General features: G+C 41.0%; 4 protein-coding genes across 11 annotated transcripts in view; 2 read left to right on the plus strand and 2 right to left on the minus strand.

Annotated features, from left to right (window-relative positions):
• Window positions 1–18,676: 18,676 nt before the first annotated feature.
• ABRAXAS2 (abraxas 2, BRISC complex subunit) lies at window positions 18,677–50,708 on the minus strand. Its single transcript, XM_033149447.1, has 9 exons — window positions 50,584–50,708; window positions 37,205–37,295; window positions 36,541–36,577; window positions 31,482–31,548; window positions 29,573–29,763; window positions 27,825–27,944; window positions 26,615–26,699; window positions 24,054–24,168; window positions 18,677–19,947 (listed from the first exon to the last, which is right to left on the minus strand). Exons 1-9 carry the CDS (start codon window positions 50,653–50,655, stop codon window positions 19,478–19,480), a joined length of 1,248 nt encoding a protein of 415 aa, XP_033005338.1. The 5' UTR covers window positions 50,656–50,708; the 3' UTR covers window positions 18,677–19,477.
• A 425-nt stretch (window positions 50,709–51,133) lies between these two features.
• On the plus strand, window positions 51,134–57,806 carry EEF1AKMT2 (EEF1A lysine methyltransferase 2). 4 transcript variants are annotated; one of them, XM_033149450.1, is made up of 6 exons: window positions 51,134–51,313; window positions 52,806–52,877; window positions 53,436–53,550; window positions 55,708–55,815; window positions 56,856–57,072; window positions 57,611–57,806. In XM_033149450.1, the coding sequence occupies exons 1-6, from the start codon at window positions 51,261–51,263 to the stop codon at window positions 57,706–57,708; spliced, it is 663 nt and encodes a 220-aa protein (XP_033005341.1). In that variant the 5' UTR covers window positions 51,134–51,260; the 3' UTR covers window positions 57,709–57,806. The 4 variants fall into 4 exon arrangements, with proteins under 4 accessions (XP_033005341.1, XP_033005340.1, XP_033005343.1 ...); XM_033149449.1 differs by having other exon boundaries at window positions 51,136–51,313; window positions 57,608–57,806; XM_033149452.1 differs by having other exon boundaries at window positions 51,139–51,313; window positions 52,806–52,871.
• Window positions 57,807–64,662: 6,856 nt separating this feature from the next.
• On the plus strand, window positions 64,663–177,108 carry FAM53B (family with sequence similarity 53 member B). 4 transcript variants are annotated; one of them, XM_033149456.1, is made up of 7 exons: window positions 64,830–64,890; window positions 72,270–72,360; window positions 99,233–99,469; window positions 100,246–100,250; window positions 102,776–102,830; window positions 120,892–121,670; window positions 176,251–177,108. In XM_033149456.1, exons 3-7 carry the CDS (start codon window positions 99,388–99,390, stop codon window positions 176,614–176,616), a joined length of 1,287 nt encoding a protein of 428 aa, XP_033005347.1. In that variant the 5' UTR covers window positions 64,830–64,890; window positions 72,270–72,360; window positions 99,233–99,387; the 3' UTR covers window positions 176,617–177,108. The 4 variants fall into 4 exon arrangements, with proteins under 4 accessions (XP_033005345.1, XP_033005347.1, XP_033005344.1 ...); XM_033149454.1 differs by lacking the exons at window positions 64,830–64,890; window positions 100,246–100,250 and adding an exon at window positions 64,663–64,682 and having other exon boundaries at window positions 99,233–99,473; XM_033149453.1 differs by lacking the exon at window positions 100,246–100,250 and having other exon boundaries at window positions 99,233–99,473.
• Window positions 177,109–192,374: 15,266 nt separating this feature from the next.
• LHPP (phospholysine phosphohistidine inorganic pyrophosphate phosphatase) overlaps window positions 192,375–288,358 on the minus strand; it is a 111,144-nt gene continuing 15,160 nt past the window's right edge. The window contains exons 3-7 of one of the 2 annotated variants that reach the window (XM_033149457.1): window positions 285,343–285,496; window positions 280,441–280,504; window positions 278,515–278,607; window positions 268,318–268,409; window positions 192,375–192,811 (exon numbers count right to left, since the gene is read on the minus strand). In XM_033149457.1, the coding sequence (XP_033005348.1) occupies window positions 192,715–192,811; window positions 268,318–268,409; window positions 278,515–278,607; window positions 280,441–280,504; window positions 285,343–285,496 (500 nt within the window). In that variant the 3' untranslated portion in view covers window positions 192,375–192,714. Of the gene's footprint in view, window positions 192,812–250,319; window positions 250,413–268,317; window positions 268,410–278,514; window positions 278,608–280,440; window positions 280,505–285,342; window positions 285,497–288,358 lie in introns of those variants that run through there. The other variant, XM_033149459.1, reaches the window with a different exon arrangement.

Raw genomic sequence — 288,358 nt, forward strand, 5'->3', positions numbered from 1 at the left:
GTGACTTGCCCAAGGTAACCCAGTGAGATCCTGACTCTGGGTGAAAGTAGATACTGTAGGCATGTAGAGGACTGAATAAACCATAGGATGAAGAGAAGGGGTGATGCATGCAACCATACACTGAATAAACTAAGGCTAGTTACTTCCACTGAAAACTAGGAATGAACTGGGGGGGGTGCTCTGTGTGTAAGCCATAGTGATAAATAATTTAAATAAAAAAGCAAGTTTTAGTTTTACTGCAAGGTTTATTTTATTAATTAAAAAGTTTCTCAAACACCTTTTTCATCTTTAGACATACCAGGGTGGTGGGTATACAAAGGTAAAGAAAAAAACAACGTTTGAAAAAAAAACACCAAATTAATTAAGGATAAAACAGTATCACTACCATTAAAAATATAGTGCAGTGAAGAAAGCAAGCAGAACAGATGTTATTATGTTGTCTGCACTAAGTGATGTCACCCTGGCCATGATTGAATATGTCTGTGTTTTGTCATGTAAGCTTGCCCCTCAAATCCTCAATATTCTTTGCAACTAGCTAGGGCTATCAGAAAGTATTTGCCAGCAGTTTCTCTCTTGTGGGGAAAAAAAGCCTTAATAATGGTAGGAAGCTGTATTTAATCCCTTCAGAAAATCGCTTGCTGTACACAAACAGAATATTTCTGAGCTAACATTGCCTTGCTGATCTTTATAAAAAAAGAACAAAGGAGAGGAGCAACCTTCCCACACCAGTAAACACAGAAACTGAACTGTAATGTAGAGTAGTTCCCCCCCCCCTATTATATTTGTTAAGATGATTCAAAGGCACTTTATTGGTGCATATCAGCAGGCCAAAGAAAGGCATCAGAGTGAAGGAATGCAAGATGACAGCAGTCACAAAATTAAAAGACGCCTGCTTCTGGGGGGAAAAGCAATGACAAACCTGGACAGCATCTTAAAAAGCAGAGACATCACCTTGCCGACAAAGATCCGTATAGTTAAGCTATGGTTTTCCCAGTAGTGCTGTATGGAAGTGAGAACTGGACCATAAAAAAGTCTGATCACTGAAGAATTTATGCTTTTGAATTAAGGTGCTGGAGGAGACTCCTGAGAGTCCCATGGACTACAAGAAGATCAAACATATCCATTCTTAAGGAAATCAGCCCTGAGTCCTCACTGGAAGGACAGATCCTGAAGTTGAGGCTCCAATACTTTGGCCACCTCATGAGAAGAGAAGACTCCCTGGAAAAGACCCTGATGTTGGGAAAGAATGAAGGCACAAGGAGAAGGGGATGACAGAGGACGAGATAGTTGGACAGTGTTCTCGAAGCTACCAACTTGACTTTGACCAAACTGCGGGAGGCAGTGGAAGACTGGCATGCTCTGGTCCATGGGGTCACGAAGAGTTGGACATAACTAAACAACAAGTTCTAGTAAGCCTGGCCAGGATGCCTCTACAGGGGTTAGGCAATGGAGTTCCCTTGCCTCTTCTTCTCCCTGTACATGCTCTTTGCCCACCCCAAATCTGCTCCAAAGGGTTGAAGGAAACCTCCATGCCCCATATATTTTAGGGGCACACAGGGGTAGGAGGGGGGAGTTCCACTGAATGTTTGCCTTGTTAGTCACGTCACAAATAAATACAAAGAGTGCAAATCTGGCCAACTGCTTATCCTACCCAGAATATGTTTGCCCTTTAAAAAAGGTAAAGCAGCAATTATGTTCAGTCAAATAATTTGCTATTAAGTGCATGTTGCTAGAGACACCGGTGTGTGAATGCTTACTTTCTATTCTAAAAGTTTACACCTCTAGTGTATAAAAATTGTGGCTTTGAAATGTCCAGTGGCATTATAGAGAAGGTTAGCTTCTTGCCACAAGTATTCTAGGACACACATGTCAGAAACTGTTCAAGGTACTTGTAAGGTCATGCCTATAAATAAACAATTCAAGCTCCAATACAAGTATTCAACAGCTTTCTGGGAATATAGCTAGCACTAAATCCTAGCACTGCTTAAAACTGGAAAACAAGATGGTCAGTGGTTTTAAGTGACAGGCAACAAGCACAGACTAAATTAGTTGAAGATAGGTCCTATTGAAATCAGTGGGACCTTGTCATTTAAGATATTTTGTTAAAGGCATTCCAAGATGTAGGCAAATTACAGCTCTTATGGGCCACAGATGCCTTTTAAAGGTAACACTGATATGGTATAGTATTACCGTGTTTCTCCTAAAACAAGACACCGTCTTATATTTTTTTTCGCTCAACAAAACACAGTATGGCTTATTTTCAGGGGATGTCTTATTTTAACCGTGTCGCATCGGTACGCTGCATAGCCACGCCTCTCCAGGCTGTTTTAATGGGAGGTACCACGTCACTATGGCTTATTTTCGGGGTATGGCTTATTTTTGGGGAACGGCTTATATTTCGCAAATGCATAGAAATCCTGCTATGGCTTATTTTATGGCTATGTCTTATTTTAGGAGAAACAGGGTATCCCCCACATTCACACCATACATTTAAAGTACATGGCTTCCCCCAAAGAACCTTGGGAACTATAGTTTACCACAGACATGGCTACAATTCACTGTTCACTCAAACTATGGTTCCCAAGATTATTTGGGGGAAGTCATGTGCTTTAAATGTATGGTGAAGGGTTGTTTGTTTGTTTGTTTTACTGTACACCTGCAGGCAAGGACTGTCATTTTACCTGATTGCATGTAAGCCACCCTGGGAGTATTTTTGGCTGAAATGTAGCACATGCATGCAATAAATAAATAAATAAATAAATAAATAAATAAATAAATAAATAAATAAATAAATAAATAAGTATCATTATTAATAAGAAACTGTACACCATTTAAAAGGGCAGGAATTCAAATGTAACTTTGTATGCTTGTTAAATGGCTGATAAATTGAGCAAAATAAGATTATTGTTGTTGTTAAGCTTATTTATATATCCTGTCTTTCCGCCTAGCGGGGACAAAACTTTGTATTGGTTAAATCCTTTATACTTGTGGATGTTTGTGTGCTTTTAAAGTTATATTCCTGCGGTATGGGGATTCATGACAACAGAAATCGGTTTTACAAGTTCTGATAGTTGCTGAGACAGTTATACTTCCAGCCTGGAAGGATATATACCAACTATCTTTTATGCATGGTCTGAAGCCTTTAATGTCCATGAGACATTTGAACGTAATTTTTATAAGCACCGACTTCACTTGGATACTAGTTTGGACATTTGGATGGCATATACAGTGATCTACATGTGTAAACTAAGATGGATGTGTGAGTGCTTATTGTATTCTTAATGTAAGCTGATGGTTGTTGTTGTTGGTTTTTTGTGTTTTTTCTTCTCCTTTAACAAATTTGCATTAAACTTTTTTTTAAAAAAAGATTGGCTGCAGCTGCTTCTCTGCCTATAACAACCAGTTAACATTTGCAAGGGGTCGTATTGGTTCCCATGCCCTGTAATTACCCCAGTTGCACATTGTATGGCTGTGCAGGAGAAGGGCAGGTTGGGCTTTTTAAAAAGGTCAATTGGGAGGGCTAGCCTCAAAGGTTGCAATAGGAAAAAGAGGAAATCCAGCAGTTAAAATCCCATGAATTGCCTTTCCTTTTTCCCTGAAAGCTCTCTTGCACCTTTAAAAGCTATCAAACAGAAATACAGCCACTCTGCACATCAGAGAAATTTCCTCTCCCTTTTCTTGCCTCTCAAGCTTTTTCTACTTACTTAAGTCCTGTGATTTCTCCTTCCTGCCTACTTTCACACCTAACTTCCAGATTTAGGCCTGGTTTGTGAGTACCCATGCCTCTCTCATCTTCACCCCTCTTCTCTCCTTCACACATCCAGACTCTAATTGTGATTTTCCAACCAACTCTCTCTGCCCTTCCTTACTCTCACTCACCATTCCATTCCACCCTTTTCCCCCTTTGTACTGAGCATGTACAGGGAACAACCTTATGAAATCCCATTGGCTGACATTTGATTTAAAAGGCATTTTTGTGGTTAAACTACAAACATGTTACATAGCTCATGACACATACTAGATGTTTCCCTTGACCTAACACAACAATTTCCCCAAAAGATATTGTACAATCATCCCCATAAGCCATCCCAGCAAAGTCTATGGAAGGAAAATGCAATGTGCCAGCTTCCCGAAGTCTCACATCAGTGGTAAACTTTGGGATCCCAAATTTCAGTAGTGCCCTGTGCAACGTTAAAATTTGGTGCATGCCCCACCTCTCATGCTCTGTTCTACAGCACTGTTGTGTCACCCCACCCTAAAACTGCCTCTGTTCTCATCACACATTTAACTCATTCTGAATAAGCCACTTCTTATCCTATATTCTGCCAAGTTTCAAATCAATCAATTTAACCATTTTCTAACAACAGTGGAATTCAGCTGACTCATCCTTAACACAGACCCATGACTGTGGCCCTATAATAATTAATATTGGCACAGCTAGTGTTCTGATGGTAGGATCTGAGGCCTTAGTTCCAGAAACTATGTGATGTTCAGCAGGTCATTTTTTCAGCTGGAACTCGCTGAAACTCAGTTCCGGCACCGCTCAGGTGGGCACTATTGTCATTATAAGAGACAAGGGATGCGTTCAGGGTGAGTTCTGGCACCTCTTTTTCTAGAAAAATAGCACTGGTTTTAAGGTCTGCTTCACACAAAAACAACCTCCTGCATTTCCAACTGCACCATAACTTCTGTCACATTTAAAGGACAATTGTGTGTCTGAAAACAGATGGAAAATATAATCCCTTGAGAGCTACTATAAACTAAAGACATACGAGTCTACCATGTATTTTAAGACATGTGAATACCAGAGAATCTTTTTTTTCTTTTTGAATAAAAAAGTAGGTTGAGCAAGTGAAAGGGGGGGGTTCCAAAGTTGCTATAAGGTATGAAGCAGTCCTAAGTGCTTTGGGGTAGCAAGAAAACAGTACACCAATTCTCCCAAATTTGCATGGATGACCACTTGTTCATCGTTTCTGACACTACTGGTTTGCACTGAGAGATACAGCAAGATTCTGGCTTCCTAGCGCAGTTGAGAGAGGACTGGCAAATGTAGGATGTAGAGCAGGAAGTTTTAGTGCTGCTGCACGCTGCCTCAGTGTCAGAGATTTGAAAACAACAGGTACAATATCTGAATATGGGGTATTGGGGCAGGTCCAGGCAAGCAGCCTATATTTGCAAGGTCATTTAGATGTTGCCCAGCCCCAGTGTCCAACAATCAAAAGAATACAAGTGGTTGTTGTTGTTTTTAAGCTTGCAAGGATTCTCATTTTTAGATGCAGCTATCTTAGATGACTGCCTTTCCTTTACAGACATTGACATACTCACACCCCTTGTAATGCTAATAACAGCATCTTTGAATTTAATGTTACACACTTGAATGCAGCTGACGTTGAGTAGGCAGAGAAGATTACGCAGTTATTAGTCACATTACCTGTCAAAGCCGGCAATATGAGCCTCTGGGGATACATCATACACTTTAAAGATGCAATGTACTTGGAATTTAAGTATATGTGCTTAGAAATGAGCCCTATTTAAATCAACAGGCCTCATAAGCAAGTGTGTGTAAAGATGGACTGTAAATGTTACTGTGCGTATAAAATTGGTTACTTTCACATTGCCATGCACTGACTACATTTTATAAGTACCGAATTGTGCATTGGTCTAATTAGGCAGCAAGGTGTGACTGTGGCAGAATTTTCAAGTACGAAATGGAAAGAATAATGTGCCGCTATTCTATCCAAAGCAGTAACATACAATTATGTTTAATATTAAACCTCCAAGACTGGAGGATTCAGCTATGCATTGAACCAGCTGTTAATTGCTTTTTAGGGGGAAGGTTTTTCAAGATTCAGAGTATACAATCCAATGCATTCTAACTTGGAAATAAGACCCACTGTGTTAAATGTGACTCTTCCACGTGACGCAGAGGTGGGGAACCTGTGGCTCTGCATACGTTGTTGGACTCCTTCAGTCCCAGACAGCTCAAGTTGCAATGCAGCAGCAGCAATTATTCTAACTTCAAAGTATGTGTTTACAGATGCAAAAGCTCATGTCTACATGATACAAGACGATAATATTTTATACTGTCACCTAGCATTTCATACTTTGTCAAACCAACATGCCAATCTAACAGAAAGAAAGAAAGAAAGAGGACTTCCGGCGGCGACGCAATCGCCGGGTGGTCGAGGGCTGCTTCGGGTCCGAAGCGCCCTGTCCATCCCGGGGGTTAGGAGCCCCGCTACCGCAAAGCGGGGCTCCGGTTGGGGTGCGGGAAGAGCGTCCCGCACCCTGGGCTCCCCGGCAGCGCCCGCGGAGGCTCCGAACCCTTCCCTCGCTCCCCCTGTAAAGGGGGAGTGGGGGTGAAGGGACAACGGAGCCGGGCTTCGGGGACATGCCCCAACCGGGATGCAAATGCGGCGACAAAGCCCGCGGTGAGCGTCTAAGTTCTACCTTTGAAGAATGGAGCTAAAGGAACCCGGTGGTCGTGAGTAAAGAATCAGATTAGAAATCGTGCTTTTGGAACGATCCGGGGGGAAGGAGAAAGGCAGCCTGCCTCCCTCCCTTCGAGCTTAAGAATCTAACCAATTTGAGTGATTACTGCTACAGAACTGGCTACAATGTATTTAAAATTGACACATGAGATTGGCAAACTCTTTTTTCGGGAAGCTAACTAGAGGAAAATATCTCCATTTAAAGTTGCGGTATTTGCGCTCCAGCTCAGGAAAATGGCGACGAACAAAGAGGGGAGTAGAAATATAACACCCACTTCCTCCTCCTCTGCCAGTATGCTGGGTTTCGTCCTTGAACTGGTATTGAACTCTGGACTAACGGATGAACAGAGACTCACTGCCTTGAAGGTGGAACTGCTTTATAGAAAAGTCAAAGTCTTGTGTGGGGGTCTGAAATGGAACCAATTGCCCACAGAGGAGGCTTTTAAAACTTTTGACACTTTGGAAGAAAGCCTTGCCAAGGAGCTGAGAGGGTGGATGGAAAGATGGAGAGAAATGAGTGAGCTACTTCGGAGAAGAAATTCGCTTTTTGGGGGTGGCAGCCCCAAGGCGACGTCAAGATTTCTTATATCCAGTCCCCGAGGTGTGAGCTCGGGGGCCAGGGACAGAGAATTAAGGTATTTACAAGAAGAAAAGGAATGTTACAAAGAACCGAAGAAGCTGAGAGATGATGAGATGGACACCTCTGAACTCGTGGCAAGGAGAGGTTTGGACTGTGCCTGGATCTGTGGACGTTTGGAGAGGGAAGCTACATGGAAGTTCAGTGCTGATGCCACCAGGAGAAGAATAATGGACAGAGGGGGTGTGGGGTGAAGCATTAAGTAAAACTTAAAGTAGCCTGATATGGTAAATTGAAATCGGAGGGTGAATACTGTCAACAATATTTTGTTATACTCTTTATTCGAACATGAAAGGAGATATTTCAAGTTTTTATGTTATTAGCAGCAATCTTAAGGATAGAAGAGATAGATTTGATGTGAATGATTTGTGAAGATCTGTGAGGTCGAGTATAAGTAAAGTGAATTTAAGTGGATTAAGTTTATGGGTTAAGAGGAGTAAGATTAAGATGTAGATTAAGATAAGAAATCGATAAGAATAAATGAAGAAGAATTATGACGAGGTATCATTATGACGATGCATTCTTAGTAAAATGTTGAAGATATAATTGAATGTAACTATATAATTGAATTTAATTTTTTTTTTCTTTTTTCAGGAGAAATGGTTATAAAATAGATTAAGGATATAAATTCGAAGGTGAAAAGGCAGGGGAAGTCAATGGTCAAGATATGGAAATAGAAATTTTTTTTTTCTTCTTTTAGAAAGATGCAATAAGAAAACTTGACATTGTTTGTATTTGTTTTATTTGTTTTGCATTTGTTTAATTGTAGGTGTGGGTGTGGGTATATGTTGTTATAGAAAAATGCCAATAAATTCTTATAAAAAAAAAAGAAAGAAAGAAAGAAAGAAAGAAAGAAAGAAAGAAAGAAAGAAAAAGCAAATGATATTTGCTACAAACTGAACCCATCCAAAACATATACAGTACTGTACACAAAATATAGGTATTATGGCCATTAGTGAGTACATACTGCTAGATCATTGTTTATTGAATGGCACTGAAAGGCAAAAAGCCAGAGAGAAAGAGAAGCATAGGCATGAGTGCACTCACACCCTGTAAACAAATCACTGTTAAGAGAAATAGCCCCTGCACAGCACAAACTGCTTAGGTCATCCCTATGACCCTGATTAACCTCTGAGCGAGAAGACAGCCAAACAGGCATGTGACATACAATTTCAGATCATTTATCAGGAAGGGATAGAGATGCCATAGATAGTTGTTTGTGTTACTGAGTTCAGGCTTAAACATACTTTAAAAAGATAGAGAAACTTACACACACACACACACACACACACACACACACACACAAATAAACTACTGGTGAACTCAGTGAGGCAAAAGTTAAAAATAAAAACACTGCCAACATATTTTTGAAGTCTCCATTTCATTGCGGACCCCTCAGCCTCATCCCACTCCTTAAATAAACACTCAGATGTTTCCCTGCGATCAACTTCTTGTTTGTTTGTTTGTTTTTTGTTTAATCTATTACAATTTGTTAATAGTCATATTTCCCAAGGTAAATAAGCCAAGTGTCCAGGCCAGCAGAGGTGGTAAAAAGGACTAAACCATTCCCGTTCTTGAAGTGTGGTAAACAGCAGATTGAATTTCAGCTGAAGTTGAAAGAGGAAACAAATACCATCAAGTGTGGAGACTGTATTTGATTAGACTTTCACCTCTCAGGGGGTGGGGGTGGGGGTGGGGAAGTCTCAGTCAATCACTTCAATGGGCATCAGAATGGCAATACTCCTCCACCTGTTTCCAAAGATAGAGGTGTTTGTAAGATCACACTCGGTCTGGAATAATTCCCTGGTTCTTCTCTAGGTATTTCAGATGCACTACACACTCCCACATATGCCTAACTTACGGAAGGGAAAGAAACACCATAAGCACTGGCCCAGCTGATTACACTGTCATGCATTTGTTGGGGTCTCAGAAAGGGATTGTAGCTGCTTTAAAAGCATGTAAGCACCTCTTTCAGACACTCCATTGCATGTGTGGATGAGGCTAGGATTGCAATCACATGGTGGGTGGGACTAGCAGGACTAGTTCATTAATTTCAATGGGTCTACTCTGAGTAGAACTTAGTTTGCTGCCACTCTTAGTACAAACTTCACAGGTTCAGCTGTTTCCAATCTTAAACTCAGTTTGTCACATTTCTGCATCAGCTTGGTGTTTTTTTTTAAAAAAAAATATCAGCATTCTAGTGCACAATTCTCTTAATGCACACATACATTTTTTGGGCTATAATTCTATCTTAAAATTGCATTGTTGCAAACAAATTTCCTTAATGCAATACATTTGTGTATGTTTCTTTGACTAATACAGCCATTTTTACACACCCACCCACCCCATTGATTCTGGTGCACTTTTAAAATTGAACAACTACCTTGCAAAATTCACAGCAGTGCTGTGTTTCAGACAGCGTATAGTTTTGGGAAGTGAAAATAATAAAAAAATCAACATTAAAATGAAAACTGAGCAGGACTTCCCCCCATCTCTGCTTCACGTGGTCAACTATATTGCAGTTGTTTGGGGAGCATAGGAGTGTATGTAAAGCACTCAACAAACCACTAAACACAAACAGCCCACTATGTTTTCCGCTAATTTGACACAGGATATAATCTTAATAACATTTAATAAAATTTAAAAATTAAAATGTACTTACTATGTATTACCATGCCTTGCTGGCTGTAGAACAAGCAGGGACAGATGTATTTCTCACTGAGCAAATCAGAAGGTTACTTACTACCTGCACATATCCCCTGATAGCAGCGGCTAGAAACCTTTTGGAAAAGCAAAGCTGAATATTCAGAGAGGAGGTCTGGGATATTTCTGTGGGAGCCAAGCCTCCACAGGCCTCACCCCCAATTATATGTTTGGTTCTCAGTGTGAGGTCCAAACTACACAGAAATGCATCAGATGCTAGGTTTTTAAAAATGCAAATCATCTCAGCTGGAGAAGGGTGGCAATTAACAGGATCAGAGCAGATGAGGGTGGGTGGGTTTAATGCTTCCCTCACCTGCTGTGGTCCTGGGAAAAATCCTTCTTCTGAAGCTGGTATTTGCTTTATGGGAAAATCCCCAAATGGATGGTAGAAGAGGAGAAAGGGGTTAAATTCCCCCTCTATCCTTGCTCTGATCCCATCATCAACCCCCCCCCCTCCAATGCAATTTGCACTTAATATGCCTGTAGTTTGATGCTCAGTGAGTCACCAAATGAGGACAACCTTTCTGGTAGAAAATGGGCCCCCTCTGAATACAAAGGTGGAAACTTGTGGTTCAGAATTGCATTCAAGCATGAGCAGGGTCCCTGCGCATAAGCAGAATTAGACACAAACCCAAACACAAGAGGATGAATCTGGTGATCTATTCAGGGCAGCCAGTCACATTGTTGCTTTAACAGGACACAGATGCTTTTCCTTTTATTGAGTTAAGTAATAAACCTGTTTGGCTCCTTCTCATGCCATTAAATTTGGTTCTAAATGCACTTTTCAAAGCAGCAGCTGGAATAGACTGGAGGCAGTCTCTTTTGTGGCTGTCTAAAAATAGGGCAGAATTAAAAAAAAAATCTCTGAAAAGAAGTTTGATAGAATGTAAAAGATGAACAAGATTCTATCTTGTTTAATCTGCTAGATTTAGGGGCAAAATACACATTATGGAGTGGAGATACAGTAGAGAATCTCTTTCTTTTTAAAATTGAAATACAGTTGCAGGGACGTTCAATTTGTTCAGAGCAGTTGTGTTTTAACTCTTCATACTTTTTTGTACTCAAAACTGTCTTCCCAGCTATCAGGAAAGCTGGGTGCAGTGACAAAGAAAGAATGCTTCCCCGATGAACCTCCATAAATATTGGCAACACATGATAGTCACTTTTCAATAATATGATTTTTGAAAATGTTAAAGATAGGCTATCAGTCACATATTGCCCATACTGTATAATTGCTTGGTCCATATTCTGAGCAAGCGCACTGATACCAGAAACTGCAGGAGCCTTAACATGACATATTAAAATATATAGATGGTATTAAATATATGTCATAGAAGTACCACAGAATCATAGAGCTGGAAGGGACCATGAGGGTCATCTAGTCCAACCCCCTGCAATGCAGGCATCTTTTGCCCAAATTGGGCTTGAACTCACAATGCTGAAATCAAGAGTTTCATGCTCTACCAACTGAACCAACGCTATATATCTGTTTAAAACAGGACTGGAAAAAATGCAATTACGCTACAATGATTGATTGAAATGATTAACATGAGACTTAGATTGGAATGATGTCCTGTAAAAGAATGGATTTTGGTGCTTTAATAAGCAGCAAACTAAAGTGTCATTCACCCATACAATTGGTTACAGTTGTCTTCTTACTACTACTGAGCAAGCCAGTTTCCCAGCTGTGTTCATCTTTATAGAAGAGAAAGTCTTTCCAATGGCATAATGAATTTAAAATGACTTGCACTCCAGGTTCCCATCTCTGAGTGCTCCTTTATCTACCGTGTTTCTCCTAAAATAAGACACCGTCTTATATTTTTTTCCGCTCAACAAAACACAGTATGGCTTATTTTCAGGGGATGTCTTATTTTAACCGTGCCGCATCGGTACGCTGCATAGCCACGCCTCTCCAGGCTGTTTTAATGGGAGGTACCACGTCACTATGGCTTATTTTCGGGGTATGGCTTATTTTTGGGGAACGGCTTATATTTCGCAAATGCATAGAAATCCTGCTATGGCTTATTTTATGGCTATGTCTTATTTTAGGAGAAACAGGGTATGTCTGAAGCAGGAATTTCATGTTCTGGTGATTGCCAGTTGCATCCCTACCTGATCATTTGGTAAAATTTATTTTCAATTCAAGAGTTCTGACAGAAGTTGGACTATATTTAAGACCATGACTACTTGTTATAAACCTGATAATCACAGGTGTCTGATGTACTGTGCTTAAAAAGAAGTGTTTAGCCCTCACTTTTAGAAATAGAGTTAAAAGAGGTTCAGAAACAAGATTGTCATACAAATGACAGGTAAACAATGGCAACCATGTAGAGTATAATTGGATAAAATAAATACAAGACACTCATTAAACCATATGTTTGAGAAAATTATCAAGTTGCCCTCATGCCCTGTCACTCTTTCTCTGCGGCAAACATGTGATGTGGTTGAGGATTTCCTAAACAGATAAAAACATATGGCTGTATCAATAAATACATTGTCAAATGCAGTAGTCTTGGGTGATGGTTTCGATCCTTAATTAAATCTGATTCTCACCTTCATAAATTTTAATCAAAACCATGACTTGGTGTAGCATTCTATGGAGGTGCTCAGTAAAACTAGTTTGACTGGAATTCCCAGTATAATTCAAATACTGACATTCAGATTGCAAAACATGATTGTTGCAAGGTAAAATTCCTAAAATCAGGCTTTTATCTTGTTGGAAAATGAGATTCACAAAAAGTTCTTCAAGCTTCATGCATTTATGTTCATCACTGTCTTGATACATCCTACATATTGCAGTAGAATTTGTTGCTGTGTTTATATACTGCCTGTTATCATGATCCAAAATAAATCTTGTAAACACAGTATCTTACTTGTTCTCAGAAGTACTGGGCAATGTGCACTCATCGACCTGAGGCTGTCTCTAACCCTTTGTTTAGACTATGGAATTCAATTGCCAAGTACTAAATCTGTAGCCTGGCACGTATCCCAGTTAAGCACACATTATGTCATTAAGAGGGACAATTACATGGATTCTACCGTAATTTTTAAAAGCATTCTTTTCTGTAGGAACAGAAAGGAGGGGTGCATACAGGGACAAGGAACACTGTGTTCAATAGCCTGGAACAGTCGCCAGGGTAGAGGTACTGGTGTCAAAACAAAGCAGCTTTGATATATAAGACTGAAAATAATTGTATCATAGTATTGCACTAAGTCAGCGGTCATCATTCTTTTTGGGCCTGGGGACACATTTGAAAATAAAATAAAAACTGCTAAGAGCACTACAAAATACCCATTTCACAGAATGAGTGACAATACTTCTTAGAACCTCACCCCAAATACCCCCAACAAATAAAATCCTTAAAAAAGACCCATTAAAAAAATGGGAGCGGGAGAGGTTGCTGGCAAGCACCAAGAAGGGTTTCTGAGGGAGGCATGGTGCCCATGAACACTACTGGGGACTCTGGCACTTATCATTTTTGAGGACTGGGCATTACAAAAAATGATCCTAGGGCTGCAATCCTATGCACACTTAATTACATTTTAACCTTATCTAACTTTCATGGAGGTCAAGGCAGTACGTATATGTGATTGCCCATTTTTATCGTTCTGCACAATACCCTTGTGAAATAGCCTAAACTGTCTGCAAGTGACCTGATCTTCACGGCCAAGTGAGGATAGACACTTGGGTCTCCTCAGGCTAAACGCAACACTCTTAACTCAGGGGTGGGTGACCTGCAGCCCTCAAGTCTAATTTCAAGTTGTGAGCAGTGACACCAGGGATTTGAAGGCTACAGTGGAGAACGAGATGTGCCATGGGAAGCTTGAGTGCAAATACAGGGGTTTGGGCTATGTGAAGACAGGAAAGAGAGCAAAACCTTGGAAATGAAAGAGATAAAAACCGAATTATTCTGTTCCAAGAAGATTGAGGGGGCTTCTTGAGTGATGCAAGAACTGAGGGCTTCAACTGCACGCCAAGGCTAAGTGCCCCACTCAGAGCCTGCAAGTATTGAAAGGCAGACTATGGTTCATCAAGGGGGAATAGTAATTGGGGTGGGGAACCAAGAGGTAGACATGCTTTTGTGGTAACCAAAAGCCATCTGGGTTCTTCAGAACCCTCCCATTATGGTTCCAATGGAGAACTTGTGCTTCCTTTAAGGTTCCTGACTAACCTGAACAACACAACACAGAATGGAAGCAAGCCAACTGGGGTTGGGACAAACGGAAACTTATGCTACTAACCCTTAAAACAGCATAGTGAGACAATTTACAGGGGGGGGTGGCACAGGAGGGAAAGGATAAAAACTTCTCTTCCCACACACTGTGGTCCTGCTATCTCCCTCTGCACCTGTACTTAAGTAAATACAAGATGGAGATGGAGCTGCATGGTACACATTACATGTAACAATAACATGCTGTTTGTCCTTAAGTCCCACTAAATAAAAAAATTCCTTCCAGTAGCACCTTAAGAGACCAACTAAGTTTGTTATCGGTATGAGCTTTCGTGTGCATGCATACCAATAACAAACTTAGTTGGTCTCTAAGGTGCTACTAGAAGGAATATTTTAAATTTTGTTTTGACTATAGCAGACCAACACGGCTACCTACCTGTAACTTACCAGCAAGTCCCACTGTTATCAATTAAACTTGCTCCATAACTGCCAATGGAAACTTGGCACTTATAATAAGCCTTCCCTCCCCAATGTTGTATATATACTGTATACATACAAATACTTTGACCATGAGTAAACATGCATAAAATGGTACTGCATAGAATATAACACGAATATTACTATAGATCGTAGCTTTCCCAGCTTTCCCTTAAGTGGTGAAGTGTATATATTCTTCTTTTGGATTTCAAAAATTAACTTAAGAAGAATTGACTAAAAATCCTGACATCTAAAGGGGCATGCTTTAGATAAACAGCATTATTCTGCTGCCTTTTCTAGTATCAAAGGCAGACTGTCTCCAGTCTTAACATGGAGCTTCTAAATATCTATATATGTGATGCAATATACCTGTATCTTTAGTGAAGTCAGATGCTGCTGAGTCATGACACCTGTGTAGCTAAATTGGAGCTACTGAGAAACAAGATAAATGTATCATCATGTTCATAGGAACCCAAGGTTTGCAGAAGTAGAATAAATCACAACCCCCAAAGAATGAGCATGGCTAGTGCTCACAGAATGTGCAGTGTGTTGGGGCATATGTACATAAAAACAGGGAAGGAAATAAATGGAATATTCTAGGGTGCCAATGACTTAACCAGCCTTGAGTAGTAGGTATATTGACTTATTCTGGGGTTTTTTTTGGGGGGGGGCACACTTGATGCTCTGCCTCTGGTAACAAAACGTCAACTTTGACTGCCAAAGAAAGTACAGATTGATATGAAGTAGGACAAGCGAAAAGGAGCTCCAAAAGCCGTCAAAGGAGTGTGAATAGTTTGAAGCCAAAAAGTCTGTACTCTCACCTGCATTTCTTGGCACATGTAAAAGTGCATTTTCCATCCCCCTCATCCCAAGCAACCGAGCATCAATAACATGTGTATTGAGCAACACAATCCCATCCTTTCTGCCCTTAGTGGACAGTGGAAGGCTTTCCTTCCCCTCTTCAACACATCCTTCATTAAAACCGTTTGGCAGAAATGAAGGCGAACTGTATAAAACAGCCTCCCAGCTGCTCAACTTCACCTTCTAAATGGATAGCTCATAAGGAAAATAATTGATTTTCCCAATGCCACAACTTCCTACTAGTGCTAAATTGATTCTTCAGAAATACAGCAGGCTGCTTTACCACTTAAGCCTTTCACTCCAACTGTATTAAAATTGCAGCACCCTGGAGTCACAAAGTACGAGGACAAGCAATCAGTCCTAAGGAAATGGATGCAATCAAAATAGTGTACTTAAAGAACCAAGAAATGCCAGCTGGAGTCAATAAATGAACCCAGAGCTCTGCTACCATAATGGATCATTATTGTCTGTGGAAATAGAGATTCCTATCTCAGCAGAAGTTGCCCTTTCTGCACGAGCTCTATAAGAAAAAGGATGGTGCACACCAGAGCCCACACTGAGCAGGAACTGATTATGCTAATATTTCAAGTCCCGTGATCAGTTAATAGTGCTATGTGGTCATAAGAACATACTGACATGTCCATTTTCAACCTGCCAGATTATCCATCTAGCAACCTGGCATTAGTTGTATGCAAAGAGCAACACAAAAGGCAGACTGATCTGCTTGGTACCATGTCCTTCCATAAGATATACAGTAGATAGGATCAACAAGCAATATGGGCCACCCTTCCTCAACTGCTGCCCCCCCTCCCGTTTTGGAGGACTCTCTGACCACTGAGCATGCTAACTGTGAAGGATGGGAATTGTAGTCCTAGCCATCTGGAGGACACCAGGTTGGGGAAGGTTGATAGTGACAATTTCTAAAAATGGCCCCCAACATTAAAAAAACACCCATTTATTTATTTCAATCCATTTATATACTGCCCATAATTCAAAAATGATACAAGCAGTTTAGAAAAACCACCAATTAATTTTAAAAAATTGTCTCTGTGTTGATGGCAATGTGAAACCCTATTTTCTTGTGAACTAAGAAACTGTTGGAACAAATCAGGTTTGTGTCTGGCCTTTGCCTGCATGGGAGACTGCATGGCAATTCCCGTGTACATTGCCTTAAGCTTAGTTATGGAAAGCAGAATACAGGAGGATACATATATGTGAGGCTCAGACAATACAAAAGCTAGACCTGTTTCAGACTACAGAACACTTACCATTCTGCCCTTGCTAGAGACCCACAGAGGTGAAATAGATTGCTGGCCTCCTCTTCCCTTTGGCAACTGACTGTACTGATGATATGGCAATGAGATCGTACTGTATTATTCATTTTGAATGTTTGTAAGTGATGCCAATAAAGGTTTTGATACTTACCATTCTGCCATTTAGAATACATCTCAGGCAATATATTAAGCATCTAGGCAGACAAAAGCAAGCTGCCACCATAGTAACGAAGATTATAATCACTTGATTTCTTCAGTGGTGATAAGGGAACAAATCTAAGGACATTGCTTTCCCCCATATTATAATTTGTTTTTACATAACTCAAATGTAAATGCAAAATAATTGGATGAGTTGTTAGAGAAAGGAGAAAAGAAGGCAGATTAGTCTCCAAAAGAGAAGGGTTAAAAACAAGTTACTGCATGGAAGTTCTTATTTCCAGCTGAGTCTGGATCCCAGTAAGAATAATGGAAGAGGGCTCATATTCACACCAGATACTGCTGAAGGGACCAGCATTCCATCTGTGTTATACAGGCATTATGGTCGCTCATAACCTAACACATATCCAGAGATAACCATTACAACGAACCAATAGTGCAGGACAGTCAATGATGGTACTTCTACTGGAGTTAATTACGCAGGTTTGTACAGAATATGAGTTACTTGGAAATTGATGCCAATGAAGTGTATGCCTCTGTAACCCCAATTTATGAAGAATCAGGCATCAGAATTAAGACCACAGGTTTTATAACAGATTATTATATTCAATGTAATATTTCAACATCATGATTTTCCCATGGAGAAATTAAATATGCCAATATTTATAGAAGTAATTTGTGTGTATAGAAACATATTCAACATTATCCAGACTCAGCTGAGTCACCCATGCAAATGGAGTTGCTACCTCCAAAAGTTGTTGTGATGTACTATGCAAACTAAGGGGATATTTATTAAATTGCTGCTGCCAGTCTTCTGTTGCAAGGATTATAGATATTTGCCATGGAAGAGCAAATGTGAATGGACACTGGAAAAAGTGATTACTACTGTATACAAACCATAATCTCATGGGTGCTCCTCTTTACACTCAGCCAACAGGAGAATCAATATACAGTTTTGTCAATCATTTGTTTCATTGAGGGGTGGATCTTAACACTGCTTTCACTTGCAGATGCATGATCTCACTGCAATGAAACACTGTTGACAGATATTAAAAGATAAAGGATTAAATAAGATTTTATTGTCACATTTAACTGCTTTGTCAGAGATGTACATTAAAGGTTTGAGTGAGATAAAAATAAAATTTCTTGAATGAACTGATGAGATGGCAACAGCACTTATTTAACAAACCAGCACAACAGATGCTTGTAGATACCCAAAGTTAATAAAACCCAAACACACTTTTTGTTAATTAGAAGAGACGGCAGCAATGTAAAACAAAACATATCATGTTAAGGCCAAATAGTATGTTAAGTACTGAAAACAGAAATGTTTATAAAGTCCCAAATGTCCAAGGAGATAGAAGTATTTTTATCATATTTCAAAGCCACTTGGTTTTACTTGGTACAGACAACAGAAAGGCGAACAGACAGATGTGGGATTGTTTAGCTACTGAGATTTTAGCTGTAGGCAATCATATATCTAAAAGAAGTCTTCATGTGGGTTTTTAATCAAGAGTTGGATTAAATAAAACAAAGACGAATTGTTACAGAATCAAAGGTTTGCCATTTGCTAATTGAAGAAAATGCCTAGTTCGATACTTAGTGGCACTATTTTGTATCTTTTGAGCAATTTTTTCCTGCAAGCATAAAATAAAAAATATAGTAAGTGCATTCAAAAATTATTTAAACGGACTCCACTTCATGCCTCGCAAGTTCTTACTCCAACATGAGAAGAGCTGTAGTTTTAATTTAAGAGGAAAACTCTAGGGGATTTCACTAGACAGGCTCTTCCATTCTCCAGGACTTTATTTTACTTTTTATTTTACTTTTTATTATTATTTGTATCCCACCTTTTTCCCTAACAGAGACTCAAAGTGGTTTACACAGTAAATCTGGATTATTTTGAAAGTTGCATGAAGTTTTGCATTAAATGTTCAGTGCCTGACAGAACTGACCACATTATTTCACTACTTTCTGCTATGTGCTCTTCATATTTTTAGAACAAAAATGCAACCGATGATAGTGTGGGAAAGTCACTTTAAATCCACCAAGGTCAGAGTAGTTATGCTCAAGACATTCACTGATGATTTACTGGTAATCACTTTTCTACATAAAAAGGCAACCATAATTTTAAGTGATAGACATTAGGCTAGTAGAAAAAGATTGAAACAAACTTCATCTCTATTAAAAGAGCATGCAGAGAATATAGCTCACATTTGTTCCAATCAGGCTGCTTGGAATTATCAAAGGTTTTTGTTTCTGGCAATGATCTATTTGGCTTCACCATTAAAAAGCCTGCTGATCAAAGTTCTTAGAAATGCCCCCCTCCCCCAAAATTCAAGGCATGATAGTGCACGAGGTAAGCTTTGATTTGAGATCATTAAGAGTGTGCTTAGTTGCTAAATTCCATTTTTTAATGGAGAATATGGCAACAAAAGCCACAGGATTCCCTACCCCCCAATTTCACTTTGCTTATTTACCAGTACATCCATGAATTTAATCAATGTTAGTAGTTTGATTATCCTAATGATTCAATTACAAAACTTGCAAAAATGTATCACAAAAGTGAATAAGCCATCTAAGTTCAAGTCTTCTACATCTGCTGTGCACAATAATCCACTTTTGTAGCCCATTTCCTCCAAGTTAAATCCCAAAATATTTCTGTAACATTTAGGAAAGATAGTGCTATATTAAGCTCATGTTCCATTAGATCTGGGAGATTTGAGTGTTCCTGGAATCTCCATCCGCATGTGTCAGGGGACGAGAATTTCTTGTCTGTGCGTATTCATTGTCAGATGACTCTGTAGGTTCAAGAAAATTCTCACAGTCACTGTCTTCTGATTCATTAACATTGTCACTGACAGTTGCCTGGGAAGAGGATGGCATGGATGTTCCACTGCCTGAAAGCTTCAATCCTGTATTTGTGGAAACATAACTGGAAGAGCCTACTGCTTGAGGTCGAGGCATGAAAACATTGCTTTCTAGAACACCAGGGCGTATGGCACTGTCGTGATTGATTACACTCAAGTCAGCATAAGGAGGAGGAGGATCAGAGGCATCAGGTTCTTCAAGATTACTACCTTCTGCAACAAATCCAGCATGGGACATTCGGGGGATAAATATAGGCTCACAGGTATCATTTGACATTTGTCTGCTTAAGATGGCCTGCTGCAGTCCTACAAAAAAGGTGGAAAAATAAATGTAATTAGCTGTCAAAAAAGGTATCTTAATGTGGCAAACTGTATAAAATTTTGATATCACGGGCATTGAAAAGAAACTCACAATACACATATGTACTCAACTGTGTTTAAAGTAAGTCCATTTGAGTGAAAAACTGCCAATGTTAAACTGACTGAACTAGTTTTCCTAGAATTCACTTTGCTAGTACTAGCATGCTTCATTAGTGCAATGTATTGCAAGAAGTTAAACCCTGTGCCAAAGTGAAGTGGAGCAATTTGGTTTAGTTAACTCACACTGACAGGATTTCTCAAAGGCAGGCACTAACACAAACTTGATAATGGGCTGCTGTAGGTGCATTTATTGCCTCTCAAAAGAGAATTCCTTATGGGCAAAAAAGAATGGTACAGTTACAGCAGAGTATATATAGCATACATGTATTATGCCTCACAGCAGAGGATTGTACTTATGCAGGAAAAGACTGAAGTAAAACCATTTAAAGCAATTTCAATTGGCTATTATTTTGAAAAGCCAAAACCACAGCCTAGTATTCATTGAGAAGTATGCTGATTTTTAGGCAAGAGAATTCCTAACAGCATCTGAACCACAAAACCATCAGATACGGATTTCTCATTTCTGACCTCTTTCCTCAAATGCTACTGAGACCAAATGGGATGAGATCTATGTATCTCTGAACTATACAATAGTAACTTTGATTTTGTTTCTTAGCTAATGAGGCACTGAGGTTTTGAACACTAATTTAGAACTATCACATATCATCTCTCATGGACAAATAAAACTAAACATGCATATAATCTTTTCAAAAGTCAATCTTCTGATGTCAGAAGCAGTATGTTAAGATTTTGTGTCTCTAAAATTGAAGGATATTTTTTCCAAACTCTTTTCAATACTCCTTCAGTTCTTCTGCACAGTGTGGAGAGAATGCAGTGGGCAGAAACCATGCAAAATGAGTTCTGCCACACTATCAGGCCTATTCAGCTCTCACTTTGGTTACTTGCTACCTTACCCTAAAAGCTTCTGCTTCTTGCCTTAATGTCTTTCACAGCATATCTGAGCAATGCGGTTTCATCAAAATACAGTGGTACCTCGGGTTACATATGCTTCAGGTTACATACTCCACTAATCCAGAAATAATGCTTCAGGTTAAGAACTTTGCTTCAGGATAAGAACAGAAATTGTGCTCAGAAATTGTGCTCTGGTGGCGCAGCGGCAGGTCCCATTAGCTAAAGTGGTGCCTCAGGTTAAGAACAGTTTCAGGTTAAGAACAGACCTCCGGAACGAATTAAGTACGTAACCAGAGGTACCACTGTAAATCCCCACCACAAGGCAATTAGACAAGGGAGTGGATAGCACAGCATAATATTAAAATATGCCCATATAATAGGGTTTGAATGAGCCAAAAAACTGTAGAGAAACAGAAATAACTGCTGTGTAAGTAACTGTATTGGTCCCGATTTTAATTTAGGGTTCTAAATGAATGGCATAGGGTTTTACCCATGTCAAAATATACAGTCAAACCTCAGATTCCGAGCACCTCCGTTTTGAAACGTTTCAGCTCCCAAATGATGAAAACCTGGAAGTAAACGCTGTGGTTTTTGAACATTTTTCGGAAGCCAAAAGTCTGATGCAGCTTCCACCTGAGTGCAGGAAGCTCCTGTAGCCAATTGGAAGCCATGCCTCAGTTGTCCAACATTTTGGAAGCCAAACGGGCTTCCGGAATGGATTATGTTCCACAACCGAGGTTTGACTGTTACGCCTGATTTTAACATGGATAGTACTGTATACTGATAAGCAAGTAAAATCAAACCTCAGGAAAAAGTAAGTATGAAAGTGGAAGGCATTCAAGAGCTAAGAGAAAAATAATCTGTTGTACTTAGTCATAACTGAAGCACTTGTTCTATACCTGCCATTACCCTAAAGCTTATGTACTTATGGAAAATCTAGTGACTGTTAAACCACTCAGAACTGATACGCCCCAAAATCAACACACCGCAGAAAGAAATATATTATCCTTCCAATACTCAAACTTGGTATTTAATGGGTTATCCATCCAATCATGTATTGAACCGTTAGTAATGTATATTGGAGAACTACTTGATAGAAGATCAGAGTAGCACTTAAAGGCCAGGATCACATTCAATACGTCAGAAGCTACATTTGAAGTGGCAACAATAAATAAAAAACAAACATTGCTCCCTAGTGCTGAAATTTCCATACCATGTTTATCTGCCCTCTGCATTTACTGTTTTCTACTTTTAGCATCCCCATATATGGCCCTCCCTATTTCTCAATCCACATTTCCTATAATCCTATTTTTCTTTAATCTAATTCCTGATTTCTCTGCTAAGCACTTGCTTGGACTTTCACCACATTCCATCTAGTCATTTAAGTGCCAGCTAATATAGGGGATATTTGTGTTCATGAGTAACACAAAGGGGATATGGTCCAAGCCAAACTGAGCTGACCCCCTATTAAAATTTTGTTTAGGAAGTTACATTATTATGAGTTGACGGAAATGGACTTAGAAATAGAAAACACATGGCTTCCCACTCAGCTATTTATAATTAGGTAAAGGTACCCCTGACCATTAGGTCCAGTTGCGCACGACTCTGGGGTTGCGGTGCTCATCTTGCTCTACAGGCCGAGGGAGCCGGCGTTTGTCCGCAGACAGCTTCTGGGTCATGTGGCCAGCATGACTAAGCCGCTTCTGGTGAACCAGAGCAGCGCACGGAAACACCGTTTACCTTCCCGCCAGAGCAGTACCTGTTTATCTACTTGTACTTGACGTGCTTTCGAACGGCTAGGTGGGCAGGAGCTGGGACCGAACAACGGGAGCTCACCCCATCGCGGGGATTCGAACTGCCAACATTCTGATCAGCAAGCCCTAGGCTCTGTGGTTTAGACCACAGCACCACACGTGGCCCTATGATTTATAATTAGCAATAAGTATAATCTAAGTAAGGATGAGATGGTTGGACAGTATTCTCGAAGCTACTAACATGAGTTTGGCCAAACTGCGGGAGGCAGTGAAGGATAGGCGTGCCTGGCGTGCTCTGGTCCATGGGGTCACGAAGAGTCGGACACGACTGAACGACTGAACAACAACAATAATCTAAGTGGTTCCTAATTGGAATGGAAGAACTGCCAGCCATGTCCATAGTTTAATAACTATGAAAGCTATGCTTCAGATATAAGAAGATATATGTTTTAAGGACACACTTCATTCTAGAGCCCCAGAGAACATATAGCGTCTTTCATATCCACAGATCATAACTGATGCCCATCATTCTGAATACTACAATTAAGTGTCATATTTTGATATTTTCAGTGAACATCCCATTCCACATGTCTACCTTATCAGCAAACTCCCCATCACTACTAGTATAATCGTCTCCTAGTTCAACCCTTCCCCTGCTTCTTCTAACACTATTTTTTTTCTGTTTGTGCTGTAGTTACTCCAGCAAAGATTCTTGTGTTAGGCAGGAACTGCATCAGGGATTATCTACCAATTTACAAAGAGAACTGGAACAGTGTTTGGTTGAAGCATCTGAACAATGTTTTTTTAGTGCAAGTATGAAAGTGGCTATGGAAAAGAAAAAACTGGGGGTGGGGAGAGGGAAGGAGAAACTGTGTGAACATTTCACTTTAAGAGAAGAACGGTCAAGGGGGGGTGTATCCCCAATTCTACAATTGTCCCTGTTCATCAGCTTTTCTTACCTCACATAATTAAAGTGTGCATGATATGCCTGATATTTGGTCTAAGGAGGTGGCCACTCACACAAAACTAGATTACTGAGGTGGTATATGGTATCATCTCTAAATACCCAATGTGATATATGTAGGGCTCTCCAACCCTACAAAGCAAATTGGGTGGCATGGGTGGAATACACCTTTGTTCACACAAAGATGGACACAAATGGATATCACCCTTAGAAAAGGGTCTGGAACAAAATGCTATTGTGCGATATATTAAACTCTAAATATTGGATTTGTTTCAGACTGGACTGTGTAACGGAGCACTGCAGAGCTGAGTGTTCGGTCAATTTTCCCAGCCAGGTAGAGAACATTTACAGAAAAGGCTTACTTATTTCCTGCTCCTTTTCTTGTTTCTTTTGCAAGATTTGTGTTTTTAGCTTATTGACCTCTGCCTGGAAAGTTTCAGCAGCTTGTTCACTCTTCTCTACTTCTATACATACTGCCTAGGAGAAACACACAACGTTAGTGAAAATTCATGTTCAAAAGCCTTAGTAGAAATGCAATGTAGAAGAATCAAGTTCCAAGACACAGCCACTTTGAAATTTTCATAATTCATATACTATGCACCACTTGTGACCAAACCTCAATTACTGTGGTAGAAAGAGAAGTTGCCAAATTTCAACTCTGGGCATCATTGTAAAGTACTGAAGGAATGAAATACAATTTGCACTAAGTTTTAAAAACTTATTTCTGAGTAGACATGGTTAGGACTGTGCTGTATGTTCTTTGGTGTTTACTCCCAAGAAGATGGAAGTAATTGCACTCTTAGCAGCCAGATTTTGGCTTCATACACGGCCAATGCTAAGTGTGCTGATGGCCAAGCAACAGCACATAAACCCTTGCTGAAAACAGATAATGCTGTATGTTACCACCTCTCCACCATTACTTACTGGTATCTGAGAACAGTAATGCAAACCAATTTTATGCACTGCAGCAAAACTGCATGAGGGTCATGTAATAATAAGGGCAGGTCCACTCACAGCCTGGGATGTAGCACTACAAAAACTGTAAGAGTAGTCCCAAGCCACTAATGCTGACACCAGCTTTGGCAAACCAGAAAATTCAAGTAGTTATTTGAAGGAATGCAAGAGAATGGCCACTCTACCTGGTGCCATGCAAAGTTTATTTGCACTGCAGCTAATAAGTTGAGATGAGCAGCCTGCTGAAGAAATAGTTTAATAAAAATCCATTTATACCATAATTACAATGTATCTAGTGAATACTTGCCAGGTGGGGAATATATTGGGAAGAGGCTTTTTATACGCCTGACTGTTCTTTAGAACTTAGAAATGTAAAAGTTAGGTGAGATATTATTTATTAAATTTGTATACCACCCTTCATCTGAAGATGTCATGGCATTTCACATGGATCTGTTTTTTCTCTTTCAAAGAGCTACGAGTGAGAAAGAATGTGTGAGGACTTAATATTGGGGGAAAGCCTAAGTCAAAGTTCACAGACTAGCAGCTTTAAACGTAACAGAAAATAGTGTAAGCCCACAAAGCATGCATAGGCAGGCTTCTTTAAGTCACTTGGGCACCATCATAAAGCAAGGAAAGTCACATCCCTACAAATATAGTATTGAAAAGGTTGATTTCTGTAAAGCAAGCATTTACTTCATTTTTGCTTCAGACAGAGGTTCAACACACTTGCATGATAACTGCAATTACTTAACGTCAAATGCCTTTAAAAAAAAAAAAAGAATAAAACATAGAGATGCACTATTTAAGAGAACCACTAAGGGTATTAATGTTTGTACGGATGTTAATGATCACAGCATGGATAATATATATAGAAAATAGAAGTGTGCCTCTGAGCATGTGAAAACAGCCCTTCCATCACTGCTGAGAAACCTAACAAGCCTCTATACAACTGAGATAAGGTAGGCAGAATTTAAGCTTGGGCAGCTTTCTTCTTAGGAATTAACTAGTGGGTGCCTTCATGTAGTTCCACCTCAATCTATAAAACCTATCTACCAGTTGAACACTTTTAGTTTTATATATCTATTTTGTTTTATTGAACATCTTGTGTATTTCATATTATATATTCTATTACTGTAAATCGTTCTGGGACTCCTCAAAACAATATATAAATATATTAAACTAAACTAACAGACATGTATGTTATGAATCTGAACAATAAAGAAGTGGCAGTAATGATGCAGTTTCAAATCAACCCACAGGATTCAAGAATAAAAGGGAGATGGCAACTTCACGCATAGCAGGAGTAATTACGGATGCTTACTTTACCACCGGTAATGCCATAAACTAGGTTTCAGGCACATAATTGGAGCAGCTACTTAAGTGTAAACATGCAGTTATGGCCTTAATTAAACTTTTGGCACAATGGCATCCAGACCTTGAAAAGACCAGATAATAGGCAGTAGGGTCTGAATCACAGAAAAGGAAGGACTGGAGCAAAGAGGGATTTCCATTTTCTTCTAATTTTAAATGCTACAGTATTCTTTAAAGATCCCTTATCAAATATTTAACACACACACACACACACAGCCTTAATGCATTATACAGTAGGGCCTCAATTTTGCAATCAAGTCCAGCCGCAAAGATTCAGCATTTTGTCCATGCATATCCTAAAGTGAGATCTGGACATAGGACAATTTGGCCTATCTTCTTGACAGCTACTTTCAGTCTTAAAGCAGGGAAAACTTGTAATAGACAATTATTACCTACAATTCTTACGCTAGAAATTTCTGTTCTATTAAGCATTATTAACTAAATATTTTAATTAGCTGATTTGACTTAATATAGCTTAACTATTCACAAGGTAAGTTGTTTGTGAAACATTTAAATTCAAAATGAAAGTTTTACTGTAGCTCTGCATTAGTAAACAGAAAGTTGTCACAATAAATACAGAACATTAAAGAAGAGTTACCTGTGCTTTTTCTTGAAGTGCATTATAAACCTGATATATAGCCCTGATGTCCTTCATCACACCGTCTTTATCAAAAAAAGCAGTACTAAAAATACATCAGAAATAATGAGTTAGAAACGGGCAAATCCTGCTTTTCCAAGATGCCTTTTACCCTTCAAAAGGGTTTACCTTTTGGAGACACACTCCAGGAAGCAAGGCCTGGACTGCTGAAGCTCTCTGAAAACCAAAGGATAGCATCTATGATGCACCCTGGACTGACAAAAAGCTCTTTGAGCAGAGGTTTCGATTTGCAGAAAAATAAGGGAGGCAATTTTTGTCAATTCCATTCCCCCCTGCAGTTCTGTGTGCCACTGCACATGTTGCTCCAAAGGGTCCCCAATCCAAGCAAATTGGCCAGGGGGTGAGGTTTTGCAGGAGTGGGAAATTGGCAAGAATTGCCTCCTTCCCTGTTCCACTGATGGAAACTAGATCAAAGAGCCTTCCACCAAGTAAAAAGGCACCATTGGATACAATCCAAAGTTATTTTTCCACAACCTGATGTTATATTAACACAAGAGAAACATTTATTCCACAAAGTAAATAGATCAAATATTTATTGCACACAAAACAAACAAACACAAAAAACAAACTATAACAAACTAAAAGCCAACAAGGAGCCTCATTTAAGCCAATAAAAGTCCTACACATGGAGATCTTCTACAGTTAACCTTGGTCACATTAACGTTGCTTTTCTTGATAATCTGCTTTATCCCAAATAAAGTTTTTGACTTATTTTTCTGCTTCTCTGTACAGTTTAAAAAACAGCAGTCATTAACCAGAATCAGATAATCAAGAATATTCTAGATCTGCTCCTGGTGATATCTAACAGAGTCATGATAACTGAAATAAATGGATCCACTGCAAGTGTGACTAAGTTAGCGATCACATGCATTTACAGTGGTACCTCGGGTTACATACGCTTCAGGTTACATACTCCACTAACCCAGAAATAACGCTTCAGGTTAAGAACTTTGCTTCAGGATAAGAACAGAAATCGTGCTCTGGCGGTGCAGTGGCAGTGGGAGGTCCCATTAGCTAAAGTGGTGCTTCAGGTTAAGAACAGTTTCAGGTTAAGAACGGACCTCCGGAACGAATGAAGTACGTAACCAGAGGTACCACTGTATTTCTAGGCACACAAAAGGCATTTGTTACATGTTAAAACAATGCTCACCCATGCTCCTTAATAACTTTGGTATAATTTTGGGAAGTATTTGGCACTGAAGAGACCTTGTATTCCTGTTGGCTTGTGTTGCCTAGATTAGGAATAGTAAGTGACACTCTTTGATTATACCTGCAGAAAAAGTTTAGAAATATGAGGTTACGTTCTGTAATGTTATTTCCCTACCAGAGATTCCAGTCATAATAATCACCCAGGAGAGCCTAAAAACCTACAATTAAGAAGGAAATCCAACCTAGCAGTTTGAAAGCACGCCAAAAGTGCAAGTAGATAAATAGGTACCGCTCCAGCAGGAAGGTAAACGGTGTTTCTGTGCGCTGCTCTGGTTTTGGTGTTACATTGCGCCAGAAGCGGCTTAGTCATGCTGGCCACATGACCCAGAAAAACTGTCTGTGGACAAATGCAGGCTCCCTTGGCCTGTAAAGCGAGATGAGCGCCGCAACCCCAGAGTCATCTGTGACTGGACTTAACTGTCAGGGGTCCATTACCTTTACCTTTTTTTTACTTTAACATGCTAGTTATGATCTTAAGTGCTAACACTCGAACAAACCATGAGCAGTAAGTAAAGACCCTAGGCTACAGCTTGCCGCTTGCTCCTAGTAGTATACCAAGACCAGGGGAGAAATGCAGCACTCATGCTTGCTTATACGCAGTAAGCCATAGCTTGCAGTACATGCAAACCAGAACATTAAAGGAATGCAACCTAGCTTTTGTTCACCAAACTTTAAAATATAACTAACTCACTGCTGGAAAATGTTAATGATGGCTATATAAGAAAGAGGTTATTACCCACCACCACTAGAAGCAAATAGGTGAAACACAATATTAAAGCTGTTTCCTACTAATTATCAGCTACAGTTTTAGATGATTGCTCAATTAATTAAAGTTTGCAGTCCTACATGCAAGTACAACCAGATCAGCTATAGAAAGCCAATTTGTGTTTGGGTCATTTTCATGACTCTCAAATATTTTAGTTTCTAGTTTCTCTTGTGGGCCACAACATATTTTTAACAAAGAGACAGCAGAATATTTTACTAGCAGATATATTGAGAATACAGTTTTCAGTAAAATAATAATAATAATAATAATAATAATAATAATAATAATTTATTTGTACCACACCTATCTAACTGGGTTGCCCCAGCATGATTATGATTATAATCACGATTATGATTATGAGACATAGTGGCATTCACTAAACTAACAAGACTCTAAAAATGAATCCTTCTCAAGTTGGTTTTAAATAAACTACTACAATGTGCCACCCGATAATAATTCTTACAAATTTCTACATTATATTTTCCATATACAGGCAATGACCAATTAACCGATGGCACATGCATGCATAGCGCTGAACCCAGAAGTGACCTGAAAACATCACTAAATGAGTCACTAAAAGGGCAAATGCGGGGAGCTTATACATGCTCTGCTGATGCATGCTGGGGCCAGGAACAGAACCCCTGTGCAAAATGGTCATTGACTGTAACTCCCCTTTCTGGATATATTACTCAGCAGTTTTGTATAATTAGGGGGACATCAGGACAGCTTCCACAGAAGAGCATATACTTCTGGATTTTGTCTGTGGATTATGTCATCTGCTACAATACACACCAGCACTTGAAGCAACTGAAACACTCAGAGGAAAAGCAACTTGCACATCATCTGTGACTATGACTTTTTTTAATTAAAAAAATCATTAAAATGGACGAACAGTTTCCCTCCACATCTTATGAACTGTTTACCTTCGGTTTGGTCTAAAGAGAACATATTCTAAAGCATGTGTTGAGTTATTTGCAGTTGAGATGAAACTGAAGAGAAGGAAGACAAGATCAGGCACTCCAAGAATCTGTGTCAGCTGTTTGTGAATGATGTGTTCTCTATATGACATTTGTTGCTGGGTATTTCTCCTAAATCTGTACCATCCAATAACATTCTACAATAAAGATTGAGTTGAGGAAGTATTAACTGAAGGATGAAAATGGCATTTCAAAAGTACATCCAATATAGATTAATTATGAAGTCCCAACATGCCAGAATTCTTAAGCATAATTATTCCAATCAAAGAAATAAAGGGCATTCTACAAGATAGCATTGTTGCAACCTAGAGAAAATCAAATCCCTTCATGTTACCAACAATTCCATGCTTCAGGAAATATTACACTTTGCAGTGACAGGAAAACCTCTCAGAGACAGCAGATATTATTACTGAAATACATTCAATTTAACTTGCATGCTGCTTATCACATGATACCTAAAAGCTTCTTTTCCCTCAAGTCCTTATGTTTTTCTACTGTTTAAGTAAAACCTCTTATTGTAGCAAACCCTTTTATGCCTGAGGGCCACATTCAAAGTTATCCAATGCTCTGAGGACCATATGACACTGTGTGTGTGTCACTCTCTCTCTCTCTCTCTCTCATACCGCAGGGGAGGGAAAAATCTCATCTTTGAGTTGTTCTGGGTAAAGAGAATGAAAGCTCTCAGCTCACACTACTGCAGCAATGGGGCTCAAGAGCGCCCACTCCCCTTGCTCACCAGATCTACATTCTCACCATCAACTGATCTGGACAGAGAGATTGAAACTTCTCTGGTCACACCAGCTTGATGGGGCTCAAATACAATACCTCCCTTTCCCAGTTTAAAAACAGTAATTAAAAACGCACCATCAATGCAGCCAAATTGTTGAGGGGTGTGGGGAGCTGCTAGAAATGGTCTGCAAAGCCAAATATAGTCACTATCAACCTCTGCTGTAGATACTAAGATACTACAAAATTTCCCTTCTTCAAAACTGAAGTAAGAAAAATAAATAGAAAAGTGTTATTGCATATTTAACTGTGCACAATAATTCCTACAATTATTTAGCTCTTACTTGAAAGGAAACTAAAAGAAAGCCCTCTCTATATTTCAAAGAGAACGGAAAATGTTTTTTTCCATGAAAGCCACAGGAAAGATGAAAGTGATGAGGAATTTCCACCCGATTATCAGCTGTAACTGGGAGTAAGCCTGCTGATTGTTATGAACCACTAAGTCCCTTTTAATGTCATTGGCAAATTTCCCCCTTTCATTTTTAAAAGAAATTTAGGAAGATATAGAACAAAACACAAGGTATGGCAGTGCCTCAGTGAACTAGTGAGTGCAATAAAAAAATTGCATGAAGAGAAAAACCAGCTACAATTCTAAAAGAAGTCTTTCCCCACTGTTGAGTGCTGACCACATGAATTAGAAGTAGTGGGCACTGCTCTGCTGTGGGTATACTCCTTTGATGGGAAGTTACTGAAAAGTGGTGCTAGAAAACCTATTTCCTAAAAGAAGTATTGGGAAATTCATTGGAGTTATATCCTACATCTCATCCTATTTAACATTGACATGAAACCGAATTCAGTCAAGCAAAGGGAGAAACAACTACAAAAAAAGTTAACATTTAGGCAATTCTTCTTCACCAGTCCTACAGGATTCAGAGAGATTGAGAGATGGCTCAGAGGAGAGACAGGCGGCAGAGCTCCCCATTATCAGTTGCCTGAGAATGCTCATTGGGATACTTTCCCTTCTTTTATTTTTCACATATCCTTTTCACATACGGTATGTATGTGCATGCAGACTGGCCACAAACACTTGGGACAAAAAAGAGAAAAAATTAATAAAGTGCAGACTTACTTTTCTCTGATCTTTAAGAATCCGATCCAAATTCTCTTCATTGACTTTGCCCGCATAGTCATAAAAGCTTAAGGGGAAAAAAAATCAAGTCAGTGATGTTTAGTGGAATAAAATGTAATATACTGTAAAGGTGTATCTGAGGCTGCTTATCCACTACATCCATAAACGATTAAACCTTATACAAAAATATTATGGGGTAGTTAAACGGCACAGTTATGAAAAATAACACATGTACCCCTGAAAAAGTCTGCTATTAAATGTCGGGTTTCACAGGTAACAAACCTACAGCTAATGTTTGTAAAAATTATCTCAACTAGTTCTTGCTCACATGCTTGTTACTTTTAACTAAAGGACAGGAGTTCACCTGCAGAAGCACCATTCATGACCAAAGCATCCTTTTTTGGGTTGGGTTAGAATATTGTTTAGGGTTTTTTTCTGTTGGGGGTGGGATTGTTGCTGTTTCTGATATGATTTTTTGTATCTTTATTTTAGATCTTAATATGATTTATGTGGAAATTGCTTAATTTGGTTGTATTTTTATTGTTTATGACTACTTTTGTTATGTTTGTAATTATGTTTTTTTCATGTTGTAAGCCGCCTTGACCATAGTTTGAATTATGGAAAGGCGGCATACAAATAAAATTATGTACGTATGTATGTTTCCTTTTGTTAGAAACAGATGCTTACACTGTAGATCACTGTCAGTCTGTACATGCTATGTATCCATTCAACACATGATGGGCACAGGAGTTGTGTGTAGACAGCGGTATAGTGTGGACCAGGCATATACATTTATGTGCAAGTAAGCCTTATCCACTTTTATCTGTGTGGGTATTAGATGTACTGTGTAAGCAGAGCATAATCTCTATTCAAACTAAACACTGTAAGGCAGGAGGAACAATTAAGTAAGGCAAACACACCCAGTATGCGCAAGTATCCACATTCAAAACACCCACTGTGTGTAGAATAAACACATATAAAATCTGCATTTTAAGAGATTTTATAATGAGATTTATAAGGCATGTATTTGAAATGAAGATGCATCCTTCAGTTATTATCAGATAGCATTTTTATCTCCCTAAAAGCAGTTCCAAACAATTAACTTTCTTAGCCTCCATCTCAAAGAGGTTAACATGAGCATCACATATTTATATCAGTATCAAGCTGGAGCCTTCATTTAACTGAGCGTACATAGTAACTAAAAACCACAAATTTCTACATCTGAAGAGAAACTTAAGTATATCCTGTATTAGAAAATGACATTCCTCCTAGACTTATCTGCCAAATTCTTAGCCTCTTTGTAGAGGAAGTTTACAGTTCATTACACTCATTGACAGCAGTCAGTCTAATAAAGAAATTTTCTTTTTAAAGTATTGGGACACTAAAGACACAGTAAAATAGGGATCTATTCCAACCATGTTAGTTTCTTATTTCACACAAGTGCTACTATTTAGCAAAACGAAGCCTATTCTTATACAGAACTAACAATGTCAAAGGTTGCATTTGTCTTAAAATAAATCACTATCAGATGCTGTGCATTGTGTACAAATTCTTATTCCTGTACATGTTTAAGTAAAAGAAGAAGTCTAAACTCCATTGACAACATTATATAATCTGAACTGAATTTATAACAAATGTTTTTGTATACAGTATTGCCTATTGCTTTCAGCTTTCAACTTTCCTATGTGGAAGTGCTGGTATTTCTAAGATTGTGTTTGAGAAAAATTATTTTCGTTTTTTGGATGTATTTTATTTTCAGACTCAAGGGGTGGCGATGGGCTCACCTATAGCCCCATCAGTAGCTAACATTTTTATGGGTACTTTCAAGAAAGCACACATATTGAGTAATAATCCCTTTGCAGCTGCTTTATTATTTTATTGTAGATTTATTTTTTCTATTTGACAATGAACATGAATTCTTATGTTTTCTGAGTGGCTGAATTCTGTGCACCCATCTTTATCCTTCTCAGGTCACCATAGCACTGTGTCACGTGTCTTCCTAGATGTGGAGGTCTTTAAATTTAATGGACAATTGGCAGTCCGGCCCCAACCGGAAGCAAACGGATTGTAATTCACTCCTTCATCCAAAAAGGCAAGAGAAATAATTTGCCTTATGGCCTTTTTTATGACTTAAGAGAAATTCATCATGTCATGAGGATTTTTGTATTAATGCTAATCAACTGGCTGACTCATTACGTGTCAGGGGTTATCCACAGAAGGTGATTAATATGGCTAAGACTAAATCGTTGGGTAGAGAACGCTCTACTCTACTTACCTGGGCTAGTGTAACAAATACATCGAACCGTATCACAGGTTCTTTGGAATATTCCCCATATGCAGATAAGGTCATTAAATTGATAAGGAGACATTGGCATATCCTGTGGAATATTCCTGGTTATTCGGAATTAGTCTTAGACGCACTAACAGTTTTAAGGATCTATTAGCGCACACTGACATTCACAATACTAAGACTGGTACATACACTGGACCTAGGGGACATTTCAAATGTGGTAGATGCTCCTCCTGCCCATTAGGATTGCAAACTAAAATGATTTACAATGACCAAACGAACTTTAGATTTACGATTAATCACTTTAGCACGTGTCAAACAAAAGAGGTAGTGTATTTGATCAGATGTCCTTGTAATCTGTTATACATTGGATCGACTACACGGGCAGTAGGTACATGTATCAGTGAACACCGCTCCTGTATTCGGAATGCGATGGTTGAAGCTCCTCTTGTCGAACACTTTCTATCACAAAACCATACTGACACGGATTTACTCTTCACAGTTTTATGGATCAACAGGAGATCCACTAATAATAGATGTGATTTTGTGAAAAGATTAAGACAAAAAGAATCTCAATTCATTTTCATGTTTAGGATGCTTCATCCGGAAGGTTTGAATTCGGACCTGGATCTTGGTTGCTTCATTTAGCTTTGGTTAAGTAGCCATGTTGCTTTAACTGTGCTCGTACATGATTGTAATGGAATGCACCTGGTGATAAGAGTAGGTTTATTAGCTCCTGAAATCCTGAGAACTACCAGCAGTGGTTACATATTCTTATGAACACTGCTCCGTAGAAAATTGCTTCCAATACAGTGGTACCTCGACTTATGAGCATGACTAAGCCGCTTCTGGTGAACCAGAGCGGCGCACGGAAACACTGTTTACCTTCCTGCCGGAGCGGTACCTATTTATCTACTTGCACTTTGACGTGCTTTCGAACTGCTAGGTTGGCAGGAGCAGGGACTGAACAACGGGAGCTCACCCTATTGCAGGGATTTGAACCACCGACCTTCTGATCAGCAAGCCCTAGGCTCTGTGGTTTAACCCACAGCGCCACCCTAATCCCGTAAACCACTTACAGGATTTTTTTAATTTTTACAATTATGTGGTATATAAATTTTGTTAAATGTCTTCATTAGAACATCATGTCAATAAGTGTTATAAATAAACTGGCTGGAAATCTTGTAGAGGATAAATACATGCCAAGCAATAATTTTATGGGACTGCCTCAATTAGCAATAGCTATACATTTAACACATACACCATCAATTGTCTACATACAGATCATGGACTCTGTAAAATGCAATATGGCAGAAAGTACCCATATTTTTCGCTCCATTTTAGGAGGAAAACAAGAAAAAAAATATTTTTCTGGTTTTCCTCCTCTAAAAGGCTGGGAGGGGGGTGCCGGAGGGGGAGTGGAGGAGGCAGTGATGACGGAGGCACCAGTCTGGCAAAGGGGGCGGCGAAGGCAAGGGGAGCCCGGTAGTGATGCTGTAGCGATGCTACCGGGCTCCCCCTGCCTCTCCCGCACCCTTCAGACACTGGCGAAGGTGGCAGGGGGAGCCTGGTAGCACCGCTACAGCATCACTACCGGGCTGATCTTCCTCCCCCACCACCGCATTCCACACCAACCCCGTTTGCGAAAGCAGGCTTGTTTTTGAGAACAGGGTTGGCAGGGAAGAACCATTAGCATCCCTCCGCCGTCCCCCGCTTCTCGCTGAATGCAGTGGAGGCAGGGGGAAGCAGAGGAGAAGCAAGCCACGGTGGGGAGCAGCAGAGATGCTTCACGGAGCAGGGAAGGGGTGGAGGGCAGCTGCCGCGCGCCCCTCCTTCCCTGCTCCATGCAACATTTCCCTTTTGCAAGTCTCCTGCGAAACCTTTCCCTTTTGCAAGTCTCCCGTGCAACATCTCCCTTTGGCAAGTCGTGGTGGCAGAGATGCTTCACAGAGCAGGGAAGGGGTGGTGGACAGCTGGCTTGACAGGGAGCCTTTGCACCATAAGATGCACGGAGATTTTCCCTTACTTTTTAGTGCGTCTTATGGTGCGAAAAATATGGTATTCTGTGAATGTGGAGAGCCACAAAATGAAGAAACTGAACCACCTAAAAACTTACTTCCTATTACAGTGATACCTCTGGTTATGTACCTAATTCGTTCCGGAGGTCTGTTCTTAACCTGAAACTGTTCTTAACCTGAAGCACCACTTTAGCTAATAGGACCTCCCGCTGCTGCTGCACCGCCAGAGCACGATTTCTGTTCTTATCCTGAAGCAAAGTTCTTAACCTGAAGCATTATTTCTGGGTTAGTGGAGTATGTAACCTGAAGCGTATGTAACCCGAGGTACCACTGTAAATCACTTGGTACAAACAGGGCAACTCGGCATCTGCATTCTTTTAGGTATAACAATAAATCCACATATCCCTAGAAAGCTAGTCATATTTCTAAGTCTCTGAAAGGATGAGCTGAATTTTTTTAAAAAAATTATTTTTAAAAGGAGACTTTATAAGAAGAAAGGACTCATTTAGGTATTACTTTTAATGTGATGCATTGCAAATATGTAAAATAATATATACGACATATGGGAGCTCCCAAGTGCATTCAGGATTTATTTTTCTTCTTTATAAAGTTGAAGGATGTTCATTCATAACACCTGTGGTATTGATTTAAAAAATAATAATTAGACTGGATGCTCATTCATATTAATGCTGGATTCAGCCCACCTACAATTGCCACAGAGGAAAAAGAAAAAGATGACAAAGTAACTTACCTAAAGAGTTTGGAACAAGGCTCATGATTATGGATATCTGTAACAAGAAATTGACAGGGGAAGTTTCAGTTATACTTTGCATCAAGTGAAAAGCTACCAAGATGTACCCCACATGTTTTTTTCCAAGCATCAACCCAAGAGCAAATAACCAATTCCATTTACCTGAACATACATAGAACATTTCTAATATCAATGAAATTAACCTATACAAGTGTTTTGCTCATTAGTCATATTATTTGTACCATAATCAACTAAAGGGCACTATTCTATGGATATTGGAACAAACATATAGCCAAGCTTCTAATCCAGTGGCTTCCTTCCCACTTAGGAACTGAACTGTATTTCAAGCACAAGAAAAAATATGTAACTCAGCTGTGTATCTGCTGAACTAGAAAAACATGTGCTCAGGTGCAAATGGCCTCATGAAGTAGCTGCTCTTTTCTTAACCACCTGTCCCCGAAGCCCTGAAGTGTACACCTGGGGCGTTTTATCATATGCCACAGAAAGTAGAAAATCAAGTAGCAGTAGTGAAAAGAATTCCACATATTCCTGGCCATTTTTTGATAATTCAAAGCATTAAACATGGGAGTGAAATAAATAAATAAATAAATAAATAAATATGTGGTTCAATTGCAGTGCAAGTTATTAAACTGTAGCTACTTACCAATAACTTGCAGAAATTCAATGTTGCTGATTTGAGAGTCACTAATACTAAACGTCTCCTCTTGCCTTATCTCTCCCAAAAGAAATCCTTCCTATAAAATTGAACAAAATGATTATGATTAATGACAAAACCTACAATTGCACTACATCATGTTTTATCTTCATGCAGTTTTCATAACTATATGTAACTGAAATTATTAAGGGCATAATCCAAGGTTGCACAAATAGATTTCTACTCATAGAATAATATAATTGTACAGTTAGGAGGTACCTCAAAGGTCATCTAGTTCAACCCCTGTAATGCCGAAATCTCAGCTAAAGCATGACTAATGGCCATCCAACCTCTGCTTAAAAACCTCCAAGGAAGGAGAGTCTGTTCCACTGCCGAACAGCTTGTACTGTCAGAAAGTTCTCCCTGATGTTTCGTCAGAATCTCATTCTTATAATTTGAAGCCAATGGTTCAAGTCCTTCCTTCCAGAACAGGAGAAAACCAGCTTGTTTCCTCTTCCAGGTAACAGCCCTTGAGATATCTGAAGATGGCTATCATATCTCCTCTCAGTCCCCTCTATTCCAGGCTAAACACACCCAACTTCTTCAACTGTTCCAGACCCTTGATCATCTTGATTGCCCTCCTCTGCACATGTTCCAACATTATTCTTAAATTGTGGTGCCCAGAATTGCACACAGTATTCCAAGTGTGGTCTGACCAGGGCAGAATAGAGTGGTACGTCTGGATACCATACTTCTGTGGATGCAGCCAGGAATAGAATTAGCCTTTTTGCTGCTGCACCACACTGTTGACTCATGTTAAGAGTACTAAGACCCCTGGATCCTATGGGGTTAATAAGCTCTCTTTCTGAATCAAAGTGGGCACGTTTTCTAGCTGGGATCATTCCAGGGTTGTGCATGTGTGAGCAGACTAGACTTCCATTCATGCAGTGGGATAAATTCACTCATCAAAGAGAAAGATTGCTAAATCAAAATGCCAGGATGGCTCAATAGTAGCCTCATGCAATAAACTATGTTATATCAAAGACTGTTAAATGTTTTCCCTTTATTTCCTGCGTATTTAAATTACATCGAGATTTTGTATATTCATTATGCATAGTGGAATGCCAAAAAATTCTTCAATGGAATATCACTGAAGTGAAATGCAGAGATGGAGAGATTGTTGAAATCAATCAAAGAAAAGGAAAAAGAATTAAGAGGACATCCCAGATGTGTCAAAATCCAAAAAGAAATTAAATACTTGCAATCCCAATATGCCAACATAATGAATCAGGACATCGAATGGAAAGTGAAAATGATGAAGCAAAGAACATTTGAATCGGCTAATAAATGTGGAAAATTACTAGCTTGGCAATTGAAGAAAAGACAAAAGGCAAATGTCATCAATACCTTGGTAGTAAACGGAAAAAACGTGGAGAAACCTGAGGAAATCAGATGGTGTTTTCAAAGATTTTATAAGCAACTGTACAAGGAGGAGAAGATAGATGAAGCAGAAATTGACCGATTTCTGGAAAAGAATGGACTGCAAAAGGTCCCAGAGGAAAAACTAGTTACTCTCAACCACCCAATAACGACACAGGAGATAGAAGATGCGATAAATAACATGCAATTGGGGAAGGCTCCAGGACCGGACGGTTTAACAGCAAAATATTATAAGACATTGAAAGACTGGCTATCGCAGCCACTAAGAGAAGTATGCAACAAGATACTAGAAGGAGATAGGGCACCAGAGACGTGGAAGGAAGCCTTTATCACACTGATTCCAAAACCAGATACTGATAAGACTCAAATGAAAAACTATCGCCCAATATCCCTTTTGAATGTGGATTACAAAATTTTTGCAAATATATTGGCTACAAGATTGAAAAGAGTGTTGAAAGATTATATACATAGAGACCAAGCAGGTTTCTTGCCAGGAAGACAAATTAGTAATAACACGAGAATCATTGTGGACATTTTAGAAAAACTGGAGAGAAACATAAATACAGATGCGGCACTATTGTTTGTTGATGCAGAGAAAGCATTTGATAAAGTCTCTTGGACATTTATGAAAAAGAATTTGGAAAGGATGGGAGTTGGTCAAAAATTTTTGAATGGCATTAATGCCATCTATACAGAGCAAAGAGCTAAAGTAATAGTAAACAGTGTGATATCGGAGGAGTTTGAAGTTGAAAAGGGAACAAGACAAGGGTGCCCTATCTCCCCTTTACTTTTCATTACGGTCCTGGAAGTCCTCCTAAATATGATACGAAAGGACAAACAGATAAAAGGAATTCGTGTGGGAGAGAAGGAATACAAACTACGCGCCTTCGCAGACGATTTGATGTTATCCCTGCAAGAACCGGAAAGCAGTGTCCCCAGAGCTTTGGGAATAATCGAACAATTTGGACTTGTAGCTGGTTTCAAGTTAAACAAGCAGAAAACCAAAGTTTTAGGAAAAAATATGAGTGCAGAACAAATTCAAAGAATACAGGAAGGCACTGGCCTCAATTTTGTTAAAACAGTAAAATATCTAGGTATCAACCTCACAACCAAGAATTTGAACCTGTATAAGGACAACTACGAAAAACTGTGGATGGAAATAAAGAAAGACATGGAAATATGGACAAGATTGAAACTGTCGTTAATGGGAAGAATTGCCGTGATAAAAATGAATGTCCTACCAAGGATGCTGTTTTTATTCCAAGCCATACCAATTTTGGACAAACTGGATTGTTTTAAGAAATGGCAAAAGGACTTATCAAAGTTCATATGGCAGGGCAAAAAGCCAAGAATTAAGTTTAAGATTTTAACAGACTCTAAAGAGAGAGGAGGCTTTGCCCTGCCGGACTTAAGACTCTACTTCGAAGCAGCGGCCTTTTGCTGGTTAAAGGACTGGTTCAAACTAGAAAATGTTGATGTATTGGACTTGGAAGGGTATGATAATATGTTCGGTTGGCATGCATACCTTTGGTATGACAAGGCTAAGATCCACAGAACTTTTAAGTCTCATATAGTTAGAAAATCCTTATACCAGGTTTGGTCTAGATATAAAGACTTGTTAGAGAGAAAGACCCCTAGATGGATCTCTCCAGTGGAGGCCAAGGCCTACAAGAGACCGAACATGTCTGCAAATTGGTTAAGATATATGGACATATTGCAGCAGGAAGGGGACTCTTTTAAGCTAAAAAGCTACGATCAAGTGAAAAGTCAGGTCCCCGACTGGCTGCATTATCATCAGGTATATGAAACATTCAAAATGGACAAAAAAGTTGGTTTTCAAGTAGAAAAATCAAAACTGGAAACAGAACTGATAGAATCGAACTTTAAAAACCTTTCCAAAATGTATAATCTTTTGCTAGAGTGGCATACGAAAGATGAATTGGTTAAATCGTCAATGATAAATTGGGCGAAAGATATAGGACACAATATTATGATGGATGACTGGGAGGGATTGTGGCAAAAAGGTATTAAATTTACTGCTTGTCATAGTTTAAGAGAAAACATAATGAAAATGGTTTATAGATGGTATTTGACACCAGTTAAGATAGCCAGGATGAATACCAAAATGTCAGATGTATGTTGGAAATGTAAACATGCGAAAGGTACCTTTTTTCATATGTGGTGGTTGTGCCCAGCGGTAAATGCCTTCTGGGATAAGATTTATAACGAACTCAAGAAGGTAATGAAGGTTACCTTTTGTAAGAAACCAGAGGCATTTCTCCTGAGCATAACCAATGAAGAGATACCCAGTCAGGATAGAGTGTTTTTTATGTATGCCACAACAGCAGCTAGAATCTTATTGGCAAGAACATGGAAAGGCGAAGAGATACCAACGGTGGAAGAATGGCAGATGAAGATGATGGAATATATGGAACTCGCAGAGCTGACCGCCAGAATCCGGGACCAGAGGGAGGAGAAGGTGTCAAGGGATTGGAAGAAATTTAAGGATTATTTAGTCAAAACAGTAAAATTGAATATCTGAGCAGAATTAAATAGAATAGCGGCTTTAGTAGATATATGTTAGATAAAATTGTTGGTAAGATATTTTCGTGTGAAAAATTTAATTGTTAGGAATTGTGTTAAGATTTGGTGTTAAAGTTAAGATATGATTAAGCAAAGTAAAGTGTATTAGAAATTGAGTTAATGTGAATAGAACAAGATACAAAGCTACCTTGAAGATATATATGATTTTGAAGACAGTGGAGGGAATGGGGGAAGTCCCTCAAAATAGAGAAGTTAGTAACAAGAAAAGTAAGAGGATAAATGTTAGTTTAAAGGTTTGTATATGTTTCTTTTTATTGTGACTGTTTGATTATGTTTTTGTGTTGTGTTTATGTATTGTATTTTGTATTTTTATATTGTGAATGTTGTTGTTTATGCTATGTTTTCCCTTTGTCTTAATAGAAAATAATAAAATCTTATAAAAAAAAAAAAAAAAAAAAAGGAATATCACTGAAGTTGACTGGTTAAGAACTTATTTTGCACACAATACTAACCTATGGTTCACCACTACCTCTCTTCTCCTCTTATGCAACCAAAATGACTTCACTAGTACAGTGGTATCTCGACTTACGACGATAATGCGTTCTGAACGCGCCCTCGTAGGTCGAAATTTTCATAAGTTGAAAGGCGCTATCTCCGAAGGGGAAAAAATTTCGTGAGTTGAGAAAATCGCATTAAAAAACTCCTGTCTAGTCCAGTTGCGTGGGATCAATTTCAGTCTGTTACCTCCGAGGATGTGGACAGGCTGCTTGGACGAGTGAAACCAACCACCTGTCTCCTTGATCCTTGCCCATCCTGGCTTATAAAAGCTAGCCGGGAGGGGCTGGGCGATGGGCTGCGCGGGGTGGTGAATGCTTCCCTCTGTGAGGGAGCCTTCCCAGCCCCGCTGAAAGAGGCGGTCATTAAACCGCTTCTTAAAAAAACATCTTTAGACCCGGCCAATATGGCCAACTATCGCCCAGTCTCAAATCTACCATTCTTGGGCAAGGTGATTGAGAGGGTGGTTGCTGAACAACTCCAGGCACGCCTGGAAGAAGCGGACCATTTGGATCCCTTCCAATCGGGATTCAGGCCTCACCATGGGACTGAAACCGCCTTGGTCGCGCTGGTCGATGATCTCCGGCGGGCTAGGGACAAAGGTGAGAGCTGTTTCCTAGTTCTGCTGGATCTCTCAGCGGCCTTTGACACCATCGACCATAACATCCTTCTAGACCGGCTAGAGGGGTTGGGAGCTGGAGGCACTGTTATACAGTGGTTCCGCTCCTTCCTCCTGGGCCGTGTTCAGAAAGTGGTGGTGGGGGATGAGTGTTCAGACCCCTGGGCTCTCACTTGTGGGGTGCCTCAGGGTTCTGTCCTCTCCCCCATGCTTTTTAATATCTATATGAAGCCGCTGGGAGAGATCATCAGGGGGTTTGGGCTGGGTGTTCATCAGTATGCGGATGATACCCAGCTCTACCTCTCTTTCAAATCAGAACCAGTGAAGGCCGTGAAGGTCCTGTGTGAGTGCCTGGAGGCGGTTGGAGGATGGATGGCGGCTAACAGATTGAGGTTGAATCCTGACAAGACAGAAGTACTGTTCTTGGGGGACAGGAGGAGGGCAGGTGTGGAGGATTCCCTGGTCCTGAATGGGGTAACTGTGCCCCTGAAGGACCAGGTGCGCAGCCTGGGAGTCATTTTGGACTCACAGCTGTCCATGGAAGCGCAGGTTAATTCTGTATCCAGGGCAGCTGTCTACCAGCTCCACCTGGTACGCAGGCTGAGACCCTACCTGCCCGCGGACTGTCTCACCAAAGTGGTGCATGCTCTGGTTATCTCCCGCTTGGACTACTGCAATGCGCTCTATGTGGGGCTGCCTTTGAAGGTGACCCGGAAACTGCAATTAATCCAAAATGCGGCAGCTAGACTGGTGACTGGGAGTGGCCGCCGAGACCACATAACACCGGTCCTGAGAGATCTGCATTGGCTCCCAGTACGTTTCCGAGCACAATTCAAAGTGTTGGTGCTGACCTTTAAAGCCCTAAACGGCCTCGGTCCTGTATACCTGAAGGAGCGTCTCCACCCCCATCATTCAGCCCGGACACTGAGATCCAGCGCCGAGGGCCTTCTGTCTGTTCCCTCACTGCGAGAAGCAAAACTACAGGGAACCAGGCAGAGGGCCTTCTCGGTAGTGGCGCCCGCCCTGTGGAACGCCCTCCCATCACAGGTCAGGGAAATAAACAACTACCTGACATTCAGAAAAAACCTGAAGGCAGCCCTTTTTAGGGAAGTTTTTAATGTTTGATATTGTTGTATTTGGTTTCTGTTGGAAGCCGCCCAGAGTGGCTGGGGAAATCCAGCCAGATGGGCGGGGTACAAATAATAAATATTATTATTATTATTATTATTATAAGTCGAGGTATCGCGCCACCATTTTCCCTTCGTAAGTCGAAAAATTAGGAAGCAGCGGCCATTTTTTTCTTCCGGAACTCATTCAGAAGTCGAAAACGTCGTAAGTCGAGGAGCTTGTAAGTCGAGGTACCACTGTATATAATTTTAGTTTCCCTGAATTTGGTCATCCAGATGTAAGACTGTATCACAAATTTGTCAGTTTCAAAACAAGCAAACTTCAAACCATGGGTTTGTTTTCAACCAGAACCCCTGACAACAAGCAGAGATTCAGAATTTTTTTGGGGGGGAAATGCTGTTTAAGTCCTTCACTTAGCTGAAATAGAGGAGGAATCGGGAGTCTACGAGCCTGAGGGTTTGCTTTGTCTCAACCATGGTTGAGCACTGTGTGAATGTGCCCAGTGTGTCACATGGGCCCCTGCTGGAAATATTAAGCAGGTTCACAGAGGCAGAAAACTTTGGTCCTTTAGATTCTGTTTACAGAACACAGCATTTTCAATTCTTAGCACAGGACTTACATTTACATCCTATCACATCAAGACTATTTTCTTCCTACAGTGAAGTCAGATGTAACCCAAAAAGGGGCTTAGAAAGATATGAAAATAAGAACAAGACAACGATAAAGTTTGCTGAATAGAGAAGGTAAAAACAGCAGCTTAGAACTTCTCTTGTTCTCTGTAGTCTATCCTAAGTACACAAATGGAATTTGAAAGATGGCTTCTTCATTTAACTACTGAAAATAACATGCAAGCTACCGTATATCGCGGCGTATAAGGCGACTGGGCGTATAAGACGACCCCCCAACTTTTCATGTGAAAAAACAGAGTTTGGGGTATGCTCACCCAGCCCGGGCTCCATGGTGGCTGAGGTGGCAGCGGCGGCTGGAGCGGCGGGGAGAGCCTCCCCTGCGCCGCACAGGAGATCTCCGCGCTTGCCGGCCAAGCGCACAGCAGCCTCCATGGCTGCTGAGGCGGCGGCGGGGAGAGCCTCCCCCGCGCCGCACAGGAGATCTCCGCGCTTGCCGGCCAAGCGCACAGCGGCCTCCATGGTTGCTGAGGCGGCGGCAGCGGCGGGGAGAGCCTCCCCCGTGCTGCACAGGAGATCTCCACGCTTGCCGGCCAAGCGCACAGCGGCCTCCATGGCTGCTGAGGCAGCGGCAGCGGCGGGGAGAGTGTCCCCGCGCCGCACAGGAGATCTCCGCGCTTGCCGGCCAAGCGCACAGCGGCCTCCATGGCTGCTGAGGTGGCGGCAGCGGCGGGGAGAGCCTCCCCCGCGCCGCACAGGAGATCTCCGCGCTCGCCGGCCAAGCGCACAGCGGCCTCCATGACGGCTGAGGGGGCGCACGCACACACGCAGCCAGTGGCGGGGCGGAACTCCGCATCACGTCGATGATGTTGCCGGCGTACAAGACGACCCCCAACTTTAGAGATGATTTTTCGGGCTTAAAAAGTCGTCTTATACGCCGCGATATACGGTACTTGGTTCTGAAATAATGTACAGAGCAAGAGTTCCACAGATAAAACAGGACTACAAAATGCTATCAGAGAAAACACAAACCAGTGCATATTTGCAAAAGCTACAATCCAGTAGCTGCATACTGCAAAAAGTAGGCAGAACATTCCTATTTTGAACTTTGGAACAGTTTGCACTTCAAGAAGCTTGCCTTCCAGAACAGACAACAGAATTCACTGATCCAAAGTCAAAATTGTTTAAGCTGAAAACAAAAAGTTAATCTGAAGGACAAAAAGTACTGAATTTAGCACACAGATCTGTAAATAAAGCATAATGTAACAGAAACCAAAGATACCATTAACTTATTTGTTTGCTATTTATCAACAAGCAAAATAAAATTAAAATAGGCCTGTTTTCCTAAAACAGTCATATTGTTTTACCCAATAAACCACAAGTTTGGGGAATATTGTTTCCCAAATCTATACTCTACCTTGTTAAGCCCTCGAAGTAGCTCATATAAACTTAAACACAATTAATGGTAATCCAAATAACCATTAAAATTCAACTGCAAATTACGTTTTTTGTTTGAAACAAGAAAACAAAAACAAAAATTAAAACAAAGCAAAGCCTTTGTATTGTGTTAGGAAAGGGACATAAGCTCCTTAACAAGAGGACTCTAAAGATTCTAAACAGAAAATGTTACTTTGTTCTTAAGTGCTTCTCCTGTTTTCTTCCCACAGGTGAACAGATTCCATCGATGGACAGAATAGCATAGAGGAATACCGTATACAGTACACTGAAAATATAACATGAAAATTCTACATGATTTCATGATCATCATTCCAAAAGTACTTTTTTTTTGGGGGGGGGGGATATTGCTAGTATGTGCCCAAAATAGCAAGAGAATTACGAATGAGCTGCACATAATTATGCTCAATATGCTTACTGTTCAATAAGTCAAAACACATTATGGAACTCCTACTATGGCTTCAATTGGACAACACCAAACAATGCCAATGTGATGAGCCTCTCTGATCCCTTCCTCCCTGCCCTTTCTATGCTGCAATCCCTCCATTCCTGTTGCTAAACAGAAGGATACAAATGCATGCAAAATGTATCATTTAAAACATTTTCTAACCTACCCTGCAACTTCTAAACTCTTAGAACATCTTACAGGACATTCTAAGAACAATGAGAAGAAACACCCCTCCCCACTCCCTCACTATATTTAAGGGTCTGGTGACTTCTGTTTCAGTGTATCTGAAGAAGTGTGCATGCACACGAAAGCTCATACCAAGAACAAACTTAGTTGGTCTCTAAGGTGCTACTGGAAGGAATTTTTTATTTTATTTTGTAATGAGAACAAACACATTTCTGCAAGTAGTATAAAAGCAGTAAACTGGGAATAGATGAAAGAGTCATGACAATGAAATAAGAGTTACGGTAACCAGTTTAGGAAGTCTGTGTGAATAAAAAGTGTCAGAATCATATAAAGTTTGGCCTCCTTGTGGAGAACATTCAGCAACAGAGAAAGCCCTTTCCATGGCCACCACCCCCAATACCTCAAGGACCAGCTCTCCTCATGTGAACCAATCTGGACCCTGTGATTATCATCTGAGGGCTGCCTTTGTGTGCACCCCTCATGGGAGGTCCAGAGGCAAAAAAAGAACAGACATTTTCTGTGTTCCCTGTGTGTGACATGCTCTCCTCGGGAGGTTTGCCTGGAACTGTTGGTACATATTTTTAGGCGCCAAGTAAAAACATTCCTCTTCAATCTGGCCTTTGGCTGTTAACTATCTATGGCCTTTTAAAGTTGGGGGGGATGGTTTCTTTCTTTCTTTTTTAAAAAAAGATGCTTTGATTTGCCTTCAGCAAGACAATGCATGCAGTAACTTTAATAAGAATTATATATATACAAGTGGCAACCATTTTGTACACATTCAATTGGTGTATGACCAGTGTTATAAACTCAAATATGTAGGTTAGGTGCCAAATGGCTCCTTCAACCAGGGTTACAGTCTCGAAAACAGAAAGTCTAATTGCCATTTTGGGGCCAGACAGCTAAAAAGTCTTATTTTTCAGTACAACTTTTTGGTTCCTGAAATTCATTCTGATTGTGCAGATAAAATATAACAGACAGAATTCTGCAGGATGTGGTGCTAGTGTGTGAAAACAGTCAAGATCCAAGGATCCCCAGGCATGCACCTCCAGATAGTGGAGACATCATGTACCATCCTGGTGCCTGGGCATCTTCACTTGGTCGCAAGTGGCCAATAGCAAAGTGCAAAATGTGCCTGGAAAATTTTGAACACTGCGTGTGACTGCTGACACACACATCATTTTCAGTCCTGGAAGGAGGAATGGGATGGGCTTATGCTCACTCTGCCGACATGTGCAATGACCCAGAACCCAACCCCCACTGTGGAAACAGCTGCCCGTACAGAAAACTAACTGACTATTGAGATAAGTATTGAACCGTGTTAGTGCAGTGTCCCTGATACCCAACCCAGACAGTTAAACCAGAAGGATACCATCTAGTATCCAAGAACACTGAAAGAACACTGAAAGCTTCCAGGTGGACTCTTTCCTTTCCCCAGCATAAACGTTATCCATCATAGTAAGGACCACTGTTTCATTGTTAAATCCAGCTTGAAATCCATCTGCTCAGTGAAACTGGAAATGCACAGTCATCACTTTCTTGAGCACTTTGCTCTAAAAGCAAATATATGTGATTATCCAGTAGTTATGATTGAGGATACTTTATGTGTGGCCTTAACCATCTCTTTCAAGGTTGCGGAAGCCACTTGTTCTTACAAGGCTTGTCTCACTTCCTGGCTCCAAAGCAGTCATTCCTTCTCAATGTTGTAAGCCAGGGGGACAAAAAGCACGCCATCCTGGAAATCCCCAGCAAAGTAAGTTGGTCTGACATATTCAAACTGAAGAATTAATGACATACAGGCTGAGATAGCTGCAGGTGATTTTATCCTCAAAGCAAATATATTCCACTGCACCTCTATGGGTTTTACAATTACAGTTGTAACTTGTTTTGCGACTGGGATCTGTTCTGGAGCCCTGGCCGCTAGCCGAAAAGGACGCATGGCAAAGCACCGCATATGCGCTCGCACACGGAGCGGTTTGCACTTCTGTGCATGTGCAAGCAGCAAACCTGGAAGTAACCCATTCTGGTACTTCTGGTACTTTTGTGCAGTGTTTTTCAACCTTTTTTGGGCAAGGGCACACTTGTTTTATGAAAAAAATCACGAGGCACACCACCATTAGAAAATGTTAAAAAATTTAACTCTGTGCCTATATTGACTATATATAAAGTAATTCTCTTGAATAGGAATCAAATAAACACAATTTTTCCCACGGCACACCAGGCAACATCTCGCGGCACACTAGTGTGCCGTGGAACAGTGGTTGAAAAACACTGCTTTTGTGTATCTGAAGAAGTGTGCATGCACACGAAAGCTCATACCAGGAACAAACTCAGTTGGTCTCTAAGGTGCTACTAGAAAGAATTTTCGATTTTGTTTTGACTATGGCAGACCAACACGGCTACCCACCTGTAACTGGTACTTCTGGGTTTGCCACGGACGTTTGCTGGAACGGACGCTAGACGAGGCGGACGTTTGCAGAGGTATTGCTGTATCATGTTATGGACGACATTGAAAGCTACTGTAAACCCCCCAGAAAAATTATGTTGGTCTACAACAAACTAACAGAATCGTGGTGCAGATGCATTTTGCCATCATTATTGTCAAAGTGGGTCAAAAAATGGGCTCATATGCTGCTATATTTACGTCTTCTGCCACTTGAGTTCAAGCTATCTCCAAACTTGTGTGCAACCCATAACATGTGGTAGGCTGATAGCATGTGACAGCCCCATGGTTGTAATGGTACCTTTTACCTTGTAATGGTAGCGATGAATTCCAGAGACACACCAACAAAATTTCCAACATAAACGTTGAGAACTTCGCAGAAACAAAAGCCAGCAAATCTTCAACACCACACCAGACTACTGTTCAGCTGTACAATAGGATTTCTAACCCATCATTATTGCCCAGCACCAGTTATACTCAGAATCTTGAGTTGACCAGAAAAGGAGATGAAGTCTCTGTAAACTGCAGCCAATACTTCCTGTCAGACCACCTGGCCTAGAACTATCCAAATATTTTGTTATCTGATCATCCATCACCCACTGCATCTCATTCTGCCCAAAAGAACTTCAGAAGGACCCATCTCCCAGAGATTTGAGCCTTAAGCTTCTAGAGGTCTTAGTCCATTAGTCCACTTGCACCACTATAACCATTACACCACATCAGGAAACACTCAGACACATACTAAAACAATGTAACATTATTAAATATATTACAGAATCAGTATAATAAAGGTGTATTGATAAAGAACTTAAGCAATAAAACATACAAATAAAACACCACCTGCAACTATCTAAAGGACAGACTTAAGGTCATGTTGCAGTCACCTAGTAGTACTTCTGAAGGGGAACATTCAGAACTTCACCAACTGGTGGGTAGTTTTGTCTCTCAGCTTAAACCATCACTATCTATAGCTTTCCCCCCTAGATCTTTTCATGTCTCCCCCCCCCCCACACACTGGGAGGGTTCTCACCTAGAAAACAAGTGAGTTACATCCAGTATCTCAAAATAAAATAAATTTAATTGAAAAAACAGCATATTTTGCATTCAGTAGTTTTCAGTTTGCCTCAAGTTTTTGATAATTTAGCATTATTTCACAAATATTTAAATTATTTAAACACAAACCTAAACAGTTTAGAACTGTCTAGCTTTGCTGTAACCGCAATTGCATTTGGCATCCATGCATTATTGCTAATTAATCAGATTTCCGCCCCACCCCACCCCCCAGTAGAAAAACAAAGCACAGGGAAATGTTCAATCAGGCTTCACTTGCTATATTCAATTATTTTAGCATCCTAACACTGCAGCTTACCATGGCTGAACCCCGTCACTATAAACAAATATAGTTTTTATTACTACAGTGGTCCTATTTTCTTTTTCTTTTACTGCTCCCCTTGTTTCTATAGGTAAACAAAACAGCTTCTATAGATACATCCAATGAGATTTCTTTTCAACAGATCGTATTATCTCCAAAGCCAGTCTCTACATGTTGCTTAATAAATACCAAGTGAAAGCGCCCAGGGCACCAGGTTGGGGAAAGCTGTATGACGGCTCCACGGGCGGCTTCGTTTATCAAGCTCAGCTGTTTTGTATTCTCAGCACGCGTTTTGCTTCTCCCCACCTCGAATGGCTGTCTTCCCAAAAGGTCGCTCGCTCGCCCTGCCATCCCGCCCCCCGCCAAACACAGCTTTCTTCCCCCTCGTATCCCGCTTCCCTCGGCGGCTCGGCCCAGGCTACCTGCCGCCCCTTTCAGCCGCGCTCCGCTTCCTATCGCCGCCTCCCCCTTCTTCCCTCTCACGACCTCTCGCTCAAGGCTTGCCTCCCCTGCCCCCCCCCCGGGGAAGTGTGTGTGTGAGAGAGAGAAACGTCGCCTCAAACGGGGGCACTTACATGGTCGGCGCTACTGTTGGTGCTGTAGTAATAAACGGAACTGAACGTGTAGCCTGAAATGGAAGCCGCCATGATGGAGCCCCGCCGCCGCCGCCGCCACCTCCGACGACGACGGTCCCACAAGCCACCGCACCTGCGCCTCCCTGGCTCCCCTCGCGTCTGGGCTTCCGGCGAGAGCCGCGAGGCCTCCTGGGAAACGTAGTTTACCACGAACCGTTAGAAACCCATACCGGTAGGTCTGAGGGAAGAGGCCCCTCAGGAGCACCCAGGGCCTGGCAGTGAAAAGGCGCGGTATAGCGAAATAGCTGTGCGGAGAATGCCAAGATTCGGAGAAAGGCCTTCTTTCATTTCCCACCTTTCCGCCAATTATAGGAAATCTATTGACTGCAATGGAGGTTGAACCGCTTCCTCTTCCCCAGAGCTCAGTTAGAGAAGAGGTGACGTAATGGGGGCGGGGCATGGTAGGTCTCTCTCTCTCTCTCTCTCTCTCTCTCCTTCCCGGCAACTGTAGCCTCGGAAACAGCTGGTGGAAACAGCCTTACACTCAAAACCCCACAGGAAGAGGTTAAAGGAGCAAGGAAGAGCAGGTCCTCCAGCAGCCTAGAGAGGCAAAGATTAAAGAGCTGGGTTGGCAGCGCGCTGTTTCTTGTCACGATCGGGCTGGCCGCCGTTCGGCAATGGGCGCCCGGGAGGAGGAGTTCGGCCCTTCGGCCCTGGGCACCAAAGAGCAGTGAGTGCGCCGCCGCGTGGGGAGCGGCTGGGCTGGAGCCACCGCGTGAGGCTTCGCCTTCCCTTCGCGACGTTTGGGCTGAATCCAAATCCCGTTGATGGAGCTCGGTTCTCCTTGAAGTCTATAGGACTCTACTTGCCTATACTGCAATGGGACCTGTATTCACCTTACCCTAGATTGGTCCTAGACGACGACCTAATTTAATAAGTCCTCTGGTTCAGTGGCGAAACTGAGTGTCCTGATGACTTGCTGGAGTTTCCCGCCACTTGCTTTTAATGATGTGCAAAACATCACCACCACCACCACCACCACGATCATATAAAGGAACGAAAAACCCACTCAGTTATTATTATTTTATTTTAAAACAACTTCATTTGTTTTTAGACTAACTCCTGTTAAAATCGTCAGCTGCACGGATTCAAAAAGCAAAACGGAAACAATAAGTTTAAATCTTGTCTTATGGGGAAGTGTTGTATTTTTTTATTTAATTGATTTAAATTATATGTGAACAGTGGTTGCATTCTGAAATGCACAGGATTACCTGCCAACTGCATACAAATCGGTGGAGGGGGAAATATGAAGGTTAAGTTTCTGTTAAATGCAACTCAGTACAAAGTAGAGGAGGGTTACCGTTTGTGTGGCAACTGCCATGGCAATATGGTTTTTAATACTGGCCCTATGAATGAATTCAGAATAAGATTGTGCATGTGTGTTGGTAAAGCTTTTGTCGACTAATCTTAATTAAGTTAATACAGGTTCAGGGCCTTTCTTGGGCCTAGAATACTCTGGAATGTGTGGTGTAGAAAGGGCACCTAAGGGCATGTGCAGAATCTCTCATCTGGGATTGGTGTGAGAGTTCTAGGTAAAATGTATGACTCTTAGGCTGGCTTGAGCCAAGTGGTATATTTCATTTTAGAAACTAAAAATGTAAGTTTAGTTTGGATGTGGTATTCCCCTGAATAACTGTGGCGAGGATTCATAAGCAGGGAAAGTTGTGTTGCACTCTTGTCCTGTTCACTGGTTTCCTGTAGGCTTCTGATTAATAAGTTTTGCCAGAGGAGCACAACTTCCTTTACTTGCAAATGTTAATTTGCTTACTTTTTGCATATGTAGGTTGTCAGCCAGTGTGCCTTGGCACCCTGGGGCGACTTGTTTTTAAGGTTTGAAAACATAGTCATTGTAAGATGTGGTATATTTTTTTGGGGTGGGGGGACGATAAATCATGCAGTGCTCTCCTGTGTATATTTACTTATAAAGAGGTACTGCTGCATTCAGTGGGGCTTACTCTTATGTTAGTTGGCATATTCTGCAGCTTCACTGGGACTGGATCAAGTTTTGGATCAGTGGTGGGTAGGGTTAAGGTAAAGGATGGTCTCTGGGTTTCTCTGGTAACAGAGTAGCCCCTACTTCCTTATGTAGTCCTTCCCCACTATTGGATTACAAGATATGAAGCCACTGCAATGTTAACTTTCATGTTGTTTTCTCCCTGTAGTTGGGATGCAGCATATGAACGTGAACTGAAAAATTTTAAGGAAAATGGTGCTCCTGGTGAGATCTGGCAAGTGTCAGTAACAACATAACATGCTGTGCTGCATTAAATGTTTTTGCATTTTTTCCTAAAAGTGCATGCAATAAAATAAAATTGTACATCTGCTGCTTTGCTTAGAGTACTGGTAATGTGATACAGAGGTTTTCATTAAAAATGCCAGCTCTTGTCTAGGCTAAACCTGTTGCAAATTAAACTAGCTAATTATCATGTGGCATCTGTTTTTTATGTGGGAAATGAATTGCTGGCTACAGTCTGCTTGGTAGAGACCAATTGTTCATATCCCTGATGTTTGTCAAAAATGGAATAAGTGCATAGACAAAGTTTCACTGCTGCTTTGTGTTTCTATAGATTAAAAAACAACACCAAACCCATCTCATCTTCTGTAATGTTAACCCAGCAGGTCTCAGAGCCATCCATTCGCTTACAAAATTAAGCCAAACTAACTTGCAATGTGATCTCTCGAGACTGATGCCATCATGAAGTGGATGCATTGCATGAGATTGACAATGTTCGTTTGCCTTTGTTTTGTGTAGTCTAACAGTGTTAGTTACCTGAACCTCTGTTTCTGATTAGGTTTGGTGAAGAAAGCATGACTCGTTTAATTAGATGGATAGAAAAGCAAAAGATACCCCTGGACAGCTCTGTGCTTGACATTGGAACAGGAAACGGTGTTCTGCTGGTTGAATTGGTTGGTATCTGTAAATCTGGTGTTTTTGGATGCAAATCTAAAGCTAGTGACAGAGCAAGCAAGAGTTAAAACATTAGTTAAAATGCACAATGTCCATGTAATTTAACACTACAGTGGCCTATCTCCATCTCCATTAATGTACCATAGAATTCATTCTGAATATGAATTGTTACAGTTCAGCTGCATAAAAATTATTGTGTATGTGTTTGTCACTTTAAACATCCAAAAAATTTTAAACTGCTTTGAGGGTTTTTAATTTATAATCAAGCGGCTCAAGCGGCGTATAAATGCTATGAAATAAATAAATAAAATCTTATCAAAAGAAGAAGCATCACAAAATCAGCCCAGAGTATCTAAAATGGTTTCATGTGTTACACTGAATTCTTAATTTTATTTCCTATACCCTACTCTTCCTCTGATGAGAACCTAAGGCAGCTAACAATAAAAATACAGCATTAAAAATAAAAGTAGAACTGCAGTGCACAATACAACATGCAATAATAATCGCTGTTACATTATTATACAATCTCGCTCCAGTTATGCTCCAAAGGCCTGTCTGAACAAGTAGGTCTTAAATTGCTGCCTGAATTAACATTGTGTGTGTGTGTGTGAGAGAGAGAGAGAGAGAGAGATATTTTACATCTCCCTTGTAGTGAGATGTGTCACCTGACTTCAACTAGTATCTGTAGGATTTGTCTTCCGGTAAGGTTGATTCAAGACTATGTAGTGTAGCACTAGAAAGGTGAAAAATTGATTTTGCACACATAACCACTTCTTTTGTGTCAGTGTTGCCTTTGAAGGCACCCTGTTCTGAGCCAGTTTATGAAATCCATCGCTGTAATAGTGCTCTGATGCAACACTCAGTAGTATTTCCAGATTACAGCTTGAACTCACCCATGGAAAGTGTTCAAACTCAGTCAATTGTGTAGAAATAGTACTTGTGGTCTTTCATGCTTGCTTCCTTAAGCAGCCAAGGCAACTTTAGCCTTCCTGAATTTCAGCTCAAATTATCTTTTACATTTGCCCAATATCCTCCAGCTGCTATACTACTTAAAATTCCAAGAACTAGATTACAGCAATAGCTTTATTGGGCCAACCAAATGTTACTAAATAGTGAGAAAGTTTTTGAGTTCTCCAGAACTTATATCAGGCAAAATGGTAAACAATACAAGGAAAAGGGGAGAGAGAAAAAAATGTTGACACCAATAAATGGTCTTATGATGGAATGTTGCTGGCAGTATTGGACATAAAATTAAAGCTCTGTTAGTTGTATCTGCTGCTGCAAAAGAGAAACCTAAGACTGCTGATCCTTCATTTTTTTAGAAATTCAAATTCTAGTTGTTGCCCAGATCTGTCTTCACCCTAAGGTAAAAGACACCTTGGTAAATGGAAAAAGGAATACTGAAAACTAGACAGCGCTTACATTAACAATTCTGGAGCCTAATTTTAAGTGGTGGGCCAATGTAACTACCTTTATTTGTTGTGTATATTGTTTCAGTGCTGTAGCTTGGCATGATGTGGCTTTGGGTGGGGAAAGATACACGGAATAGCCTCATCCAATCCCCACCCCATATTTGCAGGGTGAACTGAGTGTGGTTATGGGATCCCACATGAGATTTTGCTCTTTTTCATCTCACATGGAGTGTTATCAGTAATACTTAATTTTCAGCCTTGCCTTTAATGCAGTGAATTAACCTTTAACAATTTTGTCAACCTAAAAAATGAAATAGAATCTGATTCTTTCATGGGTCTCTGGAATAAAAGCAGGAATAAATATTAGGAACTATCTTAAGGTATAGTGTAGGCCTGAAGCTTGGTTGACTTTTCACAGTGATCTAAGCTAGCTGTGACTATGCAGGACTGAAACATAAGGATCCTACAAAGTATATGAAGTTTAGAAGAAAAACAGAGCGAGGGTATTGCATGCATGCACCTGAGATTTAATGCTATAATATCTCCTCTCTTGTAAAATATGTGCTACAGTTCAGCATCCTTGATGCAGAAGTGCATGGTCTTTGTTGCATTTTCTTCTATAACTTGGCATTGTTTGCTGCCATGCTTCACTCTTGTATAGATTTTCTTCAAAGTGAATGCCATGAATATAAACTAGTAAGCCAATGAAACATTTAGGGCTTAATGGACTTTTTTTCTCTTTAGGCCAAATCTGGTTATACCAATCTTACAGGAGTTGACTATTCATTGCCTGCAGTGCAGCTTTCAAAAAGCATAATGGAAAAAGAAGGGTTGCCTCACATTAAGTTGCAGGTAAGTCTTCATGGGTGCAAAATGATAAAGAGTATGGGGATAGGAGGACTTTTCCTATAAAAAAGGCTAAACAATTGGAATTACTTAGCTTAGGAAAAAATAACTGAGGGATGGACATTTATAAAATTAGGCATGTTGCAGTGAGAGGATAAATAGAATTTTTCTTCCTGTCATAAAGCAAAAGCCTGAGCCCCACCCCCCCTTTTGAAAGTTTCAAAAATTTCCTTGTGTGCTTCCTTACATAGAATTTTGTGCCACAAGATGTTGTGATGATAGAGCTTCCCTCAGTAAATGTCTTTAAGCCCACATTAAGGCCATTTAAATAATGGCCTTAATGTGGGCTTAGAGACATTTACTGAGGGAAGCTCTATCATTGGGTGTTAGTCATGAAAACTAAATGGAATTTCCAAAGCCAGTCTTCAACCAAACGTTGAAACTGGGGCAAATGTCAGGTGAGGCTTTTTGTTTTCACACTTACCTAGAAGTTTCATTGAACTTAGCGGGACTTTCTTCTGAATAGGTTTGTACTGTGTGTGACCCTGGACCAATTACTCCCATATGTGGAGAATGGCTCATCTCTTCTAGACTAAAAAGTGGTATGAAATGTTTTTTGGCACTACACGGAATACATTGCCTACCAGGTTTTGTTTACACAACCAAGATTCAGAGCTTATTTTTTCAGGGTTGTTGTCCTGTGACCTCAGTCTCCCATGTATGGGAATAAGATCTAGATGTCTCCATCACATTACATTGCTGATTTTATGCTGCCTTACGTTGATTTTATGTTTTATTTAATTAGTCTGTATTTTACTGTTCTTACAAGAAATGTTTTGCAAACTGCCCTGTAGATTTTGTTGATGAATGATACAGCAGTATCTAAACAAGCAAATAAATAAAATATCCCTGAACGCCTGGTTTAGGAGTGTTCTGCACTTCTTTTCTTTCTATGATCCTAGGAAGACAGGCATAGTAGACCTGATAGGAAAATATTAAGTAATGACTGCAGTAAGAGGTTTGACAGCTATAACTGCCTTCTACAGGTAGAAGATATTTTAAATCCATCAGATGCATTATCAGACTTTCAGGTTTGCATTGATAAAGGGACTTTTGACGCAATCAGTCTGAACCCAGACAATGCGGCACAGAAGAGGAAGCAATATGTGAATTCCCTGCACAGAGTGTTGAAGCCTGGAGGCTTTTTCATCGTAACGTCTTGTAACTGGACCAAAGAGGAGCTGCTCAAAGAGTTCAAAGAAGGTGAGTGCATGCCTCTCTTTAAGGTATTTCGGATATTAGGATACTAGTGAGAGAGGATAGATAGAGCAACCACTGCAAAGTTGTTCTAGGGTTGGTGCTTAATATGCTCAATTGTGTGTGAATTTCTGTGAAGATGGTTTCTGCCTGAACACTTGGAATTCAGATGTACTTTTTGCTAACCTGAGGCATCACAGGCAGGTTGATAGAGGATAAGGCATTCTTGCAGATAAATTAACAAAGTTTGTATTTACAGAAGGTAAATAGACTTTGGATTTTCTGGTCCCCAAGCTGTTTTCTGATTCCAGAAGTAATTATTGACATTGGTGGTTGGGGAAAATTGGAATTACTGGCATGATAGCAGCCTGTTGTCTTACCTTGGCAGTATTGGTCAGCATATAAAACATACAAGTCTATAGAAAGTGGTACGTCTTCTAATTTGTCTGTGCTCTATTTTGAATTAATATAAGTTTAAATAGCTATCCAATAAGGATATAGCTTATTTTTTTCCTAACAAAAGCATTTTTCTTATGGTTAGCAGGCTTTCTTCTTCTGGAGGAACTGCCAACACCCACATTCTGCTTTGGAGGAAGAACTGGAAACAGTGTAACTGCTTTGGTTTTCCAACAGAAAATATGAAGTTTTCTTTTTAGGTGAACTTTGGATAAAGACTTCATTCTAAATTTCACTGACATTTTGTATAAAAAATACAGGTTTCAGAAACAGCTTTCTCTTAACTACTCCTTATTGCAGTATGTCATTATATCAGCATTTTGTACTACCTTAAATAGTGCTGGCGCAAATTAGGAACAGCTACCAATATTACTGATGATGAGACCACACCCATAAAGGTGATTTCATAAACTGTCTGGCAAAGTCACTTGCAATATGTGCAAAAAGTGAGGGGGGGAAGGGAGGACACTTTGCTGAAGTTTGTAAATCTCCTTTCCAGGCGCTTATAAATAAGAACGAGGAACATCACACTTCCTGGGGGAGTTTTTGAGTGACAGGACTCCACCACACTTCCCCATATTCTCGGGGGAATATGGCCACAAATTGCAGCTGTGAACAGATTCATCCTCCCCATACACTTATTTAATTAAAGCATTTTAATACTGCTTTTCAGCTGGAAAAGTTAATGACAGCAGTTTACAATCTGAAAGACACAGCATAAAAAGGGAGGGGGAGAAAGGGAGAGGAATGTGTGTGTGGGGAAGCAGTATAAGTCTGCTTCCAGATGGGTGGTTCCTAGTGCAACTCAATCACTTATCTTCCTTCGAAAGCTATAAGCAAATTGCAGCTGGCTTTCCATACTGTTAGAAGTACTGTCTTTTCCCTATCCTTCTGTGTTCTGACCACCCTGGTGATTGTGCCATGGCTGCTTTTAGTGGGGCCATTTGAAGCTCAACACACATTCACAATGCATGTAGTGGTGGGTGCCATTTTGTGATCCCATTTATAATTAATCAATCAATCTTCAAATTAAAACACTTTTCTAGAATTATTTTTGAATACCACCATAATGTTACTGCTTGTAATATGGTGTTACAGTGCTGTAATGCCACAAATACAATAATGGTAATTTTGAAAAAGTTTTTAAAAATCCTTATGACACCCCAGCCAATTTTGCAACTGAAATTGTTTTGTAACACAGTTTTATGGTGGGACAGTGCAATATATTTCAAAAATTATAGCTGGAAATTATTTTAGCACTAATTATAGATGAAAATCAATGGGATCGTGAAACAGCACCCATTTTAAAGACTATTCTGAAGGTGAGCTGAGCTGCCATAAGGTTCATTTGACCAATATATCACTGCTGTCGAAACAATCTTTTGAAAAGATGGAAGGGTATTGCTAAAGTCACCTATACCTGTGGGCACTGCACTTTTCCAGTTTTCTGAAAAACGTTGGACTTTCTGTGGTCTGAGAAAAGATGGAAGAACAACAAAGAAAATACAGGTTGACAGTGATTGGATGTCGGTGCCATGCAGATGCACCATCAAAAATAATGTGGATCAGACACAGCATTCCCCACATTTAGCATCTTCATGCACCAGTTATAAAAGTTAAAATAGTTACACCATTGTTTTCCCCTCAGCTTCACAAAGTCTTTTTAATCCCAAGTCCTCGCCTGCAAACATCAGATACCCATCCAATTAGATATAAGGGTGCTCCTATTGCCATAAATGGCCATTTCATGTGTGTTTCACTGCTATCCTGGAATGCAAAGGATGCATTACTGAGGGAAGAGTGCACACTGCACAGAGGAGCTTCAATACTGAGATGGAATCACGACAGAACTCCCAAATAGTGTGGACCCTGTTTATGTTAGAAGAATCTATAACCCAGAATTCATATGCTGCTTTCATTGCTTATTTCTCAGAGGTTTTTTTTTTTTTTTTTGCTGATAACTCCTGGTATTCAGAATACTCTTCCAGATCATTTACCCTGTTGTCTGATTTCAAGCCAAAAGGGTGTTAAAGAAGAAGAAGATGGATGATGATGATGATGATAATAATAATAATAATTTATTTGTACCCCGCTTCCAACAAATATTACAAATACATGAAAATATCACACATTAAAAACTTCCCTGAACAGGGCTGCCTTCAGATGTCTTCTGAATGTAAGGTAGTTGTTTATCTCTTTGACATGAGATGGGAGGGCATTCCACAGGCTGGGCACCACTACCGAGAAGGCCCTCTGCCTAGTTCCCTGTAGCTTTGCTTCTCGCAGTGAGGGAACCGCCACAAGGCCCTTGGCATTGGACCTCAGTGTCCGGTCAGAACGATGGGGGTGGGGACGCTCCTTCAGGTATACTGGGCCGAGGCCGTTTAGGGCTTTAAAGGTCAACACCAACACTTTGAATTGTGCTCAGAAACGTACTGGGAGCCAATGTAGATCTTTCAGGACCAGTGTTATATGGTCTCGGCCGCCCCCAGTCACCAGTCTAGCTGCCGCATTCTGGATTAGTTGTAGTTTCTGGGTCACCTTCAAAGGTAGCCCCACGTGGAGCGCATTGCAGTAGTCCAAGTGGGAGATAACTAGAGCATGCACCACTGGCAAGACATTCCGCGGGAAGGTAGGGTCTTAGCCTGCTTACCAGACGGAGCTGGTAGACAGCTGCCCTGGATACAGAATTGACCTGCGCCTCCATGGACAGCTGCGAGTCCAAAATGACTCCCAGGCTGCGCACCTGGTCCTTCAGGGGCACAGGTACCCCATTCAGGACCAGGGAGTCCTCTACACCTGCCCGCCTCCTGTCCCCCAAGAACAGTACTTCTGTCTTGTCAGGATTCAACCTCAAAAGATGAGGATGAATGGCTGGTAATTCCCCCAAATCACCCAAGGTGAGATTACACCTCCAGACTGGAAAGCAAACTTGAGTGCTTTGGTGATAACCTGATATCACCAAAGGATGGTCATGCAAGAATAAAATACCTGAACATTTGCAACAGGACAGGCAACTGTCCTTTCAATAAGTGGGTATTGAGAACTGATGAGTAGTGCCAGCCTCTCTGCATTTGATTAAAGTAGCCCATGATGATCGCCTAGGTAGGAGTTTGATTAAACGAATGACGAGACAAAAGCTTTGGATGCCCAGGAATGGATAAAACCACTGAGGAACTAATCAAGATTTATGTGATTTATGCCTTATGTGGAAATAGCTCAGAAGTCTTTCATCATTCTGTTATGTCCAACAGAGGGCATGCAATGCCAGCATCAGTGAGGCTGAACCAGGCTCATTGCCATGGGGTGATGTCATCAGATCACATTGTCCTTCCTACCCCTACCTTCTACTATGGCTGCTGTGAGCAGCAGGGTTCCAGTTGTGGCGACCCATTGCTCCACTGTGCCCCAACAGAGAAGAGCAGAGTTTGGGTTGCACCCTAACTAAGCAACAGGTTAACAATTGGCAAGATAGTATTCCCGCTAGCTACTTTAACAATACAATTAAGGACAATACTCCCATTTACTAAATGCTGTACTTTTGCTTCATGTTTCTGCTCCATTTTAAAACTTGGACTGATGATGCAAACAGTCATACTTAGAAGTAAGTCTCATTGAGTTCAATGGAGATTATTCCCAATGGGTATAGGATTATAGCATGAGGCTGCAATCCAATTACTGTATAGTTATTTAGGACTAAACCTACTTGAATTTAGTGGCACTTCAGAGTTAACATGCACAGCAGGATAGAATTGATCAGGAAAATGGCACAGAAAACGTGTGATTGCTCTACCTAATCACAACTTTCAGATAAACAACCCTGAGTAGAAGAATGGAAGATGACATAAGAGCAGCAATGGAAGGAAGGAACACATGTGGCTTCTGGGGCTTTTCTGTTGTACCAAAAGTTTGTTAGGGGATCAGCATATGCCAGTAGGAGTCACTCTTGGCTTCTTAATAGAATTTAAAATAAATTAATGCAAGGCATCCTCACAACCAAATATACCGATTATTTATTGTAGGTAACAGTGTCAATAAAAATGCAGGTGGCATGCTTACCCTTACATTATTTCTATTTAACTTATATTTTCTTGTTACGATATAATTAATTCAAATACCATGAGTCTCCTCAGGTTTGAAAGAACGCAAATCTGAAGTTAGCTATAGCCAAATCAATTTGTTGGGCTAAAATTGAATTCTATTGTAAGCATGAGAACTACAGCTAATTTTTATATTTTAGTGGTACACAGTTTGGATATAATTGTCACAAGCATAGCACATGCCAATTCATAAGCCAGGTGTCACTCAATATACTATGTTAATTGTTCACTCTTATTTTTATTTATAATATTTTGAACCATCCTATCATCAAAACTGATCTCAGGGTAGGGAACAATACAATTAAAATTCATCCAAATTAAACCATCACAATCAAAAAATGCACCCAACAACAATAGCATACATTCAAGACAAATATGGTTATAACCCAACCTTCTATCAATTCCTTCATTACAGTCATCACATGTGCTACCTTTGTGTACATATAAACTGATGGAACTCAGTAACTCAGAAGGAGAAGTGGAAATTGGAATTTTGCACTCACAGATCACACAAAAGTACCTCAAGCCGCATGTCGTTGAGCTCTGCTTCGTAACAAGTGATACCAGAATTTAAATTTGCCTATTATAAAATGATCCCAACCCAACTACTAGTCTGTGAATTGCATATTCATGATAACTACCAAGCTACTGTTATTATATATAAGCCTGGAATATATCACACTTTAATTTAGCAAAGCTATTTAATCTCATTTGTCCTCACAATAACCTCAACAGTCACATTTTTATTAGCATTTTAGAAGCTGAGGAAAAATCTGTCTATCCTAAGCCCATGAAGGATCAAGGATCTGAGCACAGGCTTGCTATGTCTAATTTCTGTATTTCAGCCCTACACTTTGAGTTCTAGATTTATTTTATTCTATTTTACATGGAATAAAAGTAGCTCTGAGGTCAAAGCAGTGTTTTAAGCTATAATCATATGCATGCTTACAGTACAGGCCCATACATGCCTGCTGAGAAGTAAGTCTTATTGAGTTCAATGGAACTTGTACACATGCATACAGGATTGCAGCCTTGCCCTGGGAGTAAACTTCATTGGATATGGTGGACCTTATTGCCCAGTAAATATGCATAGAATGGAGCTGAACAAATTAGCCACCACACCTTTAGCAAAAAGCAAATAGAACTGTAGAGAATTCAGTAAAATTCTATTTAGGCTCATATTTATTCCAACTGATTGCCTGACCACCTAAGGCAGGGCTGGACCTATCAACAGGCAGATTGGGGTGGCCACCTCAAGCTGCAGTTCCTGGGGTATGGAGATAGTCACCCAGCTTATTCCTCTCCATTGGAGGACAACTGTGTGTCATGAAACCTGTTCTGAACCAAACCTTGTCTGGTACTCTCAGGAGTGGTGGACAATGTGAGTCCAGGAGGTGGCACCATCTTATATGGTTCAGGCAGAAAAAGGGGGGGGGGCTGGCCTTGGCCTTTGTTCTGGCAGCTCCTTGTTATGGAGCTCCCTCCAAAGGAAGATTTGGCTGGCCTCTAGCCTCCTTGGCAAAAATGTCTGCTTTTCTGGAGAGTTTGCCCTGTGCTGCTTTCTGCTTTTTATTTTCAAAACTTTTATGGCGGTCTATGTGTTTTTATTATGTCTATGGTAGGATTATTAAAAACATCAACAACAAATCCAACAAGCCAAGGTACTCCGTGTCTCTTTCCATTCTGCCCCTCCAGTGTTATAAATTAGACACGTTTTGAGAACTGCTTTCAACTGGCAAAAATAATAATAGCATTTTCCATTTAAAGAGCAGGGAGCCGGGTACAATCAGGACTGATTTAACTGCCCAAAAATAACACAGTTACATGCAATGCTATGGATGGGTGTTTTTTTGGGTGGTGGGGGATTTTGCCCCAGCATCCCTGTAAGGGCCTGTAGACATCACTCCTCTTAGTTACTCTGAAGCAGCAATAAATTTTGGGGGGCAACCAATAAACAGACACCTGCCCTTTCTTCCAAATCCAGACTAACCACTACTCTAGGTATTACTGCTTAGCTTCTAAGGGTGCGACTCTAAACCTCACTTACCTGGGAATAAGCCTCATTGCACTCTGCGGGGCTGACTTCTCAGCAGACACATTTAGGATTGCGCGGTCAGATGTGAAAATCCCAGGGTTTCCAAAACTGTCTTGGAGCCCCTGCCTAACCTTTGACCTGGAAGGCCTTCCCTTAATCCCCGGATGTGCTCAGGAGGGATGCATATGTATGTTTGCATTCAGCAGTGCGAGAAAGGCGGAGAAGCAGCCCCTGGCCATTCCCAAATGCACTCTGCCTGCTGTTACTCGTCCCCTGGTTGTTGCAGTAAATATGTGCCCTCAGGCCGAGGAGGAATCGTCTTGATAATAGGAACTCTCATCGTCACCTAAACAAACCAACCGCGAGATGCGATGCCGGTTTGATCGCAGAGGCCCTGCGCTTTGAGCCGAACCTGGAGAGCATGATAATGTGAAGCAGATTGACAGCCGGCGAGAGACTCTTGCAGAGGCCCCGGTCACAAACCCGCCCGTCCACCCCCGAGCTGCTACTCCGGCTTTAACGCAACAAGAGCCCCGTAAGAGATGGGCTGAAGGCCGCTTCCAAGCCTTCGATTTGCAAAGGCTGCTGCCGCCTCTGCCTCCGCCGCCCTTTCCTTTCATTCCCCCAGAGGCTACGCAGTCCGCCCTGCTAACAGCAATCGAGTGGTGGCTGTTGCAGCTGCTGCTGCTGCTCAGCCCTCATGGCTTGCAAGGGACTTGGAATTAGCAGGAGCCCGGCACGAGCTCAGCCCAAGGCCTTTCACTTATTTACTTATTACAGTATTTTATTTTAATTCTAACCCCCTCCTACTTTTTTTTTTTTTTTTAAAGCAAGCCGCACTCGCTGAGAAAACAACCCAGGAAGTGACAAGCCCATTTCCTTTCTCCGGGAGGATCAGTCCAATACAGCACCGCCGTTTCGGCAGGGGAGTCCTCGCGCAGCCTTGGCAAGATTGAGGAGCTTCCCGCAGGGACGCGCGCGACGGGGCGGCTTGGTAACGCGGGGCCCCAAGTCCTGTAGCCGGGGTAAGAGAAGGTGGCCTTTGAGCGCTTGCACGCGGACCTTCCCTTCTGCAAATCCTCCCCCCCCTCTCACCCCCGTCTTTCTCACTCCTGGGCCGTTGGTCTCGTCCTGGGCAGATATTGTTACAATGTGTAGAATAGTAGAGCGGAGACACTTTCATTCCGCTCTCGGACAGAGAGAGAGAAAGAGAGTCTTTGCTGATGGCTTGAGGTGGAAGATATTTATTATCTGCTATTTCCTTCTCTTCCCCCACTCCTCCTCTTCCTCCACTTTTCAGTTTTTATTTTGTTGGTGTTTGGGAAATTCTGCTCCCGCTTCCTTGCCGGTGCCTGGGATGAGGAGATGACAGGAGCGATCAGAGACAGGGGACCAAGTTCCTATTGCTGCTACTGCAAAGGCTGCTATTGGCATTCCGGAGAGGAGCAAGCGGGCAGTGCACGATGGTGATTGATCTGGGGTGTGCGCGCGCGCGCGTGCTCCTTTAACCTGGTTTCTAACTCCATCGTTCTGGGCTGTCATTATCAGCAAACAAGAGAGAGGCGAGCTTAGAGAAGGGACAAGAGGTTGGGGGGGGGGCTGGGGTGAGTTTAGGAATTATCATTCTGTTTATTGAACTTTGCGTATGGACACGGAGAAGGAAAAGGCTGCCTTCCCTGATTGATTGAACTGAGACCATGCACTGGGGCTGCTGCTAACCAACTGGAAGTGTGCTAACACCCCCTCCCCCCAGCTACCCCCCCCCCACTAGTTAGATGTGTTCCTCTTCTGTTTCTTCTTTACGTAGCCATAACTATAAATATGATGATGATGATAATTTGACGGGAGTGAGACTTAACTGTATGGATTGCATTTGCACATGGCGAAGGAATCTGCCCTTGAAAGGCTCTTTTAAAGTGAAGAGTTTTACAGTACGTCATTGATTTGTCAGCTATATGAGAGTTTAGTCCTCAGGCTTCATTTCTCTTTCCCCTTTCATGAAAATGTAGAAGTCGGCCTGGACGCAAGCAGGCTGACAAACGCTTCGTTATTCATGAGTGTTTTATATCTCTGTTCATAACAGCAGTTGCCAGCAGTGTTTATGTCTGTATGTCCCATTTGCTCTTGCACCCCATATTTTTCACATTTTATTTTTAGCTCGTTTTCTCGTTTCCTCCTCTGGGATAATGTTTCTGCATACTGTGAGCCTCAGTCAGTGTATTGTTGTGCATATACTTACATGATGATTTTGTTATGCTTGATCAATGGAGGACTGTCATAGTCTATGCTCCAAACCACCATTATATCACTGGCAGTCTACTCAGATGTGACTTATATGTTTGCATGTACCTGTATTCAGGTAGCTTATGCTTCCATTAAAACAAGCTCAGCATGAAGTTGGATTTAGTATTCACTTTTTTGGGGACTGTAGTATGACTAACAAGCATAACCAGGTATCATCTTTTTAAGATAATCATAGATTAAATGTGTTACTTTCCTGAATTCTCAGTTACATCTTGCTTTTACAGAGCCTAGGGGTGGCATTCAACTAAGTTTTACTCTAAGTCTGTAAACGTGACTAAGTTAAATTCATTAATTTCAATGTGGCTACTCTGGGGGGGGGGGAAGCAGTTGACCACCACCCTAGGTTTCTTACAAAGCTTGCTTTGGGTAGGTAAATGGATGTCTTAGTATTGATCAACCAGCATGTTAATAGCATTGTATGCGTAAGCCATGTTACAAGTACTGATGAAACTAACAGCACTCCTTGTTCTTCATTGTGTCTTAGACTGCTGTGTGTGTGTGTGTGTGTGTGTGTGCTTACACTCTTCAACTGGTGGGGCAGGACATACTAGTGGGTCACAGCCTGACACAAGGTGGGCCACAACAGGGGCATTATCACTATGCAAATATATGGCAAAAGATCAAGAAATGGGTTCCCAAATGCATGTTTGGGTTAAAGGGGAATCCTGGGTCTGAAAAGTTTCTAGACTCCTGCTCTAGATGAACTTTGCGCAGATCAGATATTTGGTATTAGAGTGGTTAACAGTTTGCAGATTGTTAGCACTGTAAAATAAATCTTGAGGGAGGCTGTAAAATCCGGAGCAGACTCCTCGGTTTCACAGCCCCTTTTTGGATCAAGGGAAATGGTGCCTTTTGCCGAGATGATTTAGGAGTGTGCTCTCATATGTAGTCTTGGCAGCACAGCAGACGTAGGCTGCTTGATTACAAGCTCTGCCCTGTGTTCAGGAGACCACAGTGCAGTTTGACTATAGGGAAAAGATACAAAGCCAACTAAGCAAGCGATACTGTGAGAGAACAGGCATGCAACCAGAGAATGGTACTAATTATGAAATTGGATGCATATTTGTTACAGGATTATGCCCAACCCCCAGTGTGAAGAACACCTTACATTTGACTTCACTGATTAATGTTAACCCACATATTCTTACTGGGTTAACTAAATAATATATTTCCCTTCTATCATTTTTTTTTAAAATCTGAACTGAGGAATGGTTCTGTTAAATTTAAATGCTTGCATAGTAACAGAAAAACAAGAGTGCTGGTTGTTGTTTTTTAACTGCCCTGTGAGATAATCCTATATATGTTTACTCATAATTAAGCCCCACTGCAGTTAGTGGGGCTTGCTCCATAGTGTTTAAGATTTCAGCCTCTTTTTATTTGGGTTTTTTTGCAGAAGCCCTCACCAATACCTGCTAGATTATTTTCCTAGAATCTGAAATGCAAAAGAAGACCTTTGTCAGGGACAATCCAGTAAGGACAGATTAAACACCCTGTGTTTATTTGATAAGCAATTAGGTATTCAGCCAGAGAATGGAGTTGAGCTTTGCATTTTGAACTGAAACAAGTTAAATTTTCTCTCCACATCAGTTGTGTGTAACCAACGCATTTGGAGATTTGAGTTAATATCTACTTTTTTCAATGAAGCTGACACACTGGCCACGGACAAGTTCCTATTGCTATGTCTTTGCAGGGTTCTTTTTTCATTTATGCATGAAAGTGTAGGTGAGACTTGAAAGCTGATGGATGTTTCTCACAGCCAGATTACCATATGATGGTCCAAGGAGTACTGGGGAGATGCCCAGGACATCCTAAAATTATGCAACTCCACTCTTACATGATTACCCATCCTTCTATCAATTAAATAGTTTCTCTCTAGTAGTTGGCATACTTCCATATTTCCTATTCATACTGAAACTACATTTTAGAAGATGTCTTCCGAATCATAGGTTAGAAATATTCCAAAATTTGGCCAGTTCAGAACTGTAGAACGTAAGGAAAAATAATGTTGCTAGATCCAACTGACAGTTGGAGAGCAATTACTTGACAAGGCTGCAAAACTATGGGCGACATACTTCCATTGCCTACTTGCTCAATGGAAATCCGCTTGCAGAGTAGGAGTTTCAGTTCCTCTCCTCTATCCTTTTCACGTGCCCTCAAATCTGCTTGGAGAGAATCCCAATGCTCCAGAGTAGGTGTGTTTGTGTGTGTGTGTGTGCGTGTGTGCTCTGACCCTGTCTATTTTGCCCTATGCTATATTTTACCGGAGTCCAGTTTTCAGCTGGGTAATTCAATTGGCTGATCTGATTTTTAAAATATTAAGTGGTTTAGAAATGCTTTTAAATAATATTACACTAAGATAACAATTTATCTCCAAGTAATACAATACAATACCGCAACAAGGTGAGCTCCATTTGTTCGGTCCCTGCTCCTGCCAACCTAGCAGTTCAAAAGCATGCAGTGCAAGTAGATAAATAGGTACCGCTCCGGTGGGAAGGTAAACAGTGTTTCCGTGCACTGCTCTGGTTCGCCAGAAGTGGCTTAGTCATGCTGGCCACATGACCCGGAAGCTGTACGCCGGCTCCCTCAGCCAATAAAGCAAGATGAGTGCTGCAAGCCCAGAGTCGTCCTTGACTGGACCTAATGGTCAGGACTCGCTTTACCTTTACCTAATACAATATGAAATAATTAAGGTTAGTGGGGCACAGTTTTCCATGTAGCTAACACATGTGTCCTTGGAAACCTTTGGCCACTTTCACTCAGATTGGAAGTAGAATTATCTCTATGGATATCTCTGTAGAGAAATTATGTTTAAAGCAAGCCACAATTTATTATGTAATATGTTGATAAATGGAGGCTTCAGCTTTAGATTCAACCCAGATGTTAAAGGGTTTTCTTTCTAAATGCTTTTTTTTAAAAAATAGTGGTGAGCATAAATGTCACACCGGATTTAAAGTGACTTCCAAGCTGTAAAAAGTAATGTTGGCTTGCAGGAATCAGGATTTAAAACATTATCTACTCCAGGAGCATTTGGTCTCTTCTCCCCTCCTCCTGAAATCCTATTTAATTCCATTCACTTCTCAAATACTCAATTTTCATGACTCTGCCTTGAAATAATGGTTTGCTCTACAGTCGTGATATACATGGTGTCAGTGTGGCCTGACCTACCTTACTTGTCATATGCTTTAAACATCATGGCTTTCGATATTTGTGAGGAAAGAAAATGCTTCTATATCCACTTTCAACAAATGAAATGCACACTGTGATTTCGTAGGTGATTGGAGAAGTGGTCATATAAATGGGCTAGCAGTAGAGCCAGTGGGGTGATCAATAAAATGTAATAAGTGAAATGCAGCTCATGTTTGTATGGCTGTCGTTTGAAAATCTGGCATAGAGATTGTTCTCCTTTTTTCTTCAGAGGTAATGCCGTACCACAATATTTCCACTGGTTCATGAATGGTTGCTTTGCATTGAGGTAGTACTACATACCGGTACATGGATATGTGTATTGAAGCTGGGCTTTGTATATATTCTGCTTTAGATTCAGTTCTTTCTGTACAATGTTGCAATATATTTAATTCTGTCCCTTTTTTCTGTTTTTGTTGTCTTAGTATTCATTGCACCAGCAAACAGTGTTTTACAGAATAGCAAAAGTCTATTAAAAAGCCCTCATTCTGTTTTAAATACCAAAGAGTCTTGCAGATCTTTAAGGTGGCCTGAGGCCCTTTTGTGGTCTAGACTCCACTTCATCAAGTAGTTGATGAATGTTTCTGCTGTAAAACATTTGTCAGGTTTGCAAGGGACTCTGTTATTTTTGCTACATAGTTGTACCCTTGGAGGTTTTGTTGGTAAGGGTGGCAGTGGTTAATCTGTGCCCCCCGGGTGTTGCTGGCCTACAACTCCCATCTCTTAAGAACTGGCCTTGCTGCCTGGGGCTGATGGGAACTGGAGTCCAAAACATCTGAAGAGTCAGACGTTAACTGGCCCCAGCTTGGAGGAAGTGCTCAGATCAAATCAAATAGTGTATCAAGGAGCAAATGCATTCAGATGCCATTACATTTTATCACCCTGAACATCTCACATGAGAAAGGTTTAGAACCAGCTGTGTAGATCTTCTTCAGTTCTTTCGGAGCAGTTCATTTAAGGAGCTACTTACCGGTAATTCAGCCTGTTTGTGGATGCATGGAAGCCTCATTATACTACAAGAGCAGGATGGAGGCAGAATTGCTACGGTCAAAGTGCAAAATTTGGGATGTTTGATTTGCTTTTGTTAGAGAAGCCCTTATCACATTGCTTTTTAAAATTTGGCCTGTTTTACTAGTGGTAGGTGTGTTGCTGTGACAAAAAAGATAACTGTACAAGCACAGCAAGTTTGGCTGTATTGTGGCAATGATGTTTACTAGAAAAACCGTTGGGTGTTTGCTGTTATACTATTAGCCCTGGGGCCTAGTTCGGGTCTGACGCGAAGGGATGGGCATGAACTGGCTGGATGTCAGGCACCAGATTAGGCAGACAGGAACCAAGGATAAGAGGCATGTGATGTACCGGTAGTCATGAACAGGCTGGAGGTCAAATACCAGATTGCATAAAGCAAAGTTGGGCCTCATATGAGATGAAGTGTGAGAAAGAGTCTGTGTTATGTTACACTAGCAGACCAGCTTAGAAAGAAGGGATTTATAGGGCCTAGTGACTTTCCACTGTGGACCAACACCTGGACCACCCCTTCAGCCTAGAAGGAGCCCTTGCCCTATGAATAGCTGGATCCATCTGTCTGTCTGAAGGACTAGAGTGCTGGTGGCTGCTGGAGGCATAGCTGTCAACCTTTCCCTTTTTTGCAGGAAATTCCCTTATTATAGCTGTGGGGAACAGCAGGGAGGGTTGACAGCTATGGCTGGAGGCCATTTTTAAAGACCTTTGCCATTTGCCTTGTTTAAGCTTATGTTTATCTTCTTGTATATCAAATGAACCTGCCCACATAGGAAATGTGAATAAGCAACAGCTTATTTCTAACCTCGGACTAGCTTCTCCAGAAGTAAGACACAGGCTATTGATTTAGACTTTTTTTTTTTTTTTTTTTGCTTTGACAGCTTTTTACTTGAATGATGGAGCCAATGCTGTGACTACTCCAACTTAAGCATTTACAAACATTTTTGTTAAAATTCGGGTAATACCGGGGAGATCAAAATTTGATTTGAGGACAACTGAAGTGCTTGACTTTTCTTCTCACTGTCCCCAGCCCCCAAACTGAAGCTAATAGCAGAATATGTGCTGTAATAAAATTTCGTTATTGGAGCAAGGAGCAGGGAGGAGTAAGTAGGACAGGCATTATTCTGTTTAAATGAAGTCACTGTTGGCAAAACAGAAAGTTATTTGACTGGGAAATGTTCAGTCTCTCTCTCTCTCTCTCTCTCTCTCTCTCTCTCACACACACACACACACACATATCCTGGCAGTCCTAGTTGCCTAGTTTTTTTTTAAGTTAAATTTGTCAATATAGCTGAAAAGGTTTGGATTGGTTTTGCATATTGTGTGTGTGAGAGAGAAACAGGGCCTGCTCTGCTATTTAAATGGCTGAGATGGTCAACCACAGAAAGCAGGTTTTGAGGGTGTTGTTAAAGGGCACATTGTCAATTACTTCATTCATTTTAATATTTATTTACTGCAATAGAGGAACCATCTTCTACATCAAATACCAAAATATATTTTGAGAAAAAGTTGTTTATTTCTAAACACACTTGTACAGAAGTCATCTCAAATATGTTGTTTGCATACATTTAAAAGCCATGTCTCCATAATACCACATAGATAGATAAACTTAAGTTCCAGTTCACTCACAGACCTGTGTAATTCATAGCCCACCAGAGATTGTTTGAGCTAGACCCATTTTAGATATTCATGTAATTAAGAACAAGTCCAAGTCTCATGTTGCCAATTCACATATGAATTCTACATACATATCCATGTATGTAGGCAGTTGCATATTTACATGTATAACTCTTGAATCTGGCCTAATGTTTCAAACCATGCCTGCATTAACACTTCCTTTTCTTGATTAGTTATTTTCTTTCTGGTATGACAGAGATTGAGCTCTGAAGAAGTAAGATAGAAAAGGCCAACCAGCTCATATATTTGCAGTTGAAACTGTAAAAATATTGTGCTATTTTATTTTTGTCTAAAAATTCTTTTTAAGGCTGAAACATCTAATATAAATTAATATATCAATATTAATTATATTGATAAAACACTGTATTTTAAAAGTTATTTTTCCTCTTTCAATATGTTCATACCTTTTATCCAATTTTCTCCACCAGGTAGGAGGGGGACCATGGCAGAAGCCATCTCTGGTGACTAAGGAAACAAAGAACACCGCTGAAGGATTTTGGATACCTGTGCATTTCAAAGGTATATGAAATACATAGCCATACATATTTCTAGAGTTGTTTTCACCATCTCTTACTAGAAGGGAGGGTGTCAGGCAGTATGTACATGATGGCAAATTTCTGGGCTCTTTGTAATGACCTGTAAGGAACGGTATATTGGTATTGTATTGGTTAATGTTGAAATCCTCAATGAACATTAACCAATACAAGTTACAGCTTTGCTATTAATGAATTTGGGTTTCATGGATTAATTCAACTCTTTCCTTGCACATTGAAACAATGTTCTATTGACCTAGTGTTGTCCTTTGGGCAAAACATTCAACATGGCCTTGAGAACCGACTTTAAGTTGGAGCTTAGTCACTGTCTTGCTGGGTGGCCTCTCTGAAGCGCCTCCTGACGAATGCTCTTATCTGTAAAATGCTAACAGAGACATAGCTCCCATTCTCGCAACTCATTCTGCAAGTTATCATGATTATTAGTACAGTGCATTAGCTAATCTAATACAGTTTCTGCAAAAGCTGATTTGAAATGCATATTGCGTACAAAGTATCACCAGTGTTTCCAACCCCCCCCCCCAAAAATCTAGCATGCATGAACTATATCATAAAGAAGTATAAAACCCTTAATCAAAGGTCTTTGCAAACTTTGCCCATAGAGCTTCCACCTTGAAAAAGAATATTTGAGTTGGTATTCGGGATACCTGGGTAGCTGCCTGGGATGCAGCACCTTGGCAAGGCTCACCCCTCTTGCTTTCTGCACTGGACTGACACTTCCAGCAGCTAGCATCACTCTGGTGCACTGTGGAAAATTAAAAGACCCAGTTGCCCAGTGCTCTTTGAAGTGCTTCCACCAACAGTCAGGTAAACCTACCAGACAGTCACAGTGCACAAAGTGGGGTGCTGCCACTGCGCAGGTCACCTGGTTGTAGTGGTGCTGCTGCTCATCAGGAGCTGGATGGGATGAGATAAGGCAGTGCCTAGGGCAGAAGAGATTGGGCAGCTGCACCGCCCCCAAGTTGCCAATCTAGTGCTTCCTTTGCCCTTGCCACTCCTTGCCCCACCTCAACCCATTCCAGTGTTCACAAGCAGCAGCAGTGCAGTGGCAGCACCACAACTACTACTTGGTCCCCCCTCAAACCTGGAATTAGCCCTAAGAGATAGATTTTCCACAAGTAGGGCTCTCAGATGCTCCCTAGCCTACCTTATTATATTTTACCCTTGAGCTTGACACCAAAGGTAAGTGCTTTAATTCAAAACCATCAAAAGGTGCTGAGCCCTTATCCCTTTGTTTGCTCTCTTGTCACCTTAAATGCTTATCAGTTAAGTGTGCCTATGGTCCTGTATTTCTGTATAAAGATGTGCCCAAACACATCAAAAGGTGAGAAAGGAGCAGATGGTTGACACCAGTAATACTGATACCAAAACCTGTTCTCAAATTGACAGTGTGGTTGCCAGAATGCTTACTGGTAGAGTGAGATGGAATCTCATTACACTGATTCAGAAGCAGTTAGATTGGTTGCCTGTTTACTTCTGGGCCAAATTCAAGATGCTGGTTCTTATCTATTAAGCCCTAAAGGGTTTGGGACCCCAGGACATGATAGATGTCCATGTTTTAAAGCTCTTCAAACCTCTTACCTGTGTCCCTTTGTTGGGGAGGTTCAGTGGTGCATGGCAATGTGGAAGAAAGCCTTATCTCTAGGGATGCACCTTTTGGTGCACACCTCCCCTCAGAAGCACACCTGGCTCCAATATTGTTATCCTTTGGTGCCAGCTTAAGGCATATTTGTTTGCTCAGGCATTTTAATTGGTTTAATTTAGCCTGCTGTCTTGTTTCAATCTGCTCATCTTATTTATTGAGGTATTTTATGGTTTTATTATGGTATATTACATTTGATATTGGGTTTGTTTACGTACATGTTGTACCATGTCCTGGTAATTACATAGATGAAAGTTGGGCCAGAAGTACTTTTGCAAAAAAATGAATGAATGAATAAAAATGGTAAAACTTGGATATTTGAAGAAAATACATAGTTGAGCCCTGCTGAAAATGCTGCCTCAAAGTGAGTCAGATCATTGGTTCATGTAGTACATTATTGCCTACCGTAACTGGTGACAAGACTCCAAGGCATTGCAACCAGAGATCTTTTTAACTGGAGGTTCTGTGGACTGAACTTGGGACATTTCCACGTGCAAATGTTGTGCTTACTTATGGAACCTCCTCTAAGCAGGTCTAAGGTACAGGCCTATGCCTCTCCTTCAGCCATGGAATCTGTGGTATTTGAACACACAACTTCATGGGAGCAAGCTGGTAACAATGCCAGACCTAAAGTGCTGAATCTCAAATACAGGACCTTCAGTTCTAAGAGACCAATGCTGTTTTTTCTGTAGTTGCATAGGTAGGACTCTGAACATATTGGCTAGAATCCAGTCATGGGGTCTAGCAATATGAACATGAATTGCTAAAGCCAGACAAAAAGTGACTTGGTTCAAACAGAAGTTGGCATCTAAGTGCACAGACCTATCTACAGTTTGGCTACTATGAGGTACGTTTTGGTGGCATATCCTGCTGGGCATCCTCTGTCTTTCCATCAATAGCTTATGTAGCAGATGGGATGCATGGAGATGTCTGAGATCTGTTTGAAGCATCCTTTTAGGGATTAGCACTCCTGAATGAAAATGTGTTCCCTAGAAGAATGCCAATTCTAACCTGTCTCTGTCAAAAAAAAAAAAAAGTCTTGTCTTTAGTAAGAAGGTGAAGCTGCTGAGCATATGCTTAATGTTTTTCAATGTTTTTTGTACAGTGGTACCTCGGGTTACATACACTTCAGGTTACAAACTCCGCTAACCCAGAAATAACGCTTCAGGTTAAGAACTTTGCTTCAGGATAAGAACAGAAATTGTGCTCTGGCAGCGCAGCGGCAGTGGGAGGCCCCATTAGCTAAAGTGGTGCTTCAGGTTAAGAACAGTTTCAGGTTAGGACCTCCAGAATGAATTAAGTACTTAACCTGAGGTACCACTGTATTTAAAAAGTATACATTTTTAAATAAAACAAAAACAAAAAACCCCACACCAAAAAACACAGGGTGTATTCAACTAAGTTTTACTCAGAGTAAATCTGTTGAAATTAATGGACCTAACTTGTTCATGTTCATTAATTTCAACGTGTCTACTCTGAGTAAAACTTACTTGAATGCCACCCTCTGAATGCAGTGAAGCACATATGTAAAATAAAGGAGATGGGGTGAGGGAACATCAAAGCATGTTATTACTGTTTCTTGTGCCCAGCATCCCAGAAAAAGACCCTCATTTTATATCTTTTGGTATGTGAATGTTCAAAAGCTAATTAGACATTTGGATATATCCAAAATGTTCCCAAGGCAAGCAAACTTAGTTGGTCTCTAAGGTGCTATTGGACTTTATATATATTTTAATATATATTTTAAAAGCTCACTGTACATAAGATCATGGAGCATAAGGACAGCACTGCTGGACCAGAACAATGTCCCATGTAGTCCAGCACCCTTTTCTCACAGTGACCAACCAGATGCCTTTGACTAGCTTCCACAAATTGTCCTTCAAAGCCATCCAAGTTGGTGGCCATTGCTATCTCTTGTGCAAGCAGATTCCATAGTTTATCTGTACAGTGTGCGAATAAGTATTCTATTTTGTCTGCCCTGAATCTTCCAATGGATAAGTGAAGAACATCATCCGAGCTTTTATCACTGTTGCCATACCTTGACATGAGCCTAAAAACCCCTACATTTTAACCACCCAAATACTGAGTTTGGCAGGGTGCTTAAAAGGGATTAGGTGCAATTTGAAGTGATCTTGAAAATAATCTACCCTTTAAGTGACCTCTTATCTCCTTAAGCGCCTACTATGTTCACAGTCAGCAGCTAAAAGGGGATTTGTTGAGGATCACTTAAGCATGATCAAGGTGATTGTGGTCTTGACAGTTTCAACCTGAACTAGGCGAAATTTTGATGTGGGCAGGTGAGGTGGGTGGGTCTTTGAAACTATCTTTGGTGCATGGACTAATGGCACCAATGCTGCCATGGTAAAAAGTAGGAATTGTTTTTTTAGTTAATTTTATTTCAAGTAAACTCGTTTAGAGTCAGGTGATAAACTTACTAAAACAGTGAAGACCTGACATACCATAGTTTAACAAACAGGAGCACTAAAATTCTCCTTAACAAACTGGAGCACTAATTTAAGGAGCATTAGGTCTTTCTCTGAAGATTTATCCTTTATGACATTTGAAAGGGAAATGCTCTGTCACCTATTGTACAGTACAATGAAACCGCTCTCATCGGCCAATGAGGAAATACTGGAAGTACTGTCAAGCCCATAGGCTCATCAAATGGATTGGTTTTGCTCATTATCTAAATGCTCATTTGTGAATTACCAGCATGTATTCGCTTTGGCCTGATTGTGATTTCTTGTACACGTGCATCCTATTACTTCTGCAAATGTGTACAGGTGCCTGTGTTTCCGTTTCCCCCTTCAAAACATATTGGTAGTTTTCTCTTGCGAAAAAGAAGCCAAAAGGAAACTTGGTTAGGTTTAGATGGTCTGTATTACCTGCCAGCCCAATCTGTATAACCTCATAGTTAAACTATGGAATTTGCTATATTACAAGATGCCACGATGGCCACCAACACAGATGACTTCAAAAGGGGATTAGAAGAAGTCAAGCACCATAACTACTCCTCACGATGGCTATTCTATTTTGTAGTCCATCTTTCAGGATATCTGTCAAGATCAGAGGTAGCTTGCTTCTGAAACGGGTTCAGAGTTACCGGTAGCTTGCTTCTGAATACCAGTCGCTGGTGTTCAGTGGTGGAGCTGTTGTCACATCCAGTTTGGCTACTGTGGGGAAACAGGGTACTAGACTGGCCTGGCCTTTGATGCAGCAGAGATGCTCTTACATCCTTAAGAACATATATGTGTGGAAACTTCCGACTCGTTTGTTTGTTTTTGCAGTTCTGCACCTAATGCAATATATAAAAATTCCTGACATTTATACATTCTGCCTTTCCCGTCCAAGAAAATTTGACAAGACCAAAAATATAAACTGCAGCCAAGTTACAAATGGGAGTGCATTGAGCAGTGCAGTCCTCTGCCCATGTGGCACAGCGTCGCTTTGAATTTTGCATGCTCTTTCCCTTTGATGCTAATACTACACCCTGAGATTCCATACCAGTAAAGAATACTGCTAATTCATCATGGGGATTTTGAGATTTAAGAAGGCTAAGAATGCACTCATATGAGTCTACCCACAGCTCTTGTATTGCTAGTTGGGCAGCATACTGACTACTCTGTGTGGTATACCATCCTATTAATGTAGATTACTGTGCCTGTCTACAAATAATTGTTCCATATTCCAACTTGGATGTTGGGCAGGCAAATTTATCCACAGCTTTGTGAGAGCAAAAATTGGCTGGGGCTAGTGGCTGGTAAAGAAATAGAAGAGTTTTACATTCATGCTACAATAAGTTGTATTCTGGATGCTCATTTGCCCAACATGGTTTGAGGTTTTCCCCTTTCCCTCCTATCATGTAAGTCCAGACATTTTCTTCAGCCCTCAGTGTTTCCCTGCTGGTTCACACAAATGAGGACATCCCAGCTGGTGGGGAGATAGATGCTTGTCTTCTTAACCTGAGAGGCTTCCAGCACTGCTTGGTCATCCTCTGTAACTACCAGTTTGAAACATATAACTGGAAGCCTTTTTAAGCAATGGCTGAGTGTGTACACACTTGCATGCAGTAGGTTTCAGGAAGTAGCCTTGGGTTTATTCAGATGTACCGTATTTTTCTGTGTATAACACGACCCCATGTATAAGACGACCCCTATTTTTGGGAGCCCTCAACAGTTGTTGAGCTTCTTTTGTAAGTTTGCTGAGCTGTTGAGCAGCTTTTTGACGAGCCCCCCCCCCCACCGCTCTGGCTGATGGAACTGGTGCCGTAATACACCGCATACTGGTGCTCACCAAATATTCTTCCTAAGCAAGGAAGAGCGGGTCGGGTAAGCAGCCACCTCTCCGACATTTCCCTGCTACCGCTGCAGCACCAGCCCTCACTTACTTAGCATATTAACCCATGTATAAGACGACCCTCAATCTATCACAAAAAATGAAGAAAAAAGGTCGTCTTATACATGGAAAAATACAGTACTTGCCTCATTTGGAGCATGGTATATGTTTGGATATGTGTGTACATCCTTCTCACACAATTTGTGCACTCCTGTTCTTAAAAAAGAGAGAAAAGGACAGATTGCATGCCAAGATATACATGTCAGGTCTTACATCTGCACATGGCTATGGTATGTGAATTTGTTGTACAGCACTAGAAATCCAGCTATATATGTATTGGAGAAAAAATGGAATCTTTCACATTCCTGCTGCTTTCTTGAGACACCTGAGCATCCAAAGAGCTAATATGCTAAAGTAGCTGGGAATCTTGTTTTAGTGGAACGCTAATGCTTTTGTTAGCCAGAACTATCCTTAAAAGCTTTGCTAGGCTGCTTGCAAAAGAGAGCATTCCTTTAGCAATTCTCTACCCAGTCATATGAAATATAACTGGTTTAACAGCCTTTTGGGTAAAGACTCTGCAAGATTCAATATTTTGAGGATTAGAATTAGCATCTCTACAATTAGGAGGATGTGTTGTATTAAAAAATAGGATTTTTTACAGGTTAATCTTGCAGATTTGACAAGAGCGGGGGAACTTTTTTTTCTGGGAGTTACAATAACCCTGTTGGCTGATGTGTATGTGACAGAAGACCAGACGATAAGAAAATTAGAGAAGGTGAACGGAGGGAAGCAGCCAACAGGGGAACGACAAGACAGTAGCTGAGGGAGAAAGCTTCTGGAGGCAAAAGTCGCTCGCAGAAAGATAAGCAGATGTCAGGGAGACGGGAAATAAGAGAAGTTAAATAGTCATAGAAGCCGTGAGATAGGCAGTGAGGCAGAGAAGGGAGGATGATGAACAATAATAGTTACAAGCCTTTTGATAATGCTTCATAAAATGAGTAGGAGAGGTAATATCCCATAGCATAAAGCCATTTAGAAACACTCCAGGGTAGCGAAGCCCCACAAGGCAACTGGTTTTAAAAATACAGCTGTATGTATCATAGGCCACAGGGGGATATTTATGTGAAGGCCTGTTGTTAAAGCCTTGGCAGCACTTTGCTAGGTGGGGCAGCTCCATTTTGTATGATAAATATGGCTCTTTGTTTTGAGAAGCAGGAAGTCAACGGAAAGAGAAATGTACTGCCATATCACATCACATTCTGCATACGATAGAATGGCGGTGAGGAATATTTTAACTCCTCCTTTTGGCTTCTTCCGAGATCAAAGATGGCCACAACAAAATGTGATTTGTCATTGCGATAAGAAGAGCAAATCAATTATTAAATTAATTTCCAGGAAGTATGTTTTTATTAGAACTGTCCGCACTGTAATGTTCTTGAAGCAACTTGTTTGTTTTAACCCTTTGTCTTCACTTTACAGACTTTACATCATCAATAGGAACTTTTTCCTGTGCTGGGCATTTGGTCTCTCTTGAATTCTGCTTGTATCATGTTATTTGATATTTTGTTATTTTCATCAATGTAAGCAAGAAGGACTATCTCAGTTCAAGGACACATTTTCGTGAGGCAAAGGCACTCAGGGAGGGTGTGTGGCATGGAGAGAGTCCTGAGGGCCAGGTAGATAGGCCACCAGGCCTGAGATGCCCCCCCCACACTTCAAAGGTTACCATTTATCACTATCTCCAATATCCTTCCTTTGTCTGTTTAGATGTGTATCATTATGCAAGTTACAATTCCAAAGATGCATACTTTTATTTTGATTACAGAATTCATGATCCTTTGTGTTGTTTTTATTTATTTAAAGAAAACGTTTCTAACCCTTATGACTATTAAATAAAAATTTGACATTTCTTTGCTCCTTCTCTCCATTAGCGGGAATAAATTATGCAAAGTAGGAGTCTGAGTTGCTCTGGTGTATAATTTTGAGGGTTTTTTTTTTAGTGAAAGGTACACAGAGCTCTGTTAGCAATGGCTAAAAAGAAGCCTCACAAGAACTCTGCTGCAAGGTTTCCTTAACTGAAGAGAGTGGATACAGATGGTTCCCTCTTTGCTCCAAGAAAAAGTATGTAGGATGGGAAGGGAGCATTCCCTCCCTCCTCCATATTCATACCTCAGCTAGAAATGTCGGCACTGATTCCTTTGCAGCCAGCGCACGTAGGGGCCATCTTCAGGGAACAGACTGTAATGTATTTAATGAATTTGAGGAAAGTAAGAAATTGTAAATGCTGCAGGGCAACACGCACTTGCTGTTCAATCTGCCAGATTTGTGCCAATTAAGACAACTTGCAGCTGTTTGGCTCCTCCTTATTAGGAGACATTTGTATCAGGTACCAGGTTAAGCATTTATTTTCTCTGACATGTTCAAAAAGCTTTGGTGATACCTAGTCACTTTGTAAGCAAAGACTGAAACAGTGGTATTTACTGGATGCATGCAGTAAGGAGCAAGTTTGTTCTTTTTAAAAAAATAATAATACACTGCCTTTGACAGTTTTATCAGAGGTGTCTGTGTGCCGGGAGATTGTATTTAAAAGGTTTGCAGCAGAGGTCTACAGACACACATTTCCATACAATGTGCAAATGTTAATTTATATGTACCGGGGCAAAGAAAGACTAATTTCCTATTCAAATCACCCTGGATATACCTTTTTGCACCCAACTTGCACCCCAAATCAGTTTCCACCCCAATTTATTTACCTCAATTAATTTCCCAACAGTTCCTGCTCCAAAACAGTTCAGTTCCCATTCCTTGTTGTTGTTGTTGAGTTGTGTCCGACTCTTTGTGACCCCATGGACCAGAGCACACCAGGCACTCCTGTCTTCCACTGCCTCCCGCAGTTTGGTCAGACTCATGTTGGTAGCTTCGAGAACACTGTCTAACCACCTTGTCCTCTGTTGTCCCCTTCTCCTTGTGCCCTCAATCTTTTCCAGGGAGTCTTCTCTTCTCATGAGGTGGCCAAAGTATTCCTTTCCTTACCCCCAGTCAAATCTAGATAAAATAATCTTAACTTATTTCCTCAAATTAATATCCTGCCTAGTTACTAAGACCCACCCTCCAAATCAGTTCCCCCCAGATTCACCATGTAACCAAAAATACTAAAAAAGCAGATTCAGGGCCCACTCCCAGCAAAACCCCTGTCTGTGTGCAGAGGAAATACAGTGTTGTATCCAACCAAATTTTGCTATTATTGTAACTCAAGGTCTTCTGCCTATGCACCTTCCATCTGATCTGGATACTTGGAGACAATCCCCAGAACAGATTTGGGAGAGGAGTGGGGTGGGGGGAAGGGGATAGGAAGTCCCGTTATTTGCAGGCAGAAGCCACTGAGCTAACAGGATGACTTCTGTGGGTACAACCCATAGTCTTTTGGCTTCCATTGATCAATTATGGGTTGAAATTCAAGTGAATTGACGCATGACTAAGGCTGCAGTCCTAAATACACTTACAAGGAAGTAAGTCCCATTGAAACTGTCCCAAGTTAAACAAGCATAATTTTGCCCTGTAAGTGTTATTATATATGGTGTGTTTCTTCACATCTTGAATGTGATACTGTTTGGCATAGAGGCTGTCATAACTTGAGACATGCCTGCAGCTGCTTGTTTCCACATGTCAGAGCCAAAATGGGTGTACACTGAAACACATGTGGGCTGTACAGTTTTCACAGTGTCCTGCTCTCACCATTCACACATTCTCTGATAACAAATGAAATGCAAGGCAACTTTAAGTGCAGTATTGCAGCAGTCAGATTTTTAGTGTTGGAATACAGTTACCCTGTTCAACTTTGTACTGGATTGTAATGAATGCATGGTTCACCGTGGCCATAAGTGGGAACAAGTAAAATGTAAATTCAGGCTAATCCTAGGATGTCTGTTTGTGCCACTTCCATCATATTTTGACAAAACAAGTTTATTGCCGTGTGCCCACTATAGAAGGTACATAGTCCCATGGCTGCTGTATGAGAATAATCACATAGGGCTGGTAATAAAGTTGTCATTATTTACAATGATAATTTTGAAATGCCTGGATTGGTCTGACAGAGAGCCAGTTTTAACTGCAGTCCTTAATACCTCTGCTCTTGCCAAAATCTCTTTCCATAGCCAGCGAATCAGAACTCCAGAGATATTTTGTGCCTTCTGTAAATGTGTGGGTGCAATTACTCAGAGAAGGCAGAATGCTGCTTGCTATTTATAACTTTCATTTTACCTTTTATCTCTCCTTGCACACACACTCCCTAGCGCTATTCAGATTCCCTCCATAATGATGGCTGATTCCTGACTCCCTTTTTTTTTTTTAATCTACCGGGTGAGTGGGAGGTCATAATTTAACTGTGTTGCTGTATGTGGCAATGCTTTTCTCTTGTCACACATACTTGAAACAACATAGCAAGAGGCACAATTAGTGCTTTAGCACATGGGCCAAACTTCAGCAAGCTGCTCCTGTTCAAAAAGGAACGTAAAGAGAGCGATAGGCAAGGAAAGCCAACCCTGGCCATGTCCAAGAATTCCATGTAAGGCAGTGACTGAGCCTGCTGCTGGATATTCTGGGATAAAGGACCAATTCTGCATGCTCTCCATCACTCATTAATAGCTTCCCAGTGCACTCAAGCAGGCTCCAATCTATAGTGATGGCGCTTATTGTTGTAGAAGAGAAAATACAATGGCAAAATCTGGGTGGACCCTTGAATACCATGGCTGGCCAGGAATGGAAGGAACCTCCTTGGGTTTCAATATATCTTGGTCCATAGCATAGCAGGAGCATCTGCCAAAGTTTCAGGCCAAAAAGGCCCATGAAATAACACCAGGGTCTGTCTTCCTTGCTTGCGCAGAATGTCACAGTCTCTCTTTATAGTTGCTGGTGTTGATCTAGCAGAAATAGATCAAATGTCACTAAGATTGGAGCCTAAGTTGGGAGGGAGAGGGGGGAGGTAAATAAATTGTACTTCAGGAGAATGTCCTTGCTGCAGTATGGGTAGTCTTGTCAGGTCCAGACATTTATTCTCTGCCTGCAACCCCCCCCCCCGCCCCTAGTACCTTCTCTGTTTTGAAAAAAATAAACGGAGGACTTCTTTTTGATCCCTTTGTTTAAGCTCTCGCGTTTCTGCCCCACTTGACTGAAAAAGAGGAAATGTTATCACTAAAAAAGATGGCGCACAGTTGCATACAATCTGCATCTGCTATTTTATACATTTAGATGCCAGTTTAGAAATTGCTATAATTGAAATAGAAATACAGGGTATCTCACCGTAGTCCATGAAGACTGAACTGGTGATTTATGTGCCTTTTCAATCCAGGTTCTAACTGATGGTGGGCAATATCTTGGCCCCTGCTCTCCTTTCTTAGGGTTCTTTTTATTTAACAAACCAAACATGGTCCAGACAGTTCTCCAGATAGAAGACACATCAAATAGAGAACCATCTTATTAGAACAGGACCCATGCCCCCCCTTCAGTTCTGTCTGATTGATTATATTTAAACTCTGCTCTCTACCCCCATCCATTCTACGTAGTTAGAAGCACTCTGTTCTTCTAACCATCCTTGTTAGGCAGGGTAAGCTCTGAGGTAATAACTGGATTAATGAGTGTCATGGCTGAGAGTGGATATAAATCTGCACCCCCCTGTTCCTAGTCTGATGCTACACTACACTGACTCTCCCAGACTTTGTATTTATAGGCATATGTGACAGTATAATATTCATGCATATTAGTTACAGTATACAAGTGTGCACTGACAAATACTCTTCGGATACTGTTCCTGCCCTTGGTATCCAGTGTCAATTATTCTATACATTCTGAAGACTGGACATTTAATAGATTTGCTCACATGTTCTGCAGCCTGTGCATCTTACATTAGCACCAACCTGCTCCCTTTAGCAGCCACACCTTTTCAGCTTTCCTGCCTTCCTGGGATTTGTAGGCGAGGACATGGTTCTGTCTTTCAGAAGACAAGCCCTAGACTTCTACATGTGTTACATTCTTTTCAAAGGAGGCCTCTTCCAGCTCACTGTTCAGAATGTTGCTTGCTCTGTTTTAACACTATCTCTGATTGGCTTTGGCACATTTCACAACAGGAGATCTATAGATATGTAAATAAAAAGGAAGTAATTTTGCATAAAAGCCCTTAGGCATAATGTACAATTTAGATTGTAATCCTAGACATATCTACTGAGAAGATATTCTTGTAGTCTTAAATGATATACCCCAGGAAAGTGTAAAGTATTCAGGATTGCAACTTTAGCCTCAGTATCCCCCTCAAACGAATGGACTTTTGTAGCCCAGGTTAGGGCCTTGTTAACGGGTATTTATTGTGTGTGCACTTGTACAGACACACACATACATACACACACACACACGTAATTAGACACGCATCCCACAGTGGGGCAAAAGGTTTCCAAAGAAGAGAGAGAAGAAACAAAATGAAAGGTGCATGGAGAAGTTTTGGATGATTGGGAAGAGCTCTGCAGGATTTTGCAACTTTTAAAGAACAGATTTTACATGTGCTCAAGCACTGGAGTATACAGCCAGTGATGATTATTATTATTATTATTATTATTATTATTATTTGTAAACCGCCCATCTGGCTGGATTTCCCCAGCCACTCTGGACGGCTTCCAACAAAAATCAAATACATTACAATATCACACATTAAAAGCTTCCCTAAACAGGGCTGCCTTCAGATGTCCTCTAAATGTCTGGTAGTTGTCTGTCTCTTTGACATCTGAAGGGAGGGAGTTCCACAGGGTGGGCACCACTACCAAGAAGGCCCTCTGCCTGGTTCCCTGTAGCTTTGCTTCTCGCAGTGAGGGAACCGCCACAAGGCCCTCGGCGCTGGATCTCAGTGTCCGGGCTGAACGATGGGGGTGAAGACACACACACACACACACACACACACACACATATATATATGCAGGCATAGATAAGGAGTGTTGCATCACTAAAGGTGGTGGATACGCAACAGCTGGGTAACGAAAGTACCGTATTTTTCCGTCTATAAGACACCCCCATTTTGGGGGACTCAGATTTAAGAAAATGGGAGATATATCCGTGTATAATTTTTGACATTCTTTTTTTAGGGAAAAAACCTAGTCTTATACATGGAAAAATATGGTACTCTATTGTGCTGAAAACTGATCATGAGCCCATGAGCCATGTGTCACTCTCATCCACATAATAAAATCCAGAGGAATTTAGGAGTCTTCTCTGCTACTCTGCAAATCTGAGGAGCAGTACAAAAAACAGCTGCTCTGTGCTAGTGAGAATAAATATCTTATGACCGGCCAGTCAGGACTTGTTTTACTACAAAGCTATTAGAACGGATCATTATTACAGTCTAGAGTCTTGAAGAAGTCTCCCAAAACCTTCGCTACCTTGGTGACTTGGAGGGCCCTGTGTTCATAGAAGTAGTACTCCTCAGACTGAATGCATTACAACAACAACAACAACAACAACAACTCCTCAGTTTTCAACCATATTCATTGATCTGAAACCTATCCATTCCAGAAGGCAGTGTGTATCATTCCCTAACCGCCCCACCCCCTCACCCAATGGTATAGTTGATGTTATTGCTTTTTTTCCTTGGTTACTAGATTTGTTATTTCCCCCCTTCTTCTGTTTCCTCATATCTTTATTTGTAGTGTTGGAGGACTGAAATTGATGACCTCTGTGCCCGAGTGGAGGGGAAATATTGCTTCTTTAGCAGCCTACTTAGTGCTAGCTGCCAAAAGATTAATTTAGCCTGGAGAAGTGTCCTTGAAAAAGCAGCCATTTGAGTTAGAAGGCAGGCAACTTGCTCATCTCTCAGGGTCCTGCCAGATACCTGTTGTGCATTGGAGTGCTGCCCTTAATTTCAGTATCTTTCAGCTTGCTCACACACAGGTAGAGAGACCATTTGGATTTTTTAAAAGGAGCTTATTACCGGTAGTTCATGCTATCGTAACAGTCTGCGGTAGATGCAATAAGTAAGAGAAGCAGCAGCTTGCAGTGCAGTAGCTATTGTGGTACCCTCACCTTTCCAGGACTCCATTCCCTCCACCCTTATTTTCACAAGTAGTACTGTGCAGTACAAGACCGTGAGAATGAATGAGTTGTTTGAAAGCACTTGGACAATCCAAGGATGCTGCGTAGACCATCCTGATGCTAATCGTATAAGATAGTGTCCCTTTACCAACAATCAAAAGAGTGAGGTCTGCTTTAGGAAAATGTTGCATCATTTGACTCCATTTAATTAATGAAACTAATGTATTTCAAGGATATAAATGTATTTGCTTTCTAAAGAAGCATTCAGACGCTCCAGCTTGCATTGAATCACAATTCATATTGGGTTCATTTAATTGTTCTGCTTCATTTCTGATAAAATATGCAGCTGAAATTGATGTGGGATCACTTCCATGTTACTGAATAGTTGTATGTGCCTATAGAAAGGGACTCACCTCTTACTGTTGCAGGTAGGTAGCCGTGTTGGTCTGCCATAGTCAAAACAAAATAAAATAAAAAATTCCTTCCAGTAGCACCTTAGAGACCAAGTTTGTTCTTGGTTTGTTTCAGTGTATCTGAAGAAGTGTGCATGCACACGAAAGCTCATACCAAGAACAAACTTAGTTGGTCTCTAAGGTGCTACTGGAAGGAATTTTTTATTTTATTTTGGTTTGCCTCTTACTGTGATAGCATAAAAGTGATTTTTAAAATGTGCACTCTAGGAGATAAAACTGGCTGCTGCTATCCATGAAAATTACAGTGTGAGTGTGTGTCTGAATGCTAGAGTGTGATTTTAGAGACACATTCTGTTGTGAGAAATATTGTTCCAGGGAGCAGGTCTGTTATAACCCTGGTACTCTCTATTACAACTTCATAAAGACCCAGTGTGGGGTTTTTCATGAATATGGAAAAACAATTACAGTGGTACCTCATGTTAGAGACGCTTCAGGTTACAGATGCTTCAGGTTACAGACTCCGCTAACCCAGAAATAACGCTTCAGGTTAAGAACTTTGCTTCAGGATAAGAACAGAAATCGTGCTCTGGCAGAGCAGTGGGAGGTCCCATTAACTAAAGTGGTCTTCAGGTTAAGAACAGTTTCAGGTTAAGAACAGACCTCCAGAACGAATTAAGTACGTGACCAGAGGTACCACTGTATTTGCTAAAAGTTTTCCATGTATCGAGCAAAGTTTATGGCTATTCCTTCCAGTGCTTGCGATAGCCATCTCTACGGTACTCCTGCTGGTGGGAAAAATTAAATTGGCATACATGAGAGTTCGCGTAAGGGTGAGCTTTGGGACATGTTACAGCTCCCTTCTGTCTCAGGCCTCTGATCACAAATCATACCCTGGAAGCAAAGCTTTGAGAAATCAATCTGTGAATGTAGAAAACTGCATTTATTTCATTTCATTTATTTTATGTTAAAGCATTACTTCTATGATATGCTGGTGTTGTATCCGTGTTTTTCACAGCAAATGTGAGAAGTACGAATGATGGATGCCGTTATTAAGCACCTGTCTGCAAATGGTGAGGAGTCATAGCTCAAACAGTCCATGAGTTCTTTTTAGAGGGTTAGTAGGTAGGTTTTGAAAACATATTTTGTGGCTTTAAACTGAAGCCTATACATTCAATTAACAAAGAAGCTACTGTTCTGTAAATCCATATTTGCATGTACACATTCATGCAGCCAAAGAATGTATGAATAGGTTCTTCAAAACAGAGCAGTGCCCTTTTACCATCTTGAATAAAATTATCTGTTTCTAGAGAAATTGCTTTGTTGCATTTAGGGAACAACTTGGCATCATGTTGGGCTCTGGTCATATCAAGCCTCAGGAATGTTGCATGCATTGGAAAATATTAACTTCTGAAAGGAGATTGCAAATCACTTAGGGAGGCAAAGCATTTGAATCCTCTTTATTTTATTTATTTAAGTTTCGTTAATCTCTTAATTATAAAAATACACATAAGCATTACAAAACTAATACAGAATTTCAGAGACAATTAAATACATTGTTAGTTTAAAATGCTTCCCATTAATAATCCACAGATTCTATTTCTTAATTCTTTTTAGGTATTTCTGACTTGACCAAACGTATTGGTCCTGTTTCAGTGTGAGTGAACAATTAAAGAGTTCTAGGCTGACACAGTGTTAGAAACTGAGATATGGAAGCTAGGAGTTAAATGGCACCTTAAACCTAGGTTATGGGCGCAACAACGGACTGTCTAGGCGCACTTTTTTAATAACAAGAATACAAAGCTGAAAATGAATGCACTGCAGCTAAAATATTATGTTTATTTTTCACATGGTCTAGTCCTTCCCCTGCCCACATCCCTAATATTCTTAAGAGGGTCTCTTCTCCTGTCTTCAGAGACTAGCTGGAAGCGGAGAGGCAGAAAAATGGTCCTCCTTTCCTTCCACTCTGCAGTTTTAATCTGAAATCTTAGGCACAGTACTGCACCCAGAGCTCAGAAACTGCTCGCACTAATGAAATTCCCTGTCGCAAAGTGTGCCTAGAACAATGGAAGTTTCGAACACTGCTGACATGGTGATGCTCTGCCATTTTCCTTTTTATTAACCCATGTAATGAAATCAAATCATTCAAAAATAAATTTGTCCATCTTTTTAATCCTCTTGGCTATTCTCAGTTTATGTGTCAACATCTCTTGCTCAGTGCAATAGTACAGATTTTTCTATGCCCATAGTCCCTTGTGACCCCCTTCATCTATCTTCAAACTGTGCTACTGTTGGCCTGGCTGCTGCTAGTAAGTGGCTGATCAGGGCTTCAGCATTTTGATTTATATTATTTTCAGAGAAAATGAGTTTGAATCCTCTTAATCACATAGTTAAAACCTCAACAGCCAGATATGCAATATCCTTTTCTCGAGAAGGTAAAATGAAGACACATTCAATAGAATTCCAGCTTAAGCTTTTAAAAACAAATCATATTGTTCCTTTTATTATACTCTTTCCACTTGGTTACATAGATTTGTCTTGGAGGGCATGCTCATCGCAACAGGATGTCCTTTTCAAGAAGAAGTATTTTGCCTATACTTGCAAAATCATTGTTGTAAAGTCTCTTGAGTTACTTGCAAAAGCATTAATCATTACCTTAGGGAAAATATAATTATCTGTGGAGAAATCATGTCTTGAGTCTAGGTAACTCTGACTTAACAGCTTGACTGCTGCTCAGTATTCCAGAGGAGAATAGTCTTGGCACCATGCTACTTATTTCCATGCTAGTTCAGTGCAGTTTAATGAACTGCTGTAGGTAGATTAAATGGTTCCTTTTTTAAAGGAGGAGAATGATTCATTCAACTCTGAACACTTTTATCTCCCCTTTAAGCTTTAATTTCTCCCACTGGGAAAAAAATGGTATTCAAAAGTACTCTGGAAGAGGTCATAGCTCTGTGCTAGAACACATGTTTTACATACAGAAGGCCAGGCATAGGCAGACTCGTCCCTTCAGATGTTTTGGGACTACAACTCCCACCATCCCTAGCTAACAGGACCAGTGGCCAGGGATGATGGGAATTGCAGTCTCGAAACATCTGGAGGGTCGAGTTTGCCTATGCCTGCAGAAGACAATCTTAAAACTTCCATGGAGGCAAAGAATTCAAACCCTTTGATGGCAACACAGAGAGAGGCTCCCTGCCTGAGATCTTGATGTGGTGCTTTCATAAAGAGCATACAATATTGGACTCAAGGGACCAGTTGTGACCCAGTATGTGGCTGCTTTGCTTAACTTCCGTTGCGTCAAACCCAGTGACACTGTAGTTGCCAACCTGCAACAAATGTGCATTTGGAATTGATAGGATTCAAAGACTGTGTGTGGTCACAATGCTAAGACAAAACAAGGTTCAGCAAATTATAGCCCAAACAAACCCAAGATCCATGAACCTTGGCTTCTTTGGAGAGAAAGAAACCGTGAACCCTGGTACGAATCTAAACCTAAACCAGTCACTTCGTTATTTGTTTCACCTGCTGGAGGAAGCAGGGAACAAAGTGGGAGGGCTTGAGCTGTGTGCCCATAATTCATGCACAGACTAATTTGCTTAACCATGGTTTTTGGTTGAGCATTGCATGACCAGTGAATGCCATGGGATATGAGTTATAGTTGAAAGGAGAGGGAGTGGAGAAGGCAGCATTTGCCTGTTTTTCTTTTGTTTGGAAACACAGAAAAGTCAAAGAGTTGAAGCCGTCTATAGCAAATTCCTCCCTGTGCCCCACCAAGTATGCTTTGAGTCTTGAACTACTCATGATTTTTAATCTCAATACCTATAATAAAGCTTATTCCTCATATGTTTATTTCATTAATGATTAACAATGTAAGGAGAACTCCGTAAAGTACTTACAGTCCTACCGTTGTAAGAAAATAGGTCTCCACCCTTTTCAGAATGCAATTGCTTCTCAAAGTCCTGGTGCAAGCCAGCCACTGGGCAGACCCAAGTGCTGCTGAAGACACCTCAATGTGCAGAAAATGGCTGACCTAGGTGGTAGCGAACTATTTAATTTTTAATTATTATTATTTTTTAAAAAAGTTTTCAATTCAGGTGCTGCTGTATTTCATCAACTGGTAGAATAACTTGGAGAGCCAATAAAGCTGCTCGCTTTTATCTGGGCTATTATGTGACCACATAATAGGGGGCAAATCGGAAGATGGTGACATGGCATGAGAAGGGCTGTACTGTGGCGGTTAGTATTTTTAAGTCAGAAAGACAGAGAAGAACCTCCCCTTCCTTGTGCATTGGAAAGAGTGTGCTGCACTTCCTCTCATTTCTCCCTGTATCCCATGTGTAGGCAACCTAAGGCCTGTGGGCCGGATGTGGCCCAATCGCCTTCTCAATCCAGCCCGTGGACGGGCCAGGAATCAGCATGTTTTTACATGAGTAGAATGTGTCCTTTTATTTAAAATGCATCTCTGGGTTATTTGTGGGGCCTGCCTGGTGTTTTTACATGAGTAGAATGTGTGCTTTTATTTAAAATGCATCTCTGGGTTATTTGTGGGGCATAGGAATTTTTTTCCAAAATATAGTTCGCCCCCCCAAGGTCTGAGGGACAGTGGGCTGGCCCCCTGCTGAAAATGTTTGCTGACCCCTGCTCCATCCCCATCATAACCCAGGATTGCCAGTACCTGTCCATCAGGTCAACTTGCTCACAGTCACTTGCCAGGTCTCCCTTTAGGTTGTGTTACTTGCAATTGATACATGATTCTCTTACTGTTCTACTGGAGCACTAAGAAGTGATAGGTGATATGGAGTAGTGATATTTTCATGGACCCTATTTCCACATTGCTAGCTGACAGTTTTGATGTCAAGGGACAAGCTTGCATGGCGCGACCGGGATCCTCTGGCTGGCAAGTTGAATGCTATGGACATGCTCAGAATGACTCAGGACATTTCACTTCGTGATAAGATGTCATGGGAGAGGTCACTGGCCTGCTAACTCCAGTTTCTGCATGCTTCTGCTTTTGTGAGTTCACAAATGAAAAATATAAGCATATTGGTATGATGTCAAAGTTCAGGACTCTTTGGGGTCACTAACTTAGTACAGTAGCTTTAGCCTGTAGATATGATAGCTAGAGAGAGGCTTCAGAGACGTCACTTTCTCATTGCCTCTGGCTAGCTGCAGAAGATCCTGGCCACCAAGTGTTTAGAACGGACATATCCAAATGTCAAATATTTGAAGATGTATGTGAAAGACCCATGAACTAGCATTGAAGCTGTACCTGATCTTCAAAATAAAATTGTTGGCAGAGGAAAAAGTCAATCCAGTACAGTATAAAGCTGACGCAAGTGAACAGCCAGGTCTTGTCTGCACTTATCTTTTGCTCCACACTTTCCAGGCAGAGGTCCATTTCTGAGTAGGGTTATTTATTTTTATTTTTTTGCCCAGAGCTTTCCCTGTAAAAACCTGCTCTTGGATCATTCCATGCCAAATCACCTGATTTTAATACTTGAGTGTGATCTCACGACTCAGATTTTCTTCATTTTTAAAAAATATGTAGATACCTATGAGATAACCTCAGATTCATTTTTTAGATCCAAATTTGGGTGCAGGAGAATTTTTTGAAATTTTTGATTTTCGCACGATTTAGGCTAATGCAATTTCTGCATCAGTTTAGAAAAAACATCCTGGTCTGCTTATTTTTCAACCGATTGGGCTTATTTTGGTAACAAAATAAAGCTAATTGTGGTGTCTTTCAGAATAAGGTATAAAAATGATATTACGTGCCACAGAAAAGGGTCACCGAACATTCAAAGTGAATTTTTGTCATTTTATTCCCGGTAGGTTCGATAAGCCATAGCGCGCAAACCACAACTAACATGTGTATCATACTCGTTTTGTAGAATGGGCTAACAATGTACTTGTTATATTTTTAAAATAAGGAGAGTGTTTTTGTGGTTAAAAAATAATTGATTTTGAAGTAAATTTTTACAAAAAAAAAATTATTACTTTTTTTGGACAGGTCTCTTTGAGCCTGAAATACCGTAACTCACACATTTGTGAGAATAGTTAGAATTGTACCCTCTTATGCTACAATGTCATCTGATATATTTTAAAAATTAAGTTTTATTGATTATTTAATAAAAACAAAATACGTCTCAACCCTTGTTCATTTTATTGTATAAGAAGGGAAGAAGAGTTTGGATTTGATATCCTGCTTTATCACTACCCAAAGGAGTCTCAAAGCAGCCAACATTCTCCTTTCCTTTCCTCCCCCACAACAAACACTCTGTGAGGTGAGTGGGGCTGAGAGACTTCAGAGAAGTGGGACTAGCCCAAGGTCACCCAGCAGCTGCATGTGGAGGACCGGAGACGTGAACCCGGTTCACCACTACACCACACTGGCTCTCTCAAAACACTTCTGCATTGATATAGTCAAAGCTATTTTGTTTCCCATACATGTAATATGGTCATTGATGCTGTTTTGACCACTGTATGCAATATGACCTTTCTGAATCAGCAAGATAAATGTATTTATTTATTTTTGTACTTTAAAAAAGTCTAACAAGTTTCTTGTGAATGAAACCAAAATCAAAATTTTCAAAAAAAATCTTCTGTGCCCAATTTTGGACCAAAAAAATCCTAAAAAATTAATTTGAGGTTATCTCATAGGTATCTACACACACACATATATATTTCTTAGAAAATCTGAGTCGTGAGAGCACATGGGACCAGGTGATTTGGCGTGGAATGAATCTCTAAAGGAACTGGAGCGGAGTTTATGGCTTCTTCGAATATTCCAAGTGACTCACATTCATCTGGGCCATTTCATAATTAATGCTTCAAAACAGTTTTCAACTAAGCCTTGTTTTGCACATTGGGCTATTCCTGAAGACTGCTTGGAAGTTGCTGCAGTAGCAGAATTTGATGGCCTGGCTGCTTTCATGAATAGGTTGCGTACCTGCCAACGTGGCATAAGCCCAAGGTGCTGGTGATCTCTCTTTTTAAAATAGCTTTGTATAAACTGGTTGCATCAAGCGTTCAGCATCACCTCTCATATGAACTTCCCTGTTGATCAGCTGGACTTAACTTTTCTGAGAAGACATGTATCAGATTGCCATGCTGGAAATTTAGTGTAGATTTTTTTTGGCAGGCTTTCTAGACTCTTACTGAAAATTCGGGCACCCTTTCTCTGATGTGGTTTAGTATGTGTTAGGACTGGTCTTTCCATCTTTTCTTAGCTAAGTCCACTATATACTAGAAAATTATAATCTTGAGTGCATTGGGCTAGTGGCAGTGAACTCTCTAGTTCTGATTCAGTAAGCTGGTGCGATAGCTCACAACGTTCAAACTCAGTAATTTGCCGGACAGTTCCTGTTAACAAAAACCATCATTTCGGTGGGGGTTAAAACCTCACACAGATGGTTGAGGACTGGGAAGAGCCTGATCCATGGGGGTTTTATGCTGTAAAACCTGGCATCTTTAAAGGGTTACCAAGGACCAAGAAGCAGTTCAGGGGTGGCAAGGCTGATTTTCACAGACTGAATTCAGCGAGGCCATTATTTTGCTGCAGGCTTCCAGTGAATAAAATAAAAGTGCACTCCAGGGCATACAGGTTTTGCAGGAAGGCACTAATCCCCTCCTGGGTCTCAGTGCCTGCTTCAGCTGCTCTTGACAGTTTCAAACCACTAGACTAACATGGTAGTACAGCTGTATGCAAATTTTCAAGTGACACAGGACTTTCATCCTTTGGGGTTTTGTGTGTGACTCAAAAGCTTGCCTAGTCATAAATCAACAAACGTTTATCTGTGTAGGAGTCACAAGAAGGTCTTAGTGAAGCAGAATGGAAAATATCTGCCATACTGAGACCTTTCTCCACTCTAAATCTTGCATAATTCCATATGTACTGCTCCATTAAAATGTCACTTAATTGATAATGTTTTCTGCCTGATATAGAGCTCTGTATAATTCAAATGCTTACAAATTCCTGTACCTATATCTTCATGTACTAAAGATGATTAAAAATGAAATTGCATTAAATTATTTGTATGATATCTTTCAAAAGACCAATTTTAGATGGGACAAGAGTGCACTAGTTTTCCAGTTGTATGCAAGCCCTCAGTTGTTGCGCAGGGAGTGTTGGGCAGGAATGTACAATACAGTGGTACCTCGCAAGACGAATGCCTCGCAAGACGAAAAACCCGCTAGACGAAAGGGTTTTTCGATTTTTTAGGTGATTCACAAAACGAATTTTTAAATGGCCGTGACTCGCAAAACGAATCGTCTTGCGCGGTACCACTTCGGATCGTGCTCCCCGCTTCCGATCGTGCTCCCCGCTTGCTTTCCTTGCTCCCCCCACTGCGATCGCGATCCCCGCTTGCTTTCCTGGCTTCCCCCGCTGTGGATCGTGTCCCCCGCTTGCTTTTCTGGCTTCCCCCTGCGTTCCCTGCTTGCTCCGCTGTCTTCTCCCGCCGTGGATCCTGCTCCCCGCTTGCTTTCCTGGCTTCCCCCGCTGTGGATCGTGTCCCCCGCTTGCTTTTCTGGCTTCCCCCTGCGTTCCCTGCTTGCTCCGCTGTCTTCTCCCGCCGTGGATCCTGCTCCCCGCTTGCTCCGCTGTCTTCTCCCGCCGTGGATCCTGCTCCCCGCTTGCTTTCCTGGCTTCCCCCGCTGTGGATCGTGTCCCCCGCTTGCTTTTCTGGCTTCCCCCTGCGTTCCCTGCTTGCTCCGCTGGCTTCTCCCGCCGTGGATCCTGCTCCCCGGGCTTCTCCCGCCGTGGATCCTGCTCCCCGGGCTTCTCCCGCCGTGGATCCTGCTCCCCGCTTGTTTCCTGGCTTCCCCCGCTGTGGATCGTGTCCCCCGCTTGCTTTTCTGGCTTCCCCCTGCGTTCCCTGCTTGCTCCGCTGGCTTCTCCCGCCGTGGATCCTGCTCCCCGCTTGCTTTCCTGGCTTCCCCCGCTGTGGATCGTGTCCCCCGCTTGCTTTTCTGGCTTCCCCCTGCGTTCCCTGCTTGCTTCCGCTGTCTTCTCCCGCCGTGGATCCTGCTCCCCGGGCTTCTCCCGCCGTGGATCCTGCTCCCCGCTTGTTTCCTGGCTTCCCCCGCTGTGGATCGTGTCCCCCGCTTGCTTTTCTGGCTTCCCCTGCGTTCCCTGCTTGCTCCGCTGGCTTCTCCCCGCCGTGGATCCTGCTCCCTGCTTGCTCCCCTGGCTTCCCCCGCTGTGGATCGTGTCCCCCGCTTGCTTTTCTGGCTTCCCCCTGCGTTCCCTGCTTGCTCCGCTGTCTTCTCCCGCCGTGGATCCTGCTCCCTGCTTGCTCCCCTTGCTTCTCCCGCCGTGGATCGTGTCCCCCGCTTGCTTTTCTGGCTTCCCCCGCTGCCGATCGTGCTCCCTGCTTGCTCTCCCCGCTCACCGGTCGCTCTGCCGCTTGCTCTGCCGCTCGCTTTCCCCGCTTGCCGGCAGGAGGCTTGGACTTTTTTCCCATAGGAACACATTGTTTAAATTTCAATGCATTCCTATGGGAAACCGTGCTTCGCAAGACGAAATTTCCGCAAGACGAAAAGACTTGCGGAACGAATTAATTTCGTCTTGCGAGGTACCACTGTATATGAAAGGCATTATTTTTTTGCTGTAACTTTCTTTTATGTGCGACTGTGTAGGTTTGTTTCCAACTTCTCCATTTATTATTTGTCCCACAGAATAAAAAGCGCTGTTGTCTAAACCACTGGGCCTCTTGAGCTTGCTGATCAGAAGGTTGGTGGTTTGAGTCCACGCAACAGGGTGAGCTCCCATTGCTCTGTCCAAGCTTCTGCCAACCTAGCAGTTTGAAAGTACACCAATGCAATTAGATAAATAGGTACCGCTGTGACGGGAATATAAATGGCATTTCCATGCACTCTGGTTTTGTCACGGTGTTCTGTTGCGCCAGAAGCGGTTTAGTCCAGTTGGCCACATGACCTGGAAAGCTGTCTGTGGTCATATGCCAGCACCCTTGGCCTGAAGCAAGATGAGCGCCACACCCCCTAGTTGCCTTTAACTGGACTTAACCGTCCAGGGGTCCTTTACCTTTACCCACAGAATAAAAAACTTGCTCATAGTGCAATTCTTAGAAGCTTCCATATGTCAAACAAGATTCAACCCAACATTCAGCTCAGTCTCACAGTACAGATTATGAAACACCACAGTCCCTTTTTCTCCACACACACACACAGCTCCCTAGGCTGGAATCTGTTGTTAAACAGATTTAAAACTGGTTTAAACAGTCTATGCTACAGCAGCAGTAGTATCTGAGAAGCAAAATGAGAAACTGAGTAAGAGCTTGGGTGGGTAGCTTATGTTTTATACTGAAGAGTTCTCTGTTGCCGTAAAGATAGCCACCTTGGCATAAACCTGTTTATATTTGGTGGCTACCACCCTGCTCATGTCACATAATCCTGGGCAGCTAAAACAGAAACACTGCCCTTTGTGCCCTTGGCTAAGCATTTTTTTTAAGATTCGAGTGTTGGTTTTGTTTTGTCGCATCTTCTCTGCTTGTGGCTTTCATAATTCTCAGGAGGTCATTAGGTTGTTCAGAGATTAATGAGAAAGCTGCTAGCAAAGTGTACTTGAAGACAACCAGTATGACACACATAGTATCAGACTCCATTACACTTCCTTTTTCCAACAGTAAATCTTCAGAAAAATGTATTGATTTTCTTCCTTCCAAGGTTCTGCACTCTGGGTGAACTTAGTTCTGACAAAACAATAGTAGATAATTTTTCTTTATTAGCCAGCTGGCCTTTAAGTGTGGATTTTCAATGGCATCCACTTACAAACTCAAATCCAAATAAACAAGAAATATGATTTGCAAGCTGATTTAGGGAATCAATATTGGCTCTTAGTCAGTTCTTATGCTTATCAGCATATTCTAAATCATTGACCTTACATAGAACTACTTGGTTTTAATTGCACATTAGGGGATAAATGTATAGTGTCGTATGGTTCATTATTTCTCCACTTAGCATTGACAAAAAATGCAGCAAAATATTTAAACAGGATTATAGGGATTACTTTGGGAAATTATTGTATAATTAGATTCTTACTGCAGTTTGTTCATTTTTGCATGGTATGCATCTAGCTGTACGCCTGCCAGAAGCAAAAAACAAAAACAAAAAACTGTCTTGGCTATCTGACTCCCCTGTGGTTCCCACCATGTAGTTCATGTTAATATCTCCTCATTGTTTGTTTGAACTTTTATCTGAATTGTTTTGAAGGCTGCCCAGGGGTTCAAGTAAATAACGTTGGCCTATAGGCAAACAACTCTATGAATTATATAACATTTATTCAGCCTTTTTATTGAAACTTCATTCCACACAAATCTTCAACAGCATCAGGTCTAGATTAACTATTTTTCTAAATATGCTATAGCAGCACAAGGCTTTCATTGAACCAGCAGACCAGAAATCTCCCTGATACTAAGTTGTGTGTGCTCATCTTGTTCCCAAGAGCCAGCTAGTTTTTAAAAATTCCATAGGCAGCTGTACCTTTCGTTGCATAAAGTGGGAGCAATGAACATATTCCCAGATGGGCACATTTAGTCAACCAACATTGGCTTAGCATGATGAGCACATTTAAGCCATTCTTCTTTCCCACCATCCTCAGTGTGTTAAGAGTAGTGAAAAGCAACTTTGTGGGCAAATACGCCACATCAAGTTCAGAGTAGGACATAATAGTTCTAAATACAATCCTCCCTTCTCTTTGCCTTGGGGTAGATTAGCTTCTGGTTCCTAATGAGTTGGAAAGTAGCTTTCATGCTATACTTGGAGACGCAGACAGAAGCGTAGGCCTCTTTCTGTTTCATAGCCTGCAAGATATTCCTATTATTGAGCTACTTGTGGTCCCTGTGGTGAGGGTGGCCATCCATTGTCTTAGAGCCAGAATTCTATAGCAAAAAATTACTTACCCAACAGAATACCTTTCCTTTGTAACCAGCTTGTTGCTTGAGAATCTGTAGCAATGTGAGGATCTGAAATACAACATCAAATAAGCAGTTTAGGGGTAGTTTGGAGCCACAGAATTAGAATTTCCTCATCCTTGTTCCTTTGCCACTGACATTCTACTTCCTGGTTTTGCTAGCAGCTGATGGTCACCAGCCTACTGTAGGCCTTATCTGCTCACTTTACGCATTATTAGCTCTCCCCCCCTGCACCTATGCAGTTCACTAGGAAGGAAAGAGCTTGCCTGTTGTTCTTCTTGCAGGGATAGCTTCAGTATCTGGCCATCCTGTTGTGGTCTTGCGTATGTGGAAAGAGGCCAGATTCCCCAGATTTTTTTTTGGGAACACGGAGAGTGTCACTTAAATTTGATATGATGATTTGCGAAAGCAATGTAACAAACTCTTTCTGTTTTTCTTTTCTTTTTCCAGAGGTTGAAGACTTTGAAGCATTTGTGTCAAGCCATCCAGTTTGCAAAACAGATGGGATTTGGTTCTACCAACCTTTCTTCTGGGAAAATGCACTGAATCAGAGGCTGTGCCTAATATGCTGGTTTTGACCTTTACCTCTACTGGAATGGATCCCAATGCATGACTTCGTTACCATGGTGATGATCTTAACTACAACTCTGGAAAACAAAGGTGCTGATTCTCTATCATGCAGGCTGAGTTGGTAGAGATCATTTCACACCAAGAGCTTAGTTTACTCTATCAGCCGTTTATATTCTTCAATTGCAGGGCTATCTCCTTTGGGGTAAAAACAAATGGGACTTTTTCCTTATAGCTCAATGTAATTTGCCAATGGTGCAGCAGAAGAACATACCTGTTTGGTGCTGCATATGTTGAGTCTTGAATTTTAAAGGACAATATTGGCTTACCTGTGCATTAGCTGTGCATAAGGGATCTTTGTTCTGGGTGGGAGTTGTGTAAGAGTAGGTACTGAGGACTTGCTTTAAATGAGTCACTTGGTTTGTGAAATGTCACATGGGTAAGCTCTTCTGGCCCGCTTGGCATCACATTTAAATTTGACAGTATTCCCAGAGATGTTCATGATATGACTGAATTCAGACTTAACAGTTACCTGTTGTTACAAGGACAGGCCACCAGGAGTTCCATTTTGCATGCTTCCCCTCCCCTCCTCTTCATGTGCAGTGGGAGGAAATTTAAAGTTTCTGTTTGCAATTAGTAACAAATTGCAGTTCCTGTTTCATCTAGGAAATGGTGCAAACTATGGCTTGTGGAAACGACAGTTGTTGTTAATTTCATTTCTATACCATCATGGTGTCTTCCAAAATGCTGACAGTGTTTATAATAATGCAAACAGAATTATGATGTGGCTTTCCCAAACTGTTCTCATTATAGAATTGTGGCTTTAGTGCCAATTTTGACGTTTCTTGGCGTTTTGTAAACCATTTGCTTAATATTCTGGTTACTTGTTGTCCCAGAATTGGTTACTAGTACAGATAATCTCATAAGAATTGGAGCAAAGCACACTTGCATCAAAAGAACTCCATCTTTCCATTCACAGAGGAAGGTTTTAGGAAGAGTGGAAATAGAGAAATTAAACTTTTTGCCTATCCTAAGAAAAACAATTGTGGTTACAGCTAATTTACTCCTTCCTTCCTAGTTTAGTATAAGACTCAACCCTTGTGAAATAGCAATTACAATTAAAATGGGGAGAAATGTAGTTTCAAAACATTCTTCCTACTTACTCTTTCCCCCCTTCGGATCTAAAACCAGTCTTTTAAACTAAATCCTACTCAAAGTAGACCTATTGAAACTAAGGAACCTAACTTAGTCATGTCCATTAAATTCAAAGGGACTATTCTGGTTAGGACTAGCAAATACCACCCATACTGCCAAAATACTCTTTTCTCACACATCTAAATGTTATACGGTAAATACAGTTCTGCAAAGACAAAGCGCACACACTGTAAACATAGGAATATATATTTAAGTGAATAGATATGAGGGATTCATACATTTAGGTGTATAAAAGGATTTCTTATTAGATGTAATCAATAATAGCTTAATTTAACTGCTACCTATTGAGCTTTTTTTTTTTTAAAAAAAGTGATCAAATGTTCAAGACAACACCATCCCAGTGACATTTTCTCTTCTTTTGTATTCCATTATAGTTTCATACTTAACTTTATAGATGTAGTTGAACTTGATAAATATAAATGTGTAAGTGTCATTTGTAGCAGTTGTTTCAGAAAGTTAGGAGATTGGGGAAAGTTTAATAGGAAATATTTTACTAGTAGCTTAATAGGCATGAGCAGGAGAGCCACTGAATTAAATCCAAGAGGGAAAGAAAGGCTTTGTTTTGACATTTGGTAAATGGCACCATTTCCCCCACTTTAAGGCGATATTATTTGTTATCTTTGTGATATCAACCACTGTTAGCAATCCCTAACCCCATCTCAGGCCTATTTGCATGCCTAGCAATCAATGTACTGCTTGATAATGGATGAAGTAACGGCTGGTATGCTTAACAGGCCTGGAAAGAAAGTGCCAAGAATTAATGGGGTTGTACAGATCGGAGTAGCAGTGCAGGTCTTTGGGCTCAGAGACAAATGTGAGCGTCCCAAAAGATGGAAAGAAAAAGAAGCAGGAGCAGAAAGAAAGAAAGAAAAAGTTGGGCAGGGGAGATGAAGGCAAAACCAGCTGAGGAGGGAGTTGGGATGGCATTGCTCATTCGCTAAGCTACAACCCTCTTACTATCACATTTCAACACATGCAGCATGTGTTTAAAATCTTGCACTCCATAACTCTGGTAGTTGATAGTAGAATTATTCCTGAGTAGGATTGGACTGAGTTCAGTGGAGTTTCAATCCTTTGTGTAAGTGTGCACAGGGTTGCAGCCTAAGTATTAGAATGTGTAAGACTCCATACAAAGAAAAAAGCAAAAGTTATTGCTGAAACTTAGAAAGTGTAGAAATACTTTCTTGATGGCAGGGCAGGGAATATGCTTTGTTACTTATAGTGGGTTGTGGATTGCATTCAACATAGTGCCAAAGATAAGGTTCTGCCAGTGCAAGGATTTCTCCTTGAGCAATGGAGCATTGCTTCGCACTCCTCTCCCTGCGTGCTACCTAAATCTACTCTGGGATTTTCTCCAACTCTCCAGAGTAGGGCTGGGGGACAGTGGAGGGTGTGCTTGGTGTGTGTGTGTGTCCCATTGCCTAGTGGTAATCCTTGTGGGCATGCAGATATTTTGATGAATACCGCCTTAAATAATTCTCTTTTTGCAAAGCAAGATGGATCTGCTAGGGGGGGAAATAGAAAAGCAGAACAGATGATCAAGTACCCTGAATTTCATGGACATACTAACACGTTGTGTTAGTGGATACCAAACTGCAATTTGTTTCTGCTCTTCTTCTTCTTCTTAAAGAAGAGTCATGAGGTGATGATTTGACAAAGGAGAACACTTTTAGAAGGAAGACTTTAAACAATATCTGAGAAATTGCTGAAATTGTTTGTCTTCTAATAATATTATTATGGTAACTTTGCCCCATTAAGAACACGAGAAATTCTGTGAAAGCAATCTGGAGATGTTACGGTAGTGGAGATCACTGTTAGTTTACATATTCCACCATTCTTATTTTCTAATCCTGAAGAGAAATTTCAAAGAACAATTCAAAACTTCAGCCGAGTCTTTGATCTTGGATTAGAACATTCACAAAATAGTAACCCTGAACCCCTTTCTTTGGTTTAGCCTTCCATTCAGTTTTGAAAGAACTGTTAGAAGGAAGACTTACTTAGACGAAGAAAGCGCAAAAGAGCAATACAGGCACAGCATTCTTTTAGCTTGCTGCCCTTTTGCTGAATTGTACATTTGACTCAGTCTACACCTTTTCATTGATCTGTGCTCTTGAGCGTTACTCGGATCCTTGAAATAGCATTTGGCCATGAACCATGTATTTCAGCAGAATTCTTAAACCTCAGTGATAGCTTTTCCTGGTTGTGTTTCAGCACACGCCAAAGAAGATGAGTCAAGGACCTACTCTCTTTTCTTGTGGAATTATGGGTGAGTAAGGAGAAAGCTTCTAATTTTTATTGCATGTTATAATGCTGGTGGGAAATGCAACAGGGCTCCCAGAGCCACAGATGGGTGAATCTGTCATTTTCAGTTATATGCATTTTTGCATACTTTACCATAGAATGTGCATTTTTGTGCACATTATTTGGCTGGAGAAATTTAATTCAGTGTGCTGTAGTGGTTAAGAGTGGTAGACTCGTAATCTGGTGAACCAGATTCGCTTCCCCGCTCCTCCACATGCAGCTGCTGGGTGACCTTGGCCTATTCATACTTCTTTGAAGTCTCTCAGCCCCACTCACCTCACAGAGTGTTGGTTATGGGGGAGGAAGGGAAAGGAGAATGTTAGCCGCTTTGAGACTCCTTCGGGTAGTGATAAAGCGGGATATCAAATCCAAACTCTTCTTCTCTTCTTTTAAAGGCAAATCTAACTAATCTGCACTTCAAAAGCAATACATGAACCAAAACACATTAATCTTTCAGAATTTTCACTTCTCCAAATTTTGCTACGTGGTTCTCACTCATTCCTACTTGGAGCTGATTCAGTGTTTTGTTACAAGAAAGAACTGGGTTGTTTGTTTGTTTTTTTGCAAGCTGAGAAATCCATTTCCTAATTTTTCATGTGCTTTTCTTTGAATTCCATATGGTTGGCAGTTGATCTGCTTTATGTTACACAATATAGCGCTCAGCTGATGAGCTCTATGTGTGCCCTGCATGTCAAAACTCCAGGTGACCTCAGTCTCATCTCAAATATTGTAGAAGTTAGTAAATCACCCATCTTCACTCCAGTCTAAACCAGATGTACTCAATTGAGACAACTGACTAGGATTCCAGATTCCAAGCAAAGCATCTTAGTGTCTTGAAAAACCAACTCAGTGACACATCTGGTATATTCAAACTTTACGTTTAGTGATGCTTGATAATCGGTTCCATTTATTCACAGGTATGAACTAAAAATTTGCCGGCCTTCATGTATAATTCTCTCTTGCTCCAGACAGGGGTTTCACATTGCTGAGTAGTTCCAGGCTATCTTGTAATACTAAAAGTGAAGGTGATCCATTCATTCCTAGCTGTGTAGTGTTTAAGAGGAAGTGTAGTGTAATGTTTAAAAACTTCACAGTATAGTATTTAAAAAAAGAAGCAATAATAATTGGCAATCACTATTTAATTGGTATTCTTGTGCTGCAGTCAACAAAGTTCATACTGGACTGGCACACAAGCTGCCATTCGTTTGAGTGTGTGTGTGTGTGTGTGTGTGTTATGGTGTTGAGGTTTGGCTGGATGCTCTTGGAGGGCTGGCAGTTCTGAAAGATGTAGTACTGCATTGTGTCATTAGTTTCTTATATACTGGGCAATGACCTCCAGACCCATTAAAACTTTAGGCCCCACTATTCTATAACAAAAGCTGGTACTTTACAAACAAGAATGTGTCCCCACCATTCACAGGCATTACCCTCATTAGTATTAATGGGAGCTGAGCAACTATATTAGGAGAGACATTTCTCAAGCTTCCAGACAGGGAAGTCATCTGAGATGAGAGTGAGGGGGAAATACAAAGTGTTTGTGAATTATTATGATTCTTTGCTTCAGATGGAAGGTGCAGGCTTCAAAGGTAAAAAAAAAAAACCAAAAAAAAAAAAAAACCAAAGTGACAAAAATAGTCTATTCTATTTATGTTTTATGTGAAGAATCAAACATGAAACAAGTAATACCAAATCAATTAGCCAAACAATATATAGAAGTCTAAGAAGCTTTTTATGGCTACCTTCTATAAAAAAAAATTTCCTGTTCAGCTACACTGATGTGGTCTTTATTGCTAAGTGTCCTGTTTCCAAGGGGAACCTAATCGTTGACCTCGCTGACCAGAGCACCCCAGTGCAATTTTCTTTGTCAGCTGAGTGAAAAGAGCACATCCCATGGGCATTATGTTGGTTTTGCTTTGTAATGTGTAGTCAGCTCTTCCATCTCTTCTTCCTTGGCCCAGGTTAACCAACCATTGTTGAAACTTGCCCAGATAGTCATTGCTGACAGCCACAATAAATTCCACTGCCAAGCTATTTCTGATTAGATAGTTTTGTTCCTACTCATGCAAAGGGTCAAGACAAAGGCATTATTTCAATTTGGATTTGGATTAGAGCCAATGGAAGTCAAGAAATATACTGCCACATGGGACAATCTGGGAACTGGCGTGAAGAGGGAGAGAGAGAGAGAGCGCTTGGCTGGCTTTCTAGTCGCCTAAGTCTAACGAGGCAATGTCAGCACGGAGTCCAGCAGTAAATCACACTATACAGTTAGAGTTAACTCCTTATTAGCAAAAACATGTTCTGCACAGGAGTGTCAGGCCTATGAGCACAGCAACTCATCTCTGGTAGGTCTTGCCCCCATGAAGCAGTTGCTGATATTGAAGGTTTTCCGCCTCTCCACAGCTGCCAAAGTCCCCTCCTATCCAGGGTATTTTCCAAGCAACCAGAGACTATGTCTGTGTGTTGCCAATCTTTCCTCCGCCCTTTTCATGTCTCTTCTGGTTCTGGGAGACAATGGAGGAGGTGAGCTTGTTACAGCAGGAGGGGAAGGCACCATGACTCTTTACCATCCTGCCTCATCTCTGCCTCTTGGCTTCTCTCCTCCCAGCCTCCTGCTTCAGCTTCAGCTTCTGAACTTCTTTCGTGCCACTGTCTTCCCAGCTCAGTAAGCCTGTGACCTCCTCAGCTTCCAACACCTCCTCTTTTGAGTCTTCTCCCTCTCTCCTTGTGATCACTCACCATTGTCCTACCACCACTCCCTGGGTTTTGAGCCTTCTTCCTTGGGTGTTTCCCAGCTGGTTCCTCCACCATTCTTCTGTTCTTCTGTGCCCAACCAGTCTAATATAGGCAGGATGGTGTGAGAACTAATTGTCCATTTGGATTTCAGCAGAGACGGGGCGGGGGGGGGGTGGTGGAAAGAGAAATGGATAAAGCTGCTCATATCCATAGAATGAAACAACAATGTCCTTGATAAGCTGTTGTGCAAGTCTAGCACTGCAATGATAACAGGGTAAGTTCTGTGCCAGGCCATCTTTGCCCAGAGCATGGACTGAGGCAAATGGGAAAGGGTGACTTATATCTACTGCTTTATAAGTCATGGGAAAACTTTACTGTTGGTGCTGTCAGTTATGTCAACTTGCTTTAAAGAGAAGGCTAGGCAAGCCAGACACTTTTGCAGAACCTCTTTAGCACTGAGGAGGGATGTTGAGTGTGGTCGACCAAACATGCTTAGAATTCTTCTTTAGACATACAAGATTAACACATGAAAATCTGAAGTGGAACTGTATGGATGTTGGGTGTGGGTTTGTATATGGGCCCCCTTTCCATTTTAAGCCCACATGCATTTGCCCCACATATAAATAGGACTTTGGTCTCAAGTTTGCTTATGCCATACCTTCCAATACTTCTATTATGTTCTCACGTTCCCTATTTTAAAAAAGTGTATAATCTATGAAAACTTCACACATTTGAGTTTGATGGAAATATTGAGTTTTTTTGCCATTTTTTGTATAAAAAAATAGCATGCTTTTGGCTTTCCCTCTTTCTGTAGCTTAGTTGCTTTTAGGCTTTATAACCCAACCAAGTTATTGGCGTTCAATAATATAATATAATATAATATAATATAATATATATAATATAATATAATATAATACTCTTTTAGAGTACTATCATTAGCTTTCTTAGGGCTTTCAGTTTGTCTGAAAAGGGGCTGTTTTCCCTTTTCAGGCTTTGTTTTATTTCAGTCCTTCTGTCACTTTCACACTAGCCATTGCTTGATGACAATTACTGAAGCATGTCCCTAAAAAGTGATGGAAACAACTTTTTATCAGCTTTATTTGGGGAAAATGTGTGTGTATATTTCCTAGTAGCATCCATTGACAATCTCTCTCTCTCTCCTTCTCTCTCTCTTTCTCTCTCTCTCTCTCTCTCTCACACACACACACACGCACACACACACTTATCATAACACAGTTATATTTGGAGAAAAAGTATCTATATATGCTCATTAGCATTAATTTGCGTCTCGGATCATCACAACAATGGGACGTGGGTGGCGCTGTGGGTTAAACCACAGAGCCAGGGCTTGTTGATCAGAAGGTCAGCGGTTCGAATCCCCGTGATGGCGTGAGCTCCCATTGCTCTGTCCCAGCTCCTGCCAACCTAGCAGTTTCGAAAGCACAAAGTTCAAGTAGATAATAGTACCGCTCCGGCGGGAAGGTAAATAGCGTTCCATGTGCTGCTCTGGTTCGCCAGAACCGGCTTAGGTCATGCTGGCCACATGACCTGGAAGCTGTACAAACCGGCTCCCTTGGCCAATAAATTGAGATGAGCACCTCAACCCCAGAGTCGTCTGCAACTGGACCTAGTGGTCAGGGGTCCCTTTACCTTTTACCATCACAACACTGTGTCATGGAAAGGTTTTGCTAAGGAGAAAATCAGTTTTGTAGGGGGAAACAATAAAGAACCAATTCCTGCTTAATCATATGCATTTTTACTCAGTTGTATGTGCTGCTAAGCCCAATGAAGCTTGCTCTCAAGTAAACAGGCAGAGGGTTTCAGCCTTTCCTGGTGAATAGTTACCGGTAATGTACTGTAGATATCTGAAAAGTCCTCAGATACCACTTGATACTCTATTAAAAAACATTAATCTTCATCAAATATTTGTCAAGTCACAGTGCCCTACATCCTTTCCCCACCTTTTTCTTAAAGGGCAAGAATCCTCTGAGTTTTAAAAATGTTGAAATTGGTATAATTACCGCCAAGAGAAGAGTGTAAAGAATACTGTTCTTCATTTTTGTTTTGTTTTGCAGGAAAAAGCATAGAAGATGAAAAACGTATTGCTATAAATTCAGTCTTGAGCAAGAACAATTTGTATGCCTTGCTTGAGTAGCTCTTGAATCATGTGCAAATAAATCGTTGCTGTTATGGAACAGAATATTTCCTTTATCCTCCCAGACAGCCAATATTGTATTTCTCCAGTCAAAAGGGGATACAAATGTAGTGGGTGGGAGGGTCACAAAGAGAAGCTGCTTCAACATAATGTTTAGGCAGTGAAGCTATGGGTTTTTTGCTTTAAAAAATGTTCTGTAGCCAAAGAATGAATTGAAGCAAATATTTAAAGCAATGCTGCACCCTAATTCCTCTCTTAGAGATTAAAAGGAAAATATTGGCTGCTGTTCTCAAGCTGCCTTTCCCAGAGTTGCTCCATTCATGTCAGTAGTGGAATTTGGCTAGCTTTAGGATTTTGTATTGCGAATGTTCAGTATTAATAGTGGTAAAAAGGGCCTTCCTGCATGAATTTATTCTGTTGTTTTACTAAAGGAGCATTGGTAACTTGGTGGCAGCCTGATGCTCAGAGTTATGATGCACAATTCTTAAGGAAGAGTCCCCTATAAAGGCAGCATCTATTCTGAGGTTTGACAGCTAGGTGGGAGAATTTGCTGAACTCCTGTGGGGTTTAATGTTTTGGAGCTTTTGACTCCCATCTTATCCGTACACCAGGGGTTGAAGCACTGAACATATTCTGCTGTATATATCCAGACACTGGTGTGTGCTCTGAATACAGTCATACCTTGGGTTACGGCTGCTTCAGGTTGTACGATTTCGGGTTGCACACTGCGCTGAACCTGGAAGTAACTGAACCGGTTACTTCCAGGTTTCGGTGCTCGTGCATGCGCAGAAGCACCAAATCCGCTTTGCACATGTGCAGAAGTGCCGAATTGTGTCACGCGCGTGTGCAGACGCAGTGGCGCAGGTTGCAAACCCTGAAGGTTGCGAACGTGCCTCCCGCATGGATTGCATTCGCAACCCAAGCGTCCACTGTATACCTAAAGCAGATGCAGAGCTTTTACAAACAGCATTGAGGGTGTTGACTACTTTCTTAAAGTAGCTGGCATGGCAGGAACCCATGTTGTTGAAAAGAGATGCAAAAGCCACGTGCCCAAGAGAAAGATATAATAATCTTTAACTTCAGTTAGAACTGGGTCAAAATTGAAACTCATCTTCTGTTGTATCTGCTGCTTTTCTCATAGACAATGTAACTGGTAATGTTCATTTATCTCATCTCAGTTCTGTGTCAAATACACTAGATCTGCAGTCGACATGGCCAAAGGGATTTTGATGTCTGAGACGCTAAATCCAAGCAGTGCCCTCAGCTGTGATGGTAAAAATAAAACACAAAGCCAAATAGTCAACAATTTTCTGCTGTAATGGCAGAATTTGGATGCACCTCCCACTTCTTATAGGTCAGCCACATGCTTTATTAGGAAACCAGTAGAATTGGCAGGCACTACTTCAACAAACATACAACAGTTTATGGATCAAACTATAAAATTCTTACAGAGCCAGTTTGAGGGAAGTTTCATTCACTCCTCATTTTCAGCGTGTGAGTCTAGTGACAGATGATGGGGAGCATAGACACAGCTTTTAGCCTTTCATGTTACAATTTATTTTTCTGGGTTATACGTTGAACCCTTTACATTATGGAATTATAAGCATTTGATCTTTCTTGGCTCCTTCTTTATTAAAGTAAGCAGTAAGAGCAGTTCAGCAATGGAACCAATTTCCTAGAGTTGGTGGTTTGTCCCTTGCTGTGGTCTTCTAGCAGAAGGCAGACAACCATATATTGGGGATTCTCTAGATTTCCTGCATCGAGCAATGGGACTGCAAAGCACCTTCCAACTCTTATTGTTTTAATGCAGCCTGCAACCACGGTAGTTTAGCATTTTCTTTTTATTTTATTTTATTTTATTTTATTTTTTTAATGTTAAGAAACTTTATTGAAATTTTAAATTAAAATATACAAATCCATAAAACAAATTGAGAAAAAAATACATACTAATCAAAACAAGCAAATCATACTCCCATAACCCCTCCCCCCTCTGACTCCCCTCCAGCAACATTTCTTCTTCTGTCATAAATCCTTTTCTCAATATGCATTCTGTATTATCATTCTTTATAATACATTTTCTTATCCTCTTAATCTTTATTTTCCCTTTATTTATCTCCATATCTCTTAATCTAGACATGCAAGCACATCGTCCCTTGAGTAATGTTTGGCCATATATTCCTCATAACATGTCCATTCATTTTTTAAATTTTGCTTTGATGTATTCCTTATTGCCGCTGTTAATTAGTAGTTTAGCATTTTCTTAAGCAAGGGCAAAAGGTAAAAATGGTTGCTGCCAACCTTTTTGTTAATTGATAACCCTATTTAATTTGGAATTAGTCATTGAGAATTTGACTTCGACAGCTTTGCCTCAGGTTCGGTGGCCATGATTCAATAAACATCAGTAACTGGGCAAAATATTCGCTTGCTACTTAAAGCAAAGGACACGGGTGGCGCTGTGTCTAAACCACTGAGCCTAGGGCTTGCCAATCGGAAGATTGGTGGTTCAAATCGCCACGGCGGGGTGAGCTCCTGTTGCTCGGTCCCAGCTCCTGCCAACCTAGCCACTCGAAAGCACATCAAAATGCAAGTAGATAAATAGGTACCGCTCCAGCGGAAAGGTAAACGGAGTTTCTGTGCGCTGCTGTGGTTTGCCAGAAGCAGCTTAGTCATGCTGGCACATGACCCAGAAGCTGTACGCCGGCTTCCTCAGCCAGTAAAGTGAGATGAGCGCCGCAACCCCAGAGTCGTCCGCGACTGGACCTAATGGCCAGGGGTCCCTTTACCTTTACCTTTACTTAAATCTATTTGTACTACCTTTAATGAGACATGGATAGTTTTGCTGGCATTATTTCCTCCCTCTTTTTTGCCTTTGTAAAAAGGAACTTTCTGTGTTGTACTGATTTTTAAAAGCTTTATAAAAGAGAGAGGGGGGGAGGAGAAAAATAGTGCTGGATGCAAAATTTAGAAATATAATAAAAGGAAATCTACACTGATTTGATTTTGGCATCGTTGTTTTAAAATATAAATAGCATCATTTGTTACGAGAGCTATGTGACTTGTGCTTAATAGATAGTTAGGAATAAGGACATTTTGCTGCACTCTTCCTTCCAAAATGGATCATCTAATTTTGCACTTGGGAGGTGCTGAGTACAAAAGTACCAATGGGAGATGGATAGTGTGCTGGAATGCTGGAGAGGAATGAGTGTCCTTTGCTGTACTGCTGGTTTTGCTCCAACCAGGGGTGGCGGGCTCTACTATATCATTTGCACCACCTGCCACACCAGCCTCTGGGGGACCTGTGGCCTTTCAGATGTGCCTGTATAAGGTGGAGCTCCAACTCCCATCAGTCACAGACAGCATGGCCAATAGTTGGGGATGATGGGAGTTGTAGTCTGGGCCGAACTCAGGGTGTTACTATTGCTGTATAAAGCCCTGAACCGCTTCGGGACAGTTTACTTGAAGGATTGCCTCAGCCCATATGCACCCATTTGACCATTTGGATCTGTGGAACTGGCACTTCTTCAAGTTCCACATAACGTGTGTTCTGCACTTGCAAGAAATCGGTCCTTTAGTGTGGCAGCACCTATATTTCAGAAGTTCCTGCCCATTGATATTAGGCAGGTGTCTCCACTGTCTTGTTTTTGCCTCCTGCTAAACCCCCTTTTTTTCTTTCAGCAAGCCTACCCAGACACGGAACTTTAGCATGCAATTTTGACAAGTGTTTTAGAACTGCTGATTCTATTTTCTGTTATATATATATTTATGTAGCTAGTTTTGAATGTTTGTTTCTTAATGGCATTTTTAATTTTAGGCTATCCATTGTAAGCAGCTGGGAGGTCTTCTGACAAACTTTCATTTATTGCAATTGGACATTGGTTAAATAAAATATAAATAAATAGGGCAGCAACATACTGAGGGCCACAGGTGTGCCTCCTGTGATCTATAACACCAGCAACAGATGGTGGGAGAAGGGGCTTCCTTCCTATTATGCCTAAGTGGGTTGTGGGCTGCTTCTCTGTTCTGGCATTGCTGTGGGGAAGTGGGGTGTAAATGTTTGCTGGTTTGTTTGCAAGAGAACAGTGGGGCTTGGTGATGAATGTTCTACATCGTCACACCAGCTTAGGTGTGGGGGAATTCCTGTTAAATATGACTACTTTGGTGGTTTCTGAGGCAACCTTTCTGAGGTGAAGTGGGCTGTGGTGCTCTTAGGAAACAAAGAGTGTGAGATGGAGGCTACAGTTAGGAGTTCACGCCTTACGCAAATCGATATAAGAGTTCTGAAGAAACAAAAAGGAACTCTGAGGCTCCTGAATCAGGATTTCAAGCTCTTCAATCTGTCAGCGTTGTTTCCAAACTTGTATGCCTCACCTCTTCCTGTTATGAAGTGTCCACATAAAACAGATTGTCTAAATGACTAATTGCTATGTACGTATAACAGGAAATAATTTGAGTGAAGCTCTTATTCCATTTTGGTTGACTACACTTTGCTCTTTCGGCTAATTAATCTATAGAAAGAAGTTAACCCCCCCCCCCATTTTGCATCAACAGTACCACTCTCCCTGAAGATTGTGTGTGATAGGGGACCCTTGCATTGGCTGGTAAGCTAGCTCTGATGTGAAATCTTAATGTGTCATCTGCAGGACTGAATCGGGGATGCTGGCCTGTTGTTTTTGGGTTTTTTTGACAGAAGCAGACATGTATGTGTGTGGGAGTAGCCACACCCTGACTCTGCACTCTCTAGTCTCTCCTCAGCCCTTTCTTATACTTGATGTTTGTTCAAGTGGTGCCAAGTACAGGTTATCCAGTGTCCTCGGGGAATAGCTGCGTAGGTCTGATGAGCAAAGCAGATTTTCAGATGAGTGATTCCTTATTGGGCAGAGGTGCCAATTTCTGGCCTTGATCTTTCTTAGGCCTGTTGTCTTTTTCACACACAAAACACACATGAAAAACACTTGAATGCACTTTATTTGTCCCAGGTATGCATAGTGAAGTTGCACACTCATTTTGGACACAGAAAAGGGCATTTTCCTATCATTCCAAAATCAGCTAAATGATGTCACGAAGCGACAATTCAAAGCAAATGTTTTCCAGGACGTGATCTGGCCATGCTTGGGCATGTTTGGAAAACATCGCCGCAAAGAATTACAGGAAATGTCACCTCTGTCCAGAATGATTTTGGACTCTCAGTTTCTTAGGGAACATGGAAAAATAACTTTGATACCTTTTGTGTTACCAAGGACAACTTGGCAACCAAGCATATTCTATTTACCAAGTGGCATGACTGGTAGGTCCAGGCCAATTTAACCATATACTTTTTCAGTTTTACATCAGTAAAGGAAGGTTTTAGCACCTGTATTTCTAAAGACCATGTGTGTGTTGGAGCAGGAGATGGCGTAGGGAGAAGACTCAAACCATCTTGCTTTGTGGGAACTTTGTGCAAAAGGATTTCAGTTACACAGTGATATTGCTAATTCATTCTGATCTCAGCAATGTTCTGTTTATTTTATTTTGTATTTATTAGTAGTATTAGAGGGAAAGAGCAGTGGGAAGGCTTGTCACCCGTCCTATGCCATAGGCTCTAGAATTAAAAACAGAAAATACCAGTGAGACCTGCAGCAAAATATTGCAGCATGTTTCAGTATGTTTTTGGTTGTGTATCTGTGTACGGGCACACACAAATGCTTCTAAACCGCAGACTTCACCTAAATAGGCTGGTTCCTCTCTCTTGTTTTGTCTCCATTTCTTCAGCACAGTGGCACCGAGTTCATTTTTAGATGAAGCAATGTCATACCATCTAAAACAAATAAGTGGATTGTTGGGAGGAGAGGAATGCATGTACTTATTTCCTTAAGAGGAAAAAAAAAAACTTTTAATTTTGGGGAAAGGCTTTTTTATCTTTTAAGATTAAGAAACAAAGAAGGCTTTGGAGAAAATATTAACCTGTTCATCTTGGAGCAAAATGTTGGGTCCAGTATGCATGTGTGTAAGCCACAGACCTTGCTTTATTCTGATGAGGCATATTTTGTGCTGTCATTTCATTTTTTTTTTCAACCTAGATGCTTTATCTTTGAAAATCTTTGTGTGTATGTGTTGGGTGCAGCAGGAAAGCACAAGTGGTTTCTGTGTCATCACTGCCAGCTAATTACTGCCATTAAACTCATTCTACAATGAGAAGCCACATATTTCATAAATGGAGTGTGCAATGGAAAGTACAAACTGCTGGTTTCCTAACACTCTTGGCGTACCAGGCAAATAGTACACAAGGAAGTAAATTAAATGCAGGTGCAAGAGATCATGATAAAATATTGGCAAAGAAAACTCTGCACTGTGTGATCCAAACCATTTTGTATGCCCAAACCCCACCCAGACTTCGAAATATCACAAAGCCTATAAAGACTTTGAGTTGCTGCAGTATGTTGTTTTATATAATTTATGTCACAGAAAAAGATCATAGACCCATTTCCCCCATTTGCCCTATTTATTTGATAACTTATGTTTTTTATTATGATCTAACAGTGTTTGTTAAAATTTAAATGTAATTATTAAGATATCAAGTATAACTGGCATTGATAATGTTTGTTTTTATGTCTGTGCCCCTCCATTGAGTGCAGGACTGACTATAGCACCCATCATGCCTGACCACACTGGTTGAAGCTGATGAGAGTCGGAGTCCAAAAATATGTGAAGGGTTACAGGTTCCCCACCCGTTATAGAACAATATCAACATAACACCTGTTGAGCAAGCAGCATAGTGCATCTCCTTCATAATCAGCTTCTGAAATAGTTCTTTAGTCACAACGGAAAATTAAAATTCACAACCACAAGTGGAAAACAACCTCTACCTGCAGTTGTTACTAATGGAATACCTGCCAATTCAGCTCATAGGTAATACCTAAGTTTGGCTGGCTCCAACTCCCAAACTTTTCTGCAGGGGAAAGCTGCATTTACATCAGTAGGCCTTGTGCCAGCTAAGGAATAGTGAGCAAGAATATTAACGCCCCCCCCCCCAAGCCATTGACCTAGCTTTATATATGAAGTCTGATCCTATGAACGACACTTTCCTTTTTTTCAAAATGCCCTTCCATACTGTTCCATACCTTCCAACATCTTGAGTCGCAAAACCGGGATGCATGTCTTCCCCTCATGCTCCCACGTGAGCCATGTAACGCACACAAGATCATGGAGCCCAAAAGGGCTGCTGTACCTCGCAAACGATAAAACAGGATTTCCTTCTCCCCCCCCCAAGACTTTTTTTGGGGGAAGAGTCTACCATCCCCTGGAGCAGATTTGGGAAGTGAGGTCTGCTGAGAGAGAGAGACCCCGAAACTTGAGTCCTTTATTTCTAAGTGGTGGTGTAGCTTTGGAAACTTGGAAGGAGAAAATGTGTCTTGTGTAGTGCAAGGCTGTGAGATTTTAAATCTCATGGTACTTATCCCCATAATCCTCACCCTTACTAGAAACTATTAGAGGAATTTGTGCAGGCCAGCTCCATCTTTCCCTTGCCTCCAAAGACTTGACTGATAGACTCGCACAATCAGCCCAACTTCTGGTTTCCTTAGGACCCTGTTACTCTTTATTTTTGGTGGCTCCATTTTGCTTGCCAACTACAACCACCCAAGTGAAAGCTCTGGTAACTGAAAACAGATGCTTCAAAATCTCCAGAGAGTTCACAGTCTATGAAACTGAGGCCTGGAAAAAATAAAGATGAGGAGTAATTGCAGAATTGTAATCGGCAGGAGTTCTGTACAAATAAAGTATGGATAATCCTTCCAGTTATCTCTGTAGTAGAACAGAGTGAACATCTTTTTTATTTTTATTTTTTAGTTTAGTTCAACGAAATAATAGAAACATTTATGTCTATATAGGACATTATTTATATATCTTCAAATATAATTTTAATTCCAGTTTTCTAATTTCATATGGGTTTTTTGTTATTAGTGAGTGCTGTCACTTCCTGATTTAAGGCACTGCAGTACAGAAATAAAAAAAAGAAAGCACACTTGGGTTAGCAGCACAGCAAGTGCTCAAAAGAGCAAGAATATTTTGTTTGCAATGGTGACACCAGTATTGTCTAGCTGCATCAGAGTTTACAAAGTTCACACTAGCCAGTGTCTGCTTTAGCTGAATCATTGTTAGAAGTGCTCCAGTTTTCTTGCAGTAGTGTTCTAATTCATAAAACTAGGTCATCAGCTAGTGATCAGCTCTGTATTCTTCTCTATTTAGCCATTAATTCTAACCAAGGCCTGCCAGTTCTTGGTTCTCTATCTGTATATTTTCCTTCCAGATGTCTTCAAGGGCATATGAACTTTGTTTCTCATAGAAAGACCAGCTCAGAATCCAAAATGTTGGCTTTCCTTCTCAGTTTTCCTGTGGTATAATGTTCTTGCTAAAGCACACACAGGTGATGAAAGTACAATATTCTGATATTTTCCCTGAAACAATTTTGAGGACAGTACTGACATTTTTATATTGCCGTTTTTATCATGTGCAGCTATGGCTGGGTGAATAGTCTATTGCATCATGTCACCTGATATTGTTTTGTAAGAAAAACATCCTTAGCCTGTGAGCCACTGGCTTTCCCTGAATAGACTATAGAACCACAACACTGATGACCTCTAAGGTGAACTGCTCAGGTTATTGTTGTTTTCTTTCCAATGAAGACTGAAAATGTATAGGCCGAAAAGCTAAACTGATACCAGTGGCAGCTGGTGCCCACTAGACTTGCAGATCATGGAGGTGTGGTCAATGGGGTCAGTGGTGTGTGATCAAGCTGTCTAGAGTAGCCACTTGCATATTGTCCCCAAAAAGAATACACATCAACAAAAATTAAGGTGAAAGACAACATTGGTTTGCATAGAATTGCATATGCTAATTTGTATGTCTATAAAAGCTTATAAATAAATACTATAATGGTTAAACCAACCACTGCATTTAAGAGAATGCAGGCAAAGGGATAATTTATTTACTGAAGAATGGATGTATTAGTGCAACAAGGCTCAAGATAATATGCAACCATATGTATTGTTGGAAACTCTTTAAGGAGTAACTATTGGTCTTTACATATAATACTTTGTTTGCTTATTTATTTATGCTTGCTTGAGAGTTTGTATGCTCATTTATTAGTTTATGCTGCATCTTTACTTTTTTGTTTTGTTTTGCAAAGAAAATTGATAAAATGAAAAATAAGAGTAGAACTCATCTCCTCATAGTAGGGAAGACTGTGGCCAGGTGATCTGTCTGTGTCCAGCTGCAAAGAGTCAATGGGCAACTTCAGGGCCTCGGCCTTCCCTTCTTATGGTTCTAAAGCTTTTGAATGTCCATGGAACAGACACCATTTTAAAGAGAGGACAGTCTTCTGTAAAGCAGGACACTTGGCCATCCTAATAGAGTTCCTCTGTGTAAGCTTCTGGCTGCATCACCGCTGCAGTAATTATGTCAGCATGGCAGTGTAATAAGGCAGATAATCCCTTTAAAGCGAGAAAACAAGTCAATTTTGGACATCATAAGGAAGCATCTAAATAGCAACAGGAAGTGCCAGCCAACACTGTACACAGAAAAATTGTGTCTGATGTAAAGGATAGTGGCAGTCAATAACATTGGCAAAGACAGCTGGGAGGAGCATATGGAGATTGAGTGAGGAGGGATTGTATTCAGATTTTGAGTGGAAAACCTCTAAATTGTAAAATGGAGACCTTGGGGGACAGTGGTATGTTTTAGAAGACCTCATAGGGTTTGTTCCCTGCCCTCATCCTAGATTACAAACGGAGGGCAGCAAGAATGATGAGGACTTTCACATCATTTGCTGATAAGAGTAATCTTTTTTTTCTTGGCACTTATATTGTCACCATCTATTGCTTCACAGGCTTCTCTCCTAATAAATATCCACAGTATATGTGTGCTAGCTTGCACACACACACACACACACACACACACACAGTTAGAATCATCTTATTAAAATCTCCATCGCCCCAAGCTCTGAATCCACCATGTATATATTCCCCCACTGAAATAGCCCTTTCATTTATCCAAATTGTTAGGATGTTGAGGTTGAGCTACATTCAGTGGACAATTAAATTGACTTGGGTTTGATCATAAGAACGAGCAACACTGGTTTCTAAAAATCAGTTTTTATTTATGGTTTGTGCTGAATAGGATGTTAAGTGGGCTTTCAAATATGGTTAAAGCATATTTCATGCATTAGCAGTTTCAGTTCCAATCTTTTGATTTCCTTTGTCTCTTGAGAGAGAGAAGGAAAAAGCATCACTCTCAGATAATAGCACAGAACCCGTTGTTCTCCACCGCTTTTTCGTGGCTTATTATTTAACAAAGCTAGTGTCAGGCACATTTAAGTCAGCAAGCCTTAATAGCTGTCAACCACAGCAGATGTAGGTGAAATGCCGAAATGAGTAAGCTGCCTATGGTGAATTATTATGTAGTTATTGTTTCAGTGTCTTTTTGCCCACAAAACACTTACTGGGGGTGGGGAGGAAACCATCTATTCATACGTTTTTCAGAGCTTTTTAGTTATGCAAACCCCCCCCCCATTCTAATAATTGTTCTGTTTTCTCTTTGCCATAACTGGATCAATGGATAAAACAGAAGTCGGAAGTTACAGAGCAAGGATCGCTATATGAATATGTAGTCTTGTATTCACAAGTTGCTTTGAATCCAGTGCATAATAGTAAAGGCAATATGTTTATGTCAAATATCTTTTTGTTTAACGGGAGAAGAGGATTTCTACCCCCCCCCCCCAAAAAAGGAGAGGTTGCTGAGGCTTACAAACCAAAGCATGTACATGGTTCAAAAGACACTTAGGCTTCTTCCGCCATGCCCACCAGCCCATCCTTGTTTTTGTATTCTATGGAAAGAGGATCTAGTGATGGAGCTGACAGCACAATCCTATACGCACAGACTGTTTACCCTAATCACCTCTGCCTTAGTCAAAATTGCCACCAGAAATTGTGAAAGGTAAAACACATACTCATACACCTGTCAGTGCCTCCAGATATTCAAAATAGATTCATATTTATTTAGTTAATATTTTTTATATAGAATCATAGAATTGTAGAATTGGAAGGGACCCCTGAGCATCATTTAGTCCACCCCCCCCCTGCAATGCAAGAATCTCTACTAGGTCATACATGACAGATGGCCTGCTTAGGAACCTCCAAGGCAGATTGGTTGTTTGCCAGACCATCCTATATCGGGACCAGACGTTAGGAGAGAAACCTCCACATACAACAGTTTACTACAGCACAGCTGTAATAAGGCTAGTAAACATGGTTCTTTTGCAGTTTTTCTTCTGTTAGATCCTGAAAGATCTGCATTGTGCTTCCTTTATATTTTAGGACCAAGTTGCCCCATGCCCTTTTGTAAGATATAGTCTCTAGTGTGTGGATTTAGCAATATGGTCTCTCGGCTACTTTGCTTTACTCCAGCCTTCCCCAACCTTGGGTCTCTGGAAGCTCAAGCTGGCTGGGAATGATGTGGGGAAGCTAAACAGAATGCATATGGTAGAGTGGTCAGCAGGTAGCTTTGCAGAGGGGGAAAGGAGAAAAAAAAAGATCGAGTGCTGCTTGATTTGCCTCTTTTAAAAGATTTATAGTTGCACATGCAAAAATAAAGTTGAAAGAGACAGGTATCCTGTGTCCTTTTGTATGGACTCACTAAAGCTTTTTGTATTGTAAAACGTGATGTCTGAACCCTGAGGGTCATGGCAGCGTGCCAGTAAAATTAGCTTCTATTTCTGTTTCTTTTGTCTGGTGACCTGACCTGAGAATGCTCTGTTGGCTGCAGTGAATATGGTGGGAAAATAAGTGACATCTAAACATAGCTGTAATTGCTAAATGTGTATTTCTTGCTTTGCATTGTGATCATTAAAGTGAGGGGGGAAACAGAACTGATAGCTGTATCCAAAAACAGATCTCAGCATTTTGATGGATGGGTAGTGTGGGATCTGTCTGTAAATGCTAGTTGAAGAAGACAACAAGGGGTGGGCATGCAGTTCAGGACATCCTTCTGTGTGGGGTCTTAAATATGAACCTTTTGACTTTAAACATTATTATATTACTGGAAGCATTTTATTATTTTAGTCATTGTTGGTGGAGCTGTATTACCCTAGCGGCTTATAATGATGAATAGCCTGTTTGTTTTTCCAGATTTAGCCCTACTTGTCTTCATCATTTTGGGCATAATCATATTAAAATTTAACAGTGATCGTTACATATTCAATACAAGTTTCTGTTTACAAATCCAAGTTATAAAATTATGACTATCCTTGTGATAGATGGTCTTGCTTGCTTGCTTGCAAATAAGTTTATCCATACACACACCTAATAACTAGCATATGTTGATCTCCGACCTAAGTGTTTTGGACTTGCAGTGCCCTTTCAGTTTAAAAAAACAACTCACTTCTTCCTCATTGTTGCCATTGAGTCCAGTGTGTATTCAAAATGGCTTAACTGTTTGCCTTTTATTCATGTTTGCATGGAAACAAAATATAATTGTGTTTGTTTCCTATGAGGAAATAGAACAAAATACAGCACCAAAACGCTGCTAGATAACACAGCAGCCAGCCTAGATCTTCAAACTGCTGCAGACCTGCTCAAAGAACAGCAGCTGTGCCTGGATGAAAGTGGGTCTTATTGAAAAGATGGCATTCTTAGCCATGGAGAACATTACGTCTGTACTGCTACTGTTCATCACAGAACAAAGAACTGACATCAATTTATATAGGCTGAGCAACTTCAATGTTTAATACTGTGCCTGTCTTGATTTTTGACCCTCTTTAAACTCTTGCATTCACATTAAACCTTTATGTTTAAGTTGTTGTTTTTAAAGTCAGCTCAATATATTTTTACATTAAAGGAGTTTGTTCATGAAAAAGGGGGGCACACTGCCGCTTGTTTTTCAATATTTTCTGCTGCTGCTGTTCCTTAGATAACTAGCTTGTTTGCCCCTCTGTCCTTAATCAGTTACTTGTCAAGCCAAATTCTAACAATTAACTAGTTTATAGCGAAGTGTCCCATGAGATATATAGTTTTTGTTTTTGTTGTTGTTGTTGTTTTAAATATGGCAGGTGAACCATATTGCTAATTGGTGCTAACGAATGTATATCATTTTATCATTTCCAAATTAGAAAATGACAGATGGAGAGATCTCAGTAGGAAATGTCCCCTTCAGATCGATCAGCCAAGCACCAGCATTTGGGACTGCCTGCCTGACAAAAGCGAAGAAAGCACCATATGGCAGAGAGAGGCAGCTAGCACATGCGCAGTGACCAACTTGATCAAAGACCTCAGCCTCAGTGACCGCAATGGCAATCCCTCAGCACCTCCCAGCAAACGCCAATGTAGGTCGCTCTCTTTTTCTGATGAGATGTCTAGCTGTAGGGCTTCATGGAGGCCTATAGGATCAAAGGTCTGGACTCCTGTAGAAAAGAGACGGTGTTACAGTGGCGGAAGTGTCCAGCGCTATTCCAATGGATTCACCACCATGCAGAGAAGTTCAAGCTTTAGCCTTCCTTCCAGGTCAAACACTCTTTCCTCATCCTACGACCAGTCTGCATTTAGCAACAGATTAGGATGTCAGCCATGCCAAGGAATGAGAAGGTCAGCCACTTATGGGCAGGCGAGTGATATCTGGGGCAGCGACCATGGCTCTGTAGAAGGTGGCAGGGTTGACATCCAGCGGTCTCTCTCCTGCTCCCATGATCAGATTTCTTTTTCGGAATATTGCCAGCCCTCAGCCAGCAGCACACCTGCCTCAACCCCAGAGCTGACAAGGCGCTCCAATGGGCTTTCCCGAAGCCGGTCCCAGCCATGTGTCCTTAACGACAAGAAAGTTGGAATTAAACGACGGCGGCCTGAAGAAGTAAAGGAACAAAGACCTTCACTGGATCTTGCCAAGATGACCCAGGTAAGGGTTAATTGCATCGAATGGTTAGGCCAAACATTTACAAAACACATAAAGTATGTATTTACATTATAGACAGTGTGCAACACACTGATGTGGTAATACTGTGTAATTAACAAAAGCGGGAAGCTGGTTGACCCCCCCCCAAAAAAAAACCTGGTTCAATTGTGTGTTTTGTTTTGCTTGCTTGGAGTAGAGGTAATTGTTTCAGGCCTTTCCTTTTATTAGTAGGAGACTGATAGTTTTTCTAATGGATTTGATATTTAGGATCATAACCACTAGCCCTCCATGCCCTAATATGAAAGGTTTTTCTTCTGAAAATTTCTTTATATTCATAATCTGTAACTCACTGGTCTTCAACTGGTGGGTGATGGCCTGATCCAAGGGCGGTCACAACAGGAGCATGACCACCATGCACTTATATGGCAAAAGATTAAGAAATAGGTCAACCCAAATTCAAGTTTGGGTTAAAAGTGAGCTCTGGGTCTGAAAAAGTCGATGGCTGTTGCATAACTTTAGATAGCTCAGCCTTATATGAATGAAATGGTGTTTCCTATAGATAGGCAGCATAAGCTTCAGCAAGAAATGGGTTGGTTTTTAATTAAAACTAACTTATTGTAAGAAATTGCAGAAGAGGTTATTTCAAGCACGTGCTGTGGGAAGCCAAGGAAAACCTGAAGGGTACTTAGTGTTTGTTTTATTTCTGGATGAATTCTCAAAACTGGGGACTTTGCTCTCTATGAGTGTTGACTTCAAGCAGTCTTGTCTTCTGTAATTTTCCACCTCTTTATTACGTTTCATTTTCAGTTGCGAAACAGAGGTCAAAAATTTCTCCTTTAGTCAGGAATCCAAAGTGTGAGCAGACAAGAGATCTGAAGTGCACATCAGGGAGGATGTTGCTCCCATAAATTCTTAACTTTCAGAATCCATTTGTGAGATAAGTGGCCTTTAAAATTGTGTGGTACATAACTAAGCTACAAGAACCCTTCGGAGAACAGGACTCCAAACCAGCTTCATCTTATTACCTAATATTCACGGGTTTTCTTGCATTTCTTTTGTCTGTAATTTATAGGCATACACTTGTTGATAAAATAAAGATACCCCTGTGCTGAACAGAGATAAACTAGGGTTTAAAGATCTGATAGCTTCCCCAACCCTCCAGCAGCAGTGCATTAACACTGCTTTATTGGCATAATTCCTGTTTTACTTTATTGATTTCTGCAAGCCAAAAAAAGCTCCCCCTATCATTCACTTTTCACTACCTGTACTACTCTCAACATTGTTGCATGCACTTAAAACAGCTGTTGCACTGCAGTGAAAATATGATCCTTTTCCATTGTTTGTATTGCTTTGGATTACAGTGACACTTCCTTAAAAAATGGTGCCAGATCCTCGATTTCAGTTGTATGCCGCCTTTCCATAATCAATATGGCTCAAGATGAAATGTGCTGCACGTGCTATTTTTGTTAGCTATTTTTGTTAACAGTGACTCTCCCAGGCAGGTACAGCTGATTAGAAAGCTGCAGTTGTCCTCTATTTCCCCTTATCCAACACAATGACTTTTGACAGTGGAAACTCGTTTATTTTCGTTTTATAAGACCGTGATGCTTTGCAATACTTTTACGACTCTATGGGTGATTGAATAAGTTCGTTTTCTTTTGTGTTTATGGGAATGCTTTTTTCCTTCTCTAGAGAAGTTTGAGAGATAAAAAGGGTAAGAAAATAACATGCTTGGGTGATTTCAGGGGGAAACATACTACATTATACTGCTTGCAAGTCCCCCTTTGAAAATGTGTGTCAGTGAAATTTAATATGCTAAGCTGCTTTATTAGCTAATAAACTGGATAGGTAGTAAAAACAACCTTATTATTTTTTACGAGTCCCAAGTTGAAATCACACAGCTAGCATCACTGAAGGCCTTTTCATTTTCTTGTACTTGTGGAAACAGTTTAAATTATATAGTCATTCATGTTTGTACCCAGGTATATATAGGTTGTTTCATTTGCTCCAGGCTGGTATCCAAGGAAGTGGTAGAGGCTGGAAGCAGGAGGTGTAAAAGGGACCTCTGAATGAAACAAACCTATGTGGTTGGCTTAGTTTTTCATCTGCAGGGCTCCAGGTACATCAGGCATATATTAAAGCAGTACATTGGAGGCTTATAATTGCTGTAGCATTGTAAGCAGCTCTGGAATAGAGTTAAGTGTCCATGATTCTGCAAACATGTGTCCTCTTAGAATTGTGATAGGAAAATTTGTGGCAGAAATTTCTGTATTTACCAGGAAAAGTGTTGGCAAGAGAGCAGTAAAATGGAACCAGTGACACCTTCACCGCCATGTAGATTACCATGGTTATGAGTTGGATCATGACAAAGGGTACTTTTGGATGGGCTGTGAACTTGAATGGAGCAGTGTGTGTGTGTGTGACCCTTTTCCTAGAGGCCAATTGTTCTTATAAAAAATGTAAGAGAAAATATTTGAAGGGCCTCCTATCTTCTGCCAGGCCGGCAGAAAGCAGCTTGGAAGGGAAGAGATTTTGATTGGGAAAACAACCTGTAGGGAAAGAGTTAATCAATCCCCACACCATTCCAATCAAATTCACAGGCTCCTACAGCTGCATTGAAGCAAAAAACAAAAATGTCAGTAGACATCCCATGCATCTCCCACCTCTTTGGACCTGAGTAACCCCATGTTGTAAGCTAACTTCCCTCTGCCTGGGATGCTGAAGAAAAGAGAAACACACTCCTGTTTAGAAGATAATTTGTGCAATTACTTTTAAGTTGCAGTCTTTGTTGTAATTATACTATTGTGCTTTAAGCTAAAAGCCCTTGCTTTATGCATCTAGATATTCCCCAAATTACTTCCTCTTCCCCTATTAATTTTAGTGCTTTGCTGATCTGAATCCAAAATACTTAGATATTCCCACATTTTTTCCTAGCAATTGTCAGGCAGGAAGAACAGAGCTCAGCCCCATGCTAACAATTGGGTACATATAACAGCCATATTGTAAGTACTGTTTTCACACTCTAAACATACTTGGCGTTTGAATGTGCCCCCAAGCAGTGATGGTGCACTATATCTGACAGTGACGAAGAACAGCACAATATGTTCCTCTGTACAGCAAGGTTCCTGCTGTGCAAGACAATACAAAATCTTTTCTACTGCATCTTTGTAAGTGAACAGCCCCTCTTGTGTGGGTCCTTGTGTGATCTAACCATCTGCATGGAGGAACTAAATAAATTATTCCCAAATGGTGGATCGGAGTCCTAGAAAGCCCAACATGATGGAATACTACAAGGAGGCTTTCAGGCAAAACAGATTTCTGAGTCATTGTAATTATGATCAGGCTTTTTCATTAGACGAAGCTGCTTTTAATGAAATGCAAAGAATCAGTCACCTTCTTCTAATTTGTACTAAAAGCTATTTTGATCATGGTTTTTCCATGCAGTGCCTTCCCTTAAATCCACCTTAAGGAGGACCAGGAAACATTTTTCATCCAAGGATGGGCGAAAACCAATTAGGATTCAAAAGACCAAAACAAAAAACAAAAAAACCCAAACAAACAAACAAACAAACAAACAACAACCACCCCGAAAAGTGTGCTATGGTTGAGATGTGAATAGTTTGGAGAGAAGGGACTAGGAAACAGTTTTCCTTTTCACAGACATGCTAAAGCTAAATGACTTATGATTAATGTGTCTCACAGCAACATTATTCTTTCTGTACTGTGCAGTCATCGCCACAGAAAGTAGCAATTGTGATTCCCAGTGCTGTATCTTCATCTCAAATTGGAGAGCCAATGTGGTTTCCTGACAAATCAGGAAGTCCTCAGTTAAAGTTACAGGTAGGTAGCCGTGTTGGTCTGCCATAGTCAAAACAAACTAATTTTTTTTTTAAATTCCTTCCAGTAGCACCTTAGGGGTATTACTCAGAAGGGTGGTGGGAATGGGTGATTGGCTGATAGGTGTGGAATATCAGCCAATCACCCATTCCCACCCCCCTTCTGAGTAATACCCCTCCCCACTCTCTCACTATATATTAGGGTCTGATGACTTTTGTTTCAGTGTATCTGAAGAAGTGTGCATGCACACAAAAGCTCATACCAAGAACAAACTTAGTTGGTCTCTAAGGTGCTACTGGAAGGAATTTTTGTTGTTGTTGTTGTTCATACAGGGTTGGTGCAAGGAGAACAAAAAAAGGTAATGTGTGTGGTTTTCTTTGAAAGTCAGTGCTATGCAATTGCTAAGCTCTATTAAATGTAGGGAATCGTAATTGTCAGGTTAGTAGATCCTCATGGTTGACTTAAGCACTCAACTTTGGGAAGCTTCTCAAAAGAGATAGTGTTCCTTGTACTATTATATGCTTTAGGCACCTGGATCTCTCCAATAATGAAGGCTGTTTGGACTACTGGTTTGAGCATATAAGGTCTGTTCTTATGTTTTGTTCAGTGTGACTTTATTTGTTGCATGCATCCCAGACGTGATCCATCCTGCCCTTTAATAGAGCAGTTCATCCCATAGCATAGTAATTTTTATTTTTCATGTTGTGCCCCCTACAGTGACAAGCATGGCTGCTGTGCAGAGCTGCATTATCACACAAGGACTTTAGAAACATGTTTACATAATGAAAGATCACACACCATTGAACTGGGATTTTTACAAGCATTCTGGTAGCAGTACAATGAAGCCTTTTACAATTGCTGGTGAAAAGTAGAATTTTGCCTAAGGCCGTGGACTAATTTAGGAGACTGGAGCTCTTGTTCTCAATTCTTCCTTAGATTTTTCTCAATGGCCAGAGGCAAATTGCTCAGCTCCCCCCCAAAGGATTGCTGTGAGCCTGAGCCTATTGTTGTTTGTAAGGATCAGCAAGGTTCCTAGAAAGTGCACTCTGTATAAAATAAAGCAAACAAATTATTACAGGAAATTCTTGATGGTGTGTGTGTGTTTTTAAGGATCCCAGCATTAAAGCAGGAGAAGCACAAGGAGTGACCACACTGTATGATAATGTGCATTCAGTGTTGGATGCAGGTGCCTTTTGGGGGTGCTGTGTGCATGACGTCGTCTCTGTACCACAGTCTAAAGTAGAATGCCGAAAATGCACTTTTCAAGTGCTTGTTGTGTACTTATGTACAGAGTGCTTTCTTAGATCACCTCCTTTTGGGGCAGACCTACTCATGTTGCAGGGCTGTGCCTCTCCCTTCAATATGTTTAACTTGTCTATGAATGAATTTGGTAAAATAGGAAGCAGTAAAGTAACTTAGCTGTCTATCTGTCTGTCTGTCTGTCTGTCTGTCTGTCTCTTTCTCTCTCTCTCTCTCTCCTCTGTATATCAACATACCAGTTTCCAGACCCTCTCTTTCAAAGATTGTGAAAAACCTCCCCCCTCCCCTTTAAAAAGAAAGGTCTGTTGAAACCCTAATTGAGGAGAGAGGAATAGAGAACACACACTAGTTCTCACACTAATTTGAAAATGTGACCACCCATGTTTACAGAAGACACAGATGATATTTATTTCACAAGATTTATATACCACTTTATTGTAAAAGAACCTCAAAGTTGTTTAGAAAAAGAATAAAATGATAAAATTAATTAGTCAAAAGAGTTTAAAAAACAACTATTTAAAACATTAAAAATAATATTTAAAAACTGTTGTTGGCCTCCGTCTGTCTTGAGAGACATTGGAATGTACTTCCAGGGATGAAGTCAAACCAGTATAGAATCACAGCACCTGCTGTGGTTGCAGGGGCTGGTAACTCGTAATTGTGCCTCCCATGTTGTTTTGCCGCATTAGCAGCACCAAAGAGAACTCTCTGGGGCGCAAGCTGGTCCGGCAGTAGCATCCACATGGATACTGAAATGGAGTGAACCTCTAAATGCAGTTACACGTGTGCAAGATTTTCCTGCATACTGAGTATCTTGGCTAACTCTACTGAAATAGGTTTGGGTTCTAGCCATCGATGATGAGTGAGGGAGCTGAGATTTCTCTTTATTTCTTGTTTGTCGCTTAACACTGATATGTTTTGACGTGAGTAGGAAGATCAGAAGGAGTAACAGTTACTGAGCAGAGGTATCTTTCTGTCCTCTTCTGTGCTTTTTAATCTGCCCTGCTGCTGGCTGCCAGCGCTGTTATCTCTACCCTAATCTGTTTTTTCATAATGTCTTGGCCATTGCAAGCTCTGCAGGTTTGATCTCATGTTAATACAATAATGGATTTATCTTTGAAAATGCCAACAAGGTAATTTCTACTGATACTATCTGCAGTTTTGAGCAGTTTAATTGCATATAATTTTTAATGGCTGACTCATAAGAGAGAAAATGAAGCTTGGTGGTAGAGGCAGATGAAAAGCTGTTCTCCGAGACAAAATTCCCATCATCAGCACCAGCATCTTGCTTACTTCCTTGTTTCCCCCCCTAAAATTAATCGCTTCCATTAATTTTTCTGAATTGTAGACACACAATGAGTTCTCACACATCTTTACTCAGAAGTAAGTGTGTTTAGGTTTGCAGCCTTCATGCTGAGATGACTAACAGGCACATACTCACAAGTGATATGATTCACCCTCCAACTGAATATACAGTCTGGGATTCCCGAAACACAGGACTGAGTCCTAGCTTTGACAGCAAGTTATTTCGGGAATGTTTTCAAGACGCCACCTTTACCCCCATGATAAATTGGTAAAAAAGCACATTGTTCCAATGATGTAGTCCTTGTATTCAGATTACCTATTCTTGGTCAGCATTGTACTACAAATTTAAAATCCTCCTCTACCTTCCTTAGAAGTCTTGAAAGATACATGTGGGTGTTGTAAATCCTTCCCAGCATCTTTAAATAAAAAAGCCCACAAGTCCAAGGGTTTCGTGAATGCACTGATCTAGTAGGATGCTACAGCCCTTTCCCTGTTGTTCTGTAAATCCATGTGTACGTAGCACATGAATACCTAGGGTAGAAATATTTTGCTGATTGTGAGAAGACTTCAAGTTAGAGCAAAAGTAGCACTGTGCCATGTAGAAGCATAGTTACCGTAAAATAGCATTGGAACTCCTTGCTCATATGTTGCTCTTGCAGTGTGTTGCTGCTGCAGTCACTACTTAACTAACTCCATGTTGCATCATTAATGCCTGAATGTCTGATCGAGTAAATCCTTTCCAATTCAGCATTACCAGACTAGATAGAGTGCTGATGGGAAATGCCTATGATGTAATCTGAGCTACCCATGTGATCAGAATATCTATAATTTACCACCACAAATCTGCTTCCCTGGGGCTGGCAATGACTCCTATATTAAATGGGTAATCATGTCACAAAATGGACCTATATAGATTTAATTTGAAGTTTCAGTGTACTTGGTAGAAACCTGAACCAGGACTTCAGAAGAACAGAATTTTAAAACAAAGACCGATTTAGCAAGAATAAATGTGTTGATCTTTAAATCGCCTTTGTTGTTTTTATTAATTAATACAACTAATTAACCACCCCTTTGATTGTGATCCATAGCAAGTTTTAAAGTGACTCTTCAACTGCATATAGTGAGCTTCTGTTGGAACTGGTTTATATGTGTTACTTTTCCAAAATCAAATATGGGATCTGTTCCCAGCTAGGAATTTGGGGATACATCTATAAAGTGCCTCCCCAGTGGCAGGCCTTGGCAGAGGTTTGTGTGGGATGTGTGTGTGTATGTGTGCAGTTTCAAGGAAGGTATACTAATTGTGCAGGACCTTTGAGTCATTGTTTTGGCTGTTCTGTCTGCTGATTTTGCTAGACCCTTTCATTTAATCCCCCCCCTTTTTATATTAGCAGCAATCAGCATAGAAACTGACACAACTCTCATGTGGTGTCACACATGCTGAATTAGCACACCTAAGACCAGTAGAACAAGGAGGGAAACATAGTATATGTTAAATACTTATGCTTATATGTTGTGTGGTACAAAACAGCTTCTGGAGAAGTTTTAAAGATACAGTGGTACCTTGGGTTACAAACACTTCAGGTTACAAACTCCGCTAACCCGGAAGTAGTATCTCGGGTTAAGAACTTTGCCCCAGGATGAGAACAGAAATTGTGCGGCGGCGGCGGCAGCAGCGGGAGGCCCTGTTAGCTAAAGTGGTACTTCAGGTTAAGAACGGTTTCAGGTTAAGAACAGACCTCCGGAACGAATTAAGTTCCTAACCAGAGGTACCACTGTATTTGTTTATTTAAAGATATTTGTATACCATTTATTTTACAAATATCCAAAGCAGTTTACAACTTTTTTTTTATAAAAAGCACTACAACCAATAAAAGAATTAAAGCTATACAGCTTTTATTTTTTAAAAAACTAAAGTAATGGATGGTGCTCGATTAAGAGTAGACCCATTGAAATTAATTAACATGGCCAGGTTAGGTCCATTAATTTTAATAGGTCTACTATGAGTAAAATGTAGTTGAATACCACCCAGTATCCAAAGTGCTGATATCATGTGCCAGACCAATATTACTGGTTGGGGAAAAGCTGAGTGAACAAATAAGTCTTCAGCATATGCTGAAAACCCAATATGGTTGCTGCGTGCCTAATTTCTGAGGGGAGGCTGTTTCACATGGCAGATGCCACCACTGTGGAAGCTCTCTTCCATTCACCAGTCTAGCTCTATTGTGCATACATATATTAACTGTTCTTCCTCCTCTCTTCAGAAGACTAATAAGGCTTGCGGATGCATAGTAGAGTTTCATGTGTTCAAGATTTGCTTGGGTGTTAAAACCCAGGGGCCTGTACATTTCACTCCAGAAACAACAAGGTAGACACAACTCTCCTGAAAGCCTCTGTTGGAAAACGTCTCCGTACCCCAAAGCTCGTCCCTCTGTAGATAACTAATTCAGACATATCCATTTTGACATGGATGTGTGCAAGGGCTCCCTTTGAAAAGCTGTCCCGTGAGCGCCAAACATTATATAACGGGCCTTTAATGCCATCACTGCTTTTTAAAGGAATTTTGTCAGGAGCTGCTTGAGGGTGAATGGTGCAAGTATCTGCAGCGCCTGTAGGGACGTCCTCCCCTGCTTGCCCCCTACAGAGAGAGAAAAAGGGAGGCTGCCATGCCCTTTGAAAACTGAAAAGCTTTCGGTTTAAAAATATGTGTGTGAGAAACCCTGTACCCAGGCAAGTTTAGGTATTCAGAGCCTCCAGCATATATAACACTTCACTTTGGCATTTGAGGAACTGTAAGTGGGGTTTTTGTGTTTGTTTCTTTTTGTTTGGGCAGCAGCAGTGGTACAGCTGCTCATGGAGCTTCCTCCCCCTCCTCCTTCCCCCTGTTTTTTAGCACCATTTTAATCCCTGACATCAATCAAGCCACAACACTTAAAAGGGGCACAAAAGCTCAATTTGTTCTAGTATTGCCCTTGACATGCTTTTCTCTCATTGGGGAGGCGGGAGGACAGAATTGTAATGTAATATAATAGAATTGCATTAACTTCTTCTAGTGATAGAGGGAAGGAGGAAGGTGAACAGTGGCGCCGAGCTTTTGAAGAGAGCTGCTCAGTATGTAAAAGCAACTTAATTTGGCGGCCTCCATCGTGTTAGCTGCTCGCTTGGATGAATCATTAAAAATTTCGGGCCCTGCATCAGATCTCTATAATATGCTCTGGGTGCCCAGACTTCATTGTTACCGCTGACCCAAGGGGTGTCCTGAGCTCTCTTAACAAACAGGGTGATATCAGATAAAGGGTAGGGAATAATCAGGTTGTTACACTGAGTTGTCAAATCTGAGAGCAAGGCAATGCTTTCCATGTATCAGGCAATGCAGAGGTAGGTACGAAGGATTAGGCTATAAGAGAAAAGCATGAAATGAGAGAAGCAATACATTTCAAGCATAAAGCAACAAATGCAGTGTGTGTGTGTGTGTGTGTGTGTGTGCACAGCTTGTGTTTCCCTGTTGTATTTCTTTACAACTGTGTCAAGCCAACTCAACCGACTCCCGAATCCAGTTTGGCTTGGGCCTTGACTGAATCCAGTGCACAGACCTAATGACTAGTACCATGCAATCAGTGCTGGAGTCGGATTATGAAGGGCCTCTAAATTAAAAAATTAAATTAAAAAATTCAAGAAAATCATGGAAGTAAATTGCATATCGTGTGCAGAGCACACATGGTGCAGGTTGCAGTCTATCTTCTGTTTAGTAAGTGCTAAACTGTGAATGTAATACCTCTTGTGTTGCTGTACATACATATTTTTCATATATTCTAAGTAAGCTGTCATAAAGTATTTTCATTTAAAGGTATTTTTTATGCAGAGAGGCCTATTGCAAGATTTATGTTTGTGCTCAATTGTTAATTTTTAAATGCAGCCTCACCTAGTATATATACAAATATAAATGCTTGTTATTTCTATTTTCATTGGTGCGGCCTCTTAAACTTGGCTTAGTTTAGGCCCTTAGCATATCTCAATTTTGCCCTGCATACAGTTTAATGCTGGGCACAAGAGCCTTATCAATGGCACCACTGTTGATAATGTGATGGTTCAGAGACATGTGTAAGGTTCTCAGTTGTTGCTCATGAGTAACCAAACGGACTCCGTCACTTCTTTTCTCAGTTCTTTATTGTGCAGATATTTACAGTGCAGAGCATAAAAGTTCACGTCTGTCTCATCCTTCGCCAGAGTCCGGGAATGACATCTTCCGGTTCTTTGCCCAGCATAAAAGCCGCGGGATGCAGAACCCCCTCCTACCATCCCTGCGTCTGCCCCCTCTGCGCAAGTGGGGAGACGGAAGAGGTGCCTCTCCCCCTGTGCCTGCTCGGTGCGATGGCTCTTCTACCCTGGCAGAGCCCTGGTCCGCACTTCCCTGGTCAGGCTCTCCTTCCCCACTAGAGGGACCGCTGCCTTCCCCGCTAGAAGAAGAAGAGTTGGTGAAAAGGTGGGGTGGGGGCTCGCGATACCCAGAAAGCCCCGACACCACTCTGCGCTGAGGCGAGGGCAGTACCCTGACAACATGGAACCTAGTTCTTTCAACCTCCACAATCTCAAATGTAGGACAATTATTATTATTATTATTATTATTATCAATGTGGAACATAGTTAAATAAAAGGCTTCACAATCAAGAGCACGTCCTGAACAAAGAGGTTTCGAAAGATCCAACACAAGTATGGGAACCAAAGGTAGCAAGCACTGAACATTGCTTGTGGCAGGAACATAAGGAAAGATGGCCCTGGTTTCTACCCTCTTTTAATGCACAATATTTCAAATGCTTCAACTATAATATGAATGAATCTTGACGCCCTGTCTCTTTCATCCCATTCCCCTTATGAGAAATGACTCCCCTTCTTCCATGAGGGAAGAAAATTGTGTGTGTGGGTGCTGTGATTTTGACTTGAAAATAAGTATCAAAGCTAAGAGCAAACATTTGACAGAAATGTGAACTTAATTTGACCGGATTCAAAGTGGGTGTTAATTGCTCCACTTTGACCAAAAGTTAAACAATGCTGCCTTTTGAAGAGCAGACACAGCAGCCCTAAGGCAATGGGATTTGAAAAACCAAAAAGACCTAGGGAAGCATAGTTCCATTACAGCTTGAGCATATTTAACTCATTGCAAGAAACATGATAATTCAATGGTTCCCACATCCCCACCCCCCATGGACCACTTGAAAATTTCTGAGGGTCTTGATGGAATACTTAATAATTTTTCTGCCTGCCGTAACAATTGTAATACTGTATGATTTTTATTGTCTTTTTACGGATACTCTGTAGAACAACTGAATGAAGCTTGTGGACCATCAGTTTGGGAACCCTGTGACAAATGATAGCATTTTCTTTAGTTGAAGTTTTGTTACTTATGGAACAAAGGGAAAAGCAGTAATATAAGAATGTCTAATGTTGGTATAACAAATTGCCAGTAAGGAATACAAACACCATAATCTCACATGGCAGTGCATTCATTGGACTGGCATATAAATACATTTATGCCTGCTGATTCATCAGTCTGTCAGTCTAGATCATGTATAGAATGATCAGTTATCAATTATGACTGCATTCATATATAACATTTAAGCCAACGTGTGTGCTTTCTCTAAACCAGGGGTGGGGAACTTTTGTCCCTCCATATTTGTTCACTCAGCAGCCAGCAAGGCCAGTAGTCAGGGATGAGTTGGAGTCCAGCAACATCTGGATCTTTAAACTGCAATGTGCATAAGCTGCATGCTGGCACATGTAGATCAGGTACTCCTGTTATGCTTCTCCTTTGATCCATCTGGTAGCAACAAGCAGTATATCTGCTCAAGACTGGATCCAGAAATCCCATTCACAGTGAGTAAAATGGCCTTAACTCTGTTCAGGACTGTCTAGCACCACCTATAGATATATACCATTATTCCCTGATCCAGAGCATTAAAGATTCAAGTCTCTCCATTCACTTTAATAATGGAGACATGTGTGTGTGTGTTACTGTATCGCATAGAGGCATCTCCTTCATTAGGGCGATGAAATCCTGAAGGAGGAAGAGGAGAGTTCAGTATACATCTCAGAGGCTTGGACACTCTTGCTTAAGGCATCACTTGAATTGTGTATACTTTGGTGTGAAATATTCCAGTGTTCTGAATTGTTGTTCAGCAGTATTGTTGAGTATATATACAAGAAAGCTTGTATATATGTATTTAAAAGATCCATATAGTCTTCAGCAAAGACTATGCGGAAATATACAAAAAGAAAAGAAAGTTAAAACATAATTTTAAATAATGTCTTTAAAAACCTGAGGAAAAAAATGTATTTGTGTGGTTGTGGGAAAAGCCCAACAATAGTTGAACTTTTATATTTTATATTTAAGGATGTAATTCCATGGTGCCACCACTGAGAAGGCACTCTCTCTAGTTACTACTCACCTTACCTCAAATATTAAACATCCTGCTAAACAACAAATCACATTTGTTGGTTGGTTTTTAACCAACCCCACCCTTCCAAGAAAGAACAGAGGATGGCACTTACAATGGCTATACAATTTTTTATCTGCAGAGCATCCTCTTGTGGACAGGGCTCACAGATGGTGTCTGGCCCAAGATCACTATAGCAGAGAGGCAATTTGAGGCTTAGTTCAAATGGGATCTTCTAGGCTTGCCATTAAAAAAAACTATGTAAAACTGATGCCTGATATTATCTACCTTCCAAAAAACCTAGTTCCATTAAAAAAAATCATTAGCAGGCAGTGCCCAAAGGTGGAAATAAAGTATATTTTTGTTGTTGCCTCTGTACTGTGCCATACCTGTTCACAGTTCTGTTTCACACATCCAGAATTTTGATAGCTTCATTAGTGGTTCAAGTTGGTAACCCAACCTTACATACATTCCTTGACATTGTGGTTGCTTGGGGAATGGAAAGAAACTTTCACAAGTAGTGCCATGGCAATTGTTGCATAACTGCATGCATCGCCATGTGCACCCTCTATAATTGTACACATCTCCAAGGATAGTTATGGGAGAGGCACAAAAAGTCCCAGAAGATATAAAGAAGCTTTGTAATGTGTTACTTTGCTTGTCCATGCCTGCTTTAGCACCAGGATGCAACCAGGGCAAGTCCCCCAATGCAAACAATGTGTGCGTTTCCCCATCTTAGTTGCTTAACGCGTACAAAGTGGCTTTCCCACAGCCTGAGGATTTAAGCCAGGGAGTGAAGCGTCATGTTTAACTATTAGACAGCTTTGAATAGAAATTGATATTAGTCATTTCTGACTTACTCAAACTATAGAATATCCAGTTACAGGTGGGTAGCCGTGTTGGTCTGCCATAGTCAAAACAAAATCGAAAATTCTTTCTAGTAGCACCTTAGAGACCAACTGAGTTTGTTCCTGGTATGAGCTTTCGTGTGCATGCACACTTCTTCAGATACACTGAAACAGAAGTCACCAGATCCTTAAATATAGTGGGGGAGTGGGGAGGGGTATTACTCAGAAGGGTGGTGGGAATGGGTGATAGGCTGATAAGTGTGGAAAACCTGTTGACGACTCTAAACGGCTGCAATTAGTCTTGCAGGGAAAGGCAAGGGGTGAGATGGCTAAAGATGGCTTTGTTATGTATAATGAGATAAGAATCCAATGTCTTTGTTCAAACCAGGTTTCTCCATGGTTTTAAGTTTGGTGATTAGTTGCAATTCAGCCACTTCTCTTTCCAGTCTATTTCTGAAATTTCTTTGTATTAAGACAGCTACTTTGAGATCTTTTATAGAATGTCCTGGGAGATTGAAGTGTTCTCCTACTGGTTTCTCTGTCTTGTGATTCCTGATATCAGATTTATGTCCATTTATCCTTTGGCGTAGGGTTTGGCCTGTTTGTCCAATATAGAGAGCTGAAGGGCACTGTTGGCATTTGATTGCATACACAATGTTGGAAGATGAGCAATTAAATAGTCCTGAGATGGTGTGTTTGATGTTGTTGGGACCAGTAATGGTGTTATCCGGGTTTATGTGGCAGCAAAGTTGGCATCTGGGTTTATTGCAGGCTCTGGTACCAGTGTCCATGTTGAGTCCTGTTTTTGTATTATTGTGGGTGAGGAGCTGTTTGAGATTGGGTGGCTGTTTGTATGCGATGAAGGGTCTTCCTCCCAGAGCTTGAGAAAGAGAACTGTCATTGTCTAGGAGACAATGAGTAATACCCTTCTGAGTAATACCCCTCTGAGTAATACCCTTCTGAGTAATACCCCTCCCCACTCCCCCACTATATTTAAGGATCTGGTGACTTCTGTTTCAGTGTATCTGAAGAAGTGTGCATGCACACGAAAGCTCATACCAGGAACAAACTCAGTTGGTCTCTAAGGTGCTACTAGAAAGAATTTTCGATTTTGTATAGAATATCCACTGCATTTGATAAACAGAGCAAATGGGCCACAACCTTCTCTTCCTGTGAGTTGCACCCAACTAAGTCCTACTCAAAGTAGATCCATTGAAATTAATAAACCTAAGTTAGTCATGTCTATATACTTCAGTGGGTCTACTCTGAGTAAGACTAGCACTGGATACAACCAACTGGCCCCTATCCAGAGATCTAGATTTGTGGGCACCTTCCTGCCAGCAGATGATCAGTGCACAGAGGGGGTGTCAGTTATCGTATATTGGTAGGTCACAGGTGTATTAAGGTACTGAAAAGTGGTTATTCCTTCATTCAGTGAATCACAGCATTTCTATACTGCTGATAAATAAACAGCTTTGTGGATAGTTCACAAAATAAAAGATGAAGCCATGAAGTATGGATATTATTCAACTTAAAACAACATCATGGCAAAACCAGCAATGTAGAAAACAATAGTGTAAAAACCTTTTACTTGTCCTCCTGGTTGCATGGGAGGTGGAGAAGGAATGGTGAGCATGCTACTGTAGTGCTGTGTGCTAATATAGTCATTGATAGGAACAACGGACATTAAATTGTTTGGAAGCCACTCAACGACGTTTTTCTTTCCTTTTAGTATCAACACCAGAGGTACTACCCCTCCCCTAACACCCCACACACCCCTAAGGTGTATGGTCACTTAATATGTTACAAAATTAGCAAGTACGCTGCTTAAGGTGCTTCACACAAGGGAGTCAAACTGGTGTCTTCCAGATGGTTTTTAAGACTACAACTCCCACCCCCCCTGGCCATTTGCCATGCTGATGCAACATCTGGCAAACACCACATTGGCTACTCCTCTAAGAGGGATTCTGACTTTTCAGCTGTCTTTATTGTTGTTGTAGGAATCTGGGGCCAGAATCTGAAAGGAAATGTTAATCTTAAAATTTTGTGGCAGCAGAAGAGAATTACCGCATTTTCCCGTCTATAAGACTCCCTCATGTATAAGACGCCCCCTGTTCTTGGGAACTCCAAATTAAGATAACACCCCTCCACCCCTCAGCACTACCCATGTATAAGACGAGCCCCAATTTTAAACCTAGTTTTTTGGTAAAAAAAAACCCAACCTAGTCTTATACACTGAAAATACGGTAATTTTCTTTTTCCAGTGTATTCTAGCAGCAGCCCAACACATCTGAAGGATCTGTGCATTGTCTTGAGTATAGACGACATTCTTATTCACTCAGCCATTGTATCATCCCCACAAACTATAGACCCTCGGTACACAAGATCAGCCTTCCAAACCTCCTTAAAAGATGAATTTGAAATGAGTTTCATGGAGAAAACAATGATAGAAGACAAACCAGAGAAAGGATACTGAAGCAGACAAGCAACCACACACAACCAACCATCCATGTTCTTAGCAACGACGAGATATCAGGGAGGGCTAAAAACAACCATGTGTCAACATAGAAAATATATTTGGTAACAGAATTTCAACAGCTGCAATGTGGATTATATAGCATTAACTGTTTGGCAGGAAACACTAGCTGTAATCTGAAATGGCATGAAGTTAATTGTCATCAGCAGGGGTACAGCTATAGTAGCTGATTTCAGATGGTATGGGTGCCCTTGCCAAGTTGTTGGGGCACTTGCTTGCTTTTTTTCCAAAAGCTGAGGGTTTGTGTCTTTCTGAACTCATGTTCTGGATGATCTCCAAACTACTCAGATACAAATGGATAACTGATCCACTGAGATGTGGCCAAGTCACAGGTGGTTGGCTAAGGTACTGACAGCACCATCTTTTGTGTCAAATGGGCCATTGAAATGTATGTGTCTTTTCAGGGCCAGATGGATTTGAACATCAAACATGTTTGGAGAGGTTGGGGTGTAGGGAGAAGGGGAGCAGACTGCAGCCATTCTGGTCCTGCACAATGAGAGAGAATGGCTGAATGGAGACAGCCATTTACCGGTACCATTGCTTACTTACTATAGTGTATATTTTGCCGCTTGGTAAGCCAGTTATTGTATTATGAATATTGTCAAGTGGTGGAGGGCAGTTTTATCACACGACTGCACCTTATCAGAAATTGAAGGAAACAGGGGAAGGTTATGTCTGCTCACCCTTGATGAGAAGCTATAGATAATCATCTTGTCAAAGGTCTGCCTTATCACTTAGTAAATGGTCATGTGTCTTTCCTAGTGATATGCAAACTGCATTCATTTTGTCTCAAAATCCATTCATTTACTAAAAAATTTAATTATTATTTTATTCATAGTTCATTATGCTTTTCACTTTTTTTTGCAATAAAATGGTTCAAACCTTTCTTTCCCCTTCCCAACCTCCCTCCACCCCCTTTGCCCTTTAAAAATATTTCCTTGAGCATGTCTATTAAAAAAATAAAACCTTCAAACTTTTCCAGGAAAGCTTTAAATAAAGCAAAGAAATACTATTGGGTGGGTAACGTATGCCTCCAATCTCTCACACCCACTCTCTTAGTGGAAAATAATAAACATCACTTCTTGGCAGGGATAATGGGATTTGTATATTTTCTTCTGCCTTTTGAACTGAATTGGTAGGCAGAGAAACAACAAATCCCATGCTCCTCATCAGAAAATGATGGTCTTATGCCTGTTCAAGAGCATTAAAGTCAAGTACAGAGAGAGCAGCAAATCCCCATATCTCTCTAGCAAGCCATCCCTACTGCTAATTATGCACCATGCCTTATCAAAGGCAATTTGTTTTCATTTAGAAAATAGTAGGGAGAGCTCTCTGAGGGGTGGGGACAAACCCCATTTCAAACCAGACTCAAATTCAGAGGGGTCTGAGCTGGACTCAACATTGGTTTAAGGTTTATTTATTTTTTAACTGAGGGAGTTTGCATTGCAAACTTCCCCAATTCCAGACCCGACTAATTCTGTCAGTAGTATTTAATAGTGAAATCAGATCTGCCAGGTTGGATTTGGGGTCTTAAGGGGAAATTGCAGTGGTTCCACCCCACCCCACTCCTGACTTTGACAGCTTCTCTTTCCCTTTCCTATCTGGGCTTTTGTTTTGTCAGGTTCCAACAAGGTCACTCTGCCCCCAACCCCATATTCACAGCCATACCAGCTAATTTCCCTCTTCACCCTGTGCCTTTCAGAGATTTGTAGCCCTCAGATTGCAGCTTCTGACCACCCACCCATATATCATATTTGGCCTTAGACCCATAAAGCACCATAGCTGCTGGAATCATTTCCTGGTTCTGTTCATAGTCTCAGGCCTTCCACCCTTGCTCTGGCTGCAGTTGTCCCTTAGTAGCAGAAGCCAAGGATTCTGGCTCTTGCAACTGCATCTGCATCATCATCAAAAGCTGTCTCAGCTAAGCAATGCCCTATGTGGTTACTATCATGAAGTCGTGATGCATTTTCTGCAGAAACAAAGTGAAATATCATATATTAGACCAAATTTTGTGTGATTCTTCTTCAGGCATAGATGATATGTAACTAAACTAAAATAAAATAGAGTGGAGCAAGGATGTTGGTTTTTGCTGGAGAAGGATGCCTTTCTCCCTTGTGATAGAAATGCCTTAAAGTAAATCCCAGTTCAGTAAAGAAGTGGCAAGTGAGAGGAGCAGCTTGTGTGCCTCTGGAAGGAAGTGCTGAGAGTCTATTCTAAAGCTTCAGCAGCCTGAATGGTCATTTGTAATTATATATGCTCAGGATGCATTTCTATTTATTGCTCACATTTTGCCTTAGATTGATCTGATACAGTGTTTCATTTCAGAGTCAGCAAAGTTTTGTTTTGTTTGTTTTAAGTACATGAAAACCCATTTACCTATTTCTATTTCCATTGAGCATTGGCTTATGCATGTTTCACACAATTAAAAAAAATGAATCTTTGTGAAGGACATCTGGAGGAGAATATTTTGATTTTGGAGGCTGTCCAAACTCCATCAGTTAATATAGATCAGAATATTGGCAGCTGTGTTGGTTCTGTGGAGAAACCTAGACCAAATATAATATATTTGCCTTTGGTTCCACTAGTCATTAGAATCATGCATGCTTTTCAAGTGTATCTCTGTCACCAGAAACAGGTGTGTGGAACAAATTAAAATTACAACTCATAATATCTTTAGGCTGCTGGGTTTGCAGATCGTACAACAACTAAAAAAGGCAGTAGATTTATTGAAATTAGTGACAGTAGTAGGACTTACAATATTTTTTTATTTAGGATAAACACTATATTGCAAGTGATACTTCGGCTGTGCAGAATTGTGCTATGCGTTAGGCACATAAGATAGGGCAGAGGGAGAGTGACAGTATTCAGGAATTACCAAATGATTATTTAAAATGAGAATTGCTCGGTAGTAAAGACAACAAACAGTCCTGTGCATGATTTGAATTCTGTTGGTGCATTTGCAGCGGAGGCATCACTATGCAACTTTTGTAGTGAGGTGATTTGGCAATGCCAAAGGAGAGGACACCCAGCTTCGTTTTGTATGCTTTCCATACCTATGAGCATTGTAATGAATATTCCTAAAGCAAAGGGTCTAAAAAGAGAGGTAATCGCTAACATAAGCCAGAGTTCTTGCTTTATAATATTTATTTTAATCAATAGTTTTGATTTCACTCCCATGACCTTCTCCCTCCCCTGCCATCTGGACATCTCAGGTGACACGAAATAGTTGCAAGGTCACTTTTTATGCCCTCCCAGGAGGTAATAGGCAGCCCCTGTCACTGCTGGTTTGCCTTACTGTATTCCTTACTACCATTCAAGACTCAAAAAACGACAGCATGTTATGCATGCCCTTCCATTTCCACTGTCTCATCTAACCCTGCTTGAAATCCACCCAGTTCTCCACGCCTACCATTACAATAATACATATTTAGTGATCCTTACTGTGCAGATCTTCAGAACTTTGCTGAAAGGCGATTTAGGAACACTGCTAAACAAATAAATCTCGCTTGGTTAGCTTGTCTTTGAAAGCTAGTGTTTGTCTATTCACATTTCCATGCCTCACCCCCATCCCGATGCTCAAAATAGGTGGCACAGGGAGAGGAAAACTACATACTGGGAGGAAAGAATGAATTCATCAGTGTAGTATGCAAGGGGATGTTATTTGCAGGCAAAATATAATTCCTTTTGCCTTCATGGTAACAAAACCTGGAAGCTAGTCTGAAGCACCATCCCTCTTTTAAAAGGGAAAAAAACCACCCCTCTCCTGAAACACTGCTATTCCTAGGACAGGATGCGAAAGCAAACATTAAGTATTTGACCTATTCATATTTTTGACAATTATCCTCCAAGGATTATTTTGGACATTTCAGTTAAAAAAGGCTTTCCATTATATCTAACTGAGGGTGGAAACAAGTTGCCGGAAAACAAGATGCAGAAAGATTTGGCTGCCTTTTACTAAACCCTATTTGACTCAGGAAAAGCTCTTCCTTTGTCCGTTTTTTTTGGGGGGGCGGCGGCGGCGGAGTGACACTCATAAGAAATCCGTAACATATCTATTACCCTTCTTGCATTTTCCTAAGAACCTTAATATTACTTCTGCTGGGGCTTTCCTAAATCCTGTTATGAGATTTGTGTCTTGCAACCATAGCACAGTACAGTAAACTTGTGCCTGAGGTTGTGTCCACCAAAGGTGTAACAAATGTACAATGACCTTATTAGATTTTTCTGGCTACATGTGAAGAGTTTTAAAAGTTAGAATCTGCACAGTGACATGGGCCCCAAAATGGACTACAAGGCTGTATAGCTGGCATAACATTGTATTGATATGACCTCAGTGGTCAGGCCTCACAAATCTAGCTGCTGTATTTGGAACTAACTGCATTTTGAACAGTCTTCAAAGGCAGACCCAAGTGGGGCTTAGCTGCAGGTTACCAAAACACAAATCACTTCGGCTAGATTATCTTAATACTAGTAGTTTCATAGCTGTTCCCAGCTTCAGCTAATAATAATAATAATAATTTAAAAAACACTTCATATTGTGGAAGCAGCCTGTGTACCCAGTGACAAGGATGGATCAAGGAGCAACACAAAACTGCAACCCTGTTTCTTCCATAGCTGTGCACACACACACCCCCAACATGGGCAGATGCTAGTTTCACTCCCTCTGTGTTTCTATGCCCATTGCAGTAAAATTACCGGTAGTTTTTAAGTGGTCATATTGTAACACCAACATTTAAGGTTAGAAAGAACAATAGAGTGTAATTACTTCCTGATGGCCACTAGAAGGTTTGCGTTGACATGAGTGGGGAGCAGGACTGAAGCTTTTACATGTTTTCTAAGAAGTTGAGAGGGACTTAAAAAAAAAATTACCCGGTAATGTGTGTGTTTCTCTGAGGAAAGATTTGCCAGAGCTGATGCGAAAATCAAATTGTCTGCATGTGGGAGTAATATACTAACTGGCACAGAGAAACATAGCAGGATTAGACAAGTTGGGTTCAACATTCTTGACTTTGGTGGAGCTGATTTCCATAAGGACTGGGAGATTTTGATATTACAGAGAAGCTGGACGGAATCCTGGAGGCAAAAAGGAATTGGAAGAGAACTGACCCTTTTCTCCATGGGCTGTGATGGTAAAGATAACAACAGCAGCATATGCGTCACTTAGCAGGATGGCCAGTCAATGTGGCTGATTGTAATGAAAACTGGGCTAAAATAGTGCAAAGTTTGAATAGTGTAAAATAAAATAAAATAAAACTCTCATTATCTCAACTTGCATAAAACTGGATCCCTGTGCAACCTTCCACATTTCTAAGCAAACAAGATGCTACGGAGAGGGACAGGTTGGTATGGGGTCTGAGTTTATTCTAGGAAAAAATAAGGTAAATATGTATGTATGATAGTGGGTGGTCTCAATGCATTTTTCATAGCCATGACCCATTGAACTGAATGACTACTACACATTAGGCCATGATCCTAAGAGCTGCAATGGAAACGGGTGTTGCACTTGGGCCAGAAAGCTTTGGATTCAATTGCAGCATAGCCTTGAAGTCCACTAGGCAACCTGAGGCAAGTTGTTACCACTCAGCTCAGCCTACCTCACAAGGTTGCTGTGATAATTAAATAGGGAAATGTGCCCCGTGCCTCTTGGAACTTCTTGGAAGAAGGGTAAGCTACAAATACAGAGACTGCTACTACTGGGAAGTGTTAGACTGCGTCAAGTGGTATTTTGCTATATATAAAGAGCAGGTCAACAGCTGGGACCAGATGGCCAATGGTATGCAGCCATTCCCTCAGTGCCTGTGGGACTTACCTGTGGTTTACCTTTTCCGAGAGAATAGCTTTCTTTTGGGGGCATGGGTTGGGCAAGACTTTGGGGCCCTGGAAACATTCCACTGGCTCTAAATTGTGACCCATGAAGTTAGATAACAGTAGTTGATAAGAGTAAAGAAATTATGTTCTTTAATTGTAAGACAGGGAGAAATGGTGATTGATGGCCTACCTTGTCTTGTTGGATTTTGTATATTTCCTTTCTTGTTTCACTTTTAACTGCCTATGTGCCCTTTGGTGGTGGTGGGGATTGTAGCATGTTATATATGATAATGGACAGCGGCCTTTCCTACCCAGTAAAACTATAGCAATACTGTGCAGACAGAGCTGGTTGTCTTTTAGAATGCTGAAACATTCTACACCAGTGCCTCTGTGCCTGCTGTGAATGTGGGGGCCTGCTGAACCTGCCCCCCAATATCAACATCCTCTGTCTCCTGATTTCCATGTGCTCAGTTAAAGGAAGGGTAAATGCGCCTAGAGCTGTATGTATGCACGCCTCTCTTTCAGACCCTCTGCTGAATGTGTGGAGGTCTCCATGCATGTGTGGAGACACTTCGGAAGAGGCTAAAGCCAGGACATACTTGCGAGTTACCGACATGAACTATGTATGCACATTTATGAAAATGTTTGTACTTTGCCATTATGCTGTAAGAATATCAAAGGTTGCTTGTCCAAGCTGGCAGACACAAAGGAAACAAATGTACTGTATGTGGCGATGTAGCAGCTTACTTTTCTTCTACACTACAGGAAAACAGTTACGAACAGGCGAAACCTGGTCTTACCGGTATATATCCTGCTAATATGTTTGCACAGAGCCGAAAGCAATGGAATGCAAAGTCTTCTAGCCATCCCGCCCCCCTTCTTTTTTTTACTACTGTAAGGGAAAGCAAACAATTTATAGGAGGCATTAATTATTAGATGAGGTATTTCAATTAAAGTAATTGCATGAGAGACTATGCAGGGATTTGGAAAAGATTAGTGAAAGCTCATGCATTATTCATTCGCTTTGAACTGGGGTAAGATTGGGCATGTCACTTCTTTTCAGCACCATGCTATACATGTCTACTCAAAAGTAAGTCCCATTGAAGCAACTGTGTCTCCTAGGATTAGAGCCAATGACAGTTTTGTTTGGTTTTGTTTTGTTTTGTTTTTAAATCACACTTATCTTTTATTTTCTTCATGTTGAGATCAATATAAAATGCTTTTCAAATATAAAAAGAACTGCAGCCTAACTAACCATGATAGAACTAAATCTAACCAGCTAGGGCAGGTTGTTATTTTTTGTTTTGTTTTTATTGCATAAGATTTCAGTTTCTCTTTAGCTTTAGTTTTTATATAATTGATACAAAATGTATACTTTCGTCCTAAAACAATTCAACAACTATGCAGTGTAAAAAGTAGACTATTTTATTTATTTATTTTTTTACTAATAGAGCCCAGAAAGACCTGGCAGTGGGGTAGGCTGCCTTTGATACTGGATAATAAATGGAACAGAACATTTTCCTTCCCTTCTCTCCCCCCCCCTTCCTCCTCCGCCCCCCCCCCATGCAGTCACAAGCAACCACATTTCTGGATGTTGCCCAGCCTCTTCCACCATGCCCTTAACACAAAAGGACTTGCACTCTAGTTCTTATTGCAGCAGTTCTGTTCCTAATGAATGGCAAACCTGTCAGCCCGCTTGATTTATGTCTGAACCTGAGACACCTATTTAAATCTCATGTAACAACACCCTGGTGCAGATGTCAGTGGCAGCGCAGTGCTGGTCTCGGAGCTGTTGAGCTGTCTAGACAGTTTGAGGTGATAGGTCATTCAGAAAATGTTACAGGACTGCATGTGCCATAATTGGATTATTATGGAAATTTGAAACCACCTTCCCAAAGTGGTGGCCCATTTGGTGGCTGCATTTTTCACCCTTTCAGCATAGAGAAATAAAGTGGTGCCATTTCTTATTAGTAATCTCTCTCTTCTCTCTCTCTCTCTCTCTTTATGCTGTGATCTTATATACACTTACTTGCCAGTAAACAGTAGCACCTTAGAGACCAACTAAGTTTGTTCTTGGTATGAGCTTTTGTGTGCATGCACACTTCTTCAGATACACTGAAACAGAAATGTATCTGAAGAAGTGTGCATGCACTTCTGTTTCAGTGTACAGTATCTGAAGAAGTGTACATGCACACGAAAGCTCATACCAAGAACAAACTTAGTTGGTCTCTAAGGTGCTACTGGAAAGAATTTTTTATATTGTTTTGACTATGGCAGACCAACACGGCTACCCACCTGTTGCCAGTAAACATTACTCTGTGGAACTTACTTCTGAGGATTGGTTTCCACATTGAATAATTTCCCTATGGATGTTACTGCATTATGATATCCTTGCTGTGTAATTTTTTTTAAAAAAGTTGCGCAGGTCATTAAGTTCAATCTTCTGTACTGAAGCAGAAAACTTTGTCACCCAACATTTCTCTTGCATTAGCCCGCTCCACATGTTAGCTGGTCACAGCAATGAAGCAGGGACTATATAAGTGCAGGATAAAGAATAGGAAGTTAATAAAAAGTCATCCAGATTACTCAAGCCCACTAACATACTACATGTTTCTGGAGAAATATAAGACTCCCCCAAGAGCTCTTGCCAATGTGACCTGAGAGAAAATGCCCAGCTCCAAATGTAGTGACTTGACCCTTTGGTTGTAAGAGCAGATTCTGTCCACCAACTAAAATAGAAATTATTTAAAGCTCTGTAGTACTGTACATCATCATCATCATCATCATCAAGATATCCTGTATTCAAAAGATGGAAGATTTTATCACTAACATTTTTTATATTTCTAACATTACAGGACAATTTTCTATACACTTTTCCACTTAACGAGTCCTGATCTTTGCTGAACTTATACATATGCCCAAAATCAAATGTGTAAATGTAGCAATTATAGATATAATCATGAGCAATTCCTGTGATTGTAGTAGGGATATTTTCAGGTGAAAAGGTAGCATATACACTAAATAAAGTGTTTGCTCCATATGTACTAGAACAATGTTTGTTCCATGAACTCACCTAGTTTTTGAGTGGCTCCTCACCCCACCCCATTATTATTTTTTAACCACCACCCTTTTTCTAGTTTTGTTCTGAGTTTCATTACCGTTGGGAGCTCTTACTTCACCCACAAGTTCTAAAGGTTATCTGAGATTCTATCCTTCCTCTCATATCCATATCTGTGCATCATGTTGAGCTATTCCTACAGAAACTTGTCTCACTTCTAAATTTAGCTCTCTTCACAGTTCTTTAAGACATGTCACCAGCCGTAGTTTCAGAGTAAAGAAAGCTCATTGCTGGTGTTTCTTATGAATGCAGAAGATTCTTATCCACAGAGGGCTCTAAATGATCTGCCACATAATACCACCTCAGAAGATTGCCCCACTCTACTCATAGGGTACACAAAAAAGAGTAAAGTAATAGGTGGCATGCTGCATAGTGTAGTAATGGCTTCTAACCTTAAGTTTCATTCATGCAGTATGCTAGTACTGCCATGTCATGATTATCCTGAAGTTGTAGAGGCGCACTGGTGTTATATTAAAAAAACAAACCCTCCATTCTTAGGTTGTGTACAAACACTAACTTTTTCAGGACTCTTGAGGCAGTATTGTGGAACTCGATTTGCTTTGTATAAACATTCGTTTTTGAGAGTTGCCATGGTTTCTGGTCAAACCAGTTTTGCAGATTTTCACACTACATCAAGCTGTGCTCTTGAAAAACCAAAGCTAAGTAACCAGTGCCTCTGCCACAGATGTGTACGCTTGTGACTATCACTGTACTCTGTTAGAGAGTGACCATGATGAACAACAAAATCCCTTCCCTCCATGACCAATTGCAGTTTTACAAGGCCCCATCCCCAGCAATGTTGAAATATGAAATATTGGTGTGTATTTGTTTATGCATCCAAGTAACCCTGTTAAAAACATCATAGTGCACTAAATATAATATAAACTAACTGGTTAAAATAGGGCTTAGTCAATTTCAACCGTCATTGATTTACCCAGACAAGCTACAGATCTTATCAACCCCAGCCAGCATGGCCAATGATCAGGGGTGAGGGGAGTTGTGGGGAGGGGGAAGGAGATTGGGCTCAAAAGCAGGGCACACCTCCCCTCCCCGCTGCAGTGACTGTGGGCAGAACAAACATAAATTCTGGGTGTTTATCATGTTTTATAAATCCCAACTCCATTTCCCTTACAGCATGAATTTCAAGGGCGAGTCCAATCCCAGTTTCTCCTTTCTCTGCCTACCCCATTAAACTCAGAAACAGCTGTCAAGAATTGTGTATGCTTCACTGTGATGTCGCCTGAGTGCTTCCAGCTGTGGACCGGCAAACAGAAATTAGCTTATTTTAACATTTCATTATTTGAAAATTATAACACCCCGGGCAGTGCACGTGTCATACCTTATAAAAGAAATAGATGCCGAGCCCCATTTAGTGCTTGGATGAGAAACTTCAAATAAAAGCTGAGCTTTTGAATTTTGTTTTCGAACAGCGGCCCTTCCCCCTCTGCCTCGCCACATGGTAAGCTTCACTTGAAATTTGAAGTGGGAGATGGAAGGCACACCTAAAGCAGTTCTCTGGTTAGTGGTTCTCGAAAAAGATGGGAGGCAGATGCTTTGACTACAAAAAAAAATCTTTAGCCCTTCTTTCCATTGCAGAGAGTGTGAGAATCACAGAGGCCTGGTCAAAATCGTAATCAACCATCAGTTAAGGCCTAAGCCAAGGGCCATTTTTACACTGCCTTGTGAGTGTTGCAGCTATCAAAGGATAGTTTGTGTGGAATTGCTTTCTGATCTCATATTACATTGAGTTTCTTCTTACTGCCTCTCTGTGCAAAACAAACTACAATGTCTTGTTTTTCAACTGTTAATTACCATTGCAGCAGATTTTGGGACAACCCAGTCAGATGGGCAGGGTATTATTATTATTATTATTATTATTATTATTATTATTATTAACCTTCTTGTCATATGAAAAAGAGCAAGTTTCCACTGACATCTATTGCACAGTATTACACCGATCTGCTGTCATTTTCCATTCCACATGGGGCTGCATTGTTGTACTCTTCTTCAAACATTTTGCCCATCCTTATAAATTATTTTGAAGCTAGCATTTGGATTGCTAAAGAGGTGTGTCCACAACCTTCCCTTCCCCATAGCAACAGGCTGAATGTTACAGTGTGCAATTTGCTCCCATAGTGCAACAGTGCAGTTGATACCAAATGGGAAAGAAGAAATCTGATTTAATGTGGTAACTTTTGAGATAGTAGTTCCAGTATTTCAAATGCAGAAATAGAAACTTGTGAAAACAAGTCTCATGCAGGGTTTGCCATTTCTACAGAAAACATTGAGGTACTTGTGAACCAAAGAGCTCTGTTGCTATCTCATATTATCGTTTCCTGTTTGGCAGTTATTATTTCTGGGGCTCTTTTTTTCTTTTGCTTGAAGTGCCTACTACTGTGTCAGCTGTCTGATGGCTGGAGAATCCTAACTGGCTAGTTGGGCTAGTTTTCCTTGTGGTGGTAACATTCCATTTTGAGAGGAGCATTTATTATGGAAAACAAATTGCGCACTTGAAATTAAAACTACTGGTATTCTGATGTGAGTAAAAATTCCAAAAGAGTGCTAACAACACCTAGCAGTCACCTACGGAAATATTTGGGGCCGTATCCTGTCTGGCTGTGCAACAGGAATTTCCCTCCCTCTCCTCTTCATGCACACCCTGAGACTCTCCCCTCCCTAAATCTGGTCTGGAGATTGAGGGAAACCCCCAGAACAAGTTTAGGGTGCACATGGGGAAAGGAGAGGGAGAGGAAGTCCAGTTGTGCTGGCAGAAATCCTTGTGCTAACAGAAGGTTAGATACCACCAATGGATTCCCTATACTAGGGGCAGGAAACCTTTTTTCATCCTGAAGGCCACATTCCCTTCATAGTAACCATTTTGGGGTCACACATCAGTGGCAGGGCAGAGGCAAAAGTGGGCAGAGCAATAAATGGGATTTTTGAAATGTTTCTACAGGATCATTTTCAGAGTTCAAGGACATATTCCAACCAAAAACCCTCATGGAGGATGCAAAACTGGTCTGGCGAGGGATGTGGTTCAGGATAGTATGTGGCCTGGGGAAAGTCCCAAGGGCCAGGCTGAGAGGGCCACATTTGACCACTGGTTTGTGTTTCCCCATCCTTGCCCTATGTGTGATTTCCACCTTGTATGATAGTAAAGCCTGTTTATATTTACCTCTTTCACGGCCTCTCTTATTATATTCTCTTGTACTTTCCACCTCACCTCCCCACCACTTTTTGTTGGAGTTCTGTGTTCTAAATAGCAACAGCTTTTTTTAAAGCATAAAGAAAAAGAAAATTATCGTTCCACAAGCAGAACTCTTGCAGAGCAATATTTATTTATTTAGTGTGCTAAAGGAATCTGGCACCAATTTTTTTTTTCCTCTTGCTGGAGAAACTGCTGCCATGGTTAAAATTGCACCTTTACATTTGCATTCCAAGACAGAGATTTGTTTTTTGTTTGTTTGTTTAAATGAATTTTATCAATACATGCGTTTAGTCTGCTGCCATCTTTAGGTATATAATCTTTAGGAAAGTCCATACATAGACTTACCTAGAGTTCTTAGAAGATTTTGTACTTAAAAGTACCTAGAATAAATCCCAGGACAGCTGAGTATGGCTAACTTTGGATATCAACCATAAATTAGACTCTAAGATAAATTTTTATTTATTTATTTATTTAATATATTTCTATCCTGCCCTTTCTCCCAGCTGAGCCATGGCAGCGAACAACAAATTAAACCTAAAAATATATTTTTTTAAAATTAAAAAAACCCCAACTTTTTAACAGTTAAGAATATTTAGAACATAGAATCATAGAATCATAGAGTTGGAAGAGACCACAAGGGCCATCCAGTCCAACCCCCTGCCAAGCAGGAAACACCATCAAAGCATTCCTGACAAGGAGGAGACTCCACCACACTCCTTGGTAGCAAATTCCACTGCCGAACAGCTCTCACTGTCAGGAAGTTCTTCCTAATGTTTAGGTGGAATCTTCTTTCTTGTAGTTTGAATATATATTGATAATATTTACACCCCCTAAAATACTGTTTTTAGACTTAATTTTATATTAGTTTTTCTCCATCACAGACTGGTTTGGTTTCCTTGTTGACAAAGTCACAGCTTCTGCTCTGTTCTGTGGCAGGCCTCCATGGAAAGGGCAGGTCCTTAAGGGCTCTGCTGCATTTAGTAGCAGGAACTCACCATTGCAGTTATTTACATTCATGACTTCATGCTTGCTGCCCGACATCTAACTGAAGCAAGGATCTTGCCTAGTGCTTGCCTTTAAAAGAAAACAATGCGTCAAGTGTTCTGCCCTTGCTGCTTCTCACATGAGAGAAACAGATTGAAGACTTAACAAAGATTCACAGTGTCTCTTTGTAGAGTAAGTACAGATGCCAGTTATATCTGAAACAGTGACACTGTCCCATGACTTTCTGCCATTGTTGGAGCATCTGAGGATGTATTTATTACATGTATTAGTAGAGAGCAATTTTACTTGCCAATGGACTAACTTAAGGAATGGCTGAGGAGGTAGTAGGTCACGCTCCACCTTGGAAATGCTCCCTAGGCATTTCATGTTTTGAAAGAGGATCCTCACTTCTGTTCCTCACATTGTTACCACTCCCTAGTTGGTGTGGAGCCAGTAGCCACAAGCTCCCAAAAAGGGAAAATGGGGAAAATATGGAAGTCCGTTCCAGGTAACCTCCAAAATGGTTCTCCCATTCATGGAATAAACCTTGTTCATAAGACAGACAACAAAAATATTTGTGTTGCCCAAAGGGGCATCAGCTGCTACCTGGCACAGCTTCTCACAAGCACAGATAGTCCCTAAGTTTGCAATACAGCAAATATTCAGTTGTAATATTTATCTTAATAAAATTTACTTACTAGTAATTGGATGAAGGTTTTAAGACATGATGTAGTTATTTAGACACGCATCTGAACTCCTTAAATATTTTGTGGGCAAGCATATTTTTAAAAGAGCTTAAGCAAATTATTATTCCTAAATGGAGAGCAGACCCCTAATTTACCTTCATTAAACACACACACACACACACACACACACACACATTCTGTATTTGTTACTATACTCTTGAGTGCAAGTTAGTTCCTGTATTAACTGCTTTGAGAACTTTGTGAATGTCCATGCTCAATAGAAACACTGAAAGCAGTAGTTAACGTGATTACTTTATAACAAATTGAAAGTGTGGGTTATTACTGGCAGCTGGTCACAGCATTGTTACCAAGGTTTAGAGTACAACTAGACTGTAGTATGTGTGAGAGAGAAAGATGGGGTTGCTATATGTGTGGTGTGTAGTGTGAAGCATATGTTCAGTGACTGTGTGCTATAGATGTCACAAATGCAAGGTTTGTGCAAATGTGTGTGCAATGCATGCATGTTTCAAGCCCATAAACATCAAGGGCATGCGGTTCTTCAAAGTTTGGTCAACTATGTTTTGGCCCTCAAGCCAAAGAATATTAGCCACTTCCTAAACTAGGTTTTGCAACCAGTTGCTCTTGACTTAGGGTGTTCATGCAAGGTGATTTGCTAAACTGTGAATTATTTCCTTGTTACTTAATTACTAAAAGTTGTTGCCTATCGAAACATTACCGTAACTGTTTATATTTAATGGGTTAGTTATAATGGGTAACTTTTTGCAGTGCGGAAAGCACACAGTTCTATTACATCTAGAAAAGCAGCCAGAGTATGTAGTCCTTAGGCTTATTTTGTAATTAAAGTTGAGATTCTACACCTTCTAGCAAACTATTCCCCACCCCACCCGAGCCTTCAGTTGCTCAAGTTTATCTGGTGCTGGATATTTGCATAACTGGTTGATGGTATTTAAAATTTTCTTGGAACATTTTAGAATGATTTAAAGACAAAGTGGGAGTCCTGGCTTTTCTTCTTCTCAAACATCCTTCCTGCAATAAAGATATTGATCTGATCTTTTGTACAATTTCTCTGCTCATTAACATTGGCCTGAGCAGAAAAACATCCATAGCCTCATTTAGCTGCAACGTCTTTGTAGAACATTCGTTGTTATCTATTGACAACCTGCTGCATAATTGCTAAGACAGTTTGCCATGTCATTACCAGGTATGCAACCTTATTTGAACTCATGTTGACTCTACTCAAGAAGGCAAATATATCTGAAGATGTTAACTATGATTTAGGAAGCAAAACAGGTTAAGAGTGACCCTTCATTTTTTTTTAAAAAAAGAATGCATTGTCACTTGTGGCAGACCTTGATGAACCCAGGTTTGCAAAAACTGATTCTCAAAACAAACTGTAAGGGAAGGAGAATTATGAAGTGAGTCTGGCCTTTAAAACCTAAACACATGGGCTTCATTTAAGTTTCAGAAGAATGGAACTGTCTTGAGGTGAATGGTCTGGGAGGAGCTCCCTTGTTGGAACTCATTGCAGCCCACAGTAATGCAATCAAATTCAGCTTTGCATAAGACATTTCTATCATTAATGGTTGGTGGGTGTGTTTGCATACATCTAACAGGAGAAATACTCATTTAACTTGATCTGGGTTGGTTTTTGCCTGCAGATTAATCTTTGGAGAACCAGCCAACTTATAATTATAGTTATAGGTATGGGTGGAGGAGTATTGGGTGGTTGAAACATGCCAGTTTCTGTTACATTTGGTATGTGAGGCTAGCAGCTTGTCTGATTTTCTTGTGATTTCTCTAGCCAAGTACATCAGACTCTCATTAACAACTTAACAGAATAGAAACTGTATGTGACTAAGATAAATACCCCCCCCCAAAAAATCTTTAAGATTCTTAAAATATGATCACAAAATAGACTAAGATACCACCCTAAAACTTCCTGATGACCAGAGCAGTTCAAGTCCTATAATAAAGTCTGACCTCCTTCATGTCTTCTGGGTCAGGCTTGTTCTTTGGTCTGAACAGCAAGGTTTGCCTCAGCTTGTTCCCATTTTCTGCCACAGACTAACCCTTGCTGTGCCTTTCTCTGAGGATCTTGCCTTGGAGCCAAGTGTGTGGCAGCCACCTGACTAGCTAACATTGTGCCAAACACACGGTGATGGAATGATAAAATACGAGACAGGACGTATTTACAAATCCAAATAGTAAATTGTTAGTTTAAAAGGTAATACACACAACACCTTTAAAAAAGATTCCTCAAACCAGCCAACAGACTTTTATAAAATCAAAATATGACTGGTCAAGTTGCTTGTTCCCATGGTTGCAACTCCAAAGAGAGAGAAAAGGCAGGTTCTCCAGTGGGGAAAGTGAAACGCACAAATGAAAATTGACTTTGTGGGCCAGCTGCCCTCTGTTTTTAAGCTGAAGTATATTCTCTTTGCTGGCTTGGCATCAAGGAGTGTGGCCCTTTCTTGATAGCTGTTGCCAGATTCCTGACATGCTGTAAAGTGGCAGCTAGAAGCATTTGTTCATGGTGGCTTAAGAAATTTTCAAGAAATCCTTGGCTGTTCTCTTGCTTTGAGATAGTCATCTGCTTTTCTCCTTCAAGTCAAACAAAGTGATATGCTCTAGAAAACAGTATCTCTCTCTCTCTCTCTCTCTCCCTCTCTCTCTCTCCCTCTCCCTTCCTCCCCTGCCCTGCTCCCCTTTAGCATGTTTTAATAATTGCTTCTTATTTTTGTCTGAGGCTGCTGGAGAGTATAACTTAAAATGAAAAAAAAGTGTCAAGAACAAACACACAAAGCAAGACATTAAAGGACAGTTTGGGAGCCAAAGCCAATTTCAGCACAGCTGTTGAAACTGTTCCTTCAGGCAGGAGAAAAAGTTACCCATGACTCTTGGGCAAATCACATTTTATTTTGTCTACAAATATTTTTCATGATAGAAGATTTAGGCACAATTAAAATAAATGCTTAAGTGGCCATCTTGTTTAGAGCTAGTTCATGGGCAAGGACCACCTCTTCCGTCAAAACAAAATTACCTCTCATCTGTTGTGCATTAGTTCTTATTCGTCAGAATCTTTAGAGGAAGGGCAGTTAACAAATAATTCAAGTAAACGAAACAAAATAACAATGCTTAGGGCTTCCCTCCAAAATTGTAGTAATTAGAGACTACAGCCAGTCTTGATTAACGTCCACAAACCACAACAAGTTGCCCAAATCACACAGATTCCAGTGGTATATACAAGTACACTATAGCCCATGGATGACTAACCTGAGGTCCTTCAGATTCTGTTGGATCACAGCTTCCATCATCCCTGCCTATTGCCCCTGTTGACTAGGGATGATGGGAGTTAGAGTTCAGCAACACTGGGAGGGCCACAGGATTAGCCTCTCCTGCTGCAGCCCATGTGCATTCAAGTCATTTCACTGCACTGCAACTTCTATTCTGTAACATGGCTCACTGGTTACTCCAAGCCTTAGTAGATTTCTGTTACAACCACATCCTTCCACACTCTCATTACTATTTAGCCCAGCTGGATCATGGTAGGTCCAAAACATAGCAGCCTGCTTTCAAGTTCTGGCTCTCCAAAGTCTTAACGGGGATGATGTCAACCATACACAAGGGGAATTACAAAACACATGGGGGAATTATTGTAGATATGAGTAAAAAGTAAATGATCATTAACTTATTCATGGGAGGAATAAAAGAATAGAAATGGATCCCCTGTGAATATCATATGAGTAGCTTATACCCAGTTCTTCTAAGGTTACTTTATTGTTCCATTCTCTGAAGCATATACTTTATCCTGATTGTAAATATATTTTATTAATATAACTTGGCCCTGTGTCTTTCTGTAAAGGCACTCTCCTTAATCTTAACAATATTGCATTCATCCTCTAGTAAACTATCCATGCTTACGTTGCATTGCTTATACTTTAACATCTCTCATACTTGTGATAAAGATTATGCTTAAAATTGGCATATGATGCCTTTTGGAATTGCAGAAGCAGAGCTGGAAAGAACAGCATGGATTATTTCATCGAACTGTCTGTCCCGAGGCAGGGAATTTTACACTTCAGGCATTTTTGCCAGATGCCTCCCTAGTTTCCTCCAGCAACGAATGCTTCCAAACGGTGCATCTTGTTCCATTGCCCTACATTTTATTTGGCTAAGATGTTTTCCTAATATCCACTCAGTGTGAATCAGCCATTTCCCCTTAAACCTGATGCTTCTTCTTTGTCCTCCGAATATTAACACAGAATGGACCCTCCCTTTCAGAAGGGCTGTCATGTTCACCTTTAAGCCTTCGATCCATTTTAAAAAATGTTTAGTTCATGGAACGCTTTACTGCATGACTGACAGTGATTCAGATGTGCAGAAAAGTAATCTGATGCAATCTTGGACTGGACTGCATCAAGCTGCAGGTGGGTGTCTGCAAGCTCTGCATATGTGGGCTTACTTGCTATGGAGGGAGAAGGCTAAGGAAAAACTATTCTCCCTGGTATGCTAGCAAGTAGGATTTTTATTTTTATTTCTGCATGAGAAAGAAACAGATCCTGCCCCCCTCATGGTCTTAAATAGGAAAGTTTTTGGGTTAATTGTAGTATGTGTCCTCTCTGTACTTTTAAAATGGCTTTTATCTTGCTTGGTTTTTTAAAAAATCATATTCATATAGAAATGCTGCACAGAGCAGTTACAGCTGTGTGGAATACTAATTGTTACTAGTACTATATTTCCACTTCCAGAAGTGTTGTGTTATACATTAATGTTTTGCAAGGTATCTGGATATCTCCTATTGTGAAATGCAGCCTTTATTTTAAATAATTGCCCTTTTCCACGATAACATTGCCTTTCAGCATTGTATAATTGATGTCCCTGATAAGTGGAAAGATTTTACATTCAAAGAGTCCATATATACTGATTACATTATATACATTTGCTTTCCAGTGCCATTCAGAACTGAAAATGGTTAGGAAATGAATCAGGTGTGTACTTGCTGGAGTGCAATATCGCCTACGTCTGGAAGAGTAGGCACTATTGTATTGTACTTCTCTGCACAGAATGAGCACGGGATAAATGTAACAAATCTGCTTGAGTTAGAAAGACATATAGAGAAGAACACAGTAGGGTGAAGGTATTTTCTACTCTACCAGGACGTGTGTAACTAAATAAGTAGTTAGTAGATGAGCCAAACATTCTCCTGACTCCTATGCAAATTAGCATGGGAGAACATATGCTTATTATTATACAAAGAATTGGATGTAAATATCACATAGGCATGGGGTTTAAAAAACCTACCAGTAGCAACTTCAGAACAGTTGCTTCCACTTGAGAAGCTTAAAATAATTGTAGTTACAGGTACCGGTAGATAGCTGTGTTGGTCTGCCGTAGTCAAAACAAAATAAAAAATAAAAAAACTTCCTTCCAGTAGTGAAAGCTCATACCAAGAACAAACTTAGTTGGTCTCTAAGGTGCTACTGGAAGGAATCTTTTTATTTTTTATTTTGTTTTTAAAATAATTGTGTTAGAGAGAGCGCCAAGTTCATTCTATGGTATCTCCAGGTAGTGCTGTGACAAACTCTTTTCTAACACTCTGAATAGCTACTACCAGCAGTTTCCACAGATTACCATTTGTTCCGATTTAGTGCTTAAGAGTGGGTTTTCCAGGGAAAACTGCTTGGACCTCTGCCTAGGAAGGATGGGACAAGCAGCAAACTTCCATCACCTGTGCTTTCTAGGCATGAGATAAGCAGAAGTGTGGACAAGCCCTTTGATAGGGACCATTGATCTCACTAGGCAAAAAGCAGCCTCCCAGCTGCCTAAGTACTGTAATTCTTATATCATGATTTTGCCATTAACTCCCAGAAAATTCTTCCTGAATCCTCCTGATCTTGGCTGATCAAGTCTAGTTACCAAGTGGTTAGCCAAGTACTTTCACAGCAATCTGTTTTGCAGATGTCTTTTGCTTTTTTCCTCATGGCCTTATACTATTTTACACTGAATATTTTGTGCAGTGGAAATAGCTACAGAATAAATGGCATAATCTCACCTCCTAAAACTAAAATATATAAGGGATTTTCCCCCTTGCCAAAGAATAGGAGGTGGTGCTGTGTAAACTTTGCAAGGTACAAAACTGCAGGCAAGTTTTATAGCTATACTGATTCCTAATTACTTTAATTGAGCCAAGTTGGTAATATATTAAAGGTGTTTCCATAGTGTAATTCCCCATTGGGGTATATATATTTGAAAACCACTTTTCCAAGGTACAACTCACACATATAAGCTAGCCCATTTTTAACATCCATTTTGATCATTTGCCGATATAAGACCATACAGATTAATGTAACATGTGAACTGTGGCTTCATAGATACTATGAGTTCCACGTTATATGATTGTAATGGCTCTAAGAATGCTTCTGTGGCTGAGAAAAAAATTAGCCAGCAGCATCATGCAATTTACGCTTTCCTCATACAATCCCATACATGGATGGAAGGGATTAATTGGAGCAGACAACAGGGACATGAGCAGGCGGCTGTATGTATGAACGAGTCCTCTTGTTATCCTACTCTCTGTGACTTTGAAACCATATGCCTGGATAACTTTCTCCCTTGCCTGCTTCTGTGGATAAACTGCAAATCTGCTTTCCTACATCTGCTGGACGAAGGTCTTACTACTCACACTGTGCTGCTTTTAAGACTCCCTGGAATCTGCTTATTCTGGAGCACATTCAACAAACTTGGCACTGCTTTTCTACAGACTAGACTAACTTTCCTAGTGTGTGGTGATGCTAAATCCCAACTCAGTGGAATTGCCCAAATACTAAGAAGATTGAACACATTGTGCTACAGACCCAAGGAAAGTCTGTGGGCTTTCACAGAATGTAAGTCATTGTTGGATTTTACTCAAATGAGTTCTCCAATTTAAAACACACACACACACACACACACAGAGAGAGAGAGAGAGAGAGAGAGACAGAGAGACATAAACCCAGAAGTGGAAGTTCTTAACTCCAATAGATTTTTTTTCTTTTAACATCACTGTACTATTTTATATTTCTTACTCCTTTTCCATATCTTGTAGCAGATATGCACCTCCAAAAAGGTGCCTACTAGTCAGATCGCTCTTGGTGACTCAGGTAATTGATTCTAAAAAGCGTGCAATTGAGAGATTGTTTTAGTAGTCGGGACTATATTAGCTTCTTTCTTTGCCTCCCTCAAAACTAATGTTTCCAGGATCCTTATTATGCAGTAGACCTTATAGTACTTTCACATGTCACAAAAATCCTCAACACTCCCTAAAGTCTGTTAAGAAGTGACGTGTGGTTTGACTAAACCTGAATTGTGATGAGTTCGTTCCATAGCAATTTATTGTTGCACAGAAGAGAGAATTTAGCATGCACAGCTTCTCTGGCTACTGTAGGTCAGGAAAAGTAATGCATGAGTATGGATTTGAACCGTGGTCTCACATGTCTTAGTCCAGCACTTAACCACTATGCCACGCTGATGTCATTACCATGTGCTCTTCCTGGAGCACTTCTTGAGAATCTGCTGATTAAAATAATTTCTTAGTTCTTGAATATGCATAGGAAGCTTCAGGTTGTATTGAATGGTGTCTCTCTGCTCAGAGGAAGGCTGTTTGCTCCATCAGAGCTTTCTGTTCGTGGAAGGGACGGGGAGGTGACGTTCACAAATCCTCCTTTTCTCCTCCAGCCCCTTGATTCACATTGCACAGTGTTTGTTTTAAAGGGTTTCTCGACCTTCTGGAGGTTTTAAGTACTTTCCTGCAGAGGGAAGAAGAAATAAGCAAAAATCCCACCCCCTCTTTTCTGCTGATGGAACCCTTTGCTGGATTGAGGAGTCTTCTGTGACTGCAGGGAAATGACTGGGCGCAACCGCCAATGAATTGCTTTCAATCAGTGAAATTCTATGCTTGGTTTCAGTTTCCACACTTTGCATCAGACGCACAGATGTACAGCTTTGCCCATGGCGGCTGGGAACCTTGCAGCGGGAAACTGGTTTTGCTGCTTTGTGTGATTAAGGTTTGAGACCTCAAAACATTGTGTGAACATTGACAACTTGCAAATTGTATCTGCTCTCACCAGGCTAGGCCTGCCTGAAGCAGCTTTGTTTTGGGGGCTGGAAAATGGCTTAATCAGGCTGAATCTCCACCCCCACCCCCCCGGTGTGTGTGTGTGTGTGTGTGTGTGTGTGTGTGTGTGTATTCCTCCACTGCGTCTCTCTTTTTTGTCCTTGAGAACAAAGTTCCAGTCACTTTAATCAGTCACATGAAATGGTCGTTGGAAGAGGTCTGAAATCCTTGTCATCTCTTTTTCACATCTCATGAAGATTGTAACTCCACTCTGCGGCAAGAGTGTTAAGTAATCATTGTGGGTTGTTCTTTGGCACAACCTCCCCGTCTTCCACAGCAGATAGCATCTGGCTTGCAGTTTAAAGAGAACTATAATAAAGCTGCAAGGCCCTGCAGTTACTGTGCATGTTTTGTACCAGCTTGCTTTGAAATTAACATGCTTTGGTTTGTGTGGTTTCAGTAACGACAGCTGAAACATGGTACCTCCAGGGGCTACTTCTGTCTCATACTGCTGGCTTGTTCTTTTTCTGTGCTTTGCAAATAGAGCTGGTTTTGTGCAATGTACTAGTGAACTTTACGCAGGACAGCAATTATTTATTGGCAGCTATTGAAATAAAATGAGGCCTTGCCAGTTCATTAGGGCTGGCCCTACTCATATCTGAGAGATACAGTTGTTTCCTTGTTTGCCTTTCTCTCCTAGGGGATTTGTTGTTGTTGTTGTTCAGTCGTTCAGTCGTGTCCGACTCTTCGTGACCCCATGGACCAGAGCACGCCAGGCACGCCTATCCTTCACTGCCTCCCGCAGTTTGGCCAAACTCATGTTAGTAGCTTCGAGAACACTGTCCAACCATCTCATCCTCTGTCGTCCCCTTCTCCTTGTGCCCTCCATCTTTCCCAACATCAGGGTCTTTTCTAGGGAGTCTTCTCTTCTCATGAGGTGGCCAAAGTACTGGAGCCTCAACTTCAGGATCTGTCCTTCTAGTGAGCACTCAGGGCTGATTTCTTTGAGAATGGATAGGTTTGATCTTCTTGCAGTCCATGGGACTCTCAAGAGTCTCCTCCAGCACCATAATTCAAAAGCATCAATTCTTCGGCGATCAGCCTTCTTTATGGTCCAGCTCTCACTTCCATACATTACTACTGGGAAAACCATAGCTTTAACTATACGGACCTTTGTCGGCAAGGTGATGTCTTTGCTTTTTAAGATGTTGTCTAGGTTTGTCATTGCTTTTCTCCCAAGAAGCAGGCGTCTTCTAATTTCGTGACTGCTGTCACCATCTGCAGTGATCATGGAACCCAAGGAAGTGAAATCTCTCACTGCCTCCATTTCTTCCCCTTCTATTTGCCAGGAGGTGATGGGACCAGTGGCCATGATCTTAGTTTTTTTGATGTTGAGCTTCAGACCATATTTAGCGCTCTCCTCTTTCACCCTCATTAAAAGGTTCTTTAATTCCTCCTCACTTTCTGCCATCAGGGTAGTATCATCAGCATATCTGAGGTTGTTGATATTTTTTCCGGCAATCTTAATTCCGGTTTGGGATTCCTCCAGCCCAGCCTTTCGCATGATGAATTCTGCATATAAGTTAAATAAGCAGGGAGACAATATACAGCCTTGTCGTACTCCTTTCCCAATTTTGAACCAATCAGTTGTTCCATATCCAGTTCTAACTGTAGCTTCTTGTCCCACATAGAGATTTCTCAGGAGACAAATGAGGTGATCCGGCACTCCCATTTCTTTAAGAACTTGCCATAGTTTGCTGTGGTCGACACAGTCAAATGCTTTTGTGTAGTCAATGAAGCAGAAGTAGATGTTTTTCTGGAACTCTCTAGCTTTCTCCATAATCCAGCGCATGTTTGCAATTTGGTCTCTGGTTCCTCTGCCCCTTCGAAATCCAGCTTGCACTTCTGGGAGTTCTCGGTCCACATACTGCTTAAGCCTGCCTTGTAGAATTTTAAGCATAACCTTGCTAGCGTGTGAAATGAGTGCAATTGTGCGGTAGTTGGAGCATTCTTTGGCACTGCCCTTCTTTGGGATTGGGATGTAGACTGATCTTCTCCAATCCTCTGGCCACTGCTGAGTTTTCCAAATTTGTTGGCATATTGAGTGTAGCACCTTAACAGCATCATCTTTTAAAATTTTAAATAGTTCAGCTGGAATATCATCACTTCCACTGGCCTTGTTGTTAGCGAGGCTTTCTAAGGCCCATTTGACTTCACTCTCCAGGATGTCTGGCTCAAGGTCAGCAACCACATTACCTGGGGTGTATGAGACCTCCATATCTTTCTGGTATAATTCCTCTGTGTATTCTTGCCACCTCTTCTTGATGTCTTCTGCTTCTGTTAGGTCCTTTCCACTTTTGTCCTTAATTGTGGTAATCTTTGTACGAAATCTTCCTTTCATATCTCCAATTTTCTTGAACAAATCTCTGGTTTTTCCCATTCTGTTATTTTCCTCTATTTCTTTGCGTTGCTCGTTTAGAAAGGCCCTCTTGTCTCTTCTTGCTATTCTTTGGAAATCTGCATTCAATTTCCTGTATCTTTCACGATTTCCCTCGCATTTTGCTTGCCTTCTCTCCCCCGCTATTTGTAAGGCCTCATTGGACAGCCACTTTGCTTTCTTGCATTTCTTTTTCATTGGGATGGTTTTCATTGCTGTCTCCTGTATAATGTTACGAGCCTCCATCCACAGTTCTTCAGGCACTCTATCCACCAAATCTAAATCCTTAAACCTGTTCTTCCACCATTAAACCTGGCTTCGTCCAACATTTGATTACCAGTCCTACACACTTTCAGATGTTGTGACCTATACACAGGGCTGCATGGGTGGGAGCAAGGGAGTGGTGAAGGTCCCCGTGCGCCCAGAAAAAGTGCAGAATGTGGCGTACAGTTTCCCGAGGGTCTCAGCTCTTGCTCTCTAGCCCATATGGTTCTGCAAACGTGTTTGAAAATGTGTGACCCATGCCAGGCAAAATCTCAGAAGTCAGAAAAGTGACTGAATAGGTGTTTCAGCAACTGGGAGTGAGGAGGCTTCAGTGCCCTGTTCAGTTCTTGATCCTTCTCTAGATTTGCAAAAATAGAAGAAGAAAATGCAAAACAAGAGAAATTATACCGACACAATGTTTGCAAATCTTGTTTCCAGATGACCTCTTTGTTGAACATTCATCCTGATTTGTTTGCAGTGAGGTTACACAACACCAGGTCAAGTGATTGTTGTTCCATGATTTCCAATGCATGTTTGTGTCCTGTTCCTTAATTGTAAAAATTCTGATATTGGGAGGGAAGTGGGTTAGTTACGCAAAATCACTAAATCAACTTTTAATTGTGGTGCCTGTATGTGATTGAATCCTACCCAAAACAGTCTGTAATAATAATAATAATAATAATAATAATAATAATAATAATAATAATAAATTTATTATTTGTACCCTGCCTATCTGGCTGGGCTTCCCCAGCCACTCTGGGAGGCTTCCAACAAATATCAAAATACATTAGAATGTCACGGGTTAAAAACTTTCCTAAACAGGGCTGCCTTCAGGTGTTTTCTAAATGTCAGGTAGTTGTTTATCTCTTTGACATCTGGTGGGAGGGCGTTCCACAGGGCAGGCGCCACTACCGAGAAGGCCCTCTGCCTGGTTCCCTGTAGCTTTGCTTCTCGCAATGAGGGAACTGCCAGAAGGCCCTCAGCGCTGGACCTCAGTGTCCGGGCAGAACGGTGGGGGTGGAGACACTCCTTCAGGTATATTGGGCCAAGGCCATTTAGGGCTTTAAAGGTCAACACCAACACTTTGAATTGTGCTTGGAAACATACTGGGAGCCAATGTAGATCTTTCAGGACCAGTGTTATATGGTCTCAGGGGCTGCCCCCCAGTCACCAGTCTAGCTGCCGCATTCTGGATTAGTTGTAGTTTCCGGGTCACCTTCAAAGGTAGCCCCACATAGAGCGCATTGCAGTAGTCCAAGTGGGAGATAACTAGAGCATGCACCACTCTGGCAAGACATTCCGCAGGCAGGTAGGGTCTCAGCCTGCGTACCAGATGGAGCTGGTTGACAGCTGCCCTGGATACAGAATTAACCTGCGCCTCCATGGACAGCTGTGTGTCCAAAATTACTCCCAGGCTGCACACCTGGTCCTTCAGGGGCACAGTTACCCCATTCAGGACCAGGGAGTCCTCCACACCAGCCCACCCCGTCCCCCAAGAACAATACTTCTCTCTCACCTTTGTCCCTAGCCCACTGGAGATCATTGACCAGCGCGACCAAGGCAGTTTTAGTCCCATGATGAGGCCTAAATCCCGATTGGAAGGGATCCAAATGGTCCGCATCCTCCAGGCGTGCCTGGAGTTGTTCAGCAACCACCTGCTCAATCACCTTGCCAAGAATGGAAGATTTGAGACTGGGCTATAGTTGGCCTTACTGGCCAGGTCTAAATATGTTTTTTTAAGAAGCGGTTTAATGACCGCCTCTTTCAGCGGGTCTGGGAATGCTCCCTCACAGAGGGAAGCATTCACCACCCTGCAAAGCCCATCGCCCATCATCATGTGCTTCTTTAGCACTCCCCAACTCTCTAAAGCAGGAAAAAAGAGGGTCAAATTGCAATTCCAATTAGGTTCAAGTCTGTAAACCACAATACCCACAATTTCAGTTAGCATGAATTATGTTTAAATGACTACAGATATTGCACTCATCCCTGAAAATGACTATCAAGTTGCAAATAAAACCTTATGTCTTTCAAATCCTTGGGCTTAATCTTGGCATCTCCTGCTTCCCAACGAAGGAAGTATGTTGTGATATGTATACATACATGGCCACTAGCTGCTGGACTCATGTATCTGATGGATGGCATGATGTTGAACCTCAATGGTGGGGTAGGGGAGCAGATGGCAGGAAGAAAGCAAGTAAACAAATACTCCTTAGGCTTCCTTCTGAAAGCAGGTCAATGTATAGAGCAGTAGTTTGTTGAAATGAAATGTAAAGGAGCACAAACTATTATGCAGGGGGAACGGGGGAATTCTACAGGTGATAACTCATTGACATAGCAATATTGGCAGGATCTTGTTTCCTTAGCATATAACCCAGTTCAGACTCCCTGCCAGACATATAGTATTCTGTTTGTATTTCACATATTTTATAACTACCCTCTGTGTATATATTTTTTCCTTGAGCATTTCTGTCATATATTTTCCTGACACTTCATTCATCACTTGGAAGTTGAAGCCAGGGAAAAGAAATGCCAGTATAATATCTGCCTCCTTTCCCCTCCAGTGTGACTGTTGGTCTTGGAGTTCTTTGGCTTTCCCCTCACTACTTGAGTATATACTGGCAAGGCTGGCTAATTACTGCCGGGAGAAATAAGACAGCCACATCTTTCAGCATCTTTTGGAGCTGGGTTCCAAAGCTCACAGTCGTGGTGCAAATTAGAGATCCAAGACAGCCAGCAGTTAGGACTATTAGATTTCTACATTGACATTAAGCATAGGGAGTCAATGCACCATTGTATTTCATTTCAGTGGTTGGGTTTCATGGAGCGCCATTAAGGTTTGATATCAAGCTGCTCTTTTACTGGCAAATTGCTTTATTGCAGTGGCTAAAAGGTGAAAATGACACAGGCCAACCTGCTTTCCTTTTCTCTCGTTAGAGGCTGTTATAAGAGTTGTAAATGTACATGAGCTAGAACAATGGAGCATTGTTCTTTGGGCTCAGCAACAACATGTTGACAAGAGTTCCTTTTAGCTGATTAAGTGTTCAGATTCTGAATAGAGTATTTTGGTGCTCGTAAACACCACATCTCAAATCAGGTAATGTTTGAAGACAGCTAATAAAAGTACTGTTTTTAACTCACACATACATTGCCTTGCCTTGCATGAAATCAGCAGGTGTCTTCATTATATATGATCTCTGCAAAACAACACTGGACACCATTTTATGCCAGCTTGCATTTAACACAGATTCTCCACAAATAATCTGCAATGATTGAATTACTCATAAACCACAGCATCCTTGTTTTGCCCTGAGTGTTTAAAGTTCTTAACACAAAAAGTCACTTCTGAATGTTTCAGGTGCTTTGAAAACATGTATCTTGTTCATTTTCATTTCAAATTCCTGGTTTAGGGGTGGGAAACTGTAACTTGGCAGAAGGTGAAATGCAGCAAATGCATAAATTGAGCTCAGATCTTTAAAGGTCATACATCCTCTGAGCTACCGTGTTCCATCATGGTTTCTTTCTCCTGGCTAATGCCTTAAGGGAAAAGAATGGTGAAGTCCTCTGTATGGACCCATCTTAGGTGCATTGTTTTTATCACTGCAGATCACAGAAGTTGCTCTGAGTAACTTCTGCCAGGTCTCCGCTCATAATTACACTGTTCATACAAATTCAGATGTGGGCACTTCATCCTAGTGGAACGAACAAACCAAGTCTTAAGGGGCAAGCAAACTACTTTGCGTTTCTGCAGCTCAAAGTCACTTCACTGTTTTCCTTCTGGCCGACAGTAATTTTCAGCATTGTGAAGAAACAATTGTAGCACAGTGTGCTAAATGGCAGGTGATGACAGTTTGGTAGGTAAGACAGGTATTGTTGACAGCTTATAGCATTACACCCTCAACAGGAAAGCTGCCACAATCTCCTAGTAGCAGTGGGAGGTGGGGGGGGGAGGCATTAGCACAAGACCTTTTCAGTATTTTTTCACTTTGGGCAACACAGTCTTGTTAACCTTTCTTCTACCATAGTTGCTTGGGGATCTCTTTCTTCAGAGAGAGAGACATTCTTGGGATTTCACTCTATGTACATGCTCAAATGAAAAAGAAAATCTCACAGATTTTTAATTTGCAGAAAAGGAAGGATTTTTATCATTGAATTTTCATAGGTTTTATAACTTTCTCAGTATGACCCTTAGGTGTAGCAGGGAAGCTGGTATTATAGATTTTTTTTGTTAGCTAAGCCCTTAGACCGGATAATAGAAAAGCAAATAATATAGATTATAGAACATAGAGTTATGCATGGAAGAGGCATTATGGATAATCATGTTCCCGATTGGCACTGGACATTATAGGCGTAATCAGGATGGTATATTCTTCATGAACACCACCATAGTGAGTTTTCCACCTTTTGGCTGTATCCCTGGCTTAGTGGTAGATAGAGATGTAAAATTTCTGGAAATTTTGAAGCTCGGAAAAAAACCCGTTCCCCCCCCCCCCAGTTTTTTCAGGGGAAACGGAAATTTTCGGAAAAATTGAAAAAAATGCTACATTAGCACTTCTTTTTTCTTTTCCAGATTGAAAGTCATACTGTTACTTTAGAGACATAAAATATAACTATGGACAATTTTAATGGGCATAAAATTATCGCAACTAGCATATTAAAAATATAGTGTATCCAAACAATTATTACAAACAGAATTTACTTTTAAAATATTATTTATTTGTATTTGTAACAAATGGAGCAATTATCTCCTGAACTGTTTACTAGTTTATGTGGAACAAAAAAAAAACTCCACAAAACAATTTTTAAAAATCCAGAAGTAACAATTATTCATATTTCCTCTCCACAGTAATTTTTTTTTTAAAAAAAAAACATTCTCATAAAAAGAACTGAAGAAGGAAGTGGGACTAAGTTTCAATGAATGGGCATGAAATTTAATCAGAATCATTTTCTGAGCTGTAATTAAGTATATAGTTTCAGGCCCTTTTTGTTGCTCTATATTTTCTTCCATTGCTTTGAGGCCTAGTGAAGAGGAACAGAACCAATGCATACCACACGCATGCAAAAACAAAACTGAAACCTTTTTCTTTTCTGGTGACAACAGCACCTCCTAAAGGAAGAAATGTATCTTGTTCTTGCTTTAGAGAGTTGAGTTTGTAACCTAGGATTTGCTTGTCCTCACAGAAATTAGAACAATCTGATACCATACATATTTATAAAATATTTGAACCCCTTATCTTAAAATATGTTATTCATCTGTTTTTTATTTTTTCAATTTTTTGGAAAAAAACAAAAAAGGCTTCAGGAAAAAAATGGAAAAAAACGTTTTTTTCCAAATTTTTTGAGTTTTTTCCAGGCCTTCACATCTCTAGTGGTAGAGCATCTGCTTTGCCTGCAGGGGGTCCCAAATTTGATCCCCAGCCTCTCTGGTTAAAAGGACCAGAGGTATCAGAGTGGGGAAAGGCCTCTGCCCAGCAGCTGTTGCCAGTTATGTTACTAGACTCAGTGTGTCATCATTGACCTGACTTCCTGCAAGTCAGCTTCAAGAGAGAAAATTCTCTTACTTGGGAGCAAAGTTTCATTGCTTTGGCTGACAGACCTCCAATGTTAAGGCAACTAAATTTAACAGCTCCAAGATAAGCACATGGGGTTCTCAAATGTATACGATACAGTTCAACGGAATAAGGCGCTCCTGGCTACCAAAATGCAGTCTGGCTCTCTACTATTGAATGCAATGGAGATACATGTTCCAGGTTGTGTGAAAGCCACATTCCAAAAGAGTGCAGAAAGTGATGAGTGATACTGGATGCAAATCTACCAACACAAGACCTGGTCCTCAGCTCATCAGGTATGCCAGCCTGGAGCTGGTGTAATAAAAATTTAGGAGGGGAAAACATCTCCCCCTGCCCTGCTCAGTGTTAGTCAGCAAGACATGGGATGTGGTGGTGAATCTGCTGCTCCTTTCATCCCCAGTTCCATATAGGATAGCTCTTGCTAGTCTTGTAAAAACCAAATACTTTGGTAATTTTAAAACTTTGACCTGTAATCTACAACATGCTATCATACTGCTTCCCATATACAATGGACCCTCTGGATACGAACTTAATTTGTCCCAGGGGTCTGTACTTACCCCGAAAAGTCCGTATCCAGAGGCACTGCTTCTGTGCACATGCACAGTGCGATAGAGCGTTTCTGCGCATGTGTGCATGGAAAAACCCGGAAATATAAACTTCTGGGTTTGCAGCATTTGCAACCCGAAATTACATTACCCAAAGGTAACATAACCTGAGGTACCACTGTACATGCTTAGATGTAAAAACCAAATAACTAGAAAAATAGTTTAGTTTAGTTTTTTTAATAAAAAACACCCTAAAAATAATTATTATATATTGTAGATTCACATTTTTAATTTTAATTAACCCACCCTACATCTGAATGCTGGCAAATGCCCACTTTCAGATGGTTCAGTGTGACTGCTTCATCAATGTGTAAATCAAATGTGAAATGAGTTGCCCTTTAGATTGGTGTTTCATAACAGGCATATTCTGCAACGTGTTCTTGGCACAGTAATACTAAATCCAATGGTGGATTTATTCTGATTTAGTTTGTTTTGCAATGCTACCACATGATTACTGTCTGGAAGGGCTCTTAGCATAACAAAAGTAGAATAAAAATAAGCCAGTTCATTTGCAGTATAAAAAGTTGTGATATTCCAGCAGGAAGATTTGTGATACAGACCGATTAGAAAGGAAGCAGTGTGACCACCCCAGAACTTTTGCAAGTGCCAGCAGTAGTGAAAGAAGGATCACATATGGCTGTCCTGATAACACAATGAGCGCAAAACATAATGAATGCACAATAAAAGGGATGTCTAGAGGGTTCCTAAAACAAGCAGTTAACGGTTGCCAGATAATTTGCAGCAGGGTGGGATACGGCAGTCAGGTAGAAGTGAATAAATAGGCAGGGTGTGATTAAGATAGGCCAGGAAAGATTGAGCAAAACAATAAGAAGCATAGCTTTTTTTCTTCTTCTTATTTTTAAGTTCAGTGGTACCAGGAAGGCTGTTCAACTGCACACCCAGGAAGTTGTCATTCTTCAAAAACTAGAAAGAAACATGTGTTTTAGTTGTTGTTTACTTTGGTATCACTGGTTCTAATGCAGCCCCAAATTACAAGTCTACCAATGCGAGAGTCCTGCTGGTTAATAAGTGCCATTCAAATTCCTGATAGCAGGATGCTTAAGAAAAATAAATGTAGATACTGTAACAAAGCTACTGTACATAAACTAAAAAAAACCAACCCTGTTAAAATAACATTCCCAGCCTTTTCAAACTAATGACATTAAGGAGGTGCCAAGATAAGGCTTGCATTGGCATGTTGAGGCATGTTTACAGAATATTAGTCCTGTGTGTGAAGATAAAAGCCAAACACTTTTCTCAGGGTCAACATGTAGTGCTTATTCACAAGTGGTCAGCTGAGAATGAAAGCAACAGGGGAATGCAAGGAATGCCTTGCAATGCAAACAATCCAATGGAATTCACATCTCTATGTATAAAGATTAATTATGATTGATGCTGTTTTAACACCTCTTTTTTTTTCTTTTGCTCCAAAAGACTTATCTCCATATGTCTTAAATCAGGGGTTGATTTCTACCTAATGGCAGATACTGGGCATCCTCACATGACTTTCTTCTCTCTTTCTAACCCATCCCCAACCAAATAATACATATTTCCCATTGCCCCACAAAATAGGCTGTCATGTTGTGCCCTGCCATGCTTCCCACTAGTGACAGCCAGTGATGTGGAAGGGCAGTGAGTAAACGATGTAGGAAATTCAGGAGAACAACATGACGTCAAATTACAGGATAAGTAAAGCTACACATTACCATGAAGAACATGGTGTCTTCCACAATATGTACTTTGACCCTAAGGACTACTTTGTATAGTCAATGGCTTTGCAAGGGCCCTGAAATTTATATCTCCATTTTAAAAATGCTACTCATTGTGATATTGGCTGATGTAAGTACCCATTCCTCCAACTGATAGGGCAGCTGTTGGGGGGGGTATGTATGCACCATTTTGTAGTCCTGTTTTCTTTCTTCTGCTCTTTTAGATAAGGCAGCAAATTTGTGTTACACCAGGCTCCCGTGGCAGCCATTTTGTGGCATGCCATGTCCCCATGGAAACCTCTTTGTGTTCTGCCACATCCTTATAGCAGCCATTTTGTGTTATGCCACACACCCTCTGCACTTTCCAAAAAAAATCAAGTTGGCCCCAAAGATTGGCAACTCCTGATCTAGGTACTGGAGATGATTTCTCGGCCTTGTTGGGTTTTTTTTTGGGGGGGTGGGGAGAGTCAAACTATGTATACCATGTGCTTTTCAGGGAGCTCTGTTTTTATGAGCTCCACTGGATGTTCTTAATGCCATCTATGATACTTCCAGGTGATGCTGTTTTCTAGCCCTTGATGTCTCTCCAAATCTCCCTCTCTTATTTGCACTAAACCCAGAGTGCGCCACACTAGCAAGAATAAATAGCTACACCAGCATATCAGTTTCTACAACAGTTAGATTGGCGCATGGGGAAGGGGAAAACAAAGCCGTATTCTCTAAGGCAGTGTTTTTCAACCTTTTTTGGGCAAAGGCACACTTGTTTCATGAAAAAGATCACGAGGCACACCACCATTAGAAAATGTTAAAAAATTTAACTCTGTGCCTATATTGACTATATATAAAGTAATTTTCCCACGGCACACCAGGCAACATCTCGCGGCACACTAGTGTGCCGCGGAACAGTGGTTGAAAAACACTGCTCTAAGGGATCGTTATGCATGAGGTGGGAATACTTGCAATTTTTAAAAAAGAAGAAGCATGCCCTCTAACAGCAGAAATATGATAACAGGTGCACTTGTATGGCATTAAACCAGGGACTGACTCATTGCACAACAGCGAACCAGCAAAGCAAGCAAACTGCTTTCACAAGGCAGGGTGGTTCTCATTCAGAACATTTGAAAGGTCAATATTAGAGATATTAGTTTATGGCCTGTGTGGTTTTGCATTCAAATATTGGGGGGGGACCGACCGGTTTTTTAAATCTTCCCCCCTCTCTTTGATACCCAAGTAGAAGAACTGGTATCGTACTCAGGAGCTGTAGTGTAAGGTTGTGGATATGGACCAATGCCAATACAAATATGAATATGTTAGAGTGCTAGCTACTAAACAGCGTTGCTAACCATCAGATAACAGGCCTGGAGTTATCGCTGTCGTTTTGCATTGCAGCACATTAAGCACAAGTGACTTGTCTTCACAGCTTGCCCCCGCCCTCCCTTTTATCTGTGCCATGTTGGTCTCTACCCTTGCTGTAAAAAATGCTGCCAGCTTTGATCTCCCACCTGTTTCAACTGCCAGCTGCCTGGGTGTTTTCTCCCATGATGTTATTTAAGGGTAAACCCTTCAGTTACGTTGTGCAAAAGCTGGAGCTGCCAAGCTAATTAATTTGAAACAATCCCAGTGAAATAATTATTAGGAGGATTCCAAAATAGTGCATGTGAAAAGTGCAACCAGCTGTCTTAGTATTCAGAGGTACTGTGCAGCAAATTACAAAAAGTTAAGCACCAAATGCAGAGGGATCTCTGCCTAAAGTTCAAGGAGTATGGAATTCTGTCCTAAAGCTCGCAAATTCTGAGTCCAGAAAGCCTGTATTCTACTAATTAGAGGCAGATCCAGCAAAGGCATTGAGTGACTGTACAGAGGTTCTGGAGTAAATATAATAGGCATATTGCACCATGGGAAAGACCAATGAAGAATAGTTGCACCATCATTGCTGCAAAACCCACCACTAGACCCTTCCCTCTCATTTCTTGACTTTTATGCATATTCTGTGAAATAATGAGAGCTGGAAACCTGTTCTCTTAAAAATATATAAAGAATAATTAAATTATGGTTTCTGAGGAAGGATGAGAAATCTTTCAGTTACTGTGGACTTTAGGAGAGTTTTAAAAACTGGTTGTGATGCAGCCTGGTCAAGAAAAGGATGCAATTTGCTTTGGCTCACTGAGAATAGCTCTTTCGATCCCAGCCCATATGGCTGTATGCTAGTGTAGCTGTCAATTAAACAGAGCCTATGAGGCGCCAAGAGACAAATTTCCTTCTTTCCTCGAGAAAACATCTCTGGAAATATCTGAAAAGTGGACTTCTGTGTACACCCCTGTTAAAAAGGGTTCTCAGATGTTACCCCCAAATAGATAAGGCCCATCAGAAATCTGATATTTGACACATACATATTTGAAAATACTACCATGCCACAATGCCATTTTGTGAAAGTTTTTGTTTGATATCACACACCACACACTGCTGCAGTGTTAAGAGTGGATGGAAACAACAGCCCAGGTTGAGGTGTGCTGCTGTGCTCTTTAAAGCTTACAGCGATAACTAAAGGAGAATGAGCCAAGAGGGGGAGCTCACCCACCAGGCTTTATCCAGGAGCACTTATCCAGCAATGCAGTTTCTTTTTAGAAAGGGGTTATCTGAGCAAAGCAGCTGCTATATCAGCTTTCTGCACGGCCTCCTTCAGCACTGTACCGTGTGCCCTTCAAAGGATCGGTTACAATGGGAACCACTGTCTATCCCTGCACCTGACCTGGTACCTGTCCTCTTAGGGATGTTTCTCAGAGTAGTCTCTTCCTGAAGCTTCAAGCTTCCTTGGTGCCATCTCGAAAGAAGCAAAGCCTCTCTTGCCCTCTGTTGATATGCTGCAATTACAGTCAAACCCACTAGCTGTTGTAACTTGTGTCTCAGGTCTAGCCCTGAGCTTAGCAGCCCCAGGACCAGGCATGTACAAAAGCCATCCTCCTTGAGTTCTGCAAATTGGTACAATTTAAAAAAAACAACCCTCAATTGAATATTTTCCTTTTACCATCATGAGTTTTGATGCACCAACCTGGGCCCCTAAGATATATTAGTTGCCCACTTACTCTAGATGTTCCTACTGACTGCAGTGTAAGGCAGGTCCATGCAATTTTCACCTGAAGAAGCAGAATTGAGCTCTCTCTGGCCTCTAGCCATGGTGCCTATCTGTAGTGGTGTATCATCATGGAAGAACAGCCGTAATCTGACTCAGTTGTTAGTTTTGGCCTGGCCTCGGGGAAGATGTATGTTTTGGAAAGGTGCATGTTTCTTGTGTAATAAGACTTCTATTCATTTAAGAGAAGACAAAGCGAGGCTGCCTTGCAAGCCTTTGGAGTGGTTCTACAATGTAGAGCCAGACAAACGGGGCATTTGTTCTGCAACTGTGAAAGGCTGAAAAGATCCCTTTGAAGCAAAGGTGGTGTACACCTTTAATCCCAGAGCGCGGAGAACAGCGGTATTGACACAGTTGCCTCCAAGTGCAGAGGACTGAAAGGTGGAATTCAGAGAACTCAGCCACTTCATTTGCAGCACTGTTTGCAAACTGAATGCTCCTCAGTGGTTACCAGGTAACTAGAGACCAGAGAATTCTGCCAAACTCTGTGGCATCAAGATTAGCAGAGGCTTCTGTTCCTCTTAAAAGGCAGACATCTGCAGCAACATCATAATGCCCGCCTGACTAATGAATTGTCATGGGGCCATCTTTTCCCCAGCACTCCAGGAAACAAAGGGCTTGGTGCCTGTGAAAACTTGCTTTTGGAATTCAAAAGGTGGGCAGTGAAGCTTACAAGCACTCCTTCGTTTGTAAAATGTCAAGTGATTCCAAAGCAGCTGAGCCTTCTTTCTTGGAAGTAGAGTGATGGTGGCTCGAATTCAGAGAGAGATCTGTGACCACCTTCTTTACAATCACCCACTTGGGACTGGATTCAGTCTTTGCCTCCTAGAAATGTAAGGCATATAGTGGGGTTTCAGGTGCTCTCGTTTGGTGTGCTTGGCCCCTTGCAAGTATAGTGCGTGCAGATTCCCCACTTGCGACACATCCATGCCATTCAGAGGCTTCCCAGCCAATAGAGTAAAAAGAGCAATGCGGTTTCTGCAGCTTTTCACGCCATACCAAATATTTTTTTTCTGTCTGCTAGAGCTTCTCACGTGAATTCTCACAGGCATGCACAGATATAGTCATTTTATAGTATAATACGGAGGTTGCACCGGCAGATCCCAGTGCAGGAGATGCTATAGCAGTATCTCTGCTTGGGCAAATGTCTTAGCCACATTTACATAGAGCTGCATGTATGTACAGAAAAGTGGCATGTGGAGTCCACAGGAACGGCAAGAGAATCTGTTTCTTGTATTTGGTGACTCCTTTGTCCTGAATAATATGATCACAACAAAATAAAAAATAAAATAAAAATTAAAAAATAAAAATTTTGTTTTGTTTTGATTATGGCAGACCAACCCGGCTACCTACCTGTAACTAAAATGATCACAGACTCACTTGAGGGGGGGATGTTAGAAGAAATGCAGGAACCGGAGAAAAGGGAAACAATAGTAGCTTTTCATTTCCTTCAGTTCTCCAGCATCTGCATGAACTTTGCTAAGAATAACTAATCTCTACAAGTGTACCTTTGGGAAAAGGACACATGTGCCATCCCAAAGGGGCTGACCGAGCGAGGTTTACCATTGAATCGTTTTCCTGAGATTTCCTTTGGAAAAACAATTTTTCTTCTTCCAAGTGTAATTCTGTATAGTGGTTAAAAATAACTAGTGACATTTTCCATGCTACGTGGAGATTGTAAAGCAGGCACCCCCAACCTGCGGCCCTCCATATGTTTTGGAACTACAACTCCCATCATCTCTAGCTAACAGGACCAGTGGTCAGGGATGATGGGAGTTGTAGTCCCTAAACATCTGAAGGGCCAAGTTTGCCTATGCCTGGATTAGCATCTCCAATTCATGATGATATTGTGGTGAAACCTGCCCAAGGAAGTTGATGGAGGTGGTTAAAGTGTCAGACTAGGAGCAAGGCCTGCCAGGTTCACAAAACCCTCTTGGTGGTGAAAGTCACTAGGTGAACTTAGGCTAGTCACTATCTTGGACCACTCAAGGTCAGCTTAGCCTACTTTACAGAACTGCTTCAAGGATAAGACGGGGTAGGGAAGAATCCTGTTTGCTGCCTGAGCACCTGTAAAGATGAAGGGGGTTGACATTAGCTACTACTATGGATGGGTTGGATCCAGAGTGGAGCACATGTAATGGGGCTGACGAAAGGTGACTTCTTCCTCCTTCTCAGAGTCCCCGAAAAATGTTCTATGAGATTTGGGGTGCCCTGTAAATGTCAGTATGCTGTGATACAGAGGACTGAGAAGAACCTTGAAAATTTGGCAGTCTCAGCCCCCCCAACCCCCCACTTGTTCAGCAGGGTCCCCTGAAGCTCACTAGAGCACAGGGAAGGGGTGCCATAGGGCAGAGGGGATGGGAAAGCCATCTTCTGTCAATCCCATTGTGTGTGCTTAACTCTGAATTGAATCCAATAAAAATATACAGGATTGTAGCCAGTTCTGTTATTCTACTAAGCACTTGCACACCATCAAAATCTGCTCCAGAAGGTTGGATGACCCTTCTGGAGTAGATTTTGGGGACACACAGGGAGCAGAGATGAAGAGAAATCCCACTGTATGAGTGGAAGTCCACTTCTGTACAACCCACAGAATCTAACCCAATAAAAATATGCACTGCAGTGCATCTTCACTGAAGCCTAGCAAACATGTAATCTTAATGAATGACAGAGAGATACTCAGTATGAGCCAGCATCTTTGTTTCCTAATTGCAGTGTTGTTGTTTTTTCTTTTTTTCAGAATTGTCAGACTTTTAACAGCCTTAGCTGCCTTAGCATCACAGCGGATGATTGCTCTCAACAGAATCAGTTCTCACCTGGCATCGGCGGCACCAAGTCATGGACAACAGCATCCCTTTGCACCTTGGACGTCATGCCAGGCAGGACACCAGCCTGCACCCCTGTGCCAGAGCCACACTCAAACGCAGAAGAATGTAAATCTAGCAAAGAAGATTTCTCCTACGAGGAATCAGAGTTTTGTGCCACAGAAGATGAGAGCAGTAGGAAAGAAGAGGACAACTCCTCATGGAGGAACAGTGGGACAGGAGGGGATAACATCTTTCAGTTGGATGGCGAGTTAGATATTGAGCAGATAGAAAACAACTGAGAAGACAAAGTGGGATGATCTGTCTGCATCAAACCTTTTAGGAGTGGTAAGATCTCACAGGTTGTCAATGCAGGCAGGAAAGAAAGTCCACATTTTTCTTCTCCACTGAAAGGTGGTAGAGGACAAGAAGCTTTGCCAAAATTTCATCAGGTATCTTGTTAAACCTTGAAACTCTTTTAGAACTACTGTAGCCCGTGAGGTTTTGTAAACATACTTTAGAGAAAACCTCTGAATTATATCAGCACATAAAAAAAAGCTTTGTGGATGAATCAAAACTTGAAATTGTGGAATGTTAGAATATTAGCAACTAAAATGTTTTTTTAAGTGTCTGGAACAGGGCTTAAACAAAAAGTAAGGAAAGACCAGAAAGTCTGTCGCTTAGCTTCATTCACAAATAGGCAATGTCAATATCTAGACAGGCAGCTGGTTCATCCTGGTTCATGGGAATCCTGATCCACTTTGGCTTTTGGTAAAGAGTAGAATATTCATTTTTTATTTTTTATTTTTGCTGTTTGACAATTTTCATTGTAAACTGCACCTCAGATATCCTTATTAAAGGGAATGGGCAAGGTGGAGATTAGCATTGTTCTCTGAATTCATTTTCTGTTGGATTATCTTTCAGGTTGCATATCTGATAAGATTCTACAAGGTCTCACAAATCTCAACTTTCTAGTCCTTGCCGTAGAATCACAGTAGCCTTTTACAGCCTGCTTGCTCCATTCTGTAGTCATCAAGAACACCATTCAAAGAGAGCACACACAGTTTGCCCTGATCCAGTGCAGCAAGATCTGTAGCCATAAATAGGTTTCCAGCCAAGGAACATATATATGAGCATTTGGACACACATTCTCATCAGTGCTCATTTGGTCTATGCTGGACCCACTGGATGTTTAACCTCATTTGGGCCCTTCTCCTTTGTACCTTGCAACTGGAGCTGGATTTCAGGCCATTGTCTTGAGGAGAGCAACATACAAAACATTTGTGCATCCAGAAATTTAAATAAACGCCAAAGCTAAATTGGCAGTGCTATATCCATAAGGCTAAACTGGTGTTTTGGTTCTATGGTGTAAATGCACAAGGGTCAGAAGAGTTAGTGAATAATGGAGGTTGAAGAGATTAGGGCTTGGCATCTTAAAATTATTATAAATTTTTTTTTTTAATTTTCATCAGCAGAAAGAATGGAAGGTAACAACTTGTTTTGCATGTACAGCATCACTTTGGAATTGTTCTCACCTCCTAGGACTAAAAAAAAAAGGCAAAATAGCAATAATAGGGGGTGTAAATATCTTTCAAGCAGTTCCACCTTCAACAAAAGGCACTGGCAAGGGGCACATGCAGTGTTTTTACCACAAATGCCAGTTACAGGGCTTGGATCCAAAAGAGGCTCATTGCTGAGTTTTCTCTTGATCTTAGTCTAGTTTTCCTTTTACAACGTACACTGGATATGTCTGCAATAGCAGAATTATTAGTTCAGCTGTCAAGCTAAACCATAGGTTGGCATAATGTAAGCAAGCCCTGGCCTTCATGCTCCCCTCCATCATGCCATTCTGCATTGCCTCTTTTGCAGCAAAACCAGTTTGCTGTTACATCCAAACCACTAGACTATGGTTGCATCTGCCCTCCAAACTAGACCAATAATGGTCAAACTGTAGCTTGCAGCTGCGATTTGGTCACAGAATCATGGTTTGCAGGTTTGAATGTAATGGCACATTGTGCTTTTGTCCATAATCAAAGCAGGGGAGAAGAGGTGGGTGTGCAAGCCTGAGGCTTGGTAATACATGTGAACTGAGCTATTCTGACATTTCAGCAAGATCAGTAGTGATCATATAACTGATCATGTAAATGATGTCAAATAAGCAAGATAAGCGAAGAGTTCTAGATTGTATGAGTGGCCAGATTGAATCTGGAATCAATCACAGGACTTTAGTATAGAGATATAGGGAATTTTCCCTGACATATTTCTTAGACATACAAGCAATACATATACAGTGTATCTTTGGGTTATTTTAGCTATGTGAGTTACATAGGACCTGTCTTTAGCGATGACAATGCTGATACAAAACACAGTTTGAGATGCTGATGTTCAGGTACCAGCACTCCAGAATTACCTTTCACCTCTCTCATTGATAGTGGTAAACAATAAGCTTTACACTTTAGCAAGCATAACTCAGTTAAATAAGCTGTTCACTTATCTACATGAAACCAATGTTTTGTTTACCTATAGCAGGCAGAGGGGAGGGGACAATAGAGATGACATTTTTAATGACGATGACACCCTACTTTTTTTTTTACTGTACTTTTCTCTGCAGTGGTGCAGATGTTTATGGCATCCAACACCACAGTAGATTCTATCCAAGCTTTAGATTTACAAATGTCCAGTGAAACTGCAGATTTTTGTTGTTGCTATGCTATGTTGATTTATTCTATTTCCTCCCTATCAGATGCTCACATAATGTGCAAGCCAAAAAAAAAGATAATAAACTAATGATAGTAAAGTAGGGAGAGGATTGCTTTAATTCTGAATGTCCTGTATTATACAGTTTGATGCCATTCAAGAACCTGGTGAACATACCTATGAGCCCTGTGCTTCCCAAGCTCTCAGTTTGTTGTGTGCATGCCAAGTTAACATGCACTGCTGGTTTCAGCAATTGACAGAACAGGTGCTCAGCACAGTGACAAGCAGATCTCCCCAGGTTTCGTTTGGAATGGACTTTCCAAAATGATCTAAATTTGGCTCAGATTCAAGCCTGAATTTTTACACTCAGGCCCATTAATATCTCAGTGTCCTCTTAGTAATGTCATCAGGGGTGTGATTAAAGCTTGGGACCAGGTTCCCTTCTTCCATTTCCCTTTGCAAACCTTCTTGTTGCCTATTTTCTTTGTCCCCTCCACCTTGTGGTGGCTGTTGCCTTAATTACATGGCAGGAACATGTTGGGCCCAGGGAATTAAAGACTGGGAAACTGCAGTTCCCAGGACTTGTAGCAGCCAGGGTGCTTCTGTGAGCATGCTCAGGTGTATCCTGGGTGGCCAAGGTGCCTAGAAATGGCAGCTTCCCAGTTTCTTGTAGTTTCCAATCTCCACAGTGCTGTTGTTGCCTAATGAATACAGCCACCCTTCTTGTCATTGCCTATTTCTGCAGTAGAAGTCAAGAGGAGGCTGTGGTGGAAGGAAGGCTGGTGCTGGTGAGCTCAGATGGAACCTGGCAGAGATTTGGGTTTGGCTTGTAGGTTGCTTGGGAATTTTGGACTAGAGAAGTTCACACCTTGAACTCTCTAGTTCAAAACTTCATCCATTTCACTATTGTGGATTGCTGATCAGAAGAGGGCTTGTTGGACATGTTGAAGGGGGGATTTTTCCATAGACTCACCACACACTGAAAGGAGATTCTTTACCTTCTAAATTTCTCTATGCTACAAAACGATATTATGGCACACCCAAGTCATCTCTGCCTTAGGAACTGAAAGCTTTTTTAGTTTGACCATATAGGTATTGTTGCTGCCCTCCATGAGAAAGCAAATGTCCAACTTTGGAGCTACCCCAGCATAGTAGAGAGGGAATAGGGTAGGGTGTTGTGCTGCGATGAGTAGCAGATGAGTTGGACAGTTTCACAGTATTGGTTTGAAATTGGTGAGATGCGTGGCACGTTGAACCCCTTCCATTTACCATTATGGATTGCTTGCAGTTGATACTGAGGGCTGATCTCTTCCACCCATCTAACAGTTCAGGTGGACATGTTATGTATTATGTTTTTGCCCATAGTAAAATGAGCACCTAAGCATTTCACCAATAAAGCAAAATCACTGCTGGGTTCATGTTGAACAGAAAAATGAAATCTCACTCATCTAAGCATATGAATGTCAGAAGTCTGAGTTTAGTGGTTAAACACTGAGGTCACCATGGGCAAAAGCATCCAGGCAAGCTAACCAGCTCATGTGAATTAGTCCTCAGTAACCACCACAATCACAGCATTGTCTATAGGGTATACAGGGACAGTCTGAAAGCATACTGGATGTGCAGGAATTAACACCATGTACACAGTTTAAAAACAAGTGTTTGTATAATGACTACAAAAGGACAGAAGCAAAAAGTATTCAGTCAAAGTTGTATGATTTGAATGGTAGTAGAATTGATGGGCTGTCTGGACCTGTTCAAATGAGATCTGTTCCAAGGTACTAGAAGAATCCATGAGTCCAATATGGTACAGTCATGTTGGAGCAGTCTATTGTTTAAGGCAGCACAGAGATGCTGTGGCACATAGGGCTGTTGACCATTTTATGCATGGTGTAAGAGCCATATTTCTTCTCTTCATTGGCCCTTCTGAATCTCATCCTGCAAAAAAAGTGCTCTTTGTCTGCCTTTTCCCAGTTACTTTTCTCTTTTCAAACTCACTGGGTTGTATCCAAGAAAGTTGTTCCACTGCCTGCAGAGTAGAGCTACCCCTGCCTCTCCTCCTCCTGTGAAGCCTCAAAATTGGGGTTTCCCCCCAACCCTCTGGAGCAGATTTGAATAGGGGGGAAGAAAGTTCTGTGCTAACAGAACAATTTCATCGTATAAAGCCAATGTATGTAGCCCTGAATCATTGTAATGCAGCACTGCACCAACTGTCTCGTCAAGATAGTTATAGTCACTGGGTTGGATCCGGACTAAGTATGCATACTTATATTGTGGTACGTCTTATTGAGCTCTGGGACTTACTTCTGAGTAGATATGCATAGGATTATGTAAATTGGCTGAAATTATGTCTCATTGGAATCAATGGGACAAGATTGTCATGAATTAAGTCCAAAGTATTTCAAAGGGGACTTGGTTCCACTCACTTAGTCTGCATCCAGCTCTCTCTCTCTCAATTTGTTTCATGAACTGGGTGTGACAAAATGTACCCCAGCATGATTTGATCAGAGATCTCCCTAAATCTCAGCCTGTTATCATCGCCCAAGCACACCTTTCCTTAACGTAACCCTCTTTCATTTGAAGTAACTGTTCCTCACTGTGACATCTACATGTGGGCTCACCAGCACAGAGGACATCTTGTGTTGCCGTATTACACTTCTTGAGACAGCATATCAGTTCTTTTACAGCTAGCATGCATGCGTCTTGGTTTATGACACTTCAATTTGCCTTTAGTGCTATAGGGATGACATTTCTGATTTTGGACTAAACTCTTAAGGGCTTTAAGAAACAAAAAAAAAGGGCTGCTACCTACAACAAGCTAAATACATACACAGAGTAGGAAGGTGCCCCCAAAGGACCACTACCCAACTCTTCTAGCTGCAGTGTAGCGTTTACATGGCAGCAAACTCTCTTTGCCTTAGTAAAGATGCTTCGCTTCATTATGGCCTTACAATGGGCATAGCAGCATAGACACAACATACTGTTTGACTGATGTTAGGCCAAGGTGGCATTTCATTGGATGGTTTTGGTTTTGGTTTTGTATGATTTATGTACTGAAACAGAGTTTTTTAAAGCCTTACTTTTTAAAAATAGAAATAAAACTTTGTGGATTTATGAATGTGTGTGCGTGTGTATGTATGTACAGACACACATACACACAAAGGTAAATATATGAAATCTAGTATGTGTCTTGTGATCAGGGACATCCTCTTGACTGTGTTACTTTTCATAAAACAAGAGAAGCTCAGCTGGATAACCAGTTGTCCACATAAGCTGAAAAGTCACTGGTTGCCTCTACTAGGTATTCCAAGGCTCCTGCTTGGTTTGTTCAATACTACACTGGTCACTTGGATCAGCTCACACAGCATATTCCTGCCAGGTGGATTCAAGAATCTGTTGCTGATGTTCTCTGTACTTTTATTTGTTAAGTAGTAAAGTCAGATCAGCAGGGAGATAGGCAATGGCTTGTTTATAACACAGATTGAGCAATCTGGATTTGGATATTTCATGACAACAGCAATAAATGTTAGGAGTTTCCCTTTTTTAAAAAACAAACAAACAATATTTCAGATGCAACATTTTTAGAGGATTTTATTCAATGAATTAGCACTGGTGAACCTGATTCCTTTGTATCTATTGCCATAACCCTTTGGAAAAGGGTTTCATGAAATCTTAAGATCACACAATGAAGATTGAATGAACAAAGGCAGAAAGGAAATATTTCTGGTTTTGATTGTAATTTTTCACAAGGTAGCCTAGCCTCTTTGGCCAATAACATTGTGTTTCAAGTGCATTTTTAGATAGTTCTTACTGAACAGAACAAGATGATTTTTTTAGGGTTGTAGCAGTGTTTTCCAGCATTTGTTTTTAATGTTTAAGAATCAAAAGATGATGATGGCCAAAAAGCCTTTGGAAAACCATGAACTCTGATAGTGCGTGTGTGTACGTACGTGTGTCTTTCTTTCTGTCCATGGTAATTGCACAGATGCAAACATATTGACATGTATACGAAGTCAGCTCTGTAGTTGGTGTTACGTTTGTTCAAAATCTATTACTGAAGACTGTTCCTTGACCTGAAAATTAAGAAAGACTGCTGATTTGTACTCTCTCAAATGACTTTATTGCACTATAGAGCAGCTCAGTCTCAGGAATTTACTTGTTACTTTGACTATGTAAATAAAGCTTTCTGATTCTCTACCCTGCGACCCAGCGCTGCTCTTTGCTTGTGCCTTGTCACCAATACCTCTCTAATTCCTTGACTTCTCTCTGGCTTAGTTCTCTCCAACAAGTCAGGAATCAAAGTTGTGTCCAAGATGTACTGCTTCAGTTGTTAGTTTGGGGTGTGTTCGGCACATAACTGAATGCTTTTCTATGTCGAAACAATCTCTGCATGTAGAAAACTAGCTGTCAGGGGAAATTCTCAACTAGAACCCTTTCTCTCACTCCCCGACCCCATTGTTTTCTACGAGTGAAGTATGGTTCTAAGAGAATTGCACCTTATGATCTACATCTGAAGTTCAATTCTCAGCTTAAGATCATCAGGTGATACATATGCAGGTATAAATTAACCTTTGGACTCTTCCATCATGAGGGAAATCCGTATATAAATAAGAGAGGTGTTGAGTTCAGTGGATTCTCCCAGCCCCCTAATGCATTAGTCCATGGTTATTCTGCCTGTGCAAGCCATTCTTTCCATGTTGAAAGAAGGTCACTGGAGTCCTCAAACAGCATAGATACGTATTAAAAACAAATACAGTTCTTAGTCCCTCCTCCAAAACAGTTATTTGCAAAAATAATTCATTGTAGTTAAAAACCTAGACCGGCCCACCTCACACTCACAGATGCCAGCTTGGTTTCACTTTTTAAAAAATAAATCAGCATGTGCTTTAAAAATCCAGTGATTTTTGGGCATTCAAGTGCACAGAGCAACTCGGGACTGTAGCAACCTCACAAGCATCACTGCTATCCACAGAACTGATGCACAGGTTCCTGTTAAATACCACGAATATATGTTTGGGTATTTTAAGAGCATGACTGATCCAAATAAAGATTAAAATACAATATTTGGAACCGGATGTTAAAAATAAACTAGCAAGTTCAAGATTGTGCTCTTTGACAATTAAATGTGCTGCTTATTTTTTTTATTTATTAAGGATTTTCTTGTTTTAAAAAGATATATGCAATGTCTCTCTCGTATTTTTCCATGTAACATTTTTACACATCATTTTCGTTTGTTGCGACATTAGGAAGAAAAGGGGGGAGGTGGGCGGGATGGAGAGATGGGTGGGGATGTTTTACTTAATATATGTAGGGTTTGGTGTAAATGTGCTGCTTATGATGAACTTAGGGCTACTGCAGAAGTCAAGTGGGTCTGGGTCTCTACCCCTAATCAAAATCTCAAGGGGCAATGAGAAGGAATGGATGTATAATATAGATACTACAGTTTGTATAGATACTACAGTTGTGCATCTTTTGTATTGGGAAGGAAGCAGGAATGACCATAGACAAACATTTGGGTAGGGGTGAAGACAAACACTTGGAAAGGGGTATAAAAAATTAAAGGATATATTTATGCACCAGCTGCCACCATGGTGGGAAAATTGGGAGCTAATATTATACCACTATTAAATGTGAATGGGTGCTTCCAGCTAGAGGTTTATTGTGGGATGGGTGTTCTCATGCATGCAAGGGTTTTGCACTGTGCACATAATGTTGTTATCAAAACGCACAATTTCCTCTTTAACTAAAAGTACCTCATACTATACATCTGTTGTCATCAGTAGTGTGGAAGCTTGTTAATGCATTATTTGGAGGGGCAGGGGGTATGGTTTGGAATGTATGATGTTTTGGTGGGTGGTCCCTATTACCACACCTCTGCTTCTGTTTACTTCTCACCTGAACACAGCCGAACTATTTAGTTTCCATCAACCCAAATGACACAAGTTTTGCTTATTTCCACAAACTGCTGCATGCTGAAGGCATGCTGGGAATTCAGCAACCCTGTGCTGAGGAGCTATGATCTTGACACATATAGGGGATTTACGTGGAGTGGTGCAGCTGTCAAGACTTTAAATATAATAATAATAATACACAACTCTTCCACAGGACCTTTGTACCAGAATTATTAAAACGCCAGAACTGTGGTTTAGCTAAAAAATCAGCCTTGTGCAAGAACTTTGTGTTATTTTTTAAACAAAATAACAGCAAATGGAAATAAGATATCCCCCCCCCACGCCCAAGATAATTTGAGGCCAGTAACATTGCTCTTGCGTGCTTTGTGTCGGGGAAATTTTTTAACCATGCGTGTGTGCAGGTACAAAAAATACCTGTAGGCACAGCCAGAATGGGAAAAGGTAGCAGAAGGTGGGGAGGGAAGGGCTGAAGGGTGGGAGGGGTGGCTAATACCCCAGAGGACAGGATCACACTTCAAAATGACCTTAACAGATTAGACAACTGGGCCAAAGCAAACAAGATGAATTTTAACAAGGAGAAATGTAAAGTACTACACTTGGGCAAAAAAAATGAAAGGCACAAATACAGGATGGGTAACACCTGGCTTGAGAGCAGTACATGTGAAAAGGATCTAGGAGTCGTGGTAGACCACAAACTTGACATGAGTCAACAGTGTGATGCAGCAGCTAAAAAAGCCAATGCAATTCTGGGCTGCATCAATAGGAGTATAGCGTCTACATCAAGGGAAGTAATAGTACCACTATATTCTGCTCTGGTCAGACCTCACCTGGAATACTGTGTCCAGTTCTGGGCACCACAGTTCAAGAAGGATACTGACAAGCTGGAACGTGTCCAGAAGAGGGCAACCAAAATGGTCAAAGGCCTGGAAACGATGCCTTATGAGGAACGGCTTAGGGAGCTGGGTATGTTTAGCCTGGAGAAGAGAAGGTTAAGGGGTGATATGATAGCCATGTTCAAATATATAAAAGGATGTCATATAGAGGAGGGTGAAAGGTTGTTTTCTGCTGCTCCAGAGAAGCGGACACGGAGCAATGGATTCAAACTACAAGAAAGAAGATTCCACCTAAACATTAGGAAGAACTTCCTGACAGTGAGAGCTGTTCGACAGTGGAATTTGCTACCAAGGAGTGTGGTGGAGTCTCCTTCTTTGGAGGTCTTTAAGCAGAGGCTTGAGAGCCATCTGTCAGGAATGCTTTGATGGTGTTTCCTGCTTGGCAGGGGGTTGGACTGGAAGGCCCTTGTGGTCTCTTCCAACTCTATGATTCTATGATTCTAAGTGAGTGGACAGAAAGCATAGAACAGAAATATTCCATCATGGACCACTCACTGGTGTGTGGGAAGCAGCACAATACCTAAGAATAATCTAAGATGGAAAAGGGGAGTTTGTGGACAGCTGAGTCCTGAAAAACTGGAACTGAACTATCAATTTGTGTGAGTAATCCCCTACCTGGAAGCCCCACTCTTAAAACTCTCTCTTAAGGACATGATGTAAAAAAAGCCTGCTACATGAGGTCAATGGCCCATTCAGTCCAGCATCCTGTTCTCACAGTGGCCAAGAAGCTCACAGGCAGGACCCACACACCCCCTACTTACATCCTCTTCCATCACTATGATGCCCCATTATTGGATTCCCACCCCTCTCTTCATAACTGGTGTATGAAAAACCAAGGACACTTTTATGAAACATGGGAACTGGTGGCTCCGACAAGTGCCCAAATTCAGACTTGATGGAAGGACTGTTAATTCATGGGAGGCCAAACACCAGCCCATGACACAATGAGATATTCATTTAGGAGGCGGCAAATGTATTAATATTCAGTTATTAAAGAATCTGAAGGGGATGTGGGGAGTGAAATGTGTTCCTTTCGACTCAAACTTCAGCACCATTCATTCCCAAAGTACCCAGCAAAAGACTTAAGCCCTCCCCATAACGCAATACTGTATGGGCAGTCTATAGGTACATTCAGGCTTTTCAACTAAGCCCCAAACTCTCAGGTCTACAGCAAACATTGCAACCTCTAGAGGCTCAGCTTGTAATAACACACATTTAGCACAAGCTGTTTCCAGGGCATAAGCAGCAGGAATGATGGAGACCAAGGCACGGCTGGTATTCTCTAGCAGAATGACTGAAGGGATGCATCACCAGCATCTGTGGCATCCGCATTGTCTAGAATCAGGGCTGGGAACTTCTTATCATCACTGCCCTGGCCTGTCTGATGCTCTTCAACAAAAACAGCAGCACCCTGATCTGCTTCCTCCTAATATGCACCAAGTGAGTGGCTGCTTAATTCCTGCTCTGTATGAGAAGACTGAATAATTTTACATTGGGCAGGCTGTGATCATCTCCACCGGGCAGCGGCAATTTGACGCCTTTGCAAGGTGCTGTTTTTAAATTCACTTCCTCACACCAGGACTTGTGAAGTGGGTAGAATCCAACTATAGATCGAAAGCAGTGTCATCCCACTTCAAAGTCATGACTTCCCCCAAAGAATCCTGGGAATTGCAGTTTCTTAAGAGTGCTGAGAATTCTTAGAAGATCCCCTATTCCCCTCACAGAGATACAATTCTCATGATTCCCTGGGAAGAGGGATTGACTGCTAAACCACTCTGGGTTTGTGGTGACAAGGGAGCAGCCCTTACAGTGGGCAAGTGCTAAAGTTCTGTGGCTAAAAGTCAGACTTTTATTGACTGGATCTTCAATGGACTATTTTAATACCACCCACCTTCTGCCGCAAAAGTAGCAAACAAATAGAGGGGCAAACAGAGGAAATGTTCACAGGTAAGAAGAAATCCAAACTGAATTATCCAATAATGGCTTACTTTCACTGAGTTAAAAAGAGTAGGAACTCTTCACTGTGCTAATTTTGGGGGTTCTTTTTTATTTTGTGAGAGGACGGGTTAGGTAAACTGACCCCCTAGTAGTGCTAGCAACATTAAAATATATTATTTGTCCATTAATAGGCATCTCTCAGTTCTGTTCCCTTCTCCCTTTTCAGCTGCTTCACCCCCTTCACCCTCCCACTCAGTGGTCCATCTTTTCCCTCTCAGTCTCTTTACATTCTGTGCCATTGAGTCCTTATGGTACTGTTTCTGGGGTCCCTGTGGGTTCCCTCCGCCCAAAGAAAAAATATTTTTGTACTTCTGCACACCTCAGGGTTCCACCAAACCTGTCTATACACCTTACTTCTGTGTGGGTTTTGCCATTTTCACTATGTAATGGCAGGCACTCTCCCCCAAAGTCCAGAAATGGAATCTACAGCAATATATTTTGGCAATTTACTGGCTAACAGACTCACAGCTTTCATCATATCCTGAAGGAGAATTTAACAGGCCAGTTGTGTGCTGTATGAACAAAACAAAACACTTGTTTGTGGTAAGCTTTTGTTGCTGTATTACATAGAAACCTTACCAGTTTCTGCCGCTTCTCCTATTTGGAACTTTCAGCAGTCCAAGTTATCCTCTACCTCACTCTTAGCTGTCTGCAGCTGAGGCTAGCAGGCAAAGAATCTATTGCCACCCACCCACCCATAAAAGTCTGGTGTAAAAATAAATCCTTCCCCTCACAGGTCCAACTTCATTCCACAGGGGAAGGAGGAGGAGTTTGAAAAAAAGAACAGAATAAAAATATCCTTGGCAAAGAGAAAGATGGAAAACACATTTAAGAAGCCTTGAAACATCAAAAATATCTGTGTGCAAATAGCTCCAGGAACATTAAGAAAATGTGCAGATGTTTGAGTGAACTCTCACATTGGGTGGCGAGTGTTGCCAAAAACGGATCTGATAGCACACAGAATAATCAGATCATCTTCTTTTCATTTGCATCTGTTAATATTGTGCTCTCAAAGGTCTTATTTATCCTCCAGTTCTACTGATGTACCCGATATAGTACTGCTCAAGTTAAGAAAATGGTTTAGAAACAAGCAATCCAAATAAAACCTGAATGGATCAGGCACTCATTGGATCTGAAAATCCCACCTAAATTAGCCCCATGATGATCCTATCTAGGATTATTTTCTACCATTTGCATCCACTAAATGCATTGTAAATACACATGAAGCTAGTAAATGCACCATGGACCATTTCCCCTCCCTACTTGACCACTCTCCCTGGCATTGTCCCTGGAGCATGTCAATTTTAAAATAAACTGCATGTTATGGAAGTATGGAGATCTCTAGGTAAGTCTTCTACTGCTTCATAAAATTTGAAAGTGCAGTACAGAATGAAGAGTCATTCTAAAACAGCAGCTCTAACCATATAAAAATGCTCAGTACAGAAGCCTAGCACAGGCCAAACAGTTCACAACAGCTTTTGTTTAGAGATAGCAGGGACAAGGGAGCAAAGAACAAAGGGCAGGGGTGGACTGGCAGTGGCCTGACTGGGAAGTTAGCAGGCACTGCGACAGGTCAACTTCCTTACGTCAGAGTGCACTAGAAAAGTATAGCATGACTATTTAGTCATGCTCAGACACCACAACAAACTGATGCACATTCTTACACACAGTAATAGGTTGTAACAAACCATTTGTTCATTTGTCAGTGGCCACAGTTGGGGGAAGTATGGCTCCAAATACCAGTTGCTGGGAATCACGTGGGAAGAGCTCAGGTTCTGTTTATGGGCTCCCCATAATGTTCTAGAGCCTAATAATGACACCCACAGATCACTCAATATAGAACACTGAAGTGGTAAACCTATGCCTGAGCCCTCCAACCATGACTATTCTTCTATATAAAAGCTTCCCACCACCACTAGAAGCCAAGGACACAGCCCTCAAAACTCCCCATCTTCCCAACCACTGCCACAAATGGATGAGGCCGAACAAAACTGTCAGGAGTCAATATTGACTATCCTTAGGATGTATCTACACAGAGATTTGAAAGGGAATGAGAACTAAAAGTGCACCTACCCTGCCCTCTACAGATCACAAATACCAGTTACTTATCTGCACCTTTGATAATTCTTCACCCACACAGCAAATGGAACAATTGTATGGCCAGTATGAAGCATACTGTCAGGAGGGCATGATGCACACTTCCATTACACATATTTTTCCAAGCACCTGCCTTTCCACTTCCCACATGAACTGTATCAACAGAGCAGGCAGCTCTTCTGCACATCTGCCACAGTGTACATTCCTCTGGGAAGAATGCCCAGCCTGGTTCCTTCCTACAGAATTCCACAGGCCCAGGATGCTGAAGCAGCTGCATGCTTTTCTCTTGAGTAATTCATGCCACATTATGAAGACATTTGTCCGATTGCAGCTGAAGCGTGCATAGCAACATTCATAATAGCTAGGAACAGTATCATTCCTCACTCCTGATTTCTCACTTCACTTAATCAATACAGCAGGACTTGGGAAAGCCAACAGTGACATTCCCTTCTGAGGAGCTTTCCCGGAAGTGGTGGCTGGGTCTGGAACCAGAAGTGGGCAATGAATGTGGTTTTTAGCTTTGAACAGTAGGCTGGTTTTACCTACATTCACAAGCCCCTCTCTATTCCCCCATCCAGGTAAGCAAGACAAGAAACCTCATCAGGATTCAATGGCACATTCAAGCCAGGCAAAAACACCCAAGGATGGTATGAAGCTGAGCTAGCAAAGGGTATTGGTTGAGAGGGTGGCTGTCCAGGGAAGAATCCAAAGGGCTGGGCAGAGAGGCCCAGAGGGCCACATTTCACCCCAACACCTGAGGTCCCCCATCCCTGCAATAGAGAAATGAAGGTCATATATATGTTGTAGGCTAGAATCTCTGAGGCTCTGGTCTTCCATTCTCATGGCCTTCAGTGTCTGAGAAGGTGCTGATTTTGCCACGCATCAGACTCAGTAAGGAAAATGTAAAGCAGATCTAAACACATTTACTGAAAAGTAAGTTCCACAGAGTTCAATGGCGCCTACTGCCAAGGAAGTGTACACAGGAGTACAGCTTTGAGTGTCATCCATGAATCACCAATAAAGAGATATAAAAGCCTTGCTCTCAGTTATAGCATCCCACTTCTGATTGCAGATCTGGCCTCATAACTGACAGCTCCACACCACAAGTTCCCCAGAGAAAACCAATGTCACTAGGAGAAGGATTCTAGTCTTACTTTTCCCTTCAGCTGCTTTTCTGTATGTAGAGATTATTTTCCTAATAGAGCAACATTCAGTCACTTGAACCTCACCAGATGTGCCTAAACACAACTTTACTACCTCAAGTTAGAGAAGTGTGATGATGCCAAGAATCTGACCAAAAAGGTCTGAAAGGGACAATGGTCTTTCAATTTGCTGCTAAGTTTAACCAAAATGGTTCTGTTCTCCCTTTCCCAATCCACGAAGACTTGCACACTGCAGCAGCAGAAGGCATAGTCATTTGGCTCCGAATTTAGGAAACCCAACACCAGCTCTTTTGTCTTGGCGTCCAGCCACCAGAAGATAGTTCTCAGTGTGTCAGGCTATTCTTAGAAGAGTTAAACAATGTGATTAGACAGCGGCAGTCTGGTTGTGGGAGCCTGTGTTTCCTCCAAGACAATGAAAGTGAACACAAACGTGTGTGTTTCTCGGGATGAAGGTGAACAGAACTCATGACATTCCCAGAATGGCATGTGCACAAAACACTGTAGAGGAAACCTTCTTCAGAAGCGCTGGGCACTGACTTTACTCTGGATCCGCCAACAGGATATTGTGGTTGCATGCCAAACACTTCCCTCTCCCCTTTAAAAAAATCTCAACTATCACTTGGACTGGCTTTGAAGCAGCCCCTCCCTTGCATAAGAAAGTGCTATACTCTTAAGGATACAAAAGGCAGACATAATATAAAAAGAAAACCCAGGGTGGGTTCCTAAGCCCAGCTTTGTAACTGAGACGACAGGTGTGCATGCCAGTGAATGAAACGCTGGCTCAGGCACCTGTGCTGCCCCACCTCCTATACTTCAGGCAGACTCTGAGCCCCTTAAATAAAATGTTTTAACGAAAACAAAAATGGGGGGCCAGTGGCACGCCAGGTGTTGTTGGGCTACAACTCCCTTTGTCTCTGACTAATGGCCAAGCTGGCATGGGGTTTGTGGGAATTGGAGTCAGGCGACAAGGTCCTTTCCTGCACTACTGGATGCTACCATTTCAGCTCTTGAACTTGAACAGGGCAGGTACATTCACTCTGGATGCAGTGAGGATGCTCACAAAAGCAGGTCCTCTGCTTTACACGTGTTCCTCACTCCGAGGACAATGCCTGCATAGGCAGCTGAACTCAGAGAAACCACAAGAAGGGAAGGCAATCTGAAAATGTAACCTCCCCATTCTCTGGTTAAGAATTGGGTCACTTCCGCACTGATTTCTTAGGAAAGTGACCTAGAGACAAAGTGACCTCCCTTTGTGGGCTTTCTTCCAGGAAACAGAAAAACACCAGCCAGCACAGGAAGCAGGTCCAGGCCAAGTGGTATGTGGCACAGATGTTTATTCAGTGATAGGACATGGTTAGACGTACCCAAAACAGTGAAGATACAAAAGATTCAGACGGGTGGCTGCTATAAGGATGCACTAGACTTCATTACTTTTCGTTGTAGTCAGTAGTTACTTGCAAAGACAAGTTAGAAAAACTAGACTTTTGAGGCATGTATGTCGTGCTCCTCACTGCAACATAATTACTGCATTTAAAAACTAGGTGAATATATGTAAATGAGCTGAGCAGAGATGTGCACAAAAGGGCACAGACCTCAAGTTAAGTCACTCATCTTTATGCCTTCAGTCACTCCTTGCAGCTCCATTACTTATGCAGTTGTTTTAGAATCACATCCACAGCTTCTGCAAGGTTGTTCACATAACCATCAGCCTTCACTTCTGGGTGGTGCTCATCACAAGGCCTGGGGAGGAGACAAAAGACAGAACGAATGGATGGTGAGCAACACAGTCTAAGGATTTGTGAACCAGATTCCCCAGGGCTTTTAAAGCCATTGGTAATTCAGCCCCCAGTTCACTATGAGTTGGTGTCTATGCAGCTTTATATAAACAGAATTCCATGTCATTAAACAAGGATGAATAAAAGGTTTGGAGATCTTCCAGCTCCGAAGTTGGGAATCTGTGACCCTCAATTGGACTCCAAATCCCATCAGCTCTAGCCAGCATGGCCAATGGTCAGGGATGATGAGAACCCAACAATATCTGAAGAGCCACAAGATTCCTAAACCTATTAGACCATTTCAATAATGAAAGTCCCTGTATTTAATGAATACAAAGAAGGGGACATAATATTTATGTAGCAATGCCACCAAATACCTGTACAACCTTCATTTGCAGTTTAGTTTAGATGACTTGTTTCTGCGTCTACAACAAAGTTTGTTTAATCATGTCCTGTCAACTTCACAGCAGTTTAGTTGTAGCATCTTGGACTAAGGGCCAGATCTCTCATTACTGTTCCTTATTTTTTTGCTAATTCACACGCCTCTGTATCTCTTTCCCCAGATATCAGATGTATATTTTGGCTGCGGTGTCTGCAGCAAGGGTATTGGGCCTCATCCAAAATGGGAATCAGAGCTGGATGCATGTCCAGGGACACTGACTGGGTCCTTTGGGGATGTCAGGGACAGTCGTGAGAACACAGTACTGCAACTAGCCTTAGTCGTTCTCCATCTCCTCTTTTCAACAGTGTAAATGGCACAACTATATTTACTGAAGGGTATTTCCTCAATCTGTGAACAAATGTTTGCCAGAGGATGTGTGCAGGTTACAGCACCCACTTGTAAGATACGTGTCAGAACATGAAATATATTTCAGTTCCTGAGGTGAGAACTCCTGAGGCCTTGTTCCTCTGATCATATTTCTGAAGTCCTCTTACTTTCTTGAGAGAATTAAATTCCTTACAAAGCCCCTTAGGACTATCCTTCATTGGTAATCTATAAAAATACCAGCCCACACAAGATTAGAAATGCTGATATAAAGCTTTGCAGAAGAAGAAGAAGAAAAATGGAATGTTCCAAAGAGGATTGTTTTGAGTGTGTTTGCCAAGGAAAGATGAAGCTACATGAAGAAGTCTCCATCTTTTCTTCACTGCATTGTAACGCCTGAGGTAAAAATTAGAACCTTGTTGCCGATTTCTCTCCGTGCTACAATCAGCCATGTATTTGTGCATTTAACAGCTTACATTCGGGTAAGAGCTTACTGTGGGAAGCAGGGACTCATGTAATACCATAGTAGAATAATTTGAGAAGAGGAATTCTCATTCTTCATATATTATGGAAGTTGCTGCAGCAGCATTGTTTGAGTTCCCACCTCACACAAGTAGAGTGCTCAGATGGTCTGGTCAAAATAAATAAAATCAGGGCTTTTTAGGGTATCCTTCATAGATACAAGACCACAAGCCTGCTGTATTCAGTTCCCTCCCAACTTGTGGAAGGTGAAAAAAAATGGGCATGGGGGGGTAGGGTTACTGCACTTGCCCGCAGTGACTTCTTTCATGTTGCAACTTCTCTCTTTTGTAATGCCTGAAGAGGGCTTATGTGGCACCCTAATTTTGTAATGTTATGCAGTTTCAGGGGCTCCAGCTCTTATCCCCTTAGCTCTACTGGCCACCAAGTCTTCCTTGCTCCATACCGTGTAAAGAAACATAGATTTTATGATTTCTGTATGTACAATTTTGTAATAGGAATATTTTTCTAACAGAAAGGAAAGAAACACAGATGTGGAGATGCCCCCTCTACAAAATGGAAACACACACATATGTGGACACTTTATGCCTGCATCAGACACAGGTAGGGTTCTATGTTTAGATCGGAGATGGGGAACATCTGCTGTCGGACTCCAACTCCCATCAGCCCCAGCCAGCAAAGATAATGCCCTGGCACTATGGGAGTTATAGGCAAACAACACCTGGAGGCTTATAGGTTCCCCATCCTAAGTTTAGATGGAGAATGTGGTGTCCCTCTGTCTTAACAGCAGTAATTTCACAGTTGGGATGTTATAGCAAATAGTCATAACCTAATACCTTTTAACCTTGAGCTCAGAAAATTTTATTATTGTTGATACATAGGCCCATCTGGTAATCTGTTGTTTGTTTTGCAGTTTCCTTTGTAGAGCTCAAAAATAAAGTCCAGTGTGCAAAGGAATGTGTTTTCTTTCCTTTTTTGCACATCAGGGTTTAGAGAGCTGCCAGAACCTCACCAGCAAATGACAAGAACAAATGGTTCCCATGCCAACTGATTTTTTTTAAATTAATTCAATGGGAAGAAAATTGTTGCTGCCATATTGAAACATTTGTTTTTGTTCGCAGTGTGAGACGAATTCAAAGACATGGCTGTTTTATTTTGAATACCTTTCAGATTAAATCCTCAACACCCTATTTCTTTACCAAAGTCATTTTTATACTACACACAAGCTACGCACCAAAGCCTTCTGATGTGGAAACTTGGTAGACCAGCAAATTCAAATATAAGAATGGAAGAAAACATTGCCCTTAAGCTGGATAATTGAAGTTGCAAGCGGGCTTGGATATTACTTCAAGAGCATAAATTGGTGAAGTACAAAGTGGGGAACCTCCAGATATTGTTGGACTCCAGGAGCCCCAGCCAGCATGCCCAATGGGTCAGGGATGATGGGAGTTGGAATTCAAAAGCATCTGGAAGGCAACCATTTCCCCATCCCCGGACTGCCATCCCATCCCTTATGAAAGGGAACAAAGTAGGAATATTTACAAATTGAAATTACCCAGCCATAGCAACAAAACATTAGTTATCCCACTGGTGCTCAACTGGTAGGTCATGAACAACCACCGAGCTGTGGCCTGATCTAAGGTGCAGTATATTATCACTGGACGTGGTAAAAAAAAGAGAGAGAGAGAGAGAGAGAGAGAGAGAGAGAGAGAGAGAGATGTGGCCTCAAACGCATATTTGAGTTAAAGGTTGGATCTGAAATTGCTGAAGATTGGTGATTTGTCCATGTTGGGAATGGCAATAAGGGAAATATATGTTGTATTCTTCCATTCAAAAACCAAAAGCTGTGCCAAAGTTTTAAATATTGTATGCCAAATAATAAAATAAAATAAATCCCAGTCCACTTTATCAGCTATATCACTAGTTGGATCAAGGATGGAGTTCTGAGGTAAACCAGCTACTTTATGGCATATCAGGGAATTTTCAAATACATTTATTTTCATACTGTGTAAAGTACCTAAGGCTCCCTTTATATGACAATGACAATCCCATTGTAATGGCTAAGGACAATTTCCTTCATTTACTTTTATATTATTTTGCAATATTTGTGCTTTTTCGAGCTATCTAGCTAAAGGGAAAGTAATTGTTAGTTCCATTAGAAACATTTTCAAAGGGGGCTCATATCTCCATAGTCAGGACCAATAAGTAAACTTCATTTACAGGCTCTACATTCTTCCTAAAGCAGAATAATTTAAATTGCTAAAAAGTGTGCCTCTATTTCTTGGATAACAGCCAAAAACTTTCTGACAAACAAGTCTGCAGAAAATATCTGTGTAAATGCAACCTTGGACAAAGGGTAATTCTGACAAACAAGTCTGCAGAAAGTATCTGTAAATGCAATCTTGGACAAAGGGAAATTCAGTTGTTAATTCTTCTGAAATAATTTGCTATATTCCGGATTCGCTAAGAAAGTCATCACATGTAAATATCCTATGGCCAGTTCACACAATTCTATAGTAATGTCACTTTTCAATAGACTCAATAAGTTTTCTTCAGGAAAGCAGAACTGGGTCTGCAGAGGAGCTATTTCATGAGTAAAGAATGGGGCTTTGGTTTTTTAATTATGTAGGAAGAAATATGAAGATAGGAATGCATCACACTTTCATAAGAAATATATCAAGGTAGCATACAACAGAAGAACATTAAAGTAGCAGTTAACATGTCAATAGAAAATGGTTGCTTAAAAAAATCCAGTTGCAAAGGTCTGTCAGAACAGTGCAGCTTTAAAAAAAAGTCTGAAAGAAAGCAGGGATGTCTTCAACCTTTCATACTCCAGGCTCAGTGCCTGGCAAATATTGACTGAACATCAGAGACCCATCAAAAGTGTACCACCAGATGATCTCAGTAATATGAATATACAGGAAATATTGTGTGTGTGTGTGTGTGTGTGTGTGTGTGTGTGTGTGTGATACTCTCATAAGGCATGCCCAGCACAGAGGTGCATGTACAACCCTACTGTGGCTATTAATGCCCTGTGTTAATACAGGAAGTACAGCTCACTTTCACATGCTGTATCATGAAAGCCAATAATGTTTGTTTCAATCTGCTCCTAACATTCTAAAGTGACTGATGGGAGGGCTATTATCCTGTACCACCCACAGAGTTTCCTTATCCACAAGTACTTGCACATAAATTTCTTATTTTTTCATACCCCCCCCCCGCTGCAGCATTGTATAAATGCCCAGGTTTTACAACTCACTCCAAGTTGGAGTCAAGGTAAGAACCCCACAGTTCAAATGCATAAATACACGGACATCTCCTAACATTGCTGGTCTGTTGGATGTCCCTGCACTTTTAATCTGTATAAAGGTTGGGAGCAGACAGGGGAAACAATAAAGACAGAATGCTACCAAAAGAAAGGCATGTGTATACTGCAACAAGAGTGCATGCAATGGCTAATGATAGCTAGCTTTTGTGGCTGTCAGGTTGATGAAGCCCCCAAAGAGCATTAGCATTAAAAGCTGATAAAAACACAGCTACTGCAGTGATAGAGGCTATATAAATAGGAATTTGTTTATGCATGAAGGGCAAGGTGGGACAGGGTGGATCCATGTGTGTGTTAACTAGGATATGTTAAAATCCTGGTGTATTCAAGCTACTCTTGGCAGATTTGTTATTACACCCACGTGCTTACAGAGTACATTAACACATCACATAGATGCCGTTTATGCTGGACAGACTATGCAGCTGGTAAGTAGGCTTAACTGCACAGCTTCTCCCACAAACCACCAGAAGAGCAACCTAATTTATTTCCTTCATAAATAGAGAAAGCGAAGAAATGTCAGGAAACTGCAGTCTCGAGCTTTCTTTTTCTGTTGCCACCTCCCTCCATACCCCTGGGCAAGGCTCACATGTAGAAGAGTTGACCAAAGACAGTAGGCTTTAAATTGAGAGGCTTTCTTTCTCCCATTAACACATACAGTGCGCCTCAAGCTTCCCACTTCCTTCAGCCTGCTTTGGGAAGACACATCCCTGCAACTCCATCTGAATCTTTCACCACACACCCGGGGACTTGAACGAGGTGGGTTGGGCTTCAAGCCACTGCACATGTGTGCTGAAGAGAGCTCTGGGAAGGGCTGGCACAAAGCCTAGTGGAGAGTATTGACTTATAACCATGTTCCAGGTCCTTTGTTGTGGCTTCCAGTTGACAGAGGACTTTTAACAACATGGCTAAATTGTAAAGAATCTGGCTCTGGTGCATCCCTGACGAACATTAAAACGTTAATAATGCTGAGATAAAGATCACTGGGGAAGGTTTCTTGCTCAGCTTGCTTGTATATAAAATAAAAATGTGAAGTGTAGCATGATTTTTAAAAAAAGTCATTCTGTTGTTTGGGAGCCCAGCCAGTTTCCTGTAGCAATTGAGAACCTCAGTTATTCCAAAGCTGTCCCATGTGCTCTAGAGTAAATACACATAACTTCGCAGGGCGAGAGCAAGGTAAACAGCAAACTATCTGGTTCCTATCCTCCTGTCACATGTTAGTGTCTTTATTACTAAGGCTGCAGTCCTATGCATACTTTGGAATAAGTCCCATTGAACTCTGTGGAGCTTACTTCTGAGTAAACATGCACAGGACGAGGCTGTCCATCACTCTACTTGACTATAATTAAGTTTCAAGTCTTTCTGTCTTTTCAATGTCTGTATGTCTCCCAAGATCTGGTTGTGCATTTAAAAAAGAAAGAAAGAAGAAAAGAAAGAAAGAAGGTGCAATACAAAGTAAAGACAAACTGTATTTGTTGAAATAAGTCCTTGCAGACTTATTTATAAAATAGCAGGGTTGGCAAACATGCATGCATTTGTGCACATAGAGAGAAGGGAGGGTGGAGCCTTGCACCAAGTATTCTATTCCTGATAATGTGGATGAGCAGCCAAGGAAGGAACATTACATATAAAAGGCTGAGACAAGAATGAGGCCAGAAGGAAAGAAAGAAAAACTTTAGAGGAACCAGTAATGAGAAAGTAGTCATTAATTAATAGTTAAGTGATCAAACATTAATCGTTACGTGATTAAACATTAATAATTTTATAGACAGTAGATTTCCAAATGCTTAGGAAGTTGTTTCTAGGATACTTCTTCTAGCCTTAAAGGGTAACATAGTCCGCCTTTCAGGAGGGAATAATTATTGCTGGAACTAATATTCAAATGTAATCACTAGCAGATTTTACAGATTTCAATCTTCTGTTTACATACATTATGTGCAATAATTGTCAGAGACCCAGGTCCCTGGGCAGGGCTTAAGGGTACATGAGGCTGCCACCTTGCTGAAGCTAAACAGTTTTGTGTCTGCTCAGTGACTCCCTGGGAACCACATACAATACAAAGTGGGAATTTCTTAAGCAACGTGTATTTATTTGATTGTATTTCTTCATCACGCATCTCCACATCAGTGTAAATTTCACAGACCTTAGATCTGAGCAGATGCACACAGAACAAAATGGGGGGAAGGGGAGTAGAGGATTAAATGATGCAAAAATAAATAAAAAATTTTTTAAAGGTTTTAGACAACGACATGTTGTCGCCAGTCACAAGAGTCTCATGAACTGAATTGCCATTTGTTAGCTTTTGCATGGTTCTATAACCAGGAGTCCCATGCCTTTTCTATTGGCATGCTAATGTTATATATTGCTTATGGACCTGGTAGCTTCCAAATTACAGAGAAAAGCTGTTTAGTCCATTCATCCATTTTGACAGGAGAAGCTCTTGCCAGCTGCTTAGGCCAACCTTCCAAATGTGCATTTCAGAGAGGAAGATCAGAAAGTCTGCCTAGCTGGAATGAAACAGGGAAGGCTATAATACCATCTAATAGGCTTTGTCTACCCTTTGGGATGATTCCTGAAATCTGTCACTTCATCTTAAGCAACAAATTATTTGCATTTAGGGATGCGGTTTTCTTATTTATTGATTTTCTCCCATTTGTCGATTCTTTTTGGTTTCTAAATCCTTTTAATACTATTAATCTAATTTGAATATGAGATACAGTTGGGGGTAGAGATGTTGAAACCACATAAATGATAAAATCAATGCATTACAGTTAGATGTGACTCTGGTCTTTGGGTGTGAATGTAAAGATGCTGGTGGAAATCAAAGTGTTCCCATGCTGAGTTGGCTGGGAAGACTGTAATCAGAGGATTTGTATGTCTTACATATGGGTGCACTGAGCATTGCTGTTCTTTGTGTGTAGCACAGCTGTTTTCAATAAAACTGCATCTCCATTATCCCCCTCTAACGGCAAATGTTCAAATGTCACCCCCTCTTGCCAGTTTACTGAAAAAAACAGGGAAAGAGCTTGTCATTGTGTTGTTAAAATTCAAGGGTAATATCCCTCTGTCTTCTTAGTTTTATTACCAATGAACAAGATTATTCCTGCCTTCACCATGTGATAGAAAAAAATTCAATAACACCAAGGAGGAACTTTTCCAGTAGGTACACAAAAAGTACATACCGGTACTTTGAAGCTTCCAGGCCTAACTCCAAACAAGCAGCACCTTAAATATTAACAGATAACAGACAAAGGACACAAATAACTCGCTGGACTTAAAAAAAGTTAATTTCTAGTTCTTTGCCAAGCTAGCTAGAATGCTGTAGAACTCCCAGTTCGCATTGTGGATCACAACAACCAGACTACAGGCATGTGCATTAAATCTGCTAATGGGGTGGAGATGGGGGTAGAAAAGGAAGACTGTTTTCGTCATTTCATTCTGGGATACATACGATGGGGGTTGGCCCACTAGGACAAGTAGGGCACTGTCCCACCAACCTCAGACTCTTACAAACCTGTGGAAAGGATAGCAAAAATATGTACTTTGTAAAGTACATTGAACATTCAAAAGCATGATAGTAATGCCAGGTAGTATCATCACCATCACCATCATAATAATAATCATCAAATGCTGATTTGAGAACCGTATCCAATAATATGGCAATCTTTTGGGATTTGATGCTGGATAAAAGGGTCAACCTGGCATGGATTACAGAAACCTTGCTGGATGAATTAGGGGTCCCCGCTGACTCAGTTGTGCCATCACTTTTCTTCTGTGTGGTATCAATGGAAGATTAAGAGAGGTGTGTGTGGGGTTGCTTTTAAATAGAGACCAGGCTTGACGATATTAATACACGAATATTCTGAACACCCACACTTAAAAATAGAAGAATTTCTCTCAAGGGTGCAAACATATTTGGGCGGCTGTTGTCACACACACAAACAAACAAATGCCAAAAAGAGAGATCTGGACTGAATAATTCAGACCAGCATTACCACAAATCAGAAAATCCTAGTTTGAATCTCACCTCTGCCATGAACTCTCTAGGTGGCCATTCTGGTTCATCTACAATATGAAGGATCATAATACTGACTTTCCCTGTGAGGAGCACAACTAGAAAGCGAACGTGAAACCCATGAAAACTTGAACTTGCTATACAAGTATTAAGCACGATTATGATGAAGTTTGTTGCAACAAGGTATTCCAGCAGAAGGCTCTGAACTAACAGAAATTAAACATTTGAGACATTCTGATTTATCATCCAAACTTTCATTGCTTTAAACCTTTCAGAAATAAGAGGTTAAAAATGTAAGATGTCAAAAATTGAACTTGATTCTATTACTGTGGCTGGAGGATCACACAACTTTGGCAATCTCATTATACTGCCATGTAGACACAGAATCCTCTTTCTTTCTTTCTTTTTTCTTTCCTAATGAGCAGGAATGATAGGGCAGTAAAATTTCTTCCACCCTTGCCCTCCCTTCTGCTGGTTCTCTCTCTGACCTCTTCCTCTCCTCCTTTTCATTTTTTATAATTATAGGGCTGACTCCTGTGCATACACAAGCTGTGCTGAGCACTTTCTTCAGTTGATCCCATTTTACACACTTCTAATGTTGCAGTAAAATTTAACTACTGACACTTCACCACTGATGAGGATGAGATAATATGATGCCATTGCTCACTAGACAGAAAAGCTGTTCATCCAAAGACAGGTCAAGAGGAGGGGAAATATCAAAGGCTCAAAAGACAGAATGAAGCATACTGCTGCCCATCAAATTTAAGGGAACCGGGTATCTAAATTCCCTTTCGTCAGTTTGTAACACTTCATTTAAAATGCTTCAGCATACAAGTTTCAGTGCTCTAAAGTATTCAGGCAAAATAGCCAAAGGAAAAGTAAGACTGCAAAAATCTCATAGTTGTAGAATTGCACCTGTGTATCTGAAGAAGTGTGCATGCACACAAAAGCTTATACCAAGAACAAACTTAGTTGGTCTCTAAGGTGCTACTGGACATTTTTTTATTTTTTTAAATATATTTCGATTGTAGAATTACTTTTGACTTACAAAAGAAATTTGGCCTGGATGCATTATCCTCACAGATGATTTGCCAGACAGGTACAGTTGAAATCATACTCAATAGCTGGGATTTGGGCAAGTAGAAAGATGTGGTTCTGGTCAGCAGGACTAGTAGGTCACCAGGTATAGTCTACTTTGGACAGGGCATCCATCATTCCTGAAGGATCAGCAGGTCCACAGCAGGCCCTGGAACAGCTCTGCTCCTGGCCGGTCAGGAGTGCAGTTTGCCCAGCTGTGCCTGTTCCTGGGGAAAGGGGAGTCTGGCTGCAACTGCATATGCCGTAATAAGACAAAAATTGTTCAGGAACTTCATCTGGACAGTGGCGGAGGTTCATGCTCTGGCACCAGGGGCGGGAAGCAGGCCTGTTCTAGGGGCGGGTCGCGCCGCCCACAGGAGCGTGATGCGTGTTCTGGGGCATGGCGTGTGTTCTGGGGGCATGGTGCACAGCATGGGGGGAGGCAGCCAAGATGGAACCCTACTGGGATCACACTGCCCGGGGCGCCCAGCCCCCTACACCCCGCCAGTGCAGCTGGACCCAAATGTGGCAGTCAGAGTTTGAGCTAGAGCTCTGCCTCCCTTTCTGCACATTACCTCCATTGCTATTTCATCTGTAGTAGCTTCCAGTTTGTTCCTAAGCCCAGTTCCTGTCTTTGAAATGCACTCCCCAGGAAGGTTCAACTAGTGCCAACCTTGATGTCATCCTGGCTCCAGGCAAAGGTGTTTTTATTTGCCCAGGCTTTTCACCACCTGGTGTAATCCAGGTTTGCTTACCCATTCTGCTGAATGATACAGTTGTTTTTAGCTACTTGTTCTGCTAGGTTTTGTTTTTGTTTTTAAATCTGTTGTTCTTTTTATAATTTTACCATATATTGTTCTGGGACTTTTTAATGAAGGTAACATTAAAAAAAATACTCTAAACAAATGAACAAACACATTCAAAGTGCTGGTTATTATCTTGATCAGGCTGCTTGAAGGGATTGCTTCTCTCAAATGACCTTACCCATCCACTCAAGTCTTGAGTAAGCTTTGCTCTGTGTCCAACCACCATCAGAGGCATGGTTGACAAGGCCTCTGTTGTGAGGTTGGTCCCTCTTCCATGATATTTAGATACAAGGCTAAAATACTATTATTTCAGTCTGTTTATAGTCTTGTCTGACTCTTAAATTGGCTGTGCATTATCTGCTGTGTCCTTTGGTTAACTTTCTGCAGTTTCTAGTTCACTGTGTGAATTGTTTTATACTGATGTTACCTCTAGCCACCCTGAACATATCATTACAGGCTGGACATGAAGGACATAAATATTATAGTAAATTAAAGTGATAAAATAAATATATCGGCATAAAAACAGGCAGTGCCTCTGTAGGCCCTGTCTCCATTTTAAAGACTGAAGCAGCACTTGTGGGCAACATTGCATGAATTTAGCGTTTGACATTTGGGATATTTGGGATGCCTCTGCAGGGCTGGACAAAGCCTGGAAAAGGAGCTGGCATTTCTGCTATCTATTTGTCTCTATGTGTGTGTCCATAGTTGAGGTGAGGGTGACATATCCTTCATAGTTTAAATGACAGAAGTTGTAGCCATAGTAGGAAAAAGCCCCACGGGGAAATGATGGATTAAGAAGGCAAGCTTAACATTCCACACTAGAAAAAAGTTCTCAATTTTTATTGGTTTTATCCATTATTAAGGGACTCCTAAACAAATAAAACATGGCTTCAGTCTAACCTGTCAAAATATATGCTTCAGCTATAACGCTTTTGCTCAACGGAGCACTCATACTTCAGAAACACTGGAAGATCAAAGAGCTGAATCAAGGAAAACCCACTGCTCTCTTCCACATCATTTACTATGAACATGGTACATGAGGATTTGCTTATTGTAACAAGTGCCTAACCTGGGCTTGCAATAATTTTTCTTGCACGCTCATCTACAGCAGATACATATAAACTGTAGTGCTGAAAGCATCAGTAGGGCAGGATATTTGCTTGAAAAAAATTAACACAATTGAAAGTTACAAGTGTTATGCCTTTCCATACTACAGGTTTCCAGAAGGAAGCCACACAAACAATGGGTGACGTCCAATTGTGCCCATCTGAGAGCAAAACAGACTTACACTTACACAACAGGACTCAACTTCCCTCTCTGCCCCTGTAGCCCCCAACATGCCCATCATATCTGCTTGGGAGAGTTGGGGGACCCTCTGGAGTAGATGGGGACAAGGGTCTGCGGGGGGGGGGGGAGAAAGGGGAAATATGCTTGCATAATGTTGGCTACCACCCAATATGTGAGGTTATATTTCAATGGTTGGTCATCTGGATCTAACACTGTTATGTGGGAATCTTCTTTTACATGGGCATCCTTTTTAGATGGGCACTGCATTGTCTTTTGGACCTGGATCATGGAATTCAGGTTCGACACAGGTGCTGTTAGCATACCAGGCTGATTAAGGGAATTATATACAAGCTCTCAGGCAGGGCTCTTAGTACATTTTGCAGCAGGACTAATCTAGGTGAACAGAAAAAGTGAGTAGTCACAAAGCAGTAGCATTCCTTTGCTGTAGCAGTAGTGGAGGGGGAACAAGCAAGCAGAGAAGGGCAGTCTGTCTTGCCAGGAAGTGCCTGTAAGCTAAAGAAATACATCTTCCAAAGGGTAATAATGCTTTTATATTTGCAGCTATGGAACTCAAGTGTTTAACAGAGTGGGACAGATGCTGTCAGCTGTGGCTAAATTCTACACAGCTGAACAGAGACTGCAGACCATCAGGGTGCTGGCTAAGCTCTTGGTTCTCTGGTTCACTGCTTGGCTTCATCCCCAAATGGATTAAAACTAGGGATGTGCTGTTGATCATTACCAGTTAAGGATTTTTACAAGGGCTAAAATAGGCATGGGCAACATGTTCAGCAACATTTAGGGTCTATATGAGAAATGTACCCAGGTGCTAGGAGACACCTGATCATTCATGTATTTGATTGTCATACAACTTTCATCTGATTTAAAAAATAAAACAAAACGGCAAGTGTCAATTGAGAGTTGGTGTATCTTTAGCACTTTTTAAAAAAAGAGAGAATCTTTGCATGTTTGCCTTTACTTTGAAACTGCAACCCACAAACATGCAAAAGCATATGAGTTAGTTTTTAAGAAACTTTTCTCTGAGCCCATCCATGTACTCAAAGCTGTCCCCACTAAGGTTGCAAAGTCCATGATATGAAGGCGTTTAAGCAGCATGTTCCCAAATGCATTTTATTTTCCAAGTCTGCTCAGGGAGTCCATGGAATAATTTAAGATTAGACGCTCAGCCATCCTTGGCTCTTAGTTCTACATTCAGAATACTGAAGGGTTTCTGGAAGGCAATTAAGTGCCTCCCCTCGTCCAGCTTGCAGCTTTAGTCATGGTGATTAGTAACTCACATGCTGGAATTGCAATCTGCACTGTGAGCACAGCATGTTGCAAAGTAAACTAAACCAAAATACAGAGTGACATATAATGAGATTAGAGAGATGAAAAACTCCAAGTATGTTTGCGATAATTAAAATTATAATCATAGCAACATGCCATAATATTTAAATAGTTCCTGTATGATATGGAAAACCATGGTAAAAGCAATTACATGGAAACACAGAGTATGGGTAGCTGATGGAAACAAATGAAAAATCTGATACCAAGTAACAGCACCGCCATAGTCAATATGCATAGTTAACATAAGAAGAGCCTGCTGAACCGGGCCAATGGCCCATCTAGTCCAGCATCCTGATCTCATAGTGGCCACCCAGATGCCTCTGAGAACCATGCACCTGAGTGCAACAGCACACCCCCCTCCCGAGGTTTCCAGCAACTGTCATTCAGAGGCATACTGCCCCAACAGTGGAGGCAGAACATAGACCTCATGGCTAATAGTCACCCATAGCCTTATTCTTCGTGAACCCATCTAAACTTCTTTTCAGGCTGTCCAAGTTGGCGGCCATCACCGCCTCTTGTAGGAGTGAAATCCATAGTTTAACTATATGTTTTGTGAGCAGGTACGTTCTTTTGTCTGCCCTGAGTCTCCCGACATTCAGCTTCTTTGAATGTCCCTGAGTTAGAGTGTTGTGATGAGAAAGGGAGAGAAACCTTTCTCTATCCGCTTTGTCAATGCCATGCATCATTTTATATACCTCCACTGTATACCTCTCTCACTTGCCTTTTCTCTAAATGGAAAAAGCTCCAATGCAACCTTTCTTCATAAGGGAGTTGTCCCATCCCCTTGAGGGCGTTTAAAAAATACACATATCACAAACTGATTTGAAATTGCAGAAAGTTGGGGCAGGGGGACAGAAACTGGGAGAAACTGACATTAGCAAATTTGCCTATTCTGGCCTGAAATATTTGTTGTTCAGTCGTTCAGTCGTGTCCGACTCTTCGTGACCCCATGGACCAGAGCACGCCAGGCACCCCTATCCTCCACTGCCTCCCGCAGTTTGGCCAAACTCATGCTAGTCGCTTTGAGAACACTGTCCAACCATCTCATCCTCTGTCGTCCCCTTCTCCTTGTGCCCTCCATCTTTCCCAACATCAGGGTCTTTTCCAGGGAGTCTTCTCTTCTCATGAGGTGGCCTGAAATATAGAGTAAACTAAAATGCCCTTCACTATATTAAGTTTTGTGTCATATGGAATAGGTTTGATTCTCATAACAAGAAATAAAAAGATCAACAACTCTATAGCTCCAGGAATGATAGGAGAATAAAAAATGTTAAAACTTTGGATGAAAGGGGATTTGGCCTAAGACAACAAGAAGCTCTTTTAAAAGAGTAATTTAGAGATGACATTGACCAGACCAATGCAACAAAAATGGATTAATGAATATGTTCCATGCATGTACTCTTAAGGCATTCTAATTCTAAAAAAATATCCAGATGGCTTCCCCCACATCCCCCACTAGTGCATTTTACAAAGAACTGTTCATTCCCATGTCAAACAACTTTCAAGCTGCCCACTGCCTTGATTCCTTACAAATTACAGAGTTGAATCGTCCAGCCCCATTTTTATGCAATCAACTCTAAAAACTCTGCAGAGGGCAGAATCATGGGCATCTTCTAAGGAGGCCTATGTCAAACCTAGTGACGTCGGACGAAGATCTGAGTAAAGAAAAAAGCCGTATCTCTTGGGCCCTTCTCTGCTGTAAAACCTAGCAAAATATTGTTTCAGCTTCCAAAAATATAGACTTTGAAACCCACACACCACGCAAACGTTTAAACCCCCTTGGTTTGTTGCAGTAGCCATGCACATGGCTTTCTACAATGTCTAAGCTCATAGAAACCCTCTCAGTTTTAAAACAGTGGTGCATAGGATTTCCCTCCCATCATTTTTTAAAAATTGAAAAGCAGCTGCAGAAAGCTTTAATCTAGAGCAGAAGGAAGGGACCTTTTCTCCTCGGGTCATTTCCCCCAAGCAGCTTTAGCCTCAAGCCAGAGTGGTGGTTTGAAGACCTGCATATCCCCTCCTCCAGGGTATTTTGAGGAAACAATATTGAGCAGAGAAATGGTCGGCATGCCTACATGAATGCCTTTAAAAACATTCCCAGAATGCCCCTGAACTTCACACCTCTATACTATACTTAGAGTTTCCTAAACTAATTATGGACTGACAACCTTTACTGCCCAAGTATTAATTCAAAGTTGAACTGGACACAGATTCTTTTTGCCACCCAGAGGAAAAAGTTGTTCTATCTATGAACAGAATGGAAAGATTGATGCATTCCAGATCATGGCCTTTGCTGGAAAATTATCCAGGTAAAGTGCCAAGGTTGTAGCAAATTTGAGAGATATGTATGCAGACCAAAACACATTTTCCTTTTAAGATCAGGTGGGAGACAGTTCCGTTCTAACTGAGTTACCAATTGCACTTAATTTTATTTCACACCTCTGATGCACTCCACCACCAATTTCAGGCTTAGCTAATATATAATTATAATATCCTACTGCAGGGCTAGCCAATGTAGTGCCTTACAAAATGCTTTGGATTCTAACTCACAGCCAGCATGGACAATGGCAATTGGTGAAGAGAGCTGTACTCCACAAGATCTCGAGGGCACCATGTTTGCTACCCATGCCCTACACTCTCTCCTCTGAATCTGGACATAAGTTACTGGGTGAGTCTTAAGAAATGCAGCACTCACTTCTGTAAACTGCGCAAACTGGCTCACCGAGTGAGGGTCAAACTACAAGCAACATTATTCCCATGGCCAACCTGGCCACTTTTATTTCCAGATGCTGATGTTAACCTTCAAAGCAGGCATCAGGACACCTAGGTCCAGGGGTCAAATAGGGCCACTGGAACCTCTCTAGGGCCTCACCCCTCATCATCCCTGCTTTGCATCCCCCTCAAGTGCCTTTGCCTTGCTGGAACGTATTCTTAAAAGTGGTATAACATCTCTTATGCATTTGTATGGATGAAAGCTCCAGTTCCAGCTTGAAGTGGTATAGTCTAGACACAGGTCTGTTATCTCAGTGGGAAGACCAACTTACCACATTGGAAATGGGAACACAGAAGTCCAATGCCTTATTTTGACAACAGAGAATTTACAAAAGTAAACAAGCCATAAAGGAGAACAGCTCTCAGACCTAACTTTACAAATTCAGCAGAGAGATTAAAATTCAGAAGAAACATACTTTACAAAAGACCATGGAAGGCCATTTGACTTGCCGTGAAGTGTAGCAAGTTCTTTTGACCAGCCCCACATGGGGTGAATGAAATTTTTCATCCGTCAGGAGAAAGATGCAACATCAATTCCCATTCCACACATTTTCCCATCCATGTATGTTCAATAAGCGTAAAGAAGGCTGCCCGTTGTGGTAATTGCCTGGGTGATATGGGTACTTAATATGCCAGTGCTGCATTATCAGCCAGAGCTTGCCGACAACTGGCATGGGAATTAACTTAAGTCATTCAAGCAACCCAAATCATTCTGAGTAAATCTAATGGAGGTGTCCCAATCTGGCATCTCAAGCAGTCCATTTATCACTCCTTATATCACTTATCCCTTATTATTCCTGTGCTGATCTTTACAGGTGTGCACTGAAAATGCATAAAGAGCAGCACAGGAACAAGGATGGAGAAATGACATATGATGCCAACGATAATGAGGAAAATCAAAGCTTTACAAGGAGCTAATGTTGCAGATTATTCTAAGGGAAAGGCTGACAAAAAGACAAGCGTATAAGCAAGGACAACCCCACTGTCTGTGCAGTGTCTCTACTTTCCGTCCAGCAAGACTAAATGTGAAGAATGGAATGAGAGCATGCAGGATAACCATCTATTCGGATGACTATGTGATTTCCTAGTTGAGATTTTTGACATAACCTGTCAGTGTTAAAGTTCTCTTCTACTCTTCCCTCTAATTCCAAGTTCAGGGGATTTATGGGTTAGCAGTGTAGGTGTAGGTGATAAAAAGTGGATGTCATGAGAGCCAAGAAAGCTTGCAAAACAATAGACCTGACTGATGAAATCTGGGTGGATGTGAAGGCAAGGAATGTTTTCCTGAGGAAGAGAGAAACTAGGTATGCAGGGCCACTGAAAACAATGCCCCGTTGGTGCCAAAAGGTCCAATACCAGCCTTGCACCGGTGGAGGAAATTCCAGGTGGAAAAACCACACAGCAGTCTTTGGCATGACAAAACCTGTGCCTTTGTCACAGCTGTCACAGAAGTCAGTAAATTCAGGCAGTTTATGGATTATGTCAGCCAGCAAATAGAAACTGTGAGTCACTGGGCAACATCCATCAACTAACCCTTTAGAAGCTCAGCATCATAAATGTGCGTAGGAATTAAACAGAAGGTAAGAGAAGATTTGACAAGTCTTTACAATGTTAACAGAGATAGAAGCCACCTTGAAACATTCTGTGCGAGCCAGAATTCAGAGGTGGAACCTTTTCTGGAACAAGCAAAGTCTGGACGATGGCCCTTGAGGAATCCATTTTGTTACAATGCACAATTTTGTATTTGGTTAACTGCACCAAATCCATCCACAATACGGTTTCCGGTTCTGGTCTGCGTCCAAAGCTAGTCCTTCTCCAAGTAGACTCATTGAAGTTAATGGACATGACTTACTTAGGCCTGTTAATTTTAATAGGTTTACTCTGAGTAGAATTTAGTTGTCTACAATCCAAAGGCTGCATTACCTTCCCTACATAGCACAGTGTTTTTACAGAAAATAGGGCTGAGCAAGGCAACTGTGACTCACTTGCTATGTATGCAGTGCTATTTTAGCTGTTACCAAGTGGACTGTTTGCCCTATTGCCTCTAAAGTTGATCCACTGAATTGGGCTAACAGATGGGAGATGTCCAGAGTGATATAAACTGGCTACAGTACAAAGAATAAGCAACACATTCAATTACTCCTCTAATGTCTTGATACGGTCCTCTGATTATCTATAGACTGATCAAGGAATAGGAGGAACAAGCAGAGAATTAGGCTGAATAATTTCTGATACCTTGTTTTGTTAAATGCAATTTTAAATTTTATTTATTTTGCTTCCTTTCTTCTTCAAACTCTTTAATTACTTAAATTGGACAGTGAGCTCAACAGGAAACAAGAATGTGCATGGGTTCTGGGTTCATTGGAGGGTGTGTGTGTGTGTGTGTGTGTGTGTGCATGCATGTTTAACCTATCTTTAATGAAATACAGTAGATTATAAATAAAACAATACTAAAGTGGAGAGAGTGCATTAATTTGCTTTGTAAAACACAATTGGTTTTGACATCACATGGAAGATGGAGCAAGCTTGTTTTCTGCAGCTCCAGATGGTAGGACCTGAACCAATGGATTCAAATGACAAGAATTCCAACTAAACTTTATGAAGACCTTTCTGAAAAGCTGTATGACAGGGATAGACTATATTGGAAGGTGGTGGACTCTCCTTCATTGGAAATTTTTCAACAGGTTGAATGGCCATCTGTCAGGGATTCTGTAAATGTGATTGCCTTCCAACTCTTCAACTCTTATTCTCTGATTCTATGAATTTCTTATTAGTTTGGGAACCAGAGTGGCAAGGATGTTGTTCTTGAACTGACCTGTTCTTGAATAATACCATTTAAAGCAGACCATACTGCGGGTAATTCCTGACATTTCTCTTAATCAGGAGCAGGGAATTTGCTGCAGAAAGGCTAAGTGGTATAAGGAGAGGAAAAGCATATGTTCCTAAGACTGTTCCCCACTTAAAAAAAAAACACCAGTAAATTGAGAGGTAGCATTATGACCTCACTGCCTGGCCCTTTGAATGCTTTGCACTGTGCTCAGCTTCACTTCTGATAACAAAACCCATAATAAATAAATAAATAAACTCAGTTGTTTTTATATCTGAGTTCTATAATTCTATAATTCATGGTACAGTGCTGCAGCACTTATTTCCTCCCCAATTTTATTTCATTACAAACACACACAAAGAACTGAACAAATTTGGTATATGTGTGTATAATCTCCAAACAATTTAAATAGCTTAAAACAATAATTCAAGATACTGTATAACAAGAGGACTTCTGGGGAGGAACGATGGCAGACTAGTTATTGACGGTAGGCAAAGATAATTATGTGGTGACTGAAGATAAAGATATATATATTGGTTACTAAAGCTCCCTTTTGAGTTAAGGGAGGTCAGGGATCAACCTCACCTGCTCAGATGAAGACATTCACCACACCAGAGACAAGGAAGTTTTTGGTTGCGGAGGAATATCTTGAGCAAGTTACCTTCATTGGGCCCATGCACCTCCTTCATTATTTTTGAAACTAGAAGCAAGTACAAATTGGGATTTTTAATCTGCCAGTTAATTAGGACTCAGAAAACTAATGGACTGCAGGAGGATTAAAAAGCATCAATTAACAGGCTAAAAATAAACCAAAAGGCTTATCTCAATTACTGGTGACTACAAAATATTGCATTATCCTAGAGGCTCAAGGCATGTTAAAGCTCTCTCTCCCTCTGCCTCTCTCTCTGTACACTCTGAAGCACCTGCTATGTGATGCCTTTATCCCATTAGGGCCTAAAGGTGAAGTCAGCAGATCCACTCCTTGTTGTTGAGTTTAAAACCACTCATTTGAGAAAGGGACAGTTCTGAATCGCTCAGTTCTGTAAACTAGACTAGCTTTACTGCAATTCTTCTAAGACTCAAATTGGTTACTGTGATGTGATGCAAAAAGCTGAAGTGTTAAGAACCCACTAGTAGGAAGATAGGAAGCTGCCTTATACCAAGTCTGACCATTGACCCATTTAGGATTCAGGATTGCACACAGCAGGGATGAGGAACCTGCAGCCCTTCAGATGTTGCTGGATTACACCTCCCATCATCCCTGATCATGGGCAATGCTGGTTAGAGCCAATGAGAGCTGGAGTCCAACGACTTCGGAAGGGCCATAGGTACTCTACCTCATTCTACACTGACTGGCAGTGGCTCTCCAGGATTTCAGACAGCTGTTTCTCCCGGTCCGACCTTGAGATACAAGAGATTGAATGTGGGACTTTCTGCATGCAAAGATGATGCTTTGAGTTACAGCCCATCCTAAAGTCAGTGTGGTGTCCGATGCAAGGCCAGGCCAGAAATTTGTTGCTATTAATTTGCATTAATTTCACATTTTTGTGCTATTGTTTTGTTGCTCTCCATTTCGGAGCTATTCTGGGCTCACAACAAGACCCTTCTGAGAAATCTGTCTTATTTTAAATTATTCTTGAACAACTTGCTATCAACTGCAAATATTCATATGCCACTACTTCCTCTCTCATTTCTAGGTCATTAGTGCATTTTAAAGAAGGAACAGATCCTTGGAGAATCCCACTATTTAGTTATTTCCACTGTACAGACTGCCCATTTATGCTTACCATCTGTTGCCTAATCTCTTAACCAGCTGCTAATCCACTAAAGGGCATTTCCTTTGATGCCAGGGCAATTTCTCATTTTTAGAGAGTCTTTGATGAGGACCCTTGTCAAAGACTGTATCAACTCTATCTCCATTATCCACATGTTTGTGACATCCTTCGGTGAGATTTGCAAGGCATGGCTTCCCTTTCCAAAATCTTTGCTGACTCTGCCTTAATATACAGTGTTTATCCTTGCAGTTAATCAGTCTGTTTGCAAATACAATTCCACCTTATTGGTCCAACACAATACTGTTAGAAAGTAAATAGGAAGCAGCATGGCCCAAACTGTACTTGGTCTAGCTTTGGTACATGTTCCTCTCCCCCCCCCCCCGGGACATTTGTCAATGATTTCTTTTGGCAGGGTGTGTGTGTGTGTGAGTCTGGATAATGCTTTTAGACAAGTGACTAAACTATTTGCTATCTGACAGGCAGAAATTCAACAAATGGATATTTTCTAAGCCTGTACTTACAGTACCATACTAGCATATTTTACCAATAGTGTAAGTCAATAGTCAATAGTGTGATACTGGATTTCTGACTCTCACACAAGAAACATCCCTTGTTATGTCCTTTGTTAACAACAGTGGTAAACCTCTCTCTTCAACTTCAAAACAGGTGTACTGGTATGCTATGCAATTTTGTTGTGTGGCCCACTCGTAAAACAAACATGGAATTCTTTTCCTTCTTTTTTAATAATCCAAACACTTATGTTTAGGCCTCTCAATTCAGCACCTATGAGAAGGCCTGAAATCACTCATAATAATAAAGGGAAAGTGTATAAGGCATTGAGTGTGAAAAGAGAAATCGTGTGAAATCTGCAGCTGGCCTTCCAACATTTGCATTTCTGTCCAGAGCGTTTGGTTAAATCGCTAACCTGAAAATGAGGGGGTTTCAGTGGAAATGCTGACAGATCCTAAACTTTTGTGGCACAGGAACCCTCAAAGCCACTTTGAACTAAGGTCAGGTTTGGAAGGAAAATGAAAGTCAGGGGTGCCTAGACACAAATATAACATTACAGGCTCCCCTCAGCCCTGCCTAGCATCTACTGTTGTATACAATAACAGCTAGTAAGGTTGATAGTAGCCTTTAGTGGTGAATAGTTTTGGAATTTGGCGTACAAACATACTAGCTTCTGCTTTTCCATCAACAGCTCACGTTCGTCTGAAATGCTCCACCCCAACTCACATCTTCCTCTTGTTTAATGCACAGGGTAATAGCTGCCTGAGCCTTAGGAACTCCTTGGGTCTGCTCTCTCCCACCACAGCATTTTCTTCTTGAAAACTAAATAGGTTTATGTACATCATTGTCAAACTACAGTAAGACCCATCCTGACGTTGCCACAAGGTAGGGGGAGAACAGGTAGGGGGAAATTAAGTCACTTTCTGACAAATCAAGGCAATGCTGAATCTGGGAACAGACTTTATACATGTTACAAAATCCTTTGTGCGTTAAGTGTAACTTTTTACGTTTTAAGTAAAACAAAGCACTGTAAAATATGAATGAAGGAAGACAGTTAAGGAAGATTGGAAGCCATTGTAGATATAGGAAATACATGTGTAAATAGAAATTAATGAGAATTTAAAAACAGTAAACATAAAATGTGTAAATGAGAAAATGAATGTAAAATACTTGTTCATGTCATACATGTTATGTTGATAAAAAATGAAAAATTAATAAAAATTATTGTGGGGGAGGGGGGGAAAGAATCTGGGAACAGATTTATTCATTCCACCCCCACCCACCCCCCAAGTAGTGTACTCACGTGCATTATTTTGCCTAATGCAAAGGTGGAAACTTTTTGGCAAGTGCGCCACATACTAAATTAGGCTGGGCTCCTATGCACACGTAGTTTACAGAGCAACCGCCCTCTTGAGCACAATGGGCCTTACTTCTGAAAAAATATGCTTTTAAATGCACAGTTAAAGTATGTGCTACAGTACACATACTTGCACAGCTTACTTTTGGGGTGGTTCTTATTTCTGGTATACTGAACGGAGGACCAGTCAGTAGTGTAAAGCTGGAAAGGAGAATATACCTGACTATGATAAATAGACCAATGGAGCACTTCGCTTCTGTCAAGGTGTGCCACAAACCCCTGCTACCTGTGTCACACAAGTTATAGTCTTCTGTGCGACTCCTTGCAGGTAAAAAATAACATATGCGGGTCTATCAGATAGTGACTGAAAACCCTTCTCTACCTTGGCAGTTCCAGACAGACATCAAAACAAGGTGGGCCTTCATACATGACAAAGTTCAGGCTTGGTGGCATTAATTGTTCAGCTTGACCCCAAGACAATCAACCAAACTACTCAAGCTAACTGAGGGGGGGGGGGGGAAGAGAAATTTTGAGTAGATAGGAAACTGGAGCCTTACAGATAACCCCCAAGAAGGGAAAGATTAAGTGTCCATAAAAGTGTCTCTCTCCAAATGCTTTATTCAAAGCATCTCTCTTCAAAGGGTTAAATGGCTTCTGCAGGGTCAAATTCTTTACTTCTTTCATTGACTTCCATTGACTATTGCCCTTATTTTCCATTATTAAAATGAAATCTTCATTGAAAACACTTGGCCTTGGAACATGAAATCAAACAATTTGAGCTGGCTCCCAGACAACCTCAGACTGCTGATATTGTAAAGTAACCATTGGCAAAGCACAGAAATGAAAGAATGAGAATAATGAACTCATTCAGAACAGCCGAGTAGGTCAAAAAGAGTTAGAACGTGCAAGGAGACTTGCAAACCCGAGAAAGCTGCTGGGAAGCAATACTTTGAGCACAGATATGAACGGTGTAAATGTGTAGTAACCCTGGGGACGTCAATGCAGTGGGGCTGTAATGAAGCCAGACTAAACAGAGGCCAGGATCTGGCCTAAGTATGGATTAGAACATTTGAAAATGTTGAAGTGGAATGAAATAATGGCACAGTCTCTATAAAAGAAGAAAATAATGGGAATCAGCAGGAATTCGGTTGTTTCTTTAGATGCAGGATGAATAAACAATTTTGTTATTAAGCAACCTTGACAGAGAAAAACAGAAATATCAACTGAATCCAGTCTCTCTGATTAGCAGTTATAGAAGAGGCGAGCCTTGGGGTAGCATCTCACTCACACACACACACATACACTGACTTCACCATTGCTTCTTATAAATCCTTCTCACATAAATTAACTGGCCTCCAGATTTCAATGTCTCAATGTGCACTTGACAACGGCGTATTACTTATAGGGATCTGCACAGCAACTGACTGTAACATTTTCTTATTTGGAAATCAGGCAGAGAGCCACATGACTGTGGACTCACTAAAGCTATTCCATTACTAAACGATTTTTGCCTGTTAAAAGTTGTCGTATAGAATGTGCAGACTGGACAAACCATTATATTCTTCATCTGGGAATGGGCTGTTCTCCTGAATGCATGGACTGCTTCCAAGTAGCTTATGTAGCTTGTGGAGCATATGCTAGGTAGATTTCAATCTCAGTAGGACACAGAATTGTGTGTATTCTGAACTACTGAGTGTGAAATTGTGTGTGTGTGTGTGAGTACAGAGACTGCCAAGTTACTTGGAGAGTTAGCTAGATGAAAGAATAGGGATGTAGGTGTTTAACAGACAAAAAAGTTGTGTCGAGACCCTTATCTTGCATGAATCTGGCTTACTCCCTTTTGGATACTATAACTAGGACACCATTTTGTGATTGTACAATTTTTTAAGAGTCTCAAAATGGACTGCATATAAGCATTGTCAGCCAGCTACCTTCTTATCAATTGCTTTCTATTTTGCTTCATTATTTCTTGATTATTTTACATGTCCTTAAATGAGCCTTGAGTTTCCAAGTTTGAGCAATCAAACTTGGGCCAGGTTTATGGGGATGTGAAGAAAGCATGCAAGTCCCCTTTCCTATTACACAAAATCCTGCAAAACATTTTAAGCATACCTAATGTTTTTTCTTCCCTACCCCTCTTTGTTTTTTAAAAACACCCTGCAGTTGAAAAGCACAGGTCCTAAAAGGGAGACTGCTGTGTTTTATTTGGTTTTTTAAATCAGATGGCAATGATGAATACAACATGAAAACATTTAATAGTTCTCATTAAAGGCATTGGTGGAGAAAAGACTTGATTAATGAACAGTACGCCATGGTTATAAATAAGCTGCACTTTGCTTGTAACACAGCTGGTCAAGAAAATTAATGTTTTGTTTTCTGTAACCTTTGTACTCTCCCTTCCTCTGCTACTATGGCAAAGCTTAATACATATTAAGTCGATCTTTCTCAGAAAAAGACAACACAACCTTGCCCAGATTTCAGACAGAAAGAAAGCAGACAACAAGAATTCATAGGGATTTGTTTTTCCCAAAGTTGAAAGCCACATCCTCTCTGTGTACTAGTGCATCTTCCCATTTCAGAAATTAACTTACCGCCCAGATTTATTTGTGTCAGCAAAGCACCTTCTACAAAATATACCAAGAAAGTATACTTAAATATATACCGGTATTTAGTACCGAAACCATTCAGAAACCCATTCATCAGTAGGCTAAAAATAATCTAAGAACTGTTGATTCACCAAATAGTTGGTCTGCATTCCCCCCCTCTGCTTCTATTACATTACCTAATCCTAAACTATCTCACTCACCCAGTCAAATAGTATTCCCATCAGAACAATAACTTTCTGCACAAGGTGTGCCCTGTTCAATTCAACTAAGGAGAGGGGACACAGAAATTATACTTAAACCCAGGTAAAGAAAAATGTATTTGCAAAATGTGCAGTTTGGAGGAATATTATTCTCGCCTGTAACAGGAACAAAATCTGATGGGTCTGCAGCCAACTATTGTATGATTCTTTTGTTGACCGAGCTCCTTCATACAGAGGTCAGCTGAGGGATGGAACAGTCCTTGCAGCAAAGGAGAAGAGGGCAACAGAGCACAGGAGAAAGCAGCAATGAGGCACTGCAACACAAAGGCTGCAATTAACTAGCATGTTAGGGGCTTTCTAAAAAAAATGAAGGCCCAAAAACCCAAGAGAAAATATTTAATACAGGATTAATAACTGAAGGTTGTTTTTTTTTAAGAAAAACCTTCAATCCAAGGACTAACACCATTCACATTGGTAAAAAGTATGGATATTTTCTTCCTGATGGACACAAAAAATAACAATCATTTCCATATTGTACCCAAGTTCTCAAACAGTGGGCCTGCAAGGAACTAGGTTTTAAACTCTTTAAGCAGCTGGATATGTATAATAACTTCTGGAACTAAGGATCTGACACTGCAGTGGCAGTTTGGTAGTAGCAAGACAAGTCTCACTAAAGTGGGAAGTCTGTGACTGTTGGCAATAATCAGTAGCAGTGGTATGGGGAGGGAAAGATACAGTAGTATTTTGGCATTAGAATGATTGAAAAGGCATCTCACAAAACAGGAAGGAAGGAAGGAAGGAAGGAAGGAAGGAAGGAAGGAAGGAAGGAAGGAAGGAAGGAAGGAAGGAAGGAAGCATTGGGGGGGGGGAGATAGAGGACTCATGGATCTAACCATGGCAAATATGCACAAGTCTCCAGGTCATGTGGCATAAAGGAATGATAAAAAGACAAACCATTAGCCATTTTAAGGTCCTTTGATAATGCTTGGATGTAATGTCATGTAAGACTGCTTCATTGTAATGGAGATCCAGTGTGGTGTAGTGGTTAGTGTTGGACTAAGATTCAGGGGAATCAAATCTCCACTGAGTCATGAAGCTATTTACTATCTCTCAACCTAATCTTCCTCAATGGTTTGTTGTGAGGCTAAAACAGGGGAACCTTGAGCTCTCTAGGATAAGGGTGGGATATAAATGCATTAAACATGCAGAAAACAACTGAGAACAAACTTTGGGGCTCTTTAATGTCAACACAGTTTACAATAGAAAGTGCAAACTTCTGTTAATGCCTACCTCCTCTTGGTCCCCTAGAAAGGAATGACACCTTATTAGAACTTCTGCTACTGTAAAAAAATCAGCATCACTGGTGGAGTTACACCAGCTCAATATACAGATCTATCCTGGTTTCTGCCAGAAGCTCCTTCCAAAATTCAGCCATAGAGCTTTATGAGGAGTAGCCGGTATAGTTAGTTTCATAACTTTGTAAGAACTGACCTCAAAGTTAAATTATTCCAGTGGCTTCAAAACTACTTGGGTTCTGTACTTCCCACAGGGCAACATTTTTGATTATATTTCTGCTTCAACCTGTAATAATGTTCTCCCTAAAATGAGATGCAGATGGAAGCTTTATGGTTATCCAGCTTTAATTAAAACATATTAGAGCAGCAGTCAGAACAGGAATGCTAGCAAGTATACTGTAATTTGGGGGGAAATGTCTTAAATCACTGCTGTAGCCTAACAGTTTTTGAGAGATCCTAGGGGTGGGCAACATTTCTCTCTCGCACATGACCAATGGTGGCTTGTGCCCAATTGGACTGGTGGGGTGGAAAGCAGGGAAACAAACAGTAGGTGGAGCCACAGTCAACAATAGGAAGAGCCACCCCCTGACTGGAAGTAGGGCTGTTCCTTGGCAGACTGAGATTGGTGGGGCAGGGCATCTTTTGCCCCAATGGCCCAGTCTCCACTGTGCATGATAGGTGTGGATGACCTACTTGCTCATTTCTTTTTTTTTTAAACAAAATTTTATTAGCATTTTCATAATATAACACAAACCCAACCCCACACCTACAAATACAAAAACAAATACAAATACACATAAAGTCAGGATTCTTCTTCTTATTTATATACCTTACAAAAAAAAATTTCTAGTTCTGAATCTTGACGTTTGACTTCCCCCGCCTTTTCACCTTCGGTTTTAATTCAATATACTATTTCCTTAACAACTTTTCTCTATAAAGAGATTTAACTTTGCTTAAAAAAAAAAGAAAACATACTTATCACAGTCTTTGCATTATAACCTAAATCATAACCAGATATTCTTGTAGCTAAACTTATTTCTTCTGTCCTTTATCATGCTGCTTTTAACTTAAAATTCAATATCTCCTTACTTATTTAAAATAAACTTGTAATTAACAGACTTCACACTCCGATTTCGGATACCATGGCAGACCATTTAGATTATACATTTAATACTTCAACCCACTCCCCCTCTATCCATTGTCTTTTTCTGTCTTTCTCCAAAACCAGATCTCCAATTGTCTTCCTCTGAGTGTCCACAGATCCAGGCAGCGTCCACAACAAACCCAGCATCGAGCCTCAGGGCGTTCCTCATCTCCATTCTGGGCTCCTCCGTTCCTTTTTCTCCTTCTTCTTGTAAAAATCTTAATTCCATGTCCCTTGCCCCCGAGCTGCCACCTCGGAGTCTGGATATTGTAAATTTTCCCATTTCAGGTTCCTTTTCCCGGATTTGCCCAGCCATTTCAGACCATCGTCCAAGCGCCCCTCCCAGCTCTTTGCCAAGGCTTGATTCCATTGTGTAGAACTTTTGAAAAGCCTCCTCTGTGGAAAGTGAATCCTTTTTATGAATAATTCCACTCAAGACTTGTAGTTTCCGATTAAGCAATTCCATCTGCAAGACAGTGAGCATTTCCTCATCCTTTAAATCAGAGTTCGATACCAGTGCGAGCGCAAAGTCCAGCATTTTAAGAGAGAGGGTGAGTATCAGATTTCAGTTCCTGTCTCTTCCTTCCTTTGTTTCAATTTTTTCCCACGACAAACCAAGTCGCCGCCATTTCTCCGAAGCCGGGGTATAAAGACCAAAACTTCAAACGGAGATATTTTTCCCCCAGTTAACCCCCAAAGGGAGATCTCAACAGACTCAGTTTTCAAATTCCAAATACTTTCTATTGATTGTTGTAGCAGCAGTCACTTAAAGAGTTAATTTCTTTCACCACCCGAAGGGAGGGAGGCGGGCTGCCTTTCTTCTTTCCCCCAGATCGTTCCAGGAATACAAAGAGTCAATCAATTACTCACAGCCTCTGGGTTCTTAACAGCTCCTTAAGGACAGGTAGAACTTAGACGCTCATCACAGGCTTTGTCGCCGCATTTACATCCCGGTTGGGGCATGTCCCCTATAGCCCGGCTCCGTCGTCCCTTCACCCCCACTCCCCCTTTACAGGGGGAGCGGGGGAAGGGTTCGGAGCCACAACGGGCACAGCCGGGGAGCCCAGGGTGCGGGACGCTCTTCCCGCACCCCAACCGGAGCCCCGCTATGCGGCTGCAGGGCTCCTAACCCCCGGGATGAACTGGGTGCTTCGCAGCCGAAGCATCCCACGACCACCCATAATGGCGTCAGCCGCCGGAAGCCGACCTACTTGCTCATTTCTAACCCACATGACAATGTTATAGAAAGGGAGGTGTCCACTGTGTAAGAAAGGATTTAACCGGGATTCAGAACCAAAGTCTTCCTCTAGTATATGGCAAAAATGCAGACTTCCTTGGATCAGAATTTGAATTTCTAACTTTAATTTGTTTATCCTAATGCTGTCCAAACCAAAGCTGGGTTTGTTTCTTCCAAACTAGGCAGGATAGCTGGACACCCTTACCATGGTTTGTTATTGGGTTAGGAACCCTGGCTCATTTAGGATCAAACTAGCTTGGCTCCTGGATTTGGGATGGCACATAAACTAAGCTTGATTACAACTTCCTGGTTTGCTTCTTTCACTCGTTGCATGGTAGAAGCAACATGGGAGTGACTGAAATGTGTATATGAGTACCCTGTGTATTCCCAGTAAGCCATACAAATCCAGCACTCTGGCTTACTGGGGACATGCTAATGCAACCACTGCCTCCTAGAAACCCTTTTTAGATGAACCCACTCTGGCTCTGTGGCAGCTATCTGGTCCATTCTAGTTTCCTCTACACAGGCCATACATCAAAGGAGTGCTGAGGGAGGCCTGTCGGAGTGACCCCCGCCCCCAAGTCAAGCAGTCCCATATAGATGAGGTAGGTCCATGTGGATGAGCTCTCGCCTTGGTGGTGGTAATAATAATAATAATAATAATGGTTACAGGTGGGTAGCCGTGTTGGTCTGCCATAGTCAAAACAAAATCGAAAATTCTTTCTAGTAGCACCTTAGAGACCAACTGAGTTTGTTCCTGGTATGAGCTTTCGTGTGCATGCACACTTCTTCAGAAGAGATTTATGGACTTCCATTTCATGCGGCTCAATGTGGTGCCTTCCATAGTTCCAGTTACAGGTGGGTAGCCGTGTTGGTTCTGAAGAAGTGTGCATGCACACGAAAGCTCATACCAGGAACAAACTCAGTTGGTCTCTAAGGTGCTACTAGAAAGAATTTTCGATTTTGTTTTGAATAATAATAATAATACCCCAACAAGAGATTAAAAACACATTAAAACATCAGTCATTAAAAACCCTAAACAGGGCTGCCTTCAGATGTCTTCTAAACGTCAGATAGTTGTTTATTTCTTTGACAGGGCGGGCGCCACTACCGAGAAGGCCCTTGACTCCCTGAAACCAAAGAGTAACAAGATCCAGTCTAGGGAAATGCCCCTTCAGTCTCAAAGTAATGCCTCGGGGAGCTCACCAATGTGCATAATTTAATATAACCCCTAAAGCCACGTTCCTGGAAAGTTTGGGTCCAGAGAAACTTTCTCTCCTATCTCACTTCTTTACAGGTTTTGAAGAAGTGGTAATTTGCTACTTTGTTGTTATGACAAAAATACTGTATATGGTTATAAAAACAAACAAACCCATCTGCTCCCAGCAACAATTTTTTTTTTTAAAAATACCATTATTGTCATGTTCCCAATGCTGCTTTCAGTCAAGTCTTTAAAAATATTTATATAAGAATGTAAGATTTATATAACTTTTTTGTATTAGTTTCCCCTTTTGCAGCAACTGTCCCTGCTGGTGTATTTCTGTCCAGAATAATATTTTTATAATATTGTGGTCACTAGGAGTTTAATAGGAACAGTGAGAGTGCTGTTTGTGCAGTTTACTAGAAAACAGCAGTCCCTTTGGGAGCATCGCTTATCTACATTAGGAAAACAAAGGTGGGTATATTTTGGTGGGCACACAACACACACACACACACACACACACACACACACTCCTCCCTTTTGGGAAAAGCTTGTCTTCTATCATTGGCTTTCAGCCCATACAACTGTAAGCAGGGTTTGGTTGTGTGTGTATTCAATATAAACAAACTGGAGGGAAGGGAAGGAAGAAACCTCTTAGATAATAATCACAAAAATGGTCCTGACTTTTTCAGCATGACTGCCAAAAGGAAAACTAAACTAATCTAGGGGCGCTTGAGGAATTAAGCCTTTGTCAATTCTGATATGAAGTGACCTGATTCGCACCTCCCCAAACTAAGGGGCAAATAAGAATGTAGTTATTCACAGGCTTTTGCGTTTCCAGATTGTTCCAACACATTTTTAACTCAAAACATGTATCCATCTTGGGTTTAGATTCCAAGTGCCTCCATGGGTTCTAGAAGCACAGTACTGGGGATTTTTGGGGGGGATTATTTAACTTCCTAAACCTATTTATCTTGGAAATTTTCTGTCCCGGAAGGCATTGCTTCATTCATCTTTCTGTGCTGGGGTCTAAGATAGCCAGCATTTTTTACATGTCACTAATTAAGGTGAGTGCTACTCAAGTGCACACCACAGGAAACGTGCTTTGGTATGGCCTTTAGCCTCCTGAACTGGGTGCAGGTTCCAGTGCAGAATCAGAGAGGCAAGTGAGGTATTAAATTATTCCCCTGTCCAGGCATGTCACAAATCATCACTACATGTGTAACTTGTGGCACCTACGCTTCAACTTGTTTCCTTGTGATTTAAGACGAGAATAAAAACTGACAGTCAAGTTGCATTTCTTCATACAGTAATTACTCATTGTTTCACTAATTCAAGACCCACTCCCTCACCATCTGGGATAGACATTCTGATAATCCCTTTTTGTGAACATTTTCTGCCACTGTATAATGTGTTCAAGAAGAGCAAAGGGAAAGAACACAGAAAGCAAAGGATGAGTTCTGAGAGTTCCTGGTGTCTTATTCGTTCATTTATGAGGTTCCCAGATTTACCAGTTCCACTAAACTTATGCCTATCAGTTTGCTGTGCATGGAATGACTATCTTCTAGTCTCCAAGAGCAGGCAAACTTTTTTGTTAGTGAAAACGTATAAGTTGTGGAACCAAGCAATAATGAAGATTTCAGAAACAATCCTAATGCAGGCATGATGTATATAACTATCTCTTACATATCTGTTACTTTTCCTATCACACTATTCACACCTTCCTACCACAGGCAAGATTTAAGCACGATTCGTCTATGTACCAGAACCACTTTGTGTGCGTTCTCTGCTCTTTCTTGGGAAGACTATAAAAATCATTGGCACTGAAGTGCATTCCCTGGCTGGCTAGTGACAGTGATGAAAGTTAAACAAAACAGGAAGTTGATGTTAACCATGCTAAAAGCCAGTCCATCTGAAGTTCAAAGAATGAAAGGAAGGGAAGGGAAGGGAAGGGTGGAGGTTCTTCAGGAGAGTGGGAACCATAAAGTCTACTTAAGAAAATCCAGAGAGCCAGCAAAGCATCAACACGTTTTAATAATAATAATACAGGTGAAACTCGAAAAATTAGAATATTGTGGAAAGATTCATTTCTTTCAGTAATTCAACTTAAAGGGTGAAACTAATATATGAGATAGACTCATGACATGCAAAACGAGATATGTCAAGCCTTTATTTGTTGCAATTGTGATGATTATGGCGTACAGATGATGAGAACCCCAAATTAACAATTTCAACTTTGGGGTTTTCATCAGCTGCACGCCATAATCATCACAATTATAACAAAAAAAGGCTTGACATATCTCACTTTGCATGTCATGAGTCTATCTCATATATTAAACTCCAGTAGCTAATGAAAACAATTGCTTACATAAATGGACTTTTCCACGATATTCTAATTTTTCGAGTTTCACCTGTAATAACAACAATAAAAGGATGCAGAGTTCCACCACATAGGGTTAAGTGATAGGCATTTGGTTAGCATCATTCTAGTTTCAAAGCCTTCCATTCCAAGCTTCTGCATGAAAAATGGCACCCCCCCTTTCTTTCTGAACAGCTGGTTTTCATGGGTTTCTATCTTGGCGCAGCTTCCTGACACCTTGGAGGCTCCTTGGAGGCAGTGAGCATATAAGGTTTTTAAAAAAAATGCAGGAGAAAATGAAACCGCTCTTGTACCCATCTACTTAAATTCACTTATGCTTGGCAATGGTTTTAAACTGGTAGCTTGACAGACAGCCGCTGCTGGCTTACACTGGAAGCTGCCTAATTTAGTATGCCACCAATCCCTAACACATCTTTATAGATTAAAAAAAAGGCTTGTGCCACTTTCTTAGGATGCAATAATCTGTTGGGGGGGGGAACAATTGTAAACATTTTAGAGAGTGTTTGTACAGTAAGATCTAGTTACGGGTAAATATAAGATTTCTCCAGAAAGGCAGATTGTGACTTGATTCCCTTTGATCAGGTACATTTATATATTAGAAAAATAAAGCAGGCAATCAGCAGTATTAAAAACATTCCTTCTAGCAACAATCACCTACAATGGAGGGAGGATACAATATATGGGCTGTATGTCAACTATCATACAGTTCAATCTTCAAAGAAAAAATTGAAGAAAGAAAGGGATCAGACAGAAAGCAGACCCCCTATAGCATACTGAATAATTGGAAGCCTTACAATGCACCATCCTCAAGAGGCTGCTCGGTGTGCTCTGAAGGAATATTTGTCTAAACAATTTCATTTGGGTTAATGCGATTATTGCATGCAGGCTCTCAAAAAGGAGACACGCACAGAAGGATGCAAAAAAGCATAACAAGTACAACCTTTGACCATGTTCACATGCCAATTGCCCAGTTACATCAATTTAATAAATCCTTTCTTTCCAGTGAAGGTGGGCTTTGGAGGTAGGCAATACGTAGGGAACCTGTGGTCCCTCCATTGTCAGAGGCAGTCTGTCTCTAAATACCTGTTGTTATGAACTGTAGATGGAGAGCTCAGATTCAAGCTGTTGGGCTCAGGTTCTGCTTCGAATAATAATATTATTATCTGAATAATATTATCCATTGATGATGATGAGGATATTTATACCCTGCCATCTGGCTGGGTTTCCCCCATAGGCATTTGGTTGGCCACTGGGAGTTCAGAACATTTCCAGCAACTACATGCTAGCGTCTAGACCACTCCCTCACAGCTTCTGGCCATAGCCTGAAGGCAGTTGGTAGGGAACCGTGTCACCACTGCCAGGAAAATGCTATCCCTTTCCCTACCACCCCACCCCTTTTATTGTAAGTGGGCCCTTCCATTCCCAAAGGAGAGTACATAGCTAGGTATGGAAGACAGGGGCCCACTGAAGGCAGCTACTTTATCTACAGTCCTTGAGAGATGTAGTACAATATATTCTTGAAAGCTAAATTAATCCATGCGGAGAGAGCGTGTGTGTGATTCTTACAAAGGAGCAAGCCATGACTATTTAACATTGAGCCAATTCAGCACAACTGCTTTGTTGGAAACCATCTAGCTATGTTTGCATTGGGAACACATGATCTCTAATGAGGAACATGTGTTCAGTAAAAATGATAAAACACCTGAGTTAGAAAGGCAGGAGCAACGAATGACCTTTCCCCGCATTTTGCTGCCTGGAAACTGTTTTACTGAAACTTATTGCTTGGAGTTAGAACGTGATAAAACAGGTGGGACTGGCACACTGCACGTTTCTATCAGCCCTCTGCCTTGTAAAGTCAAGGGCGGAATGGTGTGAAACATCAGCGATGCATGCAAAACAAACAGCATTCTTAAACTTCAGCAAGATAGCCTGGCCTGATCCAAGGTCTGTTGAAATCTGCAGGAACTTACCAGTGACATCAACAAAACTGAATCACATTGCTTCCACACAAAAATATTTTCAGTAATTTTGTAGTCACAATCTAAAATGCAGAGACACTGGGAAACTTTGGCTCTGTATAAAACTTTGATTTTATACAGAGGGTCCTGAAATGTGCATGGCTGCTTACCAGCCAGGAATACGTATATAAAAGGGAATGTCTGCAAAAGAATCAATGGCTGGGCAATGGTTGAACAAGATTTATTCCCTCTGTGGAATGCTACATCTTGATCTCCAATCGCTTTACCCAAACAAACATTCAACCCCAAAGCAAATACAGGTCACTAGCAATGCAAAGCCACTTATCACTGGCAATAATATTCTATACTGTTATAGTAATATCTGAAAGCAGGAACCACAGGATCGGGGTCACCTCAACCATGAATGGTTTTGTGCCACCTAATCACTTGGACAAAGCACAGGGCCCAAGTCCAGTCAAGTTATTTTGGCACCTGAGACAGAAAAATCTCACAAATGCCTCCCTTCCAGAACTAAAAATACAGCAATAATAAATTAAATAACTAACAATTTCCTGCCATTTCACAACACTTCAAACCTGAGGCATAACCTTCACTTTGTCTGTAAGCAACCCTGTCCATCACTTCCTTTCCTTACAAACTTTTCTTTCTTTCTTTCTTTCTTTCTTTCTTTCTTTCTTTCTTTCTTTCTTTCTTTCTTTCTTGTGAAATCATGGTCCTATTGCAGGGCCATATCCTTAGCTAGTAGCTCTGCCCTCAGAATAGTTAGGTCAGCATTAGACCTGCTGCAACATGGCACCCGAAGAGAAGACAATGAGGTTGTAGCTGTACTGTACGCTGGCTAATGATCAAAAATAATATTTGCATCTGACACAATATCCTCAGAATCAGAATGTCATGGATGCAGAGGAGTAGCAGGAGGTACCAGCTGGGAAACCCCCCAGGGGAAGAAAGCTTAGATTTGCAGATTCACTTCCACAGAAACTGAGCCCGCTTGCCTTACATACTTTCTGGAGATTCATCTGAAACTTCTACCTAACATTCATCAATATCAATGAACTACTTGCTTTTTAAGTACCCTGCTCAGAGGGTGTGGGTTGCTATATATCAGGAGTGGAAATTTGCAGGCCAGAGCCTTAATTCCCTCATTGGGGAACCTCTGATATACCTCTTCATGCTGGTGCCAACTTTGATGATTGTATGGGATCGCCCACCTGTCAATCACATGCCAGTTAAAGGTAAAGGTAAAGGACCCCTGACAGTTAAGTCTAGTTGCAGATGACTCTGGGGTTGTGGCGCTCATCTCGCTTTACAGGCCAAGGGAGCCGGCGTTTGTCTGCAGACAGTTTTTCCAGGTCATGTGGCCGGCATGACTAAGCCGCTTCTGGCGCAATGGAACACCGAAACCAGAGCAGCGCACAGAAGCACTGTTTACCTTCCTGTGGACGTGGTACCTATTTATCTACTTGCATTTTTTGTCGTGCTTTCAAACTGCTAGGTTGGCAGGAGCTGAGACCGAGCAACGGGAGCTCACCCCATCACAGGGATTTGAACCGCGGGCCTTCTGATTGGCAATCCCAAGAGGCTCAGTGGTTTAGACCACAGTGCCACCCACATCCCCATTACCTGGCATCAAAATGACATTAGGTGATCCATTTTCCTTAGCTGGAATGGTTTGAAATCAATCTTCTCTGGGCTTAGAGTTACAGTAACTTTGCAAGCACTGACTCTCAGCAGAAAGGTGAAGATTGATGCTTCCTGGCTACACTAGAGAGTTCCTAATATAATAATCACTTTGGGGTACTTGAATTTTTATTAGTAGTCTCAGATAAAGGTTGTACACCCAGTTAATCTGCTTTTACATGGTTTATGCTTAGTAACTTTATAATAAGGTGTTTTTTTTAAATTTTATTTTTGAGAAAGTAACAGAGAGTCTTCAAGTCAGGTGGTTGGCCCTTTAAGAGTGGTTTGTACTCCCACAAAGGGGAGTGGAGTGTAGGAGAGGTGGACAGGAGGCAAAGGCTCAAATAGTTTCTCGCCCAGAACTCTCCTTGGTGCTGAGATAGTGGCCTGTCTTGCTTCCTTGCTGCAGTTGTGTCCTAAATTGCAGGTCCTACAATGAGCAGGGTGTGGACTAGATGGTGTCCAATGTATGTCCTAAATATCAGCATTAAGAGGTCTATCCAGACGTTCAGTTGTTCCCAGTAGCAAATGTTTATGGATTTCAAATCTCCTTTCAAAGTTATGTAGTTAATAGTCATCACCATATCTGGTGATAGGGAATTCTAGAAGTTTAGTATGCATTTTATGAAATATTATTTCCCTTTTGTCCATTCTGAAACTATGGCCAAAACCATTTAATTGGTTGGCTCAATAATTCTGAGCCCACTAATTGAAAAAAAACCCTGTCATAATTCCCTCCCCAGAGACTGTTTCTAAACTACAAAATAAACAAATCTTGAAAGTTGTCATAAGAAGGCAGACTCAGCCTCTGGATCCTTTTAGCTGCCGTTTTCTGAACCTTTTACAGCTCTACAGTATCCTTTTTGAGGTGAGGTGGCCAAACCTGTGTGCAGTATTTTAAACAAGACAGCACCGTATATTTATCAGAGTAATTTCAGCACTTGCCATTTCTATTTTTAATCCCTCCCCCACCACTAGAAACTCCCAACACTGTTAAGCTTTTTTTGTGCTGCTGCTGCTGCTACTGTACACTGAACAGTCCACTACAACCCTATTTCCTGTAGAGTCATGGCAAATTCAGTCTCTCACGCACAATGGATTTCATCGTCCTGAATCCAAAGACAAGAAAAAATGGCAATCATCTGGCATCTATGTTAACTGATACCCAATCTATTGTGGATCCTTGACTTGTTTGAAACAACATCTGTTAATGTGCCAGATGTAGCACAGGGGGCATGTCAATGGCTTTGGAAATGTTGAGTGTGCTTTCAGAAGTGACTTTCTCTCTCCTGTTCAGATATGTACCAGGCAAAGGCCCTGAGTTGATTGTACTATGTCAAGGTTAAATATACAAGCTTTTTATTGTTATTTAAATGATCTTATGATAATGAGATATGAGGCTCAAGGAGCAACTCAGTTATGAGAATGCCATCAAAATTTGGCTTCAACAAGAAGATCCCATTTGGATAATGGTCAATTTGTGTAAATGGAGCCAATTTTCTGTTTCATTTATAAAACTTTCCCTTCCCATACAAAAGCACCCAAACTACTTCCCTTGAAGGAAGAAATGAACAAAAGACAGAACAGAATTTGACATTTCTTCCAGGCCTCTTCTGAAATCACATTTGGCAGGCAACCTCATGTCTGCACAGAGCGCCTGAGAATGTGCATGGCAAAAACATTTTCAGATTTGATCTATTTTTGTTTTCTTAAGACATCTGTGCTCTCTTAGCACTCAGGACAAGCCTCTGTAAACTCAAAATAAAATCCCAGCTCATAAAGACAAATTCAGCTTTGAATTAATTACCAATGAGTGGTTAATGAATGGGCTTCTTAAGTTAAACAGCTTATAGAGAGAGGGATTAACTTTTATTCAGCTCAAGGAGTAGGAAGCCTTTAAACTGGCTTTGGAATGATATTTTAAGAGTAAAATATTAGCCTCAACACACAGCACAAACACAGGGTTTTTCTGCATAAAACTACACCTGAATAAGAGCATACCATCATCTATGGCTATGATGCACACATGTGTAAATCAGGATTCTCTCCGAAGCATCCAAAGAGGTCTCCATTCAATTTGGAGGCCCCACAATGAGACTTGACACTTCAGGCACATAACCATGACCTCAACAACCTGATTCATACTCCCTGTAAAAACATAGAGAGGACACAAAGGGCTATTCTTGCAATAGTGAAACATTTTTATTTTTATTTTTAGATTAACCTGCTTTGCTGGTAAAACAAGCTATTGTGAATCCATGAGCTATTCAAGGTAATGTTGCTTAATTTCTTCCATTGTGTTGGTAGAAGTGGGATCTCCCATGACCAGAGGGGTGAGTATTGAAGTTGGATTAAACTATCACACTGTGTCAAGATGTGTTAAAAATAAGGTTCTAATATGCAAACCTATTTATATAATTCTGTTCATGCCTTTAAATAATCCTAGATCCAGCCAAGCACAAACTTTGAAACTGAAGGTGGAAGGCTGGAGAAACTGTTTTTAATATCAGCATGAAAGCAAATGATTAAACAACAGTAACAACGGACATACCATTAATTCAGTTTGAGATTCAGTTGTCCGTGGGCTTGAAGACTTTAACAAATTAAATCACAGAGCATTCTCAGAGTAAAGGTATTATTTATTGCAAGCATTAATTGCAAACTCCTTTTACAACATGAAAATGAAGCCAGGTACCTTTATTAATCCTGCATGCACTTTTTAAATGGAAAAGGCAATATATTTTAATTAAATATATGTCGTATTTGGTTACCAACTGGTCTTTTAATAGCTGCAATATATCTTACTACATTCTTTTTATTTTCTGACAAAGAGAATGTGAAAAATTGCAATATCTAATAGTGTAATGGCCACATCACACATTGAGCATCTTATATGGACATGATCTTTGTGTAGCTGTCAATGCTAAGACTTCTGCAGGGGTGGCAAGGGTTCCTGGCCTAGTGCAGATATAACCATATTAATGTTAACCAGGGTGTGTTTCCTTAACCCTAGTTAAGATTTAAAATGTATAGTGAACAATGGTTTAGCTTGCCTAAGCTAAGCTTTTCTCCCTGAGGGAATAAGTGGAAAGATGTTAATAAAAGTAATTGCCAAACTGTGAACTGATAAGGACATAATGCTTAAATAGGGTTAAGCATTACTTTAACAAGTCTGGGGCATGCACACTCTCCTCTACCCATTCCTCCTCTTGCACAGCCACAAGGAGGAAGTAAGAACCTCCTCTTTCCACTTTTAAACTACTGGTAACCAGAATTCTCTGTTAGGTTTAAACTCGGGGAACAACTCAGGTTCATAAGTCATAGTTTGATCCTGGGTTGTTTGAACTAACCATAGTTAAACTAACCAGAGCTTCTTGAGTTTTGACCTAAAGGGAAACTCTGAATAGTACGAAAATGGAACCAAACACCTTTTCATGGTCATGCTCTTGGAGGAGAAGAGAAGAAGAGAGTGAAAGCCTGAGTTTCATTCATATAATTCAAAATCATAGTTTAGTGTTACATTAAAAAGCTCTTATTCCTTTAGTTCTGGTTTGCATCCTCTTGGTAGTTCCTCCACACTCAGAAGTTCAGAGGGTGGTGGCCTGAGAGGGCATTCTCTGTGGCAGCTCCAAAGCTATAGAACAGGCATCCCCAACCTGCAGCCCTCCAGATGTTTTGGCCTACAACTCCCATGATCCCTAGCTAACAGGAACAGTGGTCAGGGATGATGGGAATTGTAGTCCAAAACATCTGGAGGGCCGAAGGTTGGGGGTGCCTTCTATAGAACTCTCTCTGCACAGAGGGTGCATCTGGCACCTTCATTATAAAGGTTCCAGCAAATGCTGATGACACACCTCTTTACCCTGGCTTTTGACACTTGAGGCAAATATTGTCACGACCCAGCTTATTTCTGTCATAGTAAGTTGTCTTAAACTGTTTTCGATATTGTGTTTTAGTGTCGTAACCCACTCTGGGACCTTAGGGTGAAAGGTGAGTATGAAATAAATAAACAATACTTGAATGAGTCGCAATCCTCAGGCTCGTGCACTCTCTCCTCTTTTGGTGCAACCACAGGGAGGAGACTGGAAGCTTCCATTTCCAACTGACCATGGTTACGTTATGTACAAACTATGGTTAGCTATGACAGGGAAACCAGTCAACTTCAAACCATGGTTAATGATTCTGGTTTGTTTCCCTAAAACATAATTAATCCTGACCACAGTTCTCATTCAGCCATAACCAGTCAGTTGAAAACAGTTGGGGGAGCTTATGATTTCCTCCTTACAGCCACAAGAGGGGAAAAGACAGGATGGGGGAGTACATGAATCTGAGGCCTGGGCACATAAGAACTAAGTGATGGCTTTTGTCTTACATTTATTAAACAAGGCCACTTGTTTAAATACTGAGCTGCTGTGATTCGGCAGCTTCTTTCTGATACCAGCAAAATTGCCAAAAAAATGTAATTGCCTTCATGTGCTATGCTATCGTGTGTTAACAGCATAGATTGTATATTTGAATATGTCTCTCTCAGATGATCCATAACGAGAGAGTTTGACTGATCTTGAAATACTGGCTTACTGAAACATTATGTATTAAAAAGATGTTACAAACAGAAGCAAGTAGCATAAAAAGCATGGCTGCAATCCTTCCATTATCTAATGCGAAGGCCAGCTTAAAGGATATCCAGGCAATTAAAATGTTTTTGTAAGTGTTAATTACATCTGACTTAATTAACTAATGACTGATTGATCTTTTGATCACATTAGGTTCATAAGTGCAATTGTCTTAACAGAAGTATGGATTACAATCATTGTCTAATTAAACAAAACAAAAAAACAAAAAAGCGTAGCTTATATTAGCAGCCAAACACAGATTTAATAGTTCTTTAGGGTCATTTTGTTAAAGTATATTAATGTGCTGCCTAAGGTCTCCTGTGATCAGCATTTCTCATGTACTTTAACATTAGCTGGAATATGGGGGGGGGGGCTGCAGTCGTTCTGACCTTAATTTGCAAGCATTAACTTCATTGATTTCCTCAGGATACAGTGGCCCAGTGGAAAACAACAGGCATTCTTATATTCAAGATCGTTAATGAACTAATGCAATTTATATAGATGCATTTTCTCACAGCACTGGCAGAGCATTTGCTGCATGGAGGGTTACTTCTATTCATGTACAGAAGGGTGTGTGCAGATTGGTAATCAGGAGTTATGCTTGCATGATGCTTAATCACAAAGACCACGTGTGGCCAAGCAAGCTGTGGGAAGAAGGCATTTATTTAACCTCCACGTATGTATTAAACACTAAAGCCCTGATCAGGAGAATAAAGTACTGATCAAAAGGAGAGAGACCTCAAAGAGCAGGTCAAGATTAACAAGCATTAGCCAAGCAGCTAGAACAGAGTGCAGCTGTGCCTTTTACACAGCCTGTGATTCACGTCAGGGCTAACTATTCTTACCCAGGGCTCAAAGGAAGTGGCCTAGTTTCTTCAAACTTTTTAGATGCCAAAGTAAAAGAGTTAACTATTTCTGGGCCTGAAGCAGATAACTTGCAGCCATAGGAAAGGCCATTACTAGGAAAAGACTGCTTTGCAGAAGTCCAACTCGGGAAGGCAGTAGTAATCAGGAAGCTTACAGCTGGCCTTTTAGTTTAATGCATTTTGTTTTAATGCAGGTTGAGCACTTATGCATTAAAATATGAGAGCAGTGTGTTTGAAACTGTCACTAACTAAAAGTTGTTCTCATTTATTGTCTTCTAAGGTTAAGGATGGGGTCAGCCACATAAGCTGTTTTCCATTTCAGTTTAAAGTACTGGGCAATTGCCTACAACCAGGAGCAAAGAAAATGTCATGGGAAAAGGACTGTCTCCACTAGAACACTTATCTATTGAGTACTAGGCACACTATGTTTCAAGTCAACTGCGTGTACCAACAGGAAGAAAGCACCCTGCAGAAACCATATTGCACCACTGGATGGTGGTGACCAGAAACTATATTCCCCATCTCCAAACACAAGCCGCTTGGATGGTTAGTTAAAGAACCGATTCATGGTTTTGACAAATGTGGAAAACAATTCTAAGCTTTGGATAAGCTGAAACTTATACACAGCTATATCATGTGCACCAGTGGGAAAGGAAAAGTGTGTGTACAGAAGAAGTGCATGGATCATTTTCATCAGTGTAGGCAACTGTAGGTAGCTTTCAAGATGGAAGTGTGGGTGGGGCATAAATGGAATTGTGCTCACTGTGCTCATACAAATTATCAGCAATCCAGTTTCCAGCGTGAATCTCTGAAACTCTTGTGATTTGGGGGAAGTACAAACCAAAGCCAGTTCATGCTACAGCAGGGAACTGGGCAGGAAGTTTAGTTCTTAAGAAATGGTACATGATAGTGGGATTGCACCACAGATTTAAAGCACTTTCTATGCACACTTAAAGCCTCTTTGGAGTTTCCCCAAAGAATCCTGGGAACTGTAGTCTGTGAAATTCCGTGAGGGGAAAACTACAGTCCCCAGGAATCTATAGGGAAGTCACCTGCTTTAAATGTGCACTGGGGGTGTGCTTTAAATGTGTGGTGTGGATCTGTCTTTAGTCTGTTGGTATAGACAGAAAAGACTACATATATATATTGAGAAATCATCTAAAACCACCCACAGCAGCTGTATGCTTCCACAGGTTATCATTTTGCATGTTATCGATGCTTAAATGCAAAATTATGTTTTAAATATACAAAATTAAAAACAATTTGTATGTGAACCAACCATGGGCATGTTCACATTACCACCTTACAGTGCATACATAATGCATTTTGGAAAACCTCATGTGAACACAGATTACAAACCCAGAACTGGAAGCCTACCTATGCACAGTAAACAGGAGTGTGAACACAGCCTATATTTCCTTGTCAAGAGTTTTATAGCAGCCCAGAAGATTCAAGATGCATCAAACACTCAAGGGTTGAGCAAGATAAAAAATGCATTAAGAGATCGAGGCTATAAGCAGAAGTATCAAAGATGCTACTAAATTGCCTGAAATGGGGGGGGGGGGGGACTTAGGCATAAGCCTCCTTTTGTTCTTGTTGTTTAATGTGTTAGAAAAAGACCTCTTTGGGCACAGAGTCACTTTTCTACCCAAACATTTGAAGACACCAAAAGAAGCTACCGGTATTTTAACAATACTTCATTTTAATGCAATACATTGAGTCTAGTAGTCAGTTATCTACATCCAGCTATTTTTGCAGGAGGAGGTCAAGGGTTAGCCTTCCTTTCCTCAAGTTGTTATTGCGGCTATATCCCTTTCTACTTAAATATATGTCATGGTGGTGCAATGACAGCATGAACTCGTCTATAGTTTGTTTAGCCACTGTTAATCTCCTTATAAACACTCTTGGCATATTGGATAAAGTTATACTTAGTGAAGGCAATCTCATTAGTAGGCTGGGTTTTGTTTAACAGAATTGACTACTTTTTCACATCATGTTGTTACCAGTCTTTTTTTTAGCTGCTGCTAAGCTTTGCAATGGTGGTGGACAAACTTGAGCATTGCAAGCTCTGCTGTTTTCTTTTTTTTACTAGAACCTTGAGATGTGGAGGGGTAATTAGCATTAAAGTATACAATCCCTTTAAACACATATGGTCAGCCTAATAATTTATTTTCATTTCTAGCCCTGAGCTCACAGCTCTTTCACACCCAGATTCCCTCACAGCAGTTGGCAAGAATGTGTTTGCCAAGAGTCTGATCAGGAGAGCTTTAAACTAGATCTTGAGGGGGAGGGAGAAAACAATACGAATGACAAAAGGGCACCTGGCACTGGGGATAGTAACTTCGTTGATGCACAGGAAACTGAGATGGTGCTCCAGAAACCTGCTAAAGGGCAAGAAACTACAGGAAGGAAGCAGCTGCAGGGAACAACTCATGGTTTCAGTTGTCTCTACACAAATGCACAGTGTATGGGAAACAAGCAAGATGAACTGGAGTTTTTAACACAGTTAAACATTCTCCTTTCCCTTCCTCCCCCACAACAAACACTCTGTGAGGTGAGTGGGGCTGAGAGACTTCAAAGAAGTGTGACTAGCCCAAGGTCACCCAGCAGCTGCATTTGGAGTGCATGGAGGAGCGGAGATGTGAACCTGGTTCCCCAGATTACGAGTCTACTGCTCTTAACCACTACACCACACTGGCTCTCAGAGAGGCAAGGGGAAACTGAGTGTAGTCTGACACATACTCTGAACTTTAAGAAGGCCAATTTAGAAAAGCTGGAGGAGCTACTGGGTGTGATCCTGTGGTCAGAAACTCAATGAGAAGGTAATCCAAGAAGGATGGGTGTTTCTAAAGGAGAAATATTAAAGGCCCAAATGCAGACAATATCAACAAGACAGAAAAGTGGGAGGCATCTAAGGAAACTGGTGTGGCTGAATAAAGAGCTTACAAATGAGCTGAGAGTTAAGAAGGGCATGTATAAGAAATGGAAGAAAGGGGAAATCACAAAGGAGGAATATACACAAGTAGCCAACAGTTGCAGGGGGAAAGTCATGCTGGCTAAAGCTCAGAATGAGGTCAGGCTTGCAAGAGAGGTTAAAAATAATTTTTAAAAGGTTTCTTCAGTTACGTCCGAAGTAAGAGGAAGAGCAAGCAAGTGGTAGGTCCTCTGTGTGGGGAACATGGATAAATGCTATTGGGTGACAGAGAAAAGATGGAACTACTCAACACCTACTTTGCCACTGTCTTCACCCAAAAGGAAAGCGATGCCCAACCTGGTGATAACAGAATAAATGATGTAAGGAGAGAGCTGAAGCCCAAGATAGGAAAAGAGGTAGTAAGGGAACACCTAGCTACTTTAAATTAATTCAAATCTCCAGGGCCTGATAAGCAGCATTGAAGGGTACTAAAGGAGCTTGTGGATGCAATTTCAGAGCCTTTGCCTTCATGCTTGCCTATAAATCTTACTAACAGTAAGAGCTGTTCAGCAGTGGAACAGACTCCGACGAGAGGTAGTGGACTCTCCTTCCTTGGAGGTTTTTAAACAGAGGTTGGATGGCCATCTGTCATGGATGCTTTAGCTGAGATTCCTGCATTGCAGGGGGTTGAACTAGATGACTCTTGACATCCCTTCCAACTCTAAGATTCTATTATTCCTACTATGGGAGCAAAGACAGTCCTAAAACACTCACACAGGTGGAATCCTCCTCCTACACTTCTCTTGTGACTTTGGCATTGTTTATCAAAATCCTTCCCACCAAAATGAGGGTTAAAAAAATTATACTAAAAAAGTTTATATCTGAAAATCTCACTTTGCTATATTCAGATGTGACTAGCATCATGATGGAAAATGACAACCATGAAGGCGACATCATCTATTCTTCCATAACTGCGTCAATACCATGGAGTTAGTGTACTTCATGAAACAACCCATAGTAGTGTGTTGATCTGTGCCTGAACTAGGTCAAATTAGATGTTTCAGATATTAGCATCAACATGTAATTGTGTTCCCGTTAGATTGCCAAAAGCCTGGGAGGAGAGAACATTCTATAAAGTGCGCACACACAGGCATAGGATCAGAACATGACACAGCCAGTTTGTATTGAAGAAGTTGGAACGTGGAGCCAAAGGAATTCAGATAAAATGGTCTTGCCAAGGCAATGTGCCTAAGCACAGACATGCAGAAATGTGGATGAGGTCAAAGGGTATTCTGTCTCAATCTGCTCGTTAAGAGTCTGTTCTGTAATTAAAGCCTCTTGTTGGAGAAAGAGGAGAGGTGAACAACTATTATTCAGGGCCAGGCAGAGAAGCAAAGCCTTATTAGATATGGTTTTAAAGGAAGACTCTCTGCTGATAGCCATGGTGTTTGCACAGGCAGATGCTTGGAAGTTGAGTTTTATACAGCTCATGGAAACAGATGCATTTTATGAAAAATGAAAAATAAAATATTCTTGCCCTGAAGAGTAAAATGAAATTATGCCAATATTGTTTTAAATATCTACAAAGGTGTCAAAAAGCAAAACAAAAAATGGTGTTCAAGTGTGGGGCTTCTCAAGCAATTAAAAAGACGTGGAATAGTTAACGAGAGGTGTATGGTTCCATTTGAAAATCAGCAACAACCATGTGAGCGCTACAATTTAAAGAGCTGTCAACAGCTTTTTCAAAACACTCGGCATTGCTGGCAATAATATCGGTTAAAGACCCACCCAGAAGAACACCTAGCAATCCAGATGCAGCATGCAAAAAGCATTTTAAAGTATGTGCATTCTGAATATATCCTTTAATCCCAAGCGGGACCTGAGCACAAGAACACACTTCCACTCCTGCAATTTCATGCAGCTGGTATTCAGAAGCATCCTACTTCCGACCAAGAAGGCACAGCATAGTCTCCATCATGGCTCCTCCATGACCATCAGAATGCTTCCTAAGCGAGGCAGAGTATTCACTGTGTTCAAAATGAATAAATTCGCCCTGTAATAAACTGAATTCAGGACCAAGAAAAGCTGGATTCTAAAAACTCTCTGAAGCGTGAATATTAAACAGGTTTAGTTATTTTGCAACATTTCTTTTGCTTATCACACTACAATACAAAGACCGGTACAGGGCAGCAGAAATCTAGCCTCAGATTCTTCTCCAGTTTCTAACATTTCACCAAGCAATGGCCATACATTTTCAAGCCTATCTTTGAAGTTTAACAGGTGAGATTAAAAGGGGTGGGGGTGGGATGGAGAAAATCCAATATTTTCCAGGTAATTAATTCTATACCCAGTACCTATTTCTGTACTTCAGTGGGTACATACAAAGCTCTGCACTTCATAATATTAAGTCAAATTTAATATCTGTTAGACTTTGCCTTATGATCTGGGCTATAAGCAGAGGTTTAAGTGAAGGATCTTAACCTGTTTTCATGGGAAGAATACCTCTTGCATTCTTCCTGATGGGCCATCAATGCCACAAGCAGCAAGTTCTTGATTTGGATGCACACACTAGGTGATGTACCCATTCTCTAACCTATCCTCCACTGCAAAACATGTATCCCCCAGCATAAAACTTCTCCCCTTTGAGCAGAAAACAGCTGAAAACCAGAAGAGATGAGCTCTATCCTTGGTGAACCATGTCCAAATATTGTCTTGGTCTCTCAGTTTCTCATTTTGTCTAAAACATTTCGACGGCAGCATACAACCCAGGAAGAATATCAGAATATGTAACGGTCCATTAACATCACCTGACCTTAATCTAAAATAGAAAAGTGTATGGCAGATGTGCTATCAGTAGAGAATAATTATATGAACATAAGCAATATGATTTAATGGGGAATGTGTGAATTTATAAATTTCTTTGAAATCCAGATTTTCATTGGAGAGTCCAGCACAGCTAATCCTGTTAGCAATAGGATTTAGGCAACGAGATGAGAAGTAACACAATCACACACATGCCGCATCATCTCTCCGAGCTAATTTTCATGCAGTGATATTTTTAGATAAAAAGGCACCACTTCACTTTCTTGTGAGAGCATAATAATAGATAATCAAAAGGAACTACAAACATACCTCCCCTGTGGTTTATATTCCTGGTAAGATATACCCTAGCAAAACGCAATGGTGAAAGGGAATATGTTTATGTAATAAAATCCCTTTGAAATAGCTCTTGATCCTTATGAGCTTTCTCAAAGAAACAGGGCAAATTGTGAGATTTATATTGTGTGTGTTAAATATTCATAGGGATTTTTGTGATTTTCGTCCTATGATTAAGCTTTGTTACCAACTGACCATACTTACCTCTGCATAATTTCTTTTACAATTATTTTTTTAATGTTTGAACAAGATTACATATACATTTATGTAAATGTACATCTGTGAGCATACAACACATTACCAGAGCAGGTCTACTCTCCAAGGTTTCATAATGAATAAGACTCGCAACAACAGATTGGTTTGAGAAACAGTGTCTATGAGATTAGTTGCCCACTTACAGTGGTACAGATCTAGTGAAACCTATAGGACTACACCGGTGTAAGCAGCCTGTGAATGGAGCAGCCCATAAGCACATAGCTGTATCTTCTGGGCATAGGAACAGATCTGATAGAAAAATGAGTCTCCCTGACACTGTTGTGTGCTGCGGTGTGATTACCATAGAAATATGCAGCAGGGCAACTTAAAGTGTATGTAAGTCCATAAAGCTCCAGGAAAAGAATGGGCTCTTTTTAGCATATGAATTGCTGTTGCTCAGGGACCAAGCTTTCAATCGCAAGTCAATTTAAGAGATTTTTTTAATCTCCCAGATGGCAGTCGCTCTAGGAAAATCAAACTATAAGGGCTTGCTGCATTACTATAAATGGTGAATTGCACAGCCCAAGAAAGATTATTTATTTATTCATTCTTAAATGCATGAAGAGCCAAACCCAGCCTGCCTTACTCATGAACATTTATTATAGTAGGACTGCATGTGACAGCAAGGCAAGAAGGTTTTGTCCCAGAAGACACTCAGTTTTCCCCCTCAGGCACAGCAGGAGTGTACAGCATTACTGTGCAAATAAACATTCCTGGAACTGCGTCTAAATTGGAATGGAGAATTTTACCAATAAAACACAGCTAATCCTATCAACTAAAATGAATTAAAATCTAACTAGGTTGTATCTATAAAAGCATTGGCATAGAACAAATATGTGGAAAACATTCAGTGGAATAATGAAGTATGATTAGTAGGGGACACTTTTACATGTCTATGCAAGAAGTAAGTCTCACTGAGTTCCATGGTGTTTATTTCCCAGGTAAGCATGTGTACAGCTGCTGTCTAAATTGGTCAGAAAGGGAGTTAAATTGAAACTAATGGAGTCATCATCTCTAGAAAGAAAGCATGTAGGAATGAGCAAAGTGCAGGGAGAGTAAAGCCCAGCACAGCCGGTAGCAATCTGTGAGGTAGGACAGCATTGCTCACCTAGCTTCCTAATGCAGAGCTGACTGCCCATAATTGAGAGGTGCGAAGTGGCCACAGGGTTGGTGTGGTGGTGGTGCAGCAGCGGTAAGAGCATCAGGTTGGCTCTGCTGCTGCACCTGTGCTGCATTGACTTCCCCATTGCTTTACTCCTTCCCCTCTTGGTTACCAGCAGTGACTTCCATGTTGTGCAACAGGGTGGGTTTTCCTGCCCTGCCCTGCTCACCACTACCACCAGCAGCGATGCTAGATTAAGCACTTCTGGCCAATTTAGACAACATCTTGAAGGCCACAGGTTTCTCATCCTTGTGTTAGCTTGCTTTATATAAGATCTTAATTCATGAAAGGTTGCCATGTGCAGCAGCACAGAAACAGCCATAGTGTGCTTTGATTTCATATAGAGGCTCGACAGCTCAGTGTCAAATATTTAGCTAGAGTGGGACTCACCTCTCTGTTGAAGAATAGGCCTAGCTCCCAAAGTATCTGAACAGACACAAAAATCCTCTGTCCTGGCTTTGTAAGTAGAGATAACTATATCATGATTCAGTTTTCCCATCACTAACTACCGAGGGGAAGAGACCTATGTGTCTGTGGACCTCATTCTTCCATAGCCAGCTGTTGTGGAGGATCAGTCAACTAACAATTTCCTGCTGAGTGGCTGCAACACTGACCCAGAACATCCCTGCCAGCTAAACAACTTTCTTCTGTGGGAGGAGAAATCTTTTGATCCCTGTGAAAATTCAGTGGTAGGGGGCAACAATGTCTCCCCGTCCCCTTTCCCATCACACTCCTTCTGTCTGTATAATTCTTAAAGACCCTGGAAATGTTTACATTATTAACAGCACTTTGACACATTGGCTTTTAAAAATAAACAGTCCCAGAAATGCAATTATCTTTTCCCTGCCTCATAGCACCGGAATGAGGAAAGTGCACAAATGAACGAACCAATTGCACAAAATTGCTATCTGCACACACTGAGGAAATCTGGGGCTTTACATACAAAATATTTTTGCCAAGGAATCTGAAAAGGAGATCCAGACTAAACCTTAGTTGTTGCTGGTTTTTTCTTGAGCTGGAAGCAAATTTTAACCTGAACTTGCTTTTTCTCCTCTTCTGTCTTTCTGGTTACCTGTTCAGACTATCTCTCTCTCTTTAAAAAATGAATACCGGTAAATCTCCTTTATTGGCATAGAAAAAGTGCATTGTATACATGGATCAGAACACAACACGGTTAACGAAACATAGTAGGAGATAACTTTAGGATAAAACTGTCCAGACATCGCAAGATTTTTGAGTGGCGCTGTGAAATTAAGTCACCATAGGTCCTAAGAGCCATTTTCATACCTCACAATGTCTCTTCTCTTTTAAAATTGGTAAGGCATTCATTGGCCATAGCACAAGTATTGAAAAAGTAAGCAATGCTTTTGGTGATACTTAAATGTATATATGGGAAACAAATCTAGACTGTGAAATAAGAGGCCAAAAAATGGAATTCCCTAGAGTTTTATAAATCTGCTAAATCAGTAACTGCCTATATTAAGGGAAATGCCATCAAAGTTCTGCACAGATGGGGTATAAGTGTCATAGATCGTCCTGGGACACACACACATTTGTTGGTTTGGCTGTAGATATATTATCACCTTTGGTGGCATAGGTGCCAACTCCTAGGAGCGGAGCTGTCTTCAACCCTCTCAATATTTGTTGTCAGGGGGCTGAGGCCCCTCCCCCAATGTTGAGGAGGCAAAGAAGGCTGGGCACAGAGCCAAGTGTGATGCAGCATCAGTGGCCAGCTCCTCCTGAGCATCAGAGAAGAGAAACTACTGGCCACTGAAGCCACACAATGCTGGGCTCTGCGCTCTGCGCTCAGCCTCCTCCCGACGATGTGAATGCAATGTGTGCTGTGCATGTAACATCACACTGGATCCCCTCAATATTGGGCGAAAGACGCCACCTCTGTTTGGTGGGAATGCCCAATAGTCCAGGGATTTGGGGGAGCAGTACATGATGAGATTGCTAAATACTTCATTAATCAATATGCAGCACAACTGTCCATATTATCCATGTTTGAAGAGAGAGATGAAGACATTAAAACGAAGGACTTATGAAGGTTTTTGTTAGTGGTGGCAAGGCAATCTATTGCTCAAAAAATGTAAGGAGTTGCAGCGTTTTTAGTATTGAGCTTTGGTATTGAAACCGTCTGGCATATAACAATAACGGAAAAGATAACACATGAAACATGGATAGTAAAAGGAACCAAAAAACCACAAAAGCTTTATGCCATATGGTGGAAATTTGTTGTATATACCATGGGGCTGAAAAGCACTCTGCCAGCTGCATCTTTACAAATAAGGTCTTCATGATTTTGTGTATGTTAATTGTACCCCTGGCCATCTGTACGGACAAACTGGAGCATCTCTGGACTGTACTTCTATGTTATATTGAATTATTGTAAGAGGGAGAAGGGAAAAGAGAATAATGTAATTCTTACTTTCATGCTGGCAAGCAGGGAGGGGAGGGGAGTTAGGGAAAGGTTGACGGTTGCAGTTGAATTTTGTGCATTTTTAAATTCATACATATACATATACATATACATATACATATACATATACATATACATGAGAGTGAGAAGACTTCCCAAACTGGAAGACTGGTTAATCAAAATCTGGGGCTCTGGACAGATGGTTAAACTGACCATTAAGGTTCAGCAACCTAGACAGTGGGACAATAACTTCATTGAAAAGATGAGTCTTTTCATAGCCTAATGGAATGAGAGAACACATAAGGCAGTAGACCCTTATACGATCTATTATATGATTCATTTGAATAAAATGAACAATTCAAAAAAATTATGTGTGTGAGACACACCCACCAATTAAAATGTAGAGGGGGGATGTGTGTGTGTGTACACACACACACACACACACACACACTACTGTGAATAACAAAACAGATATTTTATTGTAATATCTACAAAAAACAAATATTTAAAAACCAGATACCAGTATTCTTTTTATATGGCAACATAAATCCGTTTTGTTCATTACAGTAAAGTTTATTATATTTCAGTGATTAACCTGGTCCTAAAATGGATCAAAAGCAAGCTAGTGTGAAGTGCTACACACACACACCTGGACCATAATCAGTGATAAACAGATATTATAATATTATGAATATTTAGCAATAAATATTTATATCTGCATATATACTGTTTTTAGTTTCATTTTAATACATAGATTATATGTATATATCATTTTAATTATGTACTATTAATTATGGGTAAGTAAAATAAAAAGGAATATATTCATAGGCTTGAACAGAAGCAAATTATGAAAATATAAAAGCAATATTCATTTTAAAAATGCAAGTTAGATTTGCCCAGGCCTCTATACACTGCCTCATGCAACAACCAGAAGGCCCAGTGGAGCCCTGGCTGATTTCAGGCTAAAATTCACCACAGCCAACTGTGAAGATAAATCATTTGCTGGAGGAAGAAGGCAAAGACACAATTTTGGTGTTCTGCAGAGTGCCTCCCCCATGCTGTAGCACTCAGCCAGGCTCTAGCTGTTAAGGTGGTTGTTGCTGAAACATTTTCTTTTTAACCCTTGACCTGAAGGTTAACATATACAGTGGTACCTCTGGTTGCGAACGGGACCCGTTCCAGAGGTCCGTTCGCAGCGTGAAAAGCCCACAACCTGAAGCACCGTATCTGTGCAGGTGTACGGCACAGATTTGGTGCTTGTGCACACGCGCAAAGCGTGGTTTAGTGCTACTGTGCATGCATGAGCAGCGAAACCCGGAAGTAACCCTTTCCAGTACTTCCTATGCCCCACAAATAACCCAGAGATGAATTTTAAATAAAAGGACACATTCTACTCATGTAAAAACACGCTGATTCTGGCCCATCCATGGGCCAGATTGAGAAGGCGATTGGGCCACATCCGGCCCCTGGCCCTTAGTTTGGGGATCCCTGGTTTAAGCAATGAATTGCTTTACAAACAGGCTCCATCTGCGGCACTTAGGCTGCAGTGGCCAGGCCAACATTCTGAGGTAGATAAATCTGTAGGAATAATAGCTTTTCAATTATTTCTTTCTCTCAGATAATTCTTTCTGCATTGATTTGTTTGTCGTACAGCCCTTGTTTACATGCATATTGCAGAGGCGTGCTGTGGGGCATGTTCTCAGTTCATGGGGCCTGTTGCTTCGTGGAACTCAAAGGACCTAGAAGGTGCTCAGTGCTCCCCAGCAGCCATGCATTGTAGGGGAGGGGAATTAATGTTGTCAACCAAGCTGTCCTTCAGAGAAGCTGTCTGCTATGTTGATATTTTCTAATGCACAGTGGCTGTAATTTGGTAACATATTCCGTTTGCAAGAGATCTCCAGTTCAACCCCAAGCACCTCCAACTAGGTCTGGAAAGATTCCAGTCTGAAACGCTGGGCACCTGCTGAGTTAAGTAGATCAATGAGCTGACTTGGTGTAAGGTAGATTGCTACTTTTATATCTTATTTTCAGAAAAGGTCAGCACTGTCTAAGAGTGCTGAAGCCTTGCAAGAAGATACAAGAGGATTTCATTTCTGGTACAAACTCAACAGAGAGGGAATCAGGCAAGAAAGCCAAAACCTGTGCTCCTGTTTTTTCTTGATACTGACTTTTCTGCTCCACTAACACGTCTGTGAAAAAGCAATTCATGAAATGCTATACTAGCTACTCATTGGAAAGTCCCCAGTTGCTGGTGAGAACCACACTTTGTGTATATAATGCCACCTAATGGACATTCAGGCTTATAGCCATGAAACATTGTAATAGAGGGAGAGATTGCATATACTGTACTATATAGTACTGGTACTTGCTCAGCAGCTCCAAGGAACCTTATGTAATCTGCAACGACAATTAATGTTAAATATATTGAATTTCTTGAAAGGGCATCATTCCTAAATTGGAAGCTGGAAGGTAGTGATCATTTATGCACCCTTTTACATCCGAATTGCTTTATACCTTTACTTTCTTTGGCTCCACAACTACCCTGTAGGGTACCGGTAAGTCATATTTACTCTCATTTCACATACAGGAAACTTGAAATGAATATAGTGACCAAATCAGTCTGTGCCTTGATTCAAGATTTCACCTACGATCCACTTGTATTGAAATCCAGACCGAGTTACTGTAGGACACAAAGCAACTTCTCATCAACAGTGATGACCCTTTAGGCAAATAAATCAACTCTCCCCAAGATCACATCTAAAAAATATGGCCCAGAAATCCAGGTACACACTTAAGACTTCTTTGCTGAAATGTCCAAGTATCAAAGTATTTTTGAAACAACATCTCCTATTCATATAGTGATGTTTCTGGAGTGGCTCCTTGCATAAGTAGAGACCTATGCTGGAACAACTGACTTTTTACAAACCAACCCATGAGCAGCTGCTCATTCCTGAAGAACCACTGTGAAACAAGCTACGTGGATTATAATGTTGTATAAAACTCTTCTGCATATAAAATTTCAGTATACTCCTACTGCTACCTATACACAGTGAACCAGTTCAGTGGTGGTGGTGGTGGTGGTGGTGGGGTGTCACAGCTATGCATTTCACCTGTCAACAGTGGTGCTCCCCCACTGACAAGAGACGGGCAGGGCTGGGATGGATCCCTCTGCTCCATCCAAACCCCTCTAACAGAGCAGACCAGGGGATTAGATTGCTCTGCCTGCCAACAAGAATTGTGTGGGTTACTAAACTGCAGCATGCCTACATACTACCTGAGTTAGTCACAGAGGTAGATACCGGTAATTATATGATATTTTAATGCTACTGATACTCTTTAAAATTATGTATTTTTAGATTATTGCTATATACTTAATTTATATTTTTTGTGTACTGCCTTGTGAAAAGGTTTGTTTTAAGGGGGGGTAGAAATTTAATCAGTTAAAATAAAACCTCTGTAAGGAAGTGATGGTTCAAGGTTTTTGACTTGCCTAGGGTCAGCTGCTGAATGACATCGCTGAGCAGGTATATGAATCTGGGTCTCCTACATCCAAACCAATCACACAGTAAATGCTGCACCACAGCCAATGTTTCCAAATTCCCATAAAAGAAAACAATGGGGGTTGAAGGTAAGAAAAATCAAAGGAAGGACAACATTTTGACTTTTTTGCTTCTGGGTTGAAAATCATTAATGCCATAATCTTAAAGCTACTTCCCAAGGTGTGAGTCCAATTTAACTCAGTGAGACATATTTCTGAATAGACATGTCACCAGGTTGCACTATTCATCTGGCAGTACAAATTATCACCTACAAATTATGGCTGGCAGTCACTATTTATTTGGATAAACTTTTCTTCATGAGGTCATTTTCTGGGGTCCACATTATTCTAAATCCAAACACAGTGGTTTGATTAACACTGTGATTAACATCAGTCCTAGTACTGTGATTAACATCAGTCATAGGTTCCTAAAAACTTCCATGTCCTTTTTCCTTAAGTCTTTATTGAAAGTTTTCCTAAGATATACATCCAGTAAATACTATATCATGTTGGTGCTTGTTTTCTTCCCATCTCAGTTCTGTCAGCTTGCTACAGTTGTGAAAGAGAATAGGAACAGAGCCAGGTATTTGAATTACATGATTCCGGAAAAAGTAATCAACAGAAATGAAAAAGGATACTCTCCGCCACCATGTTTATAGATTCGTTTCATATCTACCGAAGAAAATTCCAAGGTCAGGTTTCTTTCTGGGCTCTTTATCAAAGGGACTGTGATCATATCCATTTGGCACATATCAATATCAGCATGACCCAAAGAGAGTATTTGTACTTGCTCATGTGCCATGCTAACTTAATAGCAACAAGAGGACAGAAGGACAGCTTTTACTGAACAAGCCCAGGATATGTCTTCAGTATATCGAGAATCTAAAGCTACATCTCTATTCCTTAGCTACCAAGATAGATACATCATTTACTTTTCAAAAAAATCATCCTAAAGATGTACATAATGCAACTCCCCATGATCCCGCTGGCACTGTATAGGTCAGATACGATCTCTTCCTCTGGGGCATGTGCATACACCAGCTACGAGTAACTGTGCATTCCCCAGCAGTCTCTGTGAGCTTGGTGGACCTATAGAAGAAGAGAAGTGTGGGTTTTCACACCTTGCACTTCTCAACTGAAAGAAGCAGAAGTACTGACATATCACTGTCTCAGTTAGAGCCATCTCCTCATTGCAGCAGTAAAGAATACATCTAAGCAAAGATCACAAAACCTTAAACACCCATAAAATGGATTTGCACAAGAACACAACCCGGAAACATTATTTTGACTTCAACCCTTCACTGTCCTCACCAATACAAATTGCCAGGCCAAGTTAGTGAAACTTAAGTTTGCTATTAGCAAACTCAGTTTGAATGCAGATACTGCACAATATTTCTATAACTCTCATTTCAGCCTGCACAGTTTTAAAGGGTATTTCCATGACAGTTATTCAAACAGCCGAGAATCAAGCAAATGTAGGAAACAATGTTATAATTGGAATAGCAGCATGTGGTATTGTAAACTAGAGAATCCGGAACAGTAAAGCTGCTTAATTGAGTTTCCATCAGGTCCAGTTGTTCAGATTAATCCAGGAAGCATCTGTCTGGCTGAACGTGTGCTCCGAGTTGCTGAATATGGGTAAGATCTTAAATCATTTTATACACAGCATCCCGCTGCTTCCTCTCAATTGTCCTTTTATATAACAAGCTGTGCTCTGGCATCAGCAAATCCCTTGACAATCACCATATTAGTACACAAGTATACAAAAGCACAGGGCCGAGAGACCACATTTGGGCTAAATATTGCCTGCTCTGGCTAGGATACAAAAATCCTCTGCAATATGAACCAAGTAGTTTGCCACACACACACACACACCACGAACAAAATGTTTGCCATTTCCAACCGCGTACTTTCCATTACATCCCCCCATTAAAGCAATTTCAGAGATCTTAAAAATAGTCACAATATAATACTTCTCCTGTGACAAAGCACTGCACATCTGGCTCGTGATTTCCTTTAAAATAATACAATTATTATGTCTCAGAGTTGACTGCATAGCCAGGCATTCTAACATAAAGTGGACCCGTGAGTAGACATTGAATTCAATGCCCAGCATTAATATGTTGAGTTTTATATATGGGATGGGAAGCCACCAAGCAAGAGCTGAACTTTATGCAATTGAACACAAAACGGTCAGAGATAGCACTGACAGTGGCCAGAGCCACACTTCCTTTCAAAAGCTGTTCTGTTCTAGCTGAGTATTCACGGCACCTTACGGGAAACTACTGAAAAACCTTTAGACCTCTAGCCGCAGTGCTAAATAACAGTAAGGAAAGCAACAATAAAGAGAACTCAGAATAACTACAGACTTTGCATAGTGTGCAAACAAGTAATAGATTTTGAAATTCCAAGTAGATTAAAAAGTTGTGGAAATCAAAGCAAAAACCCCAAACCCAGGGTCATTTACCATAACTGGGAAGTTCTTTTAATTAAAATTGCAATGGCTCAGTGGTTCTTTGCTCATTGAAGTTTGTGTGGTTTGTTTGCTTTTTCACAGTGCGAGACAGTTATCCCTCTCTCCTGGAAGAAATACAAATAATTATTTAGCTTGCTAAAATTATCCTTCTTGTTGCAGAGAAATACAGGAAACTCCTGCCAGACAAGGTTTGTAATTTTGCACTGGTCTCCTTAACCTGCATTAAGTAACAATTGTCTCTGCCGTGTACTCAAGTGGCAAATTTCAGCAGCAGAGAGAAAGAGCTGGAGTACAGTGCTTCCATTTCAGGACAAGCTCCTTTGCTTTAAGGGCTCAGGGATCTTTAACGCAGAAGAGTGACAGAGAAAGCCCCTTGTGCATGACCACATCCATTGAGATTTGGGAATTGCTCTCTGTACTTGCCTTCTTGGGTGCAACTGAAGAGGGAGAGTTTTAATTCTCTAGTTTATAAGTTTATAAGTCTGTTTGTAACCAAGCTTTCTTGGTTAGCTTTCTCTCTCTGTATAAGTTGGGAAAAAAAAGTTTTTAGCTAAGAGCTCGTCTGCTAATGCATTCTTTACTGACATACTGTTAATCCAGAAGCGGGCAGCTAAGGGAGGGGGCTTCCTCCCCCTTCCTCCTCCTCTCTCTCCTCTCCTTATCTCATACCTGGCTCTGAGTTGAACGAAGAGGCCCCCCTGAATAACTGGAGCTTTCAGTTATTCTGTGAAAGTCAGTATACAGACTCAAGCTTTTTTCTGAATAGGAGTTTTTCAACTTACTCTGGAGTTCTCAGTTTTCTGAGCTGAAAGTCAGCCTTTTCTCAAACCTCTCTGGAGAGAGAGAGAGAGTCTTTTAGCTTCTCTGAAAATCTCCTTTTTGTGGAAAAGACAACCCCACCCCCCCGGGTAAGCTTCACCCTCCTTCTCTCTGTACAAGTGAGTCTTTCCCCTGGATAGTTTGATCTTCTTTCCTCTATGTAAGTCCCCCCTTTTACCTTGTTCTCTATGCAATTAAGTCCTTTTAACTGATTTTCCTTTTTCTCCCTTTTAAGTCTCTTAAACTGAGATCCTTTGTCTCTCTCTCTAATGCTTTTTAAGTTCTTTTATTTGACATGTAGCTTCTACTGATGTGTAGCATTCCTAGCCTCTCTATAAATGGTATTTAGACTTTACCTGAGTTTGTAAAACTTTGGCTTTTGTCTGTAGCCCCTTTTATTTGATACTATTTGCCTGGCTTTTATTTGATACTATTTGCCTGGCTTTTATTTGATACTATTTGCATGGCCTTTTTAATATTTCTATGTTATTGGCATAATATTTAGCTTTTACTGTAAGCTCTGTCTTTGTGCAACTTATTCTCTTAGTGCATACCTCTCTGGCATATCATTAGTCAATGAAAAGCGCCCCTTCGCTGGAGCGCCCCCTTCCCTGGATGGCACAGGAATTCCTGGCCGAGGGATGTGAGAGTTGCCAGACAGCCAGAGACAGGATAATTCTTTGATGGATGGTCCTGCCGGTTGGAAGGAAAGGCGGGAGGTACCAGGGGCAGCCAGGGGCTGCTTAACCCCCACTTTGAGATAAGAGTGTGAGACAGGAATTTTCACCCAATAATGAACTCAAGGCTGAAACCCTTTAAGTAAAAGCTTTTCTGTAACCTGTTTAGATGAAACCTTTTCTGATAGATATGAACTTTGATTAGTAGTGCATTCCTTACTGGCATATTAAGCCAGGAAAGGAATAGATCAAGAGGGGCCCACTCAAGGAGACAGGCAGGCACCAGGAACGAACTCAAGACCTTTTGCCTTGAAGATAAGTCCTTGATAACAGGAATTTTCAAGAATGTTACTAATGGTGTGACGTGCAAGAAGCAGATTCCTGGGGAGGGGGAATGAGGGGTTTGAAGATTATATAAACTGTATGCAACTGATGCTCGGGGCAGTTCGCTGTGAATTATCACGCGGGTGCCTTCCTGCCATTCTAAATGACAGGAATAAAAACTCTTTCTCTATTTCAAATCCTCAGTGTCTTTTTTTGACTCCTTCCTCCCTCACCCCCCCGGGTGCAACAAAGAACCCAAGGTTAACGGAAAGGCCTGCAATAAGGCTACACAACTACAAGCAGTAATTTTTTTCTTTAAAAAAAACGTTTACAGATACTCTCATTTTGACTCAAGAAAATCACCATTGGAAAAAATAAAAACAGTAAATGGACAAAAGTACAAAGATTCAGAGTTTGGTTCTTCTCTGCCCAGGGCCAGATTTAGGTTTGATGAAGCCCTAAGCTACTGAAGAACCCCTTTATATGTCTAGCTGTCCTTTGTCAAAAACAAATTATTGCTGTTTTTTGTGTTGAATATATGCTATATGGCAATTCATAGGAGTCTACACAACACAAAACACTGTTGCTGTATGTAGGTTTTATTTTATTTGTTTTTTATCTTATATTTTGGAAATGTACATCCAGTTTTTTCCTTAAAATTTTTTGGGACCCCCAAGAGAGTGGGGCCCTAAGCTATAGCTTGTTTAGCTTATACGTAAATCCGGCACTGTCTCTGCCACTAGGCCACCTGGATTTGTAGGTCTGCATATGTATTTAGAAGAAATTATTTCCATTTTTCCTGTTGCAAGAAGACTAACCACAAGGACAATCAATTGCTTTCTGCAGAATACAGTACAGGAAGGCTGAAGACATGGACTCTCTTCTTTCCCACATGAACAGATAGCTCCAACTCTGCCCACTTTGAGTGAATTGACAATAGAAGGAAGTGACCAGTGAAAGGTGCTACCTCAGACATTAACTGCTATAGTAAGCCATACCATACTGACATGAGACAATTTTGCACCTGCAGTGAAAAGAAAAATGGTGGTTCAAGGCAGGACAATGGCTTTTTCTCTGGAATCTGCATTTTAAGGTGATTTATTCACATTGCTTCGTATTTAAGATTGGACCTCCTCCCTGCTTTGCCGGCCTTTGTCCACCTGGCCTGGGAGGGTGGGGCCCTGACTGACTCCATGTACAAAAGCTGAGGCTGCTGAACAGGCTGGGGTAGAGTTTTGGGGGGTTGTTGTTGCTGTTATTGGTTTTTTTGTATCTTTATTTTATATCTTACTATGATTTACACAGAACTAGATCAATTTTTTGTTTCAGTTATTGTCTATGACTACTTTTCTTATGCTGTAATTATGTATTTTTTCAGGTTGTAAGTCACCTTGAGCATGGTTTGAACTATGGAAAGGCAGCATACAAATAAAATGATGTAAGTATGCCTGCATGCATGTATATTCAATCATAGAGGGATCTAAGATCCAATGACACATTTCATATGTACCCAAGAAGAAAAATAGAAAGATGAATTCCACAAGGTGATTTTCCTTCATGGTCCCACTGAGGTCCCAGACTCACAGCTTGCTGTCTTTAAATTTGCTTAGATACCACCATTAATTCAGTGGTTTTACACTGCTTTACACTCCTAACTTTACCATTTCAATTTCCCACATTGGATGCAATTATTGACAAACAAGTAAATTGCAACGTCTATTATGTATTTAGTTGCTTTCTATAACCAAAGTCTCAAAGCGACTTATGACAGCAATAAAATCTAAAAAACACAATACATAGCAGATATACCAGTTAAAAACAATGGGCTAAATGCAGCAAAGTCATTGCATAAGCAGAATCAGTTCCACTCATGCAACGGAACTTCCCCTACTTTTCCTTCCCTACCCCTCCTTGTGCAGCTCCCCACATACTCCTAAAATTGGTCAAGAGGGTTTGGTGGAGTATAGTGAGGGAGAGAAAGTTATGCAGTGTGTGTGGAGGTCATTCCGCTCACACAATGACTTCATTGGATACAACCCAGAATTACACACTGAATGTGCTCATCCACAATAATCAATTACAAAACAGAAGTATCTTTCACCATTCAACAGCAGGACGAACACACAGCTACTATCAGGACAGTCACAAAAACAGTATTGATGACTTAGAGAATCGAAATGTCCACCTGGCACTGAAAATACGGTGAGGTTTACAGATTCTGTAACTAAACTTGAAGAAGTCGATGGCTGAACTCCACCTGGCTAGTCCCCAAGCAGGGTAATACAAGCAAATCTATGGTTTACAGATTAAACATGCTGTAAATCTTGGGGAAAGGAATGAGGCAAAAGATTAGAAACAATCTTTATTCCAAGATAGCTAACCCTGATTATTAAAACTGGTGCCTAACAAATGAATGGCATGAGCAGTTGGAAACAGAGACCTTCCATCCTCTTACCAACTACCCTGCTGATCAGTAATGACAGGATTAGCTCCATTTGTTATTTCCTGCTCTTCTGACATTTAAGTTGTCTTAAGTTTATGTCTTACCTCGGCAATTAATGAGTTTCTTTTTCTTGCAGCAGAACACTTAGCATACACTCGGTCTGCTCAATAGTTCATAACAATGACAAATGAAGCATTCTTCTTTCTCAGCAGCTTGCCTAACCATGATGTATGCAATCTGTTCCAGATGGGAAACTGCCTTTTGCTCTGGGTATTCTGAAGCCCGATTCTCACAGTGTTTTTTTCCAGTTGCAATGCAAACATGGGACAATCTCATCACAGCAAAATGAAAATTCTAGTATTTCCCATGCCAGAGGGAGCCACTTCTCAATAGGTTTCCTTGGCATTGTAAATACTGTCCAACATGGATGGCTCAATCTATTTCTGGCGTGTGTCAATTTCACATAAGTGAAACTTATACATTCTGTCCTGTTTCTGCATTTATCTATTTTTTTTTTTGTTTTTAACAAAAGTCTCCCGAGACAGACGGATACCAATAGTCATGCAGCCTTGGGTTGATGGGAGCTTTAGGCCAAAACATTTGGAGGGCCAAAGGTTGGGGAAAACTGATCTAGGCATTACCAATTTTTTTAGTCTTGGTTTTTAGACCTGGTTTCCAGTTTAGTTATTGATGCGCCATTATTGCTACTGCAAAATAATGGCATTCACCTATTGCAACACTAAGCAAAAACTAGAGCTGCCAAATACACATTATAATTAGCTAACTTTCATGTAGATGGTCTGTTTTTAAATTGTGCTCATTATGAGAGATGAGTTTTTCTCTTCTCCTTGGCTACAATGTGTGAGCTCATCTCCCTAGCGCAGTGTTTTTCAACCACTGTTCCGTGGCACACTAGTGTGCCGCGAGATGTTGCCTGGTGTGCCGTGGGAAACATTGAAAAATTCAAGAGAATTACTTTATATATAGTCAATATAGGCACAGAGTTAAATTTTTTAACATTTTCTAATGGTGGTGTGCCTCGTGATTTTTTTCATGAAACAAGTGTGCCTTTGCCCAAAAAAGGTTGAAAAACACTGCCCTAGCGCACTTGAATATTTACATTAAGCTTATTTCTCTCAAAGGCCTGGTTATCAGCTTGGTATGCACACAATGCCTCTCCTCTTCCACCAGTGTTAAGATATGCTTAACATATTAAAATGACATAAAACAAAGGTGGCAGGTAAGTGTTCATGCAGGAGAATATTACTTCAAATCACAGGTGCCACATTTTATACTGACTAAACACACATGCATGTACAGATTTGTTGAGACTGTCTAATCTTTCAACAATGTGGTAGCCTCTCTAAAGTCAATGTTTTAACATTGGGTGGCTAATATATGAGAATACCTCTCCATGCTTCCAGACCTATGTAGGTTACGCAGATATAGTATTAATGTAGTAACTTATTATCTTTGCACTATCGACATGTTTAGCCCATAGCAAAGCACAAAATTCATCGTAGGAAACTAAAGATCAAGTCAATGCCTCTTAATTTACATGTGATTTTATGGAACTTTTGCAATATCTCATTAATATACTAAAACAGCAACTGATCTCATTCTAAAAACAAGTACAGTTAAATACCGCAAATAGATTATGATTATTAACAAATATATAAAGGAAGGGGGGGAAATAACTTCATAGAAAGCTTAAATTCATATATTGGAGGATTTGCAGTGATAGAAAACTGGTATATAGTGAGAGATGGAAGTTAATTCTAAGTATCCTGGGGATAGTGTATAAAAGTGAGAAGATGAATTTGGAAAATAATAAATATATTGTGCAGCAAAGTGCTCTCTTGAAACAAAAGCAAGTATTCTACCATGAAATATAAGCCTGGGAGGTTGATGAACAAAAGTCTATTTAGTCATGCCAAGAATACCAGAAGGTGGGTTAGATGGGTCAAAAAAGGCAATTCCTTGTTCCATAAAAAGGTGTAATTGACAAGTCTTTTAAATTATGTGAATCCAGAAGGCAGGGAAATAGACTTTCTATTGGAACATATATTTGAAGAAAAAGAAAAAGAGGAGAAAGAATAAGCTGTGTTCACAGGAATAAAACCTGCCTCATCTGTGGTGGAAACTTTATTCATTTCTGTCAGTTCTGCTAATGTTCCATGAAACTGGGAGCCTGCTATAGTACAGCTGACCTATCGGCTGTGCTGCCATGTGCTGCTGATTTTTTTTTTTGATTTTTTAAAGAGATTTACTTCACCCATTAAGGTTTACATCCCAACCTTTCACACAATTACTCATGCTATGCTACCCTAATAAAAGTTAGTGAGCAATAAAAAAATGAAATAAAGCCAGAAGTCTTTTTTCTTCCATTGTAAAGACAAGATTCATGTGGCTTCTCTAACACAAAAAATGTCCACATCAGGCAAACGCTAGGAAAAAGACCATGCAAATCCGAAAAACAAGAAGAATGGAGCTTCACTTAGCTGTGATATTTCACTCTGTCGGAACTTTGCTTAAGGACACCTGAGAACAATCAATCTGTTGGACTGCAGAGGAAGAACAGGGAGGGGGTTAACTTGTGGCCCTTCAGACATCACTGAACTGCAACTCCCATCATCCCTGATGGGTGGCCTAGAGATGATGGGAGTTGTAATCCAACAACTTTCTGGGAGGGTCACAGGTTAGCCACCCATTTGATCTAAACTGCTGGGCCATGGCAGTGGTTTGTAAACTGCATTCTGAGGGGCTCCTGTGAATCGCTGGAAACTCAGAGAGATTCTTGCGAGGTAGAGTCAAACTAAATACAATAGCTCCTGACCACATGTTAAAATCAGGTCTGGTGTTGAATCCATACCAAGTTGAGGCTGGTCTGGGGATTTAATGTGCAGAGTGCACAAGGAGAAGTGAAAAAGTGGAACTTTCCCTTACAGTACTGATGTTTTGTGCCTAGAAATATCTGTTACCATTCTTTTTTTTTCAGGTGGGGTTGCTTCTGGTTTCTAAACTTCAACAAGGAAAAAAGCATAACTGTGGCACAGTGGTCATGGAGTGAAAAGCACCAGCTGGGGGAGGGTTCAGCACCCCTCTGGCGTTGCTTCATTTTAAGCTGCTCCTCTGCTCCTGGACTCAATGACAGAGCCAATTTCAATAAACAGGTCTGCCCCAGATATGTCTACTTTGACCCTGTAAGTATCAGTACTTCTCAGGACTTGCCTGCCTGCCCCACAATGTACAGAAGTAGAAGAATATTGCACAAGTTGTTCTAGGCCATGCTTTCAGTTCAATCAATCAATCAGTCTGACCAATATCCCTTGAACTGAAAAACGTACACTGGAACATGCCCCAGAACTCTTTCCCATGTACAGAGGTGCCTTGGGGGACATGCAGGGACTCCCTGAATGTAGAAATCTGAAAATGAAACAATAGTACTTATGGGATAGGACAGGGGTAGATAACAGATGTTTGGGACTACAATTCCTATTGGTCTCAACCAGCATTGCAAATGATTAGGCATGATGAGAGTTGTAGTCTGCAACATCTGGTGGGTGCCACATTTACTACCCCTGACTTAGGATATCTGCAATTATGACTAACCTGTTTGTGCCAGCAAATTAGCATTGCTATATGTGAGCATTCTCAGCAATCACTGCAGTCCTCTCCATTCAATACATAGTAGGTCAAAAGAAAGGTTTTCATGACCAGCCAATTAAACTCTGTTTTGTGACTTATGAGGTGAATAATATTTGTTTACATTTGGTCAAAGAGGTGGATGGGATTCAGCATGTAATCTGTTTAACAGATGAACATGCGTTGCTTGATTTAGTTCTAAAGCAATAAAAATAATTGCCCGACTTGCTCATATCCTGCGGTTACAAAGAAGTCAAGGCCATTTCCTCCTGCATGTGGCTGTTGGGTGGAAACAAAGTGTGAAAGGTACTATTTGGTAGAATGATCCACAATGGAGAGTCCAATTTTATTCAGAATAACCAGGCCAAATGTCTGTTTTGTAATGTCTCTTTTTCTTGAAATTCTCACCTCTATACTTAGGATTACAAAGCTCTCTGGGGTTTTTGGTATTTTATTCTGTCTTCCAGGATTGAAGTGTATTGCACAGTGTACTGGGTTTATGCTGGGTTTTTTATTTTGATAGTGCCATTATAAATGGAAATGGATCTATAAATACATATACTATTAACCAGTAAAAACTTTGAGGTATTATTTCTTACATACTTTTATTTAAACACAGTGTGTTATAATTTCACATCTACATATAATAATATGATTAGACATCGAGTGACATCTGAATTTCATGGCCAAGTAGATTCATTTTAACTTTAGTCAAGGTCATTCACACAGGAGTGTCTGTATACAACACTACAAAGCAGTAGTTGATTTCAAGGCAAATTGTATACATGAGTCAAGCAGTTGTCGTATGGTGATTAAGCAATTTGGTTTCACAAGGAGCGTGTGAAGAAAGCTGGGTATTTAGGGAGAAAAAAACTGCCACATTATAGACACTCATTTTAAGCAATTCTCTTTCAAATATGGTGGCCAGTTTCAAACAAAGTGCTTCCTACATGAAGCTGACTTGGGTTATGCACACCATTTTCATGATACGAGTGCCTAGTGGAGGCCGCTTAAACTGGGTACACATGGAGACTGCTCTACATATGTGGAAAGCTATTAGAGGGTACCAGCTTGCCACACAGATCAGCCCTATGCCAAAGGCTGTAGCTCAGCAGCAGAACACAGAATGCCTTGGACTGTCATATGTCTTGTGCAACTGTTTGAATGTCACATTTTGATGTTTTTGTTTTGTTTTTGAAGAAAGTTCTGCAAGCAAAAGTTTTAATTAAATTTATGGGACTCGACAATGTTTCATTCCCAAAAGGCAGTCAGTTCTCATGCATACAGTCACTTCAAACAGCACAATATTAATATCTGCAATATACCCACTATGCTGGCTTACTGCATTTAGGGTAAAACCTTCACTCCATCTTGCACAATCGCCTCCAGCTGTGAAATGGAGGAATGTGCTTGGAGAGCTCTTAAAAGAAAACACTATATGAGGAGGGCAGTGTTTCTGCTTTTGTGTGTGGGGGGGTCCTTTTAAGGCTCCATTTTAAGGTGTCCTTTTAAGGGACACTGGTGGGGCGATGTCTAAACCACAGAGCCTAGGGCTTGCCAACAGAAGGTCGTCAGTTCGAATCCCTGCGATGGGGTGAGCTCCCGTTGCTCGGTCCCTGCTTCTGCCAACCTAGCAGTTCGAAAGCACGTCAAGTGCAAGTAGAAAAATAGGTATCGCTCCGGCGGGAAGGTAAACGGCGTTTCCGTGCGCTGCTCTGGTTCGCCAGAAGCGGCTTACAAGCGGCTTAGTCATGCTGGCCACATGACCCGGAAGCTGTCTGCAGACAAATGCCAGCTCCCTCAGCCTATAGAGCGAGGTGAGCGCCGCAACCCCAGAGTCGTCCGCGACTGGACCTAATGGTCAGGGGTACCTTTACCTTTAATTGCAAGGCCTTGGGATGACAAGTTAGGAGAGTGTTGCTGTACTTAGGTCTTGCTTGCAGGCTTCCCACAGGCATTTGGTTGGTCAATGTGAGAATAGGATGCTAGACTAGAAGGGCCTGATCCATCAGAGCTCTTTTTATGTTCTTAACTGAGCCCCCAACTTATATGTTAGAAGTTACAAAATTCATGAACTATATTATAAATAGAAGCTCATAATGTTAGTATCTTTAATCAGAAGAATCCTAAACACTGAGAAGCTCCTTAGTTGCAATGTAAGGAACCTTTAATGGTCTTTCAGCACCAGCAGTATGCAAATAGTCTATTTGGAAAGAAGACCAACCTGCTTGTTTCTTCAAAGCATTCCTCTCTTTTGCATTTTTACTCTTTAAAAAAAATCATGGCCCACTACAAAAACATTGCATGATTATTAGCTGACACAGCTGTTTAGCACTTTTCAGAAAAGTTTGATTTTGAAAGCTTTTCCTTCCCCCTCCAGATGATGTAATCTTCAGGCAGATGTCAAGCTTAGTTACAACTGCACATTCTTCACTTCTGAGTTGGACAGACTCTTTAAACATTCCCCTATTTTTAGGTCTGAATTCAGTCCCCTGCAGCCAATGGTTTAGCAGAAGCTAATGTTATTCAACTACAAAAAGTCTTTCACAGTGTGAACAAAGGTTCACTTTGTAACAGGTTACAGAAAGCTCAGAGCAGCGGCTTCGCCTAGCTCTGTGTTCAGGCAGTTCATGTGATGATGAGAAGCCCTTGAAGGTCCCACTGTCCATAAACTGCATTTCAAGGGATAAATGAGGGTTTGAATTCAGAAAAGCATGGGACAGAGTCGTCCCTCCCTCACAAATGGAGGCATTATGTTCAGTAAAAGAAGAAACACTTTGCATCATGTACCGGTTGGAAACACGTCAACTTCACACAAGAGTAAAGTAAATACCATTGTTCAGACTACTCAGTGGCGAAAGGAAAACTGAGTTCAGAGAGATCTGACGACGACGACTACCACAAAAGAAGCCATGGGATAATTTAATACTGAACACACTGAGAACTAAATAGGAATACTGAGCCAATACCTAATATAATCAATATACTCATTCATTCATTCTCATTTCTAGTTTGCCCATGAACCAAAGTCCTCTGGGCAGTTTACAGAAAATATAGTTTAGACCCAAGAAGTAATATGTCTTCCTCCTAGTCAAGGGTATCCAGCTGCAGACACATGGTCACCTCAGTAGGGTCCATGCAGTAGCAAGTCTGCTAGCTGAATAGATTTAGAGCACTTAAAGCATTTAGGGCTATAACAATGTGTAGCTGTTGGGCTTTTCAAATAGTTATTTATTTTAAGTATTCTTACACTGCTCCAGCTGGCATGGCTCCCAGAGCAGCTTACATAAAGCCAATAAAAACCAGCAGAGACAATATCAATAAGACAATAAAACCTGAGTAGTTTAATTGCAGCGGGGGGAAACAAACTCCAAGATGGGTGGGAAACCTAGATGTTGCTGCACTACAGTTCCCAATTGCCTTCACCATTGACCATGCTGACTGGGGCTGATGGGAGCCAGAGTCCAACAATATCTGGAAAGCCACACGTTCCCTGTCACTGCTCTAAAAGGCTTGGGCAAATAAAACGATTTTCACTTATCGCCAAAAAGAAAGCACAACTCAGAGCTAGGTGCATCTCCTTGGAGAAGAACATTCCAAGATCAGGATGCTACAACTGAAAAACCTATTCTCCAGTCATCAGCTGTCTCACCTCCAATGATGAGGAAACTGGAAGAACGGCCAATGAGGAAGATCATATATTAGGCAGGTACAGGTACAGCAATTCCAGGGGACTGAGGTGTCTTCGGCCCTCTCAATATTTGTTGGAAGGGGGCTGAGCCCCCTCAGTGTTGAAGGGGTGGAGGAGGCCAAGCGCAGAGTGCGGTGCAGCTTCAGTGTCCAGCTCCTCCAAAGCGCTCTGCCTTCTCCAGACGTTGTGATATCCCACACATGTGCAAGGCACACCAGGCCCCCTCAATCTTGGGGGCAATTTGGCGCCTGTGGTCAGGCACACGAGGGAGAGCTGTGGTCCTTAAGGTACCTAGTCCCAAGCCATTTAGAGCTTCAAAGGGTAAAACAAACCCTATGGATTATGTTTGGATATCCATGGCCAGGTTCACCTAGTCTATAAATGGTCACAGCTGTCAAACAAGCTGGTGTTGGCTTCAGGAGCACCCACAAGCTATGAACCATCTTCTTCTTTCTGAGAGAGTGCTGCCTTCCAAAGTACAGGTCAAGGTTACCACCAACCACCAGCACCTCTATTTTATCATGATTCAGTCTCAGTTTATTGGCTCTCATCCAGCCAAGGGGTCCAGCAGAAGCCCCCCAATGCTATTCTCTGGTAGTGGTCCTGCAGATAGGAGTGGAAACACTGCAATATGGTCTTCTAAACCACAGAGCCTCTTCAGGAGGATACTATGGTCAACAGCAGCTTCCTCAACCTCGGCCCTCCAAATGTTTTTGGCCTACAACTCCCATGATCCCTAGCTAGCAGGACCAGTGGTCAGGGATGATGGGAATTGTAGTCTCAAAACATGTGGAGGGCAGAGTTTGAGGAAGCCTGATCAACAGTAATGAAGGCTGCTGAGAGATCAAGTCATTGTGCAATTCTGGGTTCAAGGAGGCAATAAGAAGGCCCACTGGAACTAGGCTACTGTAGAGAAACCATCTTCGTTATTCTGGACCATACTATTGTATCTTAAATCACAAGATGTTCCAAGGGTCTGAAATGCAGTTACTACAGCCTTGGGTAAAAACACCAGTTAAACATTTCTAATTTAAATAGAATTGGCTGGAAATATTAATTCAACTATTTCATTGCCAGGATATAATGCTTTTACTTTGATTTAATCACAGAACAAACAGATCTAATTTTTAGCCTCTCTCTGCATGGTGTCCAGGAAAAGCTACTGCAGTTTCCACATGAAGCATGCAAACCAGAAGGAGGAACCACAGTCTAAAGGAAGGAAATCACTAGTGAAACCACAATTGCACAGCTGTCTCCAATGCTAATGCTTCTGAAGCACATTTCAGCAGCCCCACCAGCTTCTTTAAGATACCACTCTCTGTTACTGTTTGGAATGATATTCAGTGGGGCTTCTAAATGATGAGCTAGCAAATAATTGATCTTACCGCAAGCTATGTGAGCAGAAGAAAACACTGAAATGTTTGGGTAACTACCATGGCTATTCTATAGCAGGGTTTTGCTACTGCAAGGTTGGGATTAGCACAGACAAAAACCCCTTATCCCACCCTGTTCTAAAACTCGCAGCAGAGAGAACAGGAGACAGAATGTTGGGACCAAACACAGAAATTCAGCTGTGTGTTGCTTGTCTTCAAAATGGAGGCAGGTTTGTCTTCACAGATTATACTGTGCAGGAGAGAACAGACACTCTGTAGGAAATTTTGGAGAGGCCTGCACAGAATGCCTTTCTTTTCATAGATTCAGTCCAGTCACCCACATTGCTTCATGAATAATGCATTGGCAGCGAAAGGAGAAATATAAATTGGCTTGACAGGCAACCTGAATAAACTAAAGTGGCTCTCGAAATTTGCCTAGTCTAGCAAGTCCGCACAGAACTCAACAATAAGTAAGTGACACGAACCAAACAACTCCCGAGTTTTCCTTAAAAGAATTTGCACTGTATCTTTTAGCACACATGCAATAATGCCCGGCCTTCGTAACAGTTAACCATGCAATTAAGTAATCTACCTGAATTCTAAGAAATTGCTAAATATCCACAGGCAATTACATAAAAGCTTAAGGAAGTTCAAATAATACATAGTGTTGATAGGCCCTTGATGGGAGCCCAGTCCATTAACACTAAGAGTCACATGTATGCCACCTTAAGTTTGGTGCTTGTAGGAAAAAGGGGATTAAAGTGGATTTTGAATGGATTTTAAATGAATTTTTAAAGTGGAATTTAAATCTCTATTATAAACAAAAATTCCAGAAGTAGTTCTTCATTTTGTAAACTAGCATCATACCACCAGATAGTCATCTCTGTAGCTTTCCTCCCCATTATTTCTGTACAAGAACCATGCGGCTTTAATGGATAGCCAGCTGTTGTAGCTACTCTCAGAATGAAAGCAACCATTAAAACCAGCAAATTTAACTTCTACATTATTGCCATAAAACCGATTTGTCAATTTGTACCATGATGTGAAAACCCCAGTCTCTTCAAAATAGTATTTTCTTGACCCGATATTACAGAACCGTCATTGAGAGGAAGAACACATTTAAAACAAAACCCAACAATTTATAATCCTATGTTGTATGCTAGCCAGGAAGTGCTTAAATCGAGATCAAGATCAGGGTGAGAATAACACAGGACAGCCTACTCATTTTGTTTCCACTCTCCTGAACAGAATGGTTCTGTTTTATAAGCTGGGGGGGGGGGCACTGCCTCCTTCTGTCCACAGTCAACTAACATGTATGAATGCCAAGGGAAAACTTAAGACTCCTGGCATAACATGTCAAGCCTATGTGACTAGGTTGATCTCTTTCCACCCCCTGGTGCTATTTGATTCAGCCTGCTTAAATATTTCAATCTGTTGCGCTCCAAACAGTACTGTGAGTCTCCCCCTCACATCTGCCAAAAACAGCTGAACATTTTATAACCTCTTGGTATCTTGTGAACCTCAACAACTGTTCTCAACCAAAGTGATGCTAGCCAAGAAAGAGCCTCGGTTCAACCAGGATTTAATATTTCAATTACAATACCTGCAAATAAGAAACCAGAGACTCCTCACCTGCACAAAACGACACACCCAATCCATTGTGCAGCCCTTCCCAACCTGGGAAGACAGTTGCAAATGCCACTGGGTAGTTTTACCCTCTCACTGTAATGTGTTCTCAAGTAACAAAGTATTGGAATAGTAATAGGAACTGCATAATTGATGGGAAGGATCTTGGCATCACTCTTGCACAGAGGTAACTGCTACATACCTCATAGGGGCAGGCCACTGCAGCATAGTCTAAAAGACATTTTAAATTTAGAAGTGTAAGGTTAACAGAATACATCCATTAAGAGTTGCAGGCCAAATGAAACACTCATAACTTTCCCAGTCCTCCTCTTTGAAAAAAGCTTCATACATGGCCACTCATGTAGCCGTGGCAGTATGTGTCATACTATGAACACCTAGCTGTCAAAAAAGCATGGATCATCATATCTGTTGACAAATTATACTTTGCTTCAAATAAGCCTCACATTCCAATCTAAAGAAGAACTGCTTCCCATTTACATGCTGGCTGGGCTGGTGGGATGTGATGTTTCAATCTGTACATTGTTTTCAACCAGGTTTGGGCCTGTGTGTGTGCTTTGATCGGCTCATTCACCAATCTTTTGTAAGAAAGGGAAGGAAAGCTTTTCAGGCAATCCAAGCACGGATTTGTAAAGAATTTCATGGGACAAACCTACCTGACAGCTTAGAAAGTTGGAAACCTTTGATCAGTGAGGTACCTGGAAAATGCCATTGTACTGGCAGCTGTTAACAAAGCTTTCAAGTTTTACTGTGATTTGGCAACTGCTGCTTAGAGCCTCTAGGGAAGAACATTGGTCAAAGCTGCAGTAAATGTACTAATGGCACCATCTAAGGGCACTAGGATGTAGTACACTCATCTCTATCTGAAACGCACATTCTGTGAGCAATCATACTCTAAAACAGTGAAAGCAACACAAAATATATCAGCTGGAATTTCAAATAGTGTAAACCATCAAAATGAATTTCTTGCATTTCATTTCCAACTATGCTTTCCTTTATGTTATATTCTAAAGTCCCTAAGGATTCTTTATAGGGCTTTTTATGTAAAGGTAAAGGTAAAGGGACCCCTGACCGTTAGGTCCAGTCACGGACGACTCTGGGGTTGTGGCGCTCATCTTGCTTTACTGGCTGAGGGAGCCGGCATACAGCTTCCGGGTCATGTGGCCAGCATGACTAAGCCACTTCTGGCGAACCAGAGCAGCTCACGGAAATGCCGTTTACCTTCCCGCCAGAGCAGTACCTATTTATCTGCTTGCACTGTGTGCTTTCGAACTGCTAGGTGGGCAGGAGCTGGGACCAAGCAACGGGAGCTCACCCCGTTGTGGGGATTTGAACCGCCGACCTTCTGATCAGCAAACCCTAGGCTCTGTGGTTTAACCCACAGCATACTAAATTGTCACTCTTAAAAACAACAACTATTCCCCATGTCTCCTTTTACACATTATCAGGGATTCAGAGCATTTCTTAGATGTGCAAAGATACTTCCACATACACACCTGGGCTTCCTTTCTGTTAGTCTCAATGGCATCTTCTCCTGTTGCTCTGAATACTACCTTGCATCACAGAGCTGCTTGCCAAGTGGTGAAAGGAGATACAATTTGCACGAAAGGTCTTAAGAGCCCAATGTACATGCAAAGCTCTGCACTAGGCCCCTTGTACCCAGCCACTGTATGGATGCACAAAGCCCAATGTTAGCACACTTAAGCACTAAAGTACAAAGATGGGTATGAAGCTGGCTTTTTCAGACCCCAGTAGTCTTTCTAGCTCAGTACTGTCTACACTGGCTGGCAGTGGCTCCCCAGGGTTTCAGCCCTACCAGGAAATGTTGGGGAATGAATCTGGGACCTTCTGCATCCAAGGCAGATAATCTACCACTGAGCTACAGCCCTTCAAAAATGTAATGAGCTAAAGCGTGAAGGTGTTTTTACTTTCCAATTTGCTTCGGAAGTCAGGGCAGGGACTTCTTCATTTGCCACAGAGAAGAGATAGCAGTATTCCAAAGTGCAGGGCTACAACGACAGTGTGTTTTCCATGTCATTAATGACACTTTGCGAGGAAGAAGGAATCTAACGCTTATCCTATCACAATCTGATGGTTTCCCTTAGATTGTTCATCACATTCATCATTATTGTAGAGCTTTATAGGTGCTCTATAGGGACGCGGGTGGCGCTGTGGGTTAAACCACAGAGCCTAGGGCTTGCTGATCAGAAGGTCGGTGGTTCGAATCCCCACGACGGGGTGAGCTCCCGTTGCTCGGTCCCAGCTCCTGTCCACCTAGCAGTTCGAAAGCACATCAAAGTGTAAGTAGATAAATAGGTACCACTCCGGCGGGAAGGTAAATGACATTTCCGTGCGCTGCTCTGGTTCGCCAGAAGCGGCTTTGTCATGCTGGCCACATGACCCGGAAGCTGTACGCCGGCTCCCTCGGCCAGTAACGCGAGATGAGCACTGCAACCCCAGAGTCGGACACGACTGGACCTAATGGTCAGAGGTCTCTTTACCTTTACCTATAGGTGCAATGTGGGTGGCCTCTGCACAGAAGCAATTAGAATTTGGTTGAATTGTTTCGGTTTTCATAGGAAATAATGGGGAACAAGTTGTATTGAGTAAGCTGTTATCACTTTTGATGAAGGCAAACCAAGTTCATGCCCGGAATCTCACACATCACACATTATTTTATTTTAATTTTACAATCTGTACATATTTGTAGTATGAATTAGATGGTTCCCAGCTGAAAAGTGTGATGTTACAGCTGTGGAATCTGGGTTTTGACCAATACTGTAGGGCAAAACTACATGTTAGATGAAAAGCTGAAGGCTGTTAATTCCATGTTTTCAGGAAGATAAGGAAGTAGCATTTGCAGAACAGAATCAGTGGTCAAGGATATACTTTGCATGCAAGAGGTTCTAGGTTCAATTCCCAGAATGTCCAGGTAGGGTTAGGAGATACCCCAGCGTGATACCCTAGCAACCCGATGCCAATCAGTGTAGAAGGACCAATGGTTTGACTCAGCCTAAAGCAGCTTCCTATATTGTCACGTTCCTTTGCTTCAAATGGATGTTGCAAAACCTTTACAGTCAAGAGATTTTGGCTGTAGATGTTTGTGTTCTAAAATGTTAAGATGGCATATGGCTCAATGGTAAGAATGTGGAATTTGTGCAAGTTGAGCTTGAATCCAAAATGAGACCTGGGAGATGATGCATTTCAACATCCTATTTCACAAAATGACCTACCGGTATTTCTTCTACTATTATAAATCCACGCATTAAAAGCATACCATAGCTTCATAAAGACAGGGATTGAGTCAGAGAATGTAAATCACAAGCCACTGTTATATCCTGTGTTTCCATCATCATCTGCATAGAAGGCAATGCGTATTTAATGTGAACTGACCTGTACTTTCCAGTCCGTACTTGTAGAGCTCTCATACCGCAATGCTGGGCACCTCCAACATCATTTACAATATCATCCCCAATCATGATGGCCTGTCACAGCAATGAAATACAGACAAAAGTGGTGTCAAGTGCATTTGATTCCTGTCATACTTCATCTTCCTTGACATAATAAACTGCTTGATTTGATGTTTAATACAGCCATCATACAAATTAAACAAGATAATATTGTCACCGTATTGATTAAAAGTCAGCTCACCTTGAATATAATTCATCCTCTACCTATGAAGCAAGCACTATATATCCAGGCAATTTGAAAACCATCAGAGAAGTCAACATGCTTTTGAGACAATGCAATGGTATGCTAACATTTCAAGACGTTCCCATCGTATCTTTCAATTACTAAGTGGTTAAATGGCACAGCTTTATTTCATTGTAACCACAGACTGTCGGCCTAGATCTATCTATACCAATAGTACTGCATACTTTCCATTGCTACCTAATGGAGAAATATTGCTCACTATGCAATGCCAATTAATTGCATATTGCAGAGTTGGTTGCGGAGTTAGTTACAGAGTGGTGGGCTTTAGGGGAACAGAAAATGCATTATGACTGGCAGTGTCTCTCTTGGTGATGGTTCCTGTTATTTGTTTTTAAAATATAACTAAATGTTAAGGGGGTGGGGAAAATGTCACTCTAGATTTTGCAAAGCCCATCAAACCGTTTGCTAAAGATTTCCTCTGAGCATGATATTGAAGTTTAGCAAGTTCCATTTTATGTGAAAAACAATACTGAACCACTTCTCCCTTGAAAACATCTGTACAGCAGTGGATGAAGCACAGCTACAGTTGCATCATGTGTGAGACAGATTTGCCATGCTATCATAAGAGCCAGTTGCTAACTGCATGATGATCAAAATGCCTTCGTATGCATAGATGAGCTGTCCCTAATCCAGCTCTGTGTGTCCTGCCTCTGCCCAATTCCATAATGCATAGAATCAGTTGCATCAGTGACTGTTCCAGCTGTTCTGGTACCACTCTAAGCTGACATGTCATCCAGGTCTCCTTCCATCACCTCCAGTGCTTTTTTTCTAGAAAAATAGGTGTCTGTACTCACCATGAAGTTGTTACATTAAGTGTCACACTTTTTAACACACACACCCCAAAAGAGGTGCAGGTACTCACAGTGAAGTTGTTACAGTAAGTGTCACACTTTTTAACAACAACAAAAAGAGGTGCAGATACTGTGTACCCTTGAGTACCTCCGGGGACGGACGGACACTGATCACTGCCATATCAAAAGGCTATCAGTAATATACCATCACAGCAGTTGATCACTATGCTGGCTTCCTCAAAATATACCTATTCTAAAACAGATTGAGAATATATTACAAATGATTAGGAGCCAGTATCAGATTTTCTGGAATTATGCCATGTAGAAAGGTGAGGAGACAATTCAACTTATTGACACAAACATTGCATTTTTAATGCTCGTTTTCTTTCAAGCCCTGCATTCCTGTCATACCAAATGGAATTTTACTTTGATAGAACAAGTACCATCATCTGCTGTCAGTTCTATCATAAAGAAGCGGCATTGCCTCAACAGTTATTTGTGAATTTAAGACCATTCAGACAGGCATGATTCTCCCCCCCCCCTCACACCCCCAACAAATAAATGCAACTATCATTCAAATACAATTGTTACCTTTTATGGTAAAGTACAAAAGATTGTATATTATTTATGTGAAAGGATAAAATATTGTATTGTTGCATGCTACCCTAATCTCCGAGCGGTACGAGATTCCAGGGGTTCCAACCCAGGGTTCCTGTTTCCTCTTGGAAATGAGGCACAGTGGAGACTGTGGCATCTTTATGATATATGGTTTATTTACACATATATACAACCTGAGCCTGTGATGAAAGGGTTCACAACATCAACACCGCAAAAGGGTATTGCTGCTCCCAAAGCCATAGTCTTGGATTCAAACAGAAATCAAATATCGTGCTCTTGACTCTCTCTGCACCTTGCTCCTTTACTTCTAGGTCACACTACAACTTTCAACTCTCGCACTGAGCCCCTTAATGGCTCATCACCCAGGCTATCACCTCAGAGGAAGCTATCTTGGCTTGATTAGATTTTAATACTTGCTAGATCCAGGGATTAATTAGAGTGGTCTGGCACCCACTAACTATAGTATATTATTTCACATTTATATGAAAGTTAGGGGCAATGGATCTGATTCCAGACCTAGCTGCGTGCAACTGAAGTCCCCAAATGAGGATTCAGTAAGCTAAATGGGGTCCGGATCCCAGTTGGCTGCATTTTACAATGGCTCCAGAACTAATTGCTCAGCTGGGGAGTTGGATGCCTATGATCACACAATCCTATTTTTATAATTGCTTCTTAGTAGTAGGGATCAAAGTAATTATGCGGCAACTGGAACCAACAGCAGTAGGCAAGAATGAAGTGGCAGCAGCTGTTGGTGTTCTTGTCTCCACTACAATTTTTATGCAGATTTCATATAAAGCTGCATAATTCAGTAGCATAAGTAGGAATCTTGATTTAACAATTCAGTGTTCAAATGTGGTTGTTGTTTCAAAATGGAAATTTCAAATTTAATGGATTTTGGAAACAACTGTGTGGCTTGCTCAGCTCCAGGTCAGGGCCAAGTTCCCTTCCACTAAACCAGGAGCCTATGCCTAGGCAGCTGTTCTGTTTGGTATCAAATGTTTATGGAAACACAGTTTTCCAGTGGTTTATAAAGCTCCAAAGAAGATGCCTGCAAAATGAGGGACCTGAAAAGGATCAAATCCCTTGCTGCAATTAACTGGGGCATTTGATTACTGGTGAAGTATTCCGCTCTGCCTCTAAAGAGAAGTTTTCATGCGAGAAGACCATCCACATTGAAAGTGCAGCTGCACATGAGCAGCAGTGCCTATCCAGGCCAGCTTGTGGCATACGCATACAAAAATGTACTCCAGCCCCCTGGGATTTCACAGATTTACTATCGGTGAAGGGCAATAATCACTAAAGGAGGAGCAATTATTCCCAAATCATTTAGGATTTAAAAAATCATTGGCAAGAAGATAGAGGTCAAGAGGTGCACTGTCAAGGGAAATAAAAAACTCTACCTGTCAAACCTAGGTTTAACTTCCTCTCTGACTGCAATATACTAAGGGGGGCGGGCAGGCAGAGAGGGATGGAGGGGGGGGGGAGAGATAAAACCGAAAGGTCACATGCCTGCTGAAGGCCAGAATTAAAAGATCTCCAGTTTGTCCGCAGATTTTACACAGGGAGCACAGTTATTTCGTTCAATTTGCGTGAGGAAATTGTTTTAAATTAACTAAAATTCCTATTATAGAATTAGAAGGTGCTGCAAGAGGCAAAATGACATTGAAGGCTACAGAAATAAGAGATGTGTCACAAAATGAAGACAACCAGAGATGGGTGTTTTCCTTGAGATAGTGGCTGTTATAAAATTGCAGTACACATATCCTTGTTTTCTTGTGACCAGTGGACCAATGAGCTGTGGAAAGCCAGTATTGGAATACTCACTTTGGAAAGCATGGGAATGATCACCAAAAGATGAGGGTGTATATAATAGGCCCAAATAATATGGCTCAGAGGTCAGAGCAAAAAGCCCCAAACTCTGCTTATTCGTAAAACTTACTAGCGGCCTTGAATCAGGCATTCTGTCACAACCTAATCTCTTAAATGTAGCAGGGAGAAAAGTGGCAGCAATTATCTCACACACTTAAAAAAGGCTAAATCAGCAATGGTTAATAATCAAAGTTCAGGAATGAATACTCAGTAAAGCCCCTCCTGCCTTTTCCTTTGCAAGGCTTAGTACCTATGGCATTATGGGGGGGGGGGGTATCTATCTATTTGGAGTTCTATCTACCTGGAGTTTTATCTATCTGGCAGAACAAAGGTCACCATTTTTAAACCACTAGGTACATTTCGAATTTTGAGAGTGTGCTGTCACAAAATGGCTGCCATTGGGGTATGCTGTAATATAACACAGTTGTCATGGGAACCTGGCATAACACAAAATTAGACAGTAGGCTACTGTCATGGTGAAGCATTTCCCATAACTCTATTTCTATACTAGTAAAGGCTGAGCATGTTGAATTTCTGTCTGCCACACAGCTGTTAAATATCCTAGTTTTTCCTCAGTGCCAATCCTAAACCAAAGTGTAGGCCGCCCTTTTAAACATGAAGATACCGGTACTTACTTCTGAATAGACATGTATACCACTGTACTGTAAGTGAATTCCAAATGAGTGTCTGGTCTTTAGCTCTTGCACAGCACAAGACAAGCCTGAGCCTTTTCACAAAGTTTTGACATTTGCCTTTAGAGGGAAGGGGGATTCTTTAACATCCACCCTCACTAGCTGTGTAGTAATATTTGCAGAAAACAACTTCTAAGGGAGTACATGATTGTAGACAAACCCACAACAGCCAGATGTATCTAGATTGCTAGGTGAACAGGAAGGCAAACTATAGAGATTCCAAGAACTTACTAGAAGACAGGACAGGAGTAGAAAACGGGCGCTAAGGGGGAGAAGAAAACAAGTACCCCAAGAATTCTTACTGCCTGGTGTCCAAACAACTCACTTATCAATCACATATCTGATTTCCCTCATTGGCTAAAGCCACTTACAGGTGGGAGCAGCCAGGCTGGCTCGTTCCACAGAAATTGCTTTGAAGGGTACCTGTGCATTTGGCTTCATAACTTTATTTCTGGGAGGGCAAGAGACTGGCTATGCAAGGCAGACATACCCTCACAATGAAGTAACAGGGTGCTTCTGAGCATATACTAAGCCTAGGAAATTGTTTACAGTACCAGAATGTGCCACACAATCATTCCATGCATAAATTCATTTCTGGTTCCCACGTCCCAAACTTTCTTAATTTGGGGGAAGAGGGAGTCTATTTGTTGCTGCATTATTAAATAATTAGGAGTAAGAAATCCTCACTGGTCTACTGGAACTCACCCAGATCTACTACTAGTCCTGGTTCTACCTTCTGCTTGCACCTGGCATACATAATTCACAACTAGATAGACCAATGGTCTGACTCAGTATAAAATAACTGACTGTGTGTTCATCTATGCCTGAGTCCAAGATCATTCCAGCTTTCCAATCTTCTATTACCATTGAGAAAGCAGCAGCTCAGGTGTGTTGTCATCGGTTTAAAATAATATTGCTCCTGATGTATTTGCTAAGCCGCAGGGGTCGGCAAGGTTTACGGGCCTTGGGCCGGATCAATCCCACGGAGATCGTCCGTGGGCCAGACATGCACAGCATGAAGCCATAAATTGCGTCTGCGCATGCCCAGCTGCCGAAAATTGTGCCTGCGCAAAAGCGATTTTCAGCATCTGGACATGTGCAGATGTGGTTTCTGGTATCTGCGTGTGCGCAGATGCCATTTCCGGCACCACTCAGTGAACAGGGGACTTGCCAAGTGGGTGGCTCGGTTTGCGGGCGGCTCGTGGCCCAGTTTGCGGGCGGTCTTCGTGGGCCGCATCCGGCCCATGGGCCAGAGGTTGCCGACCTCTGTGCTAAGGTACCTGGACAAAAATAGGGTGACAAAACAGGAGGCTACAACACTTGCTGACTGAAGAGCTGTGAGGCAGGGCCAGAGTGATGTTTACCTGTCCTTCCATGCTAGTTTACTCCCATGCCACCAGTGTGCATGCAGCACTCCACCTCAGTGAGAAAACGTAAAACCACTATTCATACTCTCAAGTTTTCGACAAGCCTCGCATTTGTGGATTGTTTCCGTTTTTCAATGATACCCGGGATGCACTGCACCAAGCAGAGGTTTCTAACTAGGCAAATGGCATTCTTGCTTTTAGTGCAGCATAATGACATTGGGACAAGGTGGGAAAGTTGCCTCATGGACCCATGGGAACGAGGGATGCATTCTTATGCACCATTTCATACCTATATTTGGCACTATCAGAATCAGGAATTTGCAACTACCAGTAGTTTATGCACTCTTGTGTGACCCATTGCAACTCCCATTAGAGCAGGACAATTTGCTTCAGATAGACCTTTTTATGATGGCATTAAAGTACTGGAACCTTAACATTATTTAGGTTTTAGCGTAATACAGTAAAAATCACCCACTGTTACAGCAGTCCTAAAACATATGAATTAGGCTATTTCAGTAACCTTTAAAGATGTGTTATTCTTTGTCATATTATTGAATCATAAGAAGGGGCAGGTTAGCTCTAAGAGGTTTAAATTTCCTATCTATTAAAGTAATACTAGCAATCTGGTTTTTTTCTAGGCTATTGAGGAAAGGTTAAAATGAAAATTGGACTTTAGGGAGTACCTTCTATTCCAAGAGCAGGTTGAAAACATCTCAGCTGTAGCAAGCAAAGTCAGGTTCTCTTTACAAAGCAGTTATCAAGGGAAATGACTGGTGATAACTTTATTGATTAAAGCAACTCCAAAAAATTCAAACTTTAGCCACTGTCTAGCTCTGCCGCAGTGAGACAGTTTAAGACATTGCAGTGGCAAAATGAAGAAAGGTGGGGGGAGGGGGAAGCCCACTGTAATGTTTGATAAAGCACAGATGGGAATTTACAACGATTTAATGATACAGCTAATTTTATATTTAAGTGCAATACATAAATGAGCCTGAACAATTTTATGAGGTGAATGTCATCATGCTAGGCCCTATTTTATCATCCCAGGCAGATACCAACACACACAGCAAACCTTGCATGCATGATCAGACAGCTAGATGTACTAGATAAAACTGTCAGCTATTTCCCCCCCCCCAAATCACAATGATTATGGCTGCATTCTTGAGCCATTCCTTGTAGCTGCCTCATGTGTGAAAGATAATCTATGTGTAGGGTGGGGAGATGGGTACAAAATACATGCAATGCTCAGGTGGAAAGAACACGTCTGTCTGTTTCACAGCAAGTAAGTTGAGCCTCAAACAACTGGTGTTCAGAAGCATACTATCTCTGACAGCGGAGGTAGAATATAATCTGATCCCTCCATGAATATGTCTAATTTTCTGTTAAAGCCATCCAAGTTGGTGGTCATCACTGCAAGTTCCATTGTTTATATGCCTTATAATCTTTCTTTTATATGTCCTGAATCTTCCAGCATTCAGCATCACTGGACATCCACAAGTTCTGGTATTACACGAGAGGGAGAAAAACTTTTCCCTATCTACTTTTTCCATACCGTGTGTATTTCTATACATTTCTGTTGGAATTCTGAATGGGAGCACATTTTGTTGCCGGTCCCACTTGTAAACTAATTAATTTCATCTCAGTAACCATTTAAAAAAAAAAAGGAAACGAACACTGTGAGGCACCGGGACATCTTTCTGGGTAGTACAAGCCAAGCACAACAAGGAAGAGCCATCTCCTTGTTAAGACAATGGAAATCTAAGCACAACCCTACCAGCAATGGTTTCTCAAATCTTACCCTACTGAGCAGTCTGAATGCACTACAGAGTTCAAAATAGCAACACAAAGACAGGAGGCTCCTTGCTTCAGATACCCTTGCCTTCAAAAACACTGAGGGCTCTGAATCACATACAGTACAGATGATATGCTGGAGAGGGCAGGGCTTGGCAAATCCCCCCCCCCCATTTATCCCAGTGTTTGTTTACACCTGAGGAGGCTGAGTGTCTAAATAAGGTTTATGTGGTTCCTGTGTTGCTTGCTTTTAAAGCGACCAGATGCAAGTCCACTGAGCTTTTTCCTCAAAATCTGCTCACCTTTTCATCATATGTGTGTGGTGTTTTTTTTTAAAAAAAAATAAGTGGCAGTGTTTTCTTTTTTGGTTCACTGGGCCCTTCAAACTGGGATTAATGGATTAGTACAAGTGGAATGCTGTGTTCGGTCCTGGCCATCTCATTACTAGAAAGATAGCAACAAATTGGAAAAAGCTTGGGGAAGAGTGGCAAAAACAGTTAAAAGTGCTTTAAGGATTGACTTGTGAAGGAAGATTACAAAAAGTGAAACATATAGCTTAGCTACGTGATAACTAGGAAAGAAGATCAGGATTAAAATCCAGGATCAGGATTTTAACAGACTGCTTTTCTTTAAAAAGAAAAAAGAAGTCACAGAGCAGCCTTTTCAGGAACTCCTGGCAAAAAAAAAGCATTAAAAGTTTTTTAAAAAATTGTATGACTAAACTGAATGCCATTATATATATATATATTTATATATATATATAATGTATATATATATATATAGGAGAAATTATTCCTGTGATACAAAATCCTATAGGAACCTTCTCCACACAGGGAGGCAGGCAGGCAGGCAGGCACACACACACACACACGTCTGTGTGGGGAAAGATCCTATAGGATCTTGTATCACAGGAATGATTTCCTCTACTGTTATTTATTCTGGTCAAAGCCACACCATTTGGACAATGTTAGGGCATATGATGGTTGCAGTGAGCAGAATAAGATTAACAAATGAAAGTGCAGAACATTGGCAAGACAACTCTCTTTCTGCAATTTCAAAATCAGATAAACAACTGGTATAAAAAAAGCCACACAAACAACTGTGGGAAACACAGGCTGCAGGCGTTGAGGTGGTATTGGCAGTATAATAATGACTTTGTATTGAAATGACCTCCGTGCAGTTGCTGAAGGGTTATATAATATTTATGAATATTCCATATAGAACTGTGTGAAGCTATCAGCACTGTGGTTCGAGGGACAGCTGTGTGGTGCTGGTGGGGAAGCAGACAAGGAAGAAGGAAGCACTATATATCTATTTATTAAGTTTATAGACCACCTTTATCTTCCAAGGATTTCAAGGTGGTGTGCCTTCTCTTCTCCATTTCATCCTCACAACAACCCTGTGAGGTAGGTTAGGTTAAGAGATGATGACTGGCCCAAGGTCACCCAGTGAGCTTCATGGCTGAGTGGGAATTCAAACCCTGGTTTCCCAGGACATAGTACAACACTCTAGCCATTTTGCCACACTACAATAGTGCCAGTCAGTTGTAGGACTCTGTGTGTGCATAAATGTATATGAATACTGTGTATAAAAGGGGGTCAATGTGTTCCCGAATGGTAGAATGTAAGAGAGAATAAACAGGGAATGGAACACAGAAGGCGCACACACTCAAAAAAGAAGAACTTTGGAATGTGATATAAAAGGAAAAGCTTCCTTTGATTTCAAATTCCAAAGTCTGATATTTTCAACATTAGAATGAATATCACCCTTCTAAAATCTATTTAAGGGACAATCATCCAACAGACAACTGAGCCTCGATGACTTACTATATCTTCTCAATGCCCATATTCTATAATACGATAAAACAAACAAAGCATGAAATACAGGGTCAGAGCATCAACTCTAGGTTCTAAGACACAACACATGCTGTTGTTTTTCTTTATATCATCCAAACCACTGGATGGAATTATTATCTTGTAATTCATAACTCTTATTCCTTCCAAGTGAAAGTTTGTGCTGTCGCAGGAGGACTTATACCACTGGCTTAAAGTGGAGCCAGGGCATGTTTTTCTCCAATTTTGTATAACAAGACACAGCAAATTAAAAGGCTATGGCACATAAAAAAATAGCAGTATAATATTATTGTCTTAAACGTGTTTAAGAACTTAATTGCTTTTAAATCTGAAACAATACTGAGGACTGCTTTGGGAGAGAAATGCATTGTATGAAAGCTTGGGGGAGAAAATAGTTGGAGGTGATGGTTGTAATGATGGCCACCAGCTTTACTTAAAGGAATCCCCACCTCCACTACCCAATGAAGAAGAATCTGACTCCTGGTCCCTGACAGACATGAGCTAAGTGGATCCTACAATGTCAAAACCCACTCAAGATTTGGTCAAGATAAGAAGTCATTTTTAAAAATTGCATTCTGCACTATGAATCTGTTCAAGCAAATACTCTATGGCCAACTCATCCTTTAAAAAGAAGGGCAGAGGAAGTAAAATAAAGGAAAAGAAACTAAGCAGTACCCAACTCATGTGAATAATCTCCATGAGTGAGCAATTTAACATGGGAACCATGCAATTTCTCTTTTCACAGAAGAGGAGCAGAAGTCCTTTGTGAGTTCGCTGCTCCCATGTTATACCACCTTTTGTGAACGTAGACTGTTTGATTATATTTTCCCTTCCAAACCACCCACTGGAGGTATTGCTAGAATCAACACAGATTATATTAATCAAGAAAGCTTACCTGGTGTGGTTCAATGCCCATTTCTGTCAAGGCTGACTGGAAAAACATTTTGGCTGGCTTTCCCACCACCTCCGCTTGAATATCGCATGCATACTAGATGAGAAAACAAAATTAACATGGTTAACTTTCAAAACAAAGGTGTCTGATTGATTTACACACAAATAAGGCACATCATCATCATCATCATCATCATAAAGGTAAAGGGACTCCTGACCATTAGGTCCAGTCGTGGACGACTCAGGGGTTGTGGTGCTCATCTCGCTTTATTGGCCGAGGGAGCCAGCATACAGCTTCCGGGTCATGTGGCCAGCATGACAAAGCCGCTTGTGGAGAACCAGAGCAGCGCACGGAAACGCCGTTTACCTTCCTGCCGGAGTGGTACCTATTTATCTACTTGCACTTTGACGTGCTTTCGAACTGCTAGGTTGGCAGGAGCAGGAACCGAGCAATGGGAGCTCACCCTGTTGCGGGGATTCGGACCGCTAACCTTCTATCGGCAAGCCTTAGGCTCTGTGGTTTAGACCACAGCGCCACCCACATCCCATCATCATCATAGTCATGTCTAAATAATTGTGCAATTTTCCAATGTAGACCTATATTTTTTGGTAATGAGCCTGACATGTTCTTTGAAACTATCCAGAAATTGGGCTTTAAAAAAAAATAGCTGTGAGTTTCTGTGGGCTACTTGAAAAGAATTTAATGGTATCACAAAAAGTAGCAGATAACAGTCATGCTGCAACTGATAGAAACAAGTCACTTCATGCTTTGACTCATTGCTGACATACTAACATAGCCTGTCATTTTCTTTCAAGATACTTGCAGGCTAATCTTTCAAAGATGCAAGTGCATGCCTACAGACTCTGGCACATACTCCGGTGAGAATTACATGCTATGTGCAGCATGGGAACACTGCCTTGAGTTCCTCTCCCTCACAATTGTGGAGGAACACTCGCCCTGTGATGGGAGCATTATTATCACAGTGAGTTCTCCTGTTTCCATTTCTCTTCATTGGCCACCACTGACAATGGCAAGGTGGCATCATCACAGGGCAAGTACAGTTCCAACCTCAAGCAATTGTGTTGTGCGCTTTTTAAAAATTTAGGTCAAAGGCTATGGTGGTTAATGATATTTTATTTATTTATGCATTTATAGGCCACCCTTCAATATAAACATTCTCATGGCAGCTCAGAGCAATGCAAGTCAACAACAGTAATAAATTCAGCAACAGCAAAATAATACACAAATTAAAGGAAATTAAGGTCAGCAGATAAAAGTAGCAACAAAAGAGGCCATTCCAAATGAACACTTGAAATCTTGGGGAAATCAAGAGGTATGTGCTTGGCAAGCCACCTTCAAGGAGGCAACAGGATCCACCTTTTGTGCTACATTATTTGCTAAAGCACTGTCACAGCTCACATGTGATATGGACTGCTGCTATAAAGATCAACAGGTATGGGCCCCCACAACACCACTGACTTTGCATGCCGTCTTCCATCCATATATTGGTATATTTAGGGATCTTAAAACCCATTTGGAAGTTTCAGAACCTTGTCAGTTGTTAACATATAAAATTGATGAGCTACCTCCCTGCCCACTTCTTAACTCTGCCCCTCAGTTTGTGAATTGCATTTACTCCTAAGCTTTACGGAGCAAAAGGTTCCAAACTAAATGAGAGAGCTGTGCATTGTTCTTACAGCTGATTATATTTACTCTCCTCCAAATAATCAACACCACCAAAGTAACAAGGACTTTTTAAAACGTTTATCCCCCCCCCCCAAAAAAGCCCAAGAAAGACAGAGACCCACTTGCAATTTCTAATATAAGAAACCTCCATCCAATTTGTGTCCACACGCTGATCAATACAAACAAATGTGGTTGTGCAGTGCAGTGCTTGCAATACACATATCCCTTTGAACTATAAAATACCTCCAAAGCCTTCATATATGCCCCAACGTCAAGTTTTAAGCCATCTGTTTCTTTATAATAACGCCTGGAAATGAAAAGGTTAAAATTAGATTCAAATATTTTTAGATCTTAAAAACATACAAATAGCTTCGCTGGTATCAAACCTAAGGCCCATCTAGTCCAACATCCTGCATAAGGAAGCCTGCAAGAAACACACCCTCCCCACTTGTGCCCCTCAGCGCCTGGCATTCAGAAGCTTATCACCTCCAATACTGGAGACAATACACAGATATCTTGACCAAGAGTCCCTAATAACCTCTCCTTCCATGAACTAATTTGGTATGTTCGCTATGGTATCTTTTGACAAAAATGTGAGAGAAGCAGGAGGCCTGATCTCTTGTCCAGTTGAGTCCTATGACATTACTACTACTACTACTACTACTACTACTACATGGGTGTATATGCCACCAAGATGGCGGCAATAAGCCAGAACTCCCTTCTGTACATACACACCTTAAACACTCTTTCTTCTTGCATTGTAAATGAAGAATCTCACTGACTAGCCAAACTAGAAACACAAGATTAAGTGGTCTAGGGGTTTGCCACCCAAGCTGACCAATTATTTTAACCATGTGTCTTTAGAAATGCTGAGGTAGAACTTACTCCAAATAAACTATGCTCAGGAATGAAGCCAGGGCTTTTCTTTTAGTGAATATTCAGAATCTTACTTAGCATATTTCTTTTCTAGAAATAGTAAAAGAGACATTCAGGATAAGGCAAGTGTTTTCTTTCAAGTCCCAAGACAGATAGGTAGAGAACAGAAATGTATAGGATGAGCAGTCAGATAAGATTTTATGCTTTATCCTTCTGCCATTTTCGATTATTCAGCATAGCCTCTCTTTAAAATGACCACTTGACCTTTGCTAGAACAGCCATTAACCTTCTATAGTCTAGCGTAAACAGCTTAATTTTCTGACAGTGGCATGACAGAAGAAATTACAAAGCCAATTCCCACTCTCGGCCCAAAACAGATGCTAAATGTAAATCACTCCAGTTTCACAAAGAGAGTATTCTGCTCCAGTAAGTCTAATGCTATGGGTTTCTAAGAGAGCACACTAAAACTTTAGCTGAAAGAATGTTAGTTTCTTTCTTCAGAGTAATTTTTAAGGAGTGAACTCTATCTATACTTTTCTGTTATACTGTATATATATAGAGAGAGAGAGATTACTACTGAAATACCACATGAAAACTAATAACTGCTGATAGAAGCGCTGCTGCTGCAGCTAGATGATACCACAGAAGCTCAATTTTGAATCAAAGCAAATTTAATGTCACCTTCTCACACAAAGCAAAGTGATCCTCTTTATGGAAGATGTTACAAGCCTAAAGAGGAGGTTTGAATTACAAAGGTCTTGTACACTTCTTATTTCTGCAACATTTACTTCACTCCAAGTGAGACTTGGTCTGTTTCCCCAACACACACACAAACACACTATCAGAGGAAGTCAACAATCACAGTAGACCCCTACTTAGCTCCATTGAACTACCTGCATGACTACTCTGAGAAAGCCTTACAGCTGTTTAGAAATAAATCAAAGCTGCCTACTATGGGACAGCTCCAAGGAATAAAACAAAATGGATGCACTCCAATACTGTCCAGTGCATTAAAAGCTCCAGCTATTGACCCATTTAGTAAACTACACTGAATTCACTTGGGCTTTCTTACAAGTAATCATGCCTAGGGGATCAAGGCACACCACGTTGAGATCAATGGGATATAAGCAGCTATCAGCCACATCAAAGCAGGTCCACTCAGAAGAAAGACCTACCAAGTTCAATGGCAGTTATTCTCTAAAAGAATCAGGGTTAGAGGCACAGCCTTAAATCAGGGCTGCTGGGTGCCCGGTGTATACATGCTCCCAGCAAGGTGCTCAAGAAGGTGGTGGTAGGGCAGCTTCAGGTGTGCTTGTATAAAACCGATTATCATTCTAGACTAGAGATGTGAAGGCCCGGATAAAAACAGAAAAAATTGGGGGAAAACGTTTCCCCCCCGGGTTTTTCCTGAAGCCTTTTTTGGGTTGTTTTTTTCAAAAAATTGGAAAAATAAAAAATAGATTATGGAATGTTTTATTTTAACATGATGAATAAAATATTTTAAGATAGGGGTTCAAATATTTTATAAATCATTTCTAAAAAATATGTATGGTATCAGATTATTCTAATTTCTGTGAGGACAAGCAAGTCCTAGGTTACAAACTGAACTCTCCAATGCAAGAACAAGATACATTTCTTCCTTTAGGAGGTGCTGTTGTCACCAGAAAAGAAAAAGGCTTCAGTTTTGTTTTTGTATGCGTGTGGTATGCATTGGTTCTGTTCCTCTTCACTAGGCCTCAAAGCACTGGAAGAAAATATAGAGCAACAAAAAGGGCCTGAAAGTATATACCGGTACTTAATTACAGCTCAGAAAATGATTCTGATTAAATTTCATGCCCATTCATTGAAACTTAGTCGCACTTCCTTCTTCAGTTCTTTTTATGAGAATGTTTTTTTTTAATACTGTGGAGAGGAAATATGAATAATTGTTACTTCTGGATTTTTAAAAATTGTTTTGTGGAGGCTTTTTTTGTTCCACATAAACTAGTAAACAGTTCAGGAGATGTTTGCTCCATTTGTTACAAATACAAATAAATATTATTTTAAAAGTAAATTCTGTTTGTAATAATTGTCCATAGTTATATTTTATGTTTCTAAAGTAACAGAATGACTTTCAATCTGGAAAAGAAAAAAGAAGTGCTAATGTAGCATTTTTTTCAATTTTTCCAAAAATTTCCGTTTCCCCCGGAAAAAAACCGGGTTTTTTCCAAGCTTCAAAATTTCCGGAAATTTTACATCTCTATTCTAGGCCCATTTCAACGCAGTCTCAGCTTTTGTTGCTCTGGTTGATGACCTTAGTCAGGAAAAGGGCAGGCGGGAAGAGCCTGCTGATTCTTCTTGACCTCTCCATGGCTTTGGACAGCATTGAACATGATACTGTCTGAGGAAGATGGAGGCATGAGTTTAAAGTGGTTTCGCTCTTACCTTCAAGGACAATTTCAGAGGATAGCATAGGGTGATCGGTGCTCAGCTCTCATGGAAGCTTTCTTGAGGGATTCCATGTTATTTAACTTAAGCTTACCAGACGTCCCCTTTTCCCGGGGACAGTCCCCAGATTTACAAATCAGTCCCCTCACAAAATCCATTGAAGTTGAAAAGTGTTCCCATATTCATTGAAAGAAATCTGGTAACCTTAATTTAACTTCTATATGAGGCTGCTGTCATCAGGGGGTTTGGAGTGAGGCGTTATTAGTATATTCATAGTGGGTTACATTTCCCATGAAGGGGGAGGTATGTTGTTTGTGGGGCTCCTGGAACCATCTTTGTCACTCAAGGCCCAGGTGGACTTGAGGATTAGGAGCACCTCTACGCAGCTTCAGCTATTTCTGGATAGGGATAGGCCATAGTTACTCATGCTCTGGTAAACTCCAAACTGGATTACTGTAATGCAACCTACTTGAAGGTGGTCCAGACCCTTGAAGATGGTCCAGAAATTGCAACTAGTGAAAAGAATGCTGCTGCAAGAATGTTGGTAAGGACAGCAGTCTGCAAGCATATTGTCCCTACTGAAAATAGTTACACTGGTTGAGAATTGCTTTTAGGGATCAGTACTTCTTTATGCTGGATATTAAGCAAAGCAACATATCAAAGAGACAGAGGGAGATAAAAGGCTGGAAATGATGTTGAAGCCCAAGAGCAGACATCTCCAAACTAAGGCCCGTGGGCCGGATGTGGCCCGTGTGAGCCAATTGTGCGGCCCCCGATGACCCCTGCTGGCCACTGTTACCAGTGCGGTAGAGTGCGGTTGTCCATCTCCGGGTTGGCGCAGCAATAGAAACAGCTTTTGCGCATGCGCAAAACATCATTTCTGGCGCACTTTCGGGTCTTCGGAGGCCCATGCACACGCGCACAAGCTATTTCCAGTGCCGCACTGATCCAGAAGTGCACCGGAAAAAGTGAGTGCACATGCATATGGGCACGCGCTTCCCTGCCCTCCAGCCCACTGCGCAAGGCCGGGTAAGTTTGGGGACCCCTGCCCAAGAGCCTGCAGTTTGTAAACATCCTAAATGGTGTGCAGCAAGTGTTAGGCAGACTTAATAAAATTAGGCAGTGTTAGGTGCAAAACTGATTTCATGTTATTCTAAATGCTACTGAAACAGTTGCTATTCTCCTGTGCTTTTAAAAAAAGGGGAGCTAGAGGGGGGGTAATACATGGTAGTCTTTGCAAACACACATCTAATACACAGCAATAACAGATAAAACCATGAGGAAAGAAGTGATTAAGAAGATAATGCATAGAGCAGTGCAATAGTGGCATAAAAAGGTAAAGGTAAAGGACCCCTGACAGTTAAGTCCAGTCGCGAACGACTCTGGGGTTGCAGCGCTCATCTCGCTTTACTGGCCGAGGGAGCCGATGTTTGTCCGCAGACAATTTTTTCAGTGTCATGTGGCCACCATGACTAAGCCGCTTTTGGCAAAACCAGAGCAGCGCACGGAAACAGCATTTACCTTCCCGCCGGAGCGGTACCTATTTATCTACTTGCACTTTGATGTGCTTTCAAACTGCTAGGTGGGCAGGAGCTGGGACCGAGCAACGGGAGCTCACCCTGTCGCGAGGATTCGAACCGCCGACCTTCCGATCAGCAAGCCCAAGAGGCTCAGTGATTTAGACCACAGCGCCACCCACATAATTCTCCCTAATTCTGGGTTTCAAAAAAGCAGTCAAAATACTGCAAAAGAACTTGGGACTGGAAGGGGAAGCAAGCACCATGCATATATTTCTGGCATCCCCAATATTTCTGAGAACTATAAATGAATTGATTAACTTACCCTCTTCCTAGAGATATCAGAACTGGATTCTCCAAACCAATGAGCACTTGGAAGGCAGCATTAAGGTTTTTGTAAGAAAAGTTGTCTGCTGCATCACCAACCACCACACAGTTTGGGTTTGCTCTATCAATATCAGCAAATTCTGGGATAACATCTAAGGGGGAGAAAATCCAATTAATCCAGGAAGCCATATATTGGCTACCCTTTCTTCAACTTTTCATTGACTTATCGCTGCTGTTCTAACTATTCTTTGGGGGGGGGGGGAGGCTGAACTACTCTGTCTGATACACCAAAAGTGAATTCAAGGATCTACACACTGAGAACTACATAATCAAAATAGCACAGCACAGCCACAAGAGGGCTTACAGGATTCCAAAGGTCTGCAGAAGCAATATATTATGGGGAAAAAAATATGATGGATGAAAACAACAACAACCAAACATACCAATGAGGAGTGAACTTAGGCCACACCCACACCATATGTATAAAGCACTACAATGCCACTTTAAAAAACAACATGGCTTCCCCCCCCAAAGAATTGTGGGAGCTGTAGTTTATTAAGGGTGGCAATAGTTGTTCTCAGAGTAGCTTCACAATTCATCCCTCTTCACGTGGAATTCTATGAATTGTAGCTCTGTGAGGTGAAAAGGGACTTCATAACAACTTTCAGCACCCTTAACAAACTACAGAATTCTTTGACTGTTCAATGTGGTATTAATACCGCTTGAAATGTATTGTGTGAATATGGCTGGCTGACTGTTGTGGGGAAATAATGAAAAACAGGGTGGAGAGAATGGTATGGAACTAAAGCACTGCACATGGCAATTCCACTTCTGTGTGTGCGCGCGCTGTAGAACAATGGAAGAACACTGGAAAGGAAGTTGAAAAACCCAAGCAATCAACACTTATAAATCAACAGCAGCTTGCCATCCACAGCCAATCTTTCTGGATTTTGCTGGTGTGTATTCTGCATTACATGCAGCTAAATTCTGAAACATCGAAATCAAAACATTCTCTTTTGATGTTACCTAACTGGCACACCTTTGTTGCGATAACAGTGTAAAATTATGCTTTATTCCAGTGCAACACATCCTCATTCTGAGCACTTCTTTGCTAGCAGTGCAAGACCTAAGGTCAGGTCACAAGCCGCAGCACATCTCAGAATGCAGACACTTGATTGCTGGAGAACCAAGCAAGTGCATCTATGAGATGGCAAGCAGATAATCGTCATTTGGAATGAACTTGACACCACAAAGTTGCAGCTCAGCATTTTTCTTACGTTTTTGGATGAAACTGAAGAACAAAAGTGTACATCAGCTGTATTTCCAAAAGTGACTCTTTTGAATTACAAGGCAAATTGGCATATCTGAAACCGTGCTCTTGATGGTGAAGAAGAAGAATTAAAGTTTTAAAAATGATGCTCAAATTAGAACTACTGTTGCATCAAGCCCTACTCCCTATTTCACAAGGTCTCATTGTTTGTTCCGCCTATTTTGTGGAAAAACAAACAAAAACTCTGAAGAAATTTTATAGGTTGAGGGTCTGCATTACGTTAATAAATGTTTAAGTTGGCTGATCAGACTTTTTACCTCTTCAAACCCCTTTTTTCTCCCCTGTAGTCACGTGGCCTTTCTAGGACACCTTAGCGCCAAGAGCCCTGCACTGCTGTAAACATGAATGTGCTTTTCTAAAACATGGAACTTTTTAAAAAGCAGGGCTGTTAGCCCATTAGAAGAGCCCACTTGTGCTTGCAGTAGTACAGAACTCTTTGCACAAAGGCTTACATTCTGACACCACTTCCTAGAAAGACCCATGTTATCTACCACTACTGCATGGTCACATGGTCTTCTAGGAAATACTAGAAATATGTGAGCTTTTGTGCTACGGGCTTCATGCTGTTTAATAAAGTAAAACCTTTGTTTTTATAAATACCATATTAGGTTAAGGTCTGGTTAACTACAATAACAATTTTTCATTTTTTTGTAATATTCTGCTTTGTTTTCAACATAGGTACTATTTATTGTTTCTTCTTTTTTGTATCTTATCAAAGAAAAAGTACAAGTAAACCTTTCTGCTGTCCCCCACAAAATTTATTTTCTCTCCAAAGGCCACTTTACTTCATCTCCACCCTCTTCAAGCTGCCAAAAAAACAGATGGGAGCAAAAGGTTCAGCACAACACTAAATGGAATACATTTTAGTGGAAAATACAATATGCCCACGGTTTGGACATAGCAAGTAGATAAGCAGCTTTTCACCCAGGCAGTCATTACAAGACAACATGTTTGGAATGAATCCCTGCAGAGATTATGATAAAGCAGAACAGATAACAACTTTCTCATTAACTGTTTCCTCATTTTAGGTTGTGGTTACACAGAAAGGGACATAATTGCATCCTCCAATATTTATTCCCCTCCCCTTTCAGTATCATTTTGAGACTCTGCCTTTTTTATTCCCTCACCTTTCATTTCCTCAATTAATGCTGCCGCCTCTTCTTTCCCTGCCTGATCTTGAAGGCAACCGATTCCTTCATCTCTCTCCTGCAACCTGCACTTTCAACCTGGCACTTCTTCATCCACAATTCCCAAACACTGTTCTCTCAAGGAGCACATAGGCATAAGATCTTGAGAAGTCTAGTCAGAAACAGTCAAGCATTACTGCACTTATTAGATTGAGGGGTTGCTCTTCAGTGAAATCCCATGAGCACCCTGGTCGATCCAGATGTTAAGACAACCCAATTTTTGTAATGTAAGGAACTAAGGCCGTGAGCATCAACTATAACCATGTTGTTGTTTAATCTCCTCTGCCAGATCAATCAAGTTTTTTATTTCCAGCTGCATAGACCAGATACTGGAGGGCCAGCTGAGGCCCTCAGACCTCAACCTTTAGGGATTTTATCACAGGAAATGGAAGGGCAATCCTAGGCCATGGCTGGACATGGAAGCTGGTTTCATGAGCACAGCTAGGGAAATCAGGACCACAAAGAAGACAAGAAAGGACAAGATCTAGGACCCATGA

The sequence above is a fragment of the Lacerta agilis genome, chromosome 5 (assembly GCF_009819535.1).
Source record: "Lacerta agilis isolate rLacAgi1 chromosome 5, rLacAgi1.pri, whole genome shotgun sequence".
Taxonomy (NCBI): Eukaryota; Metazoa; Chordata; class Lepidosauria; order Squamata; family Lacertidae; genus Lacerta; species Lacerta agilis.

Excerpts from the sequence above, each read along its gene's own strand:
- FAM53B (XM_033149456.1), top strand. The coding sequence starts at position 99,388 with ATGCATGACTTCGTTACCATGGTGATGATCTTAACTACAACTCTGGAA. Across the intron at positions 102,831-120,891 it reads CTTTTCTTGTGGAATTATGG|AAAATGACAGATGGAGAGAT; the intron begins GTGAGTAAGGAG and ends TTTCCAAATTAG. Across the intron at positions 121,671-176,250 it reads ATCTTGCCAAGATGACCCAG|AATTGTCAGACTTTTAACAG; the intron begins GTAAGGGTTAAT and ends TCTTTTTTTCAG.
- ABRAXAS2 (XM_033149447.1), bottom strand. The coding sequence starts at position 50,655 with ATGGCGGCTTCCATTTCAGGCTACACGTTCAGTTCCGTTTATTACTAC. Across the intron at positions 31,549-36,540 it reads CCTTGTTCCAAACTCTTTAG|CTTTTATGACTATGCGGGCA; the intron begins GTAAGTTACTTT and ends TTTCCCCTTAAG. Across the intron at positions 27,945-29,572 it reads CTCTTTAGACCAAACCGAAG|GTATAATCAAAGAGTGTCAC; the intron begins GTAAACAGTTCA and ends CTTTTTCTGCAG.
- EEF1AKMT2 (XM_033149449.1), top strand. The coding sequence starts at position 51,261 with ATGGGCGCCCGGGAGGAGGAGTTCGGCCCTTCGGCCCTGGGCACCAAA. Across the intron at positions 52,878-53,435 it reads CCTGGTGAGATCTGGCAAGT|GTTTGGTGAAGAAAGCATGA; the intron begins GTCAGTAACAAC and ends GTTTCTGATTAG. Across the intron at positions 55,816-56,855 it reads TGCCTCACATTAAGTTGCAG|GTAGAAGATATTTTAAATCC; the intron begins GTAAGTCTTCAT and ends TGCCTTCTACAG.